At 40.1% G+C, this 288,358-nt stretch overlaps 2 protein-coding genes, 1 non-coding gene and 4 pseudogenes across 5 annotated transcripts; 5 read left to right on the plus strand and 2 right to left on the minus strand.

The window, feature by feature from the left end:
* Positions 1-5,742: 5,742 nt before the first annotated feature.
* LOC104666136 lies at positions 5,743-9,410 on the minus strand (annotated as a pseudogene).
* Positions 9,411-25,726: 16,316 nt separating this feature from the next.
* On the minus strand, positions 25,727-36,322 carry OTX2 (orthodenticle homeobox 2). Of its 3 annotated transcripts, none has more exons than XM_010368143.2 (5): positions 36,219-36,322; positions 35,997-36,060; positions 31,206-31,421; positions 30,035-30,186; positions 25,727-28,195 (listed from the first exon to the last, which is right to left on the minus strand). In XM_010368143.2, the coding sequence occupies exons 3-5, from the start codon at positions 31,300-31,302 to the stop codon at positions 27,575-27,577; spliced, it is 870 nt and encodes a 289-aa protein (XP_010366445.1). In that variant the 5' UTR covers positions 31,303-31,421; positions 35,997-36,060; positions 36,219-36,322; the 3' UTR covers positions 25,727-27,574. The 3 variants fall into 3 exon arrangements, with proteins under 3 accessions (XP_010366445.1, XP_010366443.1, XP_010366441.1); XM_010368139.2 differs by having other exon boundaries at positions 26,551-28,195; positions 30,035-30,210; XM_010368141.2 differs by lacking the exons at positions 35,997-36,060; positions 36,219-36,322 and having other exon boundaries at positions 31,206-31,513.
* An 874-nt stretch (positions 36,323-37,196) lies between these two features.
* LOC104666138 (cuticle collagen 2-like) lies at positions 37,197-156,315 on the plus strand. The gene is made up of 5 exons (XM_030930081.1): positions 37,197-37,202; positions 37,819-38,101; positions 39,155-39,312; positions 155,009-155,583; positions 155,902-156,315. The coding sequence occupies exons 1-4, from the start codon at positions 37,197-37,199 to the stop codon at positions 155,027-155,029; spliced, it is 468 nt and encodes a 155-aa protein (XP_030785941.1). The 3' UTR covers positions 155,030-155,583; positions 155,902-156,315.
* On the plus strand, positions 51,214-51,316 carry LOC115897796. The gene has a single exon (XR_004057590.1). It is a non-coding gene; the product is annotated as a U6 spliceosomal RNA (small nuclear RNA).
* A 55,123-nt stretch (positions 156,316-211,438) lies between the features above and the next one.
* Positions 211,439-212,649, plus strand: LOC104656571 (annotated as a pseudogene).
* A 56,790-nt stretch (positions 212,650-269,439) lies between these two features.
* LOC115898011 lies at positions 269,440-269,565 on the plus strand (annotated as a pseudogene).
* A 5,113-nt stretch (positions 269,566-274,678) lies between these two features.
* Positions 274,679-280,998, plus strand: LOC104656574 (annotated as a pseudogene).
* Positions 280,999-288,358: the final 7,360 nt, after the last annotated feature.

Below are 288,358 nucleotides of genomic sequence, written 5' to 3' on the forward strand. Positions count from 1 at the left end.
AGCTGGTCATTTCTAAAATATCCTTACTTATAAAGGAATGTTCTGGTGGTTCTTCCAAGCCTTGTGGGAAATCTGCACACTGACCTGGGGCATGCTTATCTTATACCTATTAAAAAAAAAAAAAATGAGGCCGGGCACGGTGGCTCATGCCTGTCATCCCAGCACTTTAGGAGGCCGAGGCAGGTGGATCACTTGAGGTCAGGAGTTCAAGACCAACCTGGCTAACATGATGAAACCCTGTCTCTACTAAAAATACAAAAATTAGCCAAGCATGGTGGCACGCACCTGTAGTCCTAGCTACTCAGGAGGCTGAGGCGGGGGAATCACTTGAGCCTGAGAGACAGACGTTGCAGTGAGCTGAGATTGTGTGGCTGCACTCCAACCTGGGTGACAGAGTGAGACTCTGTCTCAAAAAAGAAGAAAAAAAAAATAAAGAACTACAGGTGTGCAATGTAGACATTTACTGGGAGACTTAAATAGGTTTCTGGTCTGCTCTCCACTGCCGTCTTTCCTGATAGGTACAGCCGGCAGCTTCACAGCTCCCTCAGGTCCATGTATAGGTGAATGGGACAAAAGTGGTGGGAACAAACTCTTGGGATCCCTCTTTGGCATTTCCTCAGACCAAATTTTCAGTGAACTTAAAACTAATTGGAAGTCAACTTTGGGTGTTAGTGACTATCTTGGGACTTTTATCAGAGAAAGAAGCCCTTTCGTTGTGCTTAAATCACTTGGCTTTCTGAATGAAATCTCTTTTCAGAATTTGTCACTATGAGTTCCCTTATGTCCAATAAGAAAGGCTCCTCCTCCTCCTTTCTGAAACTCCTTAAAGTGCAAGAAAACATACAGGGAGGAAAAAATCCTTTACTAGATCAAGTTCTCCCTCTGACCATCTGTATACACTTTGATTTAAAGGGAATCAGATAGAGGAGGTAGATGGAGGCACAAAGACAGAAACAGAAAGAGGCCTGTGAACACATTCAACATGTGTGCTTGTTTTAGCTACTCAGGTGGAAACCACTAAGTATAAGCATGCTAAAGCCTTCAGTTGCTTCTGTAGTGTTTATACCCTTCAGTTTATATAACCCTTAACACATTGAAATTTGGGTTTTTAAGATGATGTCTCATTTGGTTAACAGTAGCGCTGAAACATAAACATACACACACAAGCACAGAACATACACAAACACATGGATGACACACATATGCACAGACACACATACAATTCTGTGTTTCACAGAAATCCATTCTTCAGTCTTACAATAGGGTAATTTAAAGCAAATTATGTGAATGATAGATTGGTCCATCTGTAATGTCAACACTGATAATGCAAATATGGTAGGGATTTTAGACCTGTAAGCTTTTTCTTTTATTATTAATGGAAAATTAATCAAATGACAGCTGAATCTGTTTCCATTCAGCCTTGTGAAACAGTGTTAATATTAATGTTGGGATCTGTTTATCTTCACTGTCAGTCCTGGTTACAATTATTATGTTGTTAAGATAAGAAACCTTTACATTTACAGTAGGTTCCTCGTTCTTTTATAATCACTCCCATTACAGACACAACTATCCACTTCTGATGTAATAATTCTCTTTTTACTGTGTAATCTCTAGGACAACACCCATTAGACTGCACCACGCTGACCTGAATGTGTATGAGCCACCAAGAAGCATCAGGGCTGCTCGGCAGTCAGGGCGCAGTAGCCAGCTCTGCCACCCCAAAAGTGCTAGGAAACAATTGCTTCCTCTTTTCATAAGGAACATTTTTGCCTTTCTTTCCTTTGTAAACAAATACAATTTCTCATTGCCGCCATCATAAATCTAAGGAGAGAAGGTAGCCTTGAATCCATACCTGCATAATGGCTGCACACAGGACATGTTCTCCAATCTGACTGACAGCTCTTTTCCATGTTTGTGAGGACAAACTAGCATCTCCAATCAAACTCAGTTTTCTGAACCTGCAGGCACTAGTCATGTTTGGACCATTCCCCACACAGGGAACCATATTTTCAGCCCCATGGCAATTTCAGCAACAGTCTCTGGTAACATAGACTGACAACTATAGGCGGTATAAACAGTGTGCAAATAATATCAAAGGATAAGTGAGAAACTGGATCTTTTGGGAGAACCACCTGCAATGTCAGATGATTCCCAACGATGTGATTGTGATCATATGATGCTGAACGGCTCAGAAGCTACCTAAGTTGACTCCATACTGATCTTTTTCATATGTACCTTGTATATATGTTTCCAGCTATTGAACTTTTAATAGCCACTGGTGTTTTTATGCTTTTAAATTTTTATTAATTAAATAAAAAGCAAATGCAACTTTGCAGTCTCCTGATTTTCTGCTACCCTGAAAACATATTCTGACTTTTCAGATAAGGTGATTACTTTCTATTATGATCACACTCCCTCATATTTCTGATAAGTGAGTCTGTACTAGGAAAGAAGAAGGAAAGAAAGCATGTGATTTCTGAGAATGAGACTTTCCCACTAAGGTAATTTTGCAAATGGAAACTGCCCAGCTTTAGCTCCTTTTACTAAAATTTTATAGCAGTTGCACTCAAATCATCTCCATTCATTTATTTATTCAACACTTGACAAACATTTACTGAATGCTAATACTCTGTGCTGAACACTGCACTACACAATAAATTTATGTAGATAAAAGACAATCCCTACCTTCAAAGACATGCAGTCTAATGAGGAAGACAGGTCAGTGATTACCACAATGTGGGGTACTAGTATGACAGGGGTAGCCCCAGGGTGCTTTGTGAGCACTCAGACTAGGGCAGGAAGGAAATATGGATGGTTTCCTTGGAGAAATGAAGCTAAGGATTTTAGAGTAGAAAGATATCTTAAACATCCTGTAATTCAACCTTCCTTCTATAGACTATGAAAATTCCTTCTACAGACTTTGGAAATTCCTTCTACAAAACATAGGACCAAAATTTCATCCTGTTTCTGTTCGGATGGTTCGTAGATGAATAGCTCACTGCTCTGCGAGTCCATTTGTCACACTATTTGGAGGCCTCATTGTTAATAATTTATTTCTTAGGATAAGTCAAAATTGTTTATCCTTGTGACTTCTATCTATCACCACTCTACTACCTTTCACTATAGAAAATAATTAAATCCCTCTTTCTTTTTTCAATGTCTCCTATATTTAAAGACAGTACATTTTGGATTTAAATATTCTTTGGATTTAAATATTCCCAGTTTCTTGTAATGTTCTTCAAATGAGATAATTTACAAGTCACCAATCTGTGACTTTTTCTCCAAAGAGAACAAGTAGTTGTCAAAGTCCTTCACTTTGCACTTCTGCGGTTATAATTGGGACACTATATTTCTACTAAGTCAGCCTACCATTGCATTTAATGTTTGTTACTTGATTGGGAAGCTCTCACTCTGTATTCCAGCAGCTTTAGAGTCAAACCATTTTTTTCCTGCAACTGCCCCCTAAATCTTCTCTTCTTACTACACACTCTCTCTTAAAGGCATCAACATACTTTCAGGCACCTAGACTTGAAAACTTAAAAGTCCTCATGTGGGTATTTATTATATCTCAGCTGGACTAATTAAATGGCTGCCAACTGGTCTTTCTGCCTTAAATCTCTCTCTGCTATAATCCATTCTTCAACTGCCACCAAAGTAATCTTCATAAGGAAGGCTCTGATCATGTCACTCCAAGCTGATGTATATGCTCTATCTTCTTAAACTTCCCCTGCACTTCTCATGGAAATTTTTTTTTAACCAAATATATATTTTTACTTGCCACATTCTATTCGTAATCCTATTATATACTATGTGAGTAATACCTGTGCGATTATATTTACAACCTTGTTTAATACTTCAAGTTCACTTTGTTTATTACTTATATTCTGTGTATTGATATATGATTATCCAGGGTCATAAGTATTGGTTTTAATTCTCAATCTTTTTTCCCCCATTACTGGACATTTTTTCTAGTGTGATTTTTCTTTAAAGGCCACAACTGTTGTTCTCCATAGTTACAAGAAAAACTATGTATATTGTAAGAGAAATACAAATAAAGTGCTATGGAAGATTCAGAGTGAAAGAGATTGCCTCCAGCTTGGGGGCCATGACAGATACGAGGAGGCCCAGGAAAATCTTCCTGAAAGAGGCAGAATTTGAGTTGAGCCATAAAGGATGGATAGAATTTTGGGATTGGGTAGAGAAAGGGCATTATTGCTGTTGGAATTTGCAAAGGAAAATAAACTGGGAGTGGGCAAAGAATTTTGATAGGTCCCATTGCCAAGAACATAAAGTACAATGAGAAAAGGGAGATAAGGCCCTAAAAGGAAAAGAGGGATCAGATGACAATGTAGTTGAATATCAGACGGAGGCATTTGATGCCATTAAAATAACAAATTTTCCTTTCCTTGTTTTTTTGTTTTTTGAGACGAAGTCTCACTCTGTCACCCAGGCTGCAGTGCAGTGGCATGATCTCAGCTCACTGCAACCTCCACTTCCTGGGTTCAAGCAATTACCCTGCCTCAGCCTCCCTAGTAGCTGGGATTGCAGGCGTGCACTACCACACCTGGCTAATTTTTGTATTTTTATTAGAGAGGTAGTTTTGCCATGTTGGCCAGGCTGGTCTCGAACTCCTGACCTCTGGTGATCTGCCTGCCTTGGCGTCCCAAAGTGTTGGGATTACAGGCATAAGCCACGGCACCCGGCCACAAATTTCCAATTTAGAGTGATCAGAATTCCATTTGTGCCTCCATTGCAAGCTTTGGATTGCCTATCTTTTCAAGGCCAATAAAGATATATACTAGGGGCCAGGCACAGTGGCTTACACCTATAATCCTATCCCTTTGGGAAGCCAAGGCAGGAGGATCGCTTGAGGCCAGGAGTTCCAGACCAGCCTGGGCAACATAGCAAGACCCCATCTCTACCAAAAAAAAAAAAAAAAGCTGGATGTGATGGTTCATATCTGTGGTCCTAGCTACTTGGGAAGCTGAGACAGGAGGATGGCTTGAGACCTCAACTGCAGTGAAGGCTGCAGTGAGCTATGATTGCACCACTGCACTCCAGCCTGGTGGCAGAGCAAGACCCTTTCTTAAAAACACAAAAGATTTTTAAATTAAAAAATAAAAGATAAATACTAGGTATGGGTTTATATTGTGTCATGTGTTCCCATTTGAATCAGTCAAAATACATAGAGGTTAGTGGGTTTGATGACCCTTGCCACATATCAATGTATAATACAGGAAAACGGAGACACTTCCCAATTTGCCATCACATGATGACTTTAGGCACAGATGCCTTTGTACTATTCAGTGCAGTGTCACTGATAATCACAATGTGTCTCCTCCTCCTGGAGACAGCTACAGAATTTCTCCCAATTGCTAAGACTCGTACATAGCCTTTAAGATTCCTCCGAGTATGCTCTCTGCATCCTCTTCTGAGAATCTCTGGGTTCACCCTTCAAAGAAAGAGTCTCTTACCTGTTGCATGGCTCTAATGCTGCCAAGTTTCTCTTCCTCCTCCTGTTCCTTGTCCCCTTTATTATACTCCTTCACTACATAACTCTTGCCACTGACTTTTTGCCATTTCAGTGTACGTGACATTTTTTTCCCCATCTGACTTCTATCTAGTCAACCTAAGCACTCCAACCTCTCCAAAAAGGTAGTTGAGGTTCTTCGCCCTAGAACATGGATTTTTATTTTTATTTTTTCAGCCTAGAGGTCCTTTTTTTTTTTTTTTAAACACCTATTATGTCATGAATTCATAGGGAATAGGTTCCAGCAGCTCAGGCTCCTTCCCATTGGTTCTCACAAAGTGTGCTTCTCCGGGTGGAGCAGGCTGGCACTTCAGTTGAACCCAGGTACCTTTCTCTTTGGCTTCTTTCTTTTTCTGATCATTTTCCTTCACGCGTTTCAGTAAGCTATCTCGGCTCTTAGAGTGCTTAATGTGCTCAATATGCACATTAATTCTCTTGGCAAGGATCTTGCCCTTAACTTGTTTGTTTACAACAATGTCAACAGCATGCTGGGTAACATTGTAGACTCTCAGTTTTGCCATGGTAACACTTGTGGGGCTGTGGGGCATTCCTTTTTGAACAGTACCCATTCCCTTGATGTCTACGATATCACCTTTCTTATAGATTCGCATATACCTGGCCAAAGGAACAACTTCATGTTTTCTTTTTTTTTTTTTTTTTGAGACGGAGTCTTGCTCTGTCGCCCAAGCTGGAGTGCAGTGACCGGATCTCAGCTCACTGCAGGCTCCGCCTCCCGGGTTCACGCCATTCTCCTGCCTCAGCCTCCCGAGTAGCTGGGACTACAGGCGCCCGCCACCTCGCCTGGCTATTTTTTTTATATTTTTTTAGTAGAGATGGGTTTCACCGTGTTAGCCAGGATGATCTCGATCTACTGACCTCGTGATCCGCCCATCTCAGCCTCCCAAAGTGCTGGGATTACAGGCTTGAGCCACTGCGCCGGGCCACGAACATGGATTTTTAATGTAAAGTTCACAGGGGCAGCCCCCAACACATACATATCCAAGGTGTTTGTGCATAGAATTCTGGGGGTCCATGAAATTGGATGGAAAAAAAGTCTATAATTTCATTAATTTCTTATGGAAATTGAGCATTTTCTTCCATTATGAATATAGGTAACAAACTGTTGTACTTTTTTTTTTTTTTTTTTTTTTTTTGAGACGGAGTCTCACTCTTGTCGCCCAGGCTGGAGTGCAGTAGCGCAATCTCGGCTCACTGCAACCTCCACCTCCCAGGTTCAAGCAATTCTCTGCCTCAGCCTCCTGAGTAGCTGGGATTACAGGTGCCCGCCACCATGCCTGGCTAATTTTTGTACTTTTAGTAGAGGCAGGGTTATGCCATTTTGGCCAGGCTGGTCTTGAATTCCTGACCTCAGGTAATACACCCACCTCGGCCTCCCAAAATGTTGGGATTACAGGTGTGAGCCACTGCAGCTGGCCTTTTTTTTTTTTTTTTTTTTTTTAGATGGAGTCTCACTCAGTCACCCAGGCTGAAGTGCACTGGCATGATCTCAGCTCACTGCAACATTTGCCTACCAGGTTCAAGCAATGCTCATGCCTCAGCCTCCCAAGTAGCTGGGATTATGGGCACGCGCCCCCATACTCGGCTAATTTTTTGTATTTTTAGTAGAGACAGGGTTTTGTCATGTTGCCCAGGCTGGTCTTGAACTCCTGACCTCAGTTGATCCACCTGCCTCAGCCTCCCAAAGTGCTAGGATTACAGGTGTGAGCCACCACACCCAGCCAGCTGTTGTAAAAATTAAATGAAGTTTTATATCTATGTAATTAGCACAGTGTCTGTTAAATAGTAAGCATTCAATAGATAAATAATAGCTATTATTAATGATAATTATAGTTCATTATTAGAGTTGATAATACTACCAGTTTCGTCATACTACCAGTCATTACTTTTAATGGCAAAAACCGCAATTACTTTTGCGCCAACCTAGTATTAAATAACAACTATGATTCTATGTAACTTCCTCCTCAACTCTGTCAAAAATTTTTTATGTTTTTTTAAGAGACAGGATCTCGCTCTGTTACTCAGACCAGAGAGCAGTGGCTCCATCATAAGCTAGTCTCAAACTCCTGGGCTTAAGTGATCCTCCCACCTCAGACTCCTAAGTAGCTGGGACTGCAGGTGTGCATCACCATACCAGCTAATTTTGTTGTTGTTGTTGTTGTAGAGACAAGGTCTCACTATATTGCCCAGGCTGATCGGAAACTCCTGGCCTCAAGAGACCCTCCCAGTTTGGCCTCCCAAAGTGCTAAGGATTATAGTTATGAGCCCCTGCACCTGGCCTAAGAAATGTTTTCTAATAGACTTTTTTCTTTAGAGCAGTCTTAAATTCACAGCAAAATTGAGCAGATAGAGATTTACCTCGAGATTTTTTGTCTAAAATCATTCATCATTCAAAGTATTCTGTAAAATAGTGACAATGAGAAATTCAGTTCAATTCAATTCAATGAATATTTATTAAAGAATTATTGTGTGCTGGGCTATATACTGTATGCAAGATGGTGATGATGATGATGATTACTATTATTATTATTATTTTGAGACAGGGTCCCACTGTTGCCCAGGCTAGAGTACAGTGATACAATCATGGCTCACAGCAGCCTCAACCTCACAGGTTCAGGTGATCTTCCCACCTTGGCCTCTGAAGTAGCTAGAATCACAGGCACGCCACCACCATACCTGGATAGTTTTTTTATTTTTGTAGAGCCGGTGGGGGGGGGGGGGGGTCTCCTTAAGTTACCCAGGCTGGTCTTGAACTTCTGGGCTCAAGCAATCCTCCCACCTTGGCCTCCCAAAGTGTTGGGATTACAGGCATGAGCTACCATGCCTGGCCAGTGCTGAGATTATAAAATGGATAAGACCTGGCTTTCTGCCCTGTGTAGCTCATGGTCTAGCTGGAAAGATAACCATGTAAACAAACAGTTATGATAACTTGTATTAATTACTAAACATTAGTATTTGCAAAGTGCTGTGACAACTTGGTAGACAGAAGGATTCTTTGGCTGAGGAATGAATCCTTGGAGCTGGAAGGCCTCACAGAGATGATATTTGAGCTGTCTGGAGGGATGAGTTTAGTAGGCAGAACGAGTACAGAGAATTGCCAGGGAATGCCAAGAACAACAGTGTTTCTAGAATGTAGGGTGTGGGAATAAACAGAGATGAATCTGAAAAGGTATTTAACCCCTGGGCTAGGCCGTGTCATAAAACTTGCTACTCGGTGTGGTTCCAGGACCGGCAGCATCTGTATCACCTGGGAGATTGTTAAAAATGCAAATTCTTGGCCCGGTGAGTTGGCTCATGCCTGTAATCCCAGCACTTTGGGAGGCCGAGGCGGGCAGATCACTTGAGGTCAGGGGTTCAAGACCAGCCTGGCCAACATAGTGAAACCCACATCTCTATTAAAAGTATGAAAATTAGCAAGGTGTGGTGGTACATGTCTGTAATCCCAGCCACTCAGAAGGCTGAGACATGAAAATCACTTGAATCAAGGAGGCGGAAGTTGTAGTGAGCTGAGATCATGTCACTGTACTCCAGCCTGGGTGATAGAGCGAGACTCCATCTCAAAAAATATTACAAATTATTGGGCTCCACCCCCATATCTACTGGATCAGAATCTGTATTAGTGAAATCCCCAGGTGATTTATATACATATTGAGGTTTGAAAAGCACTGCTCTAAAACCTTAAATGCCAGGCTAAGATGTTAAGCCTTTATTCTGTGGTCCATGTGTGTTATAGATCTGGTTTCTAGAAAGTAAGTCTAATAGCAGCACCAACCAACAGATTGGAAGGTGGAAAGCAGAAAGCAGGGGGGCTAGATAATAGAGGCTTTCCACAATACTCTCTGATAAAGTTTTTACTGGCCATCTTCCTCAGGTGAAACTGGCAACCAGTCCTGGTTTCATGGCTGAGCTCTGCTCATCTGAAGAGATGAGAATGGATCGTTAATGGGGGCTTAGAGCATCATCATATCAGCTATTAACTGGAGGGGAGGCAGTTTTTCCTTGATACTGCAATTACTTGCCCTGTGCCTAGAATGTTTAAACTAGACATTATTTTGTATCTATCGGTGCTATTTTAGAAAAACAACAACAACAACAACAACAACAAGAAATTCTGCAACACACCTTCTTCCCTATTAACATAAGAACTAGTTAGGCTAGGCACAGTGGTCATGCCTGTAATCCCAGCACTTTGGGAGGTCGAGGAGGGAGGATTATTTAAACCCAGGAGTTTGAGACCAGCCTGGGCAACATGGTGAAACCCTGTCTCTACAAAAAAATTAAAAATTAGCCAGGTGTGTTGGCGAATGCCTGTGGTCCCAACTTCTCAAGAGGCTGAGGCAGGAGGATCATTTGAGCCCAGGAGTTTGAGTCTGCAGTGAGTTATGTTCACAACACCATACTCCAGCCTGGGCGATAAAGAGAGACCTTGTCTAAAAAAAAAAAGAAAAAAGAAAAGAAAAATAAAAATTAATTTTTTAGATGTTTGGTATAAATTTAAATGGCCTAATGAATCAGTAGCACTTAAAAGTAGTATTAATAATAGTGACAATTCAAAATATATTAACTTTTATTTCTTAGCAAGATACTTGTTCTTCTAAAATGAAAGAGTATTTATTATCTGCAAGAAAATCTCCCTTCTTGACCAACATTGCATCCTAATGTATACCTGTGATTCTTTCTTTATTGTTGGTGTAGCCAGCAGAGTGATGTCTTAGAAGTATCCATAACCCCACATTTTATAGCAGAAACATATCAGAAGGGGCCCCATAGCAGTTCACCCGATGGACACACCTATCCCCTTTTCCTACCCGACTATGGACAAGTGGGAAAATTAGAGCTTAGTTACTAAACCAAGTTCTAAATATACCATCACCACCATTCTCTGTCCCTCTTGTTCTGTCTCTCTCTCATACACACACACACACACACACACACACACACACATCTTTCTTCGGAAATTTCTCCATTGGTGTCATCTGTGAACAAGGCTAGCCCCATAGCAGATGCAGAAGAAATGAGGACATGCACACTAAATTAGGAAAAGAGTCAAAAATATAATTTCACTTTATTATTAAAGAAAATACAAATGTGTATAAAAAACTACCTTGTAACTTGATTTGAATATTAAGTCCATTGTTACCTAACAATGTTTTGGAAGTTTGTAGGGAGCACGGCCTGTTGACAGGGTTCGGGAATGTCACTACAGATTGTGCCACTTGAGAAAGATTTGGGAACAGTCTGGGCACTCCCTCTCTGAAAGAGCTGTGGAAGCTACACAAAGCTTTCTAATGCTAGTAGCATGCCAGGTTTTCTAAGAGATGCATTTTCACTTTTTTGTTTTCCTAGTAGGATTATTACTAGTAGGATCTACTAGGATTAATACTACATCATAGAAAAACAAAAACAAAATCAAACCCTGTACTATTTTTCTCAAAATCAACTAGTTTCTAAGTTTAACTACCAGGTCAGACTTTGGCATTTACCTGGTATATCAGTTACTACCTTTAATACCATGTTCTTTCCTACTTTGATTTTTTTTTTTGAGATGGAATCTTGTTTTGTTGCCCAGGCTAGAGTGCAGCGGCATGATCTCGGCTCACTGCAACCTCTACCTCCCAGATTCAAGCGATTCTCCTGCCTCTGTCTCCCAAGTAGCTGGGATTACAGGCATACACCACCCTGCCTGGCTAATTTTTGTACTTTTAGTAGAGACAGAGTTTTACCATGTTGGCCAGGCTGGTCTCAAACTCCTGACCTCAGTCTCCCAAAGTGTTGGGATTCCATGTCCAGCTTCTAGTTTGAAATTTTAGTAAAACTCACCGCACAGATTAGTTTAAACATATTCAATATTTTACTAAGTTAGCTCACTTCCAGTGAATCAAGGGTATAACAATGACTACTGAGGTTTAAATTGGGACATAAGAATAGTACTTTTTCCAATTAACTTTCTAAATAGTATAAAGCCACAAGCCACTCTGCTCCTGTGCTCCTGTCCTTATCTCCCTTGTCTTGGTGACCAGGGGAAATGCCGACCATCCTCTTGTCATGACAAAGACAGAGTGGGAGAAAGGTTGTGGGCTACGAATGGACTGCCAAGTCCATGCCAGTTGTAAAAAGGGAAATTTTTAAGCCACAGCAGTCTTTTGAGAACCCATTGATGCCAGGCAACACAAGAAGGAAACCTGCATTGGCAGGTTTTGTTATTTTTTAACTTGACCCTGACAATACTTGCTGGGTTACCTGCACTTTCTGCCAAAGAAGTGTCAAATGAGGGAGGAAGTTTGCACACCTGGTGAATTAAACCTTACAATACCATTTGGAGAGAGAAAAGAGAGAGCAAGGTAACTACAGAAAAGAACAGAGACAAGAAATAGAAACTAGGGAGGAGGAAGAGTAAAGAGACAAACAATTTGAAGGAATTCTTTTATGACATTTTCCAAGATCACATTACATCACAGGGACAGTAATAAGTATTACAGTAGCCCCAGAGTGGGACAATTTGCTACTCTGGGTTTGAGTTTTTGTACCTGGAACTCAAAAGCAAACTGCATCAGCCACTGTGCCTGTCTTAGATTTTGATGACCTGTTTGGCTGGGCTGCTACTCTATGTCATTTTCAAACGCATGTAATTAAACATTAAGTGGTCTCTTAATGGACTGTCTTTTCCAAAAGGGCCTTTAATTTACAATCAGCATGTCTGTAGAAAACACTAAGTAATTGCTTTTGCCCATTCCAGTGACATTTTGGTCATTCCTTTAATAGCCCTCCTTTTTTTTTATTTTTATTTTATTTTTATTTTTTTTATTTTTATTTTTTAAATATCAGGAGTCCATTGGAGGCAATTGGAGAGGGTGAAGGAGTGGGTAGTTTCAAAGACATTCAGCCAAAGCCAAGCTTGTTAGCAGCAACTGTCACACAACAGGGCCAGGACACATGACACCACATGGAGCTTCAGCAGCCAGAGACCCTGAGACCCACGTGTGTTCTTAGTGCAGAGCACCTTGTGTGCACCGACCTCCTTCCACACATCTGGGACACCTGGAAAGAAAGAGAGACTTGGGTAAGGAGTAGCACACACTGTGCTTCCTTCCATCCATTAGAATGCTGAATTCTGTTCAAATATGTCTTGAAAAATATGTGTTTTTGTTCATTAGAGTGCTGACCAACATGAAGCTTCTAGTATTATTTCCATTTCCATACACCTTTAAACCCACTGCTGTTTCCTTCGGACTCAGAAGTTTCTGGCTCCTGTAATCACCACCCATCATTATATTCTCCCTTAACAACAAATATGAGTTCCAGGGAAGCTGAAACCGTGTGTGTTCCAGACATTGAATGGTGTGTGGTTCAGAGAAGACCCCCAAATATTTGCTGAGTGAATAGATACATCTTTATCATGGCCTAATTTTCCTAAATTCCAAAGAAAGTTTAAGTGGAAACTTAATTTTGAGTATGTCTGACACCTGAGAACCCTTTCCTGTAGCCATTCTAACATACATTTTAATGTCTCTAGGGCCAGAAAAACATGATATTTTTAACTCATGAAATTGTGACTAATGCAGTTAATGTCTACTGTTTGCAGAAATTTACAGTAGACATGAGAAGCTGGCAAGTGCTTGGTTATTCTTTTCAATCTCCTGAGGTGGTCAAAGCCAAAGTATCTTCAAGGCAAATGCTGACTCTTAAGTAACTACATTTCCCATGTAACAAATGCAAATCCACATGAACCTACAGAAATCCCTTTGGCAATAACATCATTAGTGACACAGCTGTCAAGAGAATTTTAAAAATAAGTGTTTAAGAAGCATATTGTTAGATAAAATGTAGATAGAAACTCACACCTAACAGGTCATTTAATAGTAAGCCCAAACCTCTGTTAGTGCTGGACAGTTCCCCATGGCTTACTTCCAAGAGTTCTTCCTTCCCTAGTTTTGAATGTTCTAAACTGAAGTTTCTGACACTTGGCCTTAAGGGACTCTTCTATAGCTTGTGAAAGGTCATCACCGAGAGATTTCTCGTTTTCATCTCTTTACTACAAATTAGCCCCTTGGACGACCCTGGACAATTCTTCTGCCTGCCTGGTGGGTGATGCCTTTTTAGACACTTGTAGGTGGTTAACAGGTCCTTGCTCCATTGCAAACATCACAAAAAACATCTTGCATCCTGCCTGTGCCCTGGAACACATTTTGATTTTGCAATCTTAAACAAATTGATTATTTGCACAGACCTGTGTGCTGAAGAACTGCTGAAGCTGGTGACTAAAGAGAGCTTGGCTTTTTGCAAATGTGGTCCATTTTGCCTAGTCAGAATTTCTTGAGATATTAGCCCCTCTAGCCACTTACTTATTTTCTCTGTAATTCCTTAGAGAGCTGAAATGCCGTCTTCAGTAAATTTATTTGAACAAATTCATTACCCTGTTCTCTTCTCCTTCTGCCATCATCCATACTAGTTGATTCACATAAAGTCTTTTTTATTCCCAATTGTTTTCTTACTTCCTTTTTAAACCAAGAGCCCATTTACAAGTCTTCATTACTTTATTACTAAACTGCTTTACACCACTTTTCTTACTAAATGCCAATATTTAGGGAGGAAAGTATGAAATGTGTTGGCAGCTCTGTTTGAGCCGCGTTTAAAAGGAAATGAAGACCATGTTTCACAGTGTTTTTATAGATGAGGAAGGTAATAAACATGGCCCACAGACTGAATTAACCTATATTATATGGTAATAAACATGCCAGTATCATTCTCAATTATAATAAGAACAGGTTCTTATTCAGAGTGCTTGAACTAGAGCTACTTGCAGTGATGGAGAAATATTTTAAATCTTAGATGGAGAGGACTAAAGTGTGATCTAAAGACAGTGGGGTGGTTTGTTTGCTACAACTTGACTCCCTTGTAGAATTTGTTCTTACTTCCTTTTTTCCTAACATATTTGCAGATTTCTAAATTCTTATGGTTTCTTTGGTTGTTCAACAAAATATACAGAATATATGTGACAAAGACAAATACAATACAAAATGAATTTAGCCATGCAGTTATGCTAAATATGTAGCTTGATATATGGTATGTAATATTATATCATCTCTCTTCTTGATTCTTCCTACCATATCAGTGTTCCTGTCCTTTTAGCAAAATGAATATACTCAGCATTAGTTCATCAAGGCTTCTGCTCTGACTCAGTGTAGCTGGCTAGAAACTGACTACAGTGAGGATGACAATAACAGTGATAACTCTAGCAGGTAACATGAATTGAGCACTTACAACCTGCCAGACACTTAATCCTCACAACAAACTGGAAACTAGAAAGTGTTATTTTTCCTATGTTGTTGACAAAGACCCTCAGGCCCAGAGGGCTTAAATAATCTTCATGTGGACACATTTACCATGTTGTAGAGAATGTTGGATTTAAAACCGGACAATCCAACTATAGAGGCTGAATGCTTAAACGCTATCCTTAACTACTCCCCTGGTGAAACTAGAGGACAATATTTTAAATAATTTTTTTAAAGTACCAATTTACATCTTTTTTTTTTTTTTTTTTGAGACAGGGTCTTGCTGTGTCACCTAGGCTAGAGTGCAGTGGCACGATCTGGGCTCTCTGCAGCCTTGACTGTCTGGGCTTAAGCAATCTTCCCACCTCAGCCTCCTGAGTAGCTGGGACCACAGGCATGCACCACCATGCCCAGCTAATTTTTAAAATTATTTATAGAGACAAGGTCTTGTTATGTTGCCCAGACCAGTCTTGAACTCCTGGGCTCAAGCGATCCTCCTACCTTGGTTTCTAAAAGTGCCAGGATTACAGATGTAAGCCACTGGGCCCAGCCCTAATTTACATGTTTTAAAGCATCTGGAAATCTTATCTTCTTATTAGATACTGTTGTATGAGAGTTTCTATAATGTTAGGAGCATAGAGATACAGACCAAAACAACATTCAATTTGTATATGAGGTTGGGATAAAATAAACCAAGGCTCAGGAAAAGCTCAAGATATTCAGAAAAGATAAGCAGGATGAGCCCAGATTGTACTTCTATAAGGGAAGGTGCAGACTTCTATTGGCAACATATCTACTAAGTTATCAATGAAACACACAGGTGTAAAAGTTCTAGACCTAAAATGAAAACCAGCCTCTGGAAAGTGGTAAATTTGCCAATTTGGACATATCTTGGAAAGGCTAAGTAAATCACCTTGTCCAGTGCCCTGCTTATTAGTTAAGATACATGCAAATCATTTCAGTATGGGGGATCAATCATATCACCATCATCATCATCATCATTATCATCATATCACCATCATCACGATCATCATCATCATCATCATCATGAAGATGTGGCATCATTAGGCCAAAAGAACAGAGGCCTAGTCTCCTCTCCTTCCAGGCTCCAGGCTCTAGCCAGACTACCTCTCATTGAGCAGATACTAAGGAAAGATAGTTCTGAAACTGTAATCCCTTCCAAATACTCTAACCATGATAGTTTACCTCTTATCTAACCAGGCAAATGCTGTGACTCTCTTTATGCTGTTTGAAGCTTATATCAGCAAGACACTGGAGCCAAAGCCAGTCTTAAGCAGTGACAATACTTCAATGTTTATTCCATGCCCTATTTCCTCACAATCACTTAGACAATCATACAGCGTTACAAAATGCACCACGTTATCAGTCAATCAGTGACTTTTTTTTATCATAAAGAGTGTTCTTTTACCAATTGTATACAGTGCACCCATACTGTGGCCATTCTGTTTTCCCATTCATAATTATAGCTTGTGTTTATTGAGTGTATTATTTTTGGGAGAAGATACCAAACAACGGGGTAGGGTTTGCAAATACCAGTTAATTAAAAAGGTAGGGCAGCAAACAAAGAATCCAGGAGTGAAGTTATTGAACAACATAGTGGGATGTCTTTGTGACATCATTTGCTGAAGGCTAAAATTCTATATATGACAACTTGGTCTTTGAGCCTATCCAAAAGAATGTTTTGCTGAAAATACCTATTTTTTTTTTAACTTTTAACATCAATAACCAACTTCCAATACATGAACCTTAAAAAATGTATTGTTAAAATCGCTGCAATATTTTGACAACTCTTCAAATTTTTTATCTGTCAATCCTCTCTAGAGCAATCTAGCAAAATCAAACCGAATCATTTAAACTATGATATTGGGGTAGCAAGGGCAGAATAATTCCACCAGGCAGTAAAAACACATTTCTATAACTTCAAGCTAGAGATGAATACCCTGGGATATGAGGCTAAAACTGTTCACTCTACATATTTGAAAAGTGCAAATAGTATCAGCTCCCCTGCAGGCCACTCAGCCTGCTTTCCCTGCAGGCACCAAAACACAGGACAGTTTCTGTTCACTAGTACTCCCCTTTCCTTAATTCTCCACTGTTCTACCCACTTTACCCTGCCCCTTCTTGCCCTGAACTGATGCTAAATGAGCATATGGTGATCTGTACTGACCCTGCCTGTTGCAAAAATAAAGCTGTTTTCAAAACAATAAAACCAATTCTAGATAGGACTTTACATTTTATTTTTTAAGGTGTATTTTCCCTGTACTGTTTGGCAAAAACATCTACTTCCACAAGCTTTTTCTAGTCATAGTCACAGTGATCTTGTTCACAGTTTATTGGGTAGGGAACACACACAGTTACCTTTCCAACCTTTCTAATTTGTATTGGATTCTAAGCTCCCACATCTTGGCCCTTGGGCATTTCCCTTGATAAAGCCCTCCTACCTTAGAGTCCAACGAAGACCAAAGACTTTGGATATGAAATTTTTAAAGTAACCTCTGGAGAAGAGGCTTCAATTGTATTGGCCCAACTGGCAATTTGTGGAAGGCCACATGAATTGCTTAGAGATAACACTCTTGCCTTTCACCTTGCGGTCACCAGTTTGAATTAAGCAGAGATTAACAGTGTCCAAGGGTTGTTATCATCTGGTGATGGCTTGGGAGCTGATATGAAATAAATTGCTAGTATCTTGTGTCTACTTGCTGGAGGTCACCCAGTTCAGACTATTTTGGGGACCAGATCCAAATCTTAGCTAAAATGGTTACTCTAAATGGAAGCCTCTGCACAAGGATCAAATGCTAAATAAACGCATAGATTATGCTACCTCTTGCGCTAATGGAAGATATCCTCCCAGACAAGGGTGGAAGCCAGGGAGTGATAGGTGGGGGAAATGGGCAAAATCTGTGTATTCTGAACAGCAGACTTCTGAATATTTAATTTAAATTCTATCCTGGCTCTCTTACAGGTGATTTTACCATTTGAGCTTGATTTCCTCACCTGGATGGTACAGCCATGCCCTCCTTCTGACTCAGAGCTCTCACTTCTTTTACCTATTGTTTCATCTAGCTTTTTTTTTTTTTTTGAAATGGAGTCTTGTTCTGTCACCCAGGCCGGAGTGCAGTGGTGTGATCTTGGCACACTGCAACCTTCACTTCCTGAGTTCAAGAGATTCTCCTGCCTCAGCCTCCTGAGTAGCTGGGATTACAGGCATGCACCACCACACCCAGCTAATTTTTGTATTTTTAGTAGAGATGGGATTTCCCCATGTTGACCAGGCTGGTCTCAAACTCCTGGACTCAAACGCTGCCTGCCTTGACCTCCCAAACTGCTGGGATTACAGGCATGAGCCATCATGCTGGGCCTTCATCCACCTTTGAGAGTCATCAAGCTTTAAAGAAAATGAAAACTTTTCAAAAGAAACATTTGGGCACTTAGGCATAGTTGGTAAACTTATGTATGTACAGAGAATGAGAGAGAGAGAGAGAGAACCAATCAAATAAATTTTCTTTTTTCATTTTTGAGACAGAGTCTCACTCACGGCAACCTCTGCCTCCTTGGTTCAAGCAATTATCCTGCCTCAGCCTCCTGAGTAGCTGGGACTACAGGTGCATGCCACCACGCCCAGCTAATCTTTTGTATTTTTAGTAGAGACAGGGTTTCACTACATTGGCCAGGAGGGTCTCGATCTCCTGACCTCATGATCTGCCCACCTCGGCCTCCCAAAGTGCTGGGATTACAGGTGTGAGCCACCGTGCCCAGCCAATAAATTTTCTTAAGCTTTTAATTAGGGCCAGGTAATTGCTTTTGTTGTTATTTTGGCTAAAGAGGGTTTTTAGTCTGAATCATTAAAATACTTGTTTAAATTTTCTACATTGCATTTCATGTGTAGATTCTGGTCAAAATCATTCTTGTTTAGTTCTTTCATTAGTTTTAAATTTGTCATACATAAACAGCCTCTTTAAAAATAATTCAAATTAGGTCTCACTGGGTAAAATTTAGAAATAAAAGTCTCTTTGGGGATTAATTTATTTAAATGAAATCAAAGTCTCAAAAAGTATAGGGTAGATTTACCAGTCCCTACGCCTGGATCTTTTCCAATTGTTACCAAGAACTACAACGTTTCTATCTCCAAGTTCACCCAACATAAATATCATAAAGACAATGGCTCTTAATTCTGGGTTGTTACCAGTCTCTTTGTGAATTTGATGAAAACTGTGGATCTTCTGCCCGGGAAGACTACACTGCAGAAATACAGAAAACAATTTTTTTTCCATACAATTGAAATAATTCACCCATCCTATAGAACCTATTCATGGACAACTATCTTCAAAGGATGCCTGAACTACAGATTAAGAATCTCTGAAAAAATATCAACTCAAGGATCTTGTGTTAAAAATGTGTACATAATCCACATTCTTATCAATACATATGAAGGAAAAAAGGAGACAAAACAATGTGCCCACCCAAAATGGGCAGGAATCAAGGGTAGTGGTTTAATCAGCTAAAATCATTGGTGAAGATGAAGATGGTGAAAGCATGTTTCTCCCAAGTTTTCCATTTCTCCCTACCTCAAAATCAGAGGGCCGGAGTGGATCGACTGTTTTAAGACTAAATGAAAGCTATGTTTTTGGTTAAAGGTAATTAACAAACAGACTGAGAGCTTGTTAGCTTTCTAAAGCTTCAAGTGGTCAATTTAGACTAGAATTAAAAATAGAACCAATTTAATCAGCAAGAAGAGCAGTTGAAAGATGCATTTCAATTAGACTTCATCAATTTAAATGTAAAAATATTAACGTGATTCCTCTTTCCAAAATTGCCCAGTTTCATCTTAGACTTCAATTTAAATACCTATTTGTTACATATATTTTATATCTACATGTATTTCTTTGTTATTTTTGCTCACATATCTGCCTCCCAAATAAAAAAAAAATTCCCTAGCATTAAGCAATAGCAATAAGGTTGGTTGGAAATCTCAAACCAAATGTAACTCAAAGGTCATGAAAAACTAACTCGGATTAGTGGCCATGAAGGACTTGCGGGGGTGGGGTGGGGTGTGAAGTGAGCTTTGTGTGCAACTGTAGTGTTCAAAAGCTCTAATTCAAAATTCATTTTAGGCCAATTCGTTAAACCAGCCGTCTAAACGGGCCTTGGCACTGGGTATCCGACCGCTCCACGCGCCAGCTGGTGAGGCCTGGAGTTGGAACCGGAAGCCGTCTCCAGCCGGCCTCCTAGGCCCTGGGTGCCCGGGTGGGCACACTTCCGCGAGGGCCCGGGGACAGCGCCGGCCAAATCTTGCGGGCAACGGCACACTCGGTTCCGGGAGGCAGGTACTAGGCCGGGAGCCTTGAGGTCAAGCCCGTCTCAGTTCTCGTGTCAAGAGGAAGCGTGCGCTTCGGAGCCCGCCCTGCCTGGGGCCGCGATCCAGGAGCGCGGCGCGAAGAGCGCCCACGTCGTCTCCCAGTGTCGTTACACCCACTCACCACACTCTGACCCCCGCAAAGACTACAAAGGAGTGGGAAGAGGGCTGCCCTGGTACTCCCCAAGCCACCTCCGCCTCCGAGCGCGGCGGCGCGGTGTCCGGGGGCTCGAGTCTTCGCATCCGCCGGGCCAGCGCTAACCACCGGCCGCCGCTCTGGAGGGGACCCGGCGGCCCCGCCACGTGCGGCCGCGAGCAGGGCTCTCGGCGCCGCGGGTTTCAGGCCAGCTTCCGGGGGCCGGTGGCCGTCGGAGGCGCAGGTTGGGGGTTCGTGAGCCGTATGTCCCCCGCAGCTGGCCAGAAAGCTGCCTCTGAGCTTCCTGAGTAACTCACTGCCTCCCCCGGTAGTCTCTCTGGACTCTGCAAATGACTTTTGCCAGGGGCACCGGGCACAGGGAGGGCAGGCCCCCGGGATGACGCAGGTGTGTACTTTACAGCCAGAGAAGGCCTAGCTTTCAGGGACATTGGCTTAGACATGGGGGTGGAGAATGGGAGCACTGTCTCTGCCAAATTTTCCGGAGAAACCCCGGACTAGCTCTGTCCCTGGTGTCCCGGCCACTGCCAGCGGGTCCTTAGCGTTGTCGATTGCGCGCACCGGAGCCCGAAGTCTTCCCCACCGCGGGCAGGAGAGGCCAGCGAGCTCTCTCGGACGTGTCCGATCCTAAAGAGGGAAGCTGAGCAGCCACTTCAGGGATTGCACTCCGAGGGTGCCCGAGGCAGGGAGGCGCGCTGACCCAGCGAAGGAGGCCCCAGCCTTAGGACAATCCGGGTGTCCCGGGCGACGGTCTCAATCTGCCGGAGCCACTGCCATTCAGGCATCGCTCCACTAAGGCCAGGGAGAAGAGGGGCATTAGCCAGCGACCCGCCCTCCTTATGTCCGGAGGTCACCCCACGCCTACAGGCAGGTTTTTCTGTCTACTTTGAGGAACACTATGCGGTTGTTACATCGAATAAATGAAGAACACAGAAGTTTCTCGCTCTGCCGGGCAAAACCCTCTTAAGAGTATCGCAGCTAAAAAGTGGGTTGGCTGTAAGCTGATAATCAGGTAGATGTGGTCAGACACCCACTCCAGAACCTCTGCTACTCAGAGACCATGTTATCACACGCGACGTCCATTAGGCCCTAGTAATCCGCTATCAACGCATTTTAGAGCCATTTGAATGTTAAGGAGATTTTTATTAATGGTCCATGATCCTAAAATGTGACTATTGGTTCTAGGAACAGATTTTAACAACTCAAGGCTGTGATGAGTGATTTTCTGGTTTCCGTTCAGCCTAAGGCCTCAAGAGATTTCATTTGGGAGATTGGGGGCAAGACCTAAGGGAGAGAGCCCTCACTCCACTAAGGACCTGTCTCTAAAGGGTACTTTCCAGCTTTTACCTGGGGAACCTGAGATAGAGGGGGAGCAGGCCTGTGGCTCCTAAAGGCAGCATTTGCAGGTCCTTTAATGGGGAGTCCAGGGGGAGAAAAAAAGCAGTAGACAATTGTATAGCTACCAGAAACTGGCATCTTATTTTTAAAGAAGCCCTCAGCTGGAAATGTCACCTAGTGATGTCAAGTAGACTAAGAAATTATTAATCAAAAGGCCCCCTTTGCACACCTGCAGTAGGCAGACTAAGGCAGGAGCAGTAGGGGTAGCAGGTAGCAGAGGATTCTGATTCTTGAATACCTTTTTTCCTTGTGGTGCTGAAACAGAAGTCAATCCAAACTTTGCCCACTTACCATTATATTTTCAGTGGGATTCTTTTTGTTTTCTTTGTTGTTGCTGTTGTTTTTTCTTTCAAAATATCGTGTTTCCACTAAGAATTAAAAGAAAAGGGGTGGGGAGATTAAGGAATAAAAGTGAGTCATAGACCTCATGCTGTTTGACTTTCCCTCTAGGAGAAAAACAAAATTTGAAGCGACCCTCCCCCTAGTGATAGCCTGGCTTCCCTGGCACCTGCAGTTATCTTTGACCAAATGGGTTGGACTTGGTAGGGATCCTTTATTTGAATTTGCTTACTGTTTGTTTGCAGTTGACAGCAGGTTGGTTTTTAAACATAAAACACACTGCTTGCAAGAGAGGAAGTCTGGCTGTTTCTCTTTAGCATTGGGGGGCCTCCCTTGGTTGTGAGGACTGCTGCATAGTACAAGGCCTTTCAAACGCACGTCTGCTCCCTCCTTTACAGCCACTTCAGTATACAGAAACTTCCTCTAGTTTCCCATTTGGTTCCTTTTCCTTCCAACTGCTGCCATCACAAAAACTACCCTTTCCAAATAGTGCCTAGATTTTGTTTCCATCGGGTAAAAAACACCCCCCCCCCCCAACACATTATTATTGAAGGTCTCATGTTGCTATTAACAGGCAGTTTGAAAGAGATGCTCCAAGCAATCCTACACAACGTGTCTCGATACACCGGAGCACTACGGTTTTACATGTAATGTTAATTCTGTCCGAGACAAATCCTATAATCTGTGCAGTTTCAGAGCCTAATACCAAAAAACATGGGGATGGGTTTTGTTTGGGGTTTCGCTCTCCCCATTCCAGGGGAAAGTCCCAGGGGCTCCCGGTCTTTTCTGTCACACCAACCCAAGGGCGGAAGTGGGGCGACTGGGGAATCAGGTTTTATCAGAGCACCCTGCGCTGACAGGCTTGGGCGGTTTAGAAGAGAAAATCAGAGGTGCTCAGGGCACCTGGTCACAAATCTGGGCATGCAGATGCCTGATGGAGGATTGGATCCTTTCGTGGCACGAAAAGGAGAGAGATTGCTGTTCATCTTAAAAGTCTCGAAGGAAGGCAAAAACCCAGGCGGAAGTCATGGCTGACTCTGATCCTGCATCTTCCCATTCTGGTTGTTTTCCACCGCATCTGCTTCCATTTGCGTGGGATGCGCTGGTCTCCTGCCCAACTCTTTTGTGTTCCTCTTTTGCATGATTAAAAACACGTTTCTGTATGCAATAAACCATCACCTAGCACTGGCACGCCTGGTTTTGGGTTACAGCTTTGTTTGGGTAACAACAGCGAGGTTCTCCCTGGGTGTGAGATGCGGGTTCGAACATGTGGTGTGCGCGCCAGGGCTGGCCGCTTCCGGTTAAGTGGACGCCGGGACTTGACTGCGGCCCCTGCCCTGCAGGTAACCGGAATGGGCTGCCTGGCAAGTTTGCACTGCCCGGGACGCCGAAGAGACCGCTTCCCCATTCCAGAGCTGGCCTCTGGCCTTCAGCGCCGCTGAGTACTGCGACACGTCCGAAAAGAAAGAGAAGGCACTCAGTTTAAAAAAAGAGATCTAGAGGACTGGGAGTAAGGGGATGAGCCAAGGGAAACTGGGAATTGCTCGTGCTTCCCCCCAAAAGCCTCAGTTTAGTGCCGGGGGAGACCCCAACAGACGGCCAGACTCCCCCAAATCCAGGGGCCGAGGAGCTGGATTTCCTGGGAAGTTCCCGGGGGCCCGAGGCAGGCCCAGCTGGGCACCGTCTGCTCGGGAGGCGGGAGGCCACAGCCGCGGCGGGAGCCCCCGCTGTGGCGGCCTCGCCCTTCGCGGCCAGGAGAAGCGGCCCCCTCCCAAGCCGTCCGCGGCTTATCCTACCAGGAAACCTGGGAAACTAGCGGCCGCGAGCCCCGCCGGGCTTGCTTTCGCCGTCCCGGCCCCTTCTCCCCGGCCGGTGGACCCAGCTCGCCGTCCCGTCTGTCGGTCTCGGTTTTAGCTCCTTTGGGCGCAGGGCGCTCGCCTCCGGGCCAGGCCACCCCACCCGCCAATTCCCGAGGCCGACCCGACCCCTGCACTACGCCAGGATGCGAGGTTTCCCAGCGACCGGCACCCTGGCCCGCGGCCGACCTGGAGGCCTTACTGCAGGGCTCGGGCGGGGCCCTCGCTCGGCTCTGGCTGGCGGCCCACTCCCGCGGGCCCACAGGCCTCGCCACCCGGCCTCGGCCTTGCCGCGGCCCACAGCGCCCTGGGCCCGGCGTCCCCGAGGCTTGAGGACTAGGCCCAGGGGGGCGGGCTGAGGCTCAAGAGAGGTCCTAGGTGGGGGCCAGGGACGGAGCCATCCCAGAGAGAAAGGGGGACACCCGACGAGGCAAGAACCTCAGTCTCGCCCCTGCCTGGCTCGCCAGGCTGTGAGTGGGGCCTGTTGGGCAGCGCCAGCCTGGGGAGTCCGACGTCTGCCCCGGCTGGGGACCCTCGGGGCAGAGACGTGAGTGCTGTTCCCGGGTAACTCCGACTGGGCCCTAGGGAGTTAGAAAGCCCGATCTTTAGTCAGAGCGCCGAGGGCGCGGCGGAGAGCGCGGGCCGCCCGGCACCACGTTCCTTCTGGCAGTCCCGCCCCAGCCTCCCAGCGTCTTGCGCCTGTGGCGGTGGCAGTACGGGCCTGGGGGGACACCCACAGGAAAGGTGAGATTAGCGGCACCGTGTGGGAGAGAGGTTGAGGAAACCCACCATTATCTAAAACCTGGAGGTTTCGAAAGCCGGAACTTAATTGAGTTGATTGAATTTCTCTTCTTATCTAGGAAGGAAAGAAACACTCCCAAGGTGAAATACAAAGGGCCAAGAATCTCTGTGGGAAAGATAAAGGTTTGGGGCAACAGATCTTTGTAAAGCAAACTACCCCCACCCTCATCAGGACCTGCCCTCCAAAACGAAGCTTATATTGCCGGCTCACTTCTTGTTAATTGCCGATACGCAGCTGAAGTAGCTCCCTGACCCCTTTGGAGGACGGCGTCATTTCAGTACAAAGTATCACCATTATTGGACTTATTAACTTCATTAAAACCGGTCTTGACTAGGAGTGGAGATCGGAACTCTCTGGATGTCTTTAAGCCAGTGCTAGCTCCCCGCCTCCTTCCCTCCCTCCGTTGCCTTCGGTCAGGGGAATTCATTTCTACTTCGCCTTTGATTCAAAGGGATTTAACTGCGTGGTCTTAGTTAAGAGAAGTTGTGCAGAGGTGATGGAAAAATTAGTTTCAGAGGGTGCTCAGGGCCTCTTCTTTCTGACCTTTTTTTTTTTAAAGTTTCAGGAGAGAAACTGCCAATTGCGTTATTTGCTGAGTAGCCCAATGTTTATCGTCCTTATTGTTTTTAAAGAAAGGGTAATCTTTCCCTCCCTCTTGCGGGACATGCTGAAAAGCTGAAGGCAATAGTAGAAAATGGTTATTTTGGTACTGCTTTACTGTTGCAGAAGAAAAGCTGGGAGATTAAGACCCTGAATCTGGGTAAACCTCAGGCCCCAATTTAGCTTCATGTAAACTACAGTATGTTGAAGGTCATCAATAGGTACTGAAAACTCTTGCCATCAAATTTGGCCTCAAATGTTGGTTGCAAACTATTGCATTTCCTTTACCAGTGAACCAATTTACTTATTAGGAAAGATTACATAGAGTTGAAGAGAGCATGCGCAGCCAGGGACCGGAAAAATGAAATAGCCAGAAAACAAAATGGTTGCAACTGCTAACCTTCATTTAAAATGTTACAATCAAGAGTCACTTAATTTTGGTCAGCTGTAAGAGCTTAAGCAGCTTAAAATGAAATTAAATATTGCTTTTACCTGAGGAGCACCATGATCATTGGCCCATTTGTCTTTTCTGGTGACTGGTTTACAAAATGCAGGTACAACTGAAAAGGGACCCATTTTTCCCCCCCTCGGCACTTTCTTAAACACACACACAAAAAACTGACCAGGGTGCCTTATGTTCAGCTACTGAAATTATAGGTTTTAAAACTTTTCTGAAACGCTTTTGTTCAGAAATCATTTCTGCCTGAATTGCTTTCAGATTCTGATTACACTCCCTCTCACGTTTACCTCAGTATTTGGAAGTTAAAAAAAAAAAAAAAAAAAAAAAAAAAAAAAATCCCCTTAACCAAATAAGAGACTAGAAACAAGAAATTCTTGTCATTCTGATGTTTTCAGAGATACTCCAATTCTCCTCCTCCCTCTTAAAAACTTGATATATTTTTAAACATACTAATAAAGTGCCTAAAATTGTTCAGGTTTGAGGCAGGAAGGGAAAAGCAAGGAAAACAAGATCCTATTGTCAGGCTCTCCAAACTCAATTTCAGAGCAATCCTGATGAAAGTCACAAAAAGTCTACATACCACTGTCGTTCATATCTACTTTATGCATAGATTAGCAAAAAAAGAAAAAGTAAAAATAAGTTTGCTAATTTCCTCTCTGTCCTAAGAAAAATGTGTTTTGGGAAGGAAAGACTGAATGTAGGCTTCTCATTTGTAAATAGTGGTGTAAAATTAAACTGGACCCAATGTTGTGCTAGAACCATTTTAATATAATTATACATATCTGCCAAATCCAGGAAGAAAAGTTTATGCATATATAACTTTTCCAGTTAACATCTGCAAGCATAAACGACAATGATCTCAGTTTAATAATTCATCAGGGTCAGAGCAATTGACCAATGTCTCTTTACTGCTAGGCTTACCAACAGTAAATTACAGATGAATTCGTGTCCTTTTGCTTCTCTTCTCTCACTCTCCTTGTCCAGAGACATTTTGTCGTAAAGTTTCAGTGCAGCTCACCTCCAGCCAAAGGTAATCTTTTTAGATCAGTACTCAGTTGCTCTGAATTTTGCTTATAATTATAACCTATTTAATCACAGAAGAACCCCTGCAGAGGTGGAGTTCAAGGTTGCATACAATAACAGGAGATCACAGTTTTGAAGTCTAGCACAGATTAAAAACCACAGATGTACCATTTATAAGACACACACTGATTGTCTCTTAAACTACATATTGACTCCTTATGAACATTATTTTTTAAATAAAGTAGTGCATCTAGGACAATCAGTCGCACAATTCACACAGCCCTGAAAAGTTTTTTCAGTGCCAACTATCAGTTGGTCATGAAACGTGAATGAGCTTGAGACACTGTTCATTCCTAAGATTCAACCAAGGATTGGCTAAAACATTGGAACACCTCTGCTTAAGAAGGCTATGACCTTCCCTCCCTTCCTTCACAACTTAGTTTTGTTTGATTTTATTTTTGGTGGTGTTTGGTTGCACGTGGCTAGAATGCTTTTGATCATTCAAATCAGGAAAACCAATGATCTAAAACTATGACAGGATCTTAAGTAGATTGGTTTGTCCATTTCAGGTTGCTGGTTGGTAGGCCCCTCTAAGTCCCTTCGTTTTTCCTTCTATGCCTCTCGGAACTTTGATCAGATGAGTCTGAGCATCATCCCATCTAACTCTTTTAACCAATACCTGGCTAAAACTGGAATGTCCAGCCCAGTATATTTAAAAATCACCCACAAAAAGAGGTTCTACAGGTCTTCACAAAACCTGGAATTTCCACGAGGATGTCTGATCTTTATAATCCAAGCAGTCAGCATTGAAGTTAAGCTTCCAGGAGGCAGTTTGGTCCTTATAATCCAAGCAATCAGTGGTTGAGTTAAAACCCAAGCTTGAAGCTCCATATCCCTGGGTGGAAAGAGAAGCTGGGGACTGATTGAGATGGCTGGTGACTGCATTGGTACCCATGGGACTGAGTGTGGCCCCTGGTCCGGGAAGCTGGTGATGCATAGGGGTCAAATAAGATCCACAGTCCATGCCCCCAAAGTAGGAAGTTGAGCCAGCATATCCTTGACTATAACCTGAAGCCTGAGTATAGGTCATGGGATAGGACCTCTGCATGCAGGAAGAGGAGGTGGACAAGGGATCTGACAGTGGGGAGATGGAAGCTGGGCTCCAGATAGACACAGGAGCACTGCTGCTGGCAATGGTCGGGACTGAGGTGCTAGAGGGGGGAGTGAATTGGCCACTTGTTCCACTCTCTGAACTCACTTCCCGAGCTGGAGATGTCTTCTTTTTGGCAGGTCTCACTTTGTTTTGACCTCCATTCTGCTGTTGTTGCTGTTGTTGGCGGCACTTAGCTCTTCGATTCTTAAACCATACCTTGGAAGGGAAAGAAACTTCTTTAACACAGTTTTGATAACTCCTTAAGGACAACAATGGCTCCCATATTATAAATCTATCCTACATTGGCAGATCAGCTAAACACAAAATTTCCCCTGCCACTGAAGACCTATATTATGTGGCACTCTCATATAAACTCCTGGACTTGTAAGAAAGTTGGGGAGGCTCTGTCAAAACACCTGACGCTGCCTTATTTCTTGCCCAGAATAACATTTAAGATAATCCCCCAAATCATATAGCTAAAAACTCTCCACATCACTTTCCTATCTTATTTTGCCTCTAACACACACATACACATAGACCCAGCTATATTTTGGAACACTCTCACAGAGGAATAGAATGTATCTATGTCTTTTGGAGGGAAATACATGAGAAGTGAGAGAAAGCAATTCTGTTGTTACATGCTAACAGGAACAGCCTAAATTCATTTACAGTTCATCTTCCAGGAGGCAGCTGCTAATATGGAGGTTGGTTGGTTCCATCACCCTTCTGTCTCTCTTAAAAAGAAAGGCTCACAAAACAAAGCTCAAGGGGAAGAAACGATCTTGTTGAAGAAAGAGGTCTGAAAGCCACTATTTGCTAAAAGCTTCTTTGTGGTAAAAGGAGTGACTTACATGCACTCTGCTTTGAGCTGGGAGCACAGACCTGCTAGTCTCTGAGACTCGAGTCTGTGTCTTTAGAGTATTGCCACTCAGCACATAGACTCAGTCTCCTGTGCTGTGTTTACTGACTTACCACTTCCACCCCCTGCTGCAATCTTGACAATTCTCTTTACCAGCCCTGTTCATGTTCTGCAATGAAGGAGCTATGATTGGTGTACGAGGGGGCTTAGAAGAGAAACTACTGGCATTTTCTGGAGGACAAATCCTTAGCTGAACTTTTCAAGGAGCTCTCTGTATGGGTGCTGTAACTGTGGTAAAAGTGATGCCACCAAGGCCAAGCTCAAGACCACCAACCATTTGGAGCCATTTGTTTTCTCCTAGTGAGGACTTTGGTTCAAGCCTTGCAAGTGCTAAAACTTCCTCTAACCTACTTTGAAAAGGCCCCTTTCCCAATTTGCAACTGACACTGATGTCTGTTGCTTTCATAAACATATTCTAGTTCAAGGAGAGGCCCAGGTATGTATGTGGTTTATGTGCTAAACACTTTGCAGAGAACTCTGTATAGGCCTCACTCACAAGGCAAGCTGGAGTTGACCTTCCCTCTTCAGTTTAAGGTCAAGTTTAGGGAAACTAAAACAAGAGGGGTGTCACTAGAGACATTATGTAGATATTTTATCTGTTAAATGGCTCAGAGCTAGAAAATTCTGTTCAATCCCTAAGAAGTCAAGGAAAATACATTCTTTTTGTGTTGATTTATTTGGTAAAAGCACCAGCTGCATCTATATCCTGATTCTGCCACCAAACTTAGTTATGACCTTCAGCAAGTCATTTACTCTATTTTTTCATCTGTAAAAATATTTGGACTGTCCAGGAGCTGAGCTGCTTTCACATGTACAAGTCCATGAGAATAGGAGAGGATTTCTATACAGAGGAAGGGAAGGGTTACAGCACCACGTGACTACTCTTGAAATCTGCTCAAGGATGGGTCTCTGTCCACCAGCAACCCAGGCCTTGAAGACCCTTGCTTATAGGATTAAGTGGTGATGGGCAGGCAAAAAAGGACAGGGAGGAGAATAGTTTCCTGGCCCCTTAGTGAGTGAAGGAGAATTTCAAGCCTTCCTTCAGTCCTCTCAAAGACCTGGGGCTCTCCACAGCCCCATACTCTGGGGAAAGGTGGCATGATCAGGAAGAATGGTTCTGCCTGCATCTGCCCTACCTGCACCCTGGACTCGGGCAAGTTGATTTTCAGTGCCACCTCCTCTCGCATGAAGATGTCTGGGTACCGGGTCTTGGCAAACAGTGCTTCCAGCACATCTAGCTGCGCCCGAGTGAACGTCGTCCTCTCCCGGCGCTGTTTCCGGGGGGTGGCTGCGGGACAAGAAGCCCAGGGCCCTTTAGGGTGGGGGAGCAGTTTCTCAGTCATAGGCGTTTCCGCGGGTTCTCCGACGCCCCTGCCCTCCACCCCGCAGCAGTCCCCCGTTCCTCACAGCCCTTCAACTGGGAGCCTACCAATGCTCTCCCCACCGTCTCCCCAGCCTTGCTCCCCGGGGACCCAGGACACACACTGCTTCTTTCCCCACTCGTCTTGGTGTTGGGATTGCTCCAATCAGAGCATCACTTGGAAAGTTAACAAATGAAACATTTTTTAAAACACACACACAAACAAAACTTCTCCAAGATCAACCCCCAAACCACAACACAAAAAGGCTATTCCATGAAGTCAAAGGATCTGCGAGGACAGACTGGCAGCTCGAATTGATGGGGGAAATCTGGATCCTGTTCCCATGGTTTTTAGCACACCTCGGGCCTTTGTTCCTCCATCTTTAAAATGGGGACATAGTTCATACTTCTCCTTCTGGGAGGATTTTAAACAGATCTGATCGGAAAGGAAAGCACCCTCATTTGGAGGAAGTCACGCCTCTTGGGATTAAAGCAGGCTCTGGAGGTCATAGGGGAAGGCCCGGGCATGGAGGGAACAACTGCAAAGCCCGAGGGTGCTAAGGACTTACGGAGAGAAAACTCGGCTTCTCCAAGAGGACACTTCTGAGGAACTGGGCATTGAGATATGGGCAGGGGTCTTTTGCCCAAATGACAAGGACAGTAACCTTCCTCATCCCACTCTGATGCCGATCCTTATTTACTTGAATTAAGAATAAAGTGATGTGATTGTAACTGTTGCAGACCCACCTACTCACTTCTCCCAACCCCTGTTCTCTGCTTGGTGAGTAAATGCCCCCCTCAGAAGGCAAACCTAGTGGAGACCTACCCTGAAGCTGGGTGGGGACAGTGTGACTGCCAACCCCTGTGTTCCATGGGAACAGGGTGTTGCATCCCCGGAGGATGGGCGTGGGGAAGGGGGTTGCGGGAGTGCAGCAGGGCTCACTTACCCGGGTAGCCCACGGAGGGGTGCAGCAAGTCCATACCCGAAGTGGTCAGACTCAGCCCATTGACTGCGTAAGGCGGTTGCTTAAGATAAGACATCATGCTAAGGTTGTTTGGAGGTGCAAAGTCGGCCCAAATCGGGGGTACCCAGCTGGAAGATCTTGATGCGCCCGGGGTGGACAGGTTCAGAGTCCTTGGTGGGTGGGTTTGGAGCAGTGGAACTAAGGGCAAAGCAAACAAACAAACAGAGGGGCTGGTTTACTGCTTCGGAGGCAGCAGTTCTTCCACGTTTCACCACTAACTTAAAAAGAGCTCGGGCTAGGCGAGGCAGAGGCTTTTAAAGGACTTGCAGACACTCCCCCCACCCCCATCCCCACCCCCACCCCCAGCTGCTCTGGAACTAGAGGGGATGGAGGGAGACCAGATAAACCTGTCTTCCCCACCCCCACCCTAAAGTTAAAAAAAAAAGTACCCGAAGAAAGCAATTACAATCTGCCTTCCCCAAGAACAAAACCCCACGCCTTCAAATGCACACATTGCATTCCTATCCCTACATTTGCATAGGACTCATTGGCTGGCACTAGCTAATTGTCTCAAACAAAACTTGATTGGGGCCATTTGCAGAGACAAAGAACTCTTTGGCTAAATAAATAATGCTGATAACAAAGCCCATTGGTGAGAAACAAAGAAACAATTCAAGAAATCTACCTCTCCCCAGACTGTTGCCTTTCCATGGCAGAGATTTTAATTACCTTAGCTTTTTACCACTTTCAACTGCTGCGAACCTAAAATGTCAGTGCGTTTAACATCTAAAATACCAACTTACTAAACGACAAACTTGGAAAAACCGCTCAACCACTATTATTCCACATTTGAAGTCATTTCCGGTAATCATTTTCACCTAATTAGTAGTCTGGGTAATTAGATTTCGAGGTAAGTAACAGATTTATTAGGGTTTTGGAGAACCTTGATTATATGTGTCTAAGGAATGAAAGCTAAACAAACAAGTATTTAACTTTTAATAGACACCCATCAAATATTTAAACATATTGCAAAAAAGTCTTCAAGATTGGCACAGGGCTTGCCAGAAATTGTGAAGTAAAGTTAGAATCCCACCAATCAGATAATGACGGGACCCCACATTTGTAGTGCAAGCTGCTTCCATGTTGATTTTGATGTGTGGAGGCTGCAGATCCTGCGGGAGGCAAATTTTCAGACATTTGGGTCTTCCGCAGCTGCAGCAGAGCTTCCTGTTAACTCTAACTGCCTTTTGCACATTTTAGTTTTGAAGAAAGTAGATACACAAACACCCAAAGTTGTGAAACTACTAGAATTTCTCCCTACCTTTCAAGTTTCCTACAATCCTATAAGAAAAAGAGCTCCAGGGGGAAAAGAAAGGAAGAAAAAGAAAAGTTATTTACTTTCTTCAGCTGTGTTACACCCCCCCCACCCACGCACCCCAGCAAAGAGATTCAAAGTAGATGTTAATATGGACTGGCAGTTTGCAAGTCTGGCCTTTATTTTCCTAAAATGTGGCACTTATATGCAAGGATCTCTACTTTGAAACTTTGATACCATGACAGATTGCTTCAAAATGGCGGATACAAGATAAAGGTCTTACTGAGTTTAAAGGACTCCGCGTTTTCATATTTACGTTGCTTAAGACAGCAAGACACAAAAGTCCATAAATGAAACTCAGTAACTGTAACTTCTTTCTGATTTAAATTCAGAGCACAAAAGTCACACTTTTCTACCCCAAGATCTAATTTAATGTAATTTTATAAATGTCTTTCTTGAAGGAGTTTGTATTATCCTCAGTAAAACTAATTTAGTTACTCCTACAATACAGACTTCATGTTTTTGCATTGTCTTTTCTTTTCAAAATGCTGTTCTTTGGAGGCTGGGAAAATAAACAAAAACCTTCAGCTTAGAGGCTGTTTAAACACATATACGACTGCTTTAAAATACAGTTGTATATGTGTTTAAACAGCGTCTATACCGGAGATTGGAGATTTTTTGTTTAATCGTACTACCTTGCAAAGTTCTGAACTACAGTACTATAGAGAATCGTAAAATCATGTCAGGTGTACCCTTGAGAAATATGGAAATGTTCTTACATGTCGAGCTCTCACCAAATTAGAAATGCCTGACACATCACACAATAAAGTAGCACATTCCAACATAAAAAGCAGTAACACGCAGAAAGCACCAGGGCCGAGATCCTTCCAGGGGCTCCTTTGCTCTTACCATTGCACAATGGCTAAAATTCTCGGAATAGACTATTTTCATTTTTATTTCTGGATCCACCTTTAAAAGGAAAAGAGGAAAACCAAAAACCAAAACTAAGAGATTCTCTCCACAACTGGCCTAGTATGCACTCTGCATAGAAGGCATGGGCCCTTCAATCTAACTTTCAAAGCCCTTTTCCAATCTCGCAGCGGGGTCCAGAAGGGGGAAAAGAAATGACTTTTCAAAAATCCACGCCTCACTATGACTGCTCACGAGGTGACCTCTGGAGAACTCATACCTAGAAGCTGGCCGCGGTCGCGCGGCGAGTCCCGGCAGCCGATCGGCGACCGCACCTCCAGGCGCGAGTGCCTGGGTCCCGCGTCCCTGCCCGGCAGCCCGGCAGCCCCGCAGGCCTGGCGCCCGAGGTCCCGCTCCACTGCCCGCGTCGCCCGCGCAGCCTTATATCTAACGGTCAATTCGTGCAATCTGTCGCTTCCCCCTCCCCCCCGCCTTGTTTTTTTTCTTCCAAGAAGCGCATCTACCAGTTGCTGTGTCCTCGCTCAACAATAATTACCTCGTCCGAGAATTAATTATAATAAATGTTTTCTTGATAAACTAACGAGATAATCCGAGGGGCACACGTCCCTTAATTACAGGCCGCCATGCTCCGCTCTGCTTCTCGTCCGGGCTGATTAATTTTCTGCATGATGGAAAGGAAACAAAACTACGCGGACTGGCGACTGGCCTGCGGCTGGGAGGACGACGAAGAGGAGGAAAGAAAGAAAAAGGAGACGGGAGGGCACCGCGGAAAACGGCCGGCCCTGGCCTCTCTCCGGCGAACTCGAGTGAAAGTTTCTGGTCTCGGGGAATCAAATAACTCTGCCACCCGCGAGGGAGGGAGGAAGAAACGTGCCAAAAGGGTTGGCCTTGACTATTAATTATCGTTGGGAGAAAGCCCTGGTGTTAGCGCTGAGGTCTGGGTGTCTACCTTACTCTGGGGGGAGGAGTTTCCTCTCCTACTCCCCTCTCTGTTGCTAATAACTTTTGTGCCTGGAAAAAGTCCCAAGCTGAGCAGGAGAAATCCTGACCGCCGAAGCTCTAGAATGGGGGGGCGGGGGCGGATAATTTCTAGGAGCCTCTTCACCTTCTCCTCCCCAAGCAATCCACCACCGCAGGGTCAGCGCCGCTCGGCCTTCGCTCCCCGCGCACCATTTCGTCTGTGTAGGAGGCAAAAGCCAACACGATGGAATCCTGACAGAGGACTTGGGTTTCCAAAAATGTGTCCCGAAATCGGGCATCGATTTCAAGAGTCACTTGAACGCAGCAACGCGAAGACTTCTTAGGAGTTTGCAGCGCGACCCGTCGCCCGCGCCTGGATCTGGCAGGGACCTTCGGGTGGTTCTCACTGGGCCGACCCAGGGCACAGGTTGGGCCTCGGCGAACCCCTCGGCCCCCGCCTGGCCCCGACCCACAACACCTTATTGTCCCCGAGCCTGGGAAGGGGGTGCGCGAGCGCGCGGGCGAGCCCTGTGGCTCCCCGCCAGAGAATAGCTGAGGGGCCGCGGTCCCAGCGGGAGGATTCCGGTCCCTGGCCTGGCCGCGGCCTCGGGCAGAGCAGGGGCCACTCGCTGCCACTTCTGCCAGCTCCAGGTGCGCGCAGAGGGCTACGTGGGGCTGGCCGCGAACCGTACACGGCACAGTCAAGTTGAAAAACCACTCTTCACGTTCGCTCGGCCTCGTGACCAGGGTCGGGGACCCCGACAACCTGCGGTTGGGAGGCTGCGTAATTACAACCCAGGGTGGTTTGCATTTTGGGGTGTGGTGGGTATTTAAACACAAAAAGGAGATCTGGAAGCGTTTGGGAGAAACAGAGAACCGAGCTGTGCTAGGCTGAGGGAGAGGAGGCCAAAGAGAGCAAGCAGTGAGCGCCGGAGCAACGAGAAGCCAGCGCTCCCAGCCTCCTCGGTTATCCGCTCCGGTTTCCGCTCACATTCATCAGGGGCAGACAGGGGCTCGAGCGGCGGCCCCCCGGCCCAGGCCGACCGGCAAGCGAACCGGGCTTCCGGCGCGCGGGCCCAAGAAGGCGCTGGCTTTTTATTATTGTTGTTTCAATCCATCCATCTAGTTACATTTGCATCTTTTTGTCTCGGACTCTGAAAAGGTCCCTGGGATCCATCCAGACGACCCCAACCCGATCTGGGGGCCAAAACGCAAAGATCGCGGGGAGAAGCCTAGAACGGCGTTGACAAAAACAAAACCACAAACACAACCTTCCAAAACATCCCAGATTACACTCGCAGCGTTGCGACGACGTTTTGCAGAAGCGACGACCCCCAGGAGCACGCTCTCTGCCTCTCTCTCACTACCGTTCTCATCTCTAGATCACGTTTTTCTTTTTGCAACGATCGTTATTACACCTCAAAATTTGTAAGAGAAAAAAATACATCCGCCTACAGAACTCCACGTTCGCAGAGGGGCATCGGTCGGTCTATTGGAGGTACTGGGTGATGGCCGACAGACTCGGGGACACGTACGTATGGATATAGACAAGACAGACGGACACTTACCTTACAGCCTCATGGGAGGTTAGAAAAAGTCAAATATCCTTTAAATTCCAAATAGCCAGCTATCCTAAAAGAAATCAAGAGTATTGAGTTAGAAACCTTGCAGTCTTCACCCTTCCATGAAAAGTCAAACACAACCAAAAAAAAAAATTTTTTTTTAAAGAACAGAAAATGAGGCAGGAGGCTAGAGTTCTAAACACGCGTGGGCCCCTCTGCAATACATACAAAGTAGATGTGGTGAGTGAGGGCTGCTCTAGCAATTTTTATTTTTAATCACAGTAGAGGCTGAGTTGGAGCTGAGGTCGGTCCCGCTCTCAGGGAGATTTGCTGAGAAAGCGCCTCTCTGGCAACTTTTTGACGCAAACTCTCCAACCAATGGCAGGGAGAGAATGATTGACACATCTAAGCCAGAGGGAAAATAATAAAAACACACAACAGGGGGAGGAAAACAGGCCGCTGCTGCACGGGGGGACGAGCAGGCAACAAATCCAGGCCTCCGACATTACCAGAATGTTCTTTAAAGACACTGAGCTTTGCTTAAAATACACATTATGGGCCGGAGCATGTGAACTAATTGTATAATTAAAGTGATGGACAGGGAGTTCTTCTCTTACCCTCTTTTCCCCTGCTTCTTTTACTCCGTAATTTCCTTTCCCCTCGTTCTTTTTGTTTTTTGTTTTTAGGGAAGGGAAGAAAGGAAACCCATGCAATGGAAGATGGAAGATAAAAATATTTAAGTAAATGCTGGAGAAGGGCGAGGGATAGGGATTGACTGGGTTATCACATTCAACCCCAGCAATAAGTGTGTGGATGACAGGCAGAAAGCAAGTCAGACTGAAACTCAAAAACACGACTATACCGTCTCAAACAGGGCCAGAACACGCTGACTGCCAGAAAGGGTAAAGGAGGGAGGTCTGGGAGTGCGATGTGAGCATGTACAGAAAACAGAGACAGAAAGATACACAAGTCCAAGAACAAACTATTTTCTAAAACTCAGTGTCTTCTCTATTCCCTAAGCCCTTATAAATATCCTTACACATATAAAATAAATGATCCCCGAGTGAGAGACCCGGGCTTCTGGTAGGCACCTGGGGTTTTTTTGGAATTGAGAAGCCCACAACAGACTGCAGGGAACATGAACCCCGGAATCTAATCCCAGGGCCCATTTAGGGGAAGTAGCTGGGGCCACATCGGGCCTCGAGGATGCGAGTGTGAGGTCGACAAGATATTGGGAAAGGGAGCGAGCGAGGGAGGCTCCCGTTGGAAACAGCTTCTGTGTTAGAACAAACGCCACCAAACGCCCGACACTGCGAGGCCTGGAGCTAACTGGGCTGGCGCCGCCCGAGCCCCGGGCTGAGAGCCGGGAGACTGGGAAGTGATGGGACCTGGGGACCCGAGCTGGAGAGTGCGATCCCTAGCCCAACTTTTTTGCCTGGCATAGAGAGCAGGGACCGGACAGGTTTCAAACGGATCCGAGTCCCTAGAAAAGCAAAAACAGACGGGGCGGAGTATGGGGTGGGGGGTGGCTAGTGGAACTGCTGAGTGTGTGTGAATAAGGGGGGTGGGGGTGGGAGCAGAAGACAGCTCTTCCTTCACAACACCCAGTGCAGGAAAAGAAAAATAAAATCTCTTCCTAAATACCCCACCCCCCGCCACCCACCCACCACCAACTACCATCACCACCACGGCTAGTGAGCCCAAAGAAACAGCTCGCTGCTTTTAATTTGGGGACCTATGTTAATGAAGTTGGTAATTAATTCGTCGCTTTGTTGTCGGTTCTTATACTGTATGTGTAATCAAATGTGGCCGTCCTTGGGATTTACAGCAATTAACGAATTACGGGAGTGCGCACGAGGCAGCAAGCCCTCAGCAGCCGGGCTGGGCTCCGGCTCCTGCTCGGCCTGGGGCTGAGGACTCCGCGGCCGCGGCCCCCGTCACAGGTGTCTCTAGAGCTTTGGGCCCTGGCGGCCCCTCGAGCCCCCGAGGGGCCCGGGGCCCGCCCAGCTCCTTCCCGGCCCTCTGCAACAACAGCTCCAGTCCGGAGACCCGCTGGCTGTCACGTTCCCAGGAGTCAAGACTTTCTAGGGGCCCGGGCGGGGGGGGGGAGGGTGAGTACGGACCTTTTTTTTCTCACCCCACCCCCACTGTACTGAAATACCTGGCGACCGCCCCCGAAGCCTTTAATGGGGATGGTGGTGGGGAGGGGGTACCAACGCCCCAGGCGTTATGACCCTCTTGGCGCTGGCTGTCGGAGGCACTGGTTGGGTGCCCTTGGTCAGAGTCACGATGCTTTCGATGAAGGAAAGGCAAATCCACCCCGATCGCCTGAAGCAGAGTCTCCTTCCTACCCCTAGAAAAGACAACATTTCCCCCAGTTTGATCACAATGATGCTTAAAGCATAAAAGAGCCGAAGAAGAAAAATGAACGTTGTGGATCTGGCAGAGGGGAAGGCCGGAGGGAGGCCTCGGGGACAGTGAGCATAGGGTGGGATGGAGAAATATCAGAACACGCTCTTGTGAGCTCCACCAAGTAAACCATTTTGGGCTGGGAGATCCATCTGCTGTAGGGTTCAGTGTCCAGGGAAACCTTTCAAGCCCGATGTAGAGGTTTGCAATGTCCTCCCAGATGGCGAGGGCAGCTGAATCTCCCTAAAAATCCCCCTGTTCTATTTGACAGGGGCAGATTTATGCGTGGTGGGGCGTGAGAGGGTTTTGCCCTTCCAGCGGCCGGCAGCAGACAGCTCCCGCTTCTCCTTTGCACTCTAGTCTAATAACTTCGCAGAAATACCGGGCCAATAAACTACGAGTTGGAAATGGACAGTGTTAAATAAACAAGGGTCTCTTTAAAATTCTCATCCACTTCAGATGTCTAAAGTAAGATTGTGATGATTTTGTCACGGTTTGGTAAATTTACCCCTTTAAGAGGCTTTCATAAATCCCAGAACACACCTTCAGCCAGATTTGAATATAGATTTAGGTTTTAAAACCCAGAAGCTGGAAACACTGCTTTATCAAAGAGAATTTCCCTTTAGCTTAGCAATGTGCTGAAGCTCTTAAAAGATTGGATCTGAGAGAGAGAGAGAGACACAGAGGAGAAAGAGAACTAGAGACAGAGAGAGGCAGACAGGGAGGGGGGGGAAAGACTTTCTTTTTCTTTCTAGAGGAATTCTGCCCAGACTCTGCAGCAGTTGGTAGCAGGCAAGCTTTCTCCTGGGTGTCGCCTGGAAAAGTTGCAAAATTGTTCTTCATCTGTAAGAACATGCTCTTTATCTTCCAGTCTCTTCTTGTCAATTTGGAAATTGCAGACAGTCCGGCTCAGGTACAGTCCCCACAAACCCTATTCTAGGTCAGGACAAAAGCCACTGGCTTTGGGGGAAGGGGGTTGGGCTATTTTACTGAAAACCTTAGATGCTTGGTGGGAGAAAAAGACTCTTTGGATGAAAAGTCTAACTCTTGATTTTCAGTAAGTTCTTGAACTTCCAATTTACTATCTGTTCATTGTATTTCTGTGTTTAACTTTTTTTTTCTGTGTCCTGTGTCTTCAACATTTTTTTTCTATGAATCTGACTTATGGTAGCATGCTTTGTGTTTTTAGATAATTTTCATTAACAAGTGGATGGTTTTTAATTGCCACTTGCACAATTATTTTGCTATGCATATGAGATATAAGCATTCAGAAGCTAAATTAAGAAAACCAATACGAAGGGAATCAAATTATTTGCCAGAGCTTGTGTGCAGTTTCCAGAATATGTCTGATACTCATATTTTGAAATCAAGATTCATGCGTGGCACTAACTAGGCTCACTTTCTCCACCGCACAAGCCAGGCCAGTTTAAAATATTCCAAACTTTCCTCCAAGTTTATTAACTTTGGTGGGGGTGGGGTGTGGGGGAGGGGGAGGGGAGAGAAGACATCCCAGGATTCTTCCAGGCTAATTAAAAAAGAAGAACAAAACCCATATTCCGTGAGAACATAGCCTCTTGAGGGAAAGGAGCCAGTTAGACTTCCTTAACACTGACTTCAGAAATATGAACATTAATTTCCAATCTTTTCAGCAATTCAGTGGACAGTGAGGGACTACATTTTGCCTTAGAAGCACCATAATACCTAGAAAGAAGTCATTTTTTCATTAGGTTTTTAGATATGTCTTTATTATAAACTTTGATGAGACTAACCATAATTTTTTAAATAAGGATTTAAGATTGGAAATGCAGACAGAATGTAGGGGAAAAAATAAGGCAGCAAATCACTTATAAATTAAGCTTGGGTCTCTCACTCCCTGCACTGTGGTTGCCTCAAAAAAGAGGTAAGGGAGAAAGAAATAACTTCAAAGATAGGATTGGGCTGTCTCAATAAAAGAGTAGGGAGACAAACTCCAAATGTGAAAAAGAGGAAAAGAGGACCATGTTGTTCCGGAATGAAACGGATTAAGATTGTGTGACAAGTGCGAGATGTGGGGCTGTGAGACATTTATGAGCAGAGTGTGAGCCGGGAGCTGTGCCTCTGTCCCTGAGAGTGTGGGGACCAAGGGTGTGTGCAGAGTAAGGTTATGGTGAGGGATAGGAAGGACATGTGTGGATGTGAGACAGAGAGAAGTGTGAGGCAAGTCTGTGTATGTGTATGTGTATGTGTGTGTGTGTGTGTGTGTGTGTGTGTGTTAGGAGGGTGTGGATGGGAATGTGGATGGATTGATGAAGGGTGGTAGCTGTCAGTTTACATAATTTTCATCTCCTGGTCCTGAAGTTTCCTTGAAATCAATTCTACTGCAGGCAGCAGCCTTGAGCTTACAGAGCTGATATAAAACAACCATTACAGTCCAATATCTTGCCTGTTTGCAAACTTCATTTAAAACTGGGGAAAAAAAGACCCAGGAATGGTTTTGTAAGAAAGGAAAAAAAGAAGAAAAGAAAACCACAGTGAAGCTTTAAACTAGTTTGGATAAATCTCTAATCTTTTATTTGTAACCTTTTACAAGCTTTATTTCCTGTATATGAAAAGCTTCTTTTATATGGGCACGACAGACTTTTCCTTTGGATTTTTAATTAGAGTCCATCAATTGTAGCCATATTTAAGAATCAATATAAAGTAATCCTTCGAGATGGGATAAGGTTTTAATCGAAAATCTAATTTCCCTCCCTTTGCAGATCATTTTAAGGGGCTGGTTGATTAAAAAAAAAAAAGAGTTCAATTTTTAAAAAACATACACCTCAAACCTGGAAAAGATCATGTCTACAAGAAACCAACTGATGTTGCCTTACAAAGAAAAATCTGGCGGTTGTTGGGAACTTTATTTTTTTCAACTTAGAAGAATTTGATTTATTTTTCTCTCAAACAGTATTCCCTAATGTGGCTCCTATGAGAGTATTCACATTGAATGGAGAAAGAAAAAGACAGAAATTGTTCACCCGAAACAGTATTTCATACGCAAAAGATAGCAACCTTAATTTTTTATTAACAAAATACCCAGAAATCTTGACAGATCCCTTTCACTACATGGTCCCAGATTCCCAAGGTTAGAGAATAAATAACACACACTTTTTCATTTTTGTTCATGAATGCAAACTTTCCATTTTCGGATTCAGGAATGAATATTTCTGACCAATTTTAAAACTTCAAAATTAGAATTTTGCAATTTTTAATTTTTTTGCAACAATTGGAAAGTTGCTTATCTCGAAGGTATAGAATTTTAAACAGTTCTACCAGCGTCACTGGCTTTCAATTTGTCTTAAAAGAGAAAAGAAAAGAAAATGAAAGCAAGGAAGAAAGCAAATAAACAAACAAACAAATAAAAACTAATTGTAGGTGCACAGTCCAGACCGTTTGTGCTGCTGAATGATTAATCTGAGGCATTTGTTCAAAGGCCGAACATTATCTAAATGTGCATAGTGCATTTCCAACATTCACCGCTTAGTTTAAGATCTGCAGATCATCCGTCAACTAGAAGGGACCCCCCCCCCAAAAAAAAAGTTTATGGTGAATTTTCAGGCAGTCACTATACTTTTAAAAACTGTTGTATCTGTTAAGTGCATTTGGAAAAATGAACTCATCATGTTTGCTTTTAAAAATCTGAATGAAGCGTGTTTCAACATATTTGATAGCCATGCTTTTCTTTTATCTGCAGAAATTTCAATTTATTTAAAAGCCTGGCGTTTAATGCACTACATGACCGCGTGAATTTTAGAGAAGCCCTCTTGTATTTCTCTGTAATCGTGTCTAATGAAAACCTGGGATTTTCCATTATTTAAAAAAAAGTGAAAATATAATGCATCTTCATTAGGAAAATTGACTGCTGTGCTCACGACAGTTCTTAATTGAAAAGGCAACCTATTTTAATGGTGTGGTTGAGAAGAAGATTACATACTTTATCCAAACACAAAGACAATTAATAATGAGAAGCAGGCTGCTGCCATTAACTCTAATGCAGTTGCATCAATGTCAGGGAAAAGTGCTCATACCTGAGATACACGGTGCAAACTCCCCCGGCTCCCTCCTTTCCCAATTCACCCACTTCTTAATTTGAGTTTCTTAATGTGCAAGCGCCAGGGCCGGCTGTGGTCAGGCGGGCTATTTTCTGGCAAGTGCGGCGCGGGACTGGACGCCCCTGCCGGCGGGTCGCCGGGTCTCGAGCTGCGCCGCCCCGCTGGAGGCGCCCGGGCTGCCTGGCTCTCTGCGCAAACCTCGCACCCTTCCGTTTGCGCGCGCGGAGCCGGGTGAGGGCGGCTGCGGCCCCCGCTCGATGGAGGATTTGGAAGCTTAGAACCACCTGGTACATTTTGAGATATTTAGCAAACCAGACTGGGCTGCCTCGGAAACTGGGTTCTGTTCTGACTCATTTGCAGAAAAGTTATAGGGAAAAACATCTTGTAAAATTAAGATTATGTTTGGCGGGTACAGTCGTGAGCGCACATGGTCATCCCGCGAATCAGCCAAGTTTTCCAAAGCGCCCCCTCTCCGGCTCTCAGGCCCGGGGAGCAAAGCTTACGTGTGTGCGTGTGCGCGCGCGCGTGTCTCTGTGTCTGCGTGTGTGCTCGCAAGCGCGTGTGGGTTTGGGGTGGGGGAACATCCCGACCTTTCTACACCCTAGTGCGTCCCAACTTCTGACTGGGAGGAGACGTCGGCGGCCTCTGGTCTTTTCCCTTTTTGGGCGAGGTGCGGCCAGCTGAGACCTCACGCCGGCCGCCTCGGACCTAGGGCGCCGAGCTAGGGGAGACAGCGTGGGACTGGTGGACCCCCGGGATCCCGCCCTCGGCACGGAAGGAGTGGCAGTCCTTGGTGCCGGGCCTGGTCCTTGAGACTGCTGGCCTTCCCGGGCGCCAGGACTCGAGGACGCGGTTTTCTTCCGCAGTCCCAAGACCCCCGGGGCCGTTACAGCTTGGGGAAGGGGCAAACTCTGTTTGGTCTCCACGAAGTGCTTCGATGTTCGCGAAAGGGTAGGCCCTTCTTGCTTGGCATCCTAAACCCCTCGGAACTGGCTCTGCCCCTGCCTCTTCCCCAGCACAGTCTCCCAGCTAAGGCTCAGACAGCCAGGGAAAGAGGCGCCCCCATCAGTATCCCCCACAACCCGCCCCAGTGTGAGCCAGGGCCGGCTGCAGGCTGACAGGCGCACTGTGACCAGGCCGTCGCTTCTCTTCACCAAAGATTAGATGGGGAGCGTGCACCCTCTGGGGAGTTCGCAAAGCTTCTCGCTTTGATCAGCCAAGCGCAGTGCGAGGGAGAGATATTGCTGGGGTCTGAGTCCGTCGGAAGTGTCTAGGAGAGAAGAGAGAAGAGCAGGTAGTCGCTTTGGCGGCTGACCTGCGGACACCTGCACACATCCAGCCTCGTGGAGGAGGAAGGACCCTGTCCTCCAAGGCCAACTGAATACACTCCCCTCCCTTGAGGCATAGCCTCACAGGAAAGCTCCTTCCACAAATGCACGCTTCCTTCTGCAGCCGTCAGTATCCTGGGGCCAGCTCTGTTTTCCCTCAATCAAGCATACCCCACTTCCTTCCCTGCTTCCATCGATTTATCTACAGACTTCCTATAGACTTGCCACTTTTGTGATTTTGCCCACGGGCTAGGTAGCCTCTTCAAGACTCTGAAGACAAGCAGGCCTGGAGATATCCACGAAACCCCAGGTACCTGCTCTTCCTCCCTTAGGGCAGGTGAGTCTCTAGAACATTGTAACCTCCCTTTGGTGAGAGTCAACTATCAGCTACTTGGTGTGGTTTAGGAATCTTCTCGCCTTCTTTGCAGCTTTCCATCAATGTTAGATAAGCCTCCTTGCATGATGGATCTAGAGTTTCACCTGTTCATTTTAAATGCCTTTTTCAGATTGCAAACGTTGAAGTACTCAGTTACTATTTATCAACCAAGCTCTGGTTTCTGCTTTTGGTGAGGCCATGTGTGTCAGCTGGAGTAAGGAGGACACCAGGTCTCCTAGGGATAGCTTGAAGTCTAGATGTCTTACTTGCCCAACAACATAAGAGCAAAAAGAGACTTGCTTCCATTTGTGAATCTGTTTCTTAGCATTTAACCTATGGATGCTTGGAGGCATCTTTATTAACAAGTGTCTGACTTTGCATAGCCACTCAATAATGACATTCCTAATCATTTATTGAATACCATTTAAGTGAGTTCAACCACAGACAGTAACTCTTAGCCTAAATGGCAGTTTCCTGGCAGCTTATTCAACCAATGAACATGCAAAAAGTCAAAGATATCATTGCTTCCAATACTTAGCTCCCAAATATGATGATTAAAGCCATCACTTAAGGGACACACAGATCACCCCACGTGTAGATGGTGTATTCTGGGTTACTGGAAAAGCAGTAACCCTTTTGATTATGCTCTCTTGTATTTGATGGACAAAATGTGTCAGATAAGCAAAATGTGTCAGAAGAAACAGGCATGGGGTATAGATCTTGAGTATCAACAGAATCTTGGGCTTAAGTCTACTCTGACCTTTTCCTACTGTTTTAACCAAAAACCAGAAGTAGTGGTTGAAGTGGTTGAAGTCTTTCTCTAACAAAAAGATATTCTGTAAACATGAGATATTCACCAAGGAATTGGAGGGAAACCAAACAATTTCATTATCATCAAGAAATATTTTTAATATCCTGGTAGTTGGCATAGGGTAAATATAACTTCAGTCAAGTCTAGAGTCTTAATGAAAACATTTCAGTAAAAGCAAACAACATTTTACATTAGACCATATATTCTTAAATCCAATTGCACATTTTGATCAATTTGGTTTATTAACCAATTGGTGCACACATGGTGGGATGGATAAATTTGTTTTTTTCACGTGCAAAAATATTTATTGAAGTCTCTGATTTATCTAAAGATTTGTGATTATCAAGCCAGAATGTCTCCAGAGCATAAGTACTTTTTCAAAAGTTTATTGTAACATGAACTCACATTCATTCATTCATTCGTGTATGCATTCAACAAGCATATCTGGGCGCCTACTACGTAGTAGGCAATTGTCAGGAATTGATTATGTCTAGAGGTTTGTATTTTTCTCATTTCAAATAATCGAATAGTAATAATAAACATTTGATCTAAAAGTTTTCATTGCTCTCTTCTGGCCGAAAATTAAGCCTGGAGAGATTTGCTCTAAGTTGTAAGGACTTGTACTGCTCATCCATAGCAATGTTCCCAGGGAAAGCTGTAGGAATTGTTTGCATGAACTGACAAAAGTATATGACTTTTAATGTTCAAATCTAATTTGCTTCTAAAAAATAAAATCAGAAGGCAGCTGAGTGTATGATTTATTATGTGTTTAGAATATGTGCTCCTCAGTAAAAAATAATTTTTTGTTAGGAATAAAAACAAACTTTAGATTTAATTCTATATTCTTTTAGTTCATCGCTAAAAGATAGAGACCATATATGCATATATGCCATCATTACATTCTTATCTTATTTCAAACAGAATGTAAAAGCAAGCATTAATTAATTACAAATACAATTTACTTTTTAAAACCCCCTTTCTGGGCTAGAAGTAGTTACTGTTATTTATTTTTGTCCATTTTAGCTTCAACTGCTTGTCAGTCCTAGAAATTAATGGGTTTAAATTCCCCTCGAATTTAGGATTTTTTGAGTAACAACTTACACTCAAATGTAGTCTTTCTTACAAAAATTCTCCCCCTCTCTATTTTATTCACTTTCCATTCATAACACAGAAGTTTTCATGGAAGTTTTCATAGGTTATTGATGGAGTTATTGAATGTGCTGATCAAATAACAGATGAAAACTGAGTCTCCATGAGGTGGCCAGTGCATGACGGTTTCTTTTTTTCTGAAGAATTCTCACAGGAAGAATTAAATGCTACCTCTTACAAATCAGTCCTACTGATCTAGTGTGTGTTTGGACACGCTAGAGACTTTGAGCCACATCCTCACCAATAGTACTTTACCTTTTGGGTATGAATTGTGGGTAATAGTGCCCGTGCATAGCCTGTGGTCTGTAGAGAAGCCATATTGATTAATAGTTTTCATGCAAATTATTCAGCAGGTTGAGGAATTTTTTTTTAATCCCCAAACCTCTAAAAACTCATTCTTTATTTTTCAAATTTGGTCTTTTTAATTTCCTTCACAGCTAAGAAGGTATGAGAGCCCCTTTGTTCTGGAGCTGCTGATTCTGGTATTCAAGGTGTTTGTTTGTTCCAAGGACTGCACTTATGATTTTAAAGTGCCATAAATTCTTCAAACTAAGCTCCTACAGTCTTTATACCACCTTACCAGCTTAGATTATGTGATCCCAAGAATGAAAAAAAAGTTTTATGAGATTAGGTAGCTATTCATATTATAAATATGAATTTATTAAATTTAACTGGCAAAACGATCTATTATGAGTAAAGAAGGTGAAAATACAAGCTTAAAATATTCAGGACTGAGAATAGAGCATTGAATTTCTGATTCTCTCTGTAGGTGGGGTGTGAAATAGAATGCTAGTGTTGCTGATGCCAGAATGCTTGCCTATTTTTACACTTCCGTAAGAGATGTGGGCAATGGAAAGGGATACTTATGGAAGTACAACACGGTTTATTTAAAAGTTCATCAGGCTTAAGGAGGGCAGTATTTGCCTTATGGAAGAGAGTGGGTCTCTTGATGCTCAAAATGTATATGAGAAAGACAGTGAAATGAAAAAGGAGATGAGAATCCAGACACTCCATCAGCAGCCTTACCCTGTGACAGACCCAGAGGCAACTCCAAAGCCACCAGGGCAACTGCCTGTTCAGTTTGCCAAAGAGCCAGATGCTGTTGCTTGGAAGAATCTCTTCCACAGCTTGATGTCTGGGTCCTGTGATTGCCATCCAAAGAACAGTGGTGGGGCATGCTGGGATGAATGCAATCCCGGCATCCCACTACAGTGTTTTCTTTTTTTAAAAAGAGTCATTTTAAATTAAACAAGTTTTAAAACTCACATATTATCCTTGAAAATGTAAAAAGGAAATTGGAGGATAATAGTAAAAGGCAAGGCTGCCTATTTGAAAAAAAAAAATCCGCTTAAAACTTAACTTTGCTTATGGGTCATTTTAATTTATCCCATGAGGAATGGGATATTTAGAGGAGACAAAAGACCATCCACCATTCACAGTGATGAAATAAAAATCACTACAATCTAGAAGAATGGTGGTACAAATAATACTTATTGTTTATGTTACTCACTATGATCATTTACAATATTTACTTAAATAAAATAAAAGTAAGATATTCGATATTGCATTTTGTAATAGAATTTTGATTGTGGGTGCCACTGAACATGTGCTTAAATACAAAAGGCAGTAAGAAAAATCATTAGTGACATTTAAGGGGAAAAATCATGACTGCCTGAGTGTCTGATGAGTCACTAACATCTCTTCTTAAATATTATCAGTATTGTCACATGAAGCAACATCTCTCCTTTTCAAAATATGTGTTAATATTTGCTGTGTTGTAGCTAAGTGAATAATAGCTGCTGTATGTCTTTGAGTCACTCAGACTACTTCAACAAATGAATGTCATTTGATCCTAGTGTACAGCCAACACCTTTGCTTTTCCGTGTAATCTTTTATTTTTTGTAATTATGGGAATTTTTTCTCCGTGTATTCCCAGACTTTGTCTAATAGCCTAATGGTAAGTGCCTGAGCACCATAGTAAATCTATAATTTCTTTAATCATTGTGATCAATGTGAATCATGGCATGATTAATGTGGCTGGGGTAATAGGTAATGGTTAAAAAGATAATCAAAATATTTGGATAGTAATAACTCACTATACAGCAGTGTTTCTCAACCAGGGACAATTTTGTCCCCCCAGGGGACATTTGGCAATGTCTGGAGATGTTTTTAGTCATCACAACTCTCATCTACTGGGTAGAGATCAGGAATGCTGCTAAACATCCTGCACTACAGAGGACAGCACCCTACAACAGAGAATTGTCTGGCCCAAAGTGTTAATAGTTCCAAGGTTGAAAAATCCTGGTGTAGAGAATGGATAACATGTATAATGATATTGACATTTTTAAAAGTTTGGTGACTACCAAAATATAGATAGCTCTGTAGTGTTGTTAATCTAGATGAAAAGAAAAAAAATCAGTAACAGATATTTTCAAATATCTTCACATTTGGGATCATATTGACAAAGTATAAAGGCATAATATTGTCACTTTCTGTAAGATATATTTCTCATCCTCACTTCAATTATTATATAAGCACATAGTTAGCTACAACTGGATGACATCAACAGCAGCTTGGGGATATCACGTTCCTATTTCACAAACAGAATACTAATTCAACAGGAAAAGTACATAAAAGAATTTTCAGTTTTTAAATTTTCTTTGATTCCAAAATTTCCTTCCAAATAATTTGAAAAATACATAAACTTATAAAGAGGAAAATGAAAGACATCTTTAATCTGACCATCTTAAGTTTTTAGTTTCTTTAAACTAAAACTTGTGTCTATGGACATTGATTTCTTAATATAGGACCAAATACTGTTCAGCAAAATATTTTGTTACGGTTAAGTTTTCGTGATATTGACTCCTTTGTCTAGCACATGTAAAGTGAAATTTATCGTTGTTTTCCTAATTGTTCTGTCCATACCAGTTTGCCTCCTTTTTTTTTTGAGTGTGGATTTATTGGATTTTTTTTTCTTTTCTTTCTTTCTTCCTTTACTTCTTTTCTTTCGTTCTTTTGTAATGTATTCAGTTATATTAAGTGGAAGACATCTCCCCATAGAGAAACTGGCTTGGACCTCATCTGCCTTATCTGTTTATGTCTTGTAGGACTAGTGTTCTCCAACACTATGTATGACTTGTCTCCTAGTCATTTCTTCTTAAGTCAGATGTTTAGAACTAATATTCCCCAACACTATGTGTGACTTGTGTACTAGTAATTTTTTCTTAACTCAGGTGTTTATGCTGCAGAGCTAATGTTATTTAACAGGTAATAGTTTTGCCTCAGTTAAATCTATGGGTGAAGATATTGCCACTGGGCAAGACTAAGGTGGTAGTTACAGTTACCAATGGGTTTGGGCAGGGAGACAGACACAGAGCCCTTGTTAGGGAATGAAACCCAGAGAGAAGGGAGAGGAGAACTGCCAGAAGATAGAGCAGCCTAATATGGACAAATTACAGAAGGAAAGAGGACAAGGGGACGATAATGCAATAATGCACAGCCTTTAAATAACACATTGAACAACAATGAGTTTGCATTTAGCATTTGGGCAGTGCTATCATCTGAATGTTTGTGTCCCTCCAAAATTCATGTTAAAATCCTAACCCCTAAGGTGATGCTATTACGAGATGGGGACTTTGGGAAGTGATTTGGGAAGTGATTCATGAGGGAGCCCTCATGAATGGGATTAGTGTCCTTATAAAAGAGACCCCAGAGAGACCCTTACCCCTTCCATCTTGCTGTGAGGACACAGCAAGAAGGTGGCCTCTACAAACCAGAAAGCAGGGCCATCACCAGACACCAAATCTGCCTCAATTTTGCACTTCCCAGTCTTCAGAATGGTGAGCAATAAACTTCTGCTGTTTTAAAGCTACCCAGTTTATGGTATTTTGTTATAGCAGCCCAAGTAGTCTAAGAAGGGCAGTTACATGACAAGACTTCTGCTTTATTTGAGGCATTAATCTTTGGTTTCCTCCCCGGACCCATATTATTAGGTTGATGCAAAAATAGTTGCAGTTTTGTCATTACTTTTAATGGCAAAAATTGCTATTTCTTTTGCACCAATACCTCTTGTCAGGGAAGCGGAGAAAAACTGGAAATGGGCCCACAATTTTCAGGGTTTATTTTTTCCAGGATTTTTTTTCCTTTTTTTTTTTAAATAAGATACCATGTTGTCCAGGTTGGAATGCAGTGGCTATTCACAGATGTGATCCCACTACTGATCAGCACTGGAGTTTTGGCTTGCTTCATTTCTGCCCTGAGCCGGTTCACCCCTCCTTGGGCAACCTGTTGGTCTTTTGCTCCCAAGAGGTCACCATATTGATGCTGAACTTAGTGCAAACATGCGATTGGTGTAGCACAGAACTCCTGGGCTCAAGCCATTCTCCCACCTCAGCTTCCCAAGTAGCTGAAACTAGAGGTGCATGCCACCACACCTGGCTTTTTCAGGAATTTAAAACAGTGACTAGCTCAAGCTACCACAAGTTCTGCATTGGGCAACTGACAATGCCAATTTCATGGAAACCTCCCTGCTGCATTCCTCCCCCACCTGCAATATAAAACAAAAACTTCACTCAACAGTTTCTAGAGCAGAACTTCTTTTCCTCTTCACAAAACAGGTCTCACCCTTGGGTAAATAATAGGTGGCACATGCAAACAGTAACAGGGGAAACTGATTATTTGTTTGTTTGTTTGTTTGTTTGTTTGAGACGGAGTCTCGCTCTGTCGCCCAGGCTGCAGTGCAGTGGCGTGATCTTGGCTCACTGCAAGCTTCGTCTCCCGGATTCAAGTGATTCTCCTGCCTCAGCCTCCCGAGTAGCTGCGACTACAGGCGCCCGCCACCACGTCTGGCTAATTTTTTTTTGTATTTTTAGTAGAGACGGGGTTTCGCGTGTTAGCCAGGATGGTCTCGATCTCCTGACCTCGTGATCCGCCCGCCTCGGCCTCCCAAAGTGCTGGGATTACAGGCGTGAGCCACCATGCCAGGCCTTGTTTGTTTTTATGTACTCTGAGCAACAGAATTTAGAAGCCAGCTCTCTTGTGTCCACTAAGTTCAGGCACATGAAGGGGAATGTAGTGCTTGCTTCCGCAGCATATACACTAAAATTGGAACAACAGAGAGAACATTAGTATGGCCCCTGCGTGAGAATGATATGCAAATTTGTGAACCGTTCTGCATTTTTTAAATTACAAAACCAAAAAATAAAAAAATAAAGAATGAGTACATAAGCAGGAATTTTTTTAAAGATTGCAAAAGGTTCAGTGAAGAGAAATGAAATATACCACAGAATGAATAATATGCCAGTCAGTAAAAAATATATGAGGGTTCACCTGAAGCATGGATCCTTTCCACAATAATGGGCGGGCAAACACTTTTGTCCTTAAGACTACAGAATCCTTTGTTCTGATTCTGTGTTTGGTCTTCCTCCTCATCAACTAGCTGATTATGGGTCTCTGCTGGGCCTCCTTTGGGTCCTGTTCATATCCAAAGTTGGCCTATGCCAACCTGGTCACTTCTCTGAATCAGGACTGACTCAGGAATTACAAAAAAATCTTGGTCTATGGGTGTTACTTGAAGTTCGAAATTTAATGTCAAGTGTCTTCATCAACTTTATGTCTACAGGTCTAGATATTTCTGTTCCTATTATGGTACAAATATCAGAGATGGCTCCTCATTTAATTGTGTAGTCATCTGTAAGTTGTTATGTCTGCCAATTATAAAACTCGTTTAATTTTGTTCTGCTGCTGTAGAGAAAGGGGTCTACACATCCCCCCTAGTGTTGATAGAAAGGGAATGGTAACTACTCTGGCTACTGCCTGGAGTTTTCTTTTTTATTTCAGTCACTTACTTGTACATCCTTGGCTGGAGGATACTCCTTTTTTATATTCTTACATGCACTTCCATCATTAACTAAAAAATTAACTAAAGAACCATGTGCTTCTTTACCGGGGTTTTGTGTTTTACATGAGGCCCATTTGTATGTGGTTTGTATATACAACACATTCTTCTCCCAAGAATGCTAAAAACAAAGAAAAGGAAGGAAGGAAGGAAGGAAGGAAAAAGAGAGATAGAGAAAGAAAGAGAGAAGAAAGAAAATGACTGGAAAGAAAGAAAGAGACAGGCACAAAGAAAGAAAGAAAGAGGGAAAGAAAGAAAAAGAAAGAAAGAGAAACATAGTATGCATGGCCCAGGAAGCACTCCAGCACTCTACTCTCGGGACTTGGGCTGAGTACAGGGCCTACTTTGGTCACTGTTCTTTAAAACACAAAGGATGTGGACAACCCAAAGTGAACAGAAAGAGCTATTTTGATAGAAATGTCTTATGGTCATCTCTATGAGCATAGCACATCAAGGGTAGGTTTGTTAAACTTGAAGAAGAACGGCTAAAGAGAGAATGCAATTAATGTCTTGAAAAGCATGGATATTTTCTAGAAGAGGAATTTTTATAGTAGTTCTCCATACCTTGAGAGATCCAAGATGATGAAAGAACTTAACATAGGAGCTGTTTCGGCAGAAACACACAGACTCACATCCCCAGCTTAGCTATCCTAGTGCTAAAACACGAGAATATGTTCATTGGTGGCCATTGTGGAATCTCTTTGTTTGGAGATCTCTGAGAAGAGATTTGTAAGCTTTGGTTAAATACCTTTATTTACACCTGCCTGAAGATAATCAAATGATTCTTTAAGTTTCCTTCCAGTTCTTATTCTATGAAGCAAACACAATTTTACAATTATTTTTATTAATTGGTGAGCAAAATATTTATTCCCAACTAGTAAACCCTAGGAAAGCCATCTCATCTTTTGAGGTTGTAGGAAGTTTATGTTGTAAAGATTTACTAGCTTTGAAATTCTCCCTTGAAAAAGCTCAGAGTCCCAGATTCCATCTGTGATAGATTGTTTTGTGATATTTGGGGGGTTATACTTTAAAATTTTTTTTTTGTTATTTATAGTCTTAACATTATTTATAACTTTAAAAATGTTTATTTTATGCCACAGGTTATATTTTATCTTTCAGAGCCCAGCACAAACATTTAAAAAAACTAAGCTATTTGTTACATCTTGAATATTAGTTTTGACTGGTTATGGTGGTGCAAAGCAGCCTGGGCAATGTGATGAAGACACCCATCGCAAAAAAAAAAAAAAAAAAAAAAAAAAGAGTTAATTTTATTATTTGAATCATCATACAGTAAAATGGACTTCTTTTGGTGTACTATTCTGTGAATATTTTAATGTACGTATAGATTCATGTAACCACCACTACAATCTGGATACACTAAACTCTTTTAACATAAGATACTCTCCATATTTTAATAGCTTTGTCACTGAAATCCATTCTCTAATGTAACTGGTCAATGAGCAAAATATATAGTAGAGTATATAATACTTACTACAAAATGTAAAGTAGTGTTTACGTACAATAAAGTGCTTTACTGAAGATATTCTTTTTTTTTTTTTTTTTTTTTTTTTTTTTTTTTTTTTTTTTTTTTTGAGACGGAGTCTCGCTCTGTCACCCAGGCTGGAGTGCAGTGGCCGGATCTCAGCTCACTGCAAGCTCCGCCTCCCGGGTTCACGCCATTCTCCTGTCTCAGCCTCCCGGGTAGCTGGGACTACAGGCGCCGCCACGTCGCCCGGCTAGTTTTTTGTAGTTTTTAGTAGAGACGGGGTTTCACCATGTTAGCCAGGATGGTCTCGATCTCCTGACCTCGTGATCCGCCCGTCTCGGCCTCCCAAAGTGCTGGGATTACAGGCTTGAGCCACCGCGCCCGGTCTGAAGATATTCTTAACAGATCCAAGTTGCTGAATCAGACCCATTGTGTTCAAATGAATTTTATGCAATTCCTTGTTATTGTAACAGCTGTCATTATTAACAGACAATAGCAAACGCATATATACATATCAATATGAATATCAATTCTCCATAATTTTGAGCATTCAATAGTGTCTCACAAGGTTTTTTAGTTTTCAAAATCTAATTTAAACTATGACATAGATTTACAATCAGATTATAACTTACAGAACTTTCTGATTTACAATCAGATTTACAATTGGATTGTAACTTATAGTACTTTCACTCAATTACTTGTTGTAGAATCTGCCCTGATTATGTTTTGTTTTATTTTTTCTTTAAAAGTTGCTTAGAGGCCAGGTGCGGTGGCTCATGCCTGTAATCCTAGCACTTTGGGAGGCCAAGGAGGGCGGATCACGAAGTCAGGAGATCAAGCCCATTCTGGCTAACACGGTGAAACCCCATCTCTACTAAAAATATAAAAAATTAGCTTGGTGTTGTGGCAGGCACCTGTATTCCCAGCTACTGGGGAGGCTGAGGCAGGAGAATGGCATAAACCCGGGAGGCGGAGCTTCCAGTGAGCGGAGATCACACCACTGCACTCCAGCCCAAGGTGACAGAGCGAGACTCATCTCGGGAAAAAAAAAAAAAAAAAAAAGTTGCTTAGAACAGATTGCAGAAAATATGACTTCCATCATAAGCCATCAAAACAAAACAAACTCTTTGCCACAACAGATTTATGTATCCTAAAAATACTACACTCAAGATTAAAGAAACAGGTTTGGAGATTTTTTTTTTTTTTTTTTTTTTTTTTTTTTTTTGAGATGGCATCTCACTCTGTTGCCCAGGCTGGAGTGCAGTGGTGGAATCTTGGCTCACTGCAACATCCGCCTCTCGGGTTCAAGTGATTCTCCTGTCTCAGCCTCCCAAGTAGGTGGGATTATAGGTGCCCACCAACACACCCGACTGATTTTTGTATTTTTAGTAGAGACAGGGTTTCACCATGTTGTCCAGGCTGGTTTCAAACTCCTGACCTCGGGTGATCCGCCCGCCTTGGCTTCCCAAAGTGCTGGAATTACAGGCGTGCGCCACTGTACCTGGCCCAAGATTTGGAGATTCTACCCACCTTTTATGACTGAATTGGATACAATAAAAAGTTTGGGTCATTCTGACTTGTCTAAACTTCCTAAGAGGAATTAATACTATAGACGGAGTCTTTTTGATAGACCATGATGAGTCAGATCTTTTAGCAGTGTCAAATTTGCCTACCTGTTTGTAGATATATAGCATGTTAATAATTTACTGTAAGCCAAGTTTGTATATACACAGGTAAATAATATAGGTAAGATAGCATTGATTTTTGGCTATGTTGTCTCTACAGATAGAAGAAAAGGTATGTTTGTACTTTTTAAGTAGCTAAGTTGAAAAAGTCAAGAATTTGTGCTCCAATAATTACAGTCAACACACTGAATTGTATTCTGTTAAACGTGGCCCTTCCTTTCCATCCCTTCTTCAGAAAGGGGGTTTATTTTAAGACTGTAAACATAATACGATTAAAAGTACCTGGAAATTTAGTAGCTAGTGTCAGAGAAGATACCACAATAGTCCAATGTAATGAGGTTGGATCGTGTGTATTCTTCCAATTTTAGTCATTTGCTTTCAAAGCTAATTTTTCACCCTTGCTGATAACCCCTCTTCAGTTTTTAAAAAAAATTGCCATTAACATTCACTCACTTTTTGCAGGTTTTGAACAGTTTTTTAATCCAACAAGCTATTTTACCTTACACAATAGATGCAGTCTTAGCCAATAATCTTCATTGTTAATAACATTCAATGGCTTTTTAACAATTATATGACATCCATTGTGTTCCATTTTCTTTCTATGGCAGTAATGCCCTCTAAAGCATTCCAACTAGTAAGGTACACAAGTATCGCTTTCATAAAGCTATGCTAGCTGTCTCTAATTCAATTACTTACCTCAAAGACTTTCTTCCATGTTGCAAAATTGTCCGGATACTTCCCCATTTCTGATGTTCACCTGAGCTGCTTGTGTTTGCTTGTACTGTAAAATGTTTCTTTATCTATTTTCCTTTTTTTTTTTTTTTTTTTTTTTTTACCATTTCACTTGTCATGAAGAAATAAATGGTTTCAGTTTTTTTTAATCCTAAAGGATGATCATAGAAGTTATAGTAGTTATAGTAGTTACATAGTATAGTAGTGTAAGTGTAAAGAAGAGCATCTTGGAGGAAAAAGAATCAGTATCTCTATTCGTGAAGAAAGCCAAAATGTTAAAGTTCAAACTGTACCACCCATGCCACTGCTCATTGCTGCTTACCACTCTTCATCTCCTTATTTCTAAGAGGAAAGCTTATTTTGGATATTTGATTATTTACTTATTATCTCTAGAGGGTGGGCAGTGGGTGGTGCTGCTCAAACGAGCATGGTTCAAGGAGCAGACCTCTAAATACACTCAAAATGCAATAAAGATCAGAAACTACAGTATCTCCCCTTAATTCACAGTGGTTGTGTTCCATGATCTCCAGTGGATGTCTGAAACTTTGGATAATACTGAACTCTATATATACTATGGATAATATTGAACTTTGGATAATGCTGAACTCTATATATACTATGTTTTCTCCTATACATACATACCTATGACAAAATTTAATTTATAAATTAGTCACGGTAAGACATTAACTATAACAGCTAATATTATAGAGCAGTTATTAACAATATACTGTAATTGGCCAGGCACGGTGGCCTACGCCTGTAATCCCAGCACTTTGGGAGGCTGAGGTGGGTGGATCACCTGAGGTCAGGAGTTCGAGACCAGCCTGACCAACATAGTGAAACCCGTCTCTACTAAAAATACAAAAATTAGCCGGGCATGGTGGCAGACGCCTGTAGTCCCAGCTACTTGGGAGGCTGAGACAGGAGAATTGCTTGAACCCAGGAGGCGGAGGTTGCAGTGAGCCGAGATCATGCCACTGCACTCCAGCCTCCGTGACAGAGGGAGACGCTGTCTCAAAACAAAACAAAACAAAAGAACACACAAAAGCCAATATACTGTAATCAAAGTTTTGTGAATGTGATTTCTCTTTTTCTCTGGAATTTTCCATTTAATGTTTTTGAACCCTGGTTGATCTCAGATAACTGAAATCATAGAAAGTGAAACTATAGGTAAGAGGGAATTGCTGTAGAGAGGATTAAACCCCTCTACATTTTATAGTGATTGCTAAATTTATCTTTTGAAAACCCACTGGCTTTACCCCACAATTTCATCCTGGGAGAAAGTGGAAATAATGTTGAATACATTTTCAGAAGAGTCAGTATGTAGTTCTTTGCCACTAATCATGAATCATTTCTCTTATAAAATAAAAATTTGAAGCTAGTTTGTTATAGTTTTTTTTCTTTCTCTCTGAATTTTTAGGTATGGAAACTGATGCAAAATCTCTCATAGGTTTAATTCCATGGTGACTGAAATTATGAAACATTTGGCTGAAATAATTTTGTCTTTTTTTAATCCCTCAAGGTTAATGGTTATAACTCTCAATCCACCTACACCACTGTTAGGATTTTGAATAGCAGGACCCTGGTATTCCCACCACAATCAACCTACTGTTGCTGTTCATTGACCTAGCAAACTACCAAACAGTTATTTCTTCATGGAATATTGGCTATAAATGCAATAGTAGTTGCAATATTATATATATAATATATAATATATATAAATATATATATAAATGCAATTAGTTGTAATATTATTCTTGGTGAACAATCATAGTGATGCTAAAAGGATACTAATCAGATAGTGGCACTGCTCAAACCATTATGGTTCAAGGAGCATGTATTTTGTGGTAACAGGCTGTCCTCTGACTCTGAAAGACAAGGCAGAAGAGCTTGAGGGTTGCTTAAGAAAGACCACTGAGGGAGGAAGACCAGGCTGCAGGTATCTGAGTTTACTTTCGAGAAGTGACAGCCTCTCAAAAGATCACTGCTCAGGGAGTCATTTAACCTGTTCTCCAGGTTATCTATGTACACTATCTTTTCATCTCCACTGCACAGAACTAACGTACTTCTTTTCTCACCCATGTGTGACAGGCATGTGTCAGGTGGCACCTAGGATATTCAGTAGAAAAGGGTGGAGATAAGCAGGTGAAAAAGCTGGGACTTTCTCAAGTGATTGAAAGCTTATGTATTCATCAGATCTATTTAATTTTGTATCCATTTGATTGAGAAATGCAAAAACATGTCCAGAAAAAGGACTGAAAATAGGAGGCCAAAGTCTGGTATGACTGGGTCATCAGTAAAGAAACTCCATTAAAATAAGTGAAAAGCAAAGAAGGAGAAAAACGTAAGTTTCATTTCAACTAACCCAGTTTATCGGAGTCCAACTAATTTTTTCCCCAGAATAAGTGGGACTAAATATATGAACTATTTTAATATAGGTTAATTAATGTCATAAATACAGATTCAAGAAGAAACACGATAAGAAAAAATGAAATAGCACTATGTTTGGTTATGTATAGGTACTAGGTGAAGGTGAATCTTCTTATTAGTTGAGGAACCATAGTTCATAGAGATTCTTTTTCTTCTGTGAAGTATCTAGTGTTAATTCAGGTATGGTAGTCCGTCCATGATTTTATTCCTTCCTTCAACAAATGCTTATTAAGCCCCACAGTGAGCTAGATGTTGTGGGGACTATATGGAAGCATAACTCATGGGAATACATAGAAGCAAAATCCACAGTTGCTGCCCTAGCAGTCAGGGTCCTGGCACTTAAGGATGGTAATTGATGGTGTCCTCAAGCATGGCAGTTGAGGAGACTTCAATGAAGGGAGTATTTACAAATGTGTTGGCAGGGACACAGGAAACCACAAGGGGTGGTGAAGCACATGAGACTAGCAACACTTGGGAGCCATTACCACCCATAAGCCTGAAGAGGTCAAGGAAAGGGCTGGGAACTGGAATCCAAGGCTAGCCGGAGCTGTGGTTGTGGCTGTAGCTGGAGGAGAGGGCCACCTGATGGATGCAGTGGCCTTCAGGAGATGAATGCTGACCCAGTGCATCCCAGCATGGTGGGCACTGGGCAGCAAATGCTACACACCCTCTCCTCCCATGCACTGATTCCTGCTGGTGGCTTGCATTGGTTAAACTCAACCAAGAGCCAGAACACAGGGGAACTCGCTGACATACTTCACAAAGGTCTGTGTCCTACTCTACAGAGAAGGGTAGAGAAAGGTAGAGGATGGTTCTAGAGGGGCAAGTGGCATTTGCAGCATGCTGCCTTGGGACATACATGGAAAGAAACATAGCCACAAAATAAAGCTGCGATACAAAAGATGTCACAAGATGACAGTGAGAAGTATAGACAATAGGTTCAGGTGAGGGATGTAATATAACTTAGGGAAGATCCCTAGGAAGAAAGGAATACTTTTTTGGGTTGGGCCTTTAAGAATGAGTAAGAATTTGGCCGGGCGCGCTGGCTCAAGCCTGTAATCCCAGCACTTTGGGAGGCCGAGACGGGCAGATCACGAGGTCAGGAGATCGAGACCATCCTGGCTAACACAGTGAAACCCTGTCTCTACTAAAAAATACAAAAAAAAAAAAAAACTAGCTGGGCGAGGTGGCGGGCGCCTATAGTCCCAGCTACTTGGGAGGCTGAGGCAGGAGAATGGTGTAAACCCGGGAGGCGGAGCTTGCAGTGAGCTGAGATCTGGCCACTGCACTCCAGCCCGGGCGACAGAGCGAGACTCGGTCTCAAAAAAAAAAAAAAAAAAAGAATGAGTAAGAATTAGATTAGCAGAGAGGAATATGGAGGACAGGGAACAGTGGAACAAAGACATGAAATAGAAATAAATATAGTATAGCTGACAGGCTGTATCCAACTGGCTGAAGCACAGAATAAGCAGATGCAGGCATGAGTTCGAGACCAGCCTGGCCAACATGGCAAAACCCCATCTCTATTAAAAATACAAAAATTAGCTAGGCATGGTGTGTGCCTGTAGTCCCAGCTACTCGGGAGGCTGAGGCAGGAGAATTGCTTGAACCTGGGAGGTGGAGGTTGCAGTGAGCTGAGATCACACCACTGAACTCCAGCCTGGGCGACAAGAATGAAACTCCATCTCAAAGAAAAAGAAAAAAAAGATACAGTTCCTTGGGAGTGATCCAATTTCAGAAGGCAATAATTGAGAGTTTGACTCAGCCTGAACCTCATCTAGTTTAGACAGGATGTAAGTGAAGTGTGCTCTTCCAAAGCAGGTTCTGATGAATCCACAACAGGTGGTCACTAAATATTTGTTGATCAAATGAAAGAGATAAGTAATTAAAATGAAGTCACTATAAATTTCTATGATGTTTTGAAACAGTGAATAAGATGGCCATTTACATTGATTCCCAAAATCTAATCATCAGGCTAGGCACGGTGGTTCATGCCTATAATCCCAGCACTTTGGGAGGCCGAGGCGGGCAGATCACCAGGTCAGGGATTCGAGACCAGCCTGGCCAATGTAGTGAAACCCCATCTCTACTAAAAATAAAATAAAATAAAAATTTAGCCAGGTGTGGTGGCCGCCGCCTGTAATCCCAGCTACTCGGGAGGCTGAGGCAGGAGAATTGCTTGAACCCAGGAGGCAGAGGTTGCAGTGAGCAGAGATCGTGCCATTGCACTCCAGCTAATCATCACGCAGACCCACTCTGAAAACAGGAACCTGGTCTACCTTGTTCTTAAAAATAATCCCATCTCCTAGCACAGAGCCCAGCTCAGAGCTACAGCATCATCCTATATCTGTTGAATAAATGCTGGGATAAATTAATAAATGAATGCATACTTGAATGCATTTATCCTTTTACAGTCAGGTTGCTTGGGGTGGTGATCCCTCCCTACCCTTGGCAGGTACAGTTACTGTTAAGGTACATTAAGTAGTCAGCCTTTTAATGACTACTTGGTTTTTTTGTTTTGTTTTCTTTGTGTTTTTTTTTGTTGTTGTTGTTTTGTTTTGTTTGTTTTTCTGAGATGGAGTTTCGCTCTTTTTGCCCAGGCTGGAGTGCAATGGCACAATCTTGGCTCACCGCAACCTCGGCCTCCTGGGTTCAAGTGATTCTCCTGCCTCAGCCTCCCAAGTAGCTGGGATTACAGGCGCCCACCACCACACCCAGCTAATTTGGTGTTTTATAGTAGAGATGGGGTTTTACCATGTTGGCCAGGCTGGTCTCGAATTCCTGACCTCAGGTGATCTGCCTGCCTCGGCCTCCCAACGTGTTAGGATTACAGGCGTGAGCCGACTACTTGTAAGTGCTTCTTAATTTTTCCTCCCTTTAATTTCTTGTGAGTCTCAGATTTGCAGTTGTTTAAATAGCTTAAATATAAGGGTGAGTTAAAAAACAACTCAGGCCCTGCATCAGCTTTGAGAGGCAACCCATGAGAACACCACATTTCAGATGTAGGGCTTCTGTCTCCAGCCTCCAGCCCGGGGTATGCGCACCTGCAGCTGGCCTCAGTGCCACTTGCTGCAGCGGAGGTGGATCCTGGGCTCCTTTTACCTTTGTTCCTTTCTTTAAGCTTTCAACTTCTTTTCCCACTGCCATTAAAATCATATTAAGTAATTCTGAAGTGCTTCCCATAAACACCAAATGAGAAGTACAACCGTGAGAACAATTATCTACCTGTGTGGAATAGGTTATTATTTTAATTTGTAATCCGAGTGACATTCATTTTAGAGAAGAGAGTATTGGGGTGTACACCCTCCCCACATGCCCCATTTACTCAACAAAGAGTGAGGCACTTTTTCTCTTCCTTAATAGGTAGCTTTAACCTTACTGCCTTGTTAATTACGATACCTGAGGGTAAATTCCTGTTTACTGGCTTTTAAACATTACAATTTTTATTTGCCATCAGACACAAAGAGAGAACTAAGTTCAAACTTATTTTATGGCTTATAGAAGCTAAAAGTCAGACAAGGTTAATATCGTCAGATGATGATAAATATGTGGTAATTTTAACTTTAAAGTGGACAGCCCTCCTTTTACGGTGAATTACATTTGCACAACCTAATTTCTCATTGAGTTGAATTTCAGTTTAACAATTCCTACCTCTTTGAGGAGATCCAAGGTTTTCAGGTGTCTCTAAGATCTGGGAATACTTACTGCAATCCAACTGTGGGAGAGGTGCTCTGTGTTTGTATTTAGAAAGAAATAGAAAAAGATTGTTGGTGCCGATGGCACCCTGCTGACCTGAAGAGGGAGTTTGTGATGAGGGGGTTTTCAGAATCTTGTGCCTGAGATAGGATGAATTCTTTTCACTTGAACAAAAGATTGTTTATGATGAAAACCTTAACCTATACACTCTAAGACAGACTGAAATGTAAAAAAGGTGAAAGGACTCTGAAACACATGGATGAAAAAATGTTTTAAACCTGTGTGTTACAAATACAATTAGGCATATGATACCTTCAGTTCTGAGTATTTGTTCTAATTTATGAATTTTTTTCTTGTTTTAAAGATTTTCCCTCTGCTAAATATACTTAGATCTTAATGTGCAGGTGTGTTTGCCAGCATTCAGTTTCTAATGTATATGTCATATTCTAAGCAAGTTTTTAGTAGAGATTATGAAATTAAACTGATACATTTAGTTTTTGTCCCCAATAATGATTATTATGGATGCTACATAAAAATAACACAATAGCCGGGCGCGGTGGCTCAAGCCTGTAATCCCAGCACTTTGGGAGGCCGAGACGGGCGGATCATGAGGTCAGGAGATCGAGACCATCCTGGCTAACACGGTGAAACCCCGTCTCTACTAAAAAATACAAAAAACTAGCCGGGCGAGGTGGCGGCCCCTGTAATCCCAGCTACTCGGGAGGCTGGGGCAGGAGAATGGCGTAAACCCGGGAGGCGGAGCTTGCAGTGAGCTGAGATCCGGCCACTGCACTCCAGCCTGGGCGACAGAGCGAGACTCCGTCTCAAAAAAAAAACAAAAAAAACCCCACAATAGTACATGTTTGAAGACCACTGTACTTCAAACTACAATGTACTTCAATGCTACATTGAGACCACTATAGCATTCCAATAGGTGGAAATTTTTTTTCCTTTTAGAAAGTTCATGAAGAAATGAAAAAAAAAAAATCTACTTTGGTCTGAAATATGAGACATGAAATCTCAGTTGAGGAGTATAATTTGGAATTATTTAAACATTTTTCAAATGTCTTCTGAACCCTAACAAATTTTAAATTGACAAACAAGAAAATTAATTAGGTTTTTGTAACTTCCCATCACCTCTTTCGGTAAGAAACAAAGATGGTCTACTTTTTCACTGTATTGAGCAAGCTGTAGGCATTTTAGCAAATAAGAAAAGAAAAGATGGCTTAATGACATGGTGATTTAGGATTTTTAAATTTAATTGATGGGATATAATTATTTAATTTAATTAATTATTTTATTTATTTTTGAGATGGAGTCTTGCTCTGTCACCCAGGCTGGACATGCAGTAGCGCGATCTCGGCTCACTGCAACCTCTGCCTCCCAGGTTCAAGCAATTCTCTGCCTCAGCCTTCCAAGTAGCTGGGATTACAGGCACCTGCCGCTGTGCCCAGCTAATTTTTGTATTTTTAGTAGAGACGGGGGTTTCACCATCTTGGCCAGGCTGGTCTTGAACTCCTGACCTCGTGATCCACCCGCCTCAGCCTCCCAGAGTACTGGAATTACAGGCATGAGCCACCGTGCTCAGCCAATAATTTTAAATAAAAACATTTAAAATAAATAATCTGTAATTCCATGTCTGATAGGGTAGGCAAGGTTGCAGTAGTAAATACACCCAAACAAGTAATGGGGTCAGGACAATGGAAGTTTAGTTCTTGCTCATGTCAGAGTATTGGGAATATGAACAGAATCTCCAGTAGCTCTCCTTCACACACTTCTTTAGGGTACCAGGCTGATAGAGACTTTGCCATCTTCAAATTCTATAGTCACTGTAGTTATCTCCATCATAGCCAGCTGGAAGGGAGAAAGAGTACAGAGGAGAATGGGAGGGCATTATGGGCCAGGGAGGGAGTGGCACACGTCCTGTTCCCATTCCATGTGGCTGGAACTTAGTCACATGGCTACCTAACTGCAAATGTATTCTAGCTCTGTGCCTAAGAAAAAGGGTACATAGATTTTGGTGAGTAGCCAATAGCCTCTGCCACAGTCTAGCACCCTCCCAGCCTAGCAAAGTGTGTGATATGTAGTATTCCATTAACATTTGCTGAATTGAGTATGTATATATTGCTTTCTAAAATCATGTATGTTTCCATGATGACACAATAGGATAGTCATGCTATTTCCTGTTTTGCTACTGTGACTTCATAGTTTATTACTTGTTTCGGTAGTTACTTATATCCCAATTTGTTATAAAAAAGAATTAAAGATACAATAATCTGGCAACATGAAATAACTTGTCATTAACTAATAAATATTTTTCTATGCTTCTGAATAGGCTTAATAATTGCGATGCTACAATTAAATTTATTAAGGCTTATTCCAAATGTTGACATATTTTTGGTTTATATGTATGATTAAACATAACTGTAAAGGGATTATTTTTGTGCACATATGTATTTATGTTGGTTGAAGTAGTTGCTTACAATAAATCCTAGAAGTGAAAATATCGGATCAAAAGAAGTAAACATTTTCATGATTTTTATGAGGTATTTACAGTATTGGCAGAAATCAGTGCAAAGTTCAGTGAGGCTGCAACCTCATCAGTCTGAATGGCATTGGAAACACATTTCAATGCCTAAAATGTGCAAAAATGATACTAATTGTTTTAATTTATATTTCTTTGATTGTTAGTGAAATTTCCTTACTACCTTCCCCTCTTTGGGGAAGTAGTTCTTCTCTCTTTAGATTTGATGACTTAGTGAGTGCTATCATTAAACATGCTACTTGGAAATAAAATTTATTTTTAAAATTTTGCCAGGGCAGGTAAGTGGAAAAAATGGGGAGATGTTGGTCAAAGGTATGGACTTTGAGTTATAAGATGAATAAGTTCCAAGTATCTGATTTACAGTGTGATGACTATAATTAATGGTGTATTGAAATGTTCTAAGAGAGTAGATCTTAAGTGTCCTCACCCCACACACCACCGCACGATGGTAACTATGTATGGTGATGGATGTGTCAACTAATTTGATTGTGGCAATCATTTTACAGTGAATATGAATGTCAAATCATCAGGTTGTACACCATGCATATATACAATTTTTATTTGTCGGTTATACCTCAATAAAACTGGAAAAATAATTTGTTTTAAATGGGATATAAATAATATCTGTACGTTTTTCTTGGTTGGGAAACAAAAAACACTAGTTAGTTGGAAGTTCTTTTTTTCTTTTTCTTTTTCTTTTCTTTCTTTTTTTTTTTTTTTTTCTTTTTTGAGACATCTTGTTGCCCAGGCTGGAGTGCAATGGCACGATCTCAGCTCACTGCAACCTCCACCTCCCAGGTTCAAGCGATTCTCCTGCCTCAGTCTCCTGAGTAGCTGTAATGACAGGTGTGCCACCACACCCGGCTAATTTTGTATTTTTAGTAAAGACGGGGTTTCTCCATGTTGGTCAGGCTGATCTCAAACTCCCGACCTCAGGTGATCCGCCTGCCTCAGCCTCCCAAAGTGCTGGGATTACAGATGTGAGCCACCGCACCCGGTAAGAAGCTCTTCCTTTTAATTTTATGTTATTAAGAGTTTATGACTCATAGATACTAGCTGTGTGTGACTAATATTTCTTAGTTTTAGGAACTTTGTACAAAAGATTAAACAATAATGTGTTGTTATTTTTTAAGAATATTTCAAATATCAGAAGACACAAAAAAATAGTGGGAAAAGTGAAAAAAGCAATAAAAGTAACAAGAGAAAAAGTAACAAGAGAATTAAACTGAATTATAGCTGGAAACAGAAGTAAAGAAGAGGCAGAAACACAAAGTAACATGGGAGAAAGATGAATAGTTTTGGTCCTATACTCATAATAAATAAGGAGATGAATTATTATATAGTGATTTTCATATCTTAAGTAGACATACATCCCACTAGAATACAAGCTCTGTGTGACAGTAATCTTGCCTGATCTTGACTGTGTTCCCAGCACTTAGAAGAGTGCCCGTTATAGTGGTGGGTGTTTAATGATAATTGTTAAAATAGATTTGTAATTCAAATAATTTCCAAATGGGAAAAATATACACCTTGAAATCTCATTGGAAAGGTGGCAAAAAAAATAATACAAGATGGTACAGTGACCTGTGATTGTTTGATTCAAACACTTTATTAGGTCCATGCAAGTACTGTGACCACCCGGTTACAAACGGCTCACAGTCTTTTAAGTTGACTGGCCATACCAAAAGAAGCCTTGGAAGGGGAGGGAGAATTTCACCCCACTGTAATCTCAGTGCCATCTCTCCTTCAAATAAGTGTGCTCTAATATGGAAAACTGATGTTTCTATTAGTCTTAAAATATGAATAAGGCCGGGCGCAGTGGCTCACGCCTGTAATCCCAGCACTTTGGGAAGCCGAGGAGGGTGGATCGGGAGGTCAGGAGATTGAGACCAGCCTGGCCAAGATGGTGAAACCCCGTCTCTACTAAAAATACAAAAATTAGCCAGGCATGGAGGTGTGTGCCTGTAGTCCCACCTACTCGGGAGGTTGAGGCAGGATAATCACTTGAACCTGGGAGGCGGAGGTTGCAGTGAGTTGAATTCATGCCACTGCACTCCAGCCTGGGTAGCGGAGTCTTGCTCAAAATAAATAAATAAATAAATAAAAATAAAGGCATTTTTAGAAAACTTTATTCTCTCATGGATTTTAAACACACAATCTAAATAAAAAGAAAACACTTATTCTAATAAAGAGTAATGATAATTCCCTTATACTTTTCTCCTTCCACTCTGATTGTTCTTTCTGGATTGAATTCTGGAACTGCCATTGTGTAAGACAAAGAAAATAATGACATGAACAACTATTATACAAGGTTGGAAATGTTAGGGGCCCTAAGAAATGTTTAGGTAAAGTATTATGAGGGTTTGGGAAAAGGAATGATCATCCCTTCTATCAGTCAGTGCCTTTGACTGCAAACAATAGAAACTGGTAGTGGCTAATTTAACAAAGAACTTCATTGGACGGATATGGAGTTCTTCATGAAATTAAACTGTAGGTCAAAGAACCCAACACTTGCAAGAACTAGAGTAGGTCAGCTACAGGGATCCACTAGTAGGAGTCATTGTTGGCCTCTTCAGGGCATCAGTGAGCTCCAGCCATTTTCTATGCTCACAAAATGAGTCAAGAGTCAAATTGCAACCTGAGAGAGACATTACTAGCACGTGCACAAGTGCAATTCTGATTGGCCTAGTGAATCTCATATCTCCATCCCCTCACCAGAAAGACTGGGACATTTTGAGTTATAATTCCATCAAGACTGCATGCATCCCCAAGATTGATTGTATTCTCAAAGCAAAACCAATGCATCCTAGAAGTATCCAAATCATTCTGAAGAAATGGTGAATGAATAACGTCAGGCAAGAAAAAAGCCATAGGTGTCCACAATACTCATTGGGCTGGGGATACAGGAGTCAGAGAAACCATCATGAAAGAGTTAATATTGGAATTAGGTCTTAAAAATACATAGTATTTGAATATGCAGGGATGAAGAGGAAGGGTTAGGTTTGAAGACAAGAGATCATGGTATAAACAGAGGTATATATGATGGACCAGAGAACAAAGTCTGTCCTACAGAGGTATACAGGGAAGAGAAAATGGTTCAGTTTGGATAGAGTATAGAGTAAGAACAAGCCATGAAGAATCATGAATACTAGCCTAAGGAGTTTGGATTTTATTCTGTAAGCAATTGATGGGCTGATATTTTTGAGATGGGAGATGTAGCTATGTAATTAAATATTGGAATTAGTCATGTACTTTTTTAAAGGGAAGATGTCTTTGGTGACAAGGGATGGAAGGGAGGAGAGGAGATTAGATGCAAGAAAACCAGTTCAGACATTATTGCAAAAGCTTGGTCTTTAATTACTAAGGAGCTGAATGACTATCATGACTGTAGGAATACAGTTGAAGAGAGAGGCACAAGAAACATTATAAAGGCAACATATAGCAACAGGGCTTGCTGTCAACCAATACCATATGAAGTGAAGCTGAATGTGGGACTGAAGACTCTATCATTAAAATTCCAGGAAATATTATGACTCAGAAATACTAACAATGTGGCCGGGCGCGGTGGCTCATACCTGTAATCCCAACACTTTGGGAGGCCAAAGCAGGCAGATCACTTGAGGACAGGAGTTCCAGACCAGCCTGGCCAACAGAGCGAAACTCCATCTCTACTAAAAAATACAATTAACTGAGTGTGGTGGCACCCGCCTGTCATCCTAGCTACTTGGGAGGCTGAGGCATGACAATCGCTAGAACCTGTGAGTGGGAGATTGCAGTGAGCTGAGATCATGTCACTGTACTCCAGCCTGGGCAACAGAGTGAGACTGTCTGAAAAACAAACAAAAAAACAAAACAACTAGCAATGCAATTCAGCCACTGTTGCAAGTTCATTATCAGTTAATCAAATATTCTTGATGATTACAATCAAGCTATTTGAAAAAAATCCTTAAATGCATGGATATAATCCTATAGCTTAAAACTTCAAAGTGAAGGGAACCAATTCTGACAATATATATCTACCTTTCATTAAAAACAGCAGGAAAGACACTCCAGGGCTGGATTGGCAAACTTCTTCTGTAAAAGGTCATATGGTAAACATTTTAGGCTTTCTGGGCCATACAGTCTCTGTTATAGTTACTCAACTGCGTGAAAGCAGCTGTGAATAATATTTAAATGAATGAATGTGGTTGTGTTCCAATAAAACTTTATGGACACTGTAATTTGAATTTTATATAATTTTCATATGCCATGAAATATTCTTTTGTTTTTTCCCTACCATTACAAAATATAAAAACTATTCTTGTCTCATAGGTCATGAAAAAAGAGAAAGTAGGCTGGACTTGTCTCTTACTGTTAGTGTCATTGTGTCCTACGACAGCACTAGAAACCAGGACCAACCTATCTTTTGTGAGTCAACAACAATATGAACTTATTCTGAAAGTAGTAGTTGAACTAAGAGAAGGAAAATATGAGAACAAATTAATATCTCAATAATTTATTCTGTTCTACTTGTTTTTGTTTCAAATGAATGGAGTTTTTAAAAAACTTTCCTTCCTAATGTAGCAAGTTTTTTTTTTTTAACTTTCCGTTCTAATGTAGCAAGTTTTTTCTTTTTTGACTTTCCTTTCTAATGGTGTTAATACTTGTTAAAATACAGGTTAGGCTAAAGTAACAGAGGCATTCTAAAATACAATGGTTTGAACAGGATAGAAATTTATTTATCTCTCAAGTAAGGGTTTGAGTATAAGTGGTCTGAGGCTTTCAGGGAGGCTTGGGGGTGTCAGAGGTGCAGGCTGCTTCTGTCTTTTGCTCCATCATCCTCAACCCACAACTCTGAACTCACAGTCTATGATGGCTGCTCCAGCACCTACCATCACATTTGCATCCCAGCCAGTGGGAAGAGGAGAAAGAAGAAGCAAAGGCCATACTCCTTTCCTTTAAGTGCCAGCTTAGAAGTTGTATATATTACTTCTGTTCACATTTCATTGGTCAGAAGTTAGCGATGTACCTACAGCTAGCTGCAGAGGAGGTAGGGGTTTGGAAATACAATCATCTGGGAAGTCATGTACCCAACAAAAATGGGGCCGTCTATCCTTTGTTTTAGACGGAGTTTTGCTCTGTTGCCCATGCTGGAGAGCAGCCGTGTGACCTCAGCTCACTACAAGCTCCACCCCCCTAGTTCATGCCATTCTCCTGCCTCAGCCTCCCGAGTAGCTGGGACTACAGGTGCCCGCCACCACGCCCTGCCAATATTTTGTATTTTTAGTGGAGATGGGTTTTGACCGTGTTAGCCAGGATGGTCTCGATCTCCTGACCTCGTGATCCACCCGCCTCGGCCTCCCAAAGTGCTGGGATTACAGGCGTGAGCCAGCGCGCCCGGCCATGGGGGCGTCTATCCTTAAAGAGATGGATAGAATAGATATTGTTAAAAATCGGAAGACAGTAGGTGATCTCTGCCAAGCCTCGCATATTGCTAAACAATTTCTATACTCTATACAGAGATCATTTTAATTGCTTCAATCGGGGGAAAGAAGTTATTCAAAATATATTTAATGATTACCTTAAATCCTAAAAATCGCAAGGAGTTATTCTGGTGGCAGCCTCTTTTCCAAGGCTTTTACCTTAGTAGCTTCCATAACATCAGAAATGTATTCAACAAATATATTTGAGCACCTATAGTGCCGGGCATTTTTCCAGGCAAATAAATGTCCCCGTTTCCTACACCACAAACAATGTTTACTCTAACACATCATCTCTGTTGAAGACTTGAAGACACTACCTTGAATGTGTAGTAAAGGCTCCTAAAAGCATGGGGAATGAAAGTTGGGAGTCCTGGTGTCAGAATACAAAGTGAAGGGTGCTTTGAGGTGGTGAGGGGTAGGAGTTGGGGGTGGACTCCAGCCCCTCAAAATCTCCATCAGTCCTACAATTTCACCCCCAGTAAACATGGACTCCAAACAACAGACTGTTTTCTGTGTAAACATTTTTATTTTTGAGACAGTCTTGCTCTATTGCCCAGGCTGGAGTGCGGTGGTGCCATCTCGGCTCACTGCAGCCTCCGCCTCCTGGGTTCAAGCGATTCTCCTGCCTCAGCCTCTCAAGTAGCTGGGACCACAGATGTGTGCCACCACACCTGGGCAATTTTTGTATTTTTAGTAAAGACAGGATTTCGCCACGTTGACCAGGCTGATCCCGAACTCCTAACTTCAAGTGATCCTCCTGCCTCTGCCTCCCAAAGCACTGGGATTATAGGCGTAAGTGACTGACCGTGCCCAGTGGTGCAAATATAATTTCAAGAGAAGTTCTCTGTCGGGCGCGGTGGCTCAAGCCTGTAATCCCAGCACTTTGGAAGGCCAAGACAGGCGGATCACGAGGTCAGGAGATCGAGACCATCCTGGCTAACCTGGTGAAACCCCATCTCTACTAAAAAATACAAAAAACTAGCCAGGCGTGGTGGCGGGCGCCTATAGTCACAGCTACTCGGGAGGCTGAGGCAGGAGAATGGCATAAACCCGGGAGGCGGAGCTTGCAGTGAGCTGAGATCTGGCCACTGCACTCCAGCCTGGGTGACAGAGCGAGACTCCGTCTCAAAAAAAAAAAAAAAAAAAAAAGAGAAGTTCTCTGTCTCACTTTTCTGCCAGATTGCACCTACTCTTTTTAGAAATTCTAGACCCCTCCTGGTGGGGGGATTGGGACTGATATTTAGGTAGCTCTCTCCCAATGCTCCCAATGGGAAAATAACAGTGGATCCTAAAATAAGAGCCTACCTGCATGTGTTTGCATCTTTCCCAAGTTGTATTCTCTAAAAAGAAAGAAAAGCAAGCTGGCAAACACTAAGCACTCCACTGGCATGACTTCAGAATGCTTGTGATTAAGATATTCTGCTTATTGTTAGTCAAAGATCTAGGCCTGCCTTGCTCCACATAAATAGAAGCTCTGTTTCTCAGCTGCCTGCGAGCATCCTCTTACATGTCCTTAGGGTGCTAGAACAGCGGGACTTCTCTAAATGGTTCTTAGACTCGAAGAACATGAAAAGAAGCAGCGAAGGGCTCCTGAAAGCATTTACATTGACAAGTAATATGTATCGACAGTACATTTTTCCTTTTCTTGCTATTAAGTAAAAGTCTTTGTGCGCCACTTTCCGTTGTTAACTCCAAGGGTAATTGAGGCGGCAGCAGCGTGGACAGCAGCAGGAGTTGGCTGAAATTAATTAAGTGAGGCGGTTTGGACTGCACCATCCTCACTCCCTGCCACTCCCTTGTACTTTAACTGCTTGGGATTCAAGGGGCATGGAGCAGGAGGGAAGAGTGACATGGCCGTGCAAGGTAGAAAGAACCAGAAGTATTTGTTTGGAGTTCAGTCACTTGTTTCAGGTGGTTGGAGAAGCCACAGATTTAAAGAAAAAGCACCTTTGGTTTCTATAGCATGAGTCAAAGCAATTAAGTACCAATAACACCTAACACTTATTGAGCTCCTTTTATATGCCAGACACTGTTTGTTGTTGTTATTGTTATTGTCGTTGTTGTTGTTTGGTTGTTTTTAGATAGGGTCTCACTTTGTCACTCACCCAGGCTGGAGTGCAGTGGTGTGATCTCGGCTCACTGCAGCCTCGACCTCCTGGGCTCAGGTGATCCTCTGCCTCAACCTCCTAAGTAGCTGGGATTATAGGTGCATGCCACCATGCTTGACTAAAATTTTTTTGTATTTTTTGTAGAGACGGGGTTTCTCTATGTTGTCCAGGCTGGTCTCAAACTCCTGAACTCGAGTGATCTGCCTGCCTTGGCCTCCCAATGTGCTAAGATTACAGGCTTGAGCCAACGCACCCGGCCCAGACACTGTTCTAAGAGCTTTATATATCATTATCTTATTTGATTCCAATAACTCTCTGTGGTAGGTGCTCTTATTGTTTCCATCTTTCAGCTAATGAAACTGAGGCTGGAAGAGGTTAAGGCTTTCAGCAGCAGGCCCAGAATTCTATTGTTGGCAGTCTGACTCCAGAGAAGCAAGCCATTCACTGTGCATGGCAGTGATGCCTCATAGATAGACGAATGCCTGGTCGTTATTTCCCTCTTGATTTACAGCATTGATTTTTGTCACAGGTGAGAGTATAGATTAGCATATCTTAGTTGAAGAGGAAATAAAGTTAAATCATAAAGAAGAGAACGCTAGAAAAGTGTGATGTTCGAAAAACGGCAAAGAGCTTGTGCCTTTTTTCCCCTGACTGCCTGCTAGCACATTTCTTGCTGTAGAGAACTACCTATAGTACAACAGTACTAGATTCTATATAAAGCAATTTGCTATTTTTTGAAAAGTGATAATGGCCTTGTTTTCATCTTAAGAGTTGAGAGTGGCAAAAAGACTGATAGCACCCTTAGAAGCATGCACTTAGCAAGATTCCCTAAATAGTTGTTTCCTTTCCAGTCCTGACCCAGTAACCTCTGGGCCATTCTATTCCCTGGAATCTCCTGTATAGGGCCCTGAAGAGTATGCTGATGCCTGCAACATCCTTTTAGGATTTGAAGACCTGTAGGCAAATGGCTCCTGGGGACAGGGAACATATCAAAACATAATCCTTACTCATAACAGAATTGAGTTCGGTTTGAACCCAGCAATCAAGGAATGAAAGGTGAGTGCATTAACCTACCATGTTATCTGTATAGGAGTTTTATATCTTAAATGGAACAGACATCCCTGCAAAACAATAATGGACTGAGATTAATGAGTTACAGGTGACCCTCAGACACGGGAAGGTTGACTTTGGATAAGCACCCACAAAGGTCAAGTGCTTATCTGAATTAACCACAAGTCTTGGATCTGGGGTAAAAATAAAGGACGAGAAATACTCCAGAGAGAGGCTTTCTTTAACCTGAGTTTTGTGTCCTTTCTTACCTTCTGCTAAATTCTGCACTGGATTGGACAAGCCCTCTTCTTGTGCCATTTCCACACACATCTCTGGCCTACACTAGATCTTAGCATTGTGGAAACAGCATGAAAACCCAGAGCAATGCTTTTCAGACATCCAGGGTTTCAGGATGTATATTGTAGATCAATTATTTTTGTTAACATAGCATTGAGTCTTTTTGACAGAGAGTTTATGACAGCAGGATGGAATCTTTGTATCTATAGTCACTTTTGCCTGGTATTGACGGGAGGATTTGCATATGTCTCATTATACAGTACAAATATGGAGTGGTAACTATGACTCTCTATTTATTACTCTTGCCCTTGGGCTAGTTTTAATGTTTCCATTTAAGACAATAACTCATCCCCAGAGCAGTGCTGTATTCTTGGGTTATTGAAAAACACACCTGACCACCTACCTCCATTAAATGGAGTTATATAGCAACCTAGTGTATTCTCTGGAGAGAGTATCTGCTAGGCCCTATCTTAGGAGACGAGAGGGAACAGATTGGTAGAGACTGGGGATGGAGTTGAGGGAGGCTAGGGACAGACCTAGATCAGACTTTAGAAGTTCAGTGTAGAAGATGGAGTGTTCCCTTGGCAAGGTGAGCAGACACTCACCTAAATACAAAACACCAGGGAGTCTCCACTGCCACGTAGAATCCTGGTCCAGGTGTGTTGTCAGTAATAGAGAGACACAATGAGACAACCTTCATCCACCTGCCCCTGCCAGAACTTGGAAATAAGGGAAATAAGACACCTACCGAGAGCAAAACTTTAAAAACAACGTGAACTAAAACAGAGCATAGATATGCAAAGTTTTCTTAGGACCCTAAGAAACCTCATCAAATTCATTAACACATGCAAAGAAAGAATGTGTTAATCAGAAGGGGGTTGGCGAACCCTGGGAGGTAGGGGGAGAAAAAAAGAGCCCGTAAGCCAAAGACAGTGGAGCTGGTCCAGGCTTGTCCCTGGAAGGCCAGATCTGGCCAAAGTCTTTCAGACTGGGTTAAGCATCAACTAAACATCTATCCCAACAAATCGGTATGAAGTTCCTACAATGAGTCAGGCATGTATCAGACTCTGGGAAAAAGTGCCAAGGCCTGGAGACGACCTCTAGAGGTTGAAGACTGACCTGAGCCAGGCACAAACCGGAAGGAGAACACACCAACATAATGAAGGAAACTTGAGACAGAACTTGCGGTCTCAGGAGGAGACTTGCCTGAGGAAGTAACACTAGATCTGAGAGACAAGGATGCGTGGGAGTGAAACGGTGCAAGGAGGTGGGTATAAGGACGGTACCTTGAACAGGGCAGCATCTGCTCAGGCAGCCAGGCTGGAAAGATCTTGGTTTGCAGCCTATTTGGGGGATGGAAAGAAGGCAGGCGTGGCTGGACGCAGAGTGGTTTTCAATAATAACAGATAATATTTACTGAGTTTTTGGCAGTTGCCAGACATGGTCAAAAGAAGTTTACTCTCTTAATTTTCATTATAATCCTATGAGTTAAGCACTATCTTTATTTCCATTTTATTAAGGAGGAAACTATGGCACAATATAAGTAAATAAATCACCTGAGCCGGGAATGAGAGGAACAAGGATTTGAACCGTTGGGGTGTGGTCCCAGAGCCCACATTCCTATCCAGTTCTTACACTGAAAACAGAGGCTGAAGTGCCCAGACCATTGTAGGACTAGTAGGTTGAGGATTTTTCTTCTTTTAAGAACAGTATACAGTTTTAGGCCGGGCGCAGTGGCTCACGCCTATAATCCCAGCACTTTGGAGGCCAAGGCGAGTGGATCACTTGAGGTCAGGAGTTTGAGATCAGTCTGGCCAACAGGGTGAAACCCTGTCTCTACTAAAAATACAAAAATTAGCTGGGCATGGTGGCAGGCACCTGTAATCCCAGCTACTCGGGAAGCTGAGGCAGGAGAATCGCTTGAACCTGGCAGGCAGAGGTTGCAGTGAGCAGAGATCGTGCCACTGCATTCCAGCCAGCCTGGGTGACAGGGCAAGACTCTGTCTCAAAAGAAAAAAAAAAAAAGGAGGAATATACAGTTTTAAAGGAGTGACCTGCTCGGATGTGTGCTCCAAAAAATATCACTCTGGCTGCAATGTGGGGAAAGATTCACTTAGCTACCATGTCTCAAAAGCCCGACTATGATTTTTCTTCCTGTGTAAGTCTGCTGAGAAAGACAGGATGCATAGATCATATACATTTCAAGAACTTTGCTCAGCAAGTCAATTCTTGACTGCAGGGAGAGAAGATGTTGCTCGTGTGTGTGTGTGTGTGTGTGTGTGTGTGTGTGTGTGTGTGTGTGTGTTTTGAGACAGAGTCTGCTGGAGTGCAGTGGTGCAATCTCGGCTCACTGCAACCTCCACCTCCCGGGTTCAAGCTATTCTTGTGCCTCAGCCTCCAAAGTAGTTGGGACTACAGGCACGCACCACCACGCCCAGCTAATTTTTGTATTTTTAGTGGAGACGGGGTTTCGCCAGGTTGGCCTGGCTGGTCTTAAACTTCTGACCTCAGGTGATTTGTCGGCCTTGGCCTCCCAAATTGCTGGGATTACAGGCATGAGCCACTGTGCCCACCAATCATGTGGTTTTTGAGCTTTCAGGTCTTGTAACATTTATTTCTCAATGTAAATTGACAAAATGGTACTCTGATTTGCAATATCAGACTTAGGAGAAAGATTAGGCAGTCTGCCCTAGGACGATTGATTTACTTTCTAAAAATCTGAAGTTTCTGGTTTGCAGTATTAAGAATTGGGCGTTTCCTAGACCACAGTAAATTCACCACAGCAGTAACTTTTCCCGTGGCTGCTCAGGAGGGAGCCTGCTCTGCTGCCTTTTCCCCAAGAGTGGCAACTGACAACCCACACCACTCAGTTTCTCTGGGCTGTGCACAATAATCACAAGCCATCCTTGTCTTCCTATTCTTCCTCTTTCTCTTCATTCTCATCCTCTTTCTCCTCTTCTTTTTTCTTCTTCCTCCTCCTCCATACAAGGTTTTCAGAAACCTAGACAGGTAGGCAGTATTAGGAAAGTCTGTCAGCAGGTATCAGATACAAAGCACTTAAATGGAAATCAATAAGAACAATATAGGATCTCAGACCTCAAGGAATTATGGTATTAGACAGGGAAAGAAGAGAGAAATTCATATAACATAACTGGGGAGCAAGAGAGAACCTAGATTTTGTTTCACGATAGAAGCTTAGGGTAAGAGCCATACAGACTGGAGATGGAAATCTAGATAGCACTGAGAGATGGTATCTAAAGCTGTGGGACTGATAACATCCTCTAGGAATCGAATGTTGTTAGGGAAAAGAGGTCTGAGCCCTAAATTCTGAATCACTCCAACTCAGAGTCAGGGAGGTGAAGAAAAATGGCCTAAGACACAGGAGAAAACTCAGGAGAGCACCGCATCCTGGAAGGCAAGTGAAAAAGTGTTTGGGGGCAGGGAGAGGAGGAGAGCGCTTAGATACATGAAATGTTTAAGTACGAATAAGATGAGGACTGAGAACTGGCCAATGGACTTGTCAATGTCCTTAGTAACCTGAACACAGGACATTTTGATGGAATGTTTGCTATGGAGAGGGAAGAAGTAAGGGGGAGCTGATTGAATTGGGTTCAAGAGAGATTGGGAGGACAAAAGTTACCAGTGAATATGAACAATTTCTTGGAGAAGTTTTGCTGTCAAGTGGTTCAGAGAAATGGAGCAGTAGTTGGAGGGAGATATGGCATCAAAAGATTTTTGTTTTTATTTTAATTTAAAAAGTTTTTTTTTGTTTTTGTTTCTGTTTTTGTTTGTTTGTTTGTTTGTTTGTTTGTTTTTGAGACAGGGTCTCTGTTGCCCCAACTGGAGTGCAGTAGCATGATCCTGCCTCACTGCTACAGCCTTGAACTCAAGGTCTCAAGTGATCCTCCTACCTCTGCCTCTGGAGTAGCTGGGACTACAGGTGCATACCACTACGCCTGGCTAATCTTTTAATTTTTTTTTTTTTTTTTCTGGAGACTGAGTCTCATTTTTTTGCCTATGCTGGTCTTGAACTCCTGGGCTCAAGGGATCCTCCCACGTCAGCCTCCCAAAATGCTGGGATTATAAGCATGAGCCACTGTGTCCAGGCTGTTTTATTTTTATTTTTATTCTTTTGACACAGAGTTTCACTCTTGTAGCCCAGACTGGAGTGTAGTGGTGCAATCTCGGCTCACTGCAATCTCCGTCTCCCAGGTTCAAGCGAGTCTCCTGCCTCAGCCTCCCAAGTAGCTGGAACTACAGGTGGGTGCCAACATGCCTGGCTAATTTTTTGTATTTTTAATAGAGACAGGGTTTCACCATGTTGGCCAGGGTGGTCTGGAACTCCTGACACCTCAGGTGATCCACCTGCCTTGGGCTCCCAAAGTGTTGGGATTACAGGCATGAGCCACCACACCCAGCTTATTTTATTTTTAATGAAAGAAACAAGAACCTGTTTGTATGTTATTGCAACAGTCCAGCAAAAGGAGGGAAATTCATGATGCAGGAGAGAGGGGAGGGATCTAGTACATGAGTCAGGGACTGGTCCTGATTGGCCTCAATAATCTATCCAAAGTCACAAAAGTAATGGTGGAGTATACAGGCTCTGATGCTGGTAGCTAGGGAGATGTGATGGTGGGACATGAAGAAGATCGTCCTGGGCACTTCTGTTTTCTTGGTGAAACAGGAAGCAAGTGAATGATGATGGGCAGGCAGGTTGTGAAGGACTGAGGAGAGAAGTGATGAAACAGTTGTTGAGGAGGGTGGAAGAGGGAATAGACAATGAATGACAATGAATGACAGTTGGGCAGCATTCATGATTCACAGAAGGTTATAATGACCATGATTTAGCATGAGACCAACCAGCATGGTTGTGTGGTTTTCTCCAGCACATTTAGTGGCAGGGATGCAGACACAGAATGGGCAGGAAGTTGGAATGAACTGGGGTGAGAATTTGCCAGTACAGTACAGTGACAGAGCAGCAAGGAAATTGAGGGAGCTTGGAAAAGAAGGCTGGGCACGATGGCTCACACCTGTAATCCCAGTACTTTGGGAGGCTGAGGTGGGTGGATTACGAGGTCAGGAGTTCGAGACCAGCCTGGCCAACATGGTAAAATCCCATCTCTACTAAAAATATGAAAATTAGCCAGAAGTTTTGGCACAAGCCTGTAGTCGCAGTTACTTGGGAGGCTGAGGCAGGAGAATCGCTTGAATCCGGGAGGCGGAGGTTGCAGTGAGCCAAGATCATGCCACTGCACTTCAGCCTGGGCAACAGAACGAGACTCTGTCTCAAATTAATCATCATCATCATCATCATGACTTTTGGAATTTAAACAGGGTAAGAAGGAGGAAAATGAGGATGTATGAGAGGTGCTGACAGGGACAGGTGGTGAGATCCACCTGGTAGGACTCTAAATTCCAGTGGAGTCAAAAAAAATGTGCTCCAAATGGCATTTCTGGCCCTTGAACTAACAAATCTCTCCAAATCCTAATGTTCAAATTTCTTTAAATTTTGATGGAGATGATAATAACACACATATATACAAATTGTTCATATTTTTCTTGGTTACCAGAAAATTAGGATAGTGCCCTAGCCTCAGGTTTGTAGTCTGTCAATGATTCTTCCAGGGTTTTTAGAGAATAAGAGGAAGTCCACAGAAAGGCGAAGATAAGACAAAATATCAGGAAATGAAAGGTCTGGAGAAAAAGCCTTTTAAATACAAAGTTTGGCCAGGCACAGTGGCTTACACCCATAATCCCAACACTTTGGGAGGCTGAGGCAGGAGGATGACTTGAAGTCCGGAGTTCAAGACCAGCCTGGGCAAAAAGTGAGAGCCTGGCTCTACAAAAATTTTTTAAAGTAGCCAGGTATGGTGGCGTGCATGTGTACTCCCAGCTACTCAAGAGGCTGAGGCAGGAGGATTGCTTTGAGTTCAGCAGTTCAAGGCTGTAATGAGCTGTGGTCATGCCACTGCTCTCCAGCCTGGGTGACAGAGTGAGACCTCATCTCTTAAAAACAAAAAGACAATGTTTTACCTGAGAACTTAGTTTATGGATTATATCAAGACATATCACTGTGGGAAATATGTGCTAGAAACTTGATAATCACTTCACTGGGGAATATGGCTCTGAAATGCTGGCAGATGTCTTTGTGTAGTGACCACCAGATAGGTAGTTACCTGAAGCTTATCCTGTGGGAATTCTCATGTTTATGACCCTCTGGTCATCAGCCAAGAGTTATTTGGTAGTTTAGATTTTTAAATAAAAAAAATGGGACTTTTACATCATTTGGACCAATCCTTTCCAACTGTAAATTTTATCAGTTTATAATTGATAAAATTGGGCCCTAGCAAGGTGAAACCTGTTTTCTATATTATGTGGTAATATAGGAGATACATTCTGGCCTCTGGCTATGATCAAAGTATCCCCTTCTTCCAGGATTCTGTGTAAGATCCATTCCTGTCATGGCCTCCCTTGTCCTGTATTAAAAGTGTTGCTTGCTTTCAGGATTGAGAAGCCCTTCCCATGACCCAGGAAGCACAAACTCGTGGCTTCCTGTACTGTTATGCATGGGATGGAGCAAGAAATTTTAGTTTCTGCTTTTCAAATTGGATATAAATTTTACTCATGAGAACCATCAAAGACTGAGGGATGAGGAGGGAACAAAGTTTTCATCCCTCTTTAGAATAAATTGTGTAGAAGAGAAATAAAGATAATAAGTGAACTTTGCTGGAAAGAGCATGGGTTTTGGAGTTCAACAATAATACTAGTCAGTATACACGGAGTGTTTACTCTTTGTTGGCATTGTCCTCTCTCACATCTTGATGTCATTGATTACTAGCAATGTGGTCTTTGGCAGGTTACCTGATTTCTCTGAACTTTATTTATTTATTTATTTATTTATTTATTTATTTATTTATTTATTTATTTTTGAGATGGAGTTTCGCTCTTGTTGCCCAGGTTGGAGTGCAATGGCGCGATCTTGGCTCACCGCAACCTCCTGGGTTCAAGCAATTCTCGTGCCTCAGCCTCCCAAGTAGCTGGGATTACAGGAAGGCACCACCACGCCTGGCTAATTTTGTATTTGTAGTAGAGACAGGGTTTCTTCATGTTGGTCAGGCTGGTGTCGAACTCCCGACCTCAGATGATCCCCGCACCTCGGCCTCCCAAAGTTCTGGAATTACAGGCGTGAGCCACCATGCCCAGCCTGAACTTTATTTTCTTTTAAACAAAAATATAAGTGCAAATAGTTTTTTTACCTGGTTTTTATTGTACAATATGAAATTTGATAGGCATGTGAAACTATCTGGCATATAACAGGTGCTCAGTAAATGTTCATTGTTCTTTCTACCCTTCCCCTCAAGATTCCTGAGGTTTAAAAATACCTTTTCAGGTTTTGAGCTGTTCAAAAATTTCACAGCAAGGGTGGATTGGTTATGATTAGAACCATTGGGTATTGTGTATTCAATTTTGTAATGTAACCTGATATCAACAGCCAAGATCTTTGTCCTGAAGGGAATTTCAATATTCAGCAAAGTTGGGCTGATTTAATAGCCATTAATTCTGAGGGTATGTTCAAGTTCAAAGTCCGTCTGTTTTAAATGTAGATTGTTCTTTTTCATGTATTTTGTATTGGAATTTAGGAACAAATGCTGTCATTTTTCTTTTTCTTTGCATGGTATTGCAGGCACCTTTATTATCACAGAACCCTATTATTGTGATACCTCGCACAGAAAATGCACACTCTGACATTAGGCACTAAAATTGCTGAAATATCCTGTGTTTTCTACTCATTAAAGCCCCAAAGCACTATTTGCAAATTCCCTTACTTTAATTACACACCTCAGGGATGTGCATGCCAAAAAAAGAGCCAGTCAGACAAAAAGCCAGATCTTTGCCAAAAAACCCCAGCCCCCTAAACTGGTAAACATTTATTTTCAGCTGGGAAATCTGCTAATAATTCATATAGTGACTTTCCCAGCTGAAATAATGAGCCAAGCCAAGTGAACCAAATGTTCGCAGTGAGCAAACATGAACAGTAGGGAAGCAGCCCATCTCTTATTTACATGTTTGTTCCTTCTGCACTTAAGGAATATTTGTATATTTCTCTTTTACCTGGGAGTGTATCAGTATTTTCCTTTTACCTGGACGTATACCAGTGTTGATGCTTCTAGTGTCTCAGTTTCCTAAAAGAATTTACAGACTCCATTGTAGGTAGATGCTTTAAGAAGAAGCAAATCACCAAACTGAAGTATTTATTAGACTTTAAGAGCAAAGTCTTGCCACCAGCCTCACTGACTTTCCTATTTTATTGAATTTCTTTTACGAACAGAATTAGAGAAGACACAGGATTTTGAGGAAAACACTCTTTCAGAATTATTTTTGAAAAAAAATTAATGAAAATTCTAAACTTATGAATAAGAAAATGTATTGTTTCATTAGGCAAAGTAGGGATTAAAATATATTTTAAAAGATTTTTAAAATTTTCAGAAGAATTGTTTTTCATTTCCATTTAATTGCAAGCATTGAGGTGTGGAAAATAAGAAAGGAAATAGCTATCCACATACACTTTACGCATATGACAAGGTAGAGTATTATTTACACTTTCTTTTTAAGGCCTGAATGCACACAAAATGTACTCAGATCCTAGAATAGTAAGTTACCCTATATGTGTAAAACTTAGAATAAAAAGTAGTTTGTAGAGAACAGCATGCATGAAGGCTTCATGGAAAGCAAAGAAGGAAGGAGAAACTGTTAAATTAGCACATGAAATAGCAAGTCAGAGAGTCAAAAAGTCAATATATTGATTAATTCCTATGATGATGTAGAGTATCTACTCAACAGTCAATTAACCGTTTAACGTGTTTCTTGATATAAAGGAAGTTTTAAAAAAGTCTCCAAACTCATATAAAGCTATAATCCAAAATTGGAGTTTTAATACCTCTCCATATAAGGTTGAATACAGAGTTTTAATCTATTCTCAAAGAATAAAATGCTTTACATTTTAATGAAGTTGTGGTTTTGATAATAACAAACCTGAGAAAAAGTAGCTTTTAATTCACAGTACTTTAAAATCAAGGAAACTACCTTTGAACCTTTTTGTCTAAATGAAATTTTTGGCAGATACATGATTTTTTTAGCAATGAATAAAATGGATGAGAATTCTTTTTTGTTCTATAAGAAGCAGCAATGCCCTATTAATTTTGACAGACAACTTGGCATTAGTCATTTTAAAATCCAACGTGGGATGAAGTTATGCATTACTAGTCTCTCTACATTTTTATCAAGAGATGAACATTTTGCCAGATTTTTAATAATATGCCAAGAGCTTTGTCAGTCAGTTTATTTAGCTCTGCATGGTTATGCCAGTTTTTGTCCACCACCCCACTGGGTGTAACACTGCCCGCCACAGCCCACATAACTCCTCCCCTGCAATTAGACAAAGTCAACACAGCAATCACTCCCAACCACCCTTGAGGTACCTGCACTATCAACAGCGCAGATTCCGAGGCTTGAACAAGCTTTGCTTTGTCACTGCCTCCCTACCCCAATTAGGACTTTTTTCAGCCCAGGCAATTTAGCACCAACACCATGGGTGGACCAGATAACTCTTTTAAAAAAGCCCGTTTAAGTCATTCTTCTGCCCTTCCCCCTCCAGCCCAACCCAATCAATTCTTTCTCCACCCTCTTTTCACTACTTCCTCCACTGCCGTCCCCTCCCTGCACCTCCCCCCAACCCCGAGAAAGCACCCTCAGAAAGCAATAGGAGTCTGCCAGAAGGCAACTTGCAGTCCCTAACTAGTTACCATGCCGACTGGAGCCTGTGCTAAGGAATGTGCTGCTGCCACGCTGAACTCAATGAAAAGATGAAGAAAATGTGCAGGCAATACTAGTTTGGCTGCGATGCTGGGGAATCTGAGACAGGGCTATTGGTATGGAAGGATCTCACTGCATGCAATTTGCAAACATGCCAACTCAATAGCATGTGATAGGCACTGGATGGAATTTAGAGGTCTTGGGGTCTTAAAGGGCTGGAATGGAATAAGAGAGCTGAATGGGGGGAAATGTGCCCCCATGAAACAAGGCTTGCCCCTTATATGTGATTTATTAATTTTAATAGGAATCTATGTAAGTTGTTAAAAGAGTTAAACTTTTTATAAACCCACTTCTTCTGAGTCCAATCATTATGCCTTCTTGTTAATATTATCTGCCCCTTAATTTTGACCCTGGCCATAAGAAAAAAAATAATCTGACTTTCTGACTTAAAAGTTGGCAGTAGAATTCATATGACACCAAGGTTGTGTTGTCACAAGCTCTGATGGAGTTGTAAACAGCAAAAATATTTTCTGAACAGTTGCACATAGAAAAGAGTTGCTTTAATTTTGTGTGGGGAAAGCTGGAGGCAGAAGGCAGTCCATGAAGAGCAGAATTTTGAGAGGTGAAGAGTTCCATGGTCTTTCCATTCAGAGGGAGGCAGATTTGGGTTTACACTAGGGTATTTCAAGGGAGTCTCCCTTGGTCTGGAGAACTGAGCGGCCATGAGATTATTCTTAATTTAGAGGTGCCCTTGGGATATTGAGGGTAGATACAGGACTACCATGGGACTAGGTTCATTCCAACAAAATTTCTATCCAAAACCTCTCTTCTAGTTCCATGTTCATGTAAACCAGAGACTACCTTGGATTTTCTGGAGAGGGTGGGAAGAATTTTCCAAAGTGAACATGATTCAAGATGATTATACCTCACACTCAAATTAGTAAAATTTCCTTCTTGTCTTTTCTATCTTCCACATCGATTGACTGCAAACTGTCCTGCACATCGCTGGCAAAATAGTTTTCTACGCTTGCCAATTCGACCCTGTCTTTTCATTGCCCACAGCCTCCCCATGGCTCCTCATTGCCATGGCAACCACATGTCCTGGATTTTTCAGGACATTTTTTATTTCAAATATTCTGTCATGTGGTCAAACCATGTGTCAGATCATATGCCAAAAGATATGTTCTGATTTGAGTTTTGAAAATATGGTCACTATACCCATTGCTCCCAAGATATGACCGTTGTTTGCCCTTCCCTTGTCTAGTTTACTAAAGTGGATGTAGTGTTTCCCTTTTAATATAATAATACCTTTAACTTGGAAATCCGTTGTATTTTGCAGAGTACTTTCACATGATCAACTCAATGGATCCTTTCCTACCTGTGGGGTAGGCAACATAGGAGACATTTCAATTTTACAGATGAGAAAATTGGGGCACAGAGTGGTTAATTGACTTTCTATCATTCCCAGAGTGGCAAAATGACTGAAATTCCAGCCTCCTGACTCTAATGTCTTTTTTTCTCCAACATACTGCTTCCAAATATAAATGTGCTGCTTTATACTCTGGGTTTGTTTGCCACTTACATCCCTGGAAGACTGTCTTTCTTTTTTTTTTTTTTTTTGAGACGGAGTCTTGCTCTGTCGCCCTGGCTGGGGTGCAGTGGCGTGATCTTGGCTCACTGCAAGCTCTGCCTCCTGGGTTCACGCCATTCTCCTGCCTCGGCCTCCCAAGTAGCTGGGACTACAGGCGCCCGCCACCACGCCCAGCTAATTTTTTGTAGTTTTAGTGGAGACGGGGTTTCACCGTGTTAGCCAGGATGGTCTCCATCTCCTGACCTCGTGACCCACCCGCCTCAGCCTCCCAAAGTGCTAGGATTACAGGCGTGAGCCACCGTGCCTGGCCACATCCCTGAAAGACTGTCTTTCAGGGGACCATTTGACTGTAGGAGACCAACTCTTTCTTGATATGTGCTTCACATCAGCTCATAACGTTGAGCAACAGTTGAGGGGAAAAGCTTGAAGGTAGAAAAACTGGGGGACTGAGATGCTAATAACCAACGTCATACATAATTTAAAAGAAGGAGAGAGAAAGAAGGAGGAGGAGTAGGAGAGGGAGAAGGGGAGAAGGAAAAGGAAAAAGAAAATAAAAAAGAAAATAATTTTAGAGAATCTGCTCAACAGTTTCACCAGTGATATTTCTGAAAGTCAGGCTATTTAGACATGTCTGCAATGTTTGTAAATGTCTGCTTCTCAATGTTATTATTTCTCAAAAATAGTATTATTGTGTTAAATTCTTCCATGTTGTATGGTGCTGGATGCTATACATGGGAATAAAAAAGAGGAGAAAATGCATATTATTAGCCTAGTTATTCATTTATGTATTCAATAATTAATTTGACAGATATCAAGCACCAACTTTTTGCCAGGTGCTATACTACACAATACAGATACAGTGGTGATGTCTCAGAGCTTATAGTCCAGTGATAATTATTGATTGTAATAAGTGCTGCAAAGAAGATAAACAGGAGTATGTGATAAAGAGAACTGCAGGAAGTTGGGGAGGTGCTAGGGAAAGCTACTTCGGATAGAGTGGCCAGGGAAAGCCTCTTTGCGAAGGGGGTGTTTAAATTGACACTGGAAGGATGATAAGGAGCCAGAGACATGTACAGAGCTGGAGAAAGAGCACTTTAGGAAGAGGGAGCAAGAAGCACGAAGCCCTGTGCTTGTTGCTCTGTGTGCCTATTGCATAGTGACCAATCTGTCGCGGAGCGGGAGAATGGTATGAGGTTGAGGCTAAAGAGTTTTACTGGCCTTGAAGGCCTTGGTAAAGGGTTGAGATCATATTCTTTTTTTTTCCCCCCCAAAAGACACTATTGTTCCAATTTATTATTCAGTATAGTCAGAGTTAGTAATCATGAGACCAGCAGTCATAGCTAATGTTTATTCCTTTCTGTACTAAGTGCCAACTATTGCAGATGCATTATCACATTCAGTCTGCACAATAGATAATAAGAGTAATAATAATTATTATTGTTTTTCAATTGATAATTATTATTATCAATAATAATAATTATTATTATTGAGACAGAGTCTTGCTCTGTTGCCCAGGCTGGAGTTGGAGTACAGTGCTATGATCTCAGCTCACTGCAACCTCCACCTCCTGGGCTCAAGCGATCCTTGTGCCTCAGCCTCCTGAGTAGCTGAGATTACAGGTGTGCACCACCATGTCTGGCTGATTTTTTTTTTTTTTTTTGGTAGAGACAGGGTTTCTCCATGTTGGCCAGGTTGGTCCTGAACTCCTGACCTCAAGTGATCTACCCCCCTCAGCCTCCCAAAGTGTTGGGATTGTAGGTGTGAGCCACCGTGCCCAGCCACAGTAAGATAATTATTATCATCCCCATTTTAAAGGCGAAAAAGCCAAGGCTTTGAGAGGATGAGTAGCTAGTGAAGGTCACATAGCTAGGAAGTAGGGGGCCAGAATTGAAACCCAGGCCTAGTCCAATGTTAGGGCTAGTGTGTATTTTTGTTCTGTTTTGTTTTTTTTTCAGTGAACTTCAAAGGACTATTTCATACTGTTTTTGTTGATTAGGAATTAAATTGTTTTGTATGAAATATCATTTGAAATTCCTCAATAACATCTGGGGCTCAGAAATATCTTTTTTTGTATATATTTAAGGTGCACAACATGATTTTTTGATACTTAGCTTGATATACATATATGTAGTGAGTGAAGTGATTACTACGGTCAAGCACATTAACAAACCTATTGTCTCATATACTTCCCTGTATGTGTGTGTGTGTGTGTGTGTGTGTGCACGTGTGTGGTAAGAATACCTAAAAGTTACTCTTTTGGCAGATTACCAGGATACAATATGATATTACGAACTAGAGTCCTCATGTTGTGCAAATAGATCTCTAGACTTATTCATGCTACATTACTGTAACTTTGTACCTTTTGATCTACATCTTCCTATTTCCCCCTGTGCTCCCCACAAATACTGTTTTCACTGTTTTTATGTATTCATTTTTTTTTTTTAACTAGAAGACATTATGCTAAGGGAATAGGCCAGATATATAAAGAAAAACACTGGTTGGGACTAAATTATAAGAACAATATGAAGTCACTGAAGCCATTGAAGAGAGAGATTTTTAGGTAAGATTCTTTTAGGAAAAAAATGCAGTATTGCTCTTCACCCCGATTCTTACCCCAAAGGCCAGAGACTACAGAAGCAATGCTATTGGTAGAATATCAGAATTCCCAGGAGCTATTTGTGCAGCATTATAGAGCTCTTTACCCTCTAAAAATGTTAAGAGCAGACTGTTTATGCTAGATTTCAAAATGTAGGTGAGCCACTCATTCATTAACACCTCTGATATGCAGGTTCTACATGATCTATGCTTCTTAACTCAAGATCAATACTATCCAGTCATGGGAATGCAACCAAAGCTAATTTGGGAGGAGAGCATATGAAAATAGGAACAAGCAGGCGGATTGTTTCTGGCTAGACAGGGATGGAGAGGATTTGTTATTAGGCAGAGATGGGTTTACATTCTAATTGATGTTGGTGTCTTCAGTCTTAACGTTTTGCCAGAAAATGAACGGGAGGCGGCAGTGGTAGGTGACAGAAGCTTTTCTGCATAACAGTTTACTATGGAATCCACTCACCAGGCTGGGATTTAAATTTGGCTGTAACTCTAGTCGGCAGAACATGAGTGGTGTGTGCTTCTTTCTATTGTGATCCATGGTTATGTCTGCATAATAACTATTGCAAAGACAGGTCAGATGCTTTGCAATGGTCAGACATAACGCATAATGCATGTCTCATGGATTTCAGTTTTTAGTTGGATGTGTTGGCATTAAGGTGAGTGTTTGCTAAGGATGGGCACAGATGTATATGTGACCCTCAAAGGAAGCCAGCTTAATACATTTTTGCATAACAAAGCCAGGAGTCTCTCTCTCTATATATACATATGTGTATGTATACACGTGTGTGTATTTTTAATCAAATGTTATGGTTCTCATTCTATATGCTTTATTTGTTAGGAATAAAGTATCAAATCAGTTTTAGAAAAGGACTGATTGTTGGATGATTTATATTTAATTTGCTACACTGTTGGAGAGAAAAAGATTAAAAGCCAATTCCAGATCAAAATCATAGCTTCTTTCAGTCTCAAAGGTATATATATACATATATGTCTTCGTATATATACACACAAACATATATACATATATATACACACACACATACATATTTATGCATGTTTTTAGAGACGAGGTCTCACTATTTGCCTCGATTAGCATCGGACTCCTGGACTCAAACTCACTGGAAGGACCTAAGCCATTCTCCCTCTCAGTCTCCTCAAGTAGCTGTCTGGAAAGGTATATTCTTAAGAGCAGACATGCAGGTAACCCAAACATACCATAGCTGGTCAAAGATCCCTATTCAAGAAGGTTTACTAATGGAAAAAGTCAGAGAGCTAGTTCATTTGAGTCAATGTAGCTTATTTTTATGCTACTTCCAGAATAATCACCTTAGATCTATTTTAATAGTCTCACAATAATGCAAAGATTCCATGTTACAAAATAAGCCTTAGAATTCTAAACCTGTAATGTCAGGTAGGCCCTAAGATTTCTTCATGTAGCAATGATGGGCTAAATATCTAACTATTCATTTGTTAAAACACACAGAGCAAAACCATTTTCTTTTAAAACCATTGATTTTCCCATTTCGCTCTTTGGATTTGAGTCTTTCGGATTCCATAACATAGGGCAAATGCTTAAAAGCTAAAATATACATAAGTTACTTCATACTATCTTTTATTGCTTTTTAATTTATTTAATTAAAAATTTAAGTTCTATAGTGCAGTTAATATAAGAAAAAGTATAACAATTTTTTTAAAAGAGGCATAGCTATATTCTTTAGCTGTTGGTCTGTACCCTTAAATTACCAGCTTTTAAAATTTTTAAAAAACAGTTACAAATATTTGTTAAATAGGTGACTAGGCCAGATGCGGTGGCTCATGCCTACAATCCCAGCACTTTGGAAGGCCAACGAGGGAGGATTGAGACCAGCAACAACAACAAAAAAACCAGAAGCAACAATTAGCTAAGCATAGTTGCCTGCACCTGTAGTCCCAGCTACTGGGAGGCTGAGGTGGAAGCATCCTTGAGCCCAGGATTTTGAGAGTGCGGTGAGCTGATTGTGCCAGTGCACTTCAGCCTAGGCAACAGAGCACGACTCTGGCTAGGAAAAAAAATACTATTTTTAATGGGTGACTGAAGTTTTCTCTCTACATTCATTAATAAATAGCTTTGAGTGTCCACTGTGTGCCAGGCACAGGGCCAGGATCTAGGGATACAGCAAGCAGAACAACCCAGTTTATTTTTGGATGGGATTTAAAGCTGCGGGCGTGGGATAGGAGACAAACCAGAAAGGAGAAAGGGTTTTAGAGAAGCCAGTTTTGACAGGTATTCCTGCCAGTGACCTTATGCATCCAGTAACTAAGCGTGAACATTCTTCTTGTTGGTAGTTGTGACCCTCTGATACTAAAGAGATTTCCCCCAAGTTGCCTTATTACATGTCCCACAATAGATGACATTCACAGCCTTCACATACTTCATCATTGAACTCACAACTAGCAGTAGGCTTCTCTTTTACTTTCTGTGAACTGATTTTAATTCAGAGAATATAGTAGGTTTTTTTTTTTTTCTGTCCTAATGTTTTGGCATGTTTGTGTGCTCCTCAGAGTACAGCTTCCTATGAGAACACCCTAAGCGTGAATGCTTTGGGGCAGATGTGGGTGATGTTGAGAGAGGAGATAGGAGGGGAGGGCTTGAAATCTTTTTGGAATATAACTTCTCTCCATGAATGCATTTGCATCCACTAGTCTACATTCCCTTGAATCTGTTCTATTTCTGCCATTTAGTGAAAGCATCACAGAAGATGCTGGCTGCCACCGCAGGAGAACAGAGAGTTTTGGTGACTCAGAATGTAACCATATGGCATTCAAGCTTCTTTATGTTGCCCAGAGAGAGCTCACAATAATCTGATCACGGAGTTTGTGCACTGAGAGAAACACCTCTACCACTGTGAAGCTGACTTAAAGTTGCAGCTGTTTTCTTTGTCTCCTATCCAAATGAGTATGATAGAGTTTCTTTTAAGAAAATTCTCGGGCCGGGCGCGGTGGCTCAAGCCTGTAATCCCAGCACTTTGGGAGGCCAAGACGGGCGGATCACGAGGTCAGGAGATCGAGACCATCCTGGCTAACACGGTGAAACTCCGTCTCTTCTAAAAAATACAAAAAACTAGGCGGGCGAGGTGGCGGGCGCCTGTAGTCCCAGCTACTGGGGAGGCTGAGGCAGGAGAATGGCGTAAACCCAGGAGGTGGAGCTTGCAGTGAGCTGAGATCCGGCCACTGCACTCCAGCCTGGGTGACAGAGCAAGACTCTGTCTCAAAAAAAAAAAAAAAAAGAAAAAGAAAATTCTCAACTCTTCCATTTTGGGTGTGTCCTCTGCCAAGTGTTTGAAAACCTTAAAGCAGGGTACCTGGGTAGGGTTGCTAGATAAAATTCTGGATGTTCAGTCAAACTTGAATTTCAGATAAACAACAAATAATTTTTTAGTATAAATACATCTCATGCAATGTTTGGGATATGCTTATACTAAAAAAAAAAAACTATTTGTGCCATCTTATATTTTTATTTGCCATATCTGGCAACATTATGCTTGAGCAATAGGCACCAGAGTATTCATATTGTGGTATCTATAGATGGAGTATTCATATTATGGTATTTAGAGTATTCATATTGTGGTAAGCATAGATAGATCAGATTATGACGTTTACTTATTTATTTATTTTGAGACAAGGTCTCATTCTGTCTCCCAGGCTAAAGTGCAAGGGTGCAGTCTTGGCTCACTGTTAACCTCTGCCTCCCAACCTCTAGCAATCCTCCCACCTCGGCCTCCTGAGTAGCTGGGACTATAGGTGTGTGCCACAACACTGGGCTAAGTTTTTTTTTTTTTTTTTTTTTTTTTTTTCTAGTTTAGTTTTGTTTTTGTTCTTGTTTGGTAGAGATAGGGTTTCACCATATTGCCCAGGCTGGTCTCAAACTCCTGGGCTCAAGTGATCCTCCTGTCTCGGCCTCCTAAAGTGCTGGGGTTACAGGCGTGAGCCACCAAACTTGGCCCAGATTATGATTTTAAGGCACTATTGTCAGCACAGTTTTGGAGCCTTCAATAGCAGCACCACAAACATCATCAAGTGTCCACATGCTCATCAGAGTTGTGCTGGTTGCCATGCCAAGTTAAAGTGGATTTGGTCCTTTCAATCTAGAAAGACAATAAGAACAGGACAATATCAACAGTGAGAGAACAGATAAAAAGAAAGGGAAACATAAAAAATTTGACACACATCAAAGGACTATGTACAACAAATAAAGTGCATCTATTATGTGGACAACTCATTGTTGGGAACTGACACGAGACCATAAACATTTCACAGAGGTCACTGGGCAACTGTTCATATCTTCTGTTTGGAGACAAAACAATGACTCAGGAGTAAAAGAATCTCTACTTCCTTTAATTCCCAGAATTGCACCAATTCCAGAATCACCTCAATACTTCATCTCTGCAAGACATTTCATGGGATGATAAAGTTATATGTATATATAAAAAGGCATATGCACATATGTAATCTACACATATATATATCGTTAGGGGAAAATGTAGCCATTGATACAATCAGAAAATTCTCACATATTTATGTGTAATTGCTCTGATCAATTTGCCATCAATAATGAATGGGATTATTAAATATATTCAGATCAGTGGTGCAGAGGCTGATTTGACTAAGATGATGGGAATGACCCAGTTTATTGTGCCACAACCTAGTCTTATGGTGAGTACTCACTTGGCAACCAGCTTATCAAACTTTAGAATTTGATTTTAAATGATTGATTTAGAATGTCCATAGGTAGGAATGGCATAGCCTGAGAGATTGTCAAGGTTATCTGTGCATATTTTCATATTTTTTTCTGATTGCAAAAGTTATACATAACCATTATAGAGAGTTTAAGAAAAATAAGATAATAAGAAAAAAAAGCTTATGCCAGGCGTGGTGGCTCATGCCTGCAATCCCAGCACTTTGGGAGGCCAAGGCAGGCATATCACTTGAGGTCAGGAGTTCGAGACCAGCCTGACCAACATGGTGAAACCCCATCTCTATTAAAAATACAAAAAATTAGCCAGGTGTGGTGGCTCATGCCTGTAATCTCAACTACCTGGGAGGCTGAGGCAGGAGAATCGCTTGAACCCAGGAGACAGAGGATGCAGTGAGCTGAGATCGCGCTACTGCACTCCAGCCTGGGCGACAGAGTAAGACTTGGTCTTAAACACACACACACACACACACACACACACACACACACACACACACACAAGCAACCATAATCTCAGGTCTCTGAATTCCCCTTTAAAATGACTAATAATGACACTTTTCAAACACCCCCAAAAGAATAGGAATCTATCACATTTCTATCCACTACCAATACATTTATTATTATTATTATTACTTGGTTTGTATTTCTATGTCCATCAATGATAGACTGGATTAAGAAAATGTGGCACATAGGCCGGGCGCGGTGGCTCAAGCCTGTAATCCCAGCACTAGCCAGGCGAGGTGGCGGGCGCCTGTAGTCCCAGCTACTCGGGAGGCTGAGGCAGGAGAATGGCGCGTAAACTCGGGAGGGCGGAGCTTGCAGTGAGCTGAGATCCGGCCACTGCACTCCAGCCTGGGCGACAGAGCGAGACTCCGTCACAAAAAAAAAAAAAAAAAAAGAAAAAAGAAAATGTGGCACATATACACTATGGAATACTATGCAGCCATAAAAAAGGTAAGTTCATGTCATTTGTAGGGACATGGATGCAGCTGGAAACCATCATTCTCAGCAAACTCTCACAAGAACAGAAAACCAAACACTGCATGTTCTCACTCATAGGTGGGAATTGAACAATGAGAACACTTGGACACAGGAAGGGGAACATCACACACCAGGGCCTGTCGTGGGTTGGGGGAGGGAGGAGGGGGGAGGGATAGCATTAGGAGATATACCTAATGTAAATGACGAGTTAATGGGTGCAGCACACCAACATGGCACATGTATACATATGTAACAAACCTGCACGTTGTGCACATGTACCCTAGAACTTAAAGTAAAATTTAAAAAAAAATTTTAAAAAAAGAATTTTCTGTATTTTGAAGGAATGAAATATAACAGATACTGCTAAAAACACATCTCTTTTCTTTCCTTCCCTTGCCAGGAGCAACCACTGCCTTGAAGTTATTGTGTCATTCCCATGAATGCTTTTGTCCTTTTACAATATATGTATGGGTATATAAACTATTGTTTTGTGTATTTAGCAAAAGAGAAATACTGCATATATTCGTTGGAATTCGTTTTTTTCCACTTGCTTCATAGTTTGTAGATTAATTTATGTTAATATATGTAGATTTAATGCATTTACTTAAACTGCTGTAAAGTATCCCACTGAATGAATATATCTATTCAGGGACAGTTAGAATGTTTGCATTGTTTTATCTGATACAGTGTAGCAATGGGTGCTTCCAAGTACACATACTCAATATACATACATTTTAAAATAGAGACAGGGTCTTGCTGTGTTGTCCAGACTGGTCTCCAACTCCTGGCCTCAAGTGATCCTCCTGCCTCAGCCTCCAAAGTGCTGAGATTACAGGAGTGAGCCACCATGCCAGGCCTCAATAATTTTTTAGGGAGGACATCGAAAAGTATAATTTCTTGTAAAATATGAAAACCTTCAGTTTTCTAAGTTTTCTAATGTTTGCCAATCTGATGATGGTGAAATAGTATCCCATTGATTTAACTTGTATTTATCTAATTGTTATTGAAGTTGAGGATATTTTTCATATGTTTATTTACCATTCAAATTTCTTGTTCTGTCAATTTTTTATTCATAACTTCTGCTTTAAAATTTGTTCCCTGTTCTTTCTTTTTTTTTTTTTTTTTAGAGTTTTGCTCTTATTGCCCAGGCTGGAGTTCAGTGGTGTCATCTGGGCTCACTGCAACCTCCGTCTCCCGGGTTCAAGCAATTTTCTTGCCTCAGCCTCCCGAGTAGCTGTGATTACAGGCTACTTTTTTGTGTTTTTAGTAGAGAATGGGGTTTCACCATGTTGGCCAGACTGGCCTCGAACTCCTAACCTCAGGTGATCCACCAGCCTCGGCCTCCCAAAGTGCTGGGATTACAGGTGTGAGCCGCCATGCCTGGTGTTCTTACTGGGTTTTAGGAATTTTTAATATGGCTTAGACACAGATCTACTGTTGCATCATTTGCAAATATTTTCTTCCAATCTGTGACTTGTATTTAATTTTGTTCATGATACCATATCAAATATTTGAATTTAAAGTAGTAAAATATATTCATATTTTAAGGTTTTTGTTTTTTATATATTTTTTAACATACCCTTCTTCGGCCGGGCGCGGTGGCTCAAGCCTGTAATCCCAGCACTTTGGGAGGCAGATCACGAGGTCAGGAGATCGAGACTATCCTGGCTAACACGGTGAAACCCCATCTCTACTAAAAAAAAAAATACAAAAAATTAGCCGGGTGAGGTGGCGGGCGCCTGTAGTCCCAGCTACTCGGGAGGCTGAGACAGGAGAATGGCGTGAACCCAGGAGGCGGAGCTTGCAGTGAGCCCAGATCTCACCACTGCGCTCCAGCCTGGGCAACAGAACGAGACTCCGTCTCAAAAAAAAATAACATATCCTTCTTCAAAAGATGGAAAGGTGGGAGGGGGTCGAGGGATGAGAAATTACCTGTTGGGTACAAGGTATACTATTTGGGTCATGGTTATAGTAAAAACTCAGACTTTAACACTATGTAATAAATACATGTAACAAAACTGCACTTGAACCCCTAATTCTATAACAATTATTTTCGTTTTTATTTTATTTTATTTTTTGAGACAGTGTCTCTCTCTGTTGTACAGGTTGGAGTGCAGTAGCACGACTTTGGCTCACTACAACCTCCGCCTCCCCAATTCAAGCAATTCTCTTGCCTCAGCCTCCTGAGTAGCTGAGATTACAGGCACCCACTACCACATCTGGCTAATTTTTTTGTATTTTTAGTAGAGACAGGGTTTCACCATGTTGGCCAGGCTGGTCTCGAGCTTCTGACCTCAGGTGATCCACCCGCCTTGGCCTCCCAAAGGGCTGGGATTACAGGCATAAGCCACCGCACCCATCCAAAAATAAACTAATTTTTAAAAGATATTTTTCTTTATTATGATGCCACAAATATATTCTACTATGTTTTCCTCTAAAAGTTTTATATATTTTTTTTTAACATTTGGGTTTTTTGTCTTTCTGGAATGACATAATTTTGTTTATGGTATGAAATAAGAATTCAATTTTATCTTTTTCCATATGAATTTCTAATTGTCCTAGCACTATTGTTGGATAATACGTTTTTTTCCCCATGGATTTGTAATGTCTTCTCTATTATATATCAAGCACTCATATAAATATATAAAAGAGACTCTGTCTGGGCTCTCTATTTTGTTCTATTTGTCTACTGATGCTGTAATGCTACCCTGTTTGGAATAAGCTCCCCTTTCCCATTCTTAACTCCTCCTTCTTTACAAGGATTGTCTAGCCTCTCCTTAGCTTTCTATTATACAATAAGAGTTGTCACATGAAAAATCATGTTGAGTTTTTTTTTTTTTTATACTTTAAGTTCTAGGGTACATGTGCATAACGTGCAGGTTTGTTACATATGTATATTTGTGCCATGTTGGTGTGCTGCACCCATCAACTCGTCAGCACCCATCAATTCATCATTCATATCATGTATAACTCCCCAATGCAATCCCTCCCCCCACCCCCCTCCCCATGATAGGCCCCGGTGTGTGATGTTCCCCTTCCCGAGTCCAAGTGATCTCATTGTTGAGATTTTGATTGGCATCGAATGTAACTTTTAGAATAACTTAGAGAGATGCAATCTTTATTGAGTCTTTTCATTTATTAACTTGGTATATCTCTTTTTGTTTTAGTTCTATCATGTTCTTTTTTTTTTTCTGGATACAGGGTCTCACTCTGTCACCCAGGCTGGAGTGCAGTGATGCCGTCATTGCTCACTGCAGCCTCAACCTCCTGGGCTCAAGCAGTCCTTCCACCTCAGTCTCCCATGTAGCTGAAGGTGGGACTAACAGGTGTGTGCCTGGCTAATTTTTTATTTTTATTTTTTCAGTAGAGATGAGGTCTTGCTGTGTTTCCCAGGCTGATCTTGAACTCCCCAGCTCAGGACACCTTCCTGCCTCAGCCTCCCAGTGTGCTGGGATTATAGGTGTGAGCCACTGTGGCCGGCCCCATGTTCTTTAATAAAGTTTCATATTTTTTCCATAAGTGTTTTTTGTTGTTGTGTATTTTCCCTAGGTTCCTTCTAGCTCATGTGGCTATTATAAATGGAAAACTTTCAATTACATTTTCCAGTTGTTTGTTCTATAGAAATGCAATTAATTTGCGTATGTTGATCTTATATTTAGCAGCCTTGAACTTTTATACTTGTCTTATATTGTTTCTTTGAACCAATCTTACTGTCTTTGAAAATTGACAGCTTCATTTCCTTCTTTTCAATTTTATACCTTTCATTTTTGTCTCCCTGTCTTACCATGCTATCTAGAGCAGTCAGTACAATGTTGAATAGAAATGTTGATGCTGACTGTCCTTGCATTCTTTCTGATTTTAAAGGAAATGCTTATAACCATTAAATAGGATGTTTACTGTAGGTTTCACCATTAAATAGGATATTTGTTGTAGGTTCATGAGGACGGTAGCTAATCTCTCTAGAGTTTTGGGGTTTGTTTATTTTGTTTTGCTTTTGAATAATGGAGGATTGAATTTTATCAGATATTTTTGTACATCTATTGGGATAATCATGTGGCTTTTCTCCTTTAATGTATGTTTTGTTATATTATCTTTGCCTGGCTTTTGTATCGCAAGTGAAGGGAATATTAGTTTCAGAAAGTAAGTTGGGGACCTTCTCTTCTTTTTCTCTTTTTTGGAACAGTTTGTGGAAGATACAGTTTATCTATATTGTGAAAACTTGGTAGAATTTTATAAAAGTGTCTGAGTCTGGTATTTTTGTTTGTTTTGTGGATAGATTATTTTTATAACTGATCCAATTTTTAAAAAATGTTACAGTCTTTAGTTTTCTTTTTTTCTTGAATCAGCTTTAATAAATTTTATTTTCAAAGGAAAATTTCTAACTTTTTACCTATGTTTCCAAATTTGTTGTTATGAAAGCAGATATTCATAGTCTGTTCATAGTATTCTCTCATTATTTATGAAATATTTATTTGTACTGATGTTTGCCTTCTTATTAGGTTATTGCTTGTTTATAACTTAATAGTTTTTCTTAAAGACGTTTGGCTTGCATATAAACACAAGAAGAAAACAGCTTTTAATTTATTACAAATTTCTTAATTTCTGCTCATATTTATTAAGGATGCACTATTTGGATTGTGTAAAGTATTTTTATTGTTTACTTCTTTTTAAAAAAATTTTTATTTCGCCAGTCGTGATGGCTCATGCTTGGAAACCCAGCACTTTGGGAGGCCAAGGTGGGTGGATCACCTGAAGTCAGGAGTTTGAGTCCAGCCTGACCAACATGGTGAAACCCCATCTCTACTAAAAATACAACATTAGCTGGGCGTGGTGGTGCATGCCTGTAGTGCCAGCTACTTGGGAGGCTGAGGCAGTAGAATTGCTGGAACTCAGGAGGAGGTGGAGGTTGCAGTGAGCCAAGATTGTGCTGTTGCACTCCAGCCTGGGCAAGAAGAACAAGACTCTGTCTCAAAATATATATATATATTTCCATAGGTTTTGGGGGGAACAGGTGGTATTAGGTTACATGAGTAAGTTCTTTAGTGGTGATTTGTGAGATTTTGGTGCACCCATCTCCCGAGCAGTATACACTGAACCCAATTTGTAGTCTTTTGTCCCTCACTCCCTCCTCACCTTTTCCACCAAATCCCCAAAGTACACCGTGTCATTATTTTGCCTTTTCATCCTCATAGCTTAGCTCCCACTTATGAGTGAGAATATACGAGTTTGATTTTCCATTCCTGAGTTACTTCACTTAGAATAATAGTCTCCAATCCTATCCAGGCTGCTGCAAATACCATTGGTTCATTCCTTTTTTTATGGCTGAGTGGCATTCCATCGACTGCATATACCACAGTTCCTCTATCCACCTGTTGATTGATGTGCATTTCACCTGGTTCCATGTTTTTGCAGTTGTGAATTGTGCACTATAAACATGTGCAAGCAAGTATGTTTTTCATGTAATGACTTCTTTTCCTCTGGGTAAATCACCCTTTTAGTGTGATTGCTGGATCAAATGGTAGTTCTACTTTCAGCTTTTAAAGAAATCTCCAGACTGTTTTCCACAGTGGTTGAACCAGTTTACATTCCCACCAGCAGTGTAGAAGTGTTCCCTTTTCACCGCATCCACACCAACATCTATTGTTACTATTACTTTGATTATGGCCATTCTTGCAGGAGTGAGGCGGCATTGCATTTCGGTGTGCGTCTCCCTGCTCATTAGTGATGTGCAACATTTTTTCATATGTTTGTTGCCCTGTTCGTATATGCTTTTTGGAGAATTATCTATTCATGTCCTTAGCCCACTTTTTGATGGGATTGTTTGTTTTTTGCTTGCTAAGTTATTTGAGTTCTTTGTAGACTCTGGATATTGTCTTTTGTTAAATGCATAGATTGTGAAGATTTTCTCCCACTCTGTGGGTTGTCTGTGTACTGTGCTGACTATTCTTTTTGCGGTGTAAAATCTCTTTGGTTTAATTAAGTACCAGTTATTTATCTTTGTTTTTATTGCATTTGTTTTTGGGTCATGAAATCCTTGCCTAAGCCAATGTCTAGAAGGATTTCTCAGATGTTATCCTGTAGAATTTTTATAGTTTCAGGTCTTAGATTTAAGTCCTTAATCCATCTTGAGTTTATTTTTGTATAGGGTGAGAGATGAGGATCCAGTTTCATTCTCCTATATACGGCTAGCCAATTATCCCAGCACCATGTGTTGAATAGGGTGTCCTTACCCCACTTTATGTTTTTGTTTGCTTTGTTAAAGATCAGTTGACTGTAAGTATTTGGGTTTATTTCTGGGTTCTCTATTCTGTTCCATTGGTCAATGTGCCTATTTTTATACCAGTATGATGCTGTTTCGGTGACTATGGCTTTATAGCATAGTTTGAAATCATATAATGTGACACCTCCAGATATTTCTTTTTGCTTAGTCTTGCTTTGGCTATGCGCGCTCTTTTTTGGTTCCATGTGAATTTTAGGATTTGTTTTCTAGTTCTGTGAAGAATGATGGTAGTATTTTGATGGGAGTTGCATTGAATTTGTAGATTGCTTTTGTCAGTGTTGTCATTTTCACAATATTGACTCTACCCATCCATGAGCATGGGATGTGTTTCCATTTTTTTTTTTTATGGTTTACTTCTAAACATATTCTACTTTCGTTATGATTTATTTCTTAACTCAAGAGTTGAAGTATGTTTTTAAATTTAAAAAAATGGCCTAGCTCAGTAGTTCATACCTGTAATCCCAGCACTTTGGGAGGCTAAGGTGGGAGGATTGCTTGAACCCAGGAGTTTGAGACCAGTCTGGGCGACATAGTGAGACTTCATCTCTACAAAAATTAAAAAAATAAAAATCAGCTGGCAATGGTAGCTTGCTCCTGTAGTCCCAGCTATTTGGGAGGCTAAGGTGGGAGGATCCCTTGGGACCAGGAGGTGGATGCTGCTGTGAACCAAGATTATGCCACTGCACTCCAGCCTGGGCAACAGAACAAGATCCCATCGCAAAAAAAAAAAAAAATAAACTTAAAAATTAATAAATAAATTTAAAAATTACAGGAATTTGTTTTAGTGTTATTGCATTGTGGTCAGAGAACATGGTCTATAAGATACCGATTTTTTGATATTTGGTTTGTTACCTAATACATGGTCAATTTACATAGATGTACTGTGCAAGCTTGAAAGAAAAGTATCTTCTCTAACTGTTGGTAGAAAATTCTCTATATTTATTAAATCAAGTTTATTAACAGTGTCATTTAAATTATAAATAATCTTTCTAAATTTTTAGTCTTCTTGATAATTAAAGAAAGATTAGTGTTTAAATGTTCCTCTATGATTGTGGATTGTTCAAATTCTTCTTGCAGTTCTGTCAATTTTTGCATTATTTGGAGGCTATGTTATTGGGAACAAACGATTTGTAATTGTTATATTTCCTGGTATATTTTTTCCTTTTACATCATTCAGTGATCTCTTTTATTGCTAAAGGAGATGTTTGCTTAACAATCTATTTCATCTGATATTAGCATAGGTATACCAGCTTTATTATTTGTTTGATATTTCTTTTCTCATCTTTTATAACTTTCTGTGTTTAAAAAATAACGTATACCTACCTAGATTTAAATATATATATATATATATATATATATATATATATATATATATATACACACACACACACACACATATACACACACGCACACACGCACAAACACACACACACACACATAGGAATATTCCTTTAAGTGATACATTTGGTTTATTTATATTTTTCATTTTTGTTTTGTTTTGTTTTCTTGAGACAGAGTCTCACTCTGTTACTTAGGCTGGAGTGCAGTGGCGTGATCTCGGCTCACTGGAACCTGCGCCTCCTAGGTTCAAGCTATTCTTGTGCCTGAGCCTCCTTCTTGTGCCTGAGTAGCTGGGAATTACAGGCATGTGTCACCATACCCAGCTAATTTTTGTATTTTTAGTAGAGGCGGGGTTTCACCATGTTGGCCAAGCTGATCTTGAACTTCTGATCTCAGGTGATTTGCCCACCTCAGCCTCTCAAAGTGCTGGGACTACAGGCATGAGCCACCATGCCTGGCATGATATCATATTATTTTGCATTTGTTTTTCACAATGATTTTTCTTTACATTTCCCTTTCCTTTCCAGTTTTCTATTGAGATAGAGTGTTTTTTCAAAATTCCTTTACTCCTCTTTAATGGTTTCAAAGTTATACAATCTAATTTTATTCTCTTTATTGTTATATTAGTTAGCTAATACTATATAACAAACTATCCAAAAATGAGGCAGCTTAAAACAACAATGAATATTTATTATCTTACACATCTTTGCTGGGTCAGGAATTTGGGAATGGCTTAACTGGGTGGTTTGGGTCAGGGCCTCTGAAGAACAGACAATCCAAATTTAGCAGGGACTACAGTCTTCTGAAAGCTTGGCTGGGGCTGGGGGATCTGCTTATCAAATGGCTTATTTATATGGCAGTCAAGTTGGTGTTGGCTGTTGGAGGAGGCTTCAGTTCTTCACCACACGGACCTCTCCATGGTGCTGCTTGAACGTCTTCACAACATGGTGGCTAGTTTTCCTCAAAAAGAGTGATCCAGGAGGGAATCAAACAGAGCTGGAATGTCTTTTATGATCTAGCCTTGGAAGTGACATACCATGTCTTTCACCATATTTTATAGTCACAAGACTAACTGGGAAGGAGCTACACAAAGGCATGAGTACAAGGAGGTGAGGCTTACTGGGGGCCATCTCAAAGCCTGGCAACCACAGTCACCTGTAAGATTTTAACAAGCATGCTCACTTTAACAAAGCCTGAAGTTAATTAATATCCCTGCCTCATTTTATGCAATATAAGGATCTTATTAAATTGGTGCAAAAGTAACTGCGATTTTGCCATTACTTTCTTTTTTATTTTCTTTCTTTCTTTCTTTCTTTCTTTCTTTCTTTCTTTCTTTCTTTCTTTCTTTCTTTCTTTCTTTCTTTTTTTTTTTTTTTTTTTTTGAGAAGAAGTCTCATTCTGTCACCCAGGCTGGAGTGCAGTGGCATGATCTTGGCTCACTACAACATCCACCTCCCAGGTTCAAGCGATTCTCCTGCCTCAGCTTCCCGAGTAGCTGGGACTGCAGGCATGTGCCACCATGCCCAGCTAATTTTTGTATTTTTAGTAGAGAAGGGGTTTCACCATGTTGGCCAGGATAGTCTTGATCTTTTGACCCCGGGGGATCCACCCGCCTTGGCCTGCCAAAGTGCTGGGATTACAGATGTGAGCCATTGTGCTTGGTCTGGTTTCATTCAGTTTTATTGTTGCTCTTGTTTTGTGTGTTTGTGCATATTCAGTGCCTAATAGTCAATGTTTGCTTTGATTTATCCCCATATTCACCAACTTATTGGTTCTCTTTTGTTTCTTGCATCTTCGCTCTGGATTGACTTTCCTTTTCTGCTCTTAAAGTCTATCCCTAGAAAGTTCTTTCATTAAGAATCTGTGAGTGAGAAACTCTTAAAGTTTTTGTCTGAAAGTGTTTTAATTTTACTTCCATTTCCAAATGCCAGTTTACTTGACTTGTATATAGAATTTTAGGATAGCTATTTTAGTCATATAAAGACATTTTTCCATTTACTTCTGGTCTTCACCATTGCTACTAAGTAATCTGCTGTAAGTCTGTCATTTCTTTTTGTAGGTAATCTATCTTTTCTATGAAGTGGCATTCTCTCTCTCTCTCTCTTTCTGTCTCTGCATTTTCATTACAGTGTGTTCAGGTATGGATTTATTTTTGCTTATCCTACCCGGGACTCACTATGGCTCTTGAATTTGAGGATACATGCCTTTTCATACTTTGGAAGATTCACAGCCACCATCTATTCAAATAGTACATCTCCTTCCTTCTCTCTTGTCTATCCTTTTGGCATTTCTATTGACAAAAAATGGTCTCATGCCAAATCACGCCTGTAATCCCAGCATTTTGGGAGGCTGAGGCAGGTGGATCACAAGGTCAGGAGTTCGAGACCAGCCTAACCAACATGGCAAAACCTCGTCTCTACTAAAAATGCAAAAGTTAGCTGGGAATGGTTGTGCGCACCTGAAATCCCAGCTACTTAGGAGGCTGAGGCAGGAGAATCACTTGAACCTGGGAGGCAGAGGTTGCAATGAGCCGAGATCACGCCACTGCACTCCAGCTTTGGTGACAGAGCAAGACTCTGTCTCAAAAACAAAAAAAGGGGGAAATATCAAAAGTTAAGAAATGTTGAGAAGACAATGAGAAGGTCTAACATTCATCTATCTGCGCTTCATTCTAAGCATTCTCTCGGATTTATTTTATAGCCAATTGATCCTTACTTTATCTAGATCTAATCTGTTAATTAATTAATTAATTAATTAATTAATTTTTGAGACAAAGTCTCACTCTGTTGCCCAGGCTGGAGTGCAGTGGCACAATCTTGATTCACTGCAACCTCCGCCTCCTGGGTTCAAGAGATTCTTGTACCTCAGCCTTCCGAGTAGCTAGGATTACAGGCGACTGCCACCACACCCAGCTAATTTTTGTATTTTTAGTAGAAACAGGGCTTCACCATATTGGCCAGGCTGGTCTTGAACTCCTGACCTCAGGTGATTCACCCACCTCAGCCTCCCAAAGTGTTGGAATTACGGACGTGAGCCACCACGCCTGGACTGATTTTTTTAAATAAGTGAAAATTTTGTTTCTGGAAGTTTTATTTATTTTTTTCTCAACTCTGTCTATACTTTCATTTAAAAAAAAAATACAGTGTCTTGTTTTTGTGACTTCAATTCCTTCTTTATATGATTTAAAACATACATAGGGGCTGGGCATAGTAGCTCATGCTGTAATCCCAGCACCTTGGAGGCTGAAAGCAGGACTACTTGAGGCCAGGAGTTTGAGACCAGCCTGGGCAACATGGTGACAACCCATCCCTACAGAATATTTTAAAAATAGCCAGTCATGGTGGCACGTGCCTGTGATCCCAGCTACTCACAAAACTGATACAGGAGGATCACTTGAGTCCAGGAAGTCGAGGGTGCAGTAAGCCATGGTCATGCTACTGCACTCTAGCCTGGGTGACAGAGTGAGACACTGTCTCAAAACAATAAATAAAATAAAATATACTTATATCATGGTCACTTCTATTATCTGAACTTCTTGGGGATCAACTATTGTGGATTTTTTAAAAATTATGTCTGCCTGACTTGTTTATGTAGGATTATTTATGATATGCTTTGACTCTGACTGCATCTCCAATGGGAATTTATCTGTGGGAAACCTCTGGGGCCTGGGTTGAGGTATGTCCCTCTGAGGCAGGTGCCAGGCACCCGAGTGGTATCGCTAGATCATTGAAGGCCATCTCAAAGGTTAGCGATCACTGGCCTGGAACCACTTTTTCTTTTCCTTTAGAGATGGGGTCTCACTCTTTCACCCAGGGTGGAGTGCAGTGGCAATTCACAAGCACAATCCTAGCTTACTGCAGCCTCGAACTCTTGGGCTCAAGCGATCCTTCACCTCAGCCTCCTGAGTAGTTGGGATTACAAACACAAGCCACTATGCCCAGCTGCAACCGCTTTTTATGTTGGTTGCTACACTTATGGGCTCCCCTGACCTTATAGTATAAATTCCAGAGGAGGTTATTCTCTCACCTAGAGCTGTGCAAGATTCAGATAAATTTCTTGGGGGCCAGCCATAGTGGCTCATGCCTGTGATCCCAGCACTTTGGGAGGCTGAGGCAGGAGAATCGTTTCAGCCCAGGAGTTAGTGAGGTCTTGTCTCTACAAAAATTTAACACATTAGCCAGGCGTGGTGGGGCACCTATAGTACCAGCTACTCGAGAAGCTGAGGTGGGAGGATTGCTTGAGCCTAGGAGATCCAGGCTGCAGTTGAGCTATGATTGTGCCACTGCACTTCAGCCTGGGTGACAGAGTGAGACTCTGTCTTAACCCCCCTGGTTCCCTGCCCCCAGAAAAATCCAGACACATTTCTTTATCACCTCTCAGTAGCATTGGGTAGATTTTTTTCCCCCAGTCCTTCTCTTCACTGAAGGTCAGAGTCCTGGTTTTATGCCAGGATCTTAGCTTCAATTCCACACTTTATGCTAGCTCAAAGTCTTGTCTTCTGTTTTTAATTGAGCTCAGAACTCAAGTCTCTGTGTTACAAAGGACTATACTCTCTTTTTCTTTCTTAGATGCTTATCTATCTATTAAAAATATTTGTATGTTTATCTAGTTTTTCTAGGTGTTTATAGGAGGAGGGATTGCAGGTTATCTCGTTTTCCATCTTACCAGCACTTGTCTTTGCTCGTGTTACCGTTTCAAGAAACAGGAGTCAAGTTGTCACTTGTGCCTGAGCTGCTTTGTGTATCTGCTATTCCTCCAGCAGGAAACAGGCAAACGCCTGGCCAAAGCAAAGCTTGAAAATGGTAAAATTCATCTTTAGCGCCTTCTCATCCAGAGCTTTCTCTCCTACCTCTCCAGTCCTCTGGAGCATCTTGTTTGTCCTTCCTCATTGAACCCTGCCCTTCCAGGATGCTCCAAAGCCCTTCCAGGACTTGTCATTTGCTGTGCTTTTCCCTCTGCTTTTTGTGGAAATGTGCCTCACCAGTATCTCTGCACTGTCCAAAGTGTCCAGGTGACAATTAGCTAATCTGATAAGCTCATTCATGCTAATGTGCTAATGAAAGAGGACTACAGAAGATGGCTGTCCTTCCCCTACCTCCTAATCAGGGGCTCTTCTTCTCCTGCCAGGTAACATATGTGCATAGCAGCAGTGAGCTTCTAGAGACCGCGACCCGGCTTTACTGGTCTAACCTGGAGGATTGACGTTAATGGAATTAGATTTTTAAGTCAAGTAGGAGGAATAGCCAAGTTGAGGCAGGCAGGAGAGGGTTAGAATCAGGCAAAAATGACTGTCAGATCATTTGTGAGTGTCTACAAAGTAGAGGTTGCATTAACTATTTCATTTCTAAGCTGTAAAGAATAGAGAGGATTTCTTGGAACCTCTCTTGCTGCATCAAAATTATTCTTATCTGAAACCCCTCTATAAAGCAAGAACCAGAACTAAGCAGAACCGATAATAAATTGGGTTCATGACTACACATTCTGATGTTTTGATTTTGCTGATTCCATGGGACAAGCCTACACCCCTTTTAAGGGACGGGTGAGAAAGAGATGGGTCCTTAAATTGGAGGCCACAACGTGCAGGGTTAGCTTTAGACAAAATAGAGAAGGAATGGTAACTGTTTTTCTCCCCTTCTTTCTGAGTCTCATTCTATTGCATCCCGATCTCTGAAGAGTTAGGGTGTCAGCTCTTAGAAGGTGGTGCAGAGATGAGATAGGCTCATGCAGAGCTTCAGTGGGACTGATTGCGCCTCTGAGTCTCAGAGAGAAAGCCACATCTTGTAAGAACGAGTATACAGGTATATGTATATTTGTTTTATTGTTTCCTATTTTCACAAAACAAACGTTTTGGTCTAGTTGTTACTAACTATGCTATGTGGCCTAATGATAGGGTAGACTTTGATAACTGTGTATTTGTTACAGCTAATGTATAAATGTAACTGCCTTGAAGACACCTTATTATAGGGGTCCCCAATGCCAGGGCCATGGATGGTACCAGTCTGTGTCCTGTTAGGACCTGGGCCGCGCAGCAGGAGGTGAGTGGGGCTGGGCAAGCAAGCATTACCACCTGAGCTCCACCTCCTGTCAGATCAGCGGTGGCATTAGGTTCCTACAGGAGTGCAAACCCTATTGTGAGCTGCCCATGTGAGGAATCTAGGTTGCATGCTCCTTATGAAAATCTAACTAATGCCTGATGCTCTGAGGTGGAACAGTTTCATCCCGAAACCACTTTCCCCACCCTCAGGTCTGTAGAAAAATTTTCTTCCATGAAACCTCTCTCTGCTGCCAAAAAGGTTGGGGACCACAGCCTTATTAGGTAGAATACTGTGGCTGGCGTCTTCCTTTTGAACCTTCTCTATCCACTCTCTAGGTTTCCCTGCCTTCTCTCTCCCCTGGAGGCTGACCTATATGAGCTGTATCAATAGGTTCTCTTGCCATTTGACTTCTGGTTGGGTTTGGGCAATGAGGCATACTGGTAGGAGGCTGGAGAGCAGGATGTGAGTGGTGCGTTCCAGGTTCCCTTCTCACAGGTTTGTTACAGGCTGTTTTCTTCCCTTGAAAGCCTTACCTGCTCTACAAGCCCCTTTCCACACAGCCTTCTCTTTCTTTGGCTTCTGCTCTGTGCTCTTTCCTTCCTATCCCTGAACACCTTTCTCCCTTTGTGGTTTCCTTATGCTCTGCCCAAACCTTTGTAAAGAGTTCCTTTATGAAACTCCTCAAATTGTCCTAATTTGAGTGTGCCATCTGTTTCCTGCTGGGAAGTTGACTAATAAAACTCCTGAATTCTTCTTTTTATTTCTAGTTTTTTTCTTAAAGTAAAAGATGTTTTTTCGGTTGTTTGTTTTTATTTTTGTTTTTGAGAAGGAGTTTTGTTGTTGTTGCTCAGGCTGGAGTGCAATGGCGCGATCTCCACTCACTGCAACCTACGCCTCCCGGGTTCAAGCGATTCTCCCACCTTGGCCTCCTGAGTAGTTGGGATTACTGGTGCATGCCACCACACCTGGATAATTTTTGGGGTTTTAGTAGAGACAGGGTTTCACCGTGTTAGCCAGGCTGATCTTGAACTCCTGAACTCAGGTGATCCACTGGCCTTGGCTTCCCGAAGTGTCGGGATTATAGGCGTGAGCCACCACGCCTGGCCAAGTAAAAGGTTTTTTTAAAAATTGTGATAAAATATACATAACGTGAAATTACCATTTTGACCATTTTTAGATGTACAGTTTAGTGGCATTAAGTATATTCACAAAACTTAATGGAGATGGATGGTGGTGATGGTGTAACCATTAGTAACTTCTCATTACTCCAGCTCCTCAGCCCCTGTTAACCACCATTTTACTTTCTGTCTTTATTAATTTTACTATCCTAGGTTCCTCATGTAAGTGAAATCATACAATATTTGTTCTTTTGTGTCTGGCTTATTTTACTTGGCATAGCATTTTCAAGATTTATAAAAGGTATAAATAGATTGATGCAATAGTTGATCCACAGGGGACAATATTGGTTTGCCTTTATAAGCTTATAAATCTTGGAGATATTTGTGGGCAACTTCCTCTGGAAAGCTGCTGTGATAGAATCAGTGTATGGATTCTTTTTTTTTTTTTTTTTTTTTTTGAGACAGAATCTTGTTCTGTTGCCAGGCTGGAGTGCAGTGGCATGATCTCAGCTTATTGCAACCTCTGCCTCCTGGGTTCAAGCAATTCCCTTGCCTCAGCCTCCTGAGTAGCTGGGACTTCAGGTGCGTGCCACCACGCCCAGCTAATTTTTTGTATTTTAGTAGAGATGGTGTTTCGCTACGTTGACCAGGATGGTCTCGATCTCCTGACCTCATGATCCTCCTGCCTCGGCCTCCCAAAGTGCTGGAATTACAGGCATGAGCCATCGCCCCCGGCCAATGTTTAATTCTTTAGTGGTAAGAAATCATTAATTCCTTAATGGTAATAATCTAGTTTCTTCCTGAGGGAACTTTATGGAGCAAAATCAAATATTGACCAATAATGCCTTCAAATGATATCAGCTGTGCAATTGTTGTAATATTGAAGAGTGTACTCTAATCTTGATAATCCTTGAGAGGACCTTTTAAAATATTGTGAAAGATCTCTTTCTGGCATTTACAGCCATTTATGAATATTGGTGTAAAGACAGCAGAATCCAGTAGTGTCTTGCCTGGGATCATCTGAACATGACTCGATTCCTGATTTACATGGTCACAGAAATAATAAATATCACTTTTGTCACATGATGGAGAATGAAAACATTTTGTGGATTGTATTCTAATGAACTTAGACTGAAAATATGCTTTATGGTATTACTGAGCAGAACAAGGACATAACTCCCAACGGCCTGAAGAATATTTGTTCTGTCTTGAATTTGAGTTTCCTGTTATATGTATTTTACTAATGCTGTGGGCAAAGGTGTTGAGTCAGAGGATGTTCTGGTTATCGATCGTTGCAAAGCTAACTGTCCCAAAATTGAGTGGCTGGTTTATTTATTTATTTTAGGGTCAGGGTCCTGCTGCGTCACTCAGGATGGAATGCAGTGGCATGACCATAGCTAACTACCTCAGTACTCAAGCCATCTTCCTGCCTCAACCTCCTGAGTAGCTGAGACTACGGGTGTGCGCCACCATGCCTGGCGAGTTTCTAATTTTTTGTAGAGACGGTCTCACTTTATTGCCCAGGTTGGTCTCAAACTTCTGGCTTCAAGTTGTATTCCCACCTCAGCCTCCCAAAGTGCTGGGATTACAGGCATGAGCCACGGCACCTGGCCAATTTCACAGCTTAAAACCAATTTATTATTATCCTTCAGTGACTGTGCTGGCTGGGCTTAGCTGTATAGTTCTAGCTTGAGAACTCTTATGTGGCTGCTGTCAAATGGTGGCCAGGGCTGAAGTCATCTGAAAGCTTCACTCCTATATGTGCCATCTGAGCTGGGAGATGGATAGAACAGCTGAAAGCACATGAGGTATCCATTTCTTCATGCCACCTTTCCACTGGCTAGATGAGCTGCTTCACAGCATGGCAGCCTCAGAGGTGTCAGACTCCTTACTGCTGGCTTTCCCTAGAGCAAGAGGTCCAAGGGGTCCTAGGCAGAAACTGCAAGACCTCCTATGACCCAGCCTCAGAAGGCCCAGAACATTACTTTAGTCACATCGTATTGCTGAAGCATGTCACTAAGATCAGGCCAGATTCAAGGGGAGGAGTAGCAAAAAATTTGTCTTCACCTTTAATCTATCCCAAGGAACATGTTTTTTTTGTTTGTTTTTTGTTTTTTCACAGAGTCTCACTCTGTCACCCAAGCTGGACAGCAGTGGTGCGATCTCGGCTTACTGCAACCTCCACCTGTCAGGTTCAAGCGAGTCTCCTGCCTCAGCCTCCTGAGTAGCTGGGATTACAGGCATGCACCACCACCGTGCCTGGCTAATTTTTGCTTTTCAGTTGAGACAAGGTTTCGCCATGTTGCCCAGGCTGGTCTTGCACTCCTGATCTCAAGTGATCTGCCTTGCTTTGGCCTCCCAAAGTACTGGGATTACAGACATGAGCCACCATGCCTGGCCTGGAACATGGATCTTAATCTCAATTCTGCAGCTCCCAAACTCTGGGAACTTAGGCTTGTCCATTACCTGCTCTTTCTGAGAGTTATTAGTTTATTAAATTATTAATAGTTTCCTCATCTGTACAATGCCAAACATTCCATGGATAATCTTAAAGACTCTTTCACTTCAAAATTATGAGTTCTCTGCTTCAAAGGACACTCAACATTTGCAATAGAAGCCTTTCTTGAAATGTCTCTGGAGTAGACATTTTATAGTTTTAGTGTCTAGGATCTTTTTATTCTACATAAATAGAAAACTTGAGTCACCCAAAAGATACCAAGACAAGATTTCATTATGAATTTTCCATACTTCTTCGCGCTAGCTAAATAATTTACAAAATGGAAATGTTGGCCGGGCGCGGTGGCTCAAGCCTGTAATCCCAGCACTTTGGGAGGCCAAGACGGGCGGATCACGAGGTCAGGAGATCGAGACCATCCTGGCTAACATGGTGAAACCCCGTCTCTACTAAAAATACAAAAAACTAGCTGGGCGAGGTGGCGGGCGCCTGTAGTCCCAGCTACTCCGGAGGCTGAGGCAGGAGAATCGCGTAAACCCGGGAGGCGGAGCTTGCAGTGAGCTGAGATCTGGCCACTGCACTCCAGCCTGGGCGACAGAGCGAGACTCCGTCTCAAAAAAAAAAAAAAAAAAAAAAAAAAATGGAAATGTTGAACAGAAGATAGATTTCCAAAATGTAAGACGCAATGCCCTAATTGAGTTGGAGATTCCAGTTGGAAACACTAGTTCTCTAAACAATAGTGGCTCTCGTTGGTGCCTTTTCAGAAATCCAATGCTCATCAGAAGCTGTTATCTAGTTTTAGGTGAAGCAGGGACAGTGAGAAATATAATTAAGGAAAATGTTTGAACTTGTTAGACGAGTATGCTTCTCTTTGGGACCCTCCATTCTGTTTGTTATGTTTGTTTCAGGGTAGGGTAAAAGTCTCTCAGCATATGAATTCCAGCAATAAGACTGACCTTTCACTTTTCGTTGACACTAAAATTGCTCTTTTTAATAGAGTCCCTCAGGTTTCTAGGTAAAGCCCTTGGCCAATTGTATACCAATGACACCTTAGAGTTGAATTTCATGGCTCACACTGCCCAGATTTTGAAAGCCAGCATCTCAGGGGTGTAAATACTAAACAAACAAACAACAACAAAAAAAAAACCATAGAGAACACAAAACAAGAAGTTTACAAGTCTGCTGAAAAACTTTCATCCAGATGAGCCCATTTTCTGCCCTACTTCTTCCAAAATAAACCAATGTGACAAGTGGTATTGAAATACAAAAATATCAAAAATTCTCTGAGCAGACCCTGCTGGTTGCCTATCCAACAGCTGCTCCTCTTTTCTTCCTTGCTTATGGAACTCTGCTCTTTCTCCAGAATTTACCCCATTCCAAATTTACGGCAAATCCTGATTAGTGTAAATCATGATCCCGTTGACAGTCATTAGTTTAGGGGTGAGTACGTGACCCAAATCTGACCAATAAGATGTAAAGGGAGATCTGCTTGGGGGTTCTGCAAAACGTAATTTTTCTCAAAACAGCACACAAGAAAAGACATTTATTTTTGTCTAGTGAATCTTGTGTCAGAATATAATTCCCAGACTGTAGTTACTGCAGTCATCTTGTAACCATGAAAGTCCTGTTCTGCAGTCCACGCTGACACATGGAACATGGCAGAGCAGAAAGGTGAAATGAATCTGGGTCTTTGACGATGTTATTGAGTGGAGAATTTGACCAGCTGCAGCGCCACCTACCTCTGAACTTCTCATCATGTGCCACAGGAATTGTCCTCATTGTTTAGACCAGCCTAATCAGAGGCCTCTATTACCTGAAGTTTAAATTATCTTAATGTATCCCTTTCTCACGCATGGCAAGGAAATATTGGCATACCTAATATCCCCACTTCACCTGTGATTGGAGCTGATGTTGCTATTTCCTGAGATCTGAAAAAATAAAAATAGGTAGTGATATAACTCGATGGGATTGTGTCCAGGGTTGTTGAAACATGGCTGTATCCTGATATAGCCTTAATCCCTGAGAGGAGAATGATATTGATAAAATGATAGCCGACACTTTCTGAGTGTTTTCTCTATACACGGATACTGTTTTAAGTGCTTTATATGTGTAAGTCATTTCATCCACAAAGAACTCTATGAGATTGGTGCTGCCATTATTCTCCCTTACACATGAGGAAAATGAGGCACAGAGAGGTGAAGGAATATGCCCAAGGCTGCATCTCTTATAAGTGTTCAAGAACCCACAATCTCAATCATTGCACTCTTTGGCCTTTCCACTCCTGAAGGCTAAAGGGACACTCCTTTACTATCAGCAGTCCAGGGGGAAGCAGTCAGTTTTTCCTATTTTCTTTTTTATTTCTCTCTTTTCTTTCTTTCTCTCTTTCTTTTTCTTTCTTTCTTTCTTTCTTTCTTTCTTCTCTTTCTTTCTTTCTTTTTCTTTCTTTCTTTTCCTTTCTTTCTTTTTTCTTTCTTTCTTTCTTTCCTTTCTTCCTTTCCTTCTTCTTTCTCTTTCTTTCTTCTTTCTTTTCTTTCTCTCTCTCTCCTTCCTTCCTTCCTGCCTTTCCCTCCTCCCTCCCTCCCTCCCTCCCTCCCTCCCTCCCTCCCTCCCTCCCTCCCTTCCTTCCTTCCTTCCTTCCTTCCTTCCTTCCTTCCTTCCTTCCTTCCTTCCTTCCTCCTTTCTTTCTTCCTTTCTTTCTTTCTTGATGGAGTCTCACTCTATTGCCCAGGCTGGAGTGCAGAAGTGCAATCTCAGCTCACTGCAACCTCCACCAACTGGATTCAAGCAATTCTCATGCCTGAGCCTCCCGAGTAGCTGGAATTACAGGTGCCCATCACCAGGCCCAGCTAATCTATGTACCTTTAGTAGAGACTGAGTTTCGCCCTGTTGGCCAGGTTGGTCTTGAACTGCTGACCTCAGGTGATCTGCTCACCTTGGCTTCCCAAAGTGCTAGGATTACAGGTGTGAGCCACTGTGCCCACCCTAGTTTTTCCTATTTTCAAGGGAGGTTTGTGACTAACCACACTCGGTTTCACATATGAATTGTTGTTTGGGTCATTCATTCATTCCTCAAGCATGTATTCAACACAAACTATGCTGTAGGCCTTGAGTATTTGTTTATATATTTTTGAGACAAGATCTTGCTCTGTCACCCAGGCTGGAGTGCAGTGGCATGATCATGGCTCACTGCAGCCATGACCTCCTGGGCGTAAGTGATCCTCCCACTTCTAGCCTCCCAAGTAGCTAGGATCGCAGGCATACCACCACCACACCTGGCTGATATTCTCCCTGTGTTGCTCAGGGTGCTCTTGAACTCCTGAGCTCGAGTGATCCTCCTGCCTTGGCTTCCCAAAATGCTGAGATTACAGAGATTACAGGCATGAGCCACCATGCCTGGCTTGACACTTTTGATTTTTTTTTTTTTTTTGTAAAGATGTGCTTTCACCATGTTTCTAAGGCTGGTCTTGAGCTCTTGAGCTAGCTCAAGCGATCCACCTGCCTGCTGGGATTACAGGTGTCAGACACCACACCCAACCAGTCTAGAGTATTTAAAGATGAAGAAAACCTAGTTTCTGTCCTCAAGCAACTTAATCTAGTGGGGGTGGGGGACAGATTGTTAATTAAACATTGATCAGAGAGCAACCTCAATGCTTTAGCTGGCCTTTGAGTATGGAGGATGTGTTAGTGAGTTTTGAGGACATAACATGTAGTAACTATTGAATGATCACACATTCCCTATTTTCCTGATAAGGTAACTAAGGAAGAGTTCAGTCCAACATTCTACAGCCGGTTAGTGATGGAGGCTGAACCTAAGCAACCTTTCTGGTTCTGGAAACCACTGTGCTGGGTGTACGTATCCTGGTGGGAGCATGAGGAGCAACTGCTTGCAGCTGGACAGTGCAGTTGCACAAAAGGGATCTGGCATGCTTCACAGATGAAGTGACTTTTAAACTGAACCTGGGAGAGTAAATGTAATGGAGGTACCATCAAAGGAAAACCAATTGAGAATTAAAAGGAAAAAAAAATGGAAGAAAGGGCATTCCGGATAGGAAAAAAGCAGCGTGTGCAAAAGGTAGGAAGGCTTCAGGGAGCCATGGGATACTCATGGAATGGTACATTTTGGGGGCTTCCACATGGTGTATGAAGGATGGAGTGATGGGGGATCCTGGGGGTGGAAGGCCCTTTTGTATATATGAGGAGTCTACATTTTATTCTGTAAACAATAGGGGGCACATTGAAAATTTTAAAGGTGGAGAGGGATAAGAGCATCTTTTACAGTAATTTAAATGAAAAGTAAGGAACTGGAGTCTTGGGACTTTAAGATGTCTAGTATTGACAGATGAGTGGGGGAGGTCAGAGTGGAGGTACAGCATAGGTGAACACTTTGGAAGTAAGTAGACCTATTTGGCAGCTGTTGCTGTTATCTGATGACCATCCAGCCTAGGACTCAATAATAGTTTTTACATTTTTAAAAGGTTGTGAAACAAACAAAAAAAGCAAAGAAAAATATGCAGCAGAATAAGACTGAATATATGGCCTGCAAAGCCTAAAATACAGAAGGACAAACACTGTTTGTTCAATGTTGTTTTGTTATAATGTTGATGAGAAAAAAAATCAATTCTAACCAGGGCCATTGTCTGTGTGGAGTTTGCACGTTCTCCCCAGTCTGCATGGATTCTCCCTGGGTACTCTCATTTCCTCTCATGTCCCAAGGATGTGCATGGTGGGTGAATTGGCGTGTCTAAACTGTCCCAGTCTGAGTGAATGTGTGTGAGTGTGTCCTGCAGTGGGATGGTGCCCTGTTCAGGGCTGGTTCCTGCCTTGCACCCTGAGTTGCTGGGAGAGGCTCCCACCGCCTGCCACCCTAAACTGGAATAAATGGGTAAATAATTATTTTATTTGTTTTTATTGATCTTTCTTAAATCTATGTATAACTTACATTTATTTCAGTATTTAATATTAAAAGTGTTTTAGGCCGGGCGCAGTGGCTCACGCCTGTAATCCCAACCCTTTGGGAGGCCAAGGCTGGTGGATCACTTGAGGTCAGGAGTTCGAGACCAGCCTGGCCAACATGGTGAAAACCCATCTCTATGAAACATACAAAAAATTAACCAGGCGTAGTGCTTCCTGTTTGTAATTTCAGCTACTCAGGAGGGTGAGGCAGGAGAATCACTTGAACCTCAGAGGCAGAGGTTGCAGTGAACTGAGATTGCATCACGTCACTCCATCCTGGGTGACAGAGCGAGACTCCAATTCAAAAAAAAAGAAAAAAAAAAAGAGTTTTGGTCTTTAGTTAGAAGTTTGGAGTTTGGGGATGTTTTTGTGACTGGAAATATGCTGTAGAAACTTAACTCTTGTTTATATCAATTAGCCCATGGTAAAGCGGTTGCAGTTTCCAAGAACTTATCAATGATGTAAAGTGAGAACTTACTGCATTTATCATCTGTCCCTTTACAGAAAAGGTTTGTGCTAAGTTAAAGCTGGTGGTGGCCTGCGAGTGGGGAAGGGGAGGAAGGGGAGGAAGAGGAGGCTGGTCCTTCTTTTTTTTTTTTTTTTTTTTTTTTAGACGGAGTCTCGCGCTGTCACCCAGGCTGGAGTGCAGTGGCCGGATCTCAGCTCACTGCAAGCTCCGCCTCCCGGGTTTACGCCATCCTCCTGCCTCAGCCTCCGGAGTAGCTGGGACTACAGGCGCCCGCCACCTCGCCCGGCTAGTTTTTTGTAATTTTTAGTAGAGACGGGGTTTCACCATGTTAGCCAGGATGGTCTCGATCTCCTGACCTCGTGATCCGCCCGTCTCGGCCTCCCAAAGTGCTGGGATTACAGGCTTGAGCCACCGCGCCCGGCCAGAGGCTGGTCCTTCTTAAAGCCCTTAGGAATCCTGGCCAGAAGGAGGTGGGGAATGAGAGGGGATATCAAGGCTGAATCAAGGAATTTTGGTTTGGACAACTGAGTTTTCAGAAGTATCATCATCAACATACAAAACACAGGAGGGAGGATCTGGACAGGGGCAGGAGAGTAGAGAGATTCACTGATTTGGGACCTGATGCTATGAAGTGTCCACAGACATCCAGGTGAAGATGGTTGGGAGACATGCTACACTGAGCAATCTTCTGTGTCTGCTCCCCTGTGATCTAGAATATAAATTCCTTAAGGGCAAAGATTATACAACTCTTTCATATAGACCTTGGAACATAATAGGCTCTGGATCAAGTGTGTTGAGCTTACTGAACTCTAGACAGTTGAATTTAGGAGACTCAGTGAGAAAGAGTCTTATGTTATTGGCTTGTAGGTGGTAACTAAAGTATGGAGGTTTATGGCATATTTAATATATACTTAGTGCAATGTGAAGTTGCATCTTGACATGCATTTGTTCAGCTGTCCAGTTAAAAGCAAGTCCCCGGCCGGGTGTGGTGGCTCACGCCTGTAATCCCAGCACTTTGGGAGGCCGAGGCAGGCGGATCACAAGGTCAGGAGATTGAGACCACAGTGAAACCCCGTCTCTACTAAAAAAGCAAAAAATTAGCCGGGCGCAGTAGTGGGCGCCTGTAGTCCCAGCTACTCAGGAGGCTGAGGAAGGAGAATGGCGTAAACCCGGGAGGTGAAGCTCACAGTCAGCCAAGATCACGCCACTGTACTCCAGGCTAGGGGACACAGCGAGACTCCTCTCAAAAAAAAAAAAAAAAAAAAAAAAAGCCTAAAAAAAAAAAGCAAGTCCCTTCTGAGACAGCATGTATCACTTTTGATTCTATTTGCAGAGAGGCAGGAGAGCACAGCAGTTAGGAACCAGGGCTTGTGGCCAGGAAGCTTGAGTTGGAAAACCCACCTCCTCTGCTTCCTAGGTGTAACTGTGAACAAGTCACTCAACTTCTTTGTGGCTTAGTGACTCATCTATAAAATGCAGATAATAGGCCGGGCGCGGTGGCTCAAGCCTGTAATCCCAGCACTTTGGGAGGCCGAGACGGGCGGATCACAAGGTCAGGAGATCGAGACCATCCTGGCGAACACAGTGAAACCCCGTCTCTACTAAAAATACAAAAAACTAGCCGGGCGAGGTGGCGGGTGCCTGTAGTCCCAGCTACTTGGGAGGCTGAGGCAGGAGAATGGCGGGAACCCGGGAGGGGGAGCTTGCAGTGAGCTGAGATCCGGCCACTGCACTCCAGCCTGGGTGACAGAGCAAGACTCCGCCTCAAAAAAAAAAAAAAAAAAATGCAGATAATAATAATACCTGTTAGAGAGTTGTGAAGTTTAATAATACATGTGTATGTTTAGAAAGACCTACTATCTGTTCTTCAAACAGCAGCCAGAATTATCCTTTTAAAAAATAAGTCAGCAGGGCGCGGTGGCTCATGCCTGTAATCCCAGCACTTTGGAAGGCTAAGGCAGGTGGATCACTTGAGGCCAGGAGTTCAAGACCAGCCTGGGCAACATGGAAAGACCCCACCTCTACAGAAAATACAAAAAATTAGCCAGGCATGGTGGTGTGAGCCTGTAGTCCCGGCAACCTGGGAGGCTAAGGCAGGAGAATCACTTGAGCCCAGGAGGCAGAGGCTACAGTGAGCTGAGATTGTACCACTACACTCCAGCCTGGGCAACAGAGCCAGACCCTATCTCAAACAAAAACAAAACAAAAAAACTAAAAGCTAAACTAAACTAGGGTCAGGTGTGGTGGCTCACGCCTGTAATCCCAGCACTTTGGGAGGTTCAGATGGGCGGATCACTTGATGCCAGGCGTTTAAGACCAGCCTGGCTAACATGGTGAAACCCCATCTCTAATAAAAATACAAAAATGAGCTGGGCATGTTGGCAGGTGCCTATAATCCCAGCTACTTGGGAGGCTGAGGCACAAGAAATACTTGAACCTAGGAGGCGGAGGTTGCAGTGAGCCGAAATTGTGCCACTGCACTCCAGCCTGGGTGACGGTGAAACTCTCTCTCAAAAACAACAACAACATCAACAACAACAAAACTAAACTAAAAAATAAGTCATATCATGTCGGGCCACTGATAAAAACTCTCCAATGGCTCAGGTAAAGCCAAAGTCCCATGGCCCACCGCATCTTACCTCCCTGAGCCCATCTCCCTCTGTTCACCTTGCTCCAGCCACTCCAGCCTCCTTGCTACCTTCTCAAACTCACTACAGACACTCCTGCCTCAGGGCCTTCGCACTCACTTTCCTTCTGCCTGGAGCACTCTTCTCCAAGGTATCAGCATGTCTTGCTTCCATCTCCTTTGAGCCTTCATTCAAATGTCACCACCCTTTTCTGAATAGCACACACTCTCTCTCCTGAATTCCTTCTATGCTATTTTACCAGAAGAGCTCTCACATGCTAATGTACTACATAACTTATTTCATGCATTATCTACCTCCTCCCATGAAATGTAAGCTTCATGGGAACTGAAATACTGCTGTATTTATATAAGTGATGCCTACTGCATATAAGTACTCAATCCATGTTAGCTGTGGTGGTTCCCAAAATGTCTTGCACTATGTTTTTGTAAGTGCAGTTGATGACACACAGCTACCTCTCACTCTGTACCTCCCCCACCATACCAGCCCCAGCAACACAGAGGGGACAGTAGTAAGAGCAGGTCTCAGTGTCTGTTCCCTGACCCCCTCTCTCCATAAGCCCCCAGAGGGTTTCCACTTCACCAGTCTTGGACAGCCATTTTGTTAAATGCAGGGATTTGGAAAAATAGGCAAAGTAGACAAATGCTTCAGAAGAGTACAAAACCCATTTGTAGTCTTTCAGAACTGGTTTAACAGCCCAAAAAAGAAAATTTGTATATACACAGCATTACTGTTCTTTTGATATTAAATTAGTATTAAAATGGGATGGAAACCGCTTTTCTATTGGGCTCCTATGGAGACGGACAAAGCAATTTAAGAGAAAAGCAGCTGCCCTCAGCAGTAGGCTCAGAAATGTCAATTTAAATTAAAACATTTATTTTCAAATACATTTCATGGTTCATATAGTGATATGTGCCTACTTCATGCAAATATTCAAACTGCTGGGCTGAGGAAATTGGAGACAGGCATTTTAATAAAGAGCAGTATGATCAAAACAAAGAGATACAAAGAAAAGAAAATCCACATCATGCTTCCATTTTTCCTTAGTCCACCTGTCAGATTGTTTCTCATGGACTTGCCCACTGCTATATAAAGGCCAGGGAACTCCACGGTAGAAATCTGGATGTTAGTGAGTCATCCTGGTCATCGGTGGGACATCCCCTCACTCTTACGTGAGCCCTGCTTTGTGTACAAATTCCTGTTTACTTCACTAGAAGAACCACCCCTCCCCCAGTGTTTCTAGATCAGAAGAAAACCACCAAAGTGGCCAACTCCCAATTCAAAATTCTTTCGAACTCTGTCTTTCCCTGAGTACTATTTTAGATTTGAGTCATTAAAGCTGCAGAAAGGTGTCCAAATTTTACAATTACCTTCTGAGCTCACCTCTCCTCTTGCTCTCTGCCCTGCAGAGCTCACGCACCTGCCAAACTTCTGTTGACTTCCCAGGGAAACCGGTCATGACTTCAACGTGGCCAAAAATCATTGAAATAAAAATGTGGCCAGCTTAAATTAGTGGTAATTTAGGCTAAGAATTTCTGAAAATTTTGCTCAAATTTCTGTAAGGATTTTTATGAATACATTTTGATTTACCAGAATTTGGCATTGGAATATTATTAATAATACAATCTGTACATGTACTTGCTAAAAAAAAATCATTGTCGTTAGGTTAAAATCAAAGACAACCAGCAATATTTATCAATGTGATGTGTCCTTTATCTTGTAGTCCGAGGAGTGCATTTCTGATTAAGGTGTATTCTAATATTTGAGCAAATTATTACATATAAATACAGTTGCATCGATTGTTGCTCTCAATATGCTTTTAACCTATTCAGAGGAACCATTAACATCACAGTCAGAAACACATAGTCAAGTCCAGAGAATGTATGCAGGTATCACATGTGGCTGTGTATGCCAGTGCTAAGCACTTTTACAAATTATTGAATGTTCCAATTTATAAGTTGTGAGAGTTTGATTTTGTATTTAGTGATGTTGATAGTACACTTCCATTTTATTTCTGAGCTCATTTTAAAATGCTTTTGAGTTTTGCACTTTGATTTTAAAAGTATACTAAGTTATAATCAATACTTTATTAAACCCAAGCATTATTCCCTCCCTAGAGTTACAAATACACACACACACACACACGCACACACACGCACACACAGACATACACACAGAGTATTTTGATTGAGAGCTCTGATAAAGGAAGGGAGACCCTGGCAAATGCAATCTTTTGGATTGTGAGAAGGGCTATTTGTTCACTGGGCTATCTGGTGACAACATACATATATTCTGGCAGAGTGAACTGAGTGATGCATCAATGCCACAGAAAAGTACATGGATCAAGTTTAAGAAAATCAGCCTAGGATACTTGACATTCACAAATGAAAAGAAGACACTTACTAAATGTTGACCATGTTGAACCAGGTGGTCTTCTAAGAGTTTTACACCTAATCCTACCAATACTACTTTGAGAGAGGTACTATGATGGTTCCCATTTTTCTGATGAGAAGACTGTCACAGAAAGGTTAAGTTGCCTCACATAACTAGTGCAAGACTTGAACCCAGGCAATCTGCTTTTAAACACTCGTGTTTAGATGGTTCCCATTTTTCTGATGAGAAGACTGTCACAGAAAGGTTAAGTTGCCTCACATCATATAACTAGTGAAAGACTTGAACCCAGGCAATCTGCTTTTAAACACTCGTGTTTAATAAAAACATAGGATGTGTCATTCTACAACACTCCTTCCCATGAGATGGTGTTTGGTTGCTCATCGCATAGTGGTTAAAAGGGCAGGCTTTCAAGCCCACTACTAGGTTCAGGTCTTAGCTGCTCCAGGTCCAGCTGTGTGACCTTGAACAAGATACATAACTTCTCTGTGCCTCAGTTTTCTGCTTGGTAAAATGGGGACGACATGAGGGTTAAATGAGTTGGTACACAGCAAGCATTTATAGAGGCTAGTTATTGTTGTGACTAGTCCTGTTACTATCAACCTAGAAAGAGACATCTTTATGCCTTGTACAAGGGGCACTGTGTGCTGTAAATAATTCAACCATAATGCAGCCATGGAGAGAAAGCCATCATCAGTAAGAAGGATTCAACCCAGTCAGCGACTGGCTTGTATTAAAAGAAGAAATATAATGAATTGGTAAGATGTTGAAAGTTGTAGGTGTATTTACTTAGAATTTTTTTTTAATTAGTAGAGGATAATTTTTGTTTTGTGAAGCATTTGATTGATTTAAAGTAGCTCTTGTCATTAAATAATCTTTAAATTAACCTTCAACCATGTATCAGCAGCTGTAAGATAGAAACAAATGCATTATGTATTACTGTTTTGGATATTAGTTCTGAAAAAGCCAACTGTCATTCTCAACATCAAAGAGTACCCCTTATCAAGGGCTTGGCGGAGAGGATAAAGCACTGGCTATTTACCTTATGACCTTGGTCCCAACCCAGATCGTATTGCCAATGAAAGGACTTTTGCGATCCCAGTCCCACACAGGTAGATGGTAGTCTGTATCACCAAGAACACAGATTGGCAAAACTGAAATTTTCCTGCCTAGGAGAGACCTAAGACAGAAAAAAGTTCAGAGCCATGGAAGTGAAAAAGTGTCCAGCTCATATGCCATCCTAGAGATGGCAGTCTTCTCAACTGGACGAGGTGGCTCAGAATAGCAAGCTGGGGATGCGCTCCAACCTGGCTTGCAGATAAAGAAATCTGTTTTCAGAGCTTGCAACTCGTCCAAGCCTATTTTCAAGCCAACACCTCCTCTCCAAATTCTCCCTTCCCCCACCCCTCTCCTTCCAGAAACAAAAAGCAGAAGGATCTTTAGGTTGCCATTTGTAGAACTAGGTTGATGGTTTTAATCTTTTCAAAGGATGATTGCAACTGAGCCGATATGTTTCAGACTTTGCTTTTTAAAAGGAAGATTAGAAATAGTTAGATATTACATTCTCAGTATAGTTTTTTAGATTACAGAGTTAACAATTTATTGCAATTATGCCTTCACATCACATTCTCAGGAAGGAGATACACTCCATCAACTGTAGAAAAATCTACACTAGGTAGAAAACTTTTTATTGGCTCCATATGAGTGGTTTAACATTTTAAAATATATACTTAAAGTCATTAATAAAAGATAATGTAGTTTGTACTTGACATTTGCATTTATTTGATAATAGATACCATAAATATTTCAATGTGTAATATCTTATTTCAGGCAATTTCTCCTTGCTTCTATACATTTGACCACTTTTATTTGACCACTTTTATTTTTCATTCTATTAGTTTACTAAGTTAGTCATTCCTAGTCTTTCCAAGAAATATTTTAGTGATTGTAAATAGTTAACATATATTATAATTATACTTATTTGATATTACAAGAAGGGAGGCCTCCAACGTCTGGTCATACACCACACCCTTTATTTCCAAATAGAGCTAGAGAATAATCTCTCTTTAGCTGTAAGTTAGGATACTCAGCTAGGCAGGCAATGTGAACTTCTATGATACTGTTATTAGAAGCATTTAAGAGCCTGTTCTACACATATGAATACTAAATAACAACAACTATTTTAAAAGTGAATGCACATCTCCTGAGTAGGGAAAGGAGCATTGCTATGTGTTTATGTTTCTACTACAGGAAAACATCCCTCACCCATAAGAATTAAAGATGACTAGTACCACCCACATGAGGGGAAGTCTGTCTATTCTTGTTCTATATACAATACAAAGTGTGAGAGCATTGGAGCTTCAGCCTAGCTCAACTTGCTCAGACGGCTCAGATGGTGGGCTTGAAGGAAACTCAGGTTGGGGAGGTTGTCAGGACACAGAAAATTGCGTGGAGCTCCAGGCATTCCAATGGTCTTGTCTGGGAAGCGGATCCCTTGATTTTCCATGAGGCTGTTTGTCCTTGGTGCCTAGCATTCCTGTAACATCCATTAGGCTAAATTGGCTTCTCTTACATGCACAGAGGGGAGAGCAGATGAAAGGATACAAATGCAACAGACTTTTATTGTCAGCAAACAAAAAAGGGCACATTTGTGCCAGTTTATAAATTACTGTTTTCATTAAAAAGGAGTTCAAAAATCAGGTTCTACTTATCATTGTTAAAACCTTAAATTTTTTTAGCTGTATGATTTCATTATATGAATTATAGAACAGTAATAGAGTAATATTACTCTTAAGCTAGCTCACTTAAATTTAAGACATTCAAGACCCAATAATGCATTAGGTTCTTTAGTTCAAGTTATGCAAATAATATACATTTTTTATTCGGCTTCCCACCAGGTTATACATGTATTATAAACACAACAAAGGCCCCTTTCTTGTACAATATATTACTCAGAAGCTGGTGAAAAATAGAAGCCAAAATATTGTGAATTACATTCTTTTAATGGTTTGGCTTTGTACTACTGGCTGACATATTTTAAATGCTAAAGAGAAGCTGAACTGGAAAGAGAGAAATGTTGACTCACTGTTCCCTACTACTGTTGTCATTCATATTGATGTTCTTCAATGTCTAAATCAGATTATTATCTTTGTTTTCTTTAGAGTGGAACTAGTAGATCCAGCTTTGCTACATTTGGAAAATCAGCAGGGGGAATGGTCATCTCAAAAAGACAAAAATAAAAGAAGGGACTGAAACTTAACATAAATTACCATGGCTGTCCCTGAACTCAGAACTGGAGAGAACCTTTTTATTCTTTTACACAAAGCTTATGATGGAAATCAATATGGATTATTTCACAAGCATTGTTTCGTAAATATTTAGTATAGCTGCCTAATGTAATTCAGACACTTAAAAAATACAGCCACTGATGTACTAATTCCAGCCAGGTATTATAATTTTTAAAAAGGTAAAGTTTAAAAAATTAGAAATACTGAACATTGTCTTCTGATGAAAACAATATTCGCAGACTTTGCCCCAAAATTTATGCACTAAATAGTGAGATGGCTCTGTGCTCTTCCGAAGATTTCCACGTTTCCATGTCTGCCCAATATAGTCAACTGGTAACTAGCTCAAGTGAATAAAATAAAGCTGAAAACATTATGGATTTTTCTAAAAAGTGAACAGTAATGTGCTTATGTGTGTCCTGAAATACACAGATTAGTCCCATTATAATCTCACACTTAAAAAAAAAAATTCCTTTACTAAGGGAGCGTTACTTGTTTACGCTGGGCAAATTGAAAACACAAATAAGAAAAGTGGAAAATAAGAAATTCAGTCCTTTAGCTTCATGACGTAACATGAGCTTTGTGGGAACGAGAGAGCATTCCTTTATACTTGTATGCAATCTGAGCTCAGTGGCTTTGAAAGCTCTGAAGTCCTCCACAAAACTCTTTCCTCCCTTTTCTCCCTCAAAAAAAAACAAAACAAAACACAACAACAACTAAAAAACCCCACCTCCACTAATGTATATAATCTCATCAGCATTTCTAACAGAAATTCTCACCTCAAATTTCTTCCTGTGTGAGAGTAGAACCAGCCTCTGGAGTACTTGGCAAAACACCCCGAGCCTCTTGTTTAATTCAACAAGTGTGAGTTGTGCTTCTCCTGAAAGCATATAGCTCTTTATACATGACAAAAAGAGCTACATTGGATGGCAGGCAATCGTGTTTTAAGATGGTGCATCATCTGTTTGGATGCTGCCAGTCTTCCCCTGGATCTGTAGATGGCTCCTTTCTTAACAAAATGTAGGCACAGAATTGCATTTACTGTCCACGGTGATGATGTGAAAGATTAAAAAATGGCCCTCCATCAGATTGCTATTAAGAAAAAAAGACTGTGAGGTCAGAATTATTTCTTAATTGCATTTCACACCTGGTTAAGATAGTGTATACAGCTGCAAGGAGATGAAAGGAATGATTGATCCTTGAAAAGAGAATAGGTAGAGTAGGCATTGGAAAGCTTGAGAGCAAGGCACACTGGGGTGGAGTGAAAAGCAGAAATCACTTTTGGTAGAATTAATTTCTTGCCAGAATTTGAAAAAGAGGAAGGTGGCTCTGGAAGCAGCCTTCATTCTCCAATGCTGACTGCAAATCCCCCACCAAAACAGTCTCACTGTAAACAGCAGATATTTTAGATGCAATTACACTTCCATGTGCCATGCACAACAGCTGGAAAGAGTTTGCAAAGTTTTCTCTTAATTTGAGCACAATCCTAAAGAAATAAAATATCCTGACAACTTTTAGTGTTGTCTTGTGACTTTAAAAAAAATCAGCCTGTGAAGTATCACTGCTCTGTTTTAGTCTAATGCTACTTCTATCTTTTATCCTTTTTAATTAGAAGGCAAATTCTCAGACCGCCAGGCCTAATCCCTACACAGTGGAACAAAGCCCAGCAAAGCCTTTGAACACTGTTCAGCCGGGCAGCACAAACCCTAGTAACTGTTGGCAGTAGGGGCAGGACTCTGACCCTCATCTCAGCCATTCTCCTGCAGCTCCTGATGCTCCCTGCCCTTCAGAACCCTATCTGTTGTTCTTCTGTTTAGACTGAAAAGACAAAAGAGGAGACAATGTGGGAAACCTAGAGGATTGGCTAGGTAGGATGCGGGGAGCTAGTGACGATAGGGGCAAGTAAATGGAGTTTCACGGGAATGGACACAGTGGGGAGAATTGGATCACCAGATTAGGTCTTTAGGTTCAAGAAATTTCTTCATCCCTCACTAAATCTTTTCATGGACAATGCCACTTTTTAAACAATTGTTGCATTTCCAATTACTCCAGGAGTGTTCAAACAAATGCCCCAAACCCTCCATGAAAAGTTTGCTCATATTTTAAACTCGCCAGATGAAAATCAATAAAACAAATACCTCCCAAATCAGTGGCAGACACTTACATCTCCAAAGTATTTACACTTGTAATAATATTTGAGTCAAGAGCATAATTTGAGCTCACTCAAGCAAAACATGCAACTAGACAGAAACGTGAATTTTCAAAGCTAATCGGAACAATCATGAATCAAAAAGCCAAATTCCAAGTATGCAAATATGAAAAAGGATTGTTTGCATTTCCTACTTTGCTAACTGCGAATTATTGAACAGTGAAACAACAGATGCTACTACCATGTTGCAACCTCTTCCAAATTGTTCTTAGATTGAGCTTCGTATGTGTGGGAATTACTGTCTGATGCCAGGATGTTTAAGAGTTGTAATGGGATTTCTGAAAAAGATAGGCATTTTCTGTTTTTTGAGATAAGTGGAATAGACATTTCCAGAAAAAAAGAGAAGAAAAAAAAAACCTTTTATTGAAAATATTTTTAACAGTCTCTCAGTTCTTAAACACAGCAGGTTTTATAAAGCCACTTTCAGTTTTCCTTCTTCTAATGTCTGCAGAAAATCCAACATATGTAGTGCAATGCTTAACCCAATCATTAGGGTTGTCTTTGTAGCCAAATATAAAGTGTGTTACTGATCTGCCTTTGGGTCATTAAGAGGTTGATTTAAATCATAGGAAAGGATTCATTCAGGGGTTTAGATGAGTATTGTCCAATAAATGTGTACATTTTACCAAGTAATCTTAAATTCAAAGTTAGAGCTAACACTTTTAAGGAAGCTTCCATTTTAAAAGCTCTCAGTAAAGACAGATATCCCAAGTTTTATATTTAAATAAAATATGATTTCAAAATTATTAAAGTGTAAGTTTTACATGGATTTCTAGCATTTATTTTGAGAACATATGCTTATCTTATTAAAGGACAGCAATTACTGTAACTATAGTCCATTTTTATATAATTTCTGTTATTCAAATGACAAAACCCAATATCTTCCTCCAGATTCTCCGTCTTTGTGCTGCATAAGCAAATCTTTTCTCCAGGTCAAAAGTGGTAAAATAGGTAAAATCCACAGAGATAATGAAATACAACTATGGATAATAAAAAGAATGATGCAGCATTATTGACAGTCGTCTCTCAGCCTGCTTTTATGTTTGTTTTTACCTCTGATCTTATCAAAAAATATACAAAATATAGCTACTTACATCGATACTCTTTAAATACATCTTACGTTTATCAATTTTTTCTTTTTTATTTAAATAAAAGCTGTCTGAAACATTAATATACTAGTTATTTCAGGGCTCTAAGCAGTGATCTTAATTTGCAAATAAAAGAACTTAAATTTTAAAAAATACTTTTTGTAAAGACAGAAGCCATTTAAAGAAATTGTCTGAATGTTTGTATGCATTTCACTGTCTAATGCTCCAATGGAAACGATCAATAAACATTTGCATAAAAAAGAGCAAATTCATTGCATGTATGTTTTAATGATAATTGGAAATCTTTACGTAGTGGAAAATTATTTCTTGTTGTTCTGCATGTACATGCCATCTTTTGCAAGTAGGTAATCAAATCCAACAGGCAACATTCTATAGTGATATTTGGTGTGGTTCTGAAAGTTCTAAAGATTCAGAGATAGTCCTGCAAATGCACATAACCCACAGCTAAACACAGTTCCCATAAATCAAACCTGGCATCACTTCTACTATCAGGGAATGACTTTTTTGTTCGTTTTTGTCCCCCATCACTATCATCTACCTACCCACCTTAATCATGTATATGAAATAATTTTATCAGAATAGAATAGAAGAGATTCTTGATCAGAGGAATCTAAAGCTTTTGAAGACAGCTTTTTCTTTTAAGAAACTAAGACTTGGGTGAACCGTGACAATGCAGCACACCTAGTTATCAAACAGGGTTGAATATACTCATTAAAACTTACTAGAATGTGAACATTAAAATAACTGCTATATTTCCCGTTTTCTCTTCCTTAGAATTCATGTAACTTAGGTGTACACAATAGGTTTGAGTCGATCGGGTTGCCAAAGTTAAAATATTTTTTTGTGGAGGTTAGTTTTTGTTATTGTTACTGTTTCTTCTACTGAATAAAGCTTTCTTTACTAAGAATAAAGCCTTAGAGGTTTTCTGAAGCTTATAATGTAAATGACCATAAATACTACTAAGCTCAATCAAAACAAATACTAAAAAAAAAAAAAAAAAAAAGAAAAAAGAAAAAGAAAAGAAAAGAAAAAAAAAAAAGCCAGGTCTTAATTCTGTATTCTGATCCATCAGTGACTGTATAACTATATCATTAACAATGTTCTCTAACTGGGGAAGTCCCTACCCTAGAGTGTAAGGGATCAAAGAAAACATTCTTTTCTGTCTGGTACACTTAGTAGTCCTGCCTCCCAACAGTGGGATAAAAGGAACTTGCTAAACTGTTGCCATTTTGCAACATCTGCTATAATTCCCCTAAATCCAGATTTGCCTGACACAGAGAGGCCTGTTCTTACATCATTGCCATGTGACAGTATAACACCAGTCACATCAAGCTTGGGGATTGCAGCTTCAGGCTATGATAATATGAAGAAAACCTTTTTGCCTAGGGCAAAACACTTGTAACAAAGTATTATTCATCTGGCCAATTTAAATCTTCTCTCAAAAAGGTACCCAGAAACATATGCAGTATTCTTTTGTAAAAGGCTGGAGCAGCTCATAGGCAAATGACCTGAACCAAGAGTACAAAACCTAATGTCCTGATTAATTACTGTTAAGCAGCTCTGATACACAGAGAGGAGAATGCTGGTACTAATCCTTAACCCTGTCCTACATTCTCAAAATAGGCCAAACATTGCTGACAGTTACAAAAACAAACCTGTCCGGGGTTTTTTTTTTTTTTTTTTTTAAATAGTGGTACATTATCACTTACCGCCCTCCACCTTATAAAACAAGGATGCAGTTCATATCAGTAGACAGATCAGGGAATTACCAGTCCAGGGGACTTCTTGGGACAAGGGCACAGGCTCACAGAAAGAAAATAATATGAAGGCAATAAAAATCTAACAAACACAAACTCAGACAGAAATATTGTGGGTGTTCTTATTTTCAGGGATCAGCTTGCGTAAGACTGAGCTTTTCTAAAAATTGTTCCTTGAGTTGAGTAACCTCAACAATTTTTTGCTGATTAACATGGAGCAGATAGACTGTAGTGCTTAGGATTTTATTAGGACGAGATGTTCAAATTCCCTTTACCTATAAAAATAAGGGGATACTCATAGTTCACTAAAAATATCAGACATTTTATAATTCCAAACTATTTGAATTGTGAAGCTCTATTGGCTTCAAGCACTCAAATTACAGGTACTTTTATCAATAAAGTAGACATCTGGAGTTTCTTTCACTTTTGCTGAGCAAGATATCAATGGTTAAAAGAAGAAAGCCCTATATAAGGAAAAAGGAAGTTGCATATCTTAGCAGATTTTTTCATTTTTTAAAACAATCAGAAAGTCACTAAAATACAGCTCATGTTACTACCAGTTGTGACAGTTTTATATCATAGGTTAATCACATTAAAATATACCTCTCTTGGGCTTTATGTGTGAAACCTGGCATTCTGATAGCACTAATTCAAAATGAATAATGAACCTTACCTATTTTGAAGACTGCCTTTAATTTGACATTATTTTACAGGCACACTCCCGCCTCAGTTCTAGGAAATAGTGAGAAACCGGAAGTCAATCGAGGCCAAGGTCCTGAAGGGCCAGCCTAACTATCTGTGGGGTCATTTGCCCCACGGAGCTACCAAAGGAGAGGAGACATATTTTCACCTGAAATACACTCATTATTAAGTCTGATTCCATTTTAGATTTTCAAGAATATTTCTGTGTGTAAGCACATTATTTTTAGACACAAACATTTTCACATGGCGCAGCACCCCATCCAGTGTTTAACAGACTGTGTAGGAAACGAATTTTCCACCTGTCCAGATCAAACACAATGCCGGAAGCCCAAGAAAATACAAGAAGCTGGTTCAACGTAGCAACCTGAGTTTTGACAGTCTGTGCTGTTTTTCACAGCATCATGCACTTGTTTCTCTTTGTCCAACTTCTTTTCCTCCTTTTCCCCACCCATTTTCCCTCTCTCTCCCTTCCTCAGCTGGTCCCCAAGGGATACACTTCAGTTTATCATCAATCCTCATCACCACCCGCCTCCCCGCCCCCGACTTTCTGAATTGGAGTGACTCACCTTCTCATTAGTGGGATTGTAACTCTGGAGTCACCTTGGTTCATAACATCTTCACAATTTCGAGCAACATCTGCTCCCGGGCATGACGACTTTTGATGGCAACTGTCCCTCCCTGAAGCCTGAAGCTCTGACTCTATTCAGGGGCAGAGTAAAGAACCAAATCGCTGTTTCTCAGGTTTGGACATCCCACTTGACAGTTCTACAGAAATGAAAGAGTGGCTTTATTATCTGCAAAGATTGACACAATTTAGGGGGAACTTTCTCCTCTCTGGTCTGTGGCAGGTTTTCTTTTGCAGAAAGAAAAGTTAAAACAGAAAAGTTAAGAAGTTTGAAAATCACTGCCCTTCCTGGAATTTGAACTGAGTATTATTAAGACTGGAAATAATCAAGCATTTCCTAGTTTCCCTTTCACTAATCAGTCTCCCTAAGTCATAGGAAGTACAATGGAGAGCATATATATTTTGGATTAGAGAGACACAGGCAGGCTGAAAACCTAGCTCTCATTTATCAGCTCTATGATCCTGAGAGAATTACTTGACCTCTCTGAAACTCAGTTTCCTCAGTTATAAAATGGGGGCAAGCAAGGCCTATTTCACCCCGTCATTGGGTGGATCAAACGAGATAATGAATGTAAAGCAACCTCTTTAACCAACCACAACAATCCTGTTAGGCATTATAATCTCCATTTCACAGAACAGGGGGGAATGGGGAATGATTCAGGAAGGTTAAAGCACATGCCAAATGTCACAGTCACATTTAGGCGTTTAGTAAATGGAGTCTATTATATTCATCAACCCAAGAAACACGGATTCTCACCTATCTCAAAATAACTCGTTAGTAAGTTGGAGGGCCTTTGCTCTAGTGGGTGAAACAGCCAAGCTTCCTTTTTAAATAGCTCATCAGAGGCCTTTCCAGGGAAGCCCAAAGGGAAAGGTTCTTCTCATTTTCCAAACCCTGACTTCGTTGTACGCTTTACTGAAATGTTACCTCTTCAGTCAACCCAACAACACTTCTAGTTACCATCTCCTTTTCCCAGAGCAGGATCCAGAACTTTGAGAAATGTTAAATCATTTGTCAAAGGTCACAGGTATTACTTATGGTGGAACCAGGTTTGTAAATCTAGATCTCTATGCCCTTGAAGAACATGTTTTTCCATCCCGGCTCATGGCTGTCCCTCACCACCCATTGGCTCAGGGCACGGGACCGTCGTTAGATGTTGGATGAAGAATGGCTAAACCTTTTCAAGGGGCATCCTCTGCGGCAGGTTCTTCTATTAGCCCAACAAACCCATCACGTTTTCTAGAATGAAGCCTAAATAGAAATGAATCTTAAATAAAAAGCAGAAATCAGGGTCAAATCACCAGATCAATAAATTGAAAAGGGCAATACAGTGGAAGGCATTTCAAGGTGTAAAACAAAGGAGAGGAGAGTCAGATCAAATTCCAAATTATTTCCAGGAGGAATAGGGACCTAACAGCATAAACTTTTAATTGTGTACATGCTAAAAGGTTTAGAAAACCAGGTTAGTAATAATGGAGATGTTTCTCTCCTGCTGATTCCCACTGTTCTTCGTACCTCACTTTCCCCTCCAACCCAAACCGCACATCCTCCCTTGCTCACTAGGGATTGTGAATGAAAGACAGAAAATGAATTTAAAGAATCCACAAGGGTACTCTATATTCTTGCCTTCGCACCGACCCTCAGGTGATTAAAGAAATGTGCATATGAATCACCTGGTGATCTTGTTATAATGCAGATTCTGGTTAAATAGGTCTTGGGGTGAGGCCTCCATTCTGCTTTTCTAACCGGGAGCACAGAGTTCAGATAACGTCACTCAGATTCTTCAACTCTTCTTGAAATGTCAGTGCAGCCCTTAGAATTCAAGGTATCCTCTCGGAAGCAGAGCCGTGAACTCTAAAGTGTTACTCCCTCCCAGACCTCAGAGGACTCTCAGCTGGAAACTCTCTCGACGGTTAGAACAGAATCTGCCTAAGTAGAACAGGCACTCAAGTTAGAGCAGGCAGGTAACCGATTGTATAGACTCTCACCTTGAATCAAAAAAAGACAGGAAAAGAAAGGGCCGTAAGAGACCCTACGAACCCAAGTGATAACCTTTGAATACAGACCAGACGCTGATTGTCTTAAAGTCAAATTTCTTTCCTTTTGAACTTAGAAGGTGAACAATTGGCTGGCAGTAGGGCCTATTGGATAGAAGTCAGGGAGAGGGGACGGTGAGTCAATCAGGAAAGGAACTAGACTGATCCAGTACAGAACTGGGCTTGAGCAGGGGTCAGTGGGGGCCTTCTCCTTCTTTTCGTCAGTTAGGGTAACTTTTCTGGCTCTGATAAAGTGAAAGAGTCAAGTGGGTGAGCTGTAAAACTGGCTAAGGCTTAAGGATGTGAATTCTGCTGCAGGGGGCCAACGGAGAGGTTGAGCCAGCTTCATGAATGCTGCTTCTACGCACGAGGGTTGAAAACTTTGGCTGCAGACAAGAGAAGGGCAGAACTCACTTTTTCTTTGTCTCTGTTTCTTGAAAACCTGCTAAATCCCAGCAGCTGGGCCATATATTGTCTTCTATCACCCAGTAGCAGATTCAGGTTGAGGCTGAGGTTGAGTTGCGAATACGATCAAGAATCCCAGGATTTAGGGCCGGGCACGATGGCTCATTCTTATAATCCCAGCTACTTGGGAGGCTAAGGCAGGAGGATCAGTTGAGCCCAGGAGTTGGAGATCAGCCTGAGCAACATGGTGAGACCCCCAGCTCTAAAAAAGAGAAAAAAAAAGATTGGGCACCATGGCTCATACTTGTAATCCCAGCACTTAGGGAGGCCAAGGTAGGAGGACTGCTTGAGCTCAGGAGTTGGAGACCAGCCTGGGCAAGATAGTAAAACCTCATCTCTACTAACAAACAAACAAACAACAACAACAAAACATGAGTGCTGGTACATTCCTGTTTTCCCAGCTACTTGGGAGGCTGAGATGGGAGGATCACTTGAGACCAGGAGATCAAGGCTGCAGTGAGCTATGATTGTGCCATTGTACTCCAGCCTGGGCAACAGAGCAAGACCCTATCTCAAAAGAGACAGAGACAGAGAGAGAGAGAGAGAGAGAGAGAGAGAGAGAACCAGGATTTGGGTATCATCACTCATTCCCTGGGAGGATTGAACATTAGATTTAAACCCAACTGCCCTCTGCCCCTGCGCTTGCCACTCAGAGGCAGAAAAGGCAATGAACAAGGTCAAGACTGCTCAGATGATCTAGGATGCCCTGTTGGGCAATTTGGTGGAAGAATGCCAATGTGGGTCGGTTCCTGGTGTCTCATAGCAAGATTGTCTCTTGCATAAAATTTTTTAAAATGCTCTTGACAAGCTAAAGATATGAGGCTATGAGAAATATACTCAAGTGTTTGGTTAAGTTGTAACAATTAATCAGCCGGGCATGGTGGCTCACACTGTAATCCCAGCACTTTGGGAGGCCAAAGAGGGCAGATTACTCAGGAGATCAAGACCAGTTTGGGCAACATGGCAAAACCCAGTCTCTACAAAAAATACAAGAATTAGCTGGACTTGGTGGCACTCACCTGTGGTCCCAGCTACTTGGGAAGCTGAGGTGGGAGAATCACCCACGCCCAGGAGGCAGAGGTCTCAGTGAGCCAAGATCGTACCATTGCCCTCCAGCCTGAGTGACAGAGTGAGACCCTGTCTTAAACAAACTAACAAACAAAAGTAATTTTCAATTATTGAAAAAGGAAATTCATTTTCTACTGGCGATGAAAATATATGCTACCTCATAAGGTCAGCAGACCAGGTCCCTGTTTTCAGAAGCTGGACAGAATCAGTGGTAGAAGTAAAGCCCTGTGAGTCACTCCACTTAGGCCAGCTACCATTTCACATCGCTAACACCCCCTGGAATCTGTTAACATTCTTTTTTTCCTAAAAACTTTCTTAGTGGATGTGGAAAAAAAAGGGGGGCGGAGGGGCCTGGGGGATAAAGGCTACTGTCAAATTGATTAAGTGAATGCTCATTAGAGAAAGTAACAAGAGGTAAAATCTGCATATGCATTGCAGAAATGTGTCTGATCTTGCTTAAGTTGTAAAAGACAAAAAGGGCTGAAAACCTCCCTCGCTGGAAGTACTTGAGGGAGAACTGGGGGAGGGGAAAGTTCTCTAACAGTAACTTTCCTTCATTGTAAACACAAGCCAGAGCAGCCACAGACTCCAACACTCTGGTACAAACTTTGTTTTCTGATAATTTGTAGTATGATTATTTAAAAAAAAAGAATTAACCTGACTGTTCTTAGAATACAGTAACCACTTCCTCAATTTCTTTTAATGTAAGGTGTGTGTGTGTGTGTGTGTGCGTGTATGTGTTTTGAGATGGAGTCTCGCTCTGTTGCCCAGGCTGAAGTGCAGTGGCACAATCTTAGCTCACTGAAACCTCCACCTCCCAGATTCAAGCGATTCTCGTGCCTCAGCTTCCCAAGTAGCTGGGATTACAGGCTTGTCAGAAGTACATAAAGACTTAAACCAGTTGATTTTGTGTCACTGGAGCATAAGTTTTGTTATTGTGCAGTGTAGAACAGAATTTTTTCTTCCCCAGTTTTAAAAGAAAAACAAGGCTTCAGTTAACTATTTGTGTGTGTGTGTGTGTGTGTGTGTGTGTGTGTGTGTGTGGTTGTTGGAGGTGGGCGGTGGCAACCCTCCCCAAAGTCTTTTAGCTTATTGGCCCAAACAAATAAATCTAGAATGAAGATCTAGATTCCAGGTAACAATGTTGATTTTGGAGCAGATAAGGGTCCCTCTGCTTTTCATGACCCTCAGCTTGGTAGTGTCATTCCAATGCTTAAGCTAGCTACTTGGATAACCCTTTTAAGAGGATAGTAGTATTTCCAGTTGTCCTGATCTATGAGAGTGGCCTAATATTACAGCCCTATATCATTAGGATAACCCTGATGATTTTTTGTTGGTATGTATTTTTAAGGACAAACGTTTCAAAAATAATGTCAAGTCGGAAGGTCCTGTTAACGTTCACACTCATGCATTCTTGTGATTAACATTAAATGTTTTTAGTAATACCTCTAACTTGCCTCCTCCTCTCATGAAACCTAATCAAAAAATTTCTTAATGAAAGAGATGATGATGTTGACCTTAACCTCCAGAATGAAGAAACTTCAGGACTTAGTCTGAAAAGGTAAGATAGACGATGACATCAAATGTACCCCAGTTGGCAAAAACCCTTAATTTTGTAAAGTTAAAAATAAGAAAGAAACAAACTTGACATTTCTTAGGTTTAGAAGAAAGACAGCATGGGTACTTGAGGTGGTGAACCAAATTGTCTTGAAGATTTGAAAATAAATGAATAATAATCATAATTTTGTGCCAGAGAATGTTCTTTGAAATATCTGCAGACTGGGGACAAAGCAGTTCTTCTCCTATATGGGGTTGTCTGAGCTGTTTTGCACCATTATGTGCTTCGGAGATCCTTGTAATTACAAATTTAAGACTTAAATCCTCAGTCCTTCTTTATATTTCTAAACTACCCCCATAGGTATATTTACTTCTTTCTTTTGTCAAGCTTAAACATTTCCAATTACCTCAGCCTCTAAAGGGAAGCGTGATGGTTAAATTCCTGCACTAGTAATGACATTTATTAATCTAGTTCTGGAGAAATATTGAACCTCTTGCCTTCCCAAATCATATATTTTAATTCTGAATACACCTCCAAAGAACACTGACATTGTTTAATTAAAATAAGAGTGCACATTAATAAGAAAGGATATCATTTTGTCGTTTATATGTAATTCTATTTTGTTTAAAAAAAAATGAACAGAGACTGGTAAGTTCCATAATTGCCCTCCATGGTGAAGAAATAAGTGTAGGAGAGAAGAAAAGCACAGTAAGACACATATGTTAGTAAAACACTCCTTAATACTACACAAGCTACAGAAAATGCTACTTTGCATTTGGTCCTCAACGTGGCTAACTGCAAGCCATTGAGTAAAAAGTGAACCTTTTAAACTAATTCCATAGTCAGAAGATAGAGCCACATCTTGAAGCCTCCTCATTAATATGCTCTAATGGTCAAATAAGAGATTAATAGCAAAGTCACCTGCTAAAGCAACCAGGAACCTGTTGATTAACAATAAGCCTCCCCAAAATAAGATACCAGATTGCAAAGCAAAATCAAGTCCCAGGGCAACAAGTGCTTCTGTAATTTATTCCTTCTTTATATGAGGGCATAAAGCTCCCTTTACAAACGTGTTTTCTAGGCCCTGCTGTGAGCTGTAGGTGTGAGCTTTTCAGCTGATTTATTAATTTTAGTTTCAATCAACGTGTCACCTGCAGACACAAAAATGTAGGCCTCACCACAGAAAATACAATTTAAGGGGAAAAAAAAGAAAAGAAAAAAATGGGGCTTTAATTCAAAAACTCTGCCAAGATTTTTTTTTTTTTTAGATGAACACTGGAACGCCTATTCTTTGAGATCTAAAATAATTCCCAGCAACGTAATTAAAAAAATCAAAATTAAACATTTTTGTCATACTTCGAAAGTCAGTCTTAGACCCAGGGAAGAGTAACATGAGGCTGCCAAAACAGTCAGCTACTCTTGTCAGTAGGGGTACATTCTCCCCAAAGAATCGAATGAACAGCAAGTCCCCTGGGCAAAATGTGCAAAAAATTCTCAATTAGTTGTCTTTATTTAGTGAGCACTATGGGGTCCTCAACCACACTATAGAATTATGGCAAGAAAGCTGAGCTCTTCACTGGCTTATTAGCATTCTCAGAGGGTTGGAGTGCTGCTGATAGCAGGCTGTTGCCTCCAAGAGCTGTTGGTGGGACCCCTACACTCCCGGGCTTTGTCCTTTTGTCCTTCTAAGCCAGCAGGAAGTACTGCCCCATGTTCAGGGCATTCTGGGATACCTTCATTCCATTCACAGTTCGCATTACCGACAGAGGCCGAAGTCTTTGTTATTGACTATGACCATCACTGTTGCAGGTTTCAATGAAAAGCAAAAGCAATCTGTATCAGTCAATTCTAAATGAAGGTTTAGGAAGTAGCCTCCTTCCAAATGAACATCCTTGTAGGGCTGGAGTGGCCTTACGTGGCCAAAGCCCCATAGGAAATCAAGATCTCGTCTTATAATCTGGCTGCTGCATTCTTTTCATCCTAAAACTACAGTGTTAGGCAAGGGAACCAAAATAGGAGTGGGTTAATGCATATTCCAGACTGACGCCTCAGTATATACATTTTTTCAGCACTCCCTTGCCCATAGAGCTCCCCCAACGCCCTCCTTCCCACACAAACCCACCTACCCCTAACTACCCTTTCCCCAGAAAAAGAAAACCAGAAAGATGAAAACAATGAAAAAGAACTGGCAGCAACTATTAGAAAGGTCTTTTCTAAACAAGAGGGTATTTGCTGCTTTAGGGAAAACACTATCATTGACTAAATTAATAAGTTGTCTTATCAACTGCCATAAGCCTTGGAGTCTAATTAATTTAGTACTGATCAATAGTCCTGAATGAGGCATTGATTTCTGCCTGCTTGACAGGGCTGGAGCTGAAATCACTTTCTCTGTACGCGCCCCCCCCCCCCAACACACACACACAAACACACACACACGAAGCTTATACGTTATCATATTAAGATTTTATTTCCCTCATCCCATATGGACATGAATTTCATGAACTAACTATAAATGAGGAAATGGGATGAAAAACAACTTTGGAATTAAAAACAGGTTCGCTAGAAAGTGCAAAGAGAGCTCCAACACTCCCAGCCAAAGTTCTGCTTTGTTTGAAAATGTCCTCTGAGTGAGATAGAACATTTAAAAAGAAAAAAAAGAAACTGAAGGGCTTTGCTTAAAATACACAGTAGATGCTCTAATTGGTCATGAAACATGTAAAAATGGATTGGGTTATCCAAAGAGTAATATTCTTCTGTCTCTTGTTTTTTAAATGCTGATGATACCTTATTAAAAATATTCTGACGCAAATAAATAAAAACAGTAATGCTATATCTGGCCAAGGGCAGAAGCAGATGGGGAGCCTTTGATAAGAATGAAACCATGTGAAAGATCTACCCCAGATTTGTCTTTCACTGCTGCGACTGGTGAGCTAGGGGTGGGGGTGCAATGAGGAGGACTTCCCACTCTCCCCACCCCCACACACACCAATAAATAAATAAATAAATAAATAAATAAATAAATAAATAGGGATAATACTGGGACAGTATTGGTTGAAAATAATTTAAGCATTTGACTTTTTAGTTTTTATTTGGACTGACAAGATATTTATTCTATTAAGATATATATCCCAAAAAGGGACTAGGTTTGCATCAATGTTTTCACATTTTCCTAGGACACAACCCTGCATTTTCTTTCGGACCCCTCCTTGTTTTTGCAGCTGTTCATTTTCATTGTGCAAGCCCTCCTTTTGACACTCCTGAAAATCCTGGGTCCTTCCCCTTAGACCAGACCACCGGACAATTTTTTCTCCCATTCTTAAACATGGCTTGAAATAAGAAGGATAGCAAAACTTTTCAAATATTTTAAAGATGATGCTTCAATTTCAAACAGGGAAGGAAAATAACTCAAGAACTTGACTATCTCAGAACGATTTTCTATTCAATAAACATCACCAAAAAAAGAAAAGGAAAATAGGAGAACTGAAAATATGAACTGCCTTTTTTTTTTTTTTTTTTTTTTTTTTGTGCCAGAGTCTCGCTCTGTTGCCCAGGCTGGAGTGCAGTGGTGCGATCTCAGCTCACTGCAACCTTCGCCTCCTGGGTTCAAGCAATTCTCTGCCTCAGCCTCCCGAGTAGCTGGGATTACAGGTGCCCACCACCACACCGAGCTAATTTTTGTATTTTTAGTAGAGACAGGGTTTCACCATCTTGGCCAGGGTAGTCTTGAACTCCTGACCTCGTGAACCACCCGCCTTGGCCTCCCAAAGTGCTGGGATTACAGGTGTGAGCCCCCACGTCCAGCCTGAACTGTCTTCTTTTACAGGGTTGGAGAAACCATCTAAAATAAAACAAGGAATTCATATATTTAATGCCATTTAGCTTTTTAAAGATTTTATATATATATATACACACACACACACACACAAACACACACGTATATATATTTGAAAGTCCTAGAAGAGTCCCACCCTTAATCTCTTTGAGGCCTCTATGAGTTTCCATAGCACTTTACAAAAGATCTTTATTGAGGAAAGGATTGGACAAACTTTCCTTATATGTGTGGCCCACACCATTAATTGCCCCATCTCCTTTAGTAAGGCCTTATTCCTATGTAAATACCCTTGCATAATGTTACAGGCTATTGTTAGGCCAGCGCCAGTCAGTCGCCACTTATATGCATTTTTACTTCAATCCGCTGCTCAGAGAATGAAAAGATGTCTGGACTTAAGCTGTTTACCAACTGGGCCGAAGCTGCAGAGCGGCAAAACTGAAGAAAGCCTCAAGCAACTGCAGGAACAAGCTTTTACAATGCGAGCAGCCATTTTCAGTTGAGTTATTAACCCACCCTGAAACTCTTCTAAGCTATGCCTTTTTTAAAGAACAAATGTGCTGAATCAAACATGAATGAGCCAGAACTATGAAGAGAGAAATCCTCTAAAGAACTATTGAACACAACATAGGTTTGTAATCATTTTGTCTCAGTTGCCTGCTACCAACATTATCAAGGGTGATAATGCTGGCTCAGTTGAGGCAATTGTCTTGTAATTAAACAATAGTGCGGTACAGTAAAAACACACATGCAAGCAACACACACTCCGAGTCACAAAACAGTGTGCAAGAGATGAGAAAGCTGAGTTAATAGCTCACCACCAGGATCTTACATTAATTTGACTACTAAAACACAGTGATCTCTAACGAGAACATTGGAAAATGCCTCCATATCCAAGTCTGTCTGATTCTCTCAACCCTATGTGGCATCATCTGTACTTAAACTGAAAAAATAAAATACTTTTTACTTTATAGTTATAATGATCCCCTGGCATGGCACACCATGAACATAAAGGAGCAAAATTCTACCAAAGGGAGCTAGCTTTTTTCTCTGAAAAATGTGCTACAGGCAAAGATCATTGTATTTATTTAATGGCACCACAATCTGAGTAGTGTGGTATTAGCCTAAAGAAACTCTTGACTATTTGCATGCTTATTAGAATCCAATGAGTACTTAATAGGTGGATATATATGACAGAAAACATCTCATTGCATAGTTAGTGCTACAGGAAAGACGGGAAGACACACACACACACACACACACACACACACGCACACGCGCGCGCGCTAAAGAAAGCAGTCTTGAGTTAATTAACATCACAATGCAATCAAGTACAACAGTCATAGCTGGAAAACCATTTCTATTAAAGCTGCTAGACTCAACCTTGCCTCTGCAGGTCAGCTATGGCACTGATAACCTTTCCAGCAGACAAATACATGTAACATCGCCTCATCTAATTAAAAGCTCAGGGAGGTGTAGAAAAATACCAGCACATTGAATCCAAGCAAATGAGTGCTGCCTTCGGCTGATGAAGCTACCATATGCTGCTGCTGTTTACTCTGGAAGGAAACTGAGTCACTTAACATTTCAATAGGTTAATCAATTGACAATTAAATAGAGAAATTGGTTAACTCTGAAAACAATTAACATGACACTCCATTAAGTACACTTTCTAATTGCCACAGCTGTGAGTAGAAATTAACGTGCATGTTAAAGGATCTAACTGGGGTGGCACTGTTTTTTTTTTTTTGTCTTTAGGAAAACGGAATTAGTTGAAAAGTCGGGTTTTATTTTTATAGATTAGACAGTAGGAATTCTATCATCAACTGCCGTTTTAGCAGAGGGGAGCTATGTATATTTTTTTCTTCTTTTAAGGACTCACTTCAAGTTGTTGAAATATTTAATTTGCAATAATTAATTAAAATAGCCCGAACTCCTCCCACCAAATTACAGGTTGGTGAACAAAAAGAGAAATCGCTCCCTTTGCCCATTTTGTGGACAGAATTACTTTGCAGGAACAGGTATATTTCAAGATTTCCTTTCCAATTAAACAATGCAGTGCACACATTGTAAAGACAGAATTTTCACTGAACATTTTCATGAATGGTTTCTGGTTGTTGGCTGTATCCTGAACCTTACTGTAAAATGGTAACAATAGTGTTTGCTAGTAACAATTTTAAATTAGGAGGCCAGGAGTTAGGATTTTATAGACTAATACACATGCCTGCTATAGCCAGTTGGTAAGATGAAGAATATTCATTTACAAAACAGGCGATACTTTAAGTAAATCATAAATCTTTAGATATATATTAAAAGCCAAATACATATTTTTGAATGAATGAATATCTTTAAGAACTGATTATCAAAATTATTTTATGTAATCTCTCCCCCCTCACACTTCTTACTACCTTTTTGGATAACTTTACTATCTCTGGATACTCAAAGATGAATAGGATAAATCCTACTTTGAGGGACTGATGGTCTGGCAGTGCGGAGAGTGGCATTTGAGGAGAAGAGGCTAAAGGACTTAGTGAACTGGTGTAAGAGAGGAACACCAAGAAGACTGAAAGTTTTCTAGTTTGGACCCCTGGTTTGGCGGGGAGGTTATTAATCAAAATAAAGAAGGAACACAGGTTAGGAGTGGGGTGGGAATAACAGATAGTAAATTTAATTTAGGACATCCTGAATTAGAAGTGTCATAGGATATCCAGGTGCAGATGTCAACTAGGCAATTGAACATATATACATATACACACATGTATTTATGTAATATATTTACACATACGTATATATTTATGTTATACGCACACTATATATATAGAGAGAGAAATCTGTGGGAGTTGTGAGACTATTAGCAGCCACCTGCTAAGAATCTGGACACCTGGTTTGGTAGTGAAGTCATTAATCAAAATAAATGAGCAGGTGGCGCTAATTATATGGAAGTAGATGAGATTGTCTACGCAGAACACGCACAATATATAGAATAAGAGAAGAGGGCTGAGAACAAGATCTTAGGTAACACCAGTACGAACAGGATAGACAGAGGAAGAACCAGCAAAGGAATCTGAGAAGAAAGAGGAAAAGGAGGAGAATGAAAAGAGAGTTGTCATGGAAGTCAAAGGAGAAGAGAATGACTACTACCCATGGTTAGGTAGGAGATCAGCAGGATGTGTTTTCCAAGCACTGGTCATAAGACCCTGCTCAAGAAAATGGAGCTGATCGGCCGGGCGCGGTGGCTCAAGCCTGTAATCCCAGCACTTTGGGAGGCCGAGGCGGGCGGATCACGAGGTCAGGAGATCGAGACCATCCTGGCTAACACGGTGAAACCCCGTCTCTACTAAAAAAATACAAAAAACTAGCCGGGCAAGGTGGCGGGCGCCTGTAGTCCCAGCTACTCGGGAGGCTGAGGCAGGAGAATGGCGTAAACCCGGGAGGCGGAGTTTGCAGTGAGCTGAGATCTGGCCACTGCACTCCAGCCTGGGTGACAGAGCGAGACTCCTTCTCAAAAAAAAAAAAAAAAAAAAAAAAAAAAAGAAAATGGAGCTGATCAAAACAACTAACAGCAAAGGAACTGGTCAAAATCAGCTAAATCCAAGATGGCAATGAAAGAGACCTCTGGTTGCCCTCATTGCTAGCTGTACGCTAATTATAATGTATTTGCATGCTAAAAAACACTCCCACCAGCGCCATGACAGTTTACAAATGCCATGGCAACTCCTGGAAGTTACCTCATATGGCTTAAAAAAGGAGGCACTCTCGGTTCCAGGAACTCCCAGAAAGTTCACAAATAGCCCACTCTTTGTTTAACATATAGTCAAGGAATAGCCATTATATAGCTAGCCGGCAATCTATGAGGGCTGCTGCTTCTGCTGCCGCTACTACTGCTACTGCTACTGCTACTACTATGTCTGTAGAGCAGCCATTTTTCTGTACCCTGTTTCTCTAATGAACTTGTTTTTGCTTTGCTTTGTTTGCTCGTTTGTGAAGTCTCTCCTGTGCAAAGCTAATTCTGAAGTCGGGCTGCATTAAAGGGGTCTAATAAGAAGCTGGCAACTTATAATGTGGCAATTTGGAACCACTGGTGTCTTGGTGATGGTTGTTTGGTTGGCATGGTGAAGGCTTGAGTCAGAACATCATCCCCACGGGTGAAGAGTTAATGGATGATGAGGAAGGAGAGATGTTGGATCACTTTGAGAAGCTTGATTATGAAGGAGAGGGACAGAGCAGTAGCTTAAGGACTGCAGGATATGAGGACAGTTTTGTTTATGTCTGAGTTTGGAAATAATTGAAGATAGGGCTATATTCAGATGACCCAGAATGGGAAGATGGAGGTTCTGACTGTTGACTGCTGGTGCGTGTGTGTGTATGTACTAATTTTTCCACACCCGGCTAATTTGTACGCCCGGCTCATTTTTGTACTTTTAGTAGAGATGTAGTTTCACCATGTTGGTCAGGCTGGTCTTGAACTCCCGACCTTGTGATCTGCACCCCTTTGGCCTCCCAAAGTGCTGCGATTACAGGCATGAGCCATCATGCCCAATCTCCCTCACTCTTAAAACTCTGGCATGATACCATCCAATAAAGACTTAGGTCATAACTTTTGCCTTGGGATCATCTTTTAAGGCCACCAGTGTACCAAAAATGTAATGAAGATGGTAATGGTAGTATCGTCATCAAGATTTCAGTCCACCCTTTCCAGTGAGAATAGGGAATAGGAAGAGAAGCAAAGGAGTATAGTGAGGGCGCTGCTAGCCCACATAAACTATTGTGCAAATTTAAAAAGCTGACTTCTCTGGATCTAGGCAACTCATAGGCATGGCTTATTGCATAGAATTTGGACTGGATTTGAGCTCTCAGGTATCCCCTCAGCTGCATATCCTTATGCAATAAACATCCTATACAAACATAGTCTTGAGCATAGTAGAAGCATTATGCAACTTACGAAGGAGGAAATTCAGAAAGCTCAGTTTCGTAAAGCACTTCTAGTAGCACATGTTGATGTGGTTATATCCAGTTCTAAGCAAGAGATGAATTTTACACTTATTGTCTACAGTCTCTGTTTATATGACAGTTTATCTTTTTTAGGAAACAGCTTAAATGGGTCTTTTCCTTAGTAGGCTGGTAGAAGACAGATGAGTTGAGCTGGGTTATAACTAGTCAATTCAATCCACGTTGAAGCTGTTGTTTAAAATGTTCCAGGCATTATACTACATGGGGAGCAACAATAAGGAATCAGCACAAGTTTGCATACATTTTTAGCATCACTGAATAACGCAGAATAAAGAGCAGAGAAAATGGGTGATTGTACTTATTCAGGACTGAGAATGCCTTTCCGTTTTTTCATTAGCTACTCACATTTTTACCTTCCACTCAAACCTGGTTCAGGTGCTACATCACTCAGGGCTTCAATCTTCTCTTAATACTCAACCCCCACATCCCCCAAGGAGGCAGTTAGATTTCCTGCTTCACCATTTTCGATACATCAAAATCCCAAAAAAATGGAAGTACAACAGCTATTCTCTTCCATTTATCTGCTGAATACAAACCTCCCTTTCAAAACATTGGAACACTCATAGCCCTCAAGATGGCAGGTGGAACTTTGGATACTTGGTGGAATGTGGAAAGATGGGGCATGGGAGAGGGAAAAGCCAGCACCTGTACTTAGGTGCGGCCGAAAAGAAAAGCTTGCAGACCCCTTCACTACACATTCTATAACAGAAAGACATTCTCAGGCTCCCTTAGTTCAGCAAACATTTCTTTGTTGCTTACCATATGCCAGACCATGTGTTACCACAAAGGTGAATAAAAGTTTCTGCCCTTCATGAACTTATGATCTAGTGGGAAAGATGAAAACATGAACAGATAATTTCAATATAATAAAATGACTGCTGTGAGAAATGCATGAAGAGTGTGCAAAGGGCATTGGTGGCTCGTCCTGCCTTCGGGGTGATGGAAGGCTTCCCAGAAAAGACCCAGGAGCTGACTTGAGTCTGTCACTCAGGGACTACTTATCACCTGGCTCTCTGTTAGCCTTATCCCTTTTCTGTCTCCACCTAACCCTCCTTGATTCCCTCTGCAATGATTCACACTCCACTTTCCCTAATTTTCAAACAATTTATGTTTGCACAAGCTAGACTTTCAATCTGGAATCTCTTCTCCCACTTTCCAATTCTGGAAAACTTCTATTTATCCCTTACTAGTCACCTCCAAAGTAATTTCTGTGACGCTTTCCCTGAAACTCCTAGGCAAAATTGTCTCCTTCCTTCTTCCTGTTCCTAACCTACCATTATACTTCGAAGCCCAAACTGAGCTCTCCAGACTACCATTGTACGCCTGTGTTTACCACCGTGTGTTTCTAAGATAATATTCACCACATTTTTTTCTGCATATGTTTGTTTTTCCGCATTAGACTGTGAGCTTTTAGGGCAGAATAGGGCAGAAGTCATTCATCTTTGTTTCCCGAGCGACTAGCGTTGCAAAGGGTCCTTAGCTCTGTAACTTGCTATGTGAGGGATGAATGATTATATATAATATACTATGGAAACATTGATGATGGAGTCACTCACTGTGCTGTCTGTGCTGAACAAAACATTTGAAACATCGTGTTAACATAGTAAATAGGCATAGGTAACATGTGAGGGAGGCTGAAGCAGACCTCTTTGACTGTGGTATTCAGGCTTCCTTGCTGGCTTTCTGGCTTTCTTTGCTTGGGAGGTTTCTCTCTGAGGACAATTTATCTTTTTTTTTTTTTTTTTTTTTTGAGATGGAGTTTCGCTCTTGTTGCTCAGACTGGAGTGCAATGGCACGATCTCGGCTCACCACAATCTCCACCTCCCGGGTTCGAGTGATTCTCCTCCTCAGCCTCCCGAGTAGCTGGGATTACAGGCATGAGCCACCACACCCGGCTAATTGCTTGCATTTTTAGTAGAGACAGGGTTTCTTCATGGTGGTCAGGCTGGTCTTGAACTCCGTACCTCAGGTGATCCACCCGCCTTGGCCTCCCAAATTGCTGGAATTACAGGCGTGAGCCACCACACCTGGCCTGATGACAATCTATCTATAGGAGGCATCGGCAAGAGATCAGAGTCAGAGGAAGGATGAGGGTATTTATTCTCCTGGTCCACTGGTAGGCAGCGGCTGCATGAGGCCACATCCTAAGGCTATAGCCTCTGTTGGTGAACTTTTCTCCACCACAGCTCTTTCCAGGTTCCCATAACCACTCCCTGTGACCCTCCAGGTCTCAGGTGGTTGTGTCCCTTCACTGATGCCAGCCCAGTGGTGCCATACTGTTCCTTGTTAGTTTCCCTTAATTCTTCGTTAACAACCTTTGTAAATATCTTCTTCATTAACATGCATACAGATCTATTTTTAATTGGTTGTGGAGAATCACAGTGATAGAATCAAATCATAGTTTTGATTTGCTCACTTAACATGACATCACAAACATTGCTCAAGGTTTCCACAAAGGCTGCACAATGACCATTTCATGGTAACACAATATTCCACCTTATTATATACAATAGTTTCCTAATATATTTTTCCTTTCCTTTCCTTCCCCTTTACTTACTTTTTCTTTTCCCTTTCTTTCTTTGTTTACCATTACAGATAGACAAAATAAACATTCTCATTCTCGAGGTGCAGATTTTTAATGCATCTATCTTCTTTTTGTTGTTGTTGTTTTAATCCTAAAGCCGTTTGTCTTTCAGCCACATTTCTACCTTTTCTTCTGAATTTTTCTATAGGCAAATAGTTAAACTCATTCTACTTGAAATGTATTTACACTCACCTGTCAACAGACATTTGTTTAAACTACACTTTCCACTTGAAATACTGTCTTGTCCCAGTCTTTCAAATGCAAACTTTCCTGGCTATCCAAATTAGATATGTTATTCTGTCTTTTGAGTTTTCTTTTGAACTGCCCTATTCAAATAATTTATTTGGTAATTAGTGACTTTTATTGTTATTTTGAAATGTAAATTAAGTCTTTTAGGTTGTTTAACTTTAAACATATTATTATATTTTCCCTTCCAACTAGACTATTAATTTCTTGACAATAGGAACTATTTTCTTATGTCACTTTATGTCTCTTATAGAGACTTTCATGTAGTAATTGTTTCATAAACATGTGTTAATTTGAAAAATGTTGGAATACCATATAGAAAAGATCGACTTTCCAAAGGCTACATAGGTTTAAGTGTGTTTACACTGAGTTCTCTGTTCATTTCTATGACTACAACCCATGGCTTCATTATATGATGCTTGGATTTCCAATGTTGTGTGAGAGTGTTATTGTTCTTATGTGACATTAGGAGGAGAGATGTCTTAGAAGTGTTTACGTCTCTCTAAGTCAAAGTGGAGCCCGTGCATGAGAAAGAAACACCTCCACAATGTAGATTTAAAAGGAAGAGCAGTGGTGGAGAAAAGTCAGCTTCTGATTACTAATAATAGAGATTCTAAGTTCTTCTATAACATTTGCCCTGCTTTTTCATTATAGCATGCTATCACCTCCAGATACGTTTCACATTTATTTTGTTATTTGCAATAATGATAAAACCTTCCTTACCACAACTAAGATATATGCTACATCAGAGTAAGGGCTTTTTCTGTCTTGTATTCTGTATTGTATTCTCAGTCCTAGAACAGGCATAGAGTAGGCACTCGATAAATATTTGTTCAGTAAACTAATGAATAAATGAACATCTATTTGCACAGTCATGCATTGCTCAGCACCAGGGATATGTTCTGCAAAATGCATCGTTAGGCAATTTTGTTATTGTGCGAACATCATAAAGTATACATACGCAAACCTAGATGGTGTAGCCTACTGCACACCTTCCTTACTGCAACTAAGATATATGCTACATGAGAGTAAGGCCTACACCTAGGCTCTATGGTATAGCCCATTGCTCCTAGGCTCCAAATCTATACAGCATCATACTGTGCTGAATACTGTAGGCAATTATATCATAATGGTAAGTATTTATGTATCTAAACATAGAAAAAGCATAATGAAAATACAGTATAAAAGATTTTAAATGATACACACCTGCATAGGCCACTTACCATGAATGGAGCTTGCAGGACTAGAAGTTTCCCTGGCTGAGACAGTGAGTGAGTGATGAGTGAATGTGAAGGCCGAGAACATGGCCGTACACTACTCTAGATTTTATAAACACTGTACACTTAGGTTACACTAAAATTTATTTAAAAATTTTTCTTGGCTGGGCGTGGTGGCTCAAGCCTGTAATCCCAGCACTTTGGGAGGCCGAGACAGGTGGATCACGAGGTCAGGAGATGGAGACCATCCTGGCTAACACGGTGAAACCCCATCTCTACTAAAAAATACAAAAAAAGGCCGGGCGCGGTGGCTCAAGCCTGTAATCCCAGCACTTTGGGAGGCCGAGACGGGCGGATCACGAGGTCAGGAGATCGAGACCATCCTGGCTAACACGGTGAAACCCCGTCTCTACTAAAAACTACAAAAAACTAGCCGGGCGACGTGGCGGCGCCTGTAGTCCCAGCTACTCGGGAGGCTGAGACAGGAGAACGGCGTGAACCCGGGAGGCGGAGCTTGCAGTGAGCTGAGATCCGGCCACAGCACTCCAGCCTGGGTGACAGAGCGAGACTCCATCTCAAAAAAAAAAAAAAAAAAACAAACAAACAAAAAAAAAAATAGCCAGGCGAGGTGGCGGGCGCCTGTAGTCCCAGCTACTCGGGAGGCTGAGGCAGGAGAATGGCGTAAACCCGGGAGGCGGAGCTTACAGTGAGCTGAGATCCGGCCACTGCACTCCAGCCTGGGCGACGGAGCGAGACTCTGTCCAAAAAAAAAAAAAAAAAAAAAAAAAAAATTTCTTTCTTTGATAATAAATTGACCTTAGCTTTCTGTAACTTTTTCACTTTTTGTTTTGTTTTGTTTTGTTTTTTGAGACGGAGTCTCGCTGTGGCGCCCAGGCTGGAGTGCAGTGGCGCGATCTCGGCTCACTGCAAGCTCCGCCTCCCGGGTTTACGCCATTCTGCCGCCTCAGCCTCCGAGTAGCTGGGACTACAGGCGCCCGCCACCACGCCCGGCTAGTTTTTTGTATTTTTAGTAGAGACGGGGTTTCACCATGTTAGCCAGGATGGTCTCGATTTCCTGACCTCGTGATCCACCCGCCTCAGCCTCCCAAAGCGCTGGGATTACAGGCTTGAGCCACCGTGCCTGGCCTAACTTTTTCACTTTTTAAACTTAAATGTTAACTTTTTGACTCTTGTACTAACACTTAAAACACAAACATTGTAGCACTCACTGTACAAAAATATTTCTTTGTATCCTTATTCTATAAGTGTTTTTCTATGTTTAAAGGTTTAGTTTTTTTTTTTTCTTTATAAACATTTTTGTTAAAAACTAAGACACATGGCCAGGCACGGTGGCTCAAGCCTGTAATCCAAGCACTTTGGGAGGCCGAGACGGGCAGATCACAAGGTCAGGATAATGAGACCATCCTGGCTAACACGGTGAAACCCCGTCTCTACTAAAAAATACAAAAAACTAGCCGGGCGAGGTGGCGGGCGCCTATAGTCACAGCTACTCGGGAGGCTGAGGCAGGAGAATGGCATGAACCCAGGAGGCGGAGCTTGCAGTGAGCTGAGATCCGGCCACAGCACTCCAGCCTGGGTGACAGAGCAAGACTCCGTCTCAAAAAAAAAAAAAAAAAAAAAAAAAAAAAAAAAAAAAAAAACCACTAAGACACAAACACACACTTAAGCCTAGGCCAACATAAGGTCAGGATCATCAATATCACTGTCTTCCACCTCCATATCCTGTCCCACTGGAAAGTCTTCAGGGACAATAACACGCATGGAGCTGTCATCTCCTATGATAACAATGCCTTCTTCTGGAATCCCTCCTGAAGGACCTGCCTGAGGCTGTCTTATAGTTGAATTTTCTTTTTTTAAGTAGAAGGATTACACTCTAAAATAACAATAAAAATAATAGTACATAGTATTTATGTAGTAAATACGTAATCTGGTATCATGGTCATTTATTATCATTATCAAATATTATGCACATACATAATTGTACATGCTGTACTTTTACACAACTAGTAGTGCAGTAGGTTTGTTTACACCAGCATCTCCACAAATATGTAAGTAGTGTGTTGCACTATGACATTATGACGACTAAGACATCGCTGAGTGATTGGAATTTTTCAGCTCCATCATAATCTTATGGAACTATACTGTGGTCTGTCATTGACCAAAACGTTGTTACGTGATGTATGACTCTGTATTTTGCAATTTTCCAGATAGTGCTAGAAATGCTTTGTTTTCCTTATCTCATTTGAGCTTCAGTACATCCTACTCAATAGGTACTATACCTTTTTAGTAAGGAGACTGAGTCTTAGAGAAATTAAAGGACCTCCAAGGTCACGTATCTAGTAACTGGGGAAGGAAAGTAAGAATTAAATCCAAGCAGTCTGACTTTGAGCCCACAGCCTTAGCCACGGTATTAAATTTGTCAGTACAATATTGTGAAATAACAACAATTTGGCTGGGCATGGTGGCTCATGCCTATAATCCCAGCACTTTGGGTTGCTGAAGTGGACAGGTCACCCTGAGGTCAGGAGTTCAAGACCAGCCTGGGCAACATGGCAAAACCACCTCTCTACTAAAACTATGAAACTTAGCTGGGCATGGTGGGGGGCACCTGTAATTCCAGCTACTCTGGAGGCTGAGGAAGGAGAATTGTTTGAACCCAGGAGGTGGAGGTTGCAGTGAGCCGAGGTGGTGCCATTGCACTCCAACCTGGGTGACAAGAGCAAAACTCCGTCTCAAAAAAAAAAAAAAGAAAAGAAAAAGAAAAAGAGAAAAAGGAAAGAAAAGAAATAACAGCAATTAGCATTTGCTATGTGCTTCTAAAATGTATAAACTATTTTCACATCTGTTTTCTCTTTTAATAACATTCAGTGACCTAAGCTAATGTTATCGTTTTCCCTACTTTACAGATGGGAAAACTGAGAGATGAAGTTATTTGTCAAAAGTCACAGTGCCATTAAGTGGCAGACTTGGGAATTAAACTCAAATCTTCTCAGTCCAACCTCCATCTTTCCCCTACCCCCAGCTCCTGGCATCTACCATGCAACAGTTTAAATATGGCCAGAGACCCACATTTATGGTTTTAGACATATGAAAAGAAATTCTATTTCAGAAGTCTCTAATAAAACAACTGCGTTTGGTAGTTACTAATAAAGAATTCCGTTTTAATATTCACTAATTGTATTTTAGTAGTTACTAAGTCATTACTAATAAAAAATTGCACCAGCTCTATTTTTAAAATTTATTTATTTATTTTTGAGACAGGGTCTCATTCTGTCATCCAGGTTGGAGTGCAGTGACATGATCACGGATCACCGCAACCTTGACCTGTCAGTCTCAAGTCATCCTACCACCTCAGTCTCCCCAGTTTCCAGGACCACAGGCACACACCACCACACCTGGCTAATTTTTAAAATTTCTTTTTGTAGAAATAGGGTCTCACTGTCTTGCCCAGGTTGGTCTTGAACTCCTGGCCTCAAAGGATCTGCCTACTTCAGTCTCCCAAGGTGCTGGGATTACATGTGTGACCAATCATGCCTGGCCCATGAGTTCAAAATTTGGGGGGACAGTCCCCAAGCATCTTTGACTTTGGAAGGATATGACAGTAACAAAATTTTCACTGGTAACTTTCACAAACACTGCACAATCATTTATTCAGGAGGCGTTTGTTTTATGTGTTGAAAGACATTTACTTGCCATTGGTACAATAACTTATCTCCTTCTCTCCTCTTAGATACTTAGTCCTACAACAGGTGATGGCAGAGGTCTCCAAAGTGTTTTTTCTTTTGACAAATTAAAATATATTATAAACATGATTCTGACAATTAAGATTCATGGCATGACTGTAAAGAAAACAGTCTGGGTGAAGTGGCTCACATCTGTAATGTCAGCACTTTGGGAGTCTGAGGTGCGCTGCTTGCTTTAGCGCAGGAGTTCAACACCAGCCTGGGCAACATGGTGAGACCCCATCTCTACAAAGAATACAAAAATTACCCAGATGTAGCAGTGTTTTCCTGCAGTCCTGGCTACTCGGGAGGCTGAGATGGGAGGATCTCTTGAGACTGGGGAGATCTAGGCTGCAGTGAGCCGAGATCACACCACCGCACTCCAGCCTGGGCAACACAGCAAGATGCTATCTCCGAAAAAAAAAAAGTGGGGGGTGGGGGGGGAAGAAAAGAAAAAAGAAAACAGTGGAGTAGCAGTAAAAGTTACAGAGGCTGAACAGATCTAGAGGCTACACAGGAACGGCAGGAGATACAATCTAGAGCAGTGGTTCCCAACCTTTTTGGCACCAGGGACTGGTTTGGTAGAAGACAATTTTTCCATGTATGGGGGTGGGTTGGGAGCAAGGGTTTCAGGATGAAACTGTTCCACCCCTCAGATCATCAGGCTTTAGATTCTTTTTTTTTTTTTTTTTTTTTTTTTTCTTTTTGAGACGGAGTCTCACTCTGTCACCCAAACTGGAGTGCAGTGGCCGCATCACAGCTCACTGCAAGCTCCGCCTTTCGGGTTCACGCCATTCTCCTGCCTCAGGCTCCCAAGTAGCTGGGACTATAGGCGCCCACCACCTCGCCTGGCTAGTTTTTTGTATTTTTTTTTTTTTTTTTAGTAGAGATGGGGTTTCACCGTGTTAGCCAGGATGGTCTCTATCTCCTGACCTTGTGATCCGCCCGTCTCGGCCTCCCAAAGTGCTGGGATTACAGGCTTGAGCCACCGCGCCCAGCCTAGATTCTTATAAGGAGTACAGAACCTAGATCCCTGGCATGCGCAGTTTACAATAGGGTTCACACTCCTGCGAGAATCTAATGCCACTGATCTGACAGGAGGTGGAGCTAAGGCCATAAGGCTCACTCACCTGCCACTCACCTTCCACTCACCTCCTGGTGCGGCCCAGTTCCTAACAGGCCATGGTCCGTGGCCCGGGAGTTGGGGACTCCTGATCTAGAGGCTGCACTGAGGAATGGCAGGAGATAGGATGGAGAGAAATCTGAATCAATGTGCTGGAGAATGGCTGATGGTAGTGACAACAGGAGAAGGGGTGTCAATCAAGGCGGGCACAGACTTTACTAGTATGAGTTGTGGGATAAAGGTGAGAAGGGTTTGATGAGGAGTAAGTAGATTAAAGAATATGTCAACCTTCTCTTCAGGGTAAGGGATGAAGAGGTATTCTCCACTTGTGGAAAGTGAGAAGGGAAGATTGTCACTTTACGTCAGGGTAAGATGGTAGAGTAACTGTTCATAATATGAAGAATAATTAGCCTTATAATAGGAGATCCAAAACATAGCTAAAAATGACTTGGGAATCTTTAGGGATCAGAAACTGAATTTGATTTAATATGGAAATATTATCATTAATAGGTGTTATACTTTGACATAATAAAGAAGTATTCCTATTGTCTATTGAAAAGTTTTACTTTTCATAAAGCTTTTAAAGTTTATAAGCATGTTACTGGCCAATTTGATGTTCAGATTAATCCAAGACTCACCTTAGCACATGCTGATCTGCTGCCTGCTTCTTCAACATACACAGATTTCTCTTTTTTAGAACATGTGTGGCATTTACTTTCCATACTACTCACTTGGAATTTGTCGTAATTAGCTTCTTAATGATAGTTTCAGTTTTTACACATACACACCTGTAATCTTGCCAGCTAGGTGTGTATGTTTATTCGAAGTAACCTGTGTTCGGGAGTACCTGCCACAGGCTTTTTCCTAGAGCTGCAATGCTTAGTTTGGGGCTGGCATATTTGCTTACTCAGCTACTAATTGCCGAGTGATTATTTAGGCTTTGGGCTGTTTTCTTCTTCACAGCCAGCAAAAGTTGTGGTGAAAACTACACGGTACAATTTATGGAAATCCGTGAGTTGTAATTCATTCACAATTTTACTTCTTGATGAAAGGCAATGAGTATCTCTTTAAGTGAGAAATTTGATAAAAACTGGATTTGAAGGAAGCATCACCTCCCCCAAAGGGTAGGCTTCCTTTCTGAGATCTCCTAGCTGCCAAGGTTGCTAAGGCAAACCTTTGCATATACAAATTTGGGTCAATGTGTTGACAGGATGTCAGATTTGTGTAGCTAAGGGAGCTTCAGCATGAATATTGAGCTGTATGCCACTCCATTGATGCCCAAATGAACCTGTAGGTGCCTATTTGTGCCTAAAGCTATTGGGGTGGAAAATAGAAGCCCTTCTTGTGAAAACCTAACCAAGGTCCACAACTCAGCCTTGACCAGCAGCAACTAGTTTTCAGCAACAACTGAAAAGTAAATTCAAAGAGATCTGAATGATGGAGCACTGATTTATTTTCATCATACAGCCTGTAATTTCATGTTGCGGTATTTTTCCTCATAGACTTACCTGTGCGTATATTAGAAGTCTTCCTGGTGCCAGGAATCAACAGAGTTGAGTAACGAAGAACTAATTTAATCAGCTAATTTGGAGAAACTAAGTCTTACAATTATTATTTAGTTCATCAAAACATGTAAATCTCAATGACAACAATGAAATACGTGACAACTCTTTTTTTTTTTTTTTTTTTTTTTTTACCAGAAAAGTAAATTTGAAATTGTATTTTAGGGCTATGAAAATTTTACTTGAGATTGAACACAGTAAACATCAGATGACTTTTATATTATTTAAGAAATAGAAGTGTGAATTAAATAGTATTCACCATAAGCACTTGTTTTAACTTCTTAATGTTCTGTTACGTAACATTTTGTTACCTAGGATTTCACTAATTAGTGTTTCTACATATGTATAGTACAATGATAATTGATGTTATAATTGATCAGTCACAATGATTTTGAGTCATTGAGTGATCTTTTCATCAAAGATTTAGTTGTACACAAATCTAGTTTTACTTGATATTTGTTTTTAATTATTATTTTATAAGAATTGGCAATCTATTAGAAAACCATTAGCTAGAGGCTGGGCATGGTGGCTCACGCCTGTAATCCCAGCACTTTGGGAGTGGGCGGATCACGAGGTCAGGAGATTGAGACAATCCTGGCTAACATGATGAAACCCTGTCTCTACTAAAAATACAAAAAATTAGCTGGGCAAGGTGGCAGGCTCCTGTAGTCCCAGCTACTTGGGAGGCTGAGGCAGGAGAATGGCGTGAACCCGGGAGGTGGAGCTTGCAGTGAGCCGAGATCTCACCACTGCACTCCAGCCTGGGCGACAGAGCCAGACTCCGTCTCAAAATAAAATAAAATAAAATAAAAAACCAAAACCATTAGCTAGAGTATTTGAATTATATCCATCTCCTCCTATCATGTAAGGTAATATAATTTATTTTCTTTGCTCCAGTAGACACCTAGGACATTTGAAACCTTGGGCAGATCATTTTTTCACACTTCCTTTGTCTTATATCACAAAATTATTTTCTGTAAAATTCATAAAATGAAACCAATAATAATATTGTCTAAAAAAGAAATGTAAACCATGAATATTTTCTTTTGCTGAACTTTAAATTTATAATTGTTCAGGTAAAGGAAAAATAAAGAATTCTAAATAAATAGAGATTATAGTACAAAAAATGGAAAAAATGAATTAATAGTCTTTAAGTATAGTAATGCATTTTTTTGAGAAAAGGGAAAAATATTATATCTACATATCAGTCTGTTGCAGTAATAAATAATATTATAATTTCTGCTTTTCACTTTGAGCTATAATTTCTGCAAGTTTGTCAGTGACTTTGTCAAAATTGATCTTTACACATTTATATTCAATAGATAATATAGTCACACTTATCTTTTCCCTTTGTTGATTTAAGAACACTTTTGGCCGGGTACAGTGGCTCATGCCTGTAATCCTAGCACTTTAGGAGGCTGAGTCAGGAGGATCACTTGAGCCTAGAAGTTTAAGACCAGCCTGGGCAACACAGAAAGTCCCTGTCTCAAAAAAAATGTTTTAAAAATTAAAATGTTAAGAATAATTTTAATTAATTTTTTTTTTTTTTTTTTTTTTTTTTTGAGACGGAGTCTCACTCTGTTGCCCAGGCTGGAGTGCAGTGGCCGGATCTCAGCTCACTGCATGCTCCGCCTCCCGGGTTCATGCCATTCTCCTGCCTCAGCCTCCCGAGTAGCTGGGACTACAGGCGTTTGCCACCTCGCCGGGCTAGTTTTTGTATTTTTTAGTAGAGACGGGGTTTCACCGTGTTAGCCAGGATGGTCTCGGTCTCCTGACCTCGTGATCCGCCCGTCTCGGCCTCCCAAAGTGCTGGGATTACAGGCTTGAGCCACCGCGCCTGGCCAAGAATAATTTTAATTAACTTTAGTTTTGAAATATTTCTTTTATATGAAACAAAATATAACAATAGGAAAAGTTTTAAACATAATTTTGGTAGAAATTCATAAAAATCCCATTTTACAATAAATCCCATGTCTTTATTCCCTCAGAATCAATTCTAATGGCTCTTAAATATTTCTGCAGTTGAAAAAATTAACTATAAATAAAAATTCCATGTGAGCACTCAGGATGACAGGATTAAGTGCCTTCAACTCTATTTCTTTGTCTTTATAACTGTTATGGTTTGAATGTTTTTCCCAAATTTCATGTGTTGAGAAATTAATCCCGAAAGTCATATGTTGATGGAATTTGAAGGTGGGATCTTTAAGAGCTAATTAGGGTTAGGTAAGGTTATTGAGGTTGGGGCCCCTTGATAGTATGGTGGCTTTATAAGAAGACAAAGAGAGCTAAGCTGGCCTGCTGTTGCCCTCTTGACATATGATATCCTCTGTACATGCAGCAAACAGGACCTCACAGATGCCAGCAACTTGACATTGGACTTCCTAGCCTCCAGAACTGTAAGAAATAAAATTTTTTTTATAAGTCACCCAATCTGTGGTATGCTGTTATAACAACAGAAAATGAACTAAGGCAGAATATTGGTACCAGAAGTGGGGTTGTTACTATAACAAATATCTGAATTGTAGAAGCAGCTTTGGAATTGGGTAACGAGTAGAGGCTGGAAGAATTTGGAGGAGCAGGCTAAAAATAAGCCTGTATTGCCATGAACAGAGCATTAAGGGTGATTCTGCTGATGGCTCAGAAGAATAGAAAACTAGGGAAAGTCTGGAACTTCTTAGAGATTACTTGAGTGGTCATGGCCAGAATGTTGATAGATAGTAAAGGTCTCAGATGGAACTAAAGAACAAGGTATTGGAAACTGTAGCAAAGACTATTATAAAGTAGCGAAGAACTTGGCTGACATATGTCTATGCTTTATGGAATGCAGAATTTGAGAGTGACAAATTAGAATATTTAGCAGAAAAACTAAGCAACAAAGTATTCCAGTTGCTGCATAGCTACTTTTAACTGCTTATAGTAAAATAGGAGAGAATATGTATATTATTATTATTTTTTTGAAATGGAGTCTCACTCTGTTGCCCAGGCTGGAGTGCAGGTTTGCTCACTGCAACCTCCACGTCCCGCATTCAAGCAATTTTCTCCCTCAGCCTCCTGAGTAGCTGGGATTACAGTCGTGCACCACCACGTCTGACTAATATTTGTATTTTTAGTAGAGATGGGGTTTTGCCATGTTAATCATGTTGGTCTCAGACTCCTGACCTCAAGTGATCTACCCGCCTCGGTCTCCCAAAGTGCTGAGATTACAGGCATGAACCACCGCGCCCCATCGAGAGAAGAGATTATTTAAAGACAGAACTTATAATTAAAAGGAAAGCAGAGTGGAAAGATTTGGAAAATCTGCAGCCTGGCCATGCAGTAAAGAATAAGAGTATTTTCAGCAGAGAAATACAAGAGTGTGACCAAGCGACTGCTTGAGAAGGTGAGTATGGGCAGAATGGAACCAGAGGCTCTTCATTAGGCTAATGGGAGAAGAACCTGAAAGTATCTCAGAGATCTTTCAGGACTGTCCCTCCCATCATAGTCCTGGAGCTCTGGGGGAACAAAATGGTTTCAGGGAACAAGTTACTTCCCGGTGCTACTTCCAGTCTCTGCTATATGCATTCCAGTGTAGTGCTTCTCGGCCACCTCAGCTGAAGCTCAAATGGCTCCAAGTGTGACTGCACCAGCCACTCCTGAAGGTACAGTTGTAAACCTTGATGGTATCCACCTGGTGCTAATTCTGTAGGTACACAGAATACAAGAGCTGTGGAGGCATGGCTTCCTCCACTTGGATTTTAAAGGATGGCATCAATAGCCTGGGGACACAGGCAGAGACTTGCCACAGGAGCGGAGACACCACAGAATGCCCCCACTACAGCAATGCCTAGTGGAGCTGCAGGGGCAGCATCACCCCTAAAACCTCAGACTACAACTACCAGTGTGCAATGCCAGGCTGGAAGGATTCCATGAGACTTCAATATGTGAAAACAGCTGCTTGAGCAGAGTCCAGCAAAGCCATAGGGGTGGTACTGCCGAGGATTTGAAAGTGTAAACCCGCAGTGTTTCTAGGAGGTGGTATATGGAATGAAAGCTTTAAGGTTTAAAGTTGTTTTCCCTTTTGAGTTTCAGAATTACTTGAGACCAGTTACCCCTTATTTTCTTTCCTCTTTCTCCCTTTTGGAACAGGAATGTCTATCCTATGCCTGTCCCACCATTTTATTTTGGAAGTAGATATCTTGTTTTGATTTCACAGGCTCATAGCTGGAGGAAATTTGCATGGGATGAATTGTGCCTTGAGTCTTACCCATATCTGGTTAAAATGAGACTCTGAACTTTGGACTTTTGAAGTGGTGCTGGAATGATTTAAGATTTTGGGGATATTGGAATGGAATAAATGTATTCTGCATGCAAGAAAAGCATAAATTTCAGGGGCCAAGGGCTGAATGCTGTGGTTTAAATGTGTTTCCCAAAATTCATGTGTTGGAAACTTAATCCTCAAATTCATATGTTGATGGTATTTGGAGGTGAGGCCTTTGGAAGGTTATTGGGGTCAGATAAGATCATCAGGCTGGGGCCCCCATGGTGGGACTGGTGGCTTTATAAGAAGAGAAAGAGAGAGCTGAGCTGGCAAGCTCTTGACCTCTTGCCACAGCCTTAAGCTATATTACAATGCAGCAAAAAAGGCCCTCACCAGATGCTAGCACTTCGTTATTGGACTTCCCAGCCTATAGAACTGTAATAAATAAATTCCTTTTCTTTATAAATTACACAGTCTATAGTGTTGTTATAGCTAACAAAAAACAGACGAATACCACTATCATTGTACTCCTACTGTTCATTTAAAATCTATTGTTTATATGCAAGAATATATAGTTAGTATCACTGAGTTGAAAGACTAACTACCCAAAGCAAACTCAATGGCTCTCAATTCTTATAAACTGACTCTCAAAATGAACATGTGTAGCTGAGTCCATATATGTTGGGGACAATGTGCCTGACAGTTTTCTGAACTTTCATGTAGAATGCAGTGTTTATAAAGCCTAAGAAATAAAAATGTGCAAACTTTTGATTTCACAGACTCACACCTGGGGGGAATTTGTCCACTACACTATTAAAACTTAATAATGTAATTGAAGTGTACAACTATATTACTAAAACTTAACAGTAACCACAAATATTGTTAGAACTTAGACAAACTCTTTTTGTGGAGAGTATTATTTTATTCCTTACATTGTTTAGAATGATCAGCACCTGGGTATGATACCAAAAAGCAGATTTTTTTTTTTTTTTTTTTTTTTTTTTGAGACAGAGTCTCACTCTGTTGCCCAGGCTGGAGTGCAGTGGCGCAATCTGGGCTCACTCCAACCTCTGCCTCCTGGGTTCAAGTGATTCTCGTGCCTCAGCCTCCCAAGTAGCTGAGACTACAGGCATGAGCCACCATACCCAGCTGATTTTTGTATTTTTAGTAGAGACGGGGTTTTGCCATGTTGGCCAGGCTGCTCTTGAACTCCTGGCCTCATGTGATCCACCAGCCTCGGCCTCCCAAAGTGGTGGGATTACAGGCGTGAACCATCATACTCGGCAAAAGCAGATTGTTTTTAAGGTTGTTTTAATATTGATTATCCACTTTCTGAAGACAGTGCCTCATTACTTGTACGGACGGTTCTCACTGCTCCCCAGTATGTCCGCTCCCTCCACCTTGAGTCCACAACTGCTTTGCTTTATAAAGTTGTATTTCAGTATTATACTAGGTAGTTTGGAGTGTTGTTTTCAGAAACCTTTTTTTTTTTTTTTAACAGTGTATTTTTTTTGCTATCATGCCACTTCTTAGCATATCAGAAATCTTACTTTTTTCCAAGTTATTAATTGTCATTCAGGAAGCTGTCTACTGTTTGATGAGAGTTAGACCTATAGATAAATACTGATTTGTGTTTAGCATGTATTTGTACATTTGTTTAAAAGAATAATGCCTTTTAAAAAGTAAGAATGAAAGAGATTAAACAGAAGACTGTGGAAGCATTCCCAACAGTGTTTTTTCATATGTGTTTGTATTTGCCCATCATTGAAACTAACTTATCATATCCTATCTCTTTCATGGAGGCACAAAGTAAGAATCCTTCACAAGAGAGCTCTCTTTTTCTTGTTTCTTCATCCCAGTAAATAAGTATGCATGGATTTTTTTATACATTTATCAGGTTTTGTTTTTCTTATTTCTAGCTGGCACCCCAAACAGTGCCCAGGCTGCATGATACTATGTATGAGTCTGTTTTTATTTGACACTATTGTATTCTTTTCCTCTTTATAAAATTAATTCCTGTATAGCGTCTGAATGGGTTTTAAAAAAAAATCAATTAGCTTTTACTTGGAAAATCTTTTCCTGTCTTATATAGAATAATGATTTTTTTCATCTGTCAAGGGGGTTATTAATAAATGCCACCAGTGGGGTTAGAACATTCTCTGGTGTTTGCTTTAGGAGAACAAGGGGATTGTCGGAAATCCTAGCCAAACTGAACCATAATTAGAGAGAAAATGTTAGCAATTAGAACTATACATTAGGCTTTAATTTACTACCATGGAAAAGTCAAGGGTGGCATTTCTATTCCATTTTTAGGTGCAGCCGGATGGATTGCTCATTACAGGGTAATTTCCACCGACCCTCTGCACTTCTCAGGGTAACAAAGCCACTGACAGTGCTGCGCAGCTCAGTGGCTCAGATTTTATTTTATTTTTTGTGGGGGTGGAGAGTGGAGTAGGAGGTTGAGTAGTTATCAATTTCCTACATAGTCATTGACATTATTGGGAATCTTTTTACATGCTGTATAATTTTAGGCCAAGAAAGCAGTTTGGTAACACAAGTACATTAATATAATTTACTTTTCTACCTTGCCCTGCATGTGTTAGTTGTACTAGCATATTTTAGCAATCTTCACATTTTCAAGTCACCCTCTTCAGTGTTTCTACTTTTGGTTTTCCTAGTAACCAAAATGAACATTTTAGGTTGTTGTTAAGAAAAGAAACTACATACACCATCTCCCACCAAAGTAATATAGCTGTAATCTAATTCTAATCTAATTCCAGTAAAGCTTTGGAGGCCACAAGGTGATATATTTTTGATGATGTGGGATACACTTTATAATTTTTTCTTTTTATCTCACAATCAAATGCCATTTCTTTGTTACATGTCCTATCCAATTTTTTTTTTTAATAAAATGAATTTGGTGCCAACATGGTAATGTAAGTGTATTTACTTTAGGGTTGCAACATTTTCAGGGGGGAAATAAGTCTTCTACTTACTTTATATTCTAGTGAGTCAGAATCAGTCACAGTTTCCTTTGCTCATGGAAATATAGTTGCAAGTTCCTTTATTTTATCTTTTTATTGAGATAAAATATATAGAACATAAAATGTACCATTTTAATCATTTTTAGATATACAATTCAGTGGTACTCGTACAGTCACATTGCTGTGCAAGCATCATCACCATCCATCTTCAGAACTTTTTCATCTTCCCCAACTAAAATTTGTACCCGTTAAACAATAACTCTCCATTTTCCCCACCTCCTTAGGGAAGTACCAGGTAAAACAGGAATCGTACAATATGTGGCCTTTTGTGCCTAGTTTATTTCACTTGCATAGTGTCATAAGGGTTTATCTATGTTTTCAGTATTGCCTTCCCTTTTAAGGCTGAATAATATTCCATTATATATGTATCATAAAGGGAAGGTATCTTCCTTCCTTTCTCCTTCTCTCCTTCTCTGCTTCTCTCTTTCCTTCTTTTCTTTCTTTCTTTCCTTCCTTCCTCCTTCCCTCCCTCCCTCCCTCCCTCCTTCCTTCCTTCCTTCCTTCCTTCCTTCCTTCCTTCCTTCCTTCCTTCTTTCTTTCTGAGACAGAGTTTCACTCTTGTTGCCCAGACTGGAGTGCAATGGCACAATCTCGGCTCACTGCACCTCTGCCTCTCTGGTTCAAGCAATTCTCTTGCCTGAGCCTCCCAAGTACCTGGGATTACAGGCATGTGCCACCATACCCAGCTAATTTTGTATTTTTGGTAGAGATGGCGTTTCACCATGCTGATCAGGCTGGTCTCCTGACCTCCTGACCTCAAGTGATCCACTCACCTCAGCCTCTCAAAGTGCTGGGATTACAGGCATGAGCCACCACCCCCAGCCTCCTTTATTTTATTTGACTTTAGAGACAGAGTTTTGCTCTTGTTACCCAAGCTAGACTACAAATGGCACGATCTCGGTTGACTGCAACCTCTGCCTCCCGGGTTCAAGCAATTCTCCTGTCTCAGCCTCCCGAGTAGCTGGGATTACAGGCATGCACCACCATGCCTGGCTCATTTTGTATTTTTAGTAGAGACGGGGCTTTCACAGTGTTGGCCAGGCAGGTCTCGAACTCCTGACCTCAGGTGATCCACCTGCCTCTGCCTTCCAAAGTACTGGGATTACAGGCGTGAGCCACTGTGGCTGGCTGGAAGATACCTTTATTTTAAGTACTTTACACATATTTCCTAAGGCTGTACCTCCATACTCAAGTCTTGTTTGTATTCTGCTATCTGCAGCTAATATCTGTTAACAAAGCCTCGCTGGCCTCATCACGGTTGATGTGGCTGATAAGAAGGCTTGGCATGTTTTGCCTCATGATGAGCTCATCAGAGGCAGTTCAGAAGATGAACGAAGGAAAATATCCAATCTTTCCATTAAAAATACCAGTTAGAGAGCAACCATGTAAGACAAATTTTTGAGTCATGCAGAGAAAAGTAGTTAATTTTATTTTCAGGTAAATGTTAAGACAGCATTACTAAAAACATTTGCATTCATAATCCATTACAGTTATCAATGGTTGAAAAATTCAAACAACTAAGTATCTTAAATTTTCTCTTTAAGGATCAGAAAACCAGAAATATTTTCCCTGCATTCTATATTATATCAGACTTTAGCCAAAATTTTTCATGCTTCTTATGGAAAAAATCATCAACACAAAAATCCCATACTTTTGTCAATTGAAAATATTACAGTTCTATAACAGTGTGACAGAAGGTATTTATTCCTCAGAACATCCATACGATATAAACAAAACATTAGTGAACTCTTGGTTTTTAAATGTTTAGATGCTAAAACTTTTATATTAGACTACTCTGCCTGAAGTTAAAGTTAGCCTTTTATAGGCTAAGTTACTAAAAAAAACTCTTTCCAAGAAAGGAAAGAGAAAATTTAATAGAAGAAAATTTAGAGTTATGGTTTAACAACCTGTTTAATATTTTTTTCATTCATTAGAAGAGGCAAACCTATAACTGTTTTTAGTTCTATCTCGAAGATATCAGCTTTGTGCTCCTCCCCTTTCTGACCCTAGTCTTACTTTTTTTTCATCACAGACTATTCTCTTCCCCGCTTCCTCCCCACAATTTTCTTCTTACTTTCCACAATCATTTATTGAATGAGAGCTTAGTATGTGGCAGATGGGACACTTGGAGATTCAGAGATTAATATGACATGTTTACTGCCTTGGAGGAGCCCCCTGTAGGTACAGGTGTGTCTGGTACGTTTTAATTGTCTGTCCTCTTTAATCTACTGGTACTAAGTTCCTGGAGTACTGAGTTGGTAAGAAAGGGTACCAAGATCTATTAGTGATTTCTATCTATGGCCTGGCCTGTAGACAGAATAGTTAACATACATGTCGTGCCTTTGCCAACCCTTAGTCCAAGACAGCCACAGCTTTTTCCAGCTCCATTTTTTTTTCTATCCAGTCTCTCAAGTTGAGAACTTTAAAAGATGCTTTAACTATCACTCTAGAACATATCACCTTATATTTCCACCAAGTGCCTACCCAATCAATCCCTAAATCATGTTCACCATTACCAATTCATTTCTCTCTCTCTTTTTTTTTTTCCTAGGCTACCAAGACGTGATGGAGAAAAACATGAAACCATTGATTCAGTTCATTGCAAATTCATTCTACCAAACCTGCCCTGGCTCTTGTTGTTGCTTGGTAGTCCTTTATTAATCTCTTGGAGACTCACTGATTAGTTTCCTGCATTGGTTGTCTAAAAGCTTTTTTCATGTTTTTGAAACTCACTGTGTGATCTCCCCTTCCCCTTGCACTCAGAAGATGATCTTGCTTTCTGCTTTACTGAGAAGTTCAAGATTATCTGCAATCTCCTTCAACTTTCCACTCCTATGCTATTTTCTATTTTTCTTAATCTCTTGCTTCCTCTGCTCTTTTGTTTTAGGGGAAGAAACAACCCCTCTATTTCTAGTTTGAACCTAACTTCTCCAGGACTCTTGTCTGTAAATTGTACTTTTTGTTCTCTCTTTTTCTTTTTTGAGACAGAGTCTCACTCTGTTGCCCATGCTGGAGTGCAGTGGCGTGATCTCAGGTCACTGCAACCTCTGCCTCCTGGGTTAAAGCAATTCTCCTGCCTCAGCCTTCCCAGTAGCTGGGATTACAGGTGCCCGTCATCACTCCCTGCTAAATTTTTGTATTTTTAGTAGAGACGGGTTTTCGCTATGTTTGGCCAGCCTGGTCTCGAATTCCTGACCTCAGGTGATCCGCCCACCCCCACCTGGCCTCGGCCTCCCAAAGTTCTGGGATTACAGACGCCAGCCACCGTGCCCAGCTGAATTGTACCTTCTGTTCTGTAAAATACTAAAATCCCTTGTTGTATGTTCTTTAATTTTGAGAAAGTAATAAATAAAGCACAGAGAATAATAAGACAAATATGCTTGTTTCCAAAACCCAGACTTGACTGTTAATATTATCAAACACTGATTTATCTTTTTTCTAATAAAAAAGTTACAGATAAAGTTGAAGTTCCCTTTGACCTACCTTTGCAGTCCTGTTGCCTATATTCCCTCCCTCAAAGCAACCCTATATAATATCTGCATGTATTGTTTGAGGTCATTAAAGAATACATTTATGTGCCCATATATATAATAATATGTGTGATTGTTCAGTGGGTAATTTAAGAATTTACAAATTTAATATTCACAGTCTATTTTGTGATGTTTCTGTCTTCTATCCATGCTAGTGTATGTGGATCTATTTGTAAGTTCTCTGAGGGCAGGGACTTTGTCTTGCTCATTGCTGAATTCCCAGCACCTAGAAGAGCATTTGGCAAGTAAACACTCAATCTTTCTTTCCTTCTTTCCTTTCCTTTCCTTTCCTTTCCTTTCCTTTCCTTTCCTTTCCTTTCCTTTCTCACTCTCTCTCTCTCTCTTTCTTTCTTTCTTCTTCTTTTTTTTTTTTTTGACAGCGTCTCACTCTGTCTCCCAGGCTGGAGTGCAGTGGCACCATCACTGCTCACTGTGACCTTCTCCTTCCAGGCTCAAGCAATCCTCCCACCTCAGCCTCCTGACAGGTGTGCACCATGTCACCTGGATAATTTTTTGTATTTTTTTTTTTTTGTAGAGACAGGGTTTCAGCATGTTGCCCAGACTGGTCTCAAACTCCTTTGCTCAAGTGATCCTCCTGCCTTGGCCTCCCAAAGTGCTGGGACTATAGATGTGAGCCACTATGCCTGCCAATATACGTATATATTTCTTAAGTGAGTTAATATCGTTCATTTTTAACTGCTGTATAGTAATCAACTGTACGAGTATTCCACATATCACATTTTATTTATTCATTCTCGTACCAGTAGACAATATGTGCTTTCCTAATTTCCATGCTTCTTATTACAAATAATGTTGTGGAACAGCTTTGTACAAGTCTCCTGTGCCTACACTTGAGTTGTATCAGAGTTGGAATTGCTGCTTTTCACAAATAAACTTTAAACTAGATTTAGCCAAATTGCTCTTCAAAGTTTCCTGGTTTTAAAACATGTTCAATAATGTCTCTCCACATTTTTTTTTTTTTTTTTTTTTTTTTTTTTTTTTTTTGAGACAGAGTCTCGCTCTGTCACCCAGGCTGGAGTGCAGTGGCGCGATCTCAGCTCACTGCAAGCTCCGCCTCCCGGGTTTACGCCATTCTCCTGCCTCAGCCTCCCGAGTAGCTGGGACTACAGGCGTCCACCACCTCGACCGGCTAGTTTTTGTATTTTTTAGTAGAGACGGGGTTTCACCGTGTTAGCCAGAATGGTCTGGTTCTCCTGACCTCGTGATCCGCCCATCTTGGCCTCCCAAAGTGCTGGGATTACAGACTTGAGCGACCGCACCCGGCCTCTCTCCAAGTTCTTTTTTCCTGTTGAATGTTCTATACCCTGAAGCAACAGTTTTATTCTTTCTATCAGTGTTTTAACTTTTCAAGATGATAATCTATGGCCTTAGGATCTTCATGCCTGATGCTTGAAAGAACTAACCTTTGACTTTTAAGTTATATTAGCAAGCCTCTCCTTATAAAGATAATTAATGTATATATACATATGTGTATCTGAGAAAACTATCACTTTGATCATAAAATTATTTAAACAAAATTTGACTACATAATGTTGCTTTAATGTAACTAATTGCAAACTATTTTGTTCTATAACTACTTAAATACATATCTTTATAAATAAACTTTAAGATCTTCGAGGGCATAGGTTGTGTCTTACTCACCTTCTTATGTCCACAGCACCTAGAACCTAATGAATGGCATATTTATATGGAAAAATTGTAACAATTTATGTTTACAATTTTTCACCTCATAACAAAAAGCATTTTTTTAAAAAAGTCAATTTCAGAAGATCATCCTAAGTGGACGTTCTGTACTTTAGCTGGCAGTCTTCCATCTGCCACACGTGTAACCTTCAGAGGTATGGAAGATGTTTCGTGGAGTACTCGGGTATACAAAGTTTTCCGGGAGCCACTTTGCAGTTGATCCTCAACTTTCACGTTTGCTCTTTCATACATTTATTGATTTTCTTTTTTCTTTTTCTAGCGGTATGATTCCATTCATAGCAAGTACAAAACGATGTAAAGCTAATGTATGCTGTTACAAATCAGGATGATGATACCTTTTTGAGAAGTGGTAGTGATGAGAAGGGCTTCTGAGGTGCTGGCAGTGTCTATTTCCTGGCCTAGATGTATTCAACTGTACAAAATTCATCAAGCCGTATATTTGTTACATGAATGTGCATGTTAAACTTTGATAATGAGCTTAAAATGGTTTGCTAGAAATCAGAAATAGAAAACTTTAAGTATTAGATATCTTTGTTTTATAAGCCACAGGCTGGAGCGCAGTGAAGCAATTATAACTCATTGCAGCCTTGAACTCCTAGGCTCAAACAATCCTCCTACCTCAGCCTCCCATCAGCCTCCCAAGTAGTTAGGACTACAGGCACCACACCTGACTTTTGTCCCAGTTTTAACACTAAAAGTCCTGCATCCCTGGCAAATCAGGACCATTGGTCACCATGGCAAAGGAGAGAGACACAGAGATGGGAGTAACATCTGTCAATGTGTACCTTTTTGTATCATTTTTATTTTTGAACCAGGTGAATGTATTACTACAGGAAACACTTTCAAGAACATTTTATTACAGAAAATAGCAAACATATCCAAATAGACAGAATAATCTAATGAACCTCCACATACTAATCATTCACCCTCAACAATAATTAACTAATGACCAATCTTCGGAGAGGGGGCGCCCACCTTCACTTATTATAATTATTATTAGTTTTGAGACAGGGTCTCACTCTGTTGCCAAGACGGGAGTGCAGTAGGGTGCTCATAGCTCACTGCAGCCTTGAACTCCTGAGCTGAAATGATCCTCCTGCCTCAGCCTCCCAAGTAGCTGGGACTATAGGTACCCACCACCATGCCTGGCTAATTTTAGCCACTTATTATTTGGAAGCAAATCCAAGAATGCCATTATCACAATCATACATTAACAATAATTTTTAAATATAAAACTTATTTAGTCAGTATTACATTTCAGCAGTTTGTTTATGTGAATGAAGATACAAGTAAGGCCCACATGTGGGGACCAGGTATATTAGTCAGGGTTCTACAGAGAAACAGAATCAATAAGGAGCGTGTGCATGTGTGTGTGTGTGTGTGTGTGCATAGAGAGAGAGAATTGACTCATATAATTATGAGGGCTAGCAAGGTAGGCTGGCAGGATGGAGACCTAGGGAAGACTTGATGTTGCAGCTCAAGTCCAAAGGCAATCTGGAAACAGAATTCCCCCTTCATTGGAGGACTTCAGTCTTTTCTCTTAAGGTCTTCAACTGATTGGAGGAGGCCCACCCAAATTATGGAGGATAATCTGCTTTACTCAAAGTCTGCAGATTTAAATGTTAATTTCACTTTAATATGTCAATTATACCTCAATAAAGTTGGAGAAAAAAAGAATAAAAATACTTTCAAAGCAATATGTAGACTGGTGTTTGATCAACTATCTGGATATCATGGCCTAGCCAAATTGACACATAAAATTAACCATCACATTAGGTGATGTCTTTATTTCTTTTTTTCTTTTTTTGAGAGTGAGTCTTGCTCTGTCACCAGGCTGGAGTACAGTGGTATGATCTCAGCTCACTGCAACCTCTGCCTCCTGGGTTCCAGCAATTCTTCTGCCTCAGCCTCCCAAGTAGCTGGGACTGCAGGTGCCTGCCACCATGCCCAGCTAATTTTTGTATTTTTTTAGAGACGGGAGTTTCCCCATGTTGGCCAGGCTGGTCTTGAACTCCTGACCTCACATGATCTGGCCACCTTGGCCTTCCAAAGTGCTGGAATTACAGGTGTGCGTCATCATGCTGGCCTTAAATCTCTTTTAATCTACAGATTTCCCAAGCCATCTTCCTCTCTTGTAATTTATCTGTTGAAGAAGCTGAGTCTTTAGCTGTATTTTTTGTTTTTGTTTTTCTAATTGTATTCTCATGGTATGGTTTTTTTTTTTTTTATTTTTGAGATAGGGTCTCATTCTTGCACAGGCTAGAGTGCAGAGGCACAATCATAGCTCACTGTAACCTGGAACTCCTGGGCCCAAGCAATCCTCCTATCTCAGCCTCCTAAGTAGCTGGGACTACAGTTGTGTGCCATCATGCCCAGCTAATTTTTGCATTTTTGTAGAGACGGGGGTCTTGTTATGTTGCATAGGCTGGCCTGGAGCTCTGAGCTCAAGCAATCCCCCCACCACTGCCTCCCAAAGTGTTGGGATTACAGGTATAAGTCACCATGCCCAACGTGGAATAGTTTCAAAAGAACACATTCTCCTGATATAGTATTTGGTTAACCAGTGGTATAGCATGTGTAGGAAAGCCAGGTTTAATGCTTGTTTCTTTCACTTTATTTACCAGCTTTCAACTAATGAGTTTGTTGACCAGCATCCTCTAACAACGACCAGTTGGTTTGTTTCAGTAGCATTATGAATTCATGAGTTTAATCATCACTATACAAATGAGAATTTAAACACATTTGATGGGCTTCAAACCGTATCTTTACTGATGGTCAGATTGTTCCATCCTTGGCAAGAAGGACTATCTCTGAGGTGGCTCCTGGATCTTTTTGACATGCCCTTAATAATCTTGGATATTTTCCTTCCTATTTGATAAGATAACAAGATATTCCAGGCTAATCTGTACTCTGTACATTTTCTTTTTCTTTTTCTCTTTCTTTCCTTCTTTCCTTCTTTCCTTCCTTCCTTCCTTCCTTCCTTCCTTCCTTCCTTCCTTCCTTCCTTCCTTCCTTCCTTCCTTCCTTCCTTCCTTCCTTCCTTCCTTCCTTCCTTCCTTCCTTCTTTCTTTCTTTCTTTCTTTCTTTCTTTCTTTCTTTCTTTCTTTCTTTCTTTCTTCTGAGACAGAGTCTCGATCTGTCACCCAGGCTGGAGGGCAATGGCGCAATCTCGGCTCACTGCAACCTCTGCCTCCCGGGTTCAAGCGATTCTTCTGCCTCAGCCTCCCAAGTAGCTGGGATTACAGCTGTGTGCCACCACGCCCAGCTAATTTTTGTATTTTTAGTAGAGGCGGAGCTTCACCATGTTGGCCAGGATAGTCTCGATCTCCTGACTTCGTGATCCACCAGTCTCGGTCTCCCAAAGTGCTGGGATTACAGGCGTGAGCCGCTGCAGCTGGCCAATCTGTGCATTTTCTGCCTCGGAGTTAAAAACCAGTCATTTCCCTGTGGAGTTGTCCTTTCTCTCAGGGAAAAACGGAATTTCAAGTCCACTGTCTGGACACTAAGGATGCTAGTTATTATTGTAAGTTATCATAAGGTTATTCTAATCCTTTTCAGTGGATGGAGTCAAGAATTTTTTAAAGATAAAATATATAATGAGTTCATACTAATATTTCTAGTTCAAATTCACAACTATAGGCTTTGTTATTCAAACTCTTCTATCTTACATCTATATATATATTTTTTCTTTCACTAAGAATTCTAGCTCTTAAGGACACCACAGATGGCACCACAGATTGTCAGACATTTTCTTATTTTCTTTATTCTACATTACACAGAATAATACCATTAAAGTTACCACGGCCGGACTCCGTGGCTCACGCCTGTAATCCCAGCACTTTGGGAGGCCGAAGTGGGCGGATCACAAGGTCAGGAGATCGAGACCATCCTGCGTAACATGGTGAAACTCCGTCTCTACTAAAAATACAAAAAATTAACCAGGCGAGGTGGTGGCGCCTATAGTCCCAGCTACTCAGGAGGCTGAGGCAGGAGAATGGCGGGAACCTGGGAGGCGGAGCTTGCAGTGAGCCAAGATTACGCCACTGCACTCCAGCCTGGGCGACAGAGCAAGACTCTGTCTCAAAAAAATAAAATAAAATAAAATAAAATAAAATAAAATAAAGTTACCACTCACAATATGATTACTGTAAAGTGTTTACAGTTCTCTTTTGCTGCTCTTTTCATTCTATTGATGACTGGATATACATGTAAATTCATTTATTTTATGTTACTTTTTATTTATAGGGTTTTTTTATATTTTAATTTTGTATACTCCCCAAGACTTATCTAGAAAACAATGTATATTCAAAGAAGTCTAGTTTTTATTTCCTTAATTCTATTCTATTCCTTCCCTCCCCAGTAGATAACCATTTAAATAATTTTATGGTTTATCATTCCATTTTTTAATTAATAAAAGTAGATTATACATGCACACTCACACACAAATGCTTTTAACAAACATACTATACTTTCTCTGCTTGAATATTATATATATTCAAATTTATATTTATATTCACTATACATTCAAATAAACTCAAATAAATATAAATGTAAATGTATACTTTTCTTCACTTACCTTAAAAAAATATCCTGGAGATGAATCAATGAGAATGGGAGTATACAAAGACAAATATTCCTTATTCCTTTCCACAGCACTTCGTTAGATAGAGAGGGGGTTTCGTGCTGGTTGCCCAGGTTGGTTAGTGATATCTCTTTTTTTTTTCTTTTTTTTTTTTTTTAAGACAGAGTCTCGCTTTGTCACCCAGGCTGGAGTACAGTGGCACAATCTCGGCTCACTGCAACCTCCGCCTCCTGGGTTCAAGTTATTCTCCTGCTTCAGCCTCCTGAGTAGCTGTGACTACAGGTGCGCACCACCAGGCCCAGCTAAATTGTGTATTTTTAGTAGAGACGGGGTTTCACCATGTTGGACAGGCTGGTCTCAAACTCCTGACCTCAGGTGATCCACCTGCCTTGGCCTCTCAAAGTGCTGGGATTACAGGCATGGGCCACAGCACCCAATCATGATATCTCCTAAGAAGCTACTGGCCAGGTGTGGTGGCTCACGCCTGTAGTCCCAGCACTTTGAAGGCTGAGGTAGACAGATCACCTGAGTTGAGAAATTACTCAAGCAGGAGTAAGAGGCTTATCCAGTAAGGTAGCTGCTAAGTTCACATGGCTATTTAAATTCAATCTTAATTAAAATAAAATAAAAGATTTAGTTTCTCAGTCACATTAACCAAGTATCAAGTACCCAACAGTCACAGGTGACAAGTGGCTACTATATTGAAGAGTGTACATTATAGAACATTTCCGTCATTGCCAAAAGTTCTATTGGGCAGAACGAATCTAAAAGCCATAAATATCTCTGAAAGAGGCAACACAACTCTTTGACTTTCATGATGCTCCTGATGAAACTTGATGATGGTATGATGATGAAAGTTATAATAATAATAAAAAGCTAGTGCCACTTGTCTTTTACAATACACCAAGTATTGTATTAATCTCCTTTCATAAACATCTCATTTCTTCTCTCATCAACACTGTGCCATATGTATTATTTATTCTCACTTTACAATTGAGGAAATCGAAGATTCGCAGTGTTCAAGGTCACATAATTAGTATATACCAGAGCTGGGTTCAACACAAGTCTGTCTTACTCCAAAGCTCATGCTTTAAATCACTCTACCACACACCCTTTCTTATTAAACATCAGAGATGACATAAATTATGAAAGATGAAGTTACGGATGCAAAATATAACCTCTCCCGTCTGTGACTGTTTTCAGCTAAAACAGCCTGAGATGAGGCAACTCAAACCTTGTTTTTTGAGTATAAGGGAATATCTTAAAAGTAATACTGATATGAAAGAAGAATGCAGTTTCATTTTTTATTTTTATTTATTTATTTTTTAGAGATAAAGTCTTGCTCTGTCACCCAGGCTGGAGTGCAGTGGCGTAATCATAGCTCACTGCAGCCTCAAACTCTTGGGCTCAAGTGATTCTCCTGCCGCAGCCTCTGGAGTAGCTGGGACTAGGGGCACATACTGCCAAATCTGGCTAATTTTGTGTTGTTTTTTTCCAGAGATGAAGTTTTGCTCTGTTGTCCAGGCTGGTCTCGAACTCCTGGGCTCAAGTGATTCTCCCACCTAGGCCTCCTGAAGTGCTGCAATTACAGATGTGAGCCATCACACACTACCCAATTTCATTTTTTAAAAGGCTCTAAACTTGTGATGAAAATACAGCTGGCCTGAGCCATCCCTTATTTGCAGTGTTATCTATTAACATTAGACTATATAGCATAGCGATTAATGACTTGTGTTCTGGTGTTAGGGCTCCCTTTGCCATACTCAAATTTTGTGATCTCGAACAAATTCTTTACCAGACAAATGCATTATCTATAAAGTGGGAATGAAAGTGATACTTACCACACTGTACACCCAAAGAGCTTCTGAAAAATCATCTCCAGACCAATTAAATCAGAATCTCTGGAGAGAAGGCCCAATATCAATATTTTTTTAAAAAAAGGATATCCAGATGCTTTTAGTGTGCATTTAGCATTGACAGTAACTTACCCTGATGGTATTTAAGGTTACTTCCAACTCTCAGAATCTCTGATAGAAGCCCTTGGGCACAAAATCCTTCAACCTCTGGTTTCCTACCTACAAATGTTTCTTTATGGGTAACTAACTCCTTTTCTGAAGATGAGGACTCATTTTCCTTACAAAGCTGAAGGCTTCCACCCACACTTGTGTCCTGCCTTATTGAAGATCCAGTTCTATCAATTACCTCTGTCCATAAGTCTTCATTCTTCTTTTCTAGGGCTTCCTTCTCCCAGTAAATAAATGTATTCAACCTATTGTCATCTTAAAACACACACACACACACACACACACACACACAAACACCACCTTTCTTGAACCTGTGTCTCCCTGACTACTGACAGATGAAGTACTTGATACATGCTAGAGTTCATTGTTCAGCTTCAAGAAAAAGCTGTCTTCATCTGCTGTCTTCACATCCCAGGTCTGATTTAGTCTCCAACTTACTGCAGCCTGGCACTGCTCCTGTCTCCCTGACACTGCCCTCAGTGTTGTCATTAAGACCCTCCTCTTTATCGTCCTCATCTAACAAGACCCTGCTAACCTCACATTCTCTCATTTAAAAAATAGCATAACATGCATGACATAAAATTTACCATGTAAACATTTTAAAATGTGCAATCTGGCAGTGTTAAACACATTCACAATATTGTACAACAATCACCCTATCTAGTTCCAGGACATTTTCATTACCACAAACGGAAACCCTGTACCCATTCCACAGTCAGTCCTTACTCCCCATTCTCCACCAGCCTCTGACAACCACTAAGCTCTAGGGGTCTGCCTATCCTGTCTATTGTCTGTAATACAATATGTGGCCTTTTGTGTCTGACTTCTTTCACTTAGCATAATGGTTTCAAGGTTCACCCATTTTGTAGCATGTATTAGTATTCCATCCTTTTTATGGCTGAATAATATTCTATTGTATAGATATACTATATTTTGTTTATCCATTCATTTGTCGATGGACATTTGGGCTGTTTCCACCTTTGGCTATTGTGAATAGAGCTGCTGTGAACATTTATGTGCAAATTTTTGTCTGAACATCTGTTTTCCATTCTTATGGGTGTATACCCAGGAGTGGAATTGCTGGGTCATAGGGTAATTTTATGTTGAACTTATCAGGGGAGCTGCTAAATCAGTTTCCACAGCAGCTGCATCATTTTACATTCCCACTAGCCATGAATGAAGGCTCCACTTCCTCTACCTCTTTGTTTCTTTCTCAACACTTACTGTTGTTTTTTTCTTTTTTACTTATGGGCACCCTTAGTGGGCTTAAAGTGATATCTTACTGTGCTTTGATCTGTGTTTTCCTGATGTCTAATGACGCTGAGCATTTTTTCATACGGTTGTTGACCACTCGTGTCTCTTCTTTGGGGAAATGTCTATTTAAGTCATTTGCCTATTATTTAATTGGTTTTTTTGTTTTTTTGTTATTGAGTTTCTCATTCTTCTTTAAAATCTGTTACTAATATTTTTTATGTTACAAAAGAAATATGTGCTTGGTTAAAAATGTGAAGCAATCAAGGGCATAAATAAAATCTTCATCCTCCCTGGTTTTTTCATTACGGCACTATTTCTTGCCTTTCTTCCTACTTCTCTGAGCAGACTTCATGCGATTTTTCTTTGTATACTCTTTGTCCTCTTCCTGATCTTCACTTGTTTTTCCTTTCAGCTTTCATTTTAAGAACATGGGGTACATGTGCAGGTTTGTTACATGAGTAAATTGCATGTTGCAGTGGTTTGGTATACAAATTATTTCATCATGCAGATAGTGAGTAGAGTACCTGATAGGTAGTTTTTTGATCCTCCCCCTCTTCTTGCCCTCTACCCCACAAGTAGGACCCAGTGTCTACTGTTCCCTTATTTGTGTTCATGTGTACTCAATGTTTAGCTCTCACTTATGTGTGAGAAAATACGGTATTTGGTTTTCTGGTCCTGCGTTAATTCTCATAGGATAATGGCCTCCAGCTTCATCCAGATTGCTGCAAAGGACATGATGTTTTTTTAATGACTGTGTAGTATTCCATGGTGTCTATGTATCATGTTTAAAAAATTTCAGTTTAAAAAATCCCATTTTAAAAAATCCACTGCTGATGGGCATCTAGGTTCATTCCATGTCTTTGCAATTGTGAATACTACTGCAATGAACATATGTGTATATGTGTTCTTATGGCAGAGCAATTTATATTCTTATAGGTATATATCCAGTAATAGGATTGCTGGGTGGAATAGTAGTTCTAGTTTAAGTTCTTTGAGAAATCTCCAAACTGCTTTCCACAGTGGCTGAACTTACATTCCTACCAGCAGTGTTTAAGTGCTCTCTTTTCTCCACAACATGGCCAGCATCTGTTGTTTTTTGACATTTTAACAATAGCTATCCTGTCTGGTGTTAGATGGTATCTCATTGTGGTTTTGATTTGCATTTTTCTAAGGATTAGTGATGTTGAGCATTTTTTCATATGCTTGTTGGCCATGTGTATGTCTTCTTTTGAAAAGTGTCTGTTTATGTCCATTGCCCATTTTTAAATGGGGGTTTTCTGCTTTTTGCTTGTTGATTTGTTTAAATTCCTTACATATTCTAGATATTAGACCTTTGTCTAACACATAGTTTGCAAATATTTTCTCCCCTTCTGCAGATTGTCTGTTTACTCTGTTGACAGTTTCTTTTGCTGTGTAATAGCTCTTTAGTTTAATTAGGTTCCATTCGTTAGTTTTCGTTTTTGTTTCAATTGCTTTTGGAGTCTTTGTTGAAAAACCTGTGTCAGGGCCTATGTCCAGAATGGTATTCCCTAGGTTTTCTTCTAGGGTTTTTTTTTTTTTTTTTTTTTTTGAGACGGAGTCTCACCCTGTCACCCAGGCTGGAGTGCAGTGGCGCGATCTCGGCTCACTGCGACCTCCACCTCCCAGGTTCAAGCAATTCTCCTGCCTCAGCCTTCCGAGTAGCTGGGACTACAGGCGCCTGCCACCATGCCCGGCTAATTTCTGTATTTTTAGTAGAGATGAGGTTTCACCACGTTGGCCAGGATGGTCTTGATCTCTTGACCTCATGATCTGCCCGCCTCGGCCTCCCAAAGTGCTGGGATTACAGGCATGAGCCACTGTGCCTGGCCTCTTCTAGGGTTTTTATAGTTTTAGGTTTTACATTTAAGTCTTTAATCCATCTTGAGTTTGTTTTTATTTTTATTATTTAAAAAATTATTCCAACTTTCATTATAAGTTCAAGGATACATGTGCAAGATGTGCAGATTTGTTGCACAGGTAAACAGGTACCATGTTGGTTTCCTATACAGGTCATCCCATCAGCTAGGTGTTAAGCCCAGGATACATTAGCTGGTCTTCCTGATGCTCCCTTCCCCTTCACCGTGAAAGACCCCACTGTGTATTGTTCCCCACCATGTGTCCAAGTGTTCTCATCATTCAGCTCCCATTTATAAGTGAGAATATGTGGTGTTTGGTTTTCTGTTACTGCATTATGCTGAGGATAAAGGCTTCCAGCTCCATCCATGTCCCTGCAAAGGACATAATCTCATTCCTTTTTATGGCTGCATAGTATTCATGTGGTGTATATGTACCACATTTTCTCTTTTTCTTTTCTTTTCTTCTTTTTTTTTTTTTTTGTTTTTGAGATGGAGTTTCACTTTTTGCCCAGCTGGAGTGCAGTGGTACGATCTTAGCTCACAGCAACCTCCGCCTCCCAGGTTCAAGCAATTCTCCTGCCTCAGCCTCCCAAGCAGCTGGGATTACAGGTGCCTGCCACCACACCCAGCTAATTTTTTGTATTTTTAGTAGAGAAGGGGCTTCACCATGTTGGCCAGGATGGTCTCAATCTCTTGACCTTGTGATCCGCCCTCCTCGGTCTCCCAAAGTGCTGGGATTATAGGCATGAGCTACCGCGCCCAGCCTAACCACATTTTCTTTATCCAGTCTATCACTGATGGGCATTTAGGCTGATTCCATGTCTTTGCTATTGTGAATAGTGCTGCAATAAACATATGTATGCATGTATCTTTATAATAGAATGGTTTATATTCTTTTGGGTATATATACAGTAATGGGATTGCTGGGTCAAATGGTATTTGAGCTTATTTTTGTATATGGTGAAAGAAAGGGGCCAAGTTTTAATCTTCTGCATATGGCAAGCCAGTTATCTCAGCACCATTTATGAATGGGGAGTCCTTTCTCCATTGCTTGTTATTGTTGACTTTTTTAAAGATCAGATGGCTGTAGATGTGTGGCTTTATTTCTGGGTTCTCTGCTCTGTTCCATTGGTCTATGTGTCTGTATTTGTATCAGTACCATGATGTTTTAGTTACTGTAGCCTTGTTGTATTGTTTGAAGTTAGGTAGTGTGATGCCTCTGGCTTTGTTCTTTGTGCTTAGGATTGCTTTGGCTAGTCAGACTCTTTTTTGGTTCCATATGAATTTCAGTATAGCTTTTTCTAATTCTGTGAAAAATGTTCTTGGTAGTTTGATAGGAATAGCACTGACTCTGTAAATTGGTTTGGGCAGTATGGCGATTTTAACAATATTGATTCTTCCTATCCACAAACATGGAACATTTTCCCATTTGTTTGTGTTGTCTCTGATTTCTTTCAGAAGTGTTTTGTGATTCTCTTTGTGGGGATCTTTCACCTTCCTCATGGGCTGTATTCCTAGGTGTCTTATTCTTTTTATGGCTGTTAAGAGTGAGATTGCATTCTTGATTTGGCTCTCAGCTTGGACCTTTTTGGTGCATAGATATGCTACTGATTCTTGTACATTGATTTTGTATCCTGAAGCTTTGCTGAAGTTGTTTATCATATCTGGGAGCCTTTGGCCAGAGACTATGGGGTTTTCTAGGTATAGAATCCTATAATCTGCAAAGAGAGATAGTTTGGCTTCCTCTCTTCCTGTTTAGGTACCTTTTATTTCTCTCTCTTGCCTGATTGCTCTGGCTGTCTTCCTGACCTTTAAATGATGGAGTTCTCTAAGACTCTATGTTCAATCCTCTTCATGTCTTACTGTAAACATTCCCTCTGGCATCCTCATTCAAGGCTTCAATAATATCTCTAGCTCCGACTTATTTTTGAGTCTAGAAAGAAGAGTCTCGCCTATCAGACAACTCCATTTGGATATCTCAAAAGGATCTCAAGCTGAAAATGTCCCCAAATTACTACCTACCTCTCAAAACTCACTGTTTTTTTTCCATTTTTCTTATTACAATGAGTGATACTACTTTCCATCTACTCCATTGCCCAAGCAAAATCCTGAGAGTTATTTAAAGATTTTTTCTCTTTCCTTTCTACTCATATCTAATCAATCAATAGCTACTGTCAATTCTATTTCCTAAATATACCTTATATCTTTCTCCTCTGTTCTAGCCCTGCTATCTCTGTACATTAGAATGGTTCAGATTTTTCAGAATCCCTTGGCTGGAATATTGCAGTAGCTTAATGACTAGTTTTTCTGCTTCTAAGATGTTCTCTCTCAGTTTATTTTGTACATTTTCTAATCAAAGCTGATCATGTTACATGACATTTATCAATGACTCTCTATGGCCTATGGAATAAAAACTACATTCTTAAGCATGGCATGAAATGAATTTCTGTGATTGGTCTACAGTTTCCTGATGATACCTCATCTTCTATCACTACTCTCATATTTTATTTTCCAACAATAATGAACTACTAGTGTTTCCTTATGTAGGCAAATTGTACCTTACCTCCATGTCTTGGCATGCGATTTTCTCTCTGCTTGGCGCAGCACTCCTCTTCACTTCTCTTTGTTCTTATTCATTCTTCAAGTTCCATCTCAAAAGCTACCTTCTCTATGAAGTCTTCCCACACTTCATCATAGAACCTTAATTCCCCTCTTATATCCCCCTCATATATTGCACATGCCTATAATACAGAGATTAGCTGTTATTAACTTATTTAAATGAATGAATAAATAATCTTCTCAGAGCTATCCCCCACATCAGGGCATTTTGATAACTACAAATGTGCTATTTTCATGAAATTGTGAGATCCTTCAGGACAGGAACTATGTTGGCCTAGTGCCAGATATACAGCATGTTGACAAATAAGCAAGCACTCAATATATGCGTATTAAATGTTGACTGTACTCCGATATTGATCCTCCCATTAGTGCAAATGGCACTATCGTTATGCAGAATCGCAAAAAAAAAAAAAAACAAAAACCAAAAAACCGTGAAGAACGTTAGCTGATGGTTACAAGCAAATTCTTCACTACCAGAAAATAGCATGTTTGTCTATCATGATGAGAACAACACCTAAAACTACGTAGAAAAACAACACAAGTCATTAGTCTCCCATCTTTTGTAAGCAAGCGCTAAGTATTAAATTACCTTTCCAGGGACAGATTTTTTTCTTTATCATAAGTGATCATGTATATATTTTGAAAACATTGGTCAAAACTTTTATACTATTTATCTTACAAGAACTTTAGGCATTAATCTTCTCAGAGCTATCCCCTACGCCAGGGCATTTTGGTAACTACAAATAGCTGTTTTAAAACTTCAAATCAAAACATTTTTATAGTAGCAGATTCCCTAAGGAAATATGCAATGAATTTTCTTTACTTATTTGAGGGCTACATTTGGCTTAGGCTGACCCCAGAGCATAATGCCTTTACATTATAAACATGAGTTACTACATCTTACTTGACTTTAATGTCATTGTCTCTTGTTTGTGAGCTGTCTTTCTTGATAATGCTAATGGTTAATGGATAAAGTTATTTGGGAAAGAGATTTCATGCTACTCTGAGAAAATATCAGAGTTGAAAAATCAGCTAGAAGTAAAGACAATAATACCCTAAGTCTAAAAATCTGGTCATTCTATCACACTGTTAGTGCCTGCACTTACTGGTTCTTCAAGACTCTGAAAAGGGGGGAGAAAACTAAGCTGCCTTCTTAGCTCTCACGGGTGGTGTGAGGATTAGGGAGATAAGAGTTAGACTGTAGAGCTCACCAGTAAACAGACTGGAGTTTCTTTCCTTTAATAGCTAATGCAGGATGTTTTGGTGAAACCAGCAAATTTGTTACCAGACGGCTCAAACTTTGTCCTCTTGGGCCACAGAGAAGTAGGAGTAATTCTCCCTAAAGCAGACCTAAATCGTGGTCGTGAGTTTTACACTTGTTTCCATGATATTGGTGAAGAAAAAATAACTTTTTTTTCTCATATTAAATGAATCCCCCTATTGGGATCCATTTGAAGAGAAAGAGTGAAAAACATGAGAGAGAAGAAAAAAGAGAAAAGGGTATTTGATGAAGGGAAAGAAGAATGAGAGGGGGTAGAGGAAGAAGAAATGGAAAGAGGAAAAGGACAGAGAAAGAAAGAAGAAAAAGAGTGTGTGTTTGTGTGTGTGTGTGTGTGTGTATGCGCACACACATGCGCAGGGTGTGTCTCAAAGGACAGAGGAAGAGGAAAAAGAGAAAGATGATAGGAAATATCGACTAGATTCTCTAGCAACTCTCACATGCTTAAAATTAGTGAAAACAAATGACAGTCCTCTCCCTAGACTTCTCTCAAGTTATTTTCCCTTGAACACGAGATAAAATGTCAACATTCTACTGGGAAATTTAGTACTTAAGACTGTAGATACTGTTACTTGAGTTCCACTTATTCATAAGGATTTCACCATTTTAGAATAAAAATAATTTTATTTAAAAATGCTAACTCTGGCCGAGCGCGGTGGCTCAAGCCTGTAATCCCAGCACTTTGGGAGGCCGAGACGGGCGGATCACGAGGTCAGGAGACCGAGACCATCCTGGCTAACACGGTGAAACCCCGTCTCTACTAAAAATACAAAAACTAGCCGGGCGAGGTGGCGGGCGCCTGTAGTCCCAGCTACTCGGGAGGCTGAGGCAGGAGAATGGCGTAAACCCGGGAGGCGGAGCTTGCAGTGAGCTGAGATCTGGCCACTGCACTCCAGTCCGGGCGACAGAGCGAGACTCCGCCTCAAAAAAAAAAAAAAAAAAAAAAAAAAAAGAAAATGGATTCAGAGATGTTTATTCATTCGCTCAATAAATATTTAGATAATCTATCAAATGCTAGGCACTACGCTACCCTCAGAGATAAAATGCTGAGACAAAATAGACATCATCCCTGCCCATGTGAAGCTTGTGATCTAATGGGGGAGCAGATGGTAATCAAATGTGCATCAACAATCTGTGAGAAATGCTGTGAGGGAAAGTTAGAGGGTATCATGCGGGCTGTAATAATGAGGGGAACCAGCAGTGACCAAGCATGACTTTCAACCAGGCCTATTCGACTCCATTTTAATTACAAAAATATGTTAGAGGTTGGGGCTTGCTCTGTCACTCAGGCTGGAATGCAGCCTCAAACTCCTGGGCTCAAATGATCCTCCCACCTCAGCCTACTGAGAAGTTCGGACTACAGGTGAACGCCACCACGCCCAGCTCAAAGTCCACATTAAAACAAACAGAAAAACAAAACAAAAACCCCCACATATTTTAAAAATCCGGGATGGATAAGGTTTGCACAGGCAAAGAGGAAGGACAAGCGTGGCCTCCAAATTGCGACTGTCTGATATGACTGGAGAGGTTGGGCGATGTGTGGAGAAGAGTACCGTGAGTAGCGAAGGCTGGAAAAAACTGGAACAGTGAATGTCATGTTATGGATTGTCCCTGATTTAGGAGACAAAGGGGAGTCATCCAAAAGGTTTTGAATGATTCCCAATCAGAGGTGTATTTTAGGAAGAGTAGTCTAAAAAGCAGAAACTGCTAATATTCATGGATAAAGAGAGAGAGACATATTAAGAGTGTGGCACTTGCAGCACAAAGTTTGAATTTATTTTATGGCTACTATGTCAGTGTATTAGTTAGGATACAGGTTTAGCAGAAAACATAAGGGCTTAAGATGGAAGCTTATTTCTCTCTCATGAAAGTTTGAGCTGGAATGGCAGCTGTGTTCCAGGACACCATTAAAGGCTCTTTTTATTTTGATGTGAAAGGAAGAAGAGGAAAAGATGACTTGTCTTTTAAGGGTACAGCCAGTTGGTTGCACACACACTTTCACTCACTTCACCTTGGCCAGAACTTAGTCTTATGACTACAGTCAGCAGTTAAGGAGGCTTGGAAGTGTCGTCTATGTTTTTGTTGGCTGTGTGCCCTAGGTCAAAAGTCTATGACTATAAAAAAAAAGGGGGGGTATGATTATTAGGGGATGGCTGGCAGTCTCTGCCACACTTGGTGCACTCCTCTGAGAATGAACAAATTTGGTGGTTCATTTACTCTTATTAGGAAAAAATTCCAAATTTTAAAATAATGTTGATGGTTACTATTGGTCAAATTGTTTTAAAAAATGCTTTTTAGCCAGGTGCAGTGGCTCATACCTGTAGTCCCAGCTACCCTGGAGGTTGAAGCAAGAGGATCGTTTGAGCCCAGGAATTTGAGTCTGGCCTGGGTAACATAGTGAGACCTCATTACTGTAAAAAAAAAAAAAAGTTTTTTACATACTACAGAAAGCTAAACAAAATTTGGCAGCTTTAGTTCTATTAATTAACAACAAAAAAAGCCAAATTCATTCTAATTTCATTTTTAATTATCAGGAAAAACTGCATTTAAGAATAAATTACCTGCAAAATAAATAACTGAGTTATACGTCATCCAGTTTTATGCCCCAAGACTGCAGAAGATGCTTTTTGACACTTTGATATTAACAGTGATATTATTAATATTAATATTTTGTATTAGTATTGCATATATTTTCATTTCCCCTTAATTTCCCATGAAAAAGTGGCAACCCATTCCCAACTTGAAGATTTATCATTGTTTTTACCAAACTTAAGAAGCAGCAATTGAGAGAAAAGTGCCTCCAATTATATATGGGCTATTCCCGTTTTGGTAGGTCCTACAGTGAGAGTTGCCTTCTCTGTGAACTAAGGACAGAAAGGAGACTCACGGGAGGGTGAGGAATGGACTGACGCTCTTCCTGCACCGTGGTTGACAGTAACCCACAGTGCCCACTCCACAGATTAAAGCATTTTTGTTGTCTGGGGCAGTCCTTAACTTTAGTTCATTTTCCTGTACCTATTTATTTGATAGCTCATTAATTGCCTCAGAGCAGAGAAAATGTTTCCTTTAAGAAGGTTAAACAAAGAGTTTATTGACATAAGTGAATTGGTTGAAAAAAACATTATTAAGTAAAAGGCACTTATTTAAACACCAAATTAATCATTTAAAGGCAAATTAGAGGTCATATCTCCTCCTAAATAAATAATGTTAACCAGTAATGAGATATCCAGTTTAGATTATAAGCATACTTACAGGTTTGGGCTGCTGGCTGCAGTGTGCCTTAGCTTTCCAAGTTTATTCAGGGTCTATAATTCCACTAATGTTTGGAAATGGCAACATTTTAAACTACAGTATATTTTATCTACAATATGTCATTGTTCATTGTATGATTTTTTTAAAAAAAATTAAAGGTTTCCTTTCATCCCAGCAGAAGAGAAGGCTGGTGCTCTGAGAGAAGATTCCCTAGCAGTGGAGACGGATTCGCCTCCGGCGCTGTTTCAAGTCACTGAACTTATCGAACAAGCTGGTGCACAAGTGCCCTTGGCATTGCCCTCATAGCTCTGGCTGGGCCACAGGTAACTTCCCAATGTTGTAGCTGGGGCTGTGTGCACAGGCCACACCCAAACCTATTTCAGGACGCTTCTATGTAAGCTTTGGAGGCTGAAGAGAAACACACAACGATTTTCGTTGTGGAAGTATTGGTGTCCCCAAAGTTGTCTGGTATCTTAGCTCTGGATTTTTCCCTTCCACTTGGAGGGTGTCATAGCTGCCTACCCACGTCCAGCCACACATTTTTTCCACGCAGGCACATAGGCAATGCCCAAACCCCTGCTCCACCGCTGGGCTCGCGTTAGCCGGCCTCCCAACCGCAGTGACTGTTGAGTGTTGACAGGTACCAGATTCACGCTCCAGGCTCTTCCATAGCACAACGACGCTGATGCCAGCAGCTTTGTTCCACACCGCATTGCAGTTTTGTTTTTAGCCAGACAGAAGTCAGAAAGTTTAAGGTTAGTTAATCAAATCTGACGTTAGCCCACCCCGTTGATCTGATCATCTGATGGTCCAGCAGATTCTCCTTTTTCTCAAAATATTTTATTGTGCACTTGTGGAGAAGATGGAAAAAAAGAATCCCAATGGAGGATAATTTGAATTGATGTTTTTTTTTTTTTTTTTTTGAATGTCAGTTCTCATCTGACTTTTTAAACCCTGTTGAAATCAATTATTCTTGCTATTATAATAATCATCTTGATTTTCATGTTTTATCAATGAATACTGTTCATCTCAAGTCACTGCTGCCCTTATTTAGGCAACTTACAATGTTTGAATACATGGGTCTAAATTCAGGCTTTTCAGCCTTGAGAGAACTAGAGATGTCACCCAACAAGCTAAGCCTCAAAGTTCCTGCCACATACTAACCAAAATGATGGTGTCCTTCCAATCACACTACCTTTCTTTTTCTCAACAGAGACGAGTGACTCTGCTTATGACAAATTGTACATCAGAAAAGACAGATCTCTATGATGTGGGCGGGCAACATAATTTAAGATTCTGCAGGCTTATGGTCAGCCCATTATTTCAAGGATAAGAAATGAGAAAGGAAAAGTTGGTTCAAGGCATCCTGATACTGCTCATTAACTGGGAGACAAAAAGGAATAAAATAGGACTTTTCTGATTATTTTAGGTCCCCTCCCGGATTTCCCCACTCCACACCCCTCCCCCTGGTTAGACATTTACACTGAAAAAGAAAGAAAGGCACTTTGTGTTTAAGGTTAATCAAGTTTCAGTACAATTTTTTTTTTTTTTTCAAACTAGAATCACACTAATCTTTTTTTCTTGCTCTAATGTGTGGCTGTTGAAATCCTCAGCTGTGATAAATTAAGCTACTTATTAATCTAATTATCGTACATTCATCCTAGAAACTTTCATGTGACTTGAAAAGGCTATTCAACCTTTTCCCTCCCCTCCTAGAAAGGGCTCAACCTTGCACCAATTAAGATCATTCTGAAGTAAGGCTTTAAAAAAGCTTTCTCTAATCACCCAATGGAACATGGACCAGTGGAAACCAAACTCAGAGCTCTGGGAAAAAGTTTAGCATTCCTTTCTGTCTGCCAACTTTTATGGTTTCATTGCACAAGGGAGGAAGACTTCATTTTCCTATTTAGTTGTTCCCTTCACTGACCTCCAAATGAAGTCCATGTAATTACAGACCAAATAAAGTTGCAGCATGTGTTTTAAAAATCAATTGCCATCCTTGGACTATAGAAATGTAACAATGCACAGATTTGCCAGAAACTACCCAGCGCCAACCATACGAGCTAAACCCTGTACTGTATCTGTACAATGGAGTAGTTTTGACCCCTAACGCACATATTTACTATGCAGATTTTTAAAAGGGTTTCTTTTATGATTTAACTATTGATATTAAAATGTCTCCATCCTAATATAAGTTCAATTTGGGATTAAAAATATGTTGCAAATGTATCATATCTTAAACATCCATTCATTGTCAAACGGCTTACTTCTTTTTTTTTTTTTTTTTGAAATGATGGCATAAATGAAGCTATTTTACATTCAAATTAAACTGGCTATTAATTTGAATGCAAAGCAGCTCAATGTACAGGATGCAATTTCAATGACAGGTTTACTCCAAGACAGAAAGCAGGAGATAGTCAACGTGGGTAAGTCCAAGCAGTTTGTCCCCTACTTTTTGGTGCCTGGCAAACTTGCTCACTGTGAATAGTTTTTGAAGTGAAGATTAAAAGAGTGGAATTATAAAGTATAATTACATTTTATTGAAACTCTAGAAATCAGAAAAAATTCAGCAGGAAACTTTTAGTGAAACATGATGTGTTGTCATTATCATTAAAAGATAAAAGTTCCATACTGTTCTTATCTGTTTATTTGGAAGAAATCCAGCCTTTACAGTTATGCAGGAAACAAAAAACGGGAATGCAGGAGTAATTATTAAAACTGTGTGATTTGTTATCTCAGCTACTGTCTTTCCAAATGGTAATGCGATATCAGCAGCTGCAGACGGTTGCTGATTTCCTCTATTAGTAAACAAGTGCTTTGGAGACCTGTGTAAGGCACTTTAAGCTCGCTACTCCCCAAAGTGCTGTCAGGCTTAACTACTAATCCATGGTATTTCAGAGCACTGGAAATTCATCTTTATAAAACCTGAACAAAAAAGGGAAAAAAGCCTGGAGGGCATGAGCTCCCTCTGGTGAGACAAATGACATGTTCATTTATTAATGAAACAATAACCCTGGAAAAAGGATCAAAGCACATTCCATCCTCACTTTACAATCCCCAATTTTCTCAGGCCAAACCATTTAATTGAGCCATGACAATGGAATACTTAATTGTTGCCTTAAAGTTTTGAAGAAGCGACTTCTTGAGCATCAATGTGAATTTCAGGATTATTATTCAAATATGGCATAGCCAGATTAAAGATGGTGGAATTTGATTCATCCTCCACTGCGGGGGGCGCCTCTAGCTGGCAGAAGAGGTGTTTTCTTGAACATGCAGTGCGCACTTCAGAGGCCCCTTGCCTAATGGCTGCCTTCACAGGTTGTTTCCTCATGATGGGTTCCTTCCTCATGATGAATTTAGGTTCTTTTTGCCATGTCCCCTGGATCTGAGACATAAATGAGGAAGAGGAAGGAGTCAATCCCAGAAACCAGAAGTTTAAGGAGTTTGAGACAATGCAACATGGAGCCCCTTATTAAGTCTTGACAGGCCCATGGCACCCACAATGGTAATGGGAAACTTACCTACACTCCCTCTGGGTTATTCACCAATTGTATTTGAGAGTGAGTCCATCCACTGAAAACAAACACATATGTAAAATTTTTAAAAAATTTTTTAAAGGTCTGTGTTTAATTTCAGTATATTAACTCGATTTCATATCAGCATTCTAGTTTGACATTTTTTGTTTGTACTTGTACAGTGACTTTTCTGGGGTTTACTTGACTATGTTGTTTTCCAAATTCATCAAAATTTCAGGAGAGTCTTAAGACATTGAGGTGGGGGGATTCAGAAGATGCTTGTTGATTTACTGGGCAAAGAAGGGAGTGAAGATTTTATATGTAATCTCTAGGACTCATGTGTCTTATACATTCAAGTATTCTAGGCCAGCTTGACTCTAGGACCAATCTTCTATCATGTGGCATCATTTGGAGTTTATAAATGGACTTTCTTTTACTGTGCATGTGCTCATATTCATTCCGTAGGAGATTTATTAATCTCATGAAAACTAGTAGTCAGAAATGAAGGCTGTAAGCAATAAAAATGCTCACTGTTGCTGAGTTCTAGAACATCACCTATCTTATTAAGCCTTACTGTGAAATGGAGAATGTACTTTGAGATGATTTTCATTACCTTTACCTGGGATCTTCCTTTCTGATCTGCTTTTGAATACCAACCTTATAAAAGTCTTTTTTTTTTTTTTTTTTTTTTTTTTTTTTTTTTTTTTTTTTTTTTGCCCTAGCTTATTAGACTTACGGGTAAATATTGGAGTTATGAGTATGTTTATATTACATTTTAGTAAGTTCCTGGGAAAGAGGGAAGAAAGTCTTTATAAATTTTTTTTGTAATCAGACTAACATTTTGAAAAACTTCCACTTAGTTTGGCCTGTTTGTAGTAAAGTTTTCTGCAGTATAATTGTTTGGAGTGCATACAGGGGAGTGATGGTGATCAAAGTATTTAGTACATACAGCTTTACCTGAGCCCTTCAGGAGAACAGAGAACCCTCTATATGGACAATCATAGCACTGGCTAGCCTAAGAGCTAAAGGGAGTTTGAAATGGCAAGTATGCACCTGAAGCAGCAGAAACAGTTATTTTTTCAACTTTCCCCTTATCTTCCATCCCTAAATACAGAGCATTTATTTTTGAAAATACACATGTAGGAAAGGTTCATGGGCTTGGTATGTAAGCGTTCAAACTGCCACGACATTGATGGCCGAACTAGGCTTCACATAAGCCAGAGCTGAGACAGAGTAACAGACATTCATTTCTGCTGACAGATGTATTTCCATTCTCCATATGCACATTCCACTCATATTTATGTCATTCATTCATTCAATCAGCTGTCCATTAGTCATTTCATGACTATTGATTGAGGCTCTACTGCATATGCATCATAACATAACAAAATATATAGCTGGAGTTATATGTATTTTAGTAAGATAACATGGAAACTGCAAATTTATGTAGGAGAGGGAAACAGAGCAGGGTAGGAGACAAATAACATAAAGACGGGAGCATATTTCTTCTTAGACATTATTTTAATAAACGGGCAAAGACCATTTGGTGTGTGTCTGTTGAATGTGTGATGGAAGTATTCATTCAACAGCATCTATCAAGCAACTGCCACATCTCATGTACTGTGTGGAATACTTACACCAAAAAAGAGCGCTGTCTCTGCCTCTCTGAATCTCCCATTCAATAGTCTGGCTGGGTGCACATGATATGCATACATAAAACAGTTAATTCAAGGTGGATGACTAGGCTCCAGATTGAAGGGTATAGATAACAACTACAAAATGAATTGTAAATTTTGAATAATTATAGGTTTCTTGATGTGGCTAAAGAGGATCGTCTGAAAGTTGAGGCTTAGTCTTCTTACCTCCCATTTTACTGAGAAGCATGTACACTCTGGGAAGGAAGGATGACAAGAGGCACACAAACAGGTGCATACATTCACCTTTTGGCCCTTCTCATCTCCCATCCTTATGAACTTTGTTTCTTGAAGAGAGAAACAAGCTCATTATTAAGAGTTAGTGTAATGTTTGATCATCTTTACTATCTGTCATAGCAGATACATAAACTGATATTCCTGCTATAATAGTGAATAACCCTATTCTTTAAAGTTGCAGGATAGAAGATTACTGACATCCTTAGTAGGAATTTAAATGAGATGAAATATGTATGTATATAGGGTTGCATGAAAACCTTTAATACGAGCTAAGAGCTGAAAAAAGCTGTGGTGTTCCTTGTCTCCTCCGCTGCCCGAGTAACAAAAAAAGAAAACAATACTAAACTATGGATATGTAACCAGGAGTAAAGATATAATTTTCTTCCATCATGACTACTTAGAATTAATTTGGGATTATTAGGATTTCTCAAAATATTAATGATAGAATCTAGAATATTTTCTCTTACATTTCCTGGTGTGTCCAGTGTGCTAATAATGGGTAATCCTACACCATTTTTGCATCAGAATCTAAGATGAGGCTGTTTGTCTCTTCTACCTTTTACTAATAAATTGGTTATCTGAATGTCGTGCTATGAATTCCAGTTCTATTTTCTTTCTATTTCCCCAAATTCTGTTGCTAGCATAGAGGATCTCTAATAACATACTAACCAGTTTTACTTCAGGGCAATTATTTCTTTTCAGTACTCTGAGGTCTGTTTAAGTTCTCCCAAATGTAACACAGGGATAAGGAATACGTATTTTCTCTCTAGGTTCTCCTTGGCCCGTTTTCATTTTATTGCATGCCAAAAGGAGCTTATAGTGAAGAATATTTAGAAAATATCTAAAGGATTCTGAGTAAACTGTTTCAAGTAAGGCCATGGCTCTTTATTTAAGTTATACACCAAAAAAAGAAAATAAAATAAAGATTCTTCTTAAAAAAAAAAAAATTATACAAAAGACGATGTTGGGCTTAGTGTCTACTACTCGTTTATTGAACTTAATAAAGAAAGGAATGATAGCTCAGTAATTGCTAAAATAATTAGTTGTCAATATATAATAAAGTCAAATGATAAAACCTAACCCAAATCATTTATTTTCTTACTCTCTGAGGTTGAGTATTACATTTAATGTTACTAAAAATTATGCAACATGTAAAATAAAATGTCTTAAAACTTAAATGTTGCATTATTTCATACAACATACATTTAATAAGAAAAAATTTTAATTAATAATTATTTTTTTACTTAAGATTTATCCTTTCCTAATATCTAAGTTATTATATATAATAATTTTTAAGGTTCCTATTATATTTTTAAAGCAAGCAGTAACTCATAAACAAATACTTATCTTCCCATTTACTCTTGCTCTCTCCATTCTGCTGGACACAAGATTTTATTATAAAAATAAGTTAATTTTGTTGGGTATATGTACATGATGACATAATAGTATCAATATTAAGATAACACACCAAATACACACAAAATAATATCTATCTCCTGCTTGAGTAATTTCTGATTGCATTACAGCATGTACTTCTGTAGGTACTGTGCTAATATCAGGAGTGAACAATAGGTGATGGTGTAACTGCTGGGCACAGATATCAACGTGTTCTCAGCTTTGGGGAAACAAAATGACTCCCATGATCTATTTGTGTGGAATGCAGAGGACAGTTCATATCACTTTAATTAGCTAAAATATCAAATGTATTGATCATTTTGAAATGTGTTGCTGTGTTTCTAGAATGCAGGTGGCTTACCTAACATGAGAAACACTGGATGCTACTGTATTCATTTATTTATTTGCACATTTATATCTATCTTAGTGATGAAAAACTCCTAGAATATCTTCAAAAAGACAATATATTTCAGCAGAGAGGCAAACATTACACATTTTTATCACCAAAAGCAGATCTAGCCACAGAACTGGGTCTTGAAGTTGCTTCCCACCGCCCTCTGCAGCTAGGGATGGCCTCCAGGAGGACCAGCCTGAGGAAGGTGAAGGGTGCCTCAGGAGCACCCCTGCCCAATTCAACAGCAAGGAAAAAAATGAGAGCCAATGAACAAAATGGAAAATAACTTTCCCAGACCAGAGAGAAAACACTTGGCATTCCTGAGGAGCAGCTGCTTGCTGGTAGAAGTTTATGATAATAAACTAAACTGGGTGAGCATTTCCTAAGAAGAAATATTTAATTATCCTGCTCACCATTATGAGGAACTTCTGCCACTCTTCAGGTTATTATACAGTAAATCACCATTTTTCTAAAGGACAGAGCTGTTTTAATTATATGACAATGAATGCATAATTATTATGTTTGTTAGGAATGAATCACAAGACAACAGACTTGATATTGCTGCTCTGGTTAGTGCATCTTAATTACTTTTTCATTTATTTTGCATATAAAAGCTATTTGCTAATTGTCTTTGCTGTAAATATGCAAAATATAATTAGTCATTCATAATTCTTTATGTGTTATCTAACTGTACATTTGTTTCTAAGGAACTTATATTAAAGTGTGAATATTTAATGGGCTTTTTTGTGTGAATTCTATTTTTTTTAGACAAAGTTTTAAGTAAATATTAGGTATGTAAGAGTTTTAACTCTATTCTTAGAGAAACTTGTGCTGTGAAAAAATGGAGACCAAAAAATATGGAGTTATGAAATGAATGCCAGACTATATGGAATTTAAATATTTTTTCATGTGAAGACACTGATGGTGATGGGAAATATCCTTTACTAAGCCTTTAAATTGACCTTTTAGCTACTCACCCAAGCTACCCAGATAAATCTTTAAGCATTACCAATTTTAACTTAAGTTTTTACATATTTGTGTGGATACTTACCAGAAGGAGAGAAGAAATCCATGGTTGTGCTGAAACATTCATTTTTAAGTGATCTAAATAACTTGCTTATATCTGCTTAAAACAGTGGACAAACACTCTTGAAACTCTAAAATCTTAATTATGAGGACTATATCAAATCTACATAATTGGAAGTATTTGAGAAGGTTATTTTTAATAGTTCGTCAGTGACTGTAATGAGGGTGTCATGAGGTAAACCCACCATGAGGTTTCTTACAGTCATATTGCCATCTCAAAACTGAACCATACTGTCCAGTTTCTCAGTCTCAGGATGAAATTTTCTTTTTCTTTTTTTTTATTAGCTGGAAACAGCACTTGGACTAGTTTTTTCTATGATTATTACTTCTATATGAACTAACATTGCTGGGAACATCTTAATGTACTCAGATTCATTACGGTGGCTGACTGGTTAAATGGACCACGTGTTTTCAAAATGGTACAGATATCAGGAACATTGACCAATGATTAAAATTTTGCTTTTTACTTGTCTCTATAAAATCCTGCCAGTCCATCCTGCTGATGCATGTCACATTCCACTTTCTTCACCTCAAACATTTGATTTACTAACTGGTTGTACTGTTAATCCCATGTCATGACACTTCTATTCACTTCTGCTTTTCAACTGAAAGCAGCTTCCTATGAAGATAAAGCTAGGTAAAATCTATTGTAAAGAGGAGAATAACTTGAATGCAGCTATCATATCAAAATGAAAACACACTTCTGCTCTCTTCACCCACTAGACATCCTGAATACTTTTCTTAATGATGGAGTCTAATAGGATAGCTGATTAAAATACAACGGATGATAATTTTTTTCTTCAGAAATAATCCTGCTCTGTAATTGTGTAATTGTTCTTATTTATGTTTGGCAAATCTTTTGAAAGGAACATATATAAAAACAGAATGATGGCAGGATGTGAATTAGAAAAGAACTAGTAAACATGCTTTAGAAAACTGTGATATGAATAAATTATTTTGATTCCTATTTATCACAAAAATATCCTGAAGCAGCTTTAAATAAAGCTTTTTAAAACAACACTTGCAGGAACCATAACTTATATGGGTTTTTTTGTTTTTATTTTGAGATTTTCTTTTCGGTTCTGTACATTTTTTCTTTTGCCTTCAGAATAGTCAAAAAAGGGAAATACATATTTCAAATAACATTTGACTCATGTGCAAAAGTTGTAGAGCTAACACTCTCTCTACTAAAATCCGAATCTTTAATACTTGGTGTCCTATAATGAAACAATTTAGTTCGATAAGGTAGTGAAATGAATAATTTTGTGTAAAAAGATAATAATTTCATTGTATAATCTGAAATAGTGAAATACACATCCTTGAATCCCTTTAATAGGAAATGTTTCATAAGTTTTATGTGTGTATCCATAGCACTAAGAAGGTTTGCAAATTAAATTTCAATTTGTATTTTCAAACACCTTCATTTTCAACAAGAAGAAGCATAAGAAATGATTTTATGTGTAATTCTTGTAAGCTTCTACATTCTTCAGTGATCCAAATATATAGGAATGACCAGAAAATTTACTGTGTTATTTAAAATGTAACTAAATTGTTCCAAAGAACAACAGGTAACAGGCCTCAGGTAGAAAAAAAATCTAATTTTTCATCTTAGCAAAAAAAAAGTATTTTGATGATATTGTGTGGCATGCAAACATTTAAAACATTGGAAAATTCTAGATTTGCCTCTGGTGATGGTGAGGATCACTATCTGTCCTCCTTTACAAGAAGTTTGAGAGAGTAATCACTTGAGGGGCTTTTGGTCTTTTAAAAATAATCCTTATCAAGCACCTGTTTCACAAAGAATCATGTCAGAATAATAAACACAGTCTTCACTGTAGCATTATGCAGCATAAAATTCAGAAGAATGTAAATGTGAAGAAGAACTGATAGTGAATAGGTGCTAGGAAAGTAAAAGCTATAAAAGCTTTCTCTCAGAGTGTTGACTAAAAAATTAATAGTCCTTTGTATTTTTCAACATCCTAGATATTTTTACATAGAATGTTCCAAAATATATGTTAATTAAAAGCCATTTACAAGATCTAAGAAAGAAAACATCCCTACCTGAATTGTTCTGAATTGTCTGTTGTGGAAAGGAACCATCCCATTGGCCTTAGACAATTACTATAGGCTCTCAACACTCATAACTTAAATGTTAAAACGCTCAAAGGAAGGGATGGGAAATGGCCCGTGGAAATGTCTTAATCATGTTTATAAACCTATGGAGGTAGTAAATAAAAATTCTTAAAGGAAAACCCTTAAGACATTCCTGGAGGAAATACCTTTCATCTAATGCTATCTGACTGTTAAGAGGATCTGTGTGTGTGAGCGTGTGTGTGCATATACACACATATGTTTATGTGTATATATGTGTGTATACTGCATACACATGTATGTGTATATATAATGTATATACACATAATTTAACAGATTCACATACACATATATATATTGTGTGTATACACACACACACATTTTATACATACATACACATCTATGTATTCTAACCTCCCTTATGGGGAGATATGATTCAATCTAAAGATATCAAATAATGAAATATCCCAATGACAATCAGCATGACTTTCATGAACTCTGTCCCTTTATTTCCACATTTTCTGTTAATTAGAATTTGAAGTCAGGAGATAAGAGACTAGCTCATTTATCTTTTTTTCTTCAATGTTCAAGCTCTACTTCCTTTCACTTCCTCTCCAAAAATGTTGCAACCTTTTACAGCCTAATCAGCTTCTGCTACATGGTGCCATTATTTGTCCCCTGAAAAATGGTCTCAGCTGATCATCCGAAGAGCCAAATCTAAAAATGTCCTACTTTCTAGAAATAAAAATAGTGTCTTCTCTGGTTTCAGACAAAGTCTTTGGGCTGGGGGAAAATTATCTGCCTAAGAAAAAACAAACACTCTTTCTACTCTGTGTTTGTGTTTGCATGGATCAATTGTGAGACAAACAACATTCATTGACAGTTGCTGGCCATGAGTCTGCCTGTTTGAAATACCTTAGTCAGGAGAAGTACCACAAACTGAACCGAACAATCTCTCACAAAACATCTGCAACCATCTGACCCTGGCCTTAACCTTTAAATCTATCTTTTCATATTCATCTCAAAAGACCTTGTCAATGGCCAAGGAGACTCAAGAAAAGGATTCTTCAACAAACAAAAAAGATACAGAGGAAATTCAACCCAGATTAGGTGGCAGAAGATAATACAGTTTGCTCATTTTTATTCTGCTGCTCAAACTGGAGTTGAATTCATTTTCACTTTATCTTTATTCATGTTATTTAAACATAACATTCATTAGGATTGTGAACTGCAACAGATAGAAGAGAACAAAACTACTCGCCAAATTTGTTGGGCATCTGTTCCCACTAGAGGCGGCCCCTTGCCAGCTCCACATCATGTCATTTTTTTTTTCCCTGAATTCATTTCAAAGTCAATCCATCAGTTTATGAACTGTTTGATCAAACTTGTCATTAACCAAGTGAAACATTTAATTTGTATTAACAAAAATGGGACAAATAATTAGTACAGGGATTAACCATTTCACTTTTTTCCCCCTGCATTTTATTTATCAAACCTGTTCATTGTTGATATAACTTTTTCATGTGACACTATATGGTTTCTCTTGAAATAATGGAAAACATTTTCAAAAAATGAAAATACTTATGAACCGATGGCCATTAAAGAAAATCCATGCAAATAGGTAGATCTAACAGCCACCACTAGTAACTGCTAATTTCTAGTTGCTATCTTCATTAAGATAGAGCATAAGTTTCTCAATGGCGAAGAGACTGAATTGAGCCAACGGGCCGAAGACTTACAAGGAAATTACCATAGCTATATTAAGTATCAAGAGAGATTTTATTTTCATTTTTTGAATAAAGCTAAAGTTTCATTTTGGTTTCCAATTATACTCTCACAAATGGAGTAAATAACTTACCACAAAGAGCTCCCCTCCTCTCTACATTTGACTGCAATGTTTATTTCAGTTTTTCCAGCCCAAATTGCTATTTATATAACACATGCATTAGAAATAGAACCATTGCTGTTGGTGGGGATTTTTGCTCTTGGGAAGACTTAGTCATCATCTCATGCAATTGCTGTGACCGTGACCTCACTGGACATTTGTCAGCATAGCTATGACATTTGTTAATGAACTGTTTTTGTTTTTAATTGCTTACTTAATTATGGAGCACCAACATAATAGCATTTCTAATTTGTACCATAATTGCATGCAGAGATGAAATGTTGTTGTCTATCATATGCTGCTTCTAATCATCTCTTGTTCATGACAAATTTTCCAAAGAGATATCTTCTTTCCTATGATGGTATGGTACTAGTCATTTGAAATGCATGCCCCTTAAATGCAATTGTGTATGTAAACTAACTTCAGACTCTCTCAATCTCTTTCTCTCTCTCACTGAGTGTATATAAAATTACATACGTAAGTGTATATAAAGTTACTTAAATGTTTCTATTTTCAATAAGATAAAGTACACAAACATGAAAAAATATCTCCTCTGACCTATGTACCAAACATTGAAATTTTTGACAGTATCTGTGACCATAACAGTTTTAAAGAATTGCTTATAAAAATAGTTAATTTAAACTGCATGAGTTCTCTTCACTATTTCATTAACATTACTGCTGCTGTATAGATCGTTCAAGATTCTATTTGCTTTGTGAAACAGTTTTCAGTATGCTTCAAATCCATCAAGTGAAAATGAGGGCCATGATTCTTCAAAATGGAATCATGAACTAAGTTTGAAAGCTCAGAGAATTAAACCAAGTTTGTCATGACCTCACTTTGAAAAATTCAGAGAGTTAAACCGAGTCTCTTGTGAGACAGAGAACAAGTAGAAACTAGGCTTCAGAAAGGAAGTAATAGTAGAGGCCACTGAAGCAAGTCACCATTGACCTATGTCCTTCTCAATGAAGTTTCTTCTTTACAGTTAGTTCCTGCAGAAAAATATATTCAATGCAATACATTAGTTATGGGCCCAACAGCACAGTTCAAAACCTGTGTAGTTGACGTATGTTTTCCCCCAAAAATACAAGTATTGGGCCGTTCATTGTCATCTACACAAAGAACTGAGTCCTAAAGTCCTTTACTCAACTAAATTCTTAATAAGTAAACTGAGACTAACCCTCTAATACCAGATTTGTTAAACAACATGATTTAGGTCCTTGCTATTCATGCACCTTGTACAACTAAAATGACTGGTAAAGCTAGAATCATGAAAGAGTCATTTTATGTAGCTGCTAAATTCCTCTCAAATCTCCTTGCAACTTAACGAGTAAAGAAAGCTCAATGTGTAATGCCGGCTAATGTGGTTTATGCTAGAAAATAGTATCAACCTATCTTTGTAGCTTATCTAAGCCAGGATAATACTTTTAGCCTTTATAGTAGACCCAACTCCATTTTTTCAACTCTTGACTATGTATTTCCTGAAATCCTTTTCCAAAGAGTTAAATTGGATGTGAAATCTGTACTAGGCTATGGAGCTGTCTTTGTTCTAAGTCTTGCCAGCAAAGCCTCGCCTCTGTATCACTTTCATTGCGTTCTGATTGAGCTTGACAGTGTGACAGGAAAGCAAAGGGAGGCAATTCCAAACTGAATGAGAGTCTTTTTCAGCCACACAGCAGCCTCCTCCTTAGCCCCTAAGAAAAAGAGGTAACAGATGCCGATAGCAAAGCATCCCTAACAAAGTCCTAACTTTGATGCAGGCAGAAGAAGAAAAAATGTAAAAGATTGTCTCAGCGCAGGAAAACCTTGAATGGAACACAAAGGAAGCAAAATGAGCAAAATCGTGGTGCAGAAAATGGCTGGGAGAGTTATGTAGCTATCGTGCGTTTCAGAAATTATTTAACTCTCAACAAGAGGTTAAGATCTGCAGAATCTTCTCTGCCAGGTATGGCACAACTGGAATAGTTGCATTATATGGGGCCCGAGCAAAAGGTGATCAGTGATGTTGTGATTGCTTGGCATGGAGGATGTTCATGATGAATGCCCTGTCTCTTGGGTGGAAAGTAAAACTCCACTGAAATGATGACTTTATAGTATAGCCAGTTACCTTTGTACTCTGGGGAGTAGATCTTTTCTGATTGAACGAAGTGTTCAGTGGCTATTATAATTTTTTACTTTCATAAGTTCTATAATTAAGTGGATTGGAGCATCATTACATTATACTGCCTTATATATGGAGGGATTCGCACCTGGCCTCATCAAAGAGTGGTTTCTGAGGTATGTTGATCTCTAAAAGTGAACTATGTATGTTGCATGACAAAAATTTATTGTAAGGTATAAGCACTGAGAATATACTTATACTCATTCTTCTTATACTAGTTTCTCTTATTAAGAAACTGATTTAAAATATCAATATCTGTGCAATGCGTCTTAATCCTTGTGGCAAGAACATAAATCAAAGTAGGAAAGATCTGTCCAGTTTCCTACCAGGGTATTGCTAATGCCCAAATAGTTCTGAGCCCATTGCTAAGATAAACACTGAGAAACACAAGTGATTCTCTTGAATCTGTATGCAAGCCCTCAGGCTAGAATATCAGATTCTGAGAGTTTGTAGAAATAACTCACTGCTTTAGTGGTAGGAGTAGAGACACAGATAGAGGAGAACAGTGTCTCATAGCGCTCTTATTTGTATTTGTCTTCATGTATTTTCAGAGATTTAAAAACTCCAAAATTAACATGATATAAAGATTGCCTATAATCTATCATGTAAAATAGTGGGGAGCATTTAAATGAAGAATTCCTTCCTTGATAATCCTCAGTGACTGATGTGCTTGGTAAAGCTCTGTGAATTCAGAGCTCAGTGACATGATAAACATTCCCTAAGGAGTCCTTATTGGCTATTGTGGTATCTATATGCCGGTGGGGTGGCAGTATAAATAATACAAGCATTAGGTCTTATTAGAGGCTAAACCTAGGCAAGAACCTGGTTCACTAGCCTAAACACTTTTTGGGGGGATGTTAATATCACAGGGAATTTTTACGTTACATATTTTGTGGCATTCTTTTTTCTCTGGAAATTGTATGACTATTTTTTTCTCTCAAATATGAACATGCTGCTTTGATCTCAGGTAAAAATGTTTCAATTGCATACTTATGACAGACATTAATAAAAGGTCAGATAGAGTCCATGGAAATAAAGTTTGGGCCAGGAACATAGAGCAAAAGATAGTTAGAGCAGTGCTAAAGCTACCTGCTTGTTTTGCTAGAATTATGGTTGAAAATGTACAAAAGATAAAAGAGATGAAGAAAACATCATGAGAATAACCTGGAGCTTCAGAACTCCTAGTTTAACTTTTAAATGATTATCTATTCATCTATGCTAAAATAATATATGTATATAGTTTAACTGATAGTTGAGAGCAAATATTGTAATTAACATGCACAGATGCATAACTCATGTATGGAATACTCTTGCAGATTAACATGTATGTATATACAACTTCTCATATACTTAAAGTGCTAGGAAATTAACAGTGACTGGAATCATTCCTCTCATACTCATATACAGGTTATACTATTATGTTTTCCAGATAATTAATGTCCTCTGTCTATATTTAATATGATTTGATTTTCTTTAGAGATAGCTAATGAGATAAAACAGGCGCTATGAACCAGTTAAATCAACCACCTAATCTTACACATGAAACATTAAACAGAGAGGAGGCATCTGCAATTAGCAAATTGCTTTGATGTGACTAAATATCTGGCTGTCTGCATCACCAGTGTTGTAGGTCTAAGTCCCAGATGAAGCTGCTGATCTAGACGTGCTGAATGTAAATATAATGAGCACGTATTTTCTCATGTAAGCTCACTTTTCGAGGATGGCAGTTCTATTGGACTCCAGGGAGCTCGGGGGCGATGGACAAGGTATGGAGGTGAGAGAGGAACAGAGAAAAGCAATCCCACTCTCGATCAGAAAGATCCTTATTTCTTTACTGAAAAACAGACAACGGATACAAGATATTTTCAATATGTAGAAGGCTGTTGCATTACTTAATAAAATGCCGAAAATGCAGACCTGGTTAAGTGATGGCAACGATCTTATCCAAAGAGCGGATCTAGTCATAGGGCAAATCTAACATGCACCTGACTGACACCAGCAGAAAAACTCACGATCAACATCTTTGCTGTCTGCTTGAAGAAAATTACGATGTTTACCCACGATGTGGATGGAAGAACACATCTCTTTCTCAACAGCATAGGTGTAGCTGTGGGCAAAGCTAGGCAAGGGCCAGGCATGCGAGGAGGGTCTATGCACTTATAAGGGGGTGTGACGTTTTTCTTCAGTGTAATGGGATGCTATCGAGAGGCCTTGAGAAGGGAAATGGCATTGGTTGATTTACGTTTTTGAAAGACCAACCTGGAGAAGTATGGAGAAGACTGTTGGAAGAGAAAAACCAGAACATCAGTTAGGAAGCTACAGAAATAAAGAAGAAAGCTCCAACATTTAAATACTTACTTAGGAAAATAATGTTAATTTTTTACTATGTGCTTTCTCCCATTCTAAGTGCTTTACAGGTGTCATCTCATTTAATTGTCAAAAAACACATGAAGGAGACATTATTTTTTATCACTCCCAATGAGCAGATAAAGAAACTGAGGCAGAGAAAGATTTATCACTTGGTTCACAGTCTCACCGTGCAAGATGGCAGCACTGGGATATCAATGCAGACAATCTGACCCGCACTTCCTACCCCCCAAGCCCCAACTGTCTCAAGGACACATAACTTGAGATGATCATGGTTAAAAAAAGAAAAGGAGGCCCAGCATGGTGGCTCACATGTGTAATCCCAGCACTTTGGGAGGCTAAGGCGGGAGCATCAACTGAGGCCAGAAATTCAAGACCAGCTTGGGCAACATAGCAAGACCCCCATCTCTACTAAAAATTTTTAAAAATTCGGCAGGCATGATGATGCACACTTGTAGGCCTAACTACTTGGGAGGCTGAAGTAGGAGGATTGCTTGAGCCCCGGAATTCGAGGGTAAGTGAGCTATGATTGCGCCACGGCACTCCAGCCTTGGTGACAGAGAAAGACCAAGTCTCTAAAAAAAATTAAAATGAAAAAAGGAGTGATGCAATGGGAAAAAAACAACAACTAAGACACATGCATTTGAAACCCAGCTGGACTTATGGGGAAACTGATTACGATGATCAGATGTTGAATGTGAACAGTTTTAGGTGTGAGCACTAGTAGGAAAATGAACACCATTAAGAGATTTGGGAGGAAAAGGAAGGGAAAGCCCAAGCCACTGGCATTTGACTGGTGGAAAACTAGAGAGCAGTGCCTATGTTCTAGGCATGTTCTTGAGTATCGTTTTATTTAATTTCCTTAGAAACACTGGGAGGTAAATGTTACAGCTTCATTCTTAAAAATTTTATTAGACTTTGTCTTTTACAGGTTTACAGAAAAATTGCACAGAAAATGTAAAAAGTTTTTTTTTTTTTTGGTGAGATGGAATTTGTTTCACTTTGTCGCCCAGGCTGGAGTGCAGCGGCACGATCTCGGCTCACTGCAACCCCTGCCTCCTGGGTTCAAGCAATTCTCCTGTCTCAGCCTCCGTAGTATCTGGGACTACAGGTGCATGCCACCATGCCTGGCTGGTTTTTGTATTTTTAGTAGAGATGGGGTTTCACCTTATTGGCCAGGCTGGTCTCGAACTCCTGACCTCATGATTCTACCACCTCAGCCTCCCACAGTGCTGGGATTACAGGTGTGAGCCACTGCACCTGGCCGAAAGTTTTTCTAAAACTATGCTTTGCCCATCATATTCTTCCTCAAACTGATAAAAATTAGCCATTTCTCTAATTAATAAATGGGCAACATAGTCTGAATAATCTTGCCCTCAATTTCCCAACATAAGAATGATGCAGTATTTCTTTAGTTACCTGGTCCAGAAACTTAGAATTATCCTCAGGTCCTTCCCTCAGGCTACCTTCATTCCTCCATTGAATAAGTCAAAAAGTCCTATTAATTCTACTTCCTCAATAACTGCAGGTTGCACCCCCTTTTCTCTACACCCACTGCAATTCATTTGTTCAACAAATATTAATTAAGCATCTACCATGTCCCAAGACACTGTGCTATGCACTGGGGTTATACTGGTGAACAAAACAGATGGAGTCCCTGTCCTTACAGAGCTTACAATCTAGTGGGAGAGAGATGATAAGCAAGGCTATCTGAAGGAACAACCTGGGGAGTGATAGAGCAATGAAGGTGAAGCAGACGGTGACAGGAAGGTAGTACGTTAGATAGGATGGCAAGGCGTGGCCTCTGCAGAGTGAACATTTTCACAGGAAAACATGAAGTATGTGAAGGGTGAGCCATCTGAAGATCTAGGAGAAGCACTCTGGCAGAGAGAAAAGAAATTCCAAGGATCTGAGGTGAGACAGAGCTTCTAGAAGGCTGGTTTGTCTAGAGTGGAGAGGCAGGGAAGTGATGAGATCAGAGGGCTAGGCAGGGGCCACGAATGCGGGGAGGGTCTATGCGCGTGTAAGGAGGTGGGATGTTTTTCTTTAGTGAGATGGGACGCTATTGGGAGGCCTTGAGAAGGGGAATGACACGAGTTGATTTACCTTTTGAAAGACCAGCCTGACTGCAGTGTGGAGAAGATTGTTGGAAGAGGAAAACTAGGACATTGATTAGGAAGCTGCAGAAATTTGGGCAAATGGTGAAGAAGCTGATTGCTGTGCAGGTGGCAAGAAGCAGTCAGATTCAGAGTGTGTTTTGAAGGCTCTAAAGTCAGTAGGATTTGCAGATAGATGGAGGGGCTTTTAGGGAGAAAAAGGGAACTATCACAATGACCCCTATGTATTTAGCCTGAGCCAGATGCCTCAATATAATTATAAAATGATTCATCTTTTTGCCATTCAGGGAGAGATCATCCTTCTCATATAGTGAGTTTTCTTGTAAATGTGAATTTATTTCTAGGTTTTTGGCTCTGTTACTTTGATCTATTGCTGGACCACGACCACACTTTTAATTCCTAATTAAAAAGTAATTAAAATTACCAATTTAGATTCAATTTATATATTCTAAATTTATAATATATTTTTAATAAAATTAATTTTCTAATATTCTTATTTCTCAGCTCTGCTTTGGTTATTCTCACATGTTAATTCTACAAATAAACTTTAGAATTTTTTTTTCACATTTATCAAAAAAGGCCTATTAGGAATTTGTTTTATTTATTTATTTATTTGTTTATTTATTTATTTTTCAAGACAGGAGCTTCAGTATGTTACCCAAGCTGGCCTTGAACTCCTGGGCTCAATCTGCCTGTCTCGTGCCTCCCAAAGTGCTGGGATTACAAGTGTGAGCCACCGTGCTCAGCCAGGAATTTGTTTTTGTATTATATTTATAGTTTAGCCTGTTTTGTTGTTTTTCTTTTCTTTTTTTTTTTTTTTTTTTTTTTTTTTTTTGAGACAGATTCTCTTGCAGCCCAGCCCAGGCTGGAGTGCAGTGACATGATCTCTGCTCAATGCAACCTCTGCCTCTCAGATTCAAGCAATTGTCCCACCTCAGCCTTCCAAGTAGCTGGGATTACAGGTACCCGCCACCAGTCCGGCTAATTTTTGTATTTTTAGGTAAGATGGGGTTTTGCCATGTTGACCAGGCGGATCTTGAACTCCTGACCTCAAGTTATCTGTCTGGCTCAGCCTCCCAAAGTGCTAGGGTTACAGGTATGAGCCACTGTGCCTGGCCTATAGTTTAGTCTGTAATGACATTTTAAGTTTTTCTTTTCATACTTATCAGTGTCCTCTGTATGTTTTGTTTGTTTGTTTGTTTTTGAGAGAGGACCTCTCTATATTGCCCAGGCTGGTCTCAAACTCCTGGGCTGGGCTTAAGCTGTCCTCCCACCACAGACTCTCAAGTAGCTGGGATTACAGATATGAACCACCATGCCCCCTAAAGGGGATGATGTGCTTGCTGTTGGGTTTTATAACTTCCTTAATATAAAGCAGACACATTTCTGGTTTTTATTTTTGTGTGTGTGAATAGGAAACTACTTCATAAGTTTGAATTTTGTGACTACTTTTTATAGGCATATGAGAAAGTTATTATCGAGTTCATATTTTAAACAGATAATCTACTAAATTCTCTTAAATTTCTAATAGTTTTTCAGTTGATTCACTTGGGTTTTTAAAAACTATAATCTTTATAATCTGCAAATAATGATACTTCTGCTTCTTCCTACCTAATATTTATGCTTCTTATCTCATTCTCTCATCTAATTACATTGGTGAGCACTTCCAGAACAATCATTAAATAACTGTGGTGATAACAAGTACTCTTGTCTTGTTCCTGACTTTAATGAGACTACTTCTAGTTTTTCACCATTAAGTGCTATACTGGCTATTAGTTTGTGATATGCAGATAAATATATGTTTTTAAAATATGGCTTAAAAAATTTTATTCTATTACCACTATAGTAAGATCTTTTAAAAAGTTAAGACTTTTTATTTTTGTTTGCAAATATTGAAATCATCCTGTGGTTCAAATTCTCTGATCTATTTATATGGTAAAATCTCTTAACACATTTTATATTATTATTTATATTATGAAACTCCTCAGAAGTCTGGAATTACCCCCATTTGGTATTTTGTAATCTTATTCATTAGTCAGATTAGCCTGTAGTTTTTGGTTGGTTGTTTCTGTGCCATTGTGGCAAACCCCTGGCGTCACTGTTGTACTGCCTTTGTAAGAAGAATTCTTTCCTTCAACTCTGATATAATTAAATGATTTAATTATTTCAGTCCATGGAAAGCCACTTGGTACTGGCCTTTGAGTAGTACTTCCTTGACCAGTTTGTGGTGGCGAGATAGGTTTTCTATCAGTTAAAAAGAAAAGAGGGACAGGCACGGTGGCTCACGCCTGTAATCTCAGCACTTTGAGGGCCAAGGCTGGTAGATCACAAGGTCAAGAGTTCTAGACCAGCCTGGCCAACATGGTGAAACCCCGTCTTTACTAAAAATACAACAAAATTAGCCAGGTGTGGTGGCTGGCACATGTAATCTCAGCTACATGGGAGGCTAACGCAAGGAGAATTGCTTGAACTGGGAGGTGGAGGTTGCAGTGAGCCAAGATCGTGCCATTGCACTCCAGCCTGGACTCCATTTCAAAATAAAAAAGGAAATCTAGTTTTGTAGACTTATATTGTCTTAGGAAATGGTCTATTTTACTCAGGTTTTGCTATTAGCATAGATGATAAGAATTGTTTAATGTTTTACATAAAGTTGGGGTTTGCTTTCTTTTACGTTTATTCGGGTGTTCATATCATTTACGTGTATTGTTATAGCATATATTTGACCTTATGCCAGTTTTCGTATTACATATTTTACGAGTTTAATACTTTCTTTCCACCTTCTTTGTTACTGCTGTCTCTCTAAGAGTAGAGATTGTTTATTTAGGAAGCCCAAACGTCTAAAAATCAAAACTATTCTGCCAGTCCAACTTTTATGGTGGTGCAACTCAAACAATGTAGGCAAGATAGAAAGGTTATGATGAATGAGAAATAGTTTCTAGTTGTTCTATGTTGTAAAAAATTTCATACATTTTATTTTAAAATGGTGATTTGTTACTAAGCAGAAAATACTCTGTAGGTACATTCTGAGAAAGAAATTTGAGGAAAAAAAATGACTAGCAAGGGCAAGCAGATACCTCTTTCCAAGAGAGCTTGTTACTTCATCCATTCTCTTCTGGTTTGCAAAAGTTGTTACAACATATCCTGATAATGAGTGATTTTTGCCACTATATAAAGATCAAGCAGAATTTCTTGGTGAATGTAACTTTTATACATTTATATGCTTGCATTATATTCCCATCTCCTTCCCTACATTTTTAAGGCAACGTAGGTGCATTTCACAAAGGAATTAAGTAAAACATATTTATTATGTTTATAGTACACAATGCTAACTTTTATAGGTAAGCCTGATGTTTTAAACTGATGCAAAATTATGACAAGCAATTTAATATTCAATTCTTTGGCATGATATATTATTTATAATAAAAAGAGATATTCAAAATATATACATTTTTAAAGACTATTTCTTAACTTGACCTATTTCCTTTATTACACACTACATTTATATACTCAAATTTGTTCTTTGATTATCCAGCTCTTTTGGAAGGTACATATGTATACTGTCATTAATCTGAGCAGGTTAAGTCCTTGGAATTCTGGATAAAAAATCTCCTACTGTAAGTAATCAGTGTTTCCACCCCTTTAGCCCTCCTTCAACCAGCCCTGCCAGCACTATATTATTGAATGTAGACATTGCTTTTTATTACATCAGCAGTGAATTTTACAACTTGTAATAATATTTATATGTCTGTAATTCTCAATTATCTATTTCAAAAATTAAAATTTCTATTAGTCCTTTGTTGAAGACGAGGAAATTTGCTCAGTTTGCATCTTTTTTTTTCTTTTGCTTTTTCTTTTTAGAGGCAGGGTCTCACTCTGTTTCCCAGACAGGGGTGCAGTGGTGCATTCACAGCTCACTGCAGCCTGGAACTCCTGAGCTCAGGCGATCCTCCCACCTCAGACTCCCGAGTAGCTGGGACTATAGGCAGGCACCACCATGCCTAGCTAATTTTTAAATTTTTTGTTAAGACCGGGCCTTGCTTTGTTCCCCACACTGGTCTCGAACTCCTGGCGATCCTCCTGCTTTGGCTCCCCAAAGTTCTTGGATTACAGGTGTGAGCCATTGCGCCCAGTCACTTTATATCTTTTTAGATCCTCTTTCTCTTTAGCCTTCTGTTTTTGTTAATACTATAGGACACCAAATCCATTATTATTTTTAAAATAATATTTAGCTTTGATTCGAAGGTTTTAAAGATTGACTTTATATTTGATAATTACCTAGGTGTAATAAGCATCACTATTTAGACTTCATTCAGTGTGTTCACATTTATTTAGCACACATAAGGAGTCCTTAGGACAAAGCTTTTCCATCTCCAAGTTAATTTTGAATTATTTTTTAATTGGGTAGATTACATCATCAAATAATTTTTTTAGGAAGAAGTTATAGGTAGTATGTCTCTTGAATCTTTACATATTTGAGAATTTTGTTGTTATCTTTACATGTTGGACAACAACTTCTCTGGGTCGCATGATTTTCCACTCAAAATTCGTCAGTCATTGCTCCCCTGTCCTGTGGCCTCAAATGTTGCTATGGAGTGGTCCGAAGCTAGCCTGGTATTTCCCTTCTTTGACTTGTTTCATCAGTCTGGGTGTTAGGAGAATTCTTTTTCTATCCTTGAAGTTTAGTAATTTCAGCAGAAAATATGCCTTGGATTAATTATGATATATTAATTAATTTAATCTGAAGATTCTGCTCTTCTGTGATATCAGAAACTTTTTCTCTGCTGTATCCGAATATTTTTTCCTTGACTTTAGGAAGAGCGATTATCTATATTTTGTAACTAGGTTGGGTACCTTCCATATCTACTAACTTCTTTGTAACTTCTTTTTAACTTTTTCCCCTTTCCTCTTCATTCTGTGTGATTTTCTCATCTATCAACAAAATCACAAACTCAGTTTTCTGCAATTTTACTTGATGTTTCTAAATCATTTATTATTATTATGATTACTATTATTATTATTATATTTTTTTTGAGACAGGGTCTCACTGTGTCACCCAGGTTGGAGAACAGTGACAGGATTATGACTCACTGCAGCCTCAACCTCCTGGGCTCAAGTGAGCCTCCCAACTGAGCCTCCCACGTAGCTGCGACTACAGGCATCCACCACTACACCAGGTTAATTTTTGTTTTAAGATTTTTCGTAGAGACCAGGTCCCACTATGTTGCCCAGACTAGACTCAAACTCCTGGGCTCAAGCAATCTTCCCCCACTTAAGCCTCCCGAAGTGTTGCGATTACAGGTGTGAGCCATCGTGCCCAGACTAAATCATTTATGCTTTCTGCAATAAAATTATTTTTTCCTTTGCCTCTGCCCTCTTCCTTTAGATTTCATCATTTTCTTGTATTTTTTTTATGTTTGATATCATCTTTCATAGAGCCTGTGTTCTCTTTAACTGTATTAAAGTCTGAGCCATTTGTTTTATCAAATTTTCTCCTGACTCTCATTCTCTTTTGAATGTGCCTCTTCTTTATATGTGTTCAGCCTTCCTTCCTTCCTTCCTTCCTTCCTTCCTTCCTTCCTTCCTTCCTTCCTTCCTTCCTTCCTTCCTTCCTTCCTAAATAATAATCATTGCATAGGTCACATAACTTTTTTTCTCTTTTCAACCCAGGAATGTTTTATATTCTGGCCTGTGATCTGCCCCTAAATTTCCTGGGTAGATTCTTGGGCTTTATTAGACTTTTCTCTTGTAAAATTAACCTGGGCATTGGGATGTATGTACTTTGGTGTTTTTTGTTCCTTTTTTCCCAGCTGTCTCTAGGGAATGATGAGAAGGCACAGGACCTGAATAGCTGAAGTGGGAAACCTTCTCTCTCACCCTGTCTTACACACATCCATTCTGAGGATTTTTGTTGACAGTCTGGTATTATAGGTCAAGGCCTTTTTGCCACATTAGGGAAACATCCATTTCTGCTTTTAATCTGCCCTTGCCCTCTGCTCACCACCACAGGGTGAACCAGGCAGTCACTTTTGAATGAAAGCCTTGTCTTTGGCATTTCTGTCAGTTTTTTGAAGCCAGATCTATCTTCCTTCCTTTCCTCTTTCCTTCCTCCTTCCCTCCGTCCCTTCCTTTGGATGTTCTTGCCACATATGTAATTATGGTGACATTATCCTGCAGATCCTTGGTGGCCTCCACTCTTTCTTTTTTTTTTTTTTTTTTCTTTGAGACAGAGCTTTACTCTTGTTGCCCAGGCTGGAGTGCAATGGTGTGATCTTGGCTCACCACAACCTCCCCTCCTGGGTTCAAGCAATTCTCCTGCCTCAGCCTTCTGAGTAGCTGGGATTACAGGTGCCTACCACCACACCCGGCTAGTTTTGTACTTTTAGTAGAGATGGGGTTTCTCCATGTTGGTCAGGCTGGTCTCCAACTCCCAACCTCAGGTGATCTGCCCGCCTCGGCCTCCCAAAATGCTGGGATTACAGACATGAGCCACCGTGCCTGGCCTGGTGGCCTCCACTCTTACTCTCTCCACACCTGCTGGCTCCCACAGAGGCCTCCACTGAGTCATTGAGGCCAACCAGTTTCATCCCTTGAAGGGGAAGATGTTCCTTTTCTCTTTGTTTCCTACTGTAGACTGAATGTTTGTGTCCTCCCCAAATTCATATGTTGAAACCTAAGCTCCAAGGAGGTGGCATTTGGAGATGGGGCCTTAGGGAAGTGATTAGGTCATGAGGGGGGAGCACTCACAAATGGGATTAATGCCCTTATAAAAGAGACACAGAGAGCTCCCTGTGCCTTTGGCCATGTGGAGACACAGCAAAAAGACAGCCATCTATGAACCAAACAGCAGACCCTCATCAGACATCAAATCAGCAGGTGCCTGGATCTTGGACTTCCCACCTCCAGAACTGTGAGGAATACATTTCTGCTGTTTATAAGCCACCCAGTTTCTGGTATTTTGTTAGAGCAGCCTGAAAGAAATAGAACATTACTCTGCATTAAGTCTTCTTAGATGCCAAATCACTGTTTAGCACGTTTATTGTTTTGCATTATAAGCATCCGGATTTATTTTTAAAACTGTATGACCAGTGCTATGTTAGTGTGATTTGGGCACACTAGTACCCACTGTGCACTGTGCCTAGAATCAGCCTGACTCTAATGACCCAAGCCCCGGGGTTGAGAGTGGTCCCCAGCCCCCGCTAACTCCTCTCACGTGGTGAGCTTCCTCTTAGGTGCACCTCTGTTCTTGCAACGTGGCCTCAGTCATAGCCACTTGGTTTATCAGATCTATCATACTATCTTTGAACCTCTGGTGGGGAGAAAAAGGTCAGAATGAATCCTATTCCTTTCCTCCCATGGACTACTCTAACTCCACATGTACTTAGGCTAATCAGATTTCTCTGGTAGCCTCCAGCATCCAAATTTTTTAACAAGAATATGGGAGGGTCAATAATATCTAACTCCACACATTAACTCTATGCTCAAGTTCCTTGCATGTTTCCTACTTACACCTGGCACATCCAAAGTTGCACATTCCTTTAGAATGTGGGATTAAAATGACCTTGGTCCTGTACTCTCCTACCCCTGAGGACTTGAGCAGCCAGTGGCAGTGCCCACAAAATGTGACTGTTACACAGCCAGCCCAGTGGGCAATATAACCCCTAAGCACCTTCTTCAAATAAGAGAGTGTTGGACCTACCAGTGCCCAGATTTTAGCACTTTCTCTCCTTCCGTGGGTTCATTCATGCAATAAAGCCAGACTCATTCATGTGATACAGAGAACATAAAATATTTGTTGAGCTCTACTCTACTACATTCCAGGCATTATTTGCAGTGATGGCAATATAATTGTGAACAAGAAACCAGTTCCTGCCCTCACAGAGCTTCTAGGCCAGAAGGTATTCTAAGCTTGAGAGATGGGCTCTGCCAAGCTAGAGTTTACTTTCTTTTGGCTTGTATGTAAATTCAAAGGCAGTATCTCACTCTACCAGCAGGATTTGACAGCGTGATGTGTCACAGAAAGTTCGCTCCCAGACATGGGTCCCTCAGCTTCCTGCCTCAGAAGCACAGCAGCAGGCATCATGGGAAGGTGAAGAGCCTCCCTAAGGATGACCCTTCCAAGTCGGCCTGCCTCACAGGCTTCCTGGGATACAAGGCTGGCATGACCCACATCATGCAGGAAGTCGACAGGCCAGGATCCAAGGTGAATAAGAAGGAGGTGGTAGAGACTGTGACCATTGTAGAGATACCACCCATGGTGGTTGTGAGCATTGTGGGCTACTTGGAAACCCCTCGAAGCCTCTGGACCTTCCAGACCGCCTTCGCTGAGCACATCAGTGATGAGTGCAAGTGGCGCTTCTGTAAGAACTGGCATAAATCTAAGAAGAAGGCCTTTATCAAGTACTGCAAGAAATGGCAGGATGAGGATGGCAAGAAGCAGCTGGAGAAGGACTTCAGCAGCATGAAGAAGTACTGTCAAGTCATCTGCGTGATTGCCCACACCCAGATGTGCCTGCTTTCTCTGCGCCACAAGAAAGCCCACCTGATGGAGATCCAGGTGAATGGAGACACCATGGCCCAGAAGCTGGACTGGGTCCACGAGAGGCTTGAGCAGCAGGTACCTGTGAACCATGTGTTTAGGCAGGACGAGATGATCGACGTCATCAGAATGAGCAAGGGCAAAGGCTACAAAGGGATTACCATGTCGTTGGCTCACGAAGAAGCTGCCCCCAAAGACCCACCAAGACCTGCTCATGGAGTCCTGTATTGGGGCACGACATCTTGCCCGTGTGGCCTTCTCTGTGGCACGTACTGGGCAGAAAGGCTACCATCACCGCACTGAGATCAATAAGAAGATCTATAAGATTGGCCAGGGCTATCTTATCAAGGATGACAAACTGATCACAAACAATGCCTCCACTGACTATGACCTGTCTGACAAGAGTATCAACCCTCTAGGTGGCTTTGGCCACTATGGTGAAGTGACCATTGACTTTGTCATGCTGAAGGACTGTGTGGTAGGAACCAAGAAGTGAGAGCTCACCTCCCCACAAGTCCTTGCTGGTGCAAACCAAATGGCGGGCTCTGGAGAAAACCCTCCTTAAGTTCATTGATACCACCTCCAAGTTTGGCCATGGCCGCTTCCAGACCATGGAGGAGAAAAAAGCATTCATGGGACCACTCAAGAAAGACTGAATTGCAAAGGAAGAAGGAGCTTAATGCCAGGAACAGATTTTGCAGCTGGTAGGGTCTCAATAAAACTTATTTTCCACTGGAAAACAAAAACAAAAACAACAAAAAAACAAAGGCAGTATCTCCTCAAACAGTAGGGACTTGCATTGTAGCCGTGTGAGTTCATCTTTGTTTTGTAGGCATAAATCACCACCCCCTTTAAAAAACAAATAAAATGTATTTTCTAAAGTTAACTTATGTAAGAGAAAGTTCCAGAAATGCTGCCTGGTCCTGAAGGGCAAGTGAAGCATTAGCCTGTCTCCCTGAGGCTTTGTTTCAAAACTCCACAGGTCCGTTTGCACCCTGTATTTTGAATGTGATTAGCTACATAATAAACCTTTACTTTTTTCCACACTATGGCACCTTCCTTGGAAGAGCTTAAGGTGTTTTACAGCCATTATCTCATCAACCTTCGCCCTGGGGAGTGTTGGGGGTGGCACAGCATATATTATTGTCTCTATTTTACAGAAGGGGACATTATGATGGCACAAGAAGTTAAGTGTCTTGAGCAATAGTACAAAGGAAGTCAAGTGGAACTAAGAACAGAAACAAGTTTCACAAACAGGTTTTTGCTGCCCTGTCATAAATCTATCTACTTCCCTCTATCAGAAAGAACAGAGTAGGCTTGGTGACGGTACTGAAGGTTTGATCTTCGGTTAAAAAGAATGGGTTAAATGTATGTTGGGAGGAAAGAGCAGATGAGTTAAGTTGAATCATCCAGGGTGATAGAGAGCTGCTTAATAAATGTCTTCAAACAATACACGCATGTACTTCATGCCTACTCCAGGCTGCAATGCTGCTAAGTGCTGTAGAAGAAATCTAGAAAGGCTCTCATCAGTACAGAGTAGGTACTAGATACAAATTTGTTGAAGGAAAGAAGGAAGGAAGTTGGGATATCTTTCTCATCTTCAAGGAGCTTACAGCTGGGGAGGGAGAAAAACTACAAACTATTACAAAGGTAAGTATGGGCTGAACTAGGGAGTATTCTCTGTTGATGCAATAGGAGCTCAGAGAAAGAAGAAACTACTGCTGCCTGGAGTGATCATAGAAACCTTCTTGCAAGGCATAGAACCTGATTAGGGTTGGAGAAGCGGGGGATTCTGGAGAGGTGAAGAGGAGGGCGGATACTATCTTTGGAAGTGCAAGGGCCTGACAAGGTTGGTGAAAGAGGCATACGTAGGAAGGTGTGCAGCCACATGGCATGTTTTCTAAAAAAAGGAAGTGGATTTTGCAAGATTGGAAAGTGGGATTGTTTCTTTCAATAGGTATTGTGAAGTGTCTGCTATCCACCAGAAGACAAAGGGTTAAAGAATCAAGGCAAACTTCTAGATTCTGAAGTTGAAAGAATGTCATTGTCAAGAAAGAAAGCTTGTATTTTGGAGTGTTTTTAATTTTTAAGTGTGTAATAACTTCAGGACATTAGTGTCAGTGCATTTATTTGGAAACTTTATTGATGCCTTCATTTTCTCGAAGAGTGTCTGTTTCTTCCTTAAAGTGAGATTGAGCACAAAATTGTTTTCTGCTATTACTGAATTAGTCATCTTTTTTATTTTTATTTTTTACTGTTTTGTATTGTTTTACTCTGTTTTATTTAGTGAAACATTGTTATTATAACTATTTTTTTACTGTTATTCAATTATAATTAAACGAATTATTGCATCCATTACCATCCCATCTCTGCTTCACATTTATCCCTTAATATGGCCAATATCTGGCAGATATTTTTCCACCAACTTTCTTCTTCTGACTTAGGTTGAACAATTAGACTTGCACATTTTGAAAATAACTATTAGTGTAGTATGGCATTTTCAACCTCTTCAGGAATCAAAACTCTTACTTAGTCTCTTTTTCTTTTCCACAAAACAGGAAAGATGAAAAACTTCAGAGACCAAAATCTCCTTTATTCCCAGACAATGTCAGCCTAAAACTAGGGGGAGATTATCAAAATAAGAAAAAAAATTAACTCAACATCATAGGAAATACATATCAACCCAAATAGGAGATTTCAGGTTATTGATGATTTCAATTATTGGGGGGTCTGAAGAAGGCAGGAGGGAGTCTAGCTTCAGAGTTTGGAGGCACTTTGGACTCGGATGATTCTCAACAGAGACGCTAAGTTGGAGGTATTAATAGGTGCCGGTGCAGAAAAATAGGATCTGTAGATTTGAAGACCAGTCTCAGATACGATTTGGAGGGGGGGTACATGGGAAAGAGGCTTAGGTTTCTATATTTCAAGTATTCTAAGCATACAGCAATAGGGAGAAAAATATGTAGAAAAGAGACAGGCAGAATTTTTCTGAAGTTCATTCTCTCATTTATTACCTTTCCATCTAATGGAGAGCCTTACTGAGAATGAGGTTCATATCAAATTCCTATTTCTCTTTTCTGTCTTTTAATGTTCCCAGTTTAATTCGAGTGCATGCATTATCAAGCATCTGTTTTAATTACAGCTATTGTTAAGGTAGTTAATCAGTTGTCGTCTCTCACCAACCAAAATCCTGTATTGCTAAATTTTTGTACAATCAAAGATACAATAAATATAAAAGGAATTCTTGTATATCGGCATGAAAAAAAATGCATACAACTTCTTTGCTCACTGATGCAACCAAAACACCCAGGAGTTATTATAATGTGCATTCCCTTGACACAGACTTTTATTTCATGCAAATGACTGTGATTAAGATTCAAATACTTTTTTTTCATTTTCACACATTACTTAATCAATGTGAAGTACTGTGTAAAAATTGCATCTCTTCATAACAGTGATTTTGACCAAGTCAAGTGTTGCTCCTAGAATTATAATCCAGACTTGTGATTCAATTATCATTTAGAGACTTTCTAAATTCAAATTAAGTTCACTCTTTCCTCCTCCTCCCAACACTGTAAACTTAGTATCAGTATGGATCATTTGTAAGGTATGATCAAAATAACTTTCCATTGCAAGGAAATGTACATTGTGATGTCTGATTTTTCCTTTACTTGCAAAAAGAAGCACAGCAATCAATAGGAACTAGCCATTAAAATATATGAAAATGCAGAAGGTACCATCTATTTTTCCATTTATGTTAACTTAGCTTTTAGGCTGAATAAAATTGACACTCCCCAGAATACTTATCTATTTAAACCTACTTGGAATAGTTGCACGAACTCCATTTAAAGTTAAAAAGAACCCATGGAATGCTTAAGGTTTGGCATCCCTGTTTGATAAATTAACTACAGGACATTCAAAAAGCACACTCTTACAGAATCAATAAGGAATGCATAAAATGAAGCAAGATTCTACAGGCCAACTAGGCAACTCTCACACAACTATGAAACATTGATCTATTTACAGTTTACTGCACCCAAGCCAGAGGCTGAATCTTGTTTTGTTACTGTCTGTGACTACCTCTTTTTGGCTCATCTTGCATTTCATCTTTATTTGAGGAAAAATTACATTTTGCCAATGACTAGGAACTAGGCTTCAGAACTGGCAGGTTCTGGGTTCTCATAACATCAACTCCACCCATTTGTTAAAAATATGTACCACAGACTGAAGTTCTCTAGCCTCCGAGTTGAAAATAAAATCCAATTTTAAGTTGTTTTTCTTCTTTCAGCATTCATGAAAAATTCCACCTTTTATGTCCAATTGCAATAAGCAGAAAAAAACACTCATCTTTTATTCTCTATGCTTCCTAGAACACAATACTATCTCTACACCAGAGCTGAATTTGTTGAACTTGAATTTTTTTTGAGAGAAGCAAAATTTGCATTTGATGGAGTTTGATGAATTCAAACAGACAATGTTTGAATCTGGATATTCCTTTTCAGAAGTTTCTTGGACATGCTCATGGGATGTCCTGACTCTTCTACCATGAAAAGTTGAAGGGACATTGACAATTAGTCCATTTGAAGGGTCCCAACTAAATAAGTACCCTGGCCAGTTGGAACCAAAGGTCTAGTTCTGAATTTACTGGAAGACTAGGAAATATCTGTGAGATTGAAGTGGTTCTGCAGGGGGAAGAATTGTGAACTGCTATAGATTCGCCTGAGAAGCCAAGGTAGCATTCCATGGGAGTAAGGGTAACCAACCATGTTGGGTCTTTTGAAGCTAGAACTGGGTTGTTTGAAGTCAATCTAGGCTACTTACAGAAGACCAAATGGAAAATTCCTATTTATTCTGGTCCCATTCAGGAGGTTCTGAAGATGTTTTAGGATAAAGCTTTGGAGAAAACGAGTGAGACTGTGTCAGAGACTACTGGTTGGGCCTCAGTGTCCAATCTTCCTCATCCCATAGCAATAGACTTTTGCTGTGCCTTTGGCTGCTCAGAATAAAGGCCTCATTTCCCAGGTGCCCTGTAGCTAGCAGTGGACCCATCACTAACTTTTGGCCAATGGAATGTAAGCAGAGTAGAGATCCAGAATTCCACGCCCCAAACCCTCGGGGCCAGATATGGTTTGGAATTCAGATTTATTTTGATTTTGAAGGTGACATGATGTATATACAGCTTCTTATGGAATATATCCATTGAAGTCTGTGCTGTGAGGGCAGCACCTCACAATTAGCTGCAACAAATTATAACAGAATTCACTAGTATCCCTAAGTGGGATAAATGAAGACCATAAGGCCAGGTGCAGCGGCTCACACATGTAATCCCAGTGCTTTGGGAGGCTGAGGCTGAAGAATCACTCGAGGCCAGGCAACAAGACCAGCCTCGGCAACATAGCAAGATCCCATCTCTACAAAAAAAATTTATAATTAGCCAGGTATAGTATATCTGTCTGTAGTCCTACCTACTCAGGAGGCTGAAGAAGGAGGATCATTTGAGCCCAGGAATTCGACGGTACAGTGAGCTATGAGTGTGCCACTCCACTCCAGCCTAGGAGACAGAGCAAGATCCTATCTCTAACAAAGAAAAAAAAAAAAAAAAAAAAAAAAAGACATACATAGTCTTATATTAATTCAGATTAGCTTTTGCCTTCAAATGAATTTTTGTTGAAAACTTGTGAAAATTTTTGTTTTCAGAGTTTTTTTGGATTTTAGAATTATCTATCATTTGGCTGCTTCTAGAAAACTATAGAGACCACTGACAAATATCTTTTGCCCCTTCCATGTTGCTTCCTATATCCAGTCTCCTGGAATGTAATTTTCCTCAGATCATGAGGACTGTGTTTATAAAGACAATATAAAACTATACCTATTTGGTATTTCCCTCAAAGAGCTATCATTATATTTAAAAATGTGAATACTATTATGTTTTGCAGCATAATTTATTATTGAACATACATTATGTGCAACATACCTTGCTAAGTATCTTATTTAATGTGATTATTAATTCCATTGTATGGATGAAAAAACTGAGTTATAGGAAGTTTCAGTATCTTGGCCAAGGCCCACAATCAATGAGTGGCAAAGCCAGGATTTGAAACTAAGAAGTCTTTTGCCAGGGCTGCATGTTTGTCCACGGTACTATTTACACCTTCCTTCCATGAGACCATAGTTACTAGACAAAAATATGAAGACTCATTATAGAAATCTGGGTAGAGTTGCATGTTTCTCTGCGGTTCTGGAATTGCATTTTTTAGATGCTTTGTTGTGACATGGTGCTTTTTTTCCTGCCCCATTTTAGTTGCACAAGTTTGACTCGCAATTAACCAGCTTTCTAACCATGCCAATGGACAACCCCAAAGGAAGAGAGTGAAGCTAGAATTCAGCTGTTCTCAATAATCACAGTAACGCTTAGAACCACAACTACATCATGACATTAAAGCATCTTGTCACAGTGTCTTATAGCTATCATTATTTTATAGCCATACCTCCAGGCTAAATTAAATGTGAATATAGATTTCAAAGAACCAGTTCATCTGGCATCTGGGCCATACTTGCTGGGTCACATCTGTGTGTCATTTGAGGTGTCACACACTCAGTGACTGGTGACATTTTACTGTTAGCACCCACCCACCCAAAGAAGTCACAGTCTAATAACAAAACAATCCCAGCTCAAATCTGAAATGAATTTAGAAGTTGTGAATGTGTTCACAAATAACTGTGATTATACTATTATCATTTCTGGCACCATTACCTAGAAAATATGAAAATGAAAATGTAACTAGTTAACAATAGGGAAGGGCAGTGCCGATGGAATTGGTTTTGAGTCCAGAGATGGATGTCAGACTAAGCCCTTTTCAGTTCCAGAGCTTTGGCCTCAACTCATTAGAGTAGCTGGATCTCAAAAATTACTATGGGAAATATAACAAAATATTAACAATTGCTAAATCTCGATGACAAGCAAGTGGATATTCATTATACTATTCTCCTTACTTTTATGTAAGATTGACAATTTCATAACAAAAAGTCAGAAAACAAAAAGCAAGGGAAAATCCATTCAAATGATAACTTTTAAAATTAGCATGCTAAAATGCATTATTTAAATGAAATTCTTCAGGCATTTAGCCCTGTACATTTAGCTACTGTATTCAATACAGTAGCTGCTAGGCACATGTGGTTATTTAGATTGAAACAAAAATGAATCAAAATTAAATAAAATTAAAAACTCAGTCCCTCATTTGCACTAGCCACATTTCAATTACTCAGTAGTTACTGGTTATATATTTTTTTAATCATTTAAAAATATTGTGGTAAGCTATGCGTAACATAAAATTCATCATTTTAACAATTTTTAAGTGTACAGCTTAGTGGCATTAAATATATTCACATTGTCATGCAACTATCACCACCATCCAGCTCCAGAACTAGAAATATATACATATATTTCATAAACTATTTTAAACATAAACTTTTAATCTATATTCTAATTTTAACTATTTTTTCATTGTGGTAAATATATTACAAGCATATTTAGAACCTGTTAAATTTAGTGCCGTTGTCTTTTTCCAAATTTCCTGACAATATCAGGTTGCTACTTGCTTGTCATGTTGATTGCAAACTGATAAGGAAGTCACAGAAAACTAAAGCATGGGAAATTTAAAGGAGAAAAATTATAAATTGTGAAACTTTATACATTAACTCTTTTTTTTTCCTGGCAATGGGAAGCAGGAGGAACTCCATTCTTGAACTGTAGCAATGAAATTAATCTCACTCCACTTGTGGACCCCCAAGGTTCCTCTTGAGCATAATTTGAGTTAAACATCTCTACTGAAGTACAGGCTGATTGAGTCAGCAAACATTTGTGGAGGGCCCACAGGCGCAGTGTCCGTGGTGGGGCCATAACGGTGAGCAAGGCAGGCAAGACTCCTATTTTCATGGAGCTTCCGTTCTAGCACGGGAAGACAGACAATAAACCAAACCACCCACAAGTAAACCAAAAGGTTTATGGAAGATGGTGATAAATGCTGCAAAGAATGTAAGATAAGGTGATACAATAGAGATCACCATGAATTTATATATTATTTATTTATTTATTTATTTAGACGGAGTCTTATTCTGTAGCCCAGGCTGTAGTGCAGTGGTGCAATCTCGACTCACTGTCACCTCCACCTCCCCGGTTCAAGCGATTCTCCTGCTTCACCCTCCCAAATACCTGGGATTACAGGCGCCCACCACCACACCCGGCTAAGTTTTGTATTTTTAGTACAGACGAGGTTTCACCATGTTGGCCAGGCTGGTCTCGAACTGCTGACCTCAGATGATCTGCCCACCTTGGCCTCCCAAAGTGCTGAGATTACAGGCATGAGCCACCACACCCGGCCAAATGTATATCTTAATGTATTAGAAACTTCCACTGCTTCTAAGTCATAAGCCATCTTCAGAAGCAAGTTCTAAATTAGGTGTAAATCACCTAAAAGCAATAAAAAATGAAACATGCCACTACCATTTGCTATTCCTGCCTCCTGGCTGTCACTTACTAACTGGTTCTACTGAACTACTTATTTAATAAGCTTGCGTCCTACAAATTTGGTAAGTGTTCAAGTAACTCACACCTTATCTTGATGTTTAAGAGAAGCCACCTGTAGCTTTTGCAAAAGAAATTTATCCAGATTGGTGCTGTGTTGCAAATTGAACTCCAGGTTTTAAATGCATAAAGGAAAAAGTCTGAAAATAGAAAAGAAAAGCCACAGATACGTCAGACAACTTTGCATAATATCTGTAATTGCCTTCTCAAGACCCGTCAAGATTTGAAGCAATGCAGGCTAATATTTCCATGGACATCTTCTCCACTGCAAACAGACAGTGGGTGCTTCTCAAGTTTCACCTCTATTCTAGGGACAAACACTTGCAGAGTGAGGAGCTGTGTGAACCTAGGAGGAAGGTAATATGAGTCAGCACAACTTTCCTCCTCTCAAGAAATACAGCAAAGCATTTCCCGTATTCCCATGGAGCATGGTGGTTTACACCTGTAGCCCCAGCAGCTCAGGAAGCTGAGGTGGGAGGATGCTTGAACCTGGGAGGTTGAGCCTGCAGTGATCCTGTGATGGTGCCACTGCACTCCTGCATTGGTGACAAAGTGAGACCCTGTTTAAAAAAAAAAGAAAAAAGAAAAAAAGAAGCATAATACAAGCATCTTTCACTGAAATCCATAAGGATAGTTTTCAGTTTTCAGCATGAATAACAATAATACTAACACAAGCTAATATTGATTGCGTACTTACTATGTGCCTAGTGCTGTGCTAAGATCTTAGCATATATTATCTCGCATAATTCTCATAACAACCTCCATGTTAGTAATGAGGAAATTAAGGGTTAGAGAAGTACAGCAGGCAGCAAAAGCATGAGCCAGCAACTCCTTGTCATCTGTCCAATAGTGGCAATCTTGGAAGACTTGAACTTACCATGATCTCTATCAGAAACTGCCTCCTCCAAGCCACCCAAATAGACATTTTATCCAAGTGAGGACAGTTGCTAAGTAAATACGTATGGCAATCCAGAAGACCATCCCAGGTAGAAATTCCAGAGCTGTCACTCTATCTACATATGACCGTCACTGCCAAATTCCTGTTTACAGAATAATCATGATGTCTGGAGCACTAGATTAGACAATGTACAGGATAAAAAGGAAGCCGGAGACCTGGAAGGAGCCCAAAGCAATATGGCTGCATGGAATAGGGGAACAAGACCAGACCTGGGAGCCAGGCAGGACTGCCTTCTACTTTGGAGTCTTACAAATTATTTCCTTGGCCTCAGACAAGTTACCTAGTTTCCTTGAGCCTGGGTTTATTAGAGGTAAAATGAGAGGTTCAACTTAAAAACATTTTAAGTCCCTTGTAGCTACAAAATGTGATAATTCCAGAGGTCCTGTCTTCCAAGAATGTACAATCCAGTGAGGTGATGAGACAAGTTCAATATTTCAATATTTAGAAATGTTTCTAAACTTTATATTATAATTGCTGTGGTGTTTCTTTTTTCTTAGGGCTGTGGGTGTCTTCTTTATCTCCTCCAAGGTTCAGTGTATGGTAGGCATGTTAGTGACACAGTCAAGTATAAACGGGTCACCAGAGAACCTTTGACCAGCCTGCGCACTGGGAGGAGCGGACAGCGGGGTGGAGCCTCCGGAAGCTCCTGCTGTTTGCAGGGCGGAAGAACCTGGGCCCTCCTCTTCCTGCCGGGTACTTGGAATTCAACCTGCAAGGCGGGAAGCCTATACGAGCAGGACTCTTGCTCTGCTGAGTTCCCGTTTCCCTTTTTTTCCCCTTTTTGCCCAATAAATTCCATTTTTCTCACCCTTCAAAGTGTCTGCGAGCCTAATCTCTCATCGTCATGTGACAAGGACACTCTTTTTAGTTGAACTAAGGAAAAGTCCTACAACATTAGGGGTCTTATAAATGTTTGTTGAACAAATAAGTAACATAATGAGTGAGTATATGAATAAACACATAAATTTAATTTCCCAATGCAACAATATGTACAAAAGTGAGCTGTCACTCACTTTTTCAGAGCTGTCATTCTATCTACACATTACCATCACTTCCTCTAATGATAATGTTCAGGTCTCATTTTCTGTCATTTATTCCCAGCAGCAGATCCAGGTTTCTGTGGAGACTAAAGTTAAAGTTTCGTGGAGACTAAACTAAAGTTTATAAGGGCGCTTCTTTAAGGAGAGTTAAAGATTGCAAATGGAAAATTCAGTACAGCTCCTTTGCAGGGGCCTACGCGAGTGAGGGGCACCAAAGTCTGTGCTTTTGGCTTCACAGTCAGCTCGGCCAGCAGGGCCCTTCTACACTCCGCTCCAGGGACACCTGCCTTCTTGCTTCCTCAAAAGCTTGCTCCTACCTTAGGGTCTTAGCAAGTGCTCCTCCCCCTCCCAGTCTTTCTCTACCAAGATCCTTGACTTTAAAAAAAAAAAAAAAAAAGTGGCTAAAATATGCATAACATAATATTGATCATTTTAACCATTCATGAGTGTAGAATTTGGTGGCATTAAATAATTCACAATGTTGTGCAACCATCACTGCTATTAATATCTATACCCCCCATTAAAAAAATCATTTCCAATATAAACTCTGTACCCATTAAACAAAAACTGCCCTTTTTCCTCTCTTCCCCACAAACCCGGGCAACCACTATTGTATTTTTGCTTCTATGAGTTTGACTATTACAGATACCTCATATAGTGGAAGCATACAATATTTGTCCTTCTGTTCCTTTACTAAATACAATGTTTTCAAGGCTCATTGTGGTGCAGCACCACCTACGAATTCTATTCTTCTTGATGGCGAAATAATATTCCATTGTCTGTGTTTGCTACATTTTGTTTACTCATTTATCTGTTGATGAATACTTGGGCTGTTTCCACTCTTTGGATATTGTAAGACTGCTGTGAACATGGTTGTACGAGTATCTCTTCAAGTTTCTACTTTCCATTCTTTTGGGTATGTATCTAGGTGCTGAATTGCTGGTAATATGCTAGGTCTATGTTTAACTTTATGAGGAACCTCAACTGTGTGGTTTTACATTCCCAGCAGCAATGCATACGGGTTCTAATTTCTCCATATCCTTGCCAACACTTGTTGTTTTCCTGTTTAAAAAAATTATAGCCATCCCAATAGATTGGAAGCAGTATCTCTTTGTGGTTTTACCTATTTTTTCATAGTCTTTAACGTTATATGAAATGGTCTTGTTATTTTCCCTTACTGGGTTTATTAGTCTGGAAATTCATGAAGGCAGAACCATTTCTTCTATGTTCGTTTCTACATTTCCAGCATCCAGAACTGTTCCTGTCACACCTAGGAATTATATTAAATAAAGGAATACATGGATGTTCTTCTTGCAGAACTATATGACTATCATTGCTAATTTATTTGTCCAAAAATCAGTGCTTAAACAACAGCACATGAATTAGGTAACAAGTCCACAGTCTGTATTAGGCATCAGAGCTGTGCCCCTCCCACTCCCAGTCATTCTCCACCAAGGTCCTTAACGTTTTTAAAAAAGTTGCGGTAAAATAGACATAACATAATATTGATAATTTTAACCATTCATGAGGGTAGAATTTGGTGGCATTAAATCATTCACAATGTACAATTGTGTGTAGCCTTGAACCAATAAGCACCATTATCTTAGGACTTCTGAAAGTGAAGACTAAACACAATTTAAATGAAATGATATGTCATAAAATATATGCATCAACCTCAGATTAAATTTAGTTATTAGAATTGGAATTCAAAGGGAATTAAAAATTTTCGTAAAGCTTGCATGGAGAATTGTACACTCCTTCCCTTTCTAGTTGCCCAATACTAAGGCTGCATTGTACTATGTGTAAACAGGAATGAAAATATTGCACTGGGGGAGCTGGGTGTGATGTCTCACGCCTGAAGTCCCAGCACTTCCGGAGGCAAAGGTAGAAGGATCACCTGAGATCAAGAGTTTGAGACCAGTGTGGGCAACATAGAAAGATCCCCGCCTCCACAAAAAGTTTAAAAATTAGCCAGAAATTGTGGTGCATGCCTGTAGTCCCACCTACTCAGGAGGCAGAGACAGGAGGATCACTTAAGCCCAGGAGATCAAGGCTGCAGTGAGCTATAATTGTGCTACTGCACTCCAGCCTGGGTGACAAAGCAAAATCCTGTCTCAAAAAGAAAAGAAAAATATTGCATTGGGGTATAGACGGAGTGTGTCACAGAAACCTAACTCCTAAACAAACTGAAGTCTGAAAATTAGTGAGTCACTCACAACATGTAATCTTAACACATGGCTTCTGTGCACTTTACAAACAGAATTTCACAATGGAAAGTTTTCAACAATGCCATTCCCAATTACTAAGAGCCAGAGTCACTGGGTGAAGGGATCCTGGAAATGGCCTAAGGAGCTGTAGCAAACAAACAGGACCTATGTGCAGTGTTGCACCACAATAAATTGCAAAGTACATTGCAGGGTATCATACGTGTCCACCTGAGCACCACCCAGTCTCACATGATCTGTTTGCTAATGTTTCAGACACAAACCAAACCATGCCTATTGTGTAGTCTGCAATTGCTCTTGGCCACTGTCTGAGTTACCAAGCCAAGTTGCAAAACGATAACTTTTGAAATCATGAAGTTTATGGCTCTGAAGAGCAAGGAGCCAGGGTTCCTGAGCATGTAAGGAGGACAGCAGGTGCACCTGAGGACAGCTGTCCTGGCCAGAAGCAGATTTGCCCAGAAGCTAATAAAGGTGAAGCTTTGGGGCCTGTAACTTACATAGGTGCCTTTCAAGGTTGGTGGGGACAGCTAATTTCTCCTAAAGAGGCTCTCAAATTGTTTCACATCCACTAAAACCTGGATCCACGCACCTCTTCTTTCTCTAGCCACTCTCAGAAATTTTTGAAAATGCATTTATTGGTCATTTTCTATAGGGAAACATCAACAGATATCAGTGAGGTTTCTGGTATCCCCTACAGGGCCTAGCACAGAACCATCCACATTGTAGGGCTCAATAACCATTTGATACATAACATTAAATGCGTAAAATAAGTACACAGTTCCTTGTTGTATGTGTGTGTGCATGTGTGTGTGTGTGTGTGTGTGTGTTTCTGATACTCATCTTGAACATTTGGCTTTAGATGTTCAGGGTTTACTTATCTTAAATGAAAAACCCAATGACATTTGTACTCAGAACACCTGTCTAGGAGTAATTGAGAGTTTATCTCTGAGGACTAATGACCAGAGACTTGGAGAAAACTGTGCTTTTGTTGGATGACTATAGAAAATGACTAAATAATTTCCCATTTGCTTTTTTTTTGAGACAGAATCTCTGTCACTCAGGCTGGAGTACAGTGGTGCGATCTCAGCTCACTGCAACCTCCGTCTTCTGGGTTCAAGTGATTCTCATGCCTCAGCCTCCTGAGTAGCTGGGACTACAGGTGTGCGCCACCATGCTTGGAAAATTTTTGTATTTTTAGTAGAGATGATGTTTCGCCATGTTGCCCAGGCTGGTCTCGAACTCCTGGCCTCAAGTGATCTGCCTACTTTGGCCTCCCGAAATGCTGGAATTACAGGCATGAGCCACCACACTCAGCCCCCATTTGCTTTTATTATTTGGTATATACACCATTGAATTTTGTTTTACTCACTGGCGGTCAAAAAAAAGAAAAAAAGAATCTGTGACTTTTAGGTTGAGATATTATTTATTTCTACCCAAATACTCTTCCAATTAAAATAGCTTTGTGGAAACTACTCTGAATGTACTGCAAATCTCTTTGCACAGTTACAGTTAACTAACTGGGGTCAGAACTGAAACATTTAAAAATGGCAGCAGCTCCCCCACCCACAAATGCCTCCTTTGGCCCTCCCAGACTTTGAAATTTGATCTAAGAAGAAAATGTTTGCTGTGAGAAGTTCTACCTAGTTCACCTCAAGTTAAATAGTCAATATTAGAATACTCAGGTGAGGCCTTGGAGTGATGTGTGGAAAATTCTCAGAATTATCCATTTCAGACAGATGCTTTGTAAACGTCCTCATCACACAGGACCAGTGCCCGTGCCCATTGGTCCCTTTGGTTTGTGCCCCGAGTGCCCATTTGTATTCCCTGTGAGTCACTCACTTTTTAAGGATTTAACGATAAAACCTGACGTCCAGTTTTAGACTCTGTCATCATCCATTAGATAGGCGCTTGGTGGGCATTTCATATTTCTTTCCTTTCAGCCCCGAAAGTGACATTAGCAGGGAAATTCAAAAGCAAGCAGAAAACTGGCATAGCTAATTTAGGCTAATTAGGATGGCAGAAGCCGAGATGCGTACTTCAGAGCTTCTCCTGCCCTCCCGTGTCTCCACCTGATTGCTTTGTCCAGCAGCAAACCCAGGAGGCACTTCCAATTACATCACATCCTCTTCAAACACCAAACCACTCAAGCTAATTTTATCCTATTAAACAGACTGAAGGATCCAGAAGAAAGGTTCTCTCCCCCTCCCCAAAAGCTTCAATTACCAGGGTCCCTGATTATCATCGCTTCAATCCTATATGCACTGCTAAATACTTTTTTTGCTTAGCATTGCCTTCTTCATTTAGATGAAAAGCAAATATTATGAGCATGTCTTTACAGTTCTGGTGAAGTGACATTAGGAGTAGAGCTAAAAAGAAGCACCCTGGTTATTAGCATGGTTAATCAAAGTCAAGTTTGAAGTTTCCAAAGACATTAGAATCACAGATATTTCAGCACCTCTCTGAATATTAGCATTTAGAGAAAGCACTGCAGATTTCTTTTTTCTTCTTCTCTTTTCCCTTTTCTTTCCTTTTCTTTTCCTTCCTTCCTTCCTTCTTTCCTTCCTTCCTTCCCTCTTTTCTTCCTTCCTTCTTTTTCTCCTTCTTTCCTTTCTTCCATCTTTTATAAGAACTGTTGTAAAAATTACCAGTAAGTATCCAGCAAAAGGAAATTTGTGATTCATGATAATAAATGTGGAATAAGCAACTTGGCCATTGATGCAAATGTAAGGAGAGCTAGTGAGACAGATAACAGCCATTCATCATTCCATCTACTTCTTTCTGGCAAACAAATGCAAATCGTGTGTTTTTCATGACACATATCCCAAAGACCAGCACAGAGTACAAACTTTTTATTTCCAAATTCAAAATCAACTTTCCATTCCATTTTGACCCAGCAAAGAAGTCTTAATCTGAAAGATTTTAATATTTTTTCTGATTATAAAAATAATCAAACAGTGTTCTAATTCTTTTAATGTAAAGCCCCTTCCAAACTAAGTTTAAGACTTGGAATCAAAATGAAACATTTAGTTGTTCTTGATTCTTTCCTGGAAAAAGATTTTTATGAGCCACCTTAAAAAATCCTTGGTTAAGAAGACATGACAAGTAAAGATAAATGAATTTACATGAAGAGGGTTACGGTGCCTGAAAGACTTGAAAAACTGTTTTTGAAGTTAAATACATCTACTGTGCAGGCACCGCTCCTCTTCTCAATGACAGGAAATAGGTTTGACAAATCTTAAAAGGTACCAGTGTAACAAAGAAAAGTTTTCCACCTTCAATATCACCTACATGCCTGGAGGATCCTTTTGCAATGACAGGCATAGTGATTTTTCATTTCATCTGGAAATTTATTATAACTTTTTTTTTTTTAAACCTTCCTGAGACTGGCGATGGGCTTGAATGCATTTGTCAGTTTTAATTTCAGAAAGTCTCATCTGTATTCTGTGTAGTCAATCCAAATGACTGAAATTAACTGTTTGCTTTTTTAACAATCTCTTTCCTTTAGCAGAAGTCTACCAGGAACTCTTACACAATTGTCACTATTTCACTGGTATCAAAAAGCCATTGTCTTGGGACAATCATTCCCCTTCCCCCCACCCAAAAGAAACAGCCACTAAACAACAATCCATCTAAACTCTGTTTGGGCCAATTTTCTTAATGTTTCAGCAAGGCTTAATCTGTTGGCATAAGTGTTTAGTCCCATTAACAGCTAAAGTGACAGAACCCACAACTCACGGTGCTGAGAGTAAACACGGAATTTGAGGAATGGCTTTTAAACAATGACTAAGCCTCAAGCCATTTTGTCTTCAGATGCCGGTGAAACTTGTCCATGGCTGTAGGAAGAGTTGCCTTCTTTCTACGGTCCTACTTCTACTTAGAATGCACCTCCCTCCTGCTGTCTTGATATTAGCTGATTAGATTTGTCTTGCTAAAATCACTCTCCTCTGATTGGCCACTGAGAACCCACATGGCTGATAAGATAAGCCACTCATTATTATTTTCCAGAACAAGCTTTGGTAAAAACTGGAAAATAGGTAAGTTTGCAAATGCTGGATTTCTCTTGGGATAACATCATTCAGCCTCCCCTGGGTCAGGCTCCTTTGGGCAAGAGCAGGGATTTCCTGACCTCTATTATAGTCTATTGTGGCTGAAGAGCAGAAAACACAGTAAAATGTGTGGGCATGGATCTCCCCATCAACAGAAAAGGTCCCACAAGGGGCGTCAAAGCATAATATTGAGAAGAGGGCAATTCTTTTTAAATATCTAACTTCATTTTGGAGACTCTCCAAGATGTTTTAATCAACACATGTGTCCTCTCCTGTGATCTCTTCAGCCAGTATTACCATATTTATCACTTAAACTACAAGAGATAGCCAACAATTTTGCTGCTGCTTCTATGTCTTTTCACTACTCCCCAGCTCCTTGCTGTCTTCCGTCACCCCATTGCCTACTCATGACCTCCAAACAACAACAAAAGAGAACATTTGCCTCAGGATCTTCATATGATTCCAAGACTAAGGAGATTCCCCAAGGGACCTGGACTCTTCACTGGGACTTTTCCACCTAATGTTTTTTTTTATGTCAGCTCCAATTTCCTACTTGGCCAACAATAGATACCATTTTTTTCCCCTAAACCTACCACTTCTCTTTGAAATACCACACATATAATATTCAGACTCTCTTGTGTGTGCTGTCCAGGACTGCTGAACAGAAAGGAGTTCCATTAAGAGTATGGTGTTCTGGCAAGCTGTGATTGGACTTGTAGCAAAAGGGGTAAGAAGAAAAAGGTTATCAATGGAGAAGTTGACAAAGTCGGTAGGGAACTTTGAAACACCTTTCCCAATCTCTATCAAATTAAAAGGCAGACAAATTAAGAGGCAGAAAGAGAGCAAGGAGGGTGAAGATGGTCCATATTTCTTTCTTTTTTTTGAGGTGGAGTCTCACTCTGTTGCCCAGGCTGGAGGGCAGTGGTGCGATCCTGGCTCACTGCAACCTCTGCCTCCCGGGTTCAAGTGATTCTCCTGCCTCAGCCTCCTAGGAACTGGAATTACAAACGCCTGCCACCACGCCCGGCTAATTTTTGTATTTTTATTAGAGACGGGGTTTCACCATGTTAGCCAGGCTGATCTCAAACTCCCGACCTCAGGTGATCCACATGCCTTGGCCTCTCAAAGTGCTGGGATTACAGATGTGAGCCACCACACCTGGCTGAAGATCCACATTTCTGTAATCTTTCAACAATGTTTAGCAGATACTTGCTGTATGTCAGATATTGCATATTGTGCATACTGTGTGCTGGGAGTATAAGCATGGCAGGAAGCATTTACCTATCTATAATGTGGGAGAGGAAACAGACCAGAAAATTGATCATTACTATCCAGTGTGTCAAGGTGCTTTGGTAGCCCAGAGGGGGAAACCAGAGGAGAGGCAACTAACTATTCTGGGGGTGGGGAGTGCAGGGGCTTAGGGATAAAGGATGCCCAAAAGAGGGGATGCTTTAGATGTGTGTTGAAAACAAGTGGACACCACTAAGCAATTGGGGGTACGGAGTTGCTGGGATGCCAGGGTGTAATGAGGAGAGAGGCATGCCAGGGTAACAATAACAACAACAACAACAAAAAAAACAGCTGCAAAAGCCCCGAGGTATGGCCTATTTGGAAACTGAAAGCATCTTGGAATAGCTAGTGGTTATGGGAAGACAAGAGTAAACAGAGTCCAAGCTCTTAACTTACAGGAGCCTATAAATTAACTGTGACTATAACTATTTTCATAATTCATCCATTTCAATTTCTGGAAAAGATGTAACATTCTAAGATTTGTAGTTTTACCCAGATAACACTATTGTGGTATCAGAAAGTCTTGTGGATATCAACATGAGCCTTATGGCTGTAGTCACAAGTTATCTTCAGAGAGTCCTTTGTATTCCCTGCAGTGTTCAACTCTAAGATTAGGCTGCTTCTTCACAGACGCCATTCCTTAAACACTGGTGCCACCCCTTAAACCCAGTCTAGGGTTTTGTCTCAAGTGTTCTTACTTTGTCTATTCTCCCTGGGCAACTTTAACCATATCCGTGGCTTCAACAAACACTGTAAACCAGCAACTTCCAAATGATACCTCTAGTCCAGATCTTCAGAGTTTCCAGTCATTATTTCCACTTGCCCACCTAAAATACAACACGTTCAAGACTGGACTCTTCCCTGTGCAAATCTGCTTCTCTATCTTGTGGTGACTCTACTGCTGCTCTTAAGCTGGAGACACCTGGGCTAATCCTAGACTTTGTACTCCCCTTTCCCTGACTTACACATTTAAATACAGAGTCCTGTCAATTCTATGTCTGAATAGCTCTTTTGTCTTTCTCTCTTCCTCTCCATCTTAATTTGCCAACTCGCTAAACACATTCAGTTCAACTATTTACTGAAGGGTTCCAAATTTGCTGTTTATTAAGTAGCTAAGACATGGCCCATTGAGGAACCAGGCTAGGTGATGAAATACCATCATCACTCAACTCCTTGCCTCCATCTTGTCCCCTTTCGATCACATCATGGCTTCTCAAAAAGTTTAAATGGCTGTCGTTGTCTAAGGTCTAGATGTCGTAACACAAAAGCAACTTGAAGGTTGGCTTCTGACTTTCTGTTCAATATCATCTCTCCACCCCCTCTACACCATAGCCATTCTGGAGAGAGTGCTATGTATGTGTGCATGCATGTATGTATGTATGTGTATATGTATGTATATATGTGTGTATTTAGTGAGCATATTATGTTCTGGTATACCTCCATGATATGTTATTTCCTATGTCAGAAATATCCTAGTAGACTCAGAAAACTTTTCTCCCACCTTCAAGTCTTAGCATTTATGTTACCCTCTGTTCTTTACTGCCCTCCACCCCCACAATCCCCAGACCCTACCCACAGGCACCTTCTTCCATGATCCTTTTACACCTTGTAAAAACCTCCTTTGAATAATTTCTATATTATGTTGTAAATGATTTCTTACAGGTCATGGCTATTCCCTCGCTGAATGTTATTCCCGTATCCATGCGAGTCTCTTCATCTCTGTACAGAGACTGGACCAGAGTGACTGCCCAATGTATTGTTCAAGTTCTTCTGCAATAAGATCTTACTGTGTGCCTCAGGGCTTAAGAAGGCACCTTGGTTCCTAGGCAGGGGACTTGCAAATGGCCCAAGTGATCCAGGCCCCTGGCTGTTCTTTATTTGTAGGAATAGTGGGTCCTAAGCCCCATGGGGTCTCTGGGCACACATACCTCATGCCCCTTCCAAGGACATCAGTGAGGATGGGCTAGTAGAGCACCACCCAGAGGGCAGTGTCTGCCATTGTGTCCTCCCCGGGACAGTCCATCCTCCAAAAGACGTGGTTCACTTCTCCAGAGTTCTTCACCATATGTCCTGCTGCTCTTCCTACTCTCTAGGGAAACACAACCACTCCTGTCTCTCAGAATTTCTCACCTCTGTAGCGTTGCTCATAGCTCTTCACCTGGACTGCCTGGCTTTTTACTCTACTTCTGAACTCGTGTCCAATCGTTCTTCAAGATTAATTTTAAATCATTTTGTTCATGAAGTTTTCTCTGCCCTGCAAATTGGAATGGGCCTCTCTTCCTAAGCGTTTGTTGTTCCTACTTTTTTTGCACAAAATAGATGCTCAATCAGTTCAGGTCTTAGATTTGTACTTCTGGGAAGTCTTCTCTGACTTCCTTAGTCTGGATTATGTATCCTTTGTTTACCTTTAGTATTTTGTATTGCTCATGGATCTGTCAGCCTTGTGGTGACAGGGATTGTATCTTTCTTGTCCACAGTGGTATTCCCAGTATCTCACATAGAACTGACCTCAACAAATGTTTGTTGAACAAATAAACAAATTAGCTAACAGGGATGACTGAATGAGTATAACTCAACTATCATGGGGCCTGCGGAGCAGCAGCTTTTTGAAATATCTGATTGAGTGGCTCTGTGCCTTGATTTCACTCTTCTGAGGGATGTTGGAAAATGGAGATACTACCTTCAAAGCAAAGGGAAGTCCAGTCATTGTCCGGGGATATCAAGGAGTCCTGGCTAACTGAGGGATGAAGCTGGATGTAAGGTGTTGGAGGGAGTTGGTGGGAACGGTGGAGATGAAGCCTTGGTGGGGCACCATCAGGTCCCTTCACTGATTGGTAAAGGGTGGCCCCTCCTTTCCCGATACACATGCTCATTCCTCAATCTCTTACAATTTAGGCAAAGGGTGGCATGTTGCAATGGGCCGAGGGAGGTCCTGATGCTGTCATCCTGGCATAGATCTCCCAGTCCTTAGAGCATGTCCTACTCTCCATAGATTCAACCACAGCTGCCCCTTGGCTGAGGAGCTTTGGGAAGGGTGGATGGTTCACCTGGGGTAGGAGGGAGGGAGAAAAGTAACACATCTTTAGTTGGAAAGGGAGTCTTTTTAGTACGAGGAAGTATTTTTTTCTTTTTGATTTTAAAGGCTGTTTAAATTTTGTAGTCAGTCTACCCTGTTCATGGTTCTTTAGAGTAAGATTCTTTTTCCTAGTTTAGCTGTAAGCCTCCAAACTTCACATGCACATTTTCACCCCAAATGGGAAAAAGTAGACCATATTCAAAACCGAAAATAAAAATGTATCACAAAACCTCCCCAAGAGCTGTATTATTCAAGTTACCATCATTCAGTTGGATATTATCAAGACAAAAAAATTAGAGATTGTGAACATCGCTGCTCCCGTTTTCTCTTGTGCTCGTAAATGAATGTTTTTCAGCCTTCCCCATCCATCTTCATTAACATTGTGAGCGATTTGTATTGGTCCTTCAATGCAGCATCTTTACATTGTGCAAACGTATGTGATGTTCTGGAAATGGGCAATTTAATATGAAAGGCACACCATGTCTCAGATTTTTTTTTACTTTCTAAACAGTAATTTCTGCTAGGAATTATTCCATGACTTGTGCATAATTTCATGCAGATGGTTATTTAAATATAAATAGAGAAATCTGTCATTTAATATTGTGCCGGCCTCTCCTTGGGTTGGCATGCCCACATTTTAAACTCGTGCCATAAATAAAAGATAAAAACATCTCTAAGCCCCACAGTAGTCAGAAGATAATTGGGCCTGCTCATTAATTGTCATTTGAGTGACCTCCAATTAACTCTCTTAAATTTTCCAGTTTATTTAAAAAGAAACTTAAATGGGGTCTTTTTTTGTGAAATGTGTTTACAGTGTAATGAAAACCCTCTTTGTTTACCTAATGAAGACTACATTCTCCCAGTAGTAAAAACAAAACTCCTTTTCTTTGGGGACCAACTCACTCTCCTCGTTGGTAAATGCTAACTTTTGACACTGAACTAACATGGGAGTGGTTGGGATATGAAGCCACAGATACAAGCCTGAGCTGACCATTTTATAATTCAGGTATATCTTTTGCCAAAAATGCCATATCATTGTTTACCTTCACAGGTTTTGTAATAATTGAAATAGACAACATGAGGAAAAAATGTATATTGAATTAACCTTCTATATTTGAACAAGATTTAAGTTAGTGGCAGCAGGTTAAGAGTGCAAAGTTTTGTGAATTCAAGTCCAAAACATTGCTTAAATAAACATCTTACGATATTTATTAACCAAAAAAATATGACTTTGCAAAATGGTGATGAGAATTTATAAAATGAAGAAAGAAAACATATTACTCCTCTTCACAGCTCTGCTCTCTGCTTTGTCACATTGTAGACCATTTCCTCATCTATTCAAGTCAAAAGGAATACAGGTTTTTCCAGAACAAATTTATTTCTATGAGTGTGAGTGTGAGCCTAACTTAGAACAAAAGTGATAGTTTCCTATATCTAAAAGATGTCTTGGCAGCAAGAAGTACAAAAGAAAAAAAGGTGAAGACGTGTGTGTCTGTGTGTGTGTGTATTTAAAGATAAATTGGACCTCCTGATGCCAGTTCTCGTGTTCTGTTCGCTCTCTCAGTTCTACATCTCTTAGATCTTTTCTCCCTTGGAATGTTTAAACTTCTTAATGGCAGTAGGACATCTCCACATGGAGAGCTGGTTTCCAACTAAAAGCAAGTATGCTAAAACTCAAGAAATTATTTTCTGTCCTTGCCTTCCTTCCCAATTTCACCATTGTCTTGAAATTAAATTTGAAGTTTTAATTTTCCTTTATTGTTCATGTCGACTGTGCTGCCAATTCAATCCCATACTTTCCCTTCATAACATTAACATATTTCAGCAATTCCTATGCCTACAAGTAGCAGCAGACATCATTTTCATACATATATTTTGCCCATTTTGTTCTTTCTCAAAAAATCCTGAAGCACCTTATTGACTTTAATAGAGGGAAGAGGCCTGGTTTGGGGTTTAAGAGACCTGGGAGTTCCAGTCTCAGTGTGCCATTGACGGTGTAAGTCATTTACCTTTCTGCATCTCAGTTCCTTCATTTGTAAAATAACAGGGTTAAAGTTAGGAATTATTAACTCCTTTCCAACTCTCACATCCTATGCATCTAGAGGCCTGGATTAAAACTCCTAACTGGGAGTGCAGGATCTTATGACAATTGCTATCTGGCTAGTCCCATTGACTCTACATATATCCTCTCCGTCTGCCTGGAGGTGTACATCCCACTATAATAATCCTGCAGGCCTAGATGTAACTTTGTATTCTCAATTCTACTGCATATGTAAAAGGCTAGTGTAGTGTTGTGGTTAAAACAAACTCAAGTCAGATTACCTGGTTTTGAACCCAGCTTCACCACCTACCAGATGCATGACGTTGGGCCAGTTACTTAACATCCATGAATCTCAGTTGCCTCCTCTATAGGAAGAGTATAATAATAATAATAACAATCTATATTTCATACAGTTATTTTGACTAAATAAGATGATCATTGTAAAACCCTTAGAGTGGAACCTCGACCTTGGTTAGAGCTCAATTAAAACTAGCCACTGAAATAAAATAGCCTCTTACTTTCACATTATAGATTAATCAGTAAAATAGATTAATCAGAATATGTCACACATGACTCATAATGTTATTCTCTTTTAAACATTATTTATAACATCTGCCTTTATAGTTATGTCTGAGAGGGACCCATGCTTTTATCACATTGTTAAAAATGTACACATTCTTATTGTCATCATGACAATTTTTACTCCTAAGACTGGAACGTCTCCTCTTTCTTAATAGCTGTGTACACATTCAGAGTCAAAAAGCCAGTGGATTTTGTAACATAGAGTAAACGATATTTGGAAAAATAAATAATAATTTATACAGGGCCTATCTGCAAAAAAACAGTTTTAAAATTCTACTTGTATACATTAAAATAAGTTAATATCTTTAAAATGTGGACTATGGCATTATTATATGTTTAAAAAGGCAAGTCTCTTTGTTCATCCCTAACAGGAGTCATGAGGTCTATTAGGCTAGAGTCATATTTACCATACCCATGTTTTGGAGAATCTTATCTGTATCTTTAAAGTGTATCTAATCATAGAATTCAAAATAATTTAGCTAAGGATGTTAATGACTGTGTGGCACTGAACTTGATGACACGTTATATTTTTTATTATTTATTTTTTTTTTTTGAGACTTGAATTTTGTTCTTGTTACCCAGGTTAGAGTGCACTGGCATGATCTCAGCTCACTGCAACCTCCACCTCCCAGGTTCAAGCAATTCTCCTGTCTCAGCCTCCCCAGTAGCTGTGATTACAGGCATGTGCCACCACAACTGGCTAATTTTGTATTTTTAGTGGAGATAGGCTTTTAGCATGTTGATCAGGCTGGTCTCGAACTCCTTACCTTAGGTGGTCTGCCCATCTTGGCCTCTCAAAGTGCTGGGATTACAGGCATGAGCCACCGCACCTGGCCTGACACATTATATTAAATAGCTATTGCCATCATGGAGGTTAAACTTTACAAGGGACATTATGAATATATCAAAGAAAGGTCAAGTAGGTTAATCTGAATAACATGATAATACTATGTATGCAATGTTAAAAGTATATGCAATATTCTGTATAAAAAATCGCATTGCTAGTGATACATTGATGAGCTAAAAAACATGGATTCTATCGATTAGCAAACTATATTTTGGTTAATCACAAATGACTTTTATTTTAAATCTCAAACCTGATATTCAGAAAGATATTCTGCTCTCTGTTTTTGGTCTTCATAAAACTCTAAAATAGAGACTTTGTTATCATCTCTTCTCTGTGCGTTTCTCTCCACTTTTTTACCTTTCTGAATTCTCTGTCCCATGCTGAGTTCTTATTCCTGGCCACACTCTTTTTTTCCCTGTCTACTCCTGACGTTGTGCTATTCCAGGGTCCAGAGTAACCTAAAAATTGCTTTATAGGAAGCCCTCTATACTTCAATGCCATTGCTTTCAAGTTCCGGAAAAAAAAAACTCTTCAGACCTCACTTTTAGTTTACCCAACAGAGGATATTCTATGTCTGGCTGACATTACATTCTCTGAATTCAACAATTTGGACTCTAGATTTAAGAATCATTCTCTTATTTTCTAGACTATTAAGAGCCATGTTTCTGAAGGCCGGTCCCCTGAAAGGAAGCCCAAGTCTCTGATCTGTGAGGGTGTAAGTGTGCTTATGCATGAGAAGAATCTAAGTAGTGTGAACTGACAAGATGCAAAACCAAAAAACTTATGTGAATAATAAAGAGCCAATGATTTGGGAATAGCAAATCACAAGTTTGATTAAAATATGTTCTTAGAAAATTAGCAAACGTGTTAGCGACTGAAGACCATCTTAAATCATGAGCAACTATGTATGTAGCTAGTTCCTTTTAGCCGCCGATATTTCCGTCCACAAGTAAATGTCAGAGGAAAAATATAGATGTTACAAACTCTAAATATTAAAATTACAAAGAGTGACTCTTTCAAGTATCGTTATGATAATTAAAGTAATTAAAGAATGATATCCAAATTCACATTTTTACATTAATTTTATGTTTATTCTTTCTTTTTTTGCCATGTTTCTAATTCTGCACATCAACTTCCATGGAGACATAACCGTTGCAAACTAAAGTGATTTTCTCTACATGAAGACAACACAATTGAGTCTTCTGTGCTACCTAGGTTCACAGTCTGTTTCTAGCCAACAGAAAGACATTTGACCAAAAATTCCAAAAGAGAATCAATAAGAAAATAAAAAGCCAGGCTTGGGTTCTCTAATTCCAAGGAAAAGCTCAACAAATCTTTTCCCTAGTCTCTTAAGGGTTGTAAAATTTGAAATAGCTGCTTCCTATGGAACCGAGTTTGCATTACTCTTGTCAATAGTTAAAATGTGTTTAAAAAAAAAAAAAAAAAAAACAGTGTCTCAAAGACAAGCTAAGAGTGTCCTTAAGAAATATGATATGAAACTGAACCAGAATTAAGGCTGGGATTCTGTGATTTATTTGGAGGGGGCGGGAGGACGGTGGCACAGGGTGATGCCATCCACAGGAGAGTGACAAGAAAAATGAAGATAAGTAATAACTACTGTAATAAAGAATCCCTAAGCACACAAACCAACATAGCAATACCTCCTCTGTTCAACAGAAACATCATCTACCTTGAGAAATTTAAACTGAGATATATGCAGATAAGCACTTTCACTTTTAATGAATATTCGGTTAATTCTTAAAAATACACTTTTGGATAAAAGGTTCTTTTTCTCCCTTCACTCACTATGTGCTTCTCTAAAAGCCTGCATATCTGGAAATGTAAATAGATATCCTTCCAGTTAAATATGAATTAATTAGACAAATCTGCTTTTACCTACACGCTGTGTGTAAAACAGCTTAAATGTACAACGAAGAGGAAGAGAAGAGAAGAGAAGAGATTTAAAAGGGAAGCAATCCAAGACTTCCATTTTCATACTTCAGATAAACATATTTAACACCCACAAATTATACAGGAAGTTTTAGACAGCTTTAAGTGAGCCCCACAGAATTATTTACTAACAGACCCAAAATGTACATTTTACTGCCTTTAACTTCCCAATTATATTTTTAATTACTGTCAAAGTACCTTCTGCAGACTACAATATCATCGTGTGAAAACCACACATTTCCTTTTAGTACCCCCTGCTCAGAAAAGTTCTACATTCATTTAATCCTGAATCTGATTTCATCGGTCTAAAATTTTGAGCGTGTTCAACTACAGAGTGTTTCCCTCTTGGAAAACCTGAGACAATGACCAGAATTCATAGCAAGTTTTCCCATTCAACCAGACATTTCTTGAGGGAATTGCAAAGGCTCTGCGAAGAAACAGTTAACATGTATGTATCTCTCTGAAATTGGCAAATATCTTTTATTTCCTCTAATATTCTAGCCAGAGATCCGAGCTCATTTTTTTCCTGTCCATAGGCTCAAAAAAAAAAAAAAAAAAAAAAAAAAAAAAGACTGTATTCACTAATTATACATCCTGAAAAGAATTTGGTTCAGTGTAAGATGATCCTAGTGATATGCTAATCCCTTTTTCTGCTTGGTGCTGCCTGAAGCTTGTGTCTAACATTTTTTTCAACTGTATGACAATAAAAGTTCTGGCAACAAAAGAAATAAATGGGCAGCTAAAGAAGGTGTAGCTAAACACATGGCAGGCCGCCTCTCCCTCTCCTTCTGGCTGCTCTTTTGTAGCCTCTAGTTTGGTATCCTCAAGTCAATAGCCGAAATCCAGCCACCTTAGCAACTTAGTATGACACCCAAGCCCTCTCTCTTTACATTCATGAATAGTCAGCACCCAGCAGACAAAATAGAACTAATCTTTTTTGACAGAATTGTTCAATTTTAGAGGAAAAGCTTTTGAGTCTTCCACACATTTGCAGAATATGAGACAACAATGGCCACAATCAAATTTTAAAAACAACAGTGACCAACAGGGCTGGAAAAAAGTATCTTTGAATTAAATAGCACATTCAGTCAGTCCCAGTGGTCATAAACTTGGGGCAAACATTCATTTCAGTACGTGAAAGAAAGAGATAAACAAACGAAGACTATATCTAACAGTCCCATTCTGGGCTTCATGCAGTAATTCCTTCTGCTATGATACATGCATATATTTTTCTTCTATTTTCTTTTCTTTTTTCATAGGCTAATACAAATATCTTTCCTCTTGAAAATAATTTTGTTTGGAGCAGGGTGCCCAACAAGTCTCAGTTTAAAATGCTTTTTATTCAGCAGCCTTTTGTAGTCATTTGAAAGCAATTTTACCATATAGAAATCCTCTAATGTATCAGTCACTTGCAAACCTTACATGTGCTAAAAATGAATCTTCCACCCATTCCATCCCCCTCTATTTAATACAAGGCATCTCTATACCTTTGGAGACAATATGAACAAGAAGAAAAATCTACCCAGTTCATGGCAAAAACAGAAGTTAGCAACATGGTCCATGCAGCTGCAACATTGCATTTAAAATTCAGTTTCCTCATAGGAAGAGGGCTAATCCTGCCCCCGTAATTCCCTACAGCCAAAATGTGCCCCCTCCCCGCGTGACAGTGCAATGCAAAGACACTAGCACGCTTATCTTGCCTAACCAGATGGCCGACTTGGATCAATGCACACACACCACGATCAATGGGAGAGATAAAGAATTAGGAAAACAGTGGTACATGCTCCCAGAAAGCTTGTACACTGCATAATTATTTTATGATTCTACACATGGCTACATGTGATACTGAAGTAGAGAAGGAAAGGATAATTAGAGTGCCAGGAAGAATTTTGTAGTAGACTACACTTTGTCTGTCAGCACTTCCCACTCTAGCAAACTCACTGCCCTTATCTGAAAGTGAATTTAGAAAAACATGAGCAAAAATGTCAGGGAAGGTATTTCCATTTTTGCCAGGTCCTGTCACGTCCCAAAGTTGAGTTCAAAGCCTGAGGAGGCTTGCTGGGATTTGGATATGCCTCTCATCATTAGCCACCCCTAGCTGCCCAGCCAAGGAAACCCACAGATAATAGTTGAATGTGATGCGGACTGTAACCAGGAAGAATTTGGTCTCCAAGTGATTCAGGCAAATTCATTCAGTAAAATACAGCAGGATGAGGCAGTCCCTTAATTTCTGTTTCCTGATTGGCTAACCAAAGCAATGCTTTTGAGCAGGTTGGTTACACACTTGAGACTAAGAAAAAAATAGGAACTGACATCCCTGCGACTCAGTCAGGTAATAAGGAAAGTATATGAGGCTCTGAAGCTGGCACATTCCTACTTTATCCTGAATTCAGACCAAGATCATAAACCAGAACAATAAACCACTGTAATTCCCCACTATGGTCATGTATTAATCAGAAAAAAAAAGAAAATGTTCCTTCAGCCCTTAGGACATGGTGGTACTTATAAAATGATTATATTATTGTTGTAAATAATAATAATCCTTTACCCTGTACTATTCCAACATGTTACTCTCTTTTCACCTTGCAACTAAAAATAGTGATAGATTTTCCTTTGGATTTGAGACTCAGCTTGCATGCTAATTAAAACATTCAATGAACTTTTTACACCATTTTTTAAATGTAAATATTAGAAGAAAAATAGTATAAGTATACTAGACACTTCAGTGTACACAGCGTTCTTGTGGGCTAATTCAGTATAAATATGGAAATGCATATAATATAAACACAGGGTCATTGAAATTTAGCCCTGGAAGAGATCCTGAAAATAAATCTAGTGTAAACTCTTGAGTTGTTATAATGAAAAAAATTTAAAAATGAGGCTGTTCTTCAACAAGATGCATGTATAATTTCTTGTGGGAAATCAATGAACACTAGAAATATATGTTACCATTAGGAGAAATGCAGAGCTAATCAAAGTGGATATTACATGGTTTCAGATTCACCTCTGTATTAATGAAATAAATATATTTTCTTATAACCTCTGAAAAAAAAAAAAAGAGAGACAGGAACTGAAATCTGGAATTAGACACAGCACTCCACCACTGTCAACTTCAAAAATCCTGTGGGTAAGCTAGTCATTCTAAGTAGTCTATTACATTTGAAATAGAGCAAATATTCAATATCGAAATAATTAAAATTACTATAAATTGTTTCCTAAGGATAAATAAAATGTAGTTTAGGTAAAAATTCAAAGAGGAAAATATTGACAATTGTGAAAAGCCATAGCCACCCTCTTTGAAAGTTATTTTAGTTGGGATAAATATGATGCTCTAAATTCTTATATGACTCCCTTGTTCTCTGTGGAGTTGTCTTGTTATGTTATCCCTGGCCTATAACATTTCTCTCCTCAATGCTGGTACAAAATGGATAGCTATATATAACTAGCGCTTAACTTTGCTGCCCATAATCAGATTTGGAGAAAAAGCCTGGGTTAGTAATATGATGCATATTACCATATGTATTTGCAGTTCAAGACCCTTTAAAGGCAGGGCCATCATTTTACCTTTTAGGGCTTATTTTTCTTTTCTCTGAGACTCAAAAAGATAAGTGTAGACATGCAGTATGACAGACTCATTGAGGCTCTTGCAGTAAAAATTGATTCTGCATGTGTCATATTTTATATCGTGTAGTTGAGCTTGCAAGATGGAGGGAAACCTTTGGATGTTGGAGAAAAGCAGAAGTTCATGAGTTGGAACTGGAACATGTTAGTAGAAAGAGCATGCCAGGTTTCTCTGAGGGCAGGACTGAGGTGGACTCAACTTTGGGCTGGAGATAAGTTCAGGTAGTTGAACCTGGGTCCTGCCATTAAACCAGAAAACCTGGTAGAAAATGATGTGCCCTCAGCTCAGTAGTTCCCCTGAATCTCTGTCAAAGCAAATCCAAATCCTGTCAGAAGTAAACCATCATCAGGTTAGACTCCCAGGTTTTCAGGGGATTAAGATTAACGAAATCTAATCTTACAACCAAAGATCACCAATCTCACAGGAAAATAATCCTCTGCAAGCGAGAGTCAGTAAAAACAATAAATAACAGACTTGGATCTTCTAGGATGAAATGTCAGATATAGAATGCAAAATAAACAGGTACAAAATGTTTTTAAAAATTAAAATAGGAATCACTAAAATGCATTAACAATAAGAAACTATCAAAAATGTCAGTAGGTTTGAAAATGAACCAAAATGAACCAAATAGTACTTTAATTTTTTCAAATTGATTGAGGAATAATTTAATACAATACAGTGCACCCATTTTAAGTGTACAATTCAATGAGTTTTGACAAACGTATATATCTGTGAAACCGTCACCACCAGCAGAATGCAGACTATCCCCATCAACCGAAAATGGTACCTTGTGCTTCTTTGCAGTGATTCCTCCCTCCACTCATGGTCCCAGGCAACCACTGATTTGGCTTATGTCACTATAACACACCTTGCATTTTCTAGAATTTTATATAAATGGAATCATACAATTTGCACATCTTTGGATCTGGTGTCTTTGACTCAGCATATTGATTTCTGAGTTTCACAAATTTTGTTGTGTATATCAATAGTTCATTTATTTTTATCACTAAGTAATATTCCATGATTTGGGTATACCATATTTTGTTTATCCATTGCCCAATTAGTGGATGTTTGAGTTGTTTCCAGTTTTTTCCTGTTATAAATAAAGATGTAAAGAACATCCTTGTGAAAGTCTTTGTATGGATATGTGTTTTCATTACTCGTGGGTAAACACCTAGTAGTAGAATGGCTGGGTCTTACAGTAGGTATATGCTTAACTTTTGAAAAATTGAAAAATTGTCAAAATGTCATCCAAAGTGATCATACTGTTTTACATTCTTACAAGTAGTGTATGAGAGTTCCAGTTGCCCCATGTCCTCTTCAACACTTGATGTTGTCAGTCTTAATTTTAGCCATTCTAATAAGTATGTTATAGAATCTCATTATGGTTTTAATTTGCATTTCGCTATGATGAATGATATGTTTATCCACCATTCATATCTTATTTTGTGAATTGTTTGTTCAAATCTCTTGCCCACTTAAAATATTTTTGTTTTATTGATTTGCAAGAGTTATTTTTGCATCTATAAAATGGGAGAAAGAACAGTTTCTTCTGTTCTGTGATTCACTTTTTGTTTATTTAATGGTGTATTTTGAAGAACATACATTTTAAATTTTGATAAACTGCAATTTAGCAATTCTAGGTTTTATACCTTGTGCCTTTTTATAGCTTTTATATACTTAATATATCATTAAGTATATTACTGTAGGTTTCCTATGAATGCCCTTTGTTGAATTAAATGTAAGAAATATTTGCCTATCCCAAGTTTGCAAAGATTTTTTTTCCCCTACATTTTGTTTTAAAAGTTTTATAATTTCACCTTTTACATTTAGGTAGGTGATCTATTTTAGGTTAATTTTAGTGTATGAGGTAAGATAAAAGTCTGTGTTTAATTTTTTTCCCATTCAGATAATCAATTATTCCAGCACCATTTGTGGAAGAGATTTTCCATTCCCTACTGGATTTCCTGGCACCTTTATTGAAACATCGATTAATCATAAATAGGTCTATTTCTGACTCCCTATTATGTTTTATTGATCTATATATTTATCCTCTCATCAATTAATTTTTGTGATTTTATAGTAAACGGAAATCAAGTAATGATATTTTTCTATTTTTAACTCTTTCAATTTTCAGTTTTTGTGAGAACACAGTGGGTGTATATATTTATGGGGTATGTTTTGATATGGGCATGCAATGCAAAATAACCACATCAGGGATAATGGGGTATTCGTCCTCTCAAGTGTTTATCCTTTGTGTTACCAACAATTCAATTGTACTCTTTTAGTTATTTTTAAATGTACAATTAGGTTATTATTGACTGTAGTCACCCTGTTGTGCTGTTAAATAGTAAGTCTTATTTATTCTTTCTAACTTATTCATTATTATTCATTCTTTCTAACTTTTCAGGTACCATTAACCATCACCCCCACCTCCATACTAGCCCCTGACTACCCTTCCTAACCTCTGGTAACCATCCTTCTACTCTTTTTGTCCATGAGTTCAATTGTTTTGATTTTTAGATCCCACAGATAAGTGAGAACATGTGATGTTTGTCTTTCTGTGACTGGCTTATTTCACTTAACATAATGATCTCCAGTTCCATACATGTTGCTGCAAATGACTACATCTCATTCTTTGTTATGGCTGAATAGTATTCCATTGTGTATATGCACATTTTCTTTATCCATTCATCTATTGATGGACACTTAGTTTGCTTCCAAATCTTTACTATTCTGAACAGTGCTGCAACAAACATGGAGTGCAGATATCTCTTCAATATACTGATCTCCTTTAATTTCCAGTTGCCTGAGACCAGTATATAAATATATAATTGATTTTGTTATATTACCCTTGCACCTTATGATCTTACTAAATTTACTTATTAATTCTAATTATGTTCTAGATTCCTTAGAATTTTCTATATAAATAATCATGTTTTTAGCAAATAAGGAATTTTAATTTTTTTCTTATCTAATATTTATGATTTTTATTTATTTATCTTGTCTTATTGCAATGGCTAGAGCCCCCAGTAAAATGTTAAATAGAAGTGGTGAGAACAAACATCTGTACAATGCTCCCAATCCCAGAGGGAAAGCATTCAATTTCTTATCATTAAGTATATTACTGTAGGTTTCCTATGAATGCTCTTTGTTGAATTAAAGAATTTCCCTTTTCCTAATTTGCTGACAGTTATTTAAAATCATAAGTTGATGTTGAATTCTGTCAAAAGCTGTTTATGACTATGGAAATTATTATATGTCTTTTCCCCTTTAATGGTGCTTAAATACTCCTCTTGTATTCCTGGGATAAACCTTCCTTTTTCATAATGTGTTCATTTTAAAAATACATAGTTGAATATGATTTATTTATATTTTTGTAAGAATTTTTGCTGTGTGTTTAGAAGGGATATTGATGTTGTATTTCCCTGTTTTTTTACAATGTCCTTGTCCATGTCAGTAGGGACATGATAGCTGTATAACAGTGTGCTTATTTATTAGTTCTATATATTTATAATAAAACCCACAAGGGCTCAAGTCTGTTATAAAATATAAAAGGTACAGTCTTTTAAAGGAACTGTTTATTAGGAATAAACTGTGAAGAGGATGCGTTACTAAGCCTCTGCTGAAATGTTAATACAGAGGCCTTCCTGACCACCCTAATATAATACTATCTGTTCATCAATCTTAGTTTCTTGCCATATTTTATTTTTCTTCATAGCCCTCATCATTACCCAATGTGCTATATATTTGCTTGTTTATTTGCTATGATCTGTCTTCCCCATTAACATGTAAACTTCATGAGAAAAAATCCTTGCTTGCACCCCTCAACCCCCCACTTTTTTTTTTTTTTTTTTTACTTATCTCAACTCTTGGCTGTTGTCTAGGATGGATTCTGGTAGATCTCCTCAAATATCTAGGATGTCGAGAAAGACTTCAAGAAAAATAAAGAACTGACCTTCCAATTGAAATGAGATGCCAAAAGACTGTGTGCTCTGGAGCCAGATTGCCTAGATTTGAATCCTGGCTCCACCATTTACTTACTACTTGACCTTAGGCAAATTACTAAATCACTTTTTGCTTCAGTTTTTCAATCTGTAAAATAGGCTATAGCACCCACCTCAAAAGGTTGTTATAAGAATTAAGTACATTGATACATGTGAAACATTAAGAGCCTGACATCTCTGTTAGAGATCATAATAAATGTTCTCTAAATGCTTACAAAGTAAGTGATATGCATACCTTTCAGGCGGCCATGCATCCCTCCTGGACCCTTGGAATCAACTTGGGCTGCCTTCACATCACATATTCTTCTGGTGCATGCACTGCCAATCTTAGCTGCTTGATGTGTCTCCCAATCCATGCCTCAGCTCTAGAGTTGTAGTCCTTCCTCTAATGAAGATCAAAGTTTGCATTATCATTTCATTTCTGATAGGATGTTCCTTCTTTTTAAGATTTTTTATTTTATAAAGGTGTAATTTATCTTTTTTAAAAATATTTTTCTTTTTTAATTTTTATGTTAAGCTTGGGGTGCAAGTGCTGATTTGTTACATAGGTAAATCTGTGTCATGGGGATTTGTTGTACAGATCCTTTCATCACCCCGGTATTAAGCCTAGTACCCATTAATTATTTTTCCTGATTCTCTTCCTCCTCCCACCCTTTCACCCTCCAAAAAGCCCAAGTGTGTGCTATCCATTTAAGCTGTACCTGAATGGGTACAATTAAGGTCTATCCTAGTTCAGATAGTCCACAGCAATGAAATCTAAATGAGGTTCTTTTATGAATAAACTACTGGAAAATATCTAAATAACACCAGGAGGGAATTTATATATAGAATGACTCACAATTAACTTAGATGTACCATGGTCTCATGTCAATATGAACTTTCCTTCCCTAGAGAGTTGATAATGGACATAGTCTGCCAAGATACTGCCTGTAGTCATCTAGAGGTTTTACTGGGTCCCTCTGAGAATTGCTTCTTGTCCCGTTATAGTACAAAAGTTTGCTGCCCTAACAGCATGAAATGCCCTCTGTTGCTTCTGCTTTGTCTATACTTCCACTATTTATTTGCCATACACATTCCATACGATGCTAGTGTTCTCTCTCTTAGCTTATCAACTTCATGGCTGCTGAGGAAGAAGCAAATCTTTCTCAGTGGAGGGAACTATTTACTAAGTCCATTTAAAATCGAGCTAATATGAAGAATAGTCCCTCCTCCAGCAAGTGAAAACAAGCCTTACTGTAGTTTTTCCATTTTCCACTTCAGAGTATCCTCTTGGATGAAAGAAAAGAACTAGGATAAAAGATGCTATTCAGCAATAAAATACCACCTACTTCTCCATTAACTTGTTGTTAATGATGATATGTGTTACATTTGTTTAAAAAAAGTCTAGCCAGAATTTATGAAAAAATAAGTAACTCAGCTTTTATTCCCATCATATCTATGGGGCAGACCAGTTAGTTACAACTAGGATTAAAATGTTGCTGTCTTCCATTCTGGACACCTCAGGTGGTCCCTGTCCTAAAGTCATCCTTAAGGATGTGATTCTTAGAAGATCAACTTTTTAAAGTTGGGTCCATCTTAAATTTCTTAATAATAGTAATTTCAATAATCTTTTTTTCCCCACCCCCGGAGACCAAGTCTCGCTCTGTCATCCACGTGTGATCTTGGCTCACCGCAACCTCTGTGTCCTGGGTTCAAGTGATTCTCCTGCCTCAGTCTCCTGAGTAGGTGGGATTACAGACACTCACCACCATGTCCAGCTAAATTTTATATTTTTAATAGAGAAGGAGTATTGCCATATTGCCCAGGCTGGTCTGGAACTCCTGACCTCAGGTGATCTGCCCACCTTGGCCTCCCAAAGTGCTGGAATTATATGCGTGAGCCACTGCACCTGCCCTCTTCCAATAATCTTTAGATTTCTAAGCCTGTAGTGGAAGAATCCAAAGAGACTGATTCATGGTCTAGCTAAGGATTGGCCTCAACTCCACAGTGTAGATATTTAAAAACAAAACCAGAAAACCCTACATAAGCTCTGAATCTAAGGTGTGGGATGGGCCTTAAGGTCCCAGAGTGTTAAGGTATTGCTAATTCTATGAAATCTTATCTTTCATTGAAAAGAATAACCTTATTCCTGATACACTGCTAGATGCACTGAAATGCTATTTTCTGTGAAGATCCATACAAATGTAATCAAATAAGATAAAAGATTGACTTATTGTCCAATAATCTTCAGTCTTATTGCCTTGTTTCTGTAAATACTTATACTAGACTTATCTATCATTGTCTTTCCTGGCATGGTCCCTGCTCAGAGGCCATAAATTATATTAATACATCCCACGGCCACAGCTGATGATCAGAGTCAGACATCTGACCAATGGGACCCACCCAATTCTTTATCTTGTGAATTTGAACTAAGAGACAAACAGAGCAATTGCTAGAACTGGAAGGCCATTGGACACAGGAGTGGTGCCATGTTTTGCCACATGTGAGATGAGTAGACACTGCGTGATATGGTTTGGCTGTGTCCCCACCCAAATCTTATCTTGAATTGTAGCTCCCATAATTCCCACAAGTCATGGGAGGGACTCAGGGGGAGGTAATTGAATCATGGGGGTGGGTCTTTCCCTGTTCTCATGATGGTAAATAAGTCTCCCAAGATCTGATGGTCTTATAAAGCGGAGTTCCCCTGCACAAGCTCTCTTGCCTGCCACCATGTAAGACATCCCTTTGCTCTTCCTTCATCTTCTGCCATGATTGTGAGGCTTCCCCAGCCACGTGGAACTGTGAGTCCATTAAACCTCTTTTCTTTATAAATTACCCAGTCTCAGATATGTCTTTATTAGCAGCATGAGAACAGACTAATACACTGTGAGTCAGTCAATATGGAGAAGCAGGCAAACAGAGAAGATGCTAGAGAAAAGTAAAGACAAGAGATCTGCAGCCCTAAGACAGAATAGACCTCATTCCTGAGGCTTTCCAGTCACTACAATACCACATTCAGCTTGATTTTCTATCCTCCGTGTCTGTAAGAACTAGATCTGTAATAAACTGCCTTTTATTTGTACTAGTTGGAGTGGGTTTATGTTACCTGCAAACAATAGAGCTTTGAAAACAGCATACCTTTCAGTGCTTGAGAGCAGGCTCGGTGTCTTACTCAGCTCTAGAGACCGACCAGAAGAGCACAGTGACAGCTACACAGTGAGGACTTGGCAAATGGGTTGAAATTCATGACTGTGACTATTTTTTTATTTTCAATCTTTCTAAGTGTTTTCTACCATACAATTTCACTCATCCTTAGAGTAACCCTGTTATGTTTATTTTCTTTAACAACAGAAAAATAAAGTTCCAAAAACCCACCAGTTTTATAAGTAAGAAGAAGGATTGTGCATAGAGTCATTTGGGGGCAACAGGAAGGCCTCATAGCCACACTTCTCTCTTCCTTATCTTGTCGTCTCTGAAATATCATTAGAATTATTCCTGAAGTCACTTTGATCTTCCAAGTCACTTACTGAAATACAAATCTCTAGGCCAGTATTTCCCAAAATGTGTTCTGCAGAATTCCAATCTCTCAAGATCTTCCATGAAAAAATAAGGGAGAGAGACAAATGAGTAGAGGAGCCACAGTATTCTATATTCTTATCTTGAGAGTCCCAGGGCCCTGTAGCATACTAAAGACTCTGAGAAGTCTCACGGTAAAGAAATGGTACTTCTGCTAGTTTCGGGGCAGGTGAGGATGGCACAGTCATTAAGGACACTGGCTTAGAACTGTGACTCTGCCACCCAACAGTTGTGTGACTTAGACAAAGTGAAGATTATAGTAGCCCCTCCCTCATGGGGGTATTGGGACAATTCAATAAGGTGATGAGAATAAAACACTCAGCCCCTGACCAGCTCAAAGAAGCACTTAAAATGTTAGCTGTTTTCATTATTAATGTCGCATTTTCTAAACTTAAACTGTGCCTGTTAAATGCAAATCACCTGTTCACACCTCTCAGACCGTGTTCTTTGGGGGATATTAGGAGGAAGAAAAGCTATTGAAGAAAGAAAGGGACAAAGAACCACTGAAATGGAAGGGAGTGAAATGAACAAAGGTAACTTTGCTAATTTTATAATTCTGTTTAATTTAGCAATTGTAAATTTAGATATAGCCTTCTTTCTAATCCTAGCACAGTGCTAGGCTTACAGCAGGCATTTAATAAAAAGATCTGCCGTTTAATTAAGTTAAAATATAAAGGCAGGGTTGGGCATGGTGGCTCACGCCTGTAATCCCACCACTTTGGGAGGCCGAGGCAGGAAGATCACCTGAGGTCAGGAGTTCAAGACCAGCCTGGCCAACTTGGCAAAATCCATTCTCTATTAAAAATACAAAAATTAGCAGGGCATGGTGGCAGGCGTCTGTAATCCCAACTACTAGGGAGGCTAAGGCAGAAGAATCGCTTGAACCCGGGAGGCGGAGTTTGCAGTGAGCCAAGACTGTGCCACTGCACTACAGCCTGGGCGACAGAGTGAGACTCTGTTGCAAAAATAAAGTAAAATAAAATAAAGGCAGATTTATTTTAACTCTGCTGTGTGCTGTTTTCTTCCTTCTTCAGAGCAAGAAAAACTTCCTGATCTAGAAAAAGTCCTAGAAAGTACTGGCCATCCGGACATTACAAAGTGGCCTTAGAGTTAGTCCAGGGCCACAGAAACAGTTTCAGTGTTCCAGAGATGGCAGAGTGAAGGTAAAAGCATCTTCCTCACCACTTCCTACTTTCTTCAGGCTCTGAACATAAGACCAAACTCCAGCACCAGCACTAAAGTTAAGTAAAACAGCAACAACCCTGCTAGTTAGAAAACAAAGGGTGAACAAGTAGAGACTAGACTGATCCTAGCTTTGCTGCAATTTTAACTGCTTTTGTGTTGAGGCTATACACAGGGGTGTAACTAGTGTTACCTCAGTCTTATATAACAAATTAGCAGCATCTATTCAAAAGAAAAATGATAATTGCTTGGTGGGGAAAACATGTAATAGGCCTTTCATTGTATTGTTTCAGATACACCCAAATGAAGAACATATAATTAAGGGTAAAGAAACCCAGCTCTGGCTGAAGTTTGATAAATATCTCCGACTCTCAAACCAGTCTTGAAGTGTTCACTTCTCTTTAAATGTGTCATTGCTTTTGTGGCCAGCACCTCTCCTTTGCTTTTTGTGAGATAGACAGGCAGACACTCAGACACACTGATGCATAGAGAGGAAACTTACAATGGCCATTCAAATATGTTAACTCTTAAAAAACTCCTTATGTGTGCTACATCTCTCATCAAGGACAGGTACAGGAAAGCGAATACACATTAAGGGCTTCAGAATGCATGGGAAGAAGGAAGACTAAACAGTTAAAGACAGTACGCATTGGAGTGGAGAGCATGGATTTTATTTATTTTTTTTTTTTTTACTTCAAAATTTTTTTAAAAATTTTTCCTTCTTTCTTACACAAAGGTAGCATATTACATGCTCTTTGTACTTCACCTTTTTCACTTAATAACATCTCTGGAAATCACTCCATATCAGTTAATAGAGATTTTCTTCTTTCTTTTTCTTTTTTTTTTTCTTTTTTTTTTTTTTTTGGTGTCTATATAATTTGTAGTCATGCTATTTTATTTATTTATTTATTTGTTTATTTATTTCTTTATTTTATTTTTATACTTTAAGTTCTGGGATACATGTGCAGAACCTGCAGGTTTGTGACATAGGTGTACACGTGCCATGGTGGTTTGCTGCACCCATCAACCCATCATCTACGTTAAGTATTCCTCCTAACGCTACCCCTCCCCTAGTCCGCCAGTCCCCGACAGGCCCCGGTGTGTGATGTCCCCCTCCCTGTGTCCAAGTGTTCTCATTGTTCAACTCCCATCTATGAGTGAGAACATGCAGTGTTTGGTTTTCTGTTCTTGTGTTAGTTTGCTGAGAATGGTGGTTTCCAGGAGAACATGAATTTTAGAATCCGAGATACCTGGAATCTCAGTTTTGGTCCCACTACATAGTAACAACCTGGACAATTACCTCTGCAGCTTCGGTTTACTAAAGGTCATGATATCTAAGTTTCTAGGTTGTTATAAGGATGAAATTAGATAGTATATGCAGAACGTTTTGGACTGGGCCAGGTATATAGCCATAACAGTGAACATTTAATGAGCACTGTGTTCCCAGAATTGTGCTAAATGCTTTGAATGACTTATTTCATCTAATCCTCAGGATAATCTTTCAGGAGTAGATGCATCAATTATCTCTTATTTACAGGTGAGGAATCGGAGGATTAGAGACATTGGGTAATTGGACTAGGAAAGTGCTTTGAGTCCACATTCAGCTGACCGTAGAAAACTCATCCCTGGCTACCGTATATTAATATAACAGAATAAAATGGTGGTTACTTTATGGAAAACTCACAATGTGGCTGGAGCTTCACAAATTTTACAGTAAATTCATTTAATACTTACACTTAATATTCAATTTCACCTCCCATTCCACAGATGAAGAAATTAAGGCATTAAGAGATCAAATATGACCCTCGAGCAGGGCTGGCCTCATGGACCTTGTGCTTTGAGGGACCTCATGCTCATTTAATGCTTTGCTATTGCCATCTTTAAATTCTCAAGCATCTTTGGAGAAGGGGACCCATATATATATATATATATTTAAAAATTGTTTTAATGTTTGCAGGGGACTCTGCAGATTAAGCATCCAGTCCTGCCCTCAAATCTTTTCCTTTTGCACTGCACTTCTGAAGATTCTGGAATTTAACTTGGAGCAAGGGGGCCACTCCTTCCTCTGAGGGCAGCACTAATAGCATCATATATTTGGTATCCTAGAAACAGAAGCTCACAAATTAATGTTTGCAATTACTGCCTAATGACAGGACAGTCTTAGAAAATGAATGGAATGGTAATAGAGTTAAGAATAGGAAATAAAAAACATGCTTTTACACTGCATTCTTATAAGAACTCTTTAGAAGATAGGAAACTTGCTCTCTCTTTTAAGTGTTAATGGCACTACTAACATAGATTATACTGTCAAATAATAAATGCACATCTGCACGCTACCATTCTGCCCAGTAGAACCCTGGAGAAATAATGCCAAACAAATAAGAAAATCAAGGTTTATAGTGGCACTATGGCTAAGATGTTGGCTTAATGTGTATTGTATAGTAAGAACTTAGTGTCTGGTTCATTTAACACTAGTAGAAATAGTGCACTAAATCACTATCAAACTTTGGTACAGAACACCAAGAGCACCTCCAAATAGAAGAAATCATCAAAGCATTTTCACTTGCCTTCGCCTCCTGGTTCTTTGCACATAGCCCTCTTTTCTCCTGCCACAGGAAGGCTCCCTGCCAATGGCAGGAAGATGGCTGCAGCCTACCGAAGGCTTGCATCCTTGTAGCTTGTAATCCAATTGAAAAAGTAACCATCTCTCTCCTAGATCAAATTATATGGAAAGGCTTGAGTTGACTTTAACTGAGACAAATACTTATGTGTAAGGCCAATCAATGTGAACAAGCGACTAGGGTCACGTGCCAAGCCTGGGTCACACGTACACCTATCACCTATGAAGCAAGAAGTAGGTAGGACACTTGGACAAGGCCAGCAGATACAGTTGCCTTAGTTATTTCTACAGTATTTCGTTGTTTATCTGAGATTCAAATTTAGCCAGGCATTCTGTATTTTATCTGGCAACCCCACCACCAGAATCACATGAGATGGAGGCAGAGCAGTTGCTGATAGAACAAGAAGCTATGGAGTAACAAAAACAATATTTCTTAAAGAGGGAATACAGCTTGGTCCTATTGGTTTCTTATTCAGGCCCAAAAGGCTTGATCTCAGTTCCAGATTCCAGGGCAAAATGCAGTCCTTTCTGGCTAAGTTCTAGCTATAACCCCCTTTTCAGGGTCAAACGATCCCCTTAGGCATAGCACTACCATTTGATGCTCTAAGTTGACGATTTTTGCCATCACTGATTTCTATGTCCAAAAGCTGTTGAAACTCAACTTAAAATTTTAAATTAATTTTTCTAATCAAATGAGCATTAATGAATCTTACCAGATGATAGTGCGTATGCCATTTATGCCTTGGTATTTATGATGTTTACAGTTCACTGTAACATTTTGTTTTTAAACAGAACTAAAAGATTCGCTGTTGTTTTCTTTTCTTTTCTTTTCTTTGTTAACAAACCAGGATATACTTTTTAAAATGTCGAACCAAAAAAAAAAAAATTTATTTTGCCAAAGGCCTATACTGTCAAATCCTATTGCAGAGTTAATCTATTTAATTCAAAAATATTTAAGGGAACTTTAGCCAATGGCTCAGATATTGCAAACAATATGGGATAGACTTAAATTATTGCGCAAAAGAAAACCTTGGATGGTCCTCTGAAATATGGTGAAATGTAATTTATTCTTGAAAATCAGGCTCAAGTACTGTGGGTATATTTAAAAATGAAGATAAAAAATGTCCTTTTCTTCCTCTCTGTCTTCTGGCAGTTCTTCTGCCCTCCCTTGGATTCTCATCCTCATGTAAAGCATGATAAAAATGTAGAAAAAAATCTAGAACTGCACAGTCCAATAGAAATATAACGTGAGGGCCGGGCACGGTGGCTCAAGCCTGTAATCCCAGCACTTTGGGAGGCCGAGATGGGCGGATCACGAGGTCAGGAGATCGAGACCATCCTGGCTAACACGGTGAAACCCCGTCTCTACTAAAAAATACAAAAACTAGCCGGGCGAGGTGGTGGGCGCCTGTAGTCCCAGCTACTCGGGAGGCTGAGGCAGGAGAATGGCGTAAACCTGGGAGGCAGAGCTTGCAGTGAGCTGAGATCCGGCCGCTGCACTCCAGTCCGGGCGACAGAGCGAGACTCCGCCTCAAAAAAAAAAAAAAAGAAATATAACGTGAGCCAAATACATAATTTAAATTTTATAATAGTCACATTTTAAAAAGTAAAAAGAAACAAGGTCAGTCACAGTGGCTCATGCCTGTAATCTCAACAGTTTGGGAGGCCAAGGCAGGCAGATCACTTGAGCCCAGGAGTTTGAGACCAGCCTGGACAAAATGGTGAAACCCCATCTCTACAAAACACAGAGAAATTAGCCAAGCATGGTGGCAAGCACCTGTGATCCATCTACTTGTGAATTAGTTCATTCTTACACTGCTATAAAGACATAACTGAGACTTGGTAATGTATAAAGGAAACAGGTTTAATTGACTCACAGTTCCACATGGTTGTGGAGACCTCAGGAAACTTACAATCATGGTGGAAAGCGAGAGAGAAGGAAAGGCACTTTCTTCACAAGTTGGCAGGTGAGACAGAGTGAATGAGTGAAAGGCGAGATGCCCCTTATAAAACCTCCAAATCTCGTGAGAACTCACTGTCACGAGAACAGCATGGGGGAACCACCCCCACGATCCAATCACTTCCCACCAGGTCCCTCCCTCAATACATGGGGATTATGGGGATTAAAATTCAAGATGAGATTTGGGTGGGGACACAGAGCAAAACCATATCAACTTGGGAAGCTGAGGTGGGAGGATCGCTTGAGCCCAGAAGGTTGAGGCCTGCAATGACCTGTGATTGCACCTGGATGGATGACAGAGGGAAAAAAAAGAAAAGAAAAGAAAAAGAAAATAAACAGGTGATAGCAATTTTAACAGTACATTTTATTTAACCCAATGTATCCAAAACATTTTTATTTTAACATGTAATCAATATAAAAATTTTTAATATTTTACTTTTTTTATACTTATGACACATCTCAATTTGAACACTCACCCTTGATTGGAAATAATCTACATTTAGATTTCATAAAATTTACAGGGGGAAAAATGTACATTCAGAAACCCAAGTTGCTCTAAAACTATTTTATAATTTTCCAGTAACTGAATTGAGTATTAGTTTTGAATTTTAAATGTAAATTAAAATTAAATGAAACTAAAAATCCAGGCCAGGCGCAGGGACTCACATATGTAATCCTAGCACTTTGGGAGGCCAAGGCAGGAGGATCACTTGAGCCTAGGTGTTTGAGACCAGCCTGGGCAACAAGGGAGACTCCGTATCTACAAAATGAAAAAGAAATAAAAAGAAAACCTGGCTGGGGATGGTGGTATGTGCCTGTGGTCCCAGCTACTGGGGAGGATGAGGTGGGAGGATCACTTGGAACCAGGAGGACAAGCTTGCAGTGAGACATGATTACGCCACTGCACTCTGGTAGACAGAGGGAGACCCTGTTAAAAAAAAAAAAAAAAAAAAACACCTAAACATTCAGTTCCTCAGTCACAATAGCCACATTTGGCTGCCACATGTGTCTAGTGGCTACCATACTGAATAGCAAAAAACTAGAGTCACTTCATTTTCTCATGGGATTTTGAAAAATTATTCCAACTTTAAGTGAACAACACATGAACAATTTATTCATATGTTTAAGGATTCTTGCTGTATTAGTTTTCTATTGCTGCTGCAATAAATTACCACAACCTTCATAACTTAAAGCTTTACAAATTTATTATTTTGCAGTTCTGGAGGTCAAAAGTCTGATACTGGTCTCATTGGGCTAAAATCAAGGGTTGGCAGGGCTGTGTTCCTTCTGGAGTTTCTGGAAGAGAATTCATTTCCTTCTTTTAGAGGCTGCCTACATCACTTGGATCATGGCCCCTGTCCCCTACCTTCTTAATCACCAGTACTGCATCTCTCTGACCAGTCTTCCATTGTCATATCTCCCTCTGACCACATGTTAATGGGTGGTGGTATCTCATTTTGGTTTTAATTTTCATTTCCTTTTCCATGTGATAATTTGCTATCTGTAGTCTTTTTTAGTGAAGTGTCTATTAAACTCCTTTACCCATGCTTAAATGCTGCTTGTTTTCCTATGATTCAATTTGGAGAATTCTTATATTGCAGCTGTAAGTCCTTTATCAAATGTATAATTTGCAAATGCTTTCTCAAAGTCCTTAGCTTATCTTTTTCTTTCTTTCTTTCTTTCTTTCTTTCTTTCTTTCTTTCTTTCTTTCTTTCTTTCTTTCTTTCTTTCTTTTCTTTCTTTCTTTTCTTTCTTTCTTTCTTTCTTTCTTTCTTTCTTTCTTCTTTCTTTTCTTTCTTTCTTATTTCTTCTTTCTTTCTTTCTCTTCTTTCTCTTTCTTCTTTCTTTCTCTTTCTTTTTTCTTGCTTTCTTTCTTCTTTCTTTCTTTTTCTTGTCTTTTTTTTTTTTGAGGTGAAGTCTTGCTGTGTTGCCCAGGCTGGAGTACAGTGGTGTGATCTCTGCTCACTGCAACCTCCACCTCCCGGGTTCAAGTTATTCTCCTGCCTCAGCCTCCCAAGTAGCTGGGATTACAGGGGTGTGTCACCACACTTGGCTAATTTTTGTATTTTTAGTAGAGATGGGGTTTCACCATGTTGGCCAGGCTGGTCTCAAACTCCTGACCTCAAGTGATCTGCCCACCTCGGCTTCCCAAAGTGCTGGGATTACAGGTGTGAGCCACTGCACCTGGCCCAGTACTTAAGATATTCTTTTAAGAATATCTTTCAAAGAGCAGAAGTTTTCAAGTTTGAAGTCAAATTTATCATAGCATTCTTTTTTGGATTGTGCTTTCGATGTCACATCTAAGAAATTGTTGCCTAGCTAATGTCACAAAAATTTTCTCCTTTGTTTCCTTCTAAAGATTTTGTAGTTTTACATTTAGGTCTATGAACCATCTTGAGTTATGTTTTATATAATACACGGTACAAGGTTTGGGTCTTCTTTGTGTGTGTATGTGGATATCCAATTGTTACACCATGTTTAAAAGACCATCCTTTCTTCACAATTGCGTTTGCACCTTTCAAATCAATTGGTTCCATTTCAAAACTCTCTATTCTGTTTCATTTTTATGTTGATATTACACTATCTTGATTACCATAGCCTTAAAATTAAAGTCTTGAAATAAGGTAAGTCCTCCAACTTTGTTCCTTTTCAAAGTTCTTTGGATTATTTCAGGTCCGAGGAATTTTAGAATTAGCATGTCAGTTTCTGAAACAAAAAACACCTGGGGGCGGGGATTTTGATTGAAAGTGAGTTGAGTCTACAGATCAGTTTGAGACAAATTTACATCTTAAAAATTTTGTGTCTTTGAGCTGTGAGCATGGTGTCTCTCCCTATTTATTTAGGTATTCTTTAATATCTCTCTGTAATATTTTAAAGATTTCAGTGTATGGGTCTTCCCTGGCTTTTGTCGGATCTATCATTATGTATTTACTTTTTGGTGCTTTAAAATATTCTATTCTGATATCTTCCAAACTTGCTAAACTCACTTATTAATTCTAGTAACTTTTTGTGGATTTCATCACATGCTCAACATAGATGATTTATGAATAAACAGGGATTTACAGTTTCTTTTCTAATCTCACTGCCTTTTCTTTTTTTTTCTCTTGCTCTATTGCACTGGTTAGAACCTCTAATACAATATTGAATAGAGGTAATAAGAGCAGGCATCTCTGTTAATCCCTGATCTTATGTGAAAAGCATTCATCCTTTCACTAAGTGTGATGTTAGCTATAGATTTTTTCATAGACACTTTTTATTAGGTTGAGGAAGCTTCCTTCTATTTCGTTTGGTAAGAGTTTTATGATTTTTTTTTTCTTTTTTGAAATCAGCAATGGGTGTTAGATTTTTGTCAAATGCTTTTTCTGTATCATCTGAGATGATCATATGGTTTTTCTTTGTTAGCTTGTTAGTGTGATAAAATATTGATTGATCTTTGAATGTGAAAGCAACCTTGCATTTGTAAAATGAACTCCATTCGGTCATGATATGTTGTCCTTTTTATATACTGTTTGATTTGCTAAACTTTTGGGAAAAATTTTGCATCTATGTTCATAAGAATATTGATCTGCAGTTTCTTTTCTTATAATATCTTTGGTTTTGGTATCAGGGTAATGCTGGCCTCATAAAATGAGTTGGGAAGTACTTTCCTTCAATTTTTTCAGAAACAGTTTATATAGAGTCAGTATTTTTTTCTCTCTCTCTTAATTGTTGATCAAATTCACCAGTCAAACCATCTGGGCCTGGAGGTTTTTCTGTGAAAAAAAATGTAACTGTAAATTCAATTTTTTTTTCATAGAAATAGAGTAGTTCGTATCTTTCAAGGGATTTGTTCATTTTAGAATTTTTTGGCATGAAGTCTTTATAGTAATCCTCTAATGTCTTTCTAATACCAGCAAAATCTCTAGAGATGTCACTTTTCTCATTCCTGGTATCAGTAATTTGTGTCTTCTCCCCTCACCTTCCCACAATCAGTTTGGCTAGGGGCTTATTGATTTTATTGATTTTCTCGAAGAACTAACTTTTACTTTAATTGATTTTCCCTATTGTTTTTCTGTTTTCGTTTCACTGATTTCCTTTCTCATCTTTATGATTCCCTTTCTTATACTTACATTGGGTTTAACTTTCCTCTTTTTTAAAACTTCTAAAGGTGGAAGAAAAGTCACTGATTTGATACTTGCAGTGCTATAAATTTCTAAGTACTCTCTCAGCTGCATATTACCAAAGTTGATATACGGTATTCTCATTTGCATTCACTTCAAAACATTTTGTAAATTCCCATTTGATTTTTTTTTTTTTTTTTAATTTAGAGACAGAGTCTTGCTTTGTTGCTCAGGCTGGAGAGCAGTAGCTAGTAAAACACAGTATGCTCCAGCCTCAAACTCCTGGGCTCAAGGGATCACCACTGCAACAGCCTCCCATGTAGCTGGGACCACAGGCGCATGCCAGTACGCTCGGCTCTTCATTTGATTTCCAGACCCATGGTTAATTTAGATGCATATTATATTATTTTTCAATATTCACCAATTTTCCAGTTATCTTTCTGTTATTGATATTTAGTTCAATTGGATCATAATCAGAGAACATATTTCAACCTCCTGAGCTCAGTGATCCTTCTACCTCAGCCTCCCCAGGAGCTGGGACCATAGGCATGTGCCACCATACTTGGCTAATTTATGGTTATTATTATTATTTTGTAAGTCCTCTATCTTTATTTTTCTTCAAAGTTCTTTGGACTATGTTATCGAGGATGGTCTCGAACTCCTAGGCTCAAATGATCCTCCCACCTTGGCCTCCCAAAGTGTTGGGATTACAGGCATGAGCCACTGTGCTCAGCTCCTCCTTTCAAAATTGTTCAAGTTGCCCCATAGCTCATTGATATGCCAATCCTTTCTTTTATTTTTTAACCAGTCTTTTCCCCTCTGTTTCATTTTGGATTGTTTATATTGCTATGACTTCACCTTTAGTTATCTTTCCTTTCTCAATGTCCAATCTTTCATTAATCTCCCTACCTCCAATGTATTTTTCACCCAGACATTGCAGTTTTCATCTCCAGAAGTTTGATTTGAATCTTTTTAATATCCTCTTCTTCTTAATATCCACTGTGTCATTCCTTAACATGTCACTCTTTCTTATAGTTTGATGAACACACGGAATAGAGTTATAACTGTTTTAATGTCCTTGTCTGTTAATTCCACCATTAGTATCATTTCTGGGTCAGTTTCTATTAATTAATTTTTCTTCTCATCCATAAGTTATTAATATATTTTCCTGCTTCTTTACATGACTGGTAATTTTTTATCAGATGCCTGACATTCTGAATTTTAACCTGTTAGATGCTGGATATCTTTGACTTTTATAAATGTTTTTGAGCTTTGATCTGGGATGGAATGAAGTTATTTGGAAATAGTTTGATTCTTTTAGGTCTTGTTCTTAAGCTTTGTTAGGTGGGACCAGAGGAGGATTGAGTGTAGGGCAAATTTTTCCTCACTACCTTTCAGAATACTCTACCAATGTTCCATGAATTATGAGGTTTTATTCACTGTGGCTGGTGGGAATAGGATATATTCCAGGCCCTGTGTGAGTTCTGAGGATTGTTCCCCATAATTCCTTTGAGTGCTTCTTCCTTCAGCCTCCAGCAGTTTCCTCACATTCATGTGCTGATCCTGTCTCAGCTGGATCCTTAAGGAGACCATCTGCAGATTTTCTAAGTTCCTTCTCTCTGAAGCCTTCTCCTCTCCAGTGCTCAGCCCTGTGAATTCTAGCCACGTTAGCCTCCCCAGACTTTTAGCTCCTTCTCCCCAACTTAGGGAAACTGTGGGGCTCTGCCTGGGTCCCTCATCCAAAACTACAATCCAAATATCTCTCCAAACAGTAAGCTGACACCATCATGTGGATCACTTTGTGTGTGTGTGTGTGTGTGTGTGTGTGTGTGTGTGTGTGTGTGTGGCAGAGGTTATCACTCTGTTGCCCACGCTGGAGTTCAGTGATGCAATCATGGCTCACTGCAGCTTCAACCTTCTATGATCAGGCAGTCTTCCCACTTCAGCCTCTCAAGTAGCAGGGAACATAGGTGCACACCTGGTTAATTTTTAATTGTTTTTTGTAGGGATGGGATCTTGCCATGTTGCCCAGGCTGGTCTTGAATTCCTGGGCTCAAGTGATCCTCTCACTTCAGCCTCCTAAAATCTTGGGATTTCAGGTGTGACCACTGCATCTGGCCCAGATCATTTATTTTGTTTCCTGTCTCTCAGAGGTCACTGTCTTTTGTTACCTGCTGCCTGATATTTTGTTTTGTTTTCCTTTCTATTATCATCCCTTATCTGCAGAAAGGGACCAGTGTTTTTATATCCAATTAGTTTGTATACTTTGTCTGGGTGGTTTTTCTGTTTTCTTTTGTTTTCAGTTATTTCATGTGGAAGATTAAGTCCTATCCCCATTACTCCATCTTGGTCACATGTGAAAGTCTTAAAATACATATGACTGCATTGCATTTTTTTCTATTAGGGATTATATTGATCTTTCACTTTTAAAATTATATTTATAAGTACATTTTATTATCTATGAGTTTTATTTCAGGATATGTATCAGTCAGGGTCCACTCAGGAGACAAAACCATATCAGTTATTTGAACAGAAAGAATTTGATACAAAGAATGGTAAGCTATACACAATTATCAACTCAGTAACTAAACAGCTAAAAAGGAAGACATATACCCTCTCACAGACACAACAACTATAGGCAGCAGCTACCACTACTAGGACTGGGAAAACAAAGAGAAGAGCTTGGAATTAATAAAATTTAGGAACACAGAAGTGGGGCCCTATGGAGATGAAACTCAGCCTCTGAGAAAGAAGCACTACCTGCCTAGGGCTGTGTTGGCATTGGGAGGAGGAGCCTTGCGGGGTTGAGGCCTGAACTTCTGAAGAAATGATGCTGGTTGGCTGGCGCATGCATCTTTGAGCAGGAGTGGGATGAAGGGTTGGGAAAAACAGCAAGTAGGATCCAACCACTGATTTGGGAAGGAACTATCATTTCCAAGGTGAAGAAGCAAGCCTGGGTGATGCACACAAGCAGACAGGAAGTCCACAGGAAATAGGAAGGAAAACATCCATAGTTTTTCTTTAGTGCCCTTTACTGGCAGACTCTAACATGAAGCCAGCAAATAGTGCGGAAATGTGTTTTTCAGAGTACCAGATCCAGTACCACAAAGCAAAGTACAGAAGGGTGGATTTGGAGTTGAGAAAAAAGTAGTAACTGGCACCATATATGTGGTAGATTTGAACTGTGTCAATTTAGCTAAGCTAGAACTAATTTCCCCAACTTCTCTTCTCTGCAACGTTCCAGATTAGTATCAGCTAAAAAAAAAAAAAAAAAGACTTTTGTGAGCAATTTGAAGGATGGAAGTAAAAAAAAAAGGCTTTATTTTTCTTATCCTCTGAAGATCGAAGCAGAGAAAGGAGTGCTTTCGCATCTCACATATGTGGTCCTTATCTGCTGGCTTGCCAGGTTGGTGAGCCCACAGCAACTCCAGCTCCTGCAACACCCTCTTTCAGCTTCCCTGATACCTGGGCCAGGTCATGTTTAGCTTCATGGTAAAGTGCACCAGTTTCTGCAGGATGCCTGCAGGGTTGAATTGGAAGCTTGGAGGTCATAAAAGTCAAACATGGAGTCTAGTCCATCCTCATGTTTCCAGCTCAGCCTCATAGATTCTAGTTTATTACTACTTCCCTTATTTCATATCCATCTTCGCTTCCCAACTACTTGCCCTATGGACTTGAGGTTTTAGCACTGAAGACACAACAGCCTCATATAGACTCTCACCAGATACCACAGTTCATAAGGTCAATAAAGTCCTAATTTTCCACATGTGCTGTGTGTGTTTGTTTATGTGTATGTGTGTGTGTGTGAGAGAGAGAGAGAGAGAGACTGAGAGACAGTGAGAGAAAGAGAGAATATATGTATCCCAGTGGTTCTGCTTTTCTTCTGGTCAAACTCTTACAGACACAGTATAGAAAAGGGAGCGTTACAAAATATTTGTTGTTTAAAAGGGTACCATTGGCTTTCAGGATTAAGTCCCACTGTTTTAGGGCACTCTTTGGCTATACCATATGGTCCTAATAGAGCTGTCAATCATAATGATTCTCATTATGTCCAATTCTTCAGCCACAGTGATTGTTCATGGGGCTAACAAACTAGCTGTGCCAACCTTGCATGAAATTGCCTCTGTGGACATTAACAAAGAGGCTTTTCTTCCCTTATTTTCATAAACTGTAAGGATATCAGTGTAGGTTAGCCAGAGCCATCTTTCTAGCCATTTCCAGTCAGTCTCTTTTGTTTTTTTCAGCAGAAATACATGAGATTGACAGAAAAGAGGAGAAACTAGCAGAAGAGAGAGTTGAAGAGAGTGTGAGTGAGGGCCTTGGTGCTTGGTAGTTCACCTGGACTACTAAATCCAACTGTGCTGGTGTTCTTCTAGTTCCATATGCCAGTCACCTCCTTTTCTTCTAAAGCTCATTTGAGCTAGCCTTCAGTCAGTTGCAACAAGTGATATGTTTTTCTTTTCTTTCTTTCTTTTCTTTTCTTTTTTTTTTTTTTGTAGAGACAGGGTTCCAGTCTGTCACCCATGCTGGATGGAGTGCAGTGGAGCGAACAAAGCTCACTGTAACCTCAAGTTCCTGGGCTCAGGTGATCCTCCCAACTCAGCCTTCCAAGTAGCTGGAACTGCAGCTGTGTACCACCACACCTGGCTAATAAAGTTTTATTGGAACATAGCCATGCTCATTTATTTATTTATCATCTATGGCTGCTTTAGCACTACAATGGCAGAGTAGAGCAGTTGTCACAGAGTTCATATGGCCTGCAAAGCCTAAAATATTTACAATTTCACTCTACAGAAAAGTTTGCAGAATTCTAATCTAAGCCATTCCTGAAATCAATATGTTTGCCCATTTAAACACGATACTAGTAGCAATGCATTTCTCAGTGTTGGAAACAAGTGCTTGGTGCCGCAAAGAAAAACCAGCACTTAGAAAATTTCTCAGCAAGGCAAATTTACTTCTACAGGAGGGTGCTGCCTGCATCTATCATGATCGCAAGAGCATACAGAGCAAAGGAGAGGAGGGTTTTTATCCCTAACACAGCTCTTGTTCCTGTGTCCTCTCCATTGGCTGGAGTCAGACCTCACAATCTAAACTAACCCGACTGGCTAAGATTTTAAACTTCTCTAAATAAGGTAAAAGACTTAAACTTTTCCAAATAAGGTAAATGTGCAATTTGCAAAGAGAAGAGGCAGGGAGAATGGGAAGGCCATGTTTAGACATGTTTGAGCATGGCAAAGGTGGGAAGGGTTGTTTAGAGAACAAGAACTTATCATTTCTAGCACTGTGAAAAGACACTAGTCACTAGAGAAAGCCAGGAAGTTTGAAGAGGAACTGATTGTTTCTGACATTAGTATGCCAGACAATACATATCCCTACAGTACACAGCCTAGTCCAGACTATGGACATGCCCACACATGTTTCTTAATGTTGGCTTCTTAAGCTGTCCTAAAATCTTTTTTTTGTTTGTTTGTTTTTGAGATGGAGTCTTGCTCTGTCACCCAGGTTGGAGTGCAGTGACGTGGTCTTGGCTCACTGCAGCCTCTGCCTCGCAGGTTCAAGTGATTCTCCTGCTTCAGCTTCCTAAGTAGATGGGATTATAGGCATCTGCCACCATGCCTGGCTAATTTTTGTATTTTTAGTAGAGACGGGGTTTCACCATGTGGTCAGGCTGATCTTGAATTCCTGACCTCAGGTGATCCACCCGCCTTGGCCTCCCAAAGTGCTGGGATTACAGGTGTGAGCCACTGCGCCCAGCCAAGCTGTCCTAAAATCTTAAGACCAACACAGCATCATCAAGCAAATAAATTTAAAACAGCCTGGTTACTGGTATTCTGTCTTCTGAATTCAGAAATTCTATTTTACCTATTTTTAAATATAAATGCAAAACTAGAGTATAATCACATATTCCTTTAAATGTTAAATTCCCTCAAAATAGAAGCACTAGTCAAAACAGCACAAGGAAGAGATAAATAAAAACTTTAACACATATATGGAGGAGCCTTCAATACATGTGGTGACATGTCTTATTCACTATTAAAGACAGTTGCAGTAGAAAATTGTATTTAATTTTCTATTCACTACATTAAAAATTGCACAGTCTGAGAGATTCTGGCCAAATAATTTTTACTAATATAATTTTTCCAGAAATGGGAAAAAGAGTGTTTTTACTTTAAAGCTCTAAGATTTTTTTTTTTAATTCAATAAGCTATTTAGGCTTCCATGTAGAAAGCTTATGTATTTAATTTTGGGTACTTAGGCAAAAGCCATCACTCTTCTTTTTCAGAGAGAGAAAACACATCATCTAGACTAGGCTTCTTAATGATTCCTTTTTATTACCCTCCATCGAAAGTCACAGCCAGACACACAAATATGTAAGAGGCAGGTGAATAATTGCCTATGTTTTTCAGAGCATAAACTAAACCAGTTCTGAAATTTGGGCATATTCTCTTAAATAGAAAGCTGACCACCCTGGGAGTAATAAACTTGATGATAGGACTTTCTTCTCTCCTCCTCCTCCTTCTAATTTTCTTTAATGTCAACAGATGAAGAGCTGTTGGCATTCAAGTTCCATGGAGCTATGAGGGTGACAAAACAGAAAACCACTATGAGACAGAAGGCAGAAAATACGAGAAAAGGGAGAGAAATTCTTCTAGTCTAATCAATGACCAGATTTGTTGATTGCTAGTTGATTTTAAAAAGCAGTTTCTGTTCAGAAACAAGACTTGTTCCATATTGGAAAGGCTGTGTTGTCAGTGGTAGTAGCTATGTGTGTGATTGGTGGTAAGGGTGAGAGGTGAGGACTTATATAATGAGAGGCGTACATCTTCATGTTACCAGTTTCTATTAGTCTCTATTTTAATTGGGCCATGTACTATATGTTAATGTTTTTACTCAAGTGCCTTGGTGGGTGTTGGAGTGGTTTCCAGGTGGGAGTTTCTCCTAAAGGACATGAAAAGCCAGTGAACAGAAGAATTTGTCTTAATATACCCAGAAGTTTTCTGCAAAATCAAATTTCTGGAGCTGATTCTTAAACAGTGGTCAAATCTACCACCCAATCAGCAAGTAAACATGCTCTCTGCCATCAACCAGGATTCAAAGAAGAAACAAAAAATTTAGGCTGTTCATTATAGTTCTGTTTGATTCATCCAAAAACTATTTTAAATTGGTCATGTCACTGGAACTCAAGAATGCAACTAATGGAGTCAAGTAAATTATTGGACCATTGGAAAGAAGTGCTAAACCATGCCCATTCCTTGATTCCCACTATAGCACAGTGCAAGACATGTTTTATCCCACAGTATGCGAGTTGAGATTTAATTGTCTTTTTCTTGTGTTCATAAAAGATCAAAGAGCCAACACTACTGTGGTAATGTGGCAAAAAAGTACCTCCTGACAGCATGAAGTGGCAACTGACAGTGGATGTAAACTTGGATTCTATTGATAATAGTAGCTAAATTTTTGGAGAACTCACAACCTGTCAGGAACCACATTAGGCAGTTTGCTTGGATTATGTAATGTCAGATTAGTGGAAAAACAAAACTGAGCAATGTTTTGTTTATAAGAAAAAAATCTAAAAGTAACGTTTTAAAGAGAGAAAAGGCAGGTTCAGGGTGAAGGAGGAGAATTGTGCTTTTGAGCTGTGTGTGCTGCATTCAAGACAACAATCTAGGCAGAAATGAGTTGTATGAGTCTTGACCTCCGAAGAGAGATCTGGGTGAGAGATGTGTATTTATTTGTGCTTACAGGAGGAGGACAGGAAGATCAGAATACAGAGGAGCATGTACGTTTAAGGAGTAGGCAAAGACATGGATCCAAACTAGGAGACTGTGGCATCATACAGGCTGTTACCAGGTAGCATTTTAAGAAGGACATGAATAGAGACAATTAAAAAAACACAGTTTGTAGAGGAGATACGATAGTCACAAACATACACATCAAATAACTTTGCAGCCGAATAGGTAAAAAGAGCTTGTAGAAATGCAAAAACCTAATAAAATTATAGTTGTAATTTTTAAAACATCCCTTTCAGAAGTAGAAAGATTCACTACACAAAAAGATAAGTAAGGACATAAAAAAAAAAAAGAAAAGAAAAAAAAAAGTAAGGACATAGAGGAATTGAATAATATAACAATAAAGTAGATTAATAAAATCATGTGTAATTTCTATCCTACTGACATAGAGTATGAATTTTTGTAGAAATATAAATAGTACAAATATTGATGATATATGTATTTGACTACAAAGAAAACCCTTAAAAACATTAAAATATAGAACACTCACAGGCCACAACAAAATTAGAAATAAGTAATAAAATGTTGACTGAAAACATTTTGGAAGTTAAGAAACACTCTCTTAACTCCGGCATCAAAGAGACATTTAAAACTGACATTATATGCTATCTAGAAAGCATGGAAAGGGGAATGATTCACATTGAATATTTTGTATTAAAACAGTTTAATTTATAGTCAGAGAAAAATGTATAGCCTCCAATTCCTTCATGTTTAAAGAAAATAAAAAATCAAATAATTTAGACCCATTGTTATGGGCTGAATTAAATCTCCCCCAAAATTCTCGTGTTGAAATCCTACCCCTCAGAAAGTGACTGCATTTGGAAATAGGGCCTTGAAAGAGGTAATTAAGGTAAAATGAGCTCCCACGGTGGGTCTAATCCAATATGACTAGTGTTCTTATAAGAAGAGGAGATTAGGACGCACACAACACACTTAGCAAGGGATGATGCCATGTGAGGACACAGTATAGAGGCAACCATCTGGAAGTCAAGGAGAGTCCTCAGAAGAAACCAAATGTGCTGACACTTTGATCTTGGACTCTAGCATCTGTAACTCTGAGAAAATAAAATTCTGTTGTTTAAGCCATCTCTCATGGCAGCTCCAGCAAATGAATATGCCCATCTTAAGAATTAGTAAAGGAGGCCAGGCACAGTGGCTCATGCCTGTGATACCAGCACTTTGGGAGGCCAAGGCAGGTGGATCACTTGAGGTCAGGAGTTCGAGACCAGCCTGGCCAACATAGCAAAAAACCCAGTCTGTACTAAAAATACAACTATATATATATATATATATATATATATATATATATATATATATACACACACACACACACACACACACACACACACACACGCATATATATATATATTAGCTGGTCATAGTGGTAGGGCATCTGTAGTCCTGGCTACTCAGGAGGCTGAGGTAGTAGAATCCCTTGAACCTGGGAGGCGGAGGTTGCAGTGAGCGGAGATCGAGCCACTGCACTCCAGCCTGGATGACACAGTGAGACTCCATCTAAAAAAAAAAAAAAGAGGAAGAATCAGTAACAGAAAAATAAAATAAACCAAAGAAAGTAAGTAGTAGGAATTAGCAAAGACAAAAGATAAAATTAATAGAACAGAAAACACCAAAATAGAAGAGAAAAGCCAAATACTGATGCTATGAAAACAGCAATAAAATAAATAAACTGCGATTTGTTGAGATAGAAAACATGCAAGATTAAGAATGGGAAGTACAGAGCTACAAATAAATACAAAACAAAAGAGATGAAGATAATTATAAGAATACACCATGTAAAAATCTGTGACAGCAATTTGATAACCTAGAAGAAATGACTTACTAACAAAATGAGCAAAATTAACCCAAGAAGAAATAAAAAAACTTGAAAAGAGTAATTGCTATGTAAAATATTACAAAGGTAATTGAAGATGTGGCACTAAAAAAATCTGATTATTTAATAGCTGAAGCTTTTTTATTGAAAGAAAAATATTCAATAGGTCATTTCAAAGAGAGTTTGCAGGCCTTGAAGCCAGGAACTCTAAAGGCTATGACAAGAGATTGAAGTTCTCCATAGGATGCCATAGTCACTCAATAGTGCTGTTTTCCTGAAGGGATATAAGACTTAGCCACTCATAATCATACTGTGATGTGGTGACGTGGGAAAGTAAATACATGTCTGAAAGTTTTAAAAAATTTAAAAATTAAAAGTGTTGATCTTACAGCTGAATGCAATCTAACAGTTAGCAGAGATAATTCTAATATCGTTTACATTATTTCAGATTATAATAAAAGATGGAAAGCACCCCAATTTGTTTTGTGATGTTTATATAAGTGTAATACTAAAATTTGATAAAGACAGTCAAGAAGAAGAGATCACCATGGGAGAGGGAGCATTAATCTAATTTATAGTATTAATGTAAAAATTCTAAATGAAATATAAACAAATTGAACCCAGCAATATATTAAAAGAATAATATTGTATGGCCATCCAACAATGCAAGGGTTCAATATTAAAAACATATATATAATTTATTATATTACGTAAGAAAAATAATATCAAATACTAAAGCAGCTTTAATAAAATTTAATAGTGATTTCTAATTTCAAAAACCTCTACATAGAACAGATCAAAACTGTGTGAACACAATTATAATTATTGGCTAAAAATTAAATGCAAATGACTTTTTAGATGATAAAACACTCAAGGACAGTCCTATTAAAACCAGAAAAAGAGCCAATTCAATGTTGTTTTGTAGGTTTAAGAAAAAATATTAGGAGAAGAAAATAAAATGGAAATAACCAATATAGATACCAGAAAATAAAAAAGCTAAATGTATTTGTTCTTGCTGATCATAGAGTTGAATACCTAAGAAACATAAGTTTAAAAACTACTGAAGAGGGGAACTTGGCAAGGCGTCCAGTTATAATGTACATATAACTTATTATTATAGCAATAAAAAGCAACAGAATGTTGCCAAAATTTCATTTAGAATAATGAAATAACTTAGACTATTAAGGCATGTATTTAAGAACATAGCTATAAAACCTGTATGACATATGAAAATTGAAACCTTTTGCTCTTTGAAAGATAATTTCCAACAACAATGTAAGCAGATTACAACACATAAGACAAACCACAGACTACAAGAAAATATTTGCAATGCACATATCTGACAAAGGTCTTGCATCTCAGCTATATAAATATCATTCATAACTCAACAATAAGAAAACAAACAGCCCAATAAAAAAAGGGGGCCAAATATTTGAGTAGAAAAAAATCACAAAAGAAGATATACAAATGGGTCAGGTGCGGTGGCTTTCCCAGCACTTTCGTAGGCCGAGATGGGTGGATCACTTGAGATCAGGTGTTCAAGACCAGCCTGGCCAACATGGTGAAACCCAGCCTCTACTAAAAATAGAAAAATTAGCTGGATGTGATGTGATGGCACATGCCTGTAATCCCAGGTACTCGGGAGGCTGAGGCAGGGGAATGGCGTGAACCCGGGAGGCGGAGCTTGCAGTGAGCCAAGATCGCGCCACTGCACTCCAGCCTAGGTGACAGAGTGAGACTCCATCTCAAAAAAAAAAAAAATACACGAATAAATGCTCAAAGTAATTAGCTACCTGGGAAATGTAATTTAAAATCACAGCGAGATGGAACTATATATCCACTAGAATTCACTACAATTGAGAAGACCAAGAATGCCAAGGATATACAACAATTGGAAATCTCGTACAGTGACAGTGAAAATGTAAAATAGCACAAGTTTGGAAAACTTTTGACAGTTTTTTTAAAATTTAAAGAAGCCCCTACTATATGACTAAACAATTCTAATTCTAAATATTAACTGATGAATAAAGAAATATATGTCTAATAAATGAATTGTACACTAATGCTTATGACAGCTTTATTATGATAGCAAAAACTGGAAACAGCCCAAATGTCCATGACTAGGTAAAGAGATAAACAAAATATGATAAATCCATGTAACTGACTTCTACTCATCAATGAAAAGAAACTACTGATACTTTAAAAAAAAAACCTGATAAATGTCGAAATAATTATGCTGAGGAAGCCAGGTACGGAAGTGATTTTATATATTATTCCATTTTTATGAAACTATAGAAAATAATTTATAGGGACAGAGAGCAAATTTGTCCCAAATCTATAAGGACGGGGTTTGGGGGAGAAGAAAAAAAATGAATTACCCAGTGACATGAAGAAACCTTTGAGGAGGATGAAAATGTTGTGAAATATGAGAATTTCAGGAATAAACAGACGCTTCTAAAAACTCATAGAAAAGAGCAGAAGGGCTATAAAGGATCAAGAATTGGAAGGACATCAGAACACTCAATCGTAATGATTCAAATCAAAATGATATCAAATCTAGAATTGTATAACAAATTACAGTAATGATCAATTATGAGGAGTTACAAGAACCGTTTTTTTTGTTTGTTTGTTTGTTTGTTTTTTGGGGCAGAGTCTCACTCTGTCGCCCAGGCTGGAGTGCAGTGGTGCGATCTCAGGTCACTGCAACCTCTGCCTCCTGGGTTCAAGAGATTCTCCTGCTTCAGCCTCCCAAGTAGCTGGAATTACAGGCACCCGCCACCACACCCGACTAATTTTTGCCCTCCCAAAGTGCTGGGATTTCAGGCACAAGCCACTGAACCTGGCCAAGAAGCATATTTTTATTTCACCATTCATGCCTACTTCCTCAGAAAGCTACTGGAAAATGTATTCCTTCGAAATGAATTTAAGCCAAATGAGAGTAAGACATGAGATACAGATAAGAAGAGCTAAAAACAGGTTAAAAAGCAACAGAATTCCTGGGAAGATCATGAAGCAGACTCACAAAACGACAGTAGTGTGGCAGATCATAGAGAAAGAAGGGATCTAAGAAAATGTTTTCCAGGGGAAAAAATGAATTTATAGGTTATTCTATATACCTGGTTACATTGAGAAGAGATTTACAGCTCTACCAGAGAGTTTGAATAAGAATTAGTGTTAAGTACCTGGGGAAGAAATACAAGCAGAGAAAAAATGAAGCAATTATTAAGTCTAGGAAAAGTTTTATAAAAAGGAAGTAAAACAAAAAGTTTCACAAAAATAGGAAGTAAAGTCCTAGTACACTAAGGAAGTATGAATAACATTTGCATAGTCAAAATAATGTAACCAAAATAATAAAAGTTGAGATATACCTACATTGGTAGAAGAGAGAGGAAGTGTGTGTTTGGGGTGCAGGCAGTTATAGAAGAGCTAAATATTCCTCTGCTCTACTAGGAAGTCATTGAAATTGACTGATGGTGTCCACAACTGAAATTTTAAAACTAGTTGTATTAGTACGTACTTTAGAGATATGGATGTAAAGGACAGAAGAAAGAGCCACAACAACACAGAGCAGTTGCCACCGAGGAACAGGTACCACGAAGGTGGGGAAGGGTGGGGCAATTTCTGTTTTTCTCTGTAAGTGTTTATAGTATAATTTGACTGTATTTTGATCATGAGAGTGATGGGATGCTATTGATATTTTTTGAAGTCTTCACTGCCAGTTGTGTGAAAAGGGAAAGAACAGAAATAGGGAGAATCTTTAGAAGGTGTAATGGTGCAGGCAGAAGATGACAATGCTTGGTCTAGGTTGGAGCACCAAAGATGGTCAGAAGTGGTGGAATTAGAGATATATTTGTTGATGATAAAATTGATAGAACTTGCTCATCTACTGAATATGGAGAGTGAGGGAAAAGGGAGTCGTGAACGATTTCTAGGTTTTTGACTCAAGCAGGTATATACTTGAATGGTATAGTCATTTATTAAAATGGAGAAAGTCTGAGAACTAAATGTGACAGAGGAATCCATACTTCTGTTTCGGACATGTTGAGTTTGAGAAAGTGATTAAAGGCAAGGACTCTGGAAGAAATGACTTGAGTTTGAATCCCAGATTCACCACCTACTAGCTGTGTGACCCTGAGTAAGTCATTTAACCTCTCTGTGTGTCATTTTCCTCATACGTGAACTATAATAGAAATAATAATTTATTTGCTTCATAAAGTTGTTGTAAGAATCAAACTGTTAATTAATTGGCAGGGATCATTGCGTGATTCACTGATTTATTCCAAGCGCCTAGAACAATGCCTGGAAGAGAGTGGGTGCTTAATAAATACTGCTGAATGAATGAATGGATGTCTATTACACATTTGAGAGGAGAGGTTCAATAGATATATAGACGTACAACTCTGGAAATTAGAGCCAGACATAAGTTGGGAGTCATCAGTAAATAAGTGTTAAGAAATACCTATTTAATATATATTAAATAGGTAGTTAAGAAAGCAGCTATAATATAAGGAAAGTTCTCCAGATCTTAAAACATACTGGAGCTGCAACATTTACGTGTGTTACTAGTATAAGTACTGTCTGACAGATCATTGCTACAGAAAAGATAGTTCAGAAACGAATGCATTAAAAGTGTATCAGGCTGGTGTGGTGGCTCACACCTGTAATCCCAGCACTTTGGGAGGCCAAAGTGGGTGGGTCATTTGAGGTCAGGAGTTTGAAACCAGCCTGGCTAACATGGTGAAACCCAGTCTGTACTAAAAATACAAAAATTAGCTGGGCATGGTGGTGGGTGCCTGTCATCCCAGCTACTCAGGAGGCTGAGGCAGGAGAATCGCTTGAGCCCGGGAGGCCAAGGTTGTGGTGAGCAGGGACTGCACCATTGTACTCCAGCCTGAGCAACAGGGTGAAATTCCACCTCAAAAAAAAAAAAAAACAAAAAGAAAGAAAGAAAAAGCATATCAGTTGGAGTAGATTATTCAAACAAACAATGGAGGTGGGGAAAATGAGAATATGCGGGGGATGGAGGGTGGTGGTGAAATCCAATCAGATCTTTACATTAAATTACAGCCAAAAAATTCAACATAGGCTAAGGAATTGAAAGTAAAATATGAAAACAAAACCCCAAAACTGTTGAAGGAATTATGGGCAAATATTTACACCAATCTTGGGATGGGGAATGTTAATGCCATGGAAGAAATCACAAAGAAAAAAATAGATATTATTTTTAATAGATGACATAAATATTTAAAACTTCTGAACATTAAAAAGTCATAAACAAAAATTTTAAAATGACAAACTGGCAAAATATATTTGAAATATGACAGATAAATGATTAATATTACATCATTATAATTTATTAAGAAAAGTAAGTTGCAGCCAGCACATCAAGGTTACTGACTTTTTATGATGTTTGGTGGCTGTGAGATTATAGAAGCATACGAATATGATCTTTATCAAGATGAGTTATCTAGTGAAATGAGTGTTGATAGTGAGGTGGAATTTCAACTCTATAGCTGAATTTATTATGCCCAAGATCTTGGTGATGTCATTAGGGAAGAAGAACATGAAGAAAAGAACTCTGGGAATTTGGAATCTTCGAGTAGTAAACCAAATCAGAAGAGGCTAATTGTCCTTTCAGATAGTGAGGTCATCCAGTTGTCAGATGGCTCAGAGGTCATCACTGTCTGATGAAGATAGTATTTATAGATGTAAAGGAAAGAATGTTAGAGTTCAAGCACAAGAAAATACCCATGGTCCTTCTGCTTCTCTTCAATCTAATGAGCTAGTTGATAAGAAATGCAAGAGTGATATTGAAGAGAGATCAGGTGTAATCCGAGAGCTCATGATTATAGAGGTCACTTCAAGTGAAGAGGAAGAAAGCACCATTTCAGAGGGCGATAATGTGGAAAGCTGGATGCTACTGGGATGTGAAGTAGATGATAGAGATGATATATCCTTCTCAACCTTGCGGGATGTGAAAACTCTGTTACTGAAGGAGAACATGGTATAAACTGGTTCATCAGTGACAAAGACATTGAGGCCCAGATAGCTAATAACAAATCACCTGGAAGACGCACCCAGAGATATTATTCAACCAACAAAAACATTATCTGTAGAAATTGTGACAAATGTGGCCATTTAACAAAAAACTGCCCCTTACCAGGAAAAGTTCATCACTGCTTCCTGTGCTCCAGGAGAGGACATCTCCTGTATTCCTGGCCAGCCCCCCTTTGCGAATACTGTCCTGTGCCTAAGATGTTGGACCACTCATGTCTTTTCAGACATTGCTGAGATAAACAGTGTGACTGATGTCATATGTTAGGTCACTATACAGATACTTGCATAGAAATCTGGAGGCAATATCACCTAACGACCAAACCTGGACCATCCAAAAAGCCAAAGACCCCTTCAAGACCATCAGCCTTAGCATATTACTGTCACTGCATGCAAAAGGCAATTATGGGCACAAGTGTCCAGAAAGAGAAGTGTATGACCCGTCTCCAATATCTCCATTCATCTGCTACTACGATGACAAATATGAAATTCAGAAGAGAGAAAAGAGACTAAAACAAAAAATAAAAGTACTGAAGAAAAATGGAGATATCCCAGAGCCATCCAAGCTACCTTAGATAAAAACAGCAAATGAGAACCCCCATCATTATATAAGGAAGGGCAGTGCCTCGTGGAAAAGCAACAGGTGGCCTCAATAAAATAAGGAAACACAAAAAGAAATGAAGAACAAGAACAGAAACTGGGAGAAGCACAGGAAGGCTGACAGACATGTAAAGTGGATGAGGATTTTCCTAGGGGCCCCAAAACCTGCTCTTCTCCTGGCAGTTTTAAAACCCAGAAGCCTTCCAAGCCCTTTCACCATTCATCACATTGCTTCACATCAAGAGAAGACAAGTCTCCCAAGGAGGTTAAGAGGGGCAAGAGAAGAAAAAGGAGAGGTGCTTGGAAGATGATGACAATGATAACTTATTTGTTATTAAGCAGAGGGAAAAAAAATGTCTTAAGCTGTCAGGCAGCCTCTGATGTGGCTTTCCTTTGTTCTTTTGGCCTTTGTGTCTATAACCTTCTGGCATTGTGATTATTATCTGTGACTAAACAAAGTGAGTTTTGTTTTTGTTTTTGTTTTTGTTTTTTAATTTCAGCCATTCCTAGATTTACTGAACGTCCGTGGAGATCTCAACTCTCTAAGTCCAACAGGTAAGAAAGTAGAAAGATAAACCTGGACTTCTCCTGTTCCAGGATGTCATCTTTACTCAGAATCCTAGGGCTAGGAAGAATAATTCATCTTTTCAAGAAAGCTTTTAAAAAATACTTCGGGGGAAAAAAAAAAAACGCATCAAAGATAATTCATCCTCAGCCTGAGTATGAAATTAAATCCTTGTAGGAAGAGAAATTAACACTAAGAAAAAGTCATCAGTATTTTTCAACTTTTTTTTTTACACTGGAAAGGACAATAACGATAAATTTATGTCCAGCTTTTCTTGCTGCTGAAGCTGTTTTCAGAATCTTCCTTTGGACAGAACATCACAAGCTGACTGTAAAAACAAAAATGTCATCATTGAAGCCCTGAAGAGGCAGGGAATTGGGCCTCAGCAAAATAGAGGTGAAGAGTCCATCCAGTATAAATGTCAGAAAACAGATTTCCTAAAACAAGTGAAAGAGACATAAAAAATTTTAACATAATCACAATGAAATCATTTTTTACCACTTCTACAGCGATGTTTCAAGTGGACAGTCACTCAGATCTGTAGAGATGAATATTACTAAAAACATTGTTTTGTTCTCTTGTATTTTTTTAAACTACCCCAAAATTATACAGAACTTTCTGGTACTTGTAGATCTTTTGTACTTCTCATACCCTAATGTCAGAATAAGAAAAATAAAATATCTGAAACAGAAATAAAAGTATAAGCATGCTCATAGAAGAATTGACAGAATACATAAATAGGAAATTCACAGAAGAAAAATACAAAGAAATAACAAACATATGAATAACTTTAATCTCTGGCAATTAATCAAAACCATATAACTGGGCAGAAAACATTTTTTGTATCAAATTAGCAAAAACTACAAAAATTATAATATTCAGTGTTACCAAAGATGTAGAGAAATTAGTACCCATAACACATTTTAGATGGGAAAACTCTCTAGTAGGAGTCTTGAAAATAAATATCAAAAGCTTAAACTTTGTTAGCATCTTTCATCCCAGCGTTTCATTTTTATGAATATGTTTCAAGAAAATTAAAATATGCCATTAAAAGTAATGGTGTGAATCTGGTATTTTTTAATATGAAAAGATGTCCAAAATAGATTACTAAGAGCAAAAAGGGTACAAACATAGTCTACTGTGGTACTGTTTTGTTTCAATATGCTGTCTGAAAGAGATCAAAATGAATACATTGAAACCCTAGAAATGATTATCTTTTGGTGGAAAAATTGGGGGTGACTTTATTTCAAATTTATACTTTACATACGCCAAACTTTCTGTAGTGGACACATTTCATAATTATAAAACATTTAAATTAAAAATTCAATATAGTACTATGTAGGATATTTCTAGTAGAAAAATTGACTAAGAGAGTTTGAGATTCAAAATAATGGTTGATGAAATGTAATATTATAATTGAAATTCATTCACGATAAAAAAAAATGGATCCATGCAAAGATCATCAAAGAATGTGAAAGCCATGAGGTGAAAAATTGATGGGGAACTTTATAATGGTTGTATCAGTGTGGCAGCACTTGGGCCCCTGGATTAAGTTTTAGCACCACTGAAAGTGGGACAATCAGACATTATGTGTCTTGTATTGTGATACATTAGGATGTACCTGGCACTACCCATAAATATTCTTGAAGAAAGAAAGACAGGAAGGAAGGAGGGAAGGAAAGAAACAGGGAAGGAAGGAAAGGAAGGAAAGGGAAGGAAGGAAGGAAGAAAGGAAGGTGGGAAACCTAAATCTAATGAAGTTTATATACGTAACAGTTAACAAATAATATAGGGGGATAGAAAAATAAGCTGAACAACGTTACCAGGGAGCTAATAGACGAATCAGAATGTGAGAAAATCAGTAAGATTAGGCCGGGCATGGTGGCTCACGCCTGTAATCCCAACACTTGACCTCGTTAACAGATAACGAGGTCAAGAGATGGTAGCCACCATCTCTTGATGGTGAAACCCCGTCTCTTCTACAAATACAAAAATTAGCTGTGTGTGATGGTGCATGCCGGTGGTCTCAGCTACTCAGGAGGCTGAGGCAGGAAAACTGCTTGAATCTGGGAGATAGAGGTTGCAGTGAGCCGAGATCGCACCACTGCACTCCAGCCTGGGTGACACAGCGAGACTCTGTCTCAAAAAAAAAAAAAAAAAAAAAAAAAAAGACCTAGTCCTTTTAAAAACTAAATGGTGCAAAAAAATGGAAGGAGGGATGTATTATAGATTAAAAGAAATTTAAGAAATATAACAACCAAGTATGATGTTTGGTCCTATTTTGGATCCTGATTTGAACAAACTACAAAAATTCATATTTTAGGCCAGTCAGAGGAACTTGATTCTGGGTCATGTTACATGATACTAAAAATTTTTTTGTTTATTCTGTTAGTTGTAGTAATGGCATGTTACAGTTAAAGTATCCTTCTCTCTCTACTAAGATATTTGTGATTAAAATTATACAATGTCTGGAATTTGATTTTGATGCTCCAAAATTTAAAAGGGAAAAAAGGTGTCTGTACTTGGTGGGGGAAGCTATACCAATGAAATAAAATTGGCAAAATTGTAATGACTCTTGAAGCTTAGTGATGGGTACATTAGGGTTCACTAAACTGTCTTCTCCACTTTTGTGTATATTTGAAAATTTCCCTAAATAAAATGTAAAAGTAAACTTAAAATTATTAGCACAGATTTTCAGTTGAAGAAAATAAATGTTCCTGCTCATAGTTTTGGTACAAGTGGATATTGTTCAAGTTTGCTAATATGAACATTTATTATTTTTTAGAAATTGAGATCTTGTATCTCTGACTGGGAGAGTTATCTGGAGACACTTAGCTTAACTTGTAGACAGACACAGATTTTTGAGATGATAAAAAACTTTATAGAATAAAAACAGATTGTGAAAAGATGTTGTGGGAAGAGGTATATCTGAAAATCCAAAGAAGAATATATAACAGCCTCTTAAGGCAACACACATTCTCAGTGAGGTATTTCGTAGGAATAACAGAGACATTCAGATTCCCTAAGAAGAAATAAGTGTTGCCCAAGGTCCTACATGTCCCAAGAGCATCTTGCTGGGAAAGAATGAATCAGGAGGTTTGTTTTGTTTTGTTTTGTTTTGTTTTGTTTTGTTTTGTTTTGTTTGAGACGGAGTCTCCCTCTGTCGCCCAGGCTGGAGTGCAGTGGCGCGATCACCGCTCACTGCAAGCTCCGCCTCCCGGGTTCACGCCATTCTCCTGCCTCAGCCTCCGGAGTAGCTGGGACTACAGGCGCCCGCCACCGCGCCGGGCTAGTTTTTTGTATTTTTAGTAGAGACGGGGTTTCAGCGTGTTAGCCAGGATGGTCTCAACTCCTGACCTAATGATCCGCCTGCCTCAGCCTCCCAAAGTGCTGGGATTACAGGCGTGAGCCACCGTGCCCGGCGGAATCAGGAGCATTTTTAAGACTGCAGTCCTCTTCCAGGATACTGCATGTCTAAATCCAACAAGAAGATGTTCTTCGAGATCTCTGAATTGGGAGGCTGCAAGCTAACCTCGTGTCTTCTATTACACAATTAGCTCAGTACATTTGCTCTGCACCTTTGCTGCCCACTAGAATGTAAGTGTCATGAGGATAGGGCCCAGGCTTGCCAGAGTCACCCTCATGACCCCACCCCCTGCTACAAAGCCTGGCACATAGTGAGTGCTCAATGAATACTCTTTGACTAATGGATATAGTACCTTTTTGTTACAAAATGATTTCCCAATCCCCTCTACCCTAGTCTTAGTATAAAGATTTGTTTTTTATCGAGAAATGGCAAATAAGGCTTTGGACCCCCTGAAGATTAAATACTAAAATCCCCATAACAATTTTTTTGTTGGTGTTCTTACAGGACTGCGTGAATTCGAAGGACGTTTATAATGCCTCATAATGCTTTAGGAAGTGAGCCAAGAACTCCACCATCACTAGGAGTTTCAAAACCTTGAGAACTCTTCTCCCGGTGTGTTTAAGAGTATGCAGGCTCATTCTGCGCAAGGAATGTACTGGCTTATGTTGACATCTTCGTCTTTCCCTACCTCCCCACTAAGTACTACGGCAGTTTCTTTTCAGGGTCATACACGATTCCTGCAGCCTTTTTGGTGTGTGGAAGATAGCCCTACATGCTTCCCCCAGCTCACACGGCTCTAATAAGAGACAATCCCCGCAACACAGTACAGTTTCTCAGCAGGATAAAAGCTAGTTTCTAAAAGGTAGTATTTCTCTCTTGAGAAAGTATAGTTTGTAACTCTGGCACTATCAAATTTCCAGGTCATCTTTTCTTGCTGGGAAAAAGAATCCTTATGAAGAGAAGTTGCTCCCTGGAGGGAGAAGAAGGCAACAATTGCCCCCTGAACCGACCCGGCGTCCTGGAAGGATGGTTACAATGGATCCCAGGGAGGCCGCCAAGCTGTTGGGCAAAGGAGGCATGGGTGGCCACAGAAGGGGAGATCCCTTAAATGGAATGACTCGCGTGGCCCTTCAGTAAAGCTCTCACAAACCGACCAGTGCGGTCACCAGCCATGCTCTGATCATTTTCAAGTTGTTGAAGTTACTCAGCGGATTAATAGGATATTGCACTGGCTTCCTCAAATGCACATACACAGAATCACTTAATGCCATTTTCAAGGACAAAAAAACAAACAAACAAACAGAGAGAGAGAGAGACCGATCCAAACGCCCTGCAAGTGAATAGAGAATAATAGCAGCATAAAACAGACCCGTTCTCCTTGCCACCAAGCAGCGCTGCCCCACCGACCAAACAGCCAGCTCAAGTCTCCTGTCTGTCCAACAGGGAGAACACGTGATCTCTCATGGCATCTGCCTTGTACACTTTCAACTCTCTGCTGTCCCATTTCTTCTTCGTTGGGTCACCTCAGAAATAGAGAAGGGGCTGTGCTAAGGAAAGTTCCAACTGAAAGTGCACACCCAATTTCCAGCCTCATTCTAGGCCAGAGAACACAACAAGGCAACTTCTTTGTGACCTCTGGAGTTTACCTTAATTTTTCAAAAGTCTAACTAGATCTAGTAAAGGGAGGGAAAAAAAGCACTTGAAGTAGAATTGCCTCCTGGATGCCTGATTCAGGTAGAGGTTTACAACACAATTATTTGGTCATATTTACCTAATGTCTTACCTGCTCTATTATCTGTTTTTTCAGATGTGTGCTGTTTTTGATTTTTAATTGCTCTTATTTACCAAATGTCTTATTCATTATATTATCTGGTTTTTCAGATGTGTCCTCTTTTTTATTTCACTGTAAAGAGAGTCTGGCCTAGCACAACTGGTGACTCGCTTAATAACCCAAGAACTGTCAAGCACCCTGTCCAGGTTGAGCTCAGAGATTCCATAGCTGTGACTGGTGTTTCTTTATATCTTTATCCTTTATATCTTATAAAAAGCATTGCTTTTGATAAGAACTAAATAGCTTGCCTTCAAAGGGAAATTTTAAATACTGACAATTTATTTGATAAGAATCAAATATTTTTGTGTATCAAATGCCTTCAAATGTTCAAAAATATTGTTCCTAAGGTATCCCCATCATTTTCTAAAAACAAACAAGCAAACACACAAACCTTCAGAATCTTTTGTAATTTAAAGAAGTTACATTAGTGCTTACATTTCCAAAAATACCCATGTGGATAAATATAGTCTAATATGTCCATGGGAAAAGCTAACAAGGGAAAAATATTTCCAAAAAATACAAAGTCAATGATAGACTGAATGAACGAATATAATATACTTGATAGTGTTTTGGATGTTCTATTTTATGTTTTGCCATTTTTTTTTTCACTCAAATACTAGATAGAAAAAATATTCTGGTATTTCTATTCTTTCCTAAGAAAGTCTAGGTTGCTTTACTTGTGGCCAAGCACAAAGTTAGCTAGAATCCTTTAATAATATAGCTCACTGTATAGATTCAGATAAGCTATGTGAAAAATCATGTTTAACAAAAGATCATAATGATATAGAGAAAACACCTATAGCAGAGCACTTGCAGTGACAGCTTTTCTTCTCCTCTTTTTTTAAAAAAAGTTTTATTGTGGCTGGGCATGGTGGCACATGTCTTATAATGCCAGCACTTTGGGAGTCTGAGGTGGGAGGATCACTTGAGCTTAGGAGTTCGAGACTAGCCTGAGCAACACAGTGAGACCCATCTCTACAAAATATTTTTAAAAATTAGCTGGGCATGGTGACATGTGCCTGTGGTCCCAGCTACTCAGGAGACTGAAGCAGAAGGATCTCTTGAGCCTGGGAGCCTGAAGCTTCAATAAGCCATGACTGAGCCACTACACTCTAGTCTCAACAGAGCAACAGAGCAAGACTCCATCTCAAAAAATAAACATGAAAAAGTATTATCATCTTTTTATTTGACAAATTAATGATTGTATCTATTGATGGACTAAATGTGATGTTTTGATACATGAATTCATTGTAGAAGGATGTATATTGAAATCAGGCTAATTAACACAGCTATCACCTCAAATGTTTATCATTTCTTTGTGGTAAGGACATTTAAAATTTTCTTTTAGATATTTTGAAATACACAATACATTATTATTAACTATACTCTTTACACTCTTCAGTAGAATACAATAATTTAGTCCTCCTATCTAACTGAAACTTTGTACTGTTTTCCTCTTTTTACAACTACATTAACCCATCATGAGGATGTTACCCTCAGGACCTCATCTTACTCTGATTACCTCCCAAAGGCCTGACTTCCAAATACCATCACCCTGCGGGCTAGGGTTTCAACATATGAATTGGAGGGGGCTGGACATAAACATCCAGCCCAAAGCATATACAATTAGCTTATAGGTCCTCACAGTATAGGTTCATTAGGCTATTTTATGAACTCTCAACTATAAGTTCCCTGTGTGCGTATGTGTGTGTGTGTACCCAAAATACCAAAGGGTTCTTTTAAATTTCTCTGTCTCAAAACTATTTAAAAACTGATTGTCCTTGCAGCCACAACTATTAAGAAATAGTTTCATACATTCAATTTAATAAGGTGATGGTCTATGTGGTTACATTACATTTTACAGATGGATCAAAAAGTATTCTAAGGGTTTAAAATTTTTTCTTGTAACTTTGAGGTTTAACATCACCCAGGAGGACCCACAGAAACCAGACGTGTACACACTCTCACATGTTCATATTTAACTCACTTCAACAAATATTCACTGAGGCTAGGGGTCCTGGGGTTCAAAGATGATGAGTAAGACACAGTTCTTCAAAAAGCTTATAATCTGGGCGGAAATCAGTAAACAGATAGCCAACTGTTTTTTAATATAATAAGTATACAACTATCAATATGAACGAAAGGATCTGCGGGTACATGAGAAAAATTGATCCCCCGGAAAATGTGTGGCAAGATGGTGGGTTCGCTTTATCTGTTGCTTCCCAATATTCAGTTTTACCATCGGGTAGGATTGTGAGGAATTGACCACCTCCCCCACCCCCCCGGGGAGGGAGTAAGTTCTGGGAGTAAGTTCCACAGGTAAGTCCCCATAAGTATAAGCCCTTCTGCACAAACCAAGACCTTTTCAAATGATTAGTTAAAAAATGGACTTTGTCTACTATTTTCCATCGGCTACAGGGACCGATTCAAGGAACCTAATTCAATCCAGCCAGAGGGAAATCTGGTACTTATGTTTGAAAGATGCCCTATCTCTCCCACTCGTTTCTTTCTATCATGAGACTTCTTAATCTCTTTTTCCAGTCCACCCTTCTTCCAGGCCTTTCAGTGTCTGAGGGATCCATGACTCAGTCTTTGGTCTTCTTTCCTTCTCTACCTACTCTCACTTCCTTGGTGATTCCTTCAGTCTTGCGACTTTAATATTATGTGCCTGCTTTCAAATCTGAAATAGATATCACCCATCTATATTTCTCTTCCAAATGCAGACTCCTAGAGCCCTCTGCTCACTTAACAGCTACCCCAGGATGTCTAATAGGCTTCTAAAATTTAACACGTCCAAAACTCAAGTCTGGATCTTCCTCCCAAACCTGTTCCTACCAACAACCTTCCCCATCTCAGATAGTGGCTTAGGCAGAAATGCCTGGAGTGATTCTCGACTCTTCTGTCCTCTCCATCCAGTCTGTCAGCAAATCCTGTTAGCACTATGTTCAAACTTTTCCAAAATCCTACTATGTCTATCACCTCCACAGCAACCACCCCAGCCCAGCCACTATCACCACTTCCCTGGGTCATTGAAAGAGCCTCCTGAGTGGTTTCTCAGATACCACTCTCACTCCGCTGCAGTCCCTTTTCAACACAGCAGCCAGAGAGATCCTCTTACACTTTGAGTTGTATCATGTACTCTTGGGCTCGACATCCTGCTGATGAAAAGACCTTGCTATGGGCTCACAAATTTGGGCCTCTATTGCTTCCCTGATCTAATCTCCCACTACTACTCCTTCACTTATTCCACCCCAGCTACACTGGCCTCCCTGATGCTGTTCAGATGTGCTGGACGCTCCTGTCTGTGGTCTTTGTGCTGGTTGTTTCTCTGGCTGCAATACCCTTCCCAAAGCTATTCATGCATCTCACTCTGCCGTATCCTTATGTCCACTCAAATGCCACTTTCTTGGTAAAGCCTTTCTTGACCACCTTCTATAAATTACAACCTAGCCCTTCTTATATTACCAATCCTCTGTACTCTGAACTGTTTTTCTTTTTTCATAGACTTTATCATCATTTAACATACTGTATTAGTCTGTTCTCGTGCTGCTAATAAAGACACACCTGAGACTGGGAAATTTATAAAGAAAAGAGGTTTAATGGACTTACAGTTCCACATGGCTGGGGAGCCCTCACCATCACAGTAGAAGGCAAAGGAGGAGCAAAGTCACATCTTGCATGGCGGCAGGCAAGAGAGTGCATGTGCAGGGGAACTCCCTTTATAAAACCATCAGATCTCATGAGACTTACTCACTATCATGAGAACAGCACAGGAAAGACCTGCCCCCATGATTCCGTTACCTCCCACCAGGTCTCTCTCACAACATGTGGGAATTATGGGAGAGATTTGGGTGGGGACACAGCCAAACCATGTCACATATTATGATTTTATTTATGTGTCTGTATATATATATATATACATTTTAACAGGATATCTTTCCCCATTTGAACATATGCTCCGCAAGGACAAGAATCTTTATTTTTAGACATGTAGACTTGCCAAGTTGCCCAGGTTGGCCTTAAATTCCTGTGCTCAAGCAATCCTCTTGCCTTAGCCTCCCAAGAAGCTGGGACTACAGGTATGTGCCACCACCTGACACCAAGCATCAAGGTCAGGAATCTTTATCAGTTGTATTTTACTGCTATATCTCAAGGGCCTAGAAAAGGTGTTCAATAACTATTTGTGAAATAAACTTAAAAAATTGGGAAGCTAGTCTGAGGGCAAAATTTTTTCTTGTAACTTTGAGGTTTAACATCACCCAGGAGGACACAGGAGTCTAAGACACATAGGAAAAAATTATGAGAACTGGATCTAAAGCCTTGATCAAATCATGCCCGAAGCACACATCATTGCTGGACTTTTTCAGTAGCCTAAATCCACTATTGAATTTTACTTTTTAAGCCAGTCTGGGTTCATTTTTCTGTTAATTATTAGCAAAGGCATCCTAAAAGATACCGAAAGTAAAGGAAAGTTCAGAGATCTCATATAAGGAGGACCCTAAAAGGCAGAAAGGAGTTCATACTCCTTCACAGCCATGCCGCTATTTAAGTGGCCTATGTCCCTGTCTGCATTTTCTCATCAACTCTAAAAGGGATTCCACACCTACCCCTGCACTGAAACTGCAGTCACTCAGCTCACCAGGGACCTCCTGACTGGACATTGTTCAACTCTTCTCTTGTTTATCTTCCCTGTAGAATCTGTCTTCTCTGCAGTCGGTTCCACCCATTTCTCCTCCCATGCTTTCTGTGACATCACTTTTTCCTGGATTTCCCACTTTCATTCTGGAAATTCCTTCATTCCTCCATGAAAAAGGCTGGACATCTCATGAAAGTTGGTGTTCTCAGGGCTATGTCCATGAACTAAGTCACCTGCTACCTATAGCCATCCTGGGAGCAATCTCATCCATTCCCATAACTTCATCACATACAGACAATGTGCTGCGAATTCCCAGTGTTCTGTGGCCGTCTCAGACCACAGCACTCATGGATTTCACAGACTAACAGACTACTCCTCTTAGATCTCACACAGAAATCTAAATCTAAAACTCAAGAAATAGGATTTATTTATTCCAAAACAAATCCTGTTCCCATCTTGCTTATCTATTTGAATGCTCCCACTTGACCCTTCATCCTTTCTTTTCCCACTTCTAGTTGGTTCTCCAGCCATTTCTATTATATTTATTTATTTATTTATTTTGAGACAGAGTCTTACTCTGTTGCCCAGGCTGGAGTGCACTGAGACGATCTTGGCTCACTGCAACCTCCGCTTCCTGGGTTCAAGCCATTCTCCAGCCTCAGCCTCCTGAGTAGCTTGGAGTACAGACACACACCACCATGTCCAGCTAATTTTTGCATTTTTAGTAGAGATGGGGTTTCACCATGTTGGCCAGGCTGGTCTCAAACTCCTGACCTCAAGTGATCCGCCCACCTTCACCTCCCAAAGTGCTGGGATTACAGGTGAAAGCCACTGTGCCTGGCTACTTACTTATTTAGAGATAGGGTCTAGCTCTGCCTTCCATGCTAGAGTGCAGTGGTGCAATTATAGCTACCCGTGGCTCAAGGGATCTTCCTGTCTCAGCCTTCTGAGCAGCTAGGACTACAGGAGACAGGGTCTTGGTATATTGCCCAGGCTAGAGAGCAGTGGCACAATCATAGCTACTTCTGGCCTTGAGCAGTTTTCCTGCCTCGGCCTCCCAAAGGGCTGGGATTACAGTTGTGAGCCACCATGCCTGCTCTATTTCTATTTAAAATTGATCTCCCAGCTTCAAGTCCCAGCCTCTGCCTTTTCCCTGTGAATCCTTTCACTAACTGCTCTTTATCGCTGAAGACGGCACTGCACCTAGGGGAGATTTTGAAAATGGGGTGCAGTATTTTTGGTTATCACAAAGATTATGAAGCAGTGTGAGCGTTTGATAGTCAGGTTCCAGGGAGCTAGATGCCCCGTAGTACCTGGGGCACCCATATGTCTTTCACAACTCTCAGATGTCTTGCCAGTTATTAGTGTAGTGCTACCAAGCAATCACATATTGAAATAATTTTCTTTTTATTTCTTCTTTATAATTAGGCCTTCAGTTGACTTTTGAAATATTATGATTAAAGAGGTTGTACTATCTATAAATTTTATTTTAGCATAATGAAAATGATGACATGACTTATTTGCTATAAAAGACAACACTTCAGATAAAGTCTAGAATCACCAATCAACACCACAAGTTGCCAACTGGTGGCTGACATACCTAATGTGATTCATGTGCATATTTTGTTTGACCTAGGGTTGCCAGCCAAGATACAGGACACCCTGTTAAATTCCAATTTCAGATCAATGGCAAATCATACTTTAATATATCTCATGCAATAGTTGGAATATACTTATACTAAGAAGCATTGATTGTTTATTTGATATTCGAATTTCACATGGCATCCTGTTCTTTTATTTGCTAAATCTGGCAATTCTAAGCTTCTTGGTTTCATTTTTGGTTTTCGGTCAATTTTTAAAATCGGTAGATTTTTAAATTAAGATTTGATCTCTGGATTTCTTTGAAAGAGCAGAAGGTCTAGATTTGACCTACTTTCTTGCACGAAAACAGACAGCTGGAGTGAAGTGGGGGCTTCTTCTCTTAGACGGGGCCTGCTTACCACAGTTCACCACAGTCCCCTACCCCGTAT

Source organism: Rhinopithecus roxellana, chromosome 5 (assembly GCF_007565055.1).
Source record: "Rhinopithecus roxellana isolate Shanxi Qingling chromosome 5, ASM756505v1, whole genome shotgun sequence".
Lineage (NCBI taxonomy): Eukaryota > Metazoa > Chordata > Mammalia > Primates > Cercopithecidae > Rhinopithecus > Rhinopithecus roxellana.

What these genes read in the sequence shown, in the direction of transcription:
- OTX2 (XM_010368139.2), bottom strand. Translation starts at nt 31,302, where the DNA reads ATGATGTCTTATCTTAAGCAACCGCCTTACGCAGTCAATGGGCTGAGT. An exon ending in CCCCTCCGTGGGCTACCCGG is followed by an intron (nt 30,211 to 31,205) that starts GTAAGTGAGCCC and finishes CCCACCCTAAAG; the next exon opens with GGCCCTGGGCTTCTTGTCCC. An exon ending in TGCCCGAGTCCAGGGTGCAG is followed by an intron (nt 28,196 to 30,034) that starts GTAGGGCAGATG and finishes TTCCCTTCCAAG; the next exon opens with GTATGGTTTAAGAATCGAAG.
- LOC104666138 (XM_030930081.1), top strand. An exon ending in CCCGGGCGGGGGGGGGGAGG is followed by an intron (nt 38,102 to 39,154) that starts GTGAGTACGGAC and finishes TTTTCTTTCTAG; the next exon opens with AGGAATTCTGCCCAGACTCT. An exon ending in TTGCAGACAGTCCGGCTCAG is followed by an intron (nt 39,313 to 155,008) that starts GTACAGTCCCCA and finishes TTTTCCTCATAG; the next exon opens with ACTTACCTGTGCGTATATTA.